General features: G+C 42.1%; 3 protein-coding genes across 5 annotated transcripts; all 3 read right to left on the bottom strand.

Moving 5' to 3' along the window:
* Positions 1-13,601: 13,601 nt before the first annotated feature.
* ZNF622 (zinc finger protein 622) lies at positions 13,602-23,056 on the bottom strand. 3 transcript variants are annotated; one of them, XM_075705089.1, is made up of 7 exons: positions 22,998-23,056; positions 19,899-20,507; positions 17,788-18,042; positions 16,516-16,678; positions 15,591-15,703; positions 14,612-14,755; positions 13,602-14,000 (listed from the first exon to the last, which is right to left on the bottom strand). In XM_075705089.1, the coding sequence occupies exons 2-7, from the start codon at positions 20,503-20,505 to the stop codon at positions 13,873-13,875; spliced, it is 1,410 nt and encodes a 469-aa protein (XP_075561204.1). In that variant the 5' UTR covers positions 20,506-20,507; positions 22,998-23,056; the 3' UTR covers positions 13,602-13,872. The 3 variants fall into 3 exon arrangements, with proteins under 3 accessions (XP_075561204.1, XP_075561203.1, XP_075561205.1); XM_075705088.1 differs by lacking the exon at positions 22,998-23,056 and adding an exon at positions 22,101-22,345; XM_075705090.1 differs by lacking the exon at positions 22,998-23,056 and adding an exon at positions 21,086-21,099.
* Positions 23,057-27,227: 4,171 nt separating this feature from the next.
* Positions 27,228-97,354, bottom strand: RETREG1 (reticulophagy regulator 1). Its single transcript, XM_075706156.1, has 9 exons — positions 97,074-97,354; positions 80,663-80,769; positions 78,935-78,965; positions 36,505-36,631; positions 34,615-34,699; positions 33,912-34,049; positions 32,032-32,096; positions 30,705-30,831; positions 27,228-27,739 (listed from the first exon to the last, which is right to left on the bottom strand). Exons 1-9 carry the CDS (start codon positions 97,352-97,354, stop codon positions 27,228-27,230), a joined length of 1,473 nt encoding a protein of 490 aa, XP_075562271.1.
* Positions 97,355-112,336: 14,982 nt separating this feature from the next.
* Positions 112,337-247,039, bottom strand: MYO10 (myosin X). Its single transcript, XM_075705032.1, has 41 exons — positions 246,866-247,039; positions 244,918-245,016; positions 207,100-207,258; positions 190,155-190,342; positions 183,001-183,135; positions 181,888-182,012; positions 180,975-180,988; positions 180,766-180,850; positions 179,981-180,084; positions 177,636-177,765; positions 176,599-176,717; positions 175,738-175,884; positions 175,450-175,550; positions 175,153-175,219; positions 172,844-172,936; positions 172,030-172,098; positions 171,762-171,844; positions 170,218-170,326; positions 166,982-167,062; positions 143,634-143,758; positions 143,361-143,475; positions 140,027-140,133; positions 138,796-139,005; positions 138,454-138,493; positions 137,131-138,033; positions 135,724-135,847; positions 134,156-134,399; positions 131,756-131,851; positions 128,288-128,381; positions 127,447-127,502; positions 125,257-125,399; positions 124,601-124,795; positions 123,302-123,459; positions 121,944-122,067; positions 119,908-120,205; positions 118,093-118,300; positions 117,349-117,485; positions 116,300-116,420; positions 113,336-113,788; positions 112,731-112,922; positions 112,337-112,447 (listed from the first exon to the last, which is right to left on the bottom strand). The coding sequence occupies exons 1-41, from the start codon at positions 247,037-247,039 to the stop codon at positions 112,337-112,339; spliced, it is 6,336 nt and encodes a 2,111-aa protein (XP_075561147.1).
* Positions 247,040-288,358: the final 41,319 nt, after the last annotated feature.

Raw genomic sequence — 288,358 nt, 5'->3', positions numbered from 1 at the left:
CTCCTTAACTGCTCCTTAAAGCTGAAGATTCATGGCCTGCTTCAGCTCCAGGAAAGTGTCAGTATCTTCATAGAATCAGAATCATAGAATACCAGGTTGGGAGGGACCTCAAGGATCATCTGGTTCAACCTTTCTTGGCAAAAGCACAGTCTAGACGAGATGGCCCAGCACCCTGTCCAGCTGAATCTTAGGAGTGTCCAGTGTTGGGGAATCCACCACTTCCTTGGGGAGATTATTCCAATGCGTGATTGTTCTCACTGTGAAAAATTCTCATCTTTTGTCCCATCGGAATCTCCTCAGGAGTAATTCGTACCCATTATTTCTCATCTTTTCCATGCGACTCCTTGTAAAAAGGGAGTCTCCATCTTCTTTGTAGCCACCCTTTAAATACTGGAACATGGTGATAAGGTCTCCCCTAAGCCTTCTTTTCTCAAGACTGAACAAACCCAGTTTTCTCAGCCTTTCCTCATATGGCAGGCTTCCCAGTCCTTTGATCATCTTTGTGGCCCTTCTCTGGACCCTCTCCAGCCTGTCCACATCTTTTTTGTATAGTGAGGACCAAACCTGAACACGGTGTTCCAGGTGTGGCCTGACAAGCGCTGAGTAGAGTGGGATAATGACTTCTTTATCTGTGCTGGTGATTCCCTTGTTGATGCAACCCAGCATCCTGTTGGCTTTCTTTGCTGCAGCAGCACACTGTTCACTCGTATTGAGCTTGTTGTCCACCAGGACCCCCAGGTCCCTTTCCAGAGAGCTGCTCCCCAGCCAGGTAGTTGCCAGCCTGTGCTGCACTCCTGGATTATGTTTTCCCAGGTGCAAGACCTTACACATGTCCTTGCTGAACTTCATAAGGTTCTTGTGAGCCCACTCTTCCAGCCCATCCAGGTCTTCCTTCAGGGTTGCTCTCCCTTCTGAAGTGTCCACTTCATCACTCAGTTTGCTATTATTGGCAAACTTCATCAGGGTACACTTGATCCCATCATCCAGATCACTTATGAAGATACTAAACAATGTTGGGTCCAATATCGGTCCCTGGGGAACCCCACTTGTGACAGGTTGCCAGTTTGAAAAGGAGCTATTTACCACCACCCTCTGGGTGCAGCCTGTCAGCCAGTTCCCCACCGACCACACAGACCACTTGTCTAGACTGTAATGCATCAGTTCCTCAAGGAGGAGGTTGTGGGAAACAGTGTCAAAAGCCTTGGAGAAATCCAGATAGACAATGTCCACTGCCCACCCCACATCAGCTGAGCAGGTTACTTGGGTAACCTGCAAGTCCAGTGCTGCAGTTTTGTGTTTTAAAGAATATCAAGTTCAACAGGACAGATTAGTTCATTAAGAGAAGAGCATGGAGTTCTTCCCATTAAAAAGGAAAATGATCAAAACCTGAAGTTTGGACTCATCACTCAAGCTGCAGTACCAATGCACTTTAAAGTAGACTGTAGCAAGAAAATGAGTATTTTTGGGGCAGCAGGGAGAGAAGGACAGTTAATAAAAGTTCTTGCTCCCTTCTTTGCAGAGAAGCTTAAAAATACAATATATAGGTATCCTAGAGGTCCCTACTGGAGGAAGGAGATGAGGGTTGGATTTGCCTCCTTTTACTGTAGGGGAGGGTTTGTTATTCCAGACAGCAGGTACTGAGATAAGACTCATGATTCCTATGAAAACCTGCTTCTGTGACACTGGGGCCTCCTCGGTTCTTCATGGCTTCTTTCACTGCCATGTAAAAGGAAAGAAGTTAATCCAACTATGCATGAAAATATTTTAAAGGGTTCTTTCAACCTTTCTGCTGTATTTCCCTTTTGTGCCTTTTTTTTTTTTAAAAAAAAAAAAAAAGGGATTTGGAGAGTGGAGAAGATACAGAGCTTCTGTTGCTGACGCACACCTAGAACCAGCTGCCACCAAGACAGAGAACTGCACGAGGTGCATCATTGGTCTGTGCAATGTCAACTTTTATTAGCTTCTACAGTAATGTGAGAAGGATGAAGGCAATCTTTGGTAGACTCTCTTCTGAAAAGATTGAACCTCTTCCAGTGCTGCAGTTATATATTTTGAAGAACATAAAGTTCAACAGGACAGGTTAGTCCATTAAGAGAAGAGCATGGAGTTCTTCCCAATAAAAAGGAAAACAATCAAAACCTGAAGTTTGGACTCATCATTCAAGCTGCACTACCAATGCACTTTAAAGGAGACTGTAGTAAGAAAATTAATAATCCTCTCCCTTGCCTTGGCACTCCTCCAGTTGCATATTAAGCCTGTGGGCCTGTAAAGAACAGACTTTCCACATAAATATACATCACATAATTCAGTATGTGAGGCTGATTCTTCTGATTAACATATTAATTTTAGCCCCATTGATCAATGATCATGTCTCTTGCCGTTCTGCATTATCTGTCATTCTCCCAGGTATCTTTGCTTGCCAAAAGCAGCCATCAGTAAGCAAAATGCTGCTAAAATACTACAAAATGTCTTGGGCTTTTGTTCTTGACTTCAGCCCAGACCTTGGAAGAGGAGACTTTTCAGTGAGGTTGAGGGGATTTCCTGTAGATCCTAAGGACAACCAGGCCCTGGGCTGGATGGAGCCATTTCTCCAGTACTTCTTGGTTTCCCCTTCCCAAAAGAGTCCCCATACTGTCTTACACCTCTAGAAATGATGCAGAGGAAAAGTTAAGCTACTGAACAAAGCTCTGCTGCTGAGTATGGAGCCTGCTTATCTGCCCACATAAGATAAGATGCTGTCAATGATGGCAAGTACAGTACATATGAAGTGGCACTGGCAAAAGGGAACACCTATGCACTCAGTCCAGAACATTGTGCCTACTGTGATAAGTATTTAGCACAATTCCCATTCACAAATAATTCATGCCAATCAGCTGGTTCGGCGTCACTCTTGATGTTCTGCATGCCGCTCTTCCTCCATTCAGCCATTAACTGCTTTAAGCTTGTTTAACCATGCTAATAATATGCAAATAAGGTTTTGATTTACGAGGCTATCTTCTCAACATGAACATTTTAAAGTTCATTATCATTTACAGAATGTGGCTCTGAGTGAGATAAAAACTTCAGCTCATGAATATTGTTAATAAAGCTCTGTATGCTGATGAGCTGGGCTTCTGCATTTAGAAGCCAAATAAAAAGCAAGCCTAGGTGAATTAGCATATGCTATACTACTGAGCTATCTAGATCTTATACAGTAACACTATTGAGTCCTATTTAATCATACAAGATGATAGTACTGAAAGGAGATTAAAAGGAAAAAAGGGCATTTGTGAACGGGCAACAAACCTAAAAGCTGTCACAGTTCAGCTGGGAGGCTGGGGAAGGCATGCTGGACAGGGAGGCTATCATTTCCTTTAAGATTATGCAGGGTTTATGACTACTGGATTTGGACCATCGGGTCCAGTTTGTTCTTTCTCCGACCTTGCACACAGCTCTGCTTGGAATGCAAAGGCTAACCGTGGTTTTCTCTTGGCTGAAAATCCTAGGTGCTTGACACTCGGCTAGAGCCTAAATGTGTTTGTGGACAGGCTGTAGGAGCAGAAGTGGAGTGGGGCAGATGGAGACACTTTGGGTGAATTAGGAGGAGAGCGCAGCTGCGTGGCTGCGAAGGGTCCCAGGGAGCGGGTGCCAGAGGGAGCACACGAGCCGCCTAAAGCACGTTCCCCCGGCTCCGTGCAGGAAGCCTCAACGCTTCCCACCCATATGGCGCCTGAGCTAACATTAGAAGCATTCGGCTTGCGTGAAGTACCAGCTCAGGGAAACGTAACAAGGCTGCTCCTAACAAATGTGAAACTCTTCATCCACTTGCCCCCGCATACCATCTGCCCAGTTCGTCACCCGCACGAGGGCAAGCTGGAAGCAGTTCCAGGGCAAACAGCCTAGTGAAAGCAGAGAGCGCAGAGGGGAGACTCTGTCCTCAAGAGTCCTGCCAGCATCGTTTGCCAGACTGGCATTGTGACTGGTGTCCGTGTTTCCTGAAACACCTGTCTTGATACTACTTACTGAAGATCGGTTTTCTGTTACGGTGGCAAATAGTTTGGTCTGTCAGTCGAGCACTCCTGTGTCCAGAGTAACATCGACATGTCAGCTAAAACAGGGAGCGTGACTGGCCTGAAGTCCTGGCTGTGTCTCTCTGCTAGGCAGAAATTCAATCACCTTGGATGAATAAAGGTGAGGGGGTCTTTACCACAGTGCACAGACTTGGTTTTTTTCAGCTATGGGTCTTTCCTTGCATGTTTTGCCCCATTTCCTCCTTTTACCTCCTTACCTCAGGGCTCTCAGGGAAAATTTTCCCTTATCAAAATGTTTGCTCACAACTCAGTGTTGTTTTCAAGGACAGGCTCGGGAGAGTCAGATCTTTTACTTTCTGCTTTCAGCACAAAGAACTGACACCCAAGAGATCCAGCACTAGGCAGCAGCCTCCACTGGATCCTCCCACTGCGTGTGCAATGCACATGCCTGGGTTGGAAGCAGAACTGGGATTTCCTATGCAACCCCCTTAGCTCAGCAAGGAGCATTAGGTTTTCCCCAGGGCTGCAGGAGAGTATTTTCCTCTCTCATGCAGACACTCTGCAGCATAACGGGCTGTAATGGAAACTGGATTTCGGTGAAAGCTGTCAAGGTACAGCACAGCAGCTCTTACACTCCTGATAAGCTGGAGTGAGCTGCTTCCAGTCAGCTGGCTGTGGTTCACTTTGTGGTGGTTGACTTCTGGAGACAATTCATCCTTGCGACAGAAACGTTTTTGCTTTTTAATAGCTGTACTACAGACCACAGTATCACAAAAAGAAATAGTCTTCCTTGTCCTTTTGTTGCCATTGTGGGCTATATTTTACTTCAAGGCAATTTGTGTTTGCTATTGGGTGTGGACAGAAGTTGGCATTTTCTGTGAGGCTGGTGTGCCTGCCATCTCCAATGTTTTACAACTCTGGTCAAAACTGTAACAAATTTTTGGATGTAAGAAAGCAAGTTCTGTCTCCTAGTGAGGCACTGAACTCAGCTAGAGAAAAAGCAAGCAATGGTTTCTCCCTTTTGAAGACATTCTGAATGTACTGGGTCCTTGCAAAGATGAGTATCTTCAGTAACTGAATGGATAGGAGACATTGTTGGAAGTCAGCTTAGCGATTGCTGCCCGAGGGACTGATCCGATAACTGAATCAGCAGGGTTTCTCTGTATTTTAGTCTCCAAATACAGGACTTATGCAGACAACAGACAGCAGGAAAAGGAAAGCAATCAGATGATAGCACGTCCCATGTTAACCAAAGATACTGAGCAATTAAAATCCTGTTTGTAAATAATACAAATTGTGTTATGCCAACCTCAAAGATCATCTGGAGTCAGAGCCCTTCCAAAAAGCTAAGCTTTTGGGGAGAACATCCCCAGTGTTGTGTGGCCCTCCAACTTGTAGAAAAGACCTTGATCCCTAGTGCAAGATTTATTTTTTCTTCTGTCTGGATACATTTACCTCTTTCTTGCTGTAACCTTGATCTGTAGCTGTACTCCAGCTAGGGCACGTCAGATAGGAAGATGAACAGACGTGCAAGAATGCTGAGGCTTTTTGCAATATCATCACCTTGGCCAAGGAGGAAGACAGTCTTTTGAAACCTGCTGGATACTCGTTCATAAATTGATGCTGTTTTATTAATGAAGGAATTCCATTTAGTCTTCAATGGCTCCATAAAATAGTTAGTCGTAGCACAGTACAGAGAAAAAAAGCAAAAGCTCCGTGTACACGACAACTAAGAAATAAGAGAAGCAAAGACGTTAAGAAGGAACTAAATCAAGTAAATTACATCTACTTGAGAACCAGTCACCAATTCCATAGCTGGAAAATGCTGAAGAGGCTACAGTTCATATTTTTCTGAAGCATTTGGCTAGTTTATAGGAATAGTTCTCCTGCTTCTTCAATTGACTTTTAGAACATTAAGCAACTACTCTGTAAATATTATCCTCTAAAGATCCATTGGGATTCTTTTCTTGCAGGCTGCAAACCTTTACACATTCAGTAGGCAGGGGTCTTGGACTCCACAAAAATCTCCTCCCCTTATTTTTTCTTTTCCTCCAAACCCTTTTAAGCTGTGCTGCAGATTTCATTTTTTGCTCTGATAACCTTGAGAGGTGCTGTTAGGCAACTAAGGAATTAAAAGAGGGAAGATAAAGGTGTGTGTATTCCTGAGAATATTCTCAAGACATTCCCATTGAGATAGTAGCCAAGAGGAATGAATGCCTTGGTCATGCAGACCTCGGAGGTATCCCAGATGTAACTGGTACACAATAAAACACTGAGAAGCAAAGATTTATTAAAGGTGAAAGGTCTTAGCAAGAATGGAATGCTAATGAGGGAGGAAAGCCCATAAACTGCTCTAGTAATGTTGCTTTTAAACAAAAACACAGCGTGGGATCTGATAAAGTATATCAAGGCAACCGTTACCTTTTAATCTTATGATATTTTTTTGTGTGAAGGTTTGAAAGACCTACCGGGAAACTGAAAGAGCTACTGACCACGTGGGCAGTTGGGGCACAGTTAAGCTGGGTGCTCTTGACACGTGATTTAATGCATTTGTATGACCTTCAGTCCTAGGCATAGTGATTTCTTGCCACTGGACATCAAACAACCTAGCCAGTCAAAACGGGATTATTTCCTCACAATCAATGAGCCAGTAAAATATTATACAGAATAACAGAGGATTTATTTATTCTCTCTGCTTGAATGATTTGCTGGTAATAGCTGCAGCTGTCACAGATAGGCATATAAATGGGCTTGGAAGTTCAAGAGCCTGCATGCTGGAATGCCTCGCTTAAGCGAGCGTGCGAGAATGTGAGCTGTGATCTGCTCCTGCTGACACAAACTGCAGGAAGAAAAACATGTAAGAAGTTATTTTGCTATAGATTTCCTTTGGTTGTTTGCTAGAGTTATCAAGGGGCTTCTTTGACTTTACTTGGAGTGCAATCTCCTAACAGGGCTGGTGTCAAGGAACAAAGCATGGATTTGGGGCTACTTTACTCAGCTCTGGCAGCTACTAGCCAGCTAGAGATGCCCTAGAAACAAGGTGATACGAACAGCAGCAAAAAAAAAGTGCACAGTGGAAGGGTATCTAACCATCAGTAAGAACAGGTGGATTTCCAAACTATTCAATGCTTGGTGACCTCCTAAGTCCAGGTGATCTTGCCGTTGAGACATGATAAATGTTTGAGGTGGGCTGACTGCAGTTTCTGGCACTAGTTTCCTGTATACATGACCCTGAGTAACTTAGGTGTGCACGTACAGCTTTGGATGTAATCCCGCCCGAAGTACCTCAGCTATTCTTAATGGCTGTACTGGGATCGCTTATTGGAGCTATGCCACCGTACAGAAAAAAATGGATGATTCATGGGGCCAAAAGACAGAGTCATTTAAAATAAAACTTCAAAGGCATCTGGCCGATTTCTATGTTTAACTGCCTAGTAACAAAGAATTTGAACAGCCAGTCTATTAATTAAGAAGTAGGAACCCTCCTGCAAGCACTTAAAACACTCAAATCAGTTCTGGTCAGTTATCTGAGAAGCACCTGCTCTCAGGAGAGGACTCTCTACTTCAGGTTACAACTGAAGAGAGGTGCCCAGACCCTGAGGCAAGGTGAGATGTTGCATTAGATCCTTTTGATTAGTTCTTGGTAGCTCCTTGCTAGAGAATTGTGTGGCCGCAGCTGAGCCACCTAATCCTCTCTGTCTGCTCTGTAAATGGCTACAGGACTAAGCCATGATTGTGCTGCTCCTCCCCTCTCCTATAAAGTGCTGTTTTCCTGTCAGGAACTGTTGCAGGAAGAACCACAGTGACTTAGACATCAGAAGTGTCAAGGACAAACTTAAGCGTAACATTCTCTCTCATGAAGCTACGGCAGGCACGGCTGAGCTAAGCAGACGAGGAAACAAACAAAAACAGATCGTACAATGAACGACGGGGCTTCTACTGACACCTGTCAGCCAACCTCTAAAGCATTTGAGGATGACAGACAGAGCTCTTCCCCTTGCAGATCACTTTGCCCTTCTCTGGGGGACAAGCTTTCCTCTGGCAGGAAAGCAGATGCAGCTGGCAAGTGTCCTACACTAAAGATGAAGAAAGACGATGCCATTTACCAGGCACTTGGATGTGGGACCAACTTACCATACACCATTTGAATAAAAATAACAGTCCAGGTTTATCCTTGGTCTATGGCCAGTTTAAGGTAATTTCAGTCGGTATTGCTTAACACTTAGTGGAAAAAAACCTTGAAACAATTCTTCATCTGCTGCGTTTTGAAAGCATGCACTTCATCAGTATAGTTTAGCTAAAATACGGTGACTTGAATGGCAGGATTTATTGAAATACCCTGATTGCAGGGAATTAAGCTAGGTATGACTGTACCTATGAAAGATGTTAGAAAATATCTGCACTTTGGAACACTTCAGCGAATATTTTATCAAGATTTTCAGTGCATATAACGTAAGCAAACACATGGTTGCCCTACCTGTTAAGGTGTTAGTGGTGGTTAGTGTAGCAGAATTGTGCGAGACCAAAGATAGATCTTGCCCAGGAAAGCCAGATTGCTTTCATGCCTGTAAAGAGTGGAAATTTAAGGGCGGAAAGCTACCCAAGCCAGGAAAAAAAAAAGAAGTCCACATTTCTATAGATGACTTTATAAACCTTGCCAAATCATTAACAGGTGTTGGCAGGGATAGGAAATGTGAAATTGTTTTTGCATGGTGGGATTTGGTTGAGGTGGAGCGGCGTAAGGCAAATTTGCTTTCAGGTTTACAAGCATGCCCTCTTTTCTAGCTTAAAAGAACCACAAGTAACAGAGGAAACTGAGGCAAGGACACACGCTCGGGCCTCAGCTGGTATTTGGGGCTGCAACTGCGTGTGTTGCAGAGCCTGACATGAGCGTGCTGCAGAGGCTGAAATCCCCTCCAGAGCACTGCAGACGATGTGCCACAGGCTGTATGCTCAGAAAGACTCCTTTTTCCTTCCCAGCTTGCTGGAAAATGTCCCCAGAGCTGAGTGCTAGCCTATCCTGCAGCACTGTTCTTATGCATCTGAGGTGCTTGGTTTACCCATTTGCTGTAGAAATGTAACTTCTGTTGGTCTGGGTGACTACTGACTGAGCCACTTAGTTTTGTAAACTACCTGGATCTTCCAGGCATGCTTTAATTATTAAAATAAAATTGAGCTGGAAGAATAAAGGAATATGTGTTCCAAGGAGAAATGTATCTTGCTACAAATTTCATTTTGTAAAACATTAGGTTATTCTTTGTGGTCTCTAGAGCTCCTAAGAAATGTAAAGATTTTCTTTTTTTCCTTCTTTAACCAATAGCATTGGCTGCTGCTAATTCTGTTATTCAGGTTATTGATTGTCAGTAATTCCTACCCAGACCTGTTTCCTAAGATTCCTTCAAGAAAGGAATGTTAAGATATGAGGTCATCTTATAATGTGAATACACACTTCTTCTGAGTCCTGGTACACATTCGCTTTTGCCTATTAACACATGACGCAGGAGGAGCAAACCTCTTACTTCCATACCCAAGGTTACGTAATTTACCACTGTAAATTCTTGGCAAAGATAAAAAAGTTGAAAAAATAAATCCAGCAAAGTGGGAAGTAAATATGACTCCAACACAAGTGTAATGAGTGACAGAAAATGCACCGTAATGTTACGCAAACCTTTTTCTTGCATCAGAGAACTGCACAAAGACATTACTGTTTGTTTGGTAATGTCATTATTTAAAATCCTGTTTAATGATCTGTTTTTGCTTTTGGGAAGAGTCACATAACTTTACACTGGGAAGCACTGACTGCTTTTAGAGGAGAGTGATTCTGACTCCCCTCCTGGCTCAGCTAGCATTTATTACTCTGCTTTTAGTCTGGTACCCGAGACACGTGCAGAAATCCTTCACATAAAACTGGCTACAGGTCTCCTGTTACTGCTTCTGTTGCTCCTGAAGTCCCTGGCTGCTGCATCTCACGCAGGACAGTTTGGGACGCAGTGGGAGAAACAACAGAAATTTCCTCTGGGTCAGATTCCTGAAAAGAGATGGTTTGGCTTGCTCTGACACATGAAGTGCCATCAGCTGGTCACCTTAACTATCCAGGCTCTGCCAGCTGCTGAGGAGTCAGGATTTGGTGACAGTCTGCTATTTTCCAGCTGCAGTATGGTAGGTAGTCAGTTGGGCTAAAGCAATTAACCACTAAGATTCAAAGCTTTTAAGATATATTCTTAATTTTCAGTCAGATGTGCCCTAAAGCTTCTCTCTAACCTCTCACCTATTACAGGTCATAATAGTATAAACCCACCCGGGTCTCTGAAGTGCAGTTTTCCCCCAGCAGCTTTATGCAGATAGTGTGGAGGAAAATGACCAAACCCCTGAGCAGACGAAGCGCATTAGCACAGGATGCCTCAGTTTTAATAGATCAAAAATAACTCTTACAAGTTGTAGCAAAGAATCTCAATCCGATGCCCCTCAAGCATCAGATGTTAGCTGGGCAATGGTCCAACTCCTTTACCTTTCAGGCCCTCTACCTTGTGGAAACCCATTAGGGATCAATAACGCACTCTTAAAGGGAGCGCTCACTTTAAATAGATCTTTACTTGTTGGCTTGCAGCTCCAGCGTAATAAGCTGTTAGGAGGTTTTACGTATCAGACTCTCCTGTGTCTCTGCCACTCTACATCCCATACGCTTCTCTCTCTTTCCTAGCCTCTCCCTTCCAGATAATGGGTACATGTTTTTCCCTCTCATACCACTTGGGTTGCCTTTAGGTAACTTAAGTGTACAAAACAAAAGAACTACTTCCAAAAGGAGACGGCAGATGTACTCTATCAGCTTTGCCAGTTCTTTCGTTCTGCTGATTCATTCTGCGATGCCTGACGCAGCATCGGGACCACTTCAACATTCAGCTCTTACTGGATGGACAGGCAGGCAGACCCCCAACCTTGCCCCAAACGGGATACCTTTTCTACGCTTCTCCCCAGCCTTTCCTGCTATGGATGCACCAGCTTGAGAAGGGACCATCTCCTCCTCTGGGAACAGCAAACCCACTGAATTACAATCATACCGGGAAATTCTTGCCCCAGAGAACCCACTATATCCAGAGACAGTCTCAATTCTACTTGGTTGCTGCGAGACTTTACTTTCTTCTCATTCTGATCGTAAGAGCCAGAAAACGCAAGGTCAGAGCAGGGGAGCACAAATGCAAGGCTCGGGCATAGCTGGAAACATAGCTCCTTGATGGGAACCGTCATCATTTGGAATTCCTTTAGGAAACAAAAAACTGCCCTAGCTATCCTTTCTACAATCTTTATGATTTAGGCTAGGGAGGTAAAAGACTAAACCGTAACACTGTGAAGCATGTTTAATGAAAATACTCTCGGATCCTTTGACATAGCTGGAGTTACCTACGAGCTGTGCAGACTGCAGCACTTGCTGAATACTGCAGACAAATCTGCATACTTGTTCTGGCTACCCTTTGCTAGCAATGCTCTCCCTGGACCTACATAAAGATATTAATAGCAAGTCATCTCACAGAAGTCTAGTGCTAATCTTAACTCACAGTAGTGGCGAGCTTTGCCTTCTCACCCTACCGGTATTCCGCATGAATGTACTCTTACTAGACTTTATTTATTTTCATAGTAAACACAACTCTGCGAAAAGCTTTCCTATGCCCTCTACTGGCTTTCCAAGGCACCCATTTTCAGCTTAAGAGTTAAAGTTCTTCTTTTAAAAATACCAGCAGGTTTCCATACCTCTCCTCCATTTTCTTCCAACTAAACTGCAGTAAGACATGTAGGAGAGAATCATAGGTGCATACTATACAAATTACTTCCTTTGGCTTCCCTGTGACTTGCCAAATGACTACCGGTTTTCAGTTTTGCTTACCTGCATTTCTTTCTCAACTAGACTGTTCCGGAAATTCAGGGAATCCCCATCTTTTCATAAGCAGCAGGCTTTCTTGAGCACATCTGTACAGGCAGCAGGAGTTTCCTCTGGTTGCCCTTTCATGTTGAGGAGAGCAGCAAACTGCATGCACCTTCAGCCTGAACCTTATGCACCCAGAGTCATTTGTCACTGGACCAATTATCTCCCTGTATTTCTGCCTTCGCTGCCAACACTCCTTTTAACACCTACCTCTAAGACTTCAGCAACTGCACTAGGTTATGCCCAAGACTCTTCCAGGATGATTGTCCTGTCCTTAATGTAAGTTCTGGATATTCCATGAGTGTCTTCCAAAAGCTCCAGACTGAATACTGCCTTGATGCTCACTGCTGACATACGCTGGTATTCAAAGCCAGTTCAGCAGGCTCCAAGTTAAGGTTCTGGTTAAGAAGTTTAACCCTTCCATGTCTACCTTTTGTGGCATTTCATTTTGCTCTAGGTGTAAAGACAATCTAACTTGTCCATAAACATAAGACCCTTTGATAGTAATCTCTAACTTCAAAGAAAAAGATATGAGCAGTTCCCAAGGGCCAGATGTTGAGGCTTGACAAATACAAGTAGGATATTCCCTCAGTGCTAGAAATCCATACCATAATTGCAAGTTGGGCCAGGTTATGAGTGTAACAAAGGATATAATGTCTTAAGATTCACGTAGCTTGAGTCACATCGCTGAGACTAGATCTCTTACTTCTAACTTTGAGAGTAAAGCCCAATAACTCAGAGCAAACCCTCCAGAATAAATTCAAATGTGAGCTAGATGCAGCTATGGATACACAATGGCAGTAACTCTGCCTTGCCAGGAAAAAAGGTACTCATTTATCAACCCAACTTTAGTTTAAGATTTTGGATGTGAACACAGCCTTCTTTAAAACTCTGCTTCAGTCTCCCCTTCCCTCAAATCTGTACCTTTTAATGTATTAGTCACTTGACTTAGTAAATGCTACGTCAAATCTACAGCCTGCACTACTGATCAAGTTCTGTCTTCTCAGTAAAAGCAGGAATAGCAAAAAACTTCCAAGGCAGCAGGACTTACTCAGAAAAGAAAAAAAACAAAAAAGCAAAACACCACAGACAAAACAAAAAATACATACCATGCACCTCCACTGTGAAATGATCGCTTTCCTAAGAGTCCCATAAATATACCACTCTCTCAGAAGTGCTGATATACCAACAGTACTACTTTTTCCAAACTTACTTCTTAGGGAGACTTTAGTGGATTATTTTAAGAGGTCAAAATACAGTGTTAGTTGACAAAGTCTCCCCCTACCATTCCCAGTGACATTACGCACACACCATTCATAGGAGAGGAAGAATACTTACATTAAACTCATGCCAATGAAAGCCACTACAAGGGAATCCAGAGTAATCCTAAAATGCAGAAACGCAACTTGACTGTAACCAGCTGCAGCTGCCTTCACGATGAATGGACAGGCAAACAAAAAGCAATCTTCCTGTGGCATTCACCTCAATAGAAGTCCAAACAGCCAACTAACTTGTGTCTGGCACCACAGGTGAAAACCTTCAATACACTCCATCTCAGGCTCTTAGATCTAGGATCTTCTCTTGGCCTGAACCATTTTGCAGAATTGGAAATTGAAGATATTCAGACAAATGACAATGTCAACTGCCCCACAAATGGGGCAGTTGCACAAAGATGGGCAACAAGACTATGCACACATTGTTATTCATAGCCATGACTACTTTGCCACAAATTCCACTTAAGATATTTTATTTTTTAAGTTAGGCCAACCATCATTTCACTGGAAGAGACAAGCTCCCTGCTCTTCTTCTCATAAAGAAGGCAGCACACCAGCATACACATCCCCATTTGGTGGGTACCAAGTCCATTGTAATAAGAGAATCCTCGACCCAGAAACCATTAAATCCCCCTTCCCAAAACCAGTTGCATGCAGCTCTCTTGGGAATTCAGAATCTGACTTGCGCCCGGAAATGCATCTGCTTTGTAGCATTGTTACTCATTCCTGTCTTGAGCATCCACTTTGACTTCATCCTCTGCAGGTACTGCATATCACGCTGCTGAGCAAAGACTGCCCCTTCAGGGAGAGAGGAGGAAGAGAAAGAGGGATAAATCTCTGTAAGCTTATTTACTACGTAGATGCAAACCAGCTAATCTGTCCATTTACATCAGCAGTTAGCTATGTTTTCCTTCCCATACCAGCACACTTCTTCTCACTTCTCCCTTGGGAAAGGCCAGTTCCCTCTATGAATACCCATGACCGTGATGAAGGGAAAAGGTTGTTTTGCATTCCAATGTGCGATTCTTTTATTTCAAAAGTGGATATAGATCCCATCGCTGCTCCCCAACTGGAAAAGTATTCTAACTGTCAAAGAATGGTTTATGTTACATTCTTAGATAGCAAGAGTAGGGGTTTTGACAGGCAGAAACCGACAAATCTTAGGAATTCACCAAATACCACAAACACACATGCTAATGAACTGAAGGGCTTGCACAGAAGCTGCAATGGATTTTAGACACAAACAACTTCCTGTAACTTATTCTGCTTGCATGTCAGGAATGAAAGGGAACTGAGTGGAAGACAAACTACTGCATAAAACCCCACAAATGTGAAACAAGCCCATTCAGTTGTAGAGTGATGACATCCTAGAACCTCCTCCTCTGCAAAAACCTCACGTTGTCACTTACCTGTCTGACTTGTCCAGCCCAAAGCTCTGTACTGCTGTAACACCCGACCCACCGCTTTCTTATTTTTCGCAACAGCCACCGTTCTTGACAGACCAAACCGTTGCTTGTAGTATCTCATTAAAGAACGATGACCCACTCTTGCACCTGTTCAGAGGAGGGGACATCTTATTATGCATAATGAAGCAGCTTCTGAAATGCAGTATTCAAGCATATTGTGAAAACTGTGGAAAACCCTATGCTGAGAAATGCTTTTAAAAGGCCCAGAACCTTAAAAACTTTAGGACTACTAGGAACTCAATGTAATTACTGTAAGAGCTGCTATACTGCACTCTTACCTTAAAAAAACCCCAAAACAAACCAGAGAGTGCTGTTGTTCAAGAGTGCCTTAGCTCAGATAACAAATATGCAGTTATCAGAAACAAAAATTTTAAATAGGGAAATGAGTAGAAAAGCAATGCTGTTTCAAGTAACCAGGGAAGAAACTTGCTGACACTCAGGAAATCTTCTGTAACTGCACAGTTGGCAGCACTTTTCAGAATGAAGGGGCTGAGATCCCCTCATACAAAAACCACCATAACAACAAAAAAAGCAAGCAAGAGTGACAAATGCTATACAAGGCAAGAGTAAGGTTGTCTAAATAAATTAATTTTACTGAACTAGTTTACTAAATTAGTTACCAGGTGCCTCTCAGCAAAAAAACCTACACTAGATAACCTAAGTTATAGCCTCTCCAAGTTGCACTAAAACAAGATATGGAAGCTCCTGGAGTACACCATGAGAGTCACACGTTAATAAAGAGGTAAAGTGGGCAAAGGAACCCCCCTGAAAGGTGAGGACAAAACCCCAAAGATACTTCGATGCAAAATTACTTTCTCCCTTGCCAAAGAAAACACTTACAATAATGACCTATACTGCAGGTAATGGCTGCAGCTATGAGAAATGCAGACAAAGTACGCCATAACACAAATCCTATGCCTACCTGAAGGAAGGATCAGCTCCATGGTGTCATCATCATAATCCAACTCTCTCTCTGCTGGGCGCTCTCCAGGCACCTCCACATCTTCCCCATCCTTGTGATCAGGGTAACTGCTCCTGTGGAAGAGTAGCAGTACACGGTTTATACACGGTGAGCAGCCACAGCTATCCAGACCCATTACAGAGAAGAACTGCCATGCACAGCTACAGCAAGCCACAAACGCTGTCACGTTTCACCTGCCTTGGTTTCACAGTTCTTCCCAGTAGCACCCTGCCCTGAACAGAGGTGAAGACAGGGACCACCCTTGCTCCACCGGTTCTGTAACGCAGCACAGTTCTGCTGCTGCACACTTAACAGCAACTTATAGTGAAAAGCCACCACTGTGCTGCCCACCAGCTCTGCGCAGTTACTGAACAAGCACTCCAAGAAGCTCCACTAAATCCACCTGTCACCATAACAGGAGGTATTTCCGACCAAAATGAACACAGCTTAGGATAAGTTACAGGAAGTTCAATGAGAGGCCTCTAAATCACAGCAGTCCTGCTTAACTCCAGCTACTTAAGGGAAAAAAAAAAAGAAATCCACAGTAGGTATTAAGCCCACAATCTGCCTAAAAGGTAATGGAAAAGACAGTTACGCCCTTTTATGGTCTTTGCCAGTGCACTGAAATCTAAACTCAGTAACAGCAAACATACAAAACAGAATTAAAAATGTATTTTCATATAGACTGGTATTTGTGGTCACACAACACACAACCAATTGTGTTGTTACACTTACCTAGAAAACCGGTGAACCAGCTATGCAAAATAAGTATCAGAACCAGAAACAAGACTAGATTTTTAAGAATGAATAATAGTTTCAGATGTAATATTCAACTGTCCTTTTGTCTGTCCCCATCTGTGCTCCACTCAAAGAAAAGCGTCCTCACCTAAAATCATAGAAGTCTGCAAATTCCAGGGCAGCATCTCCATCTGTGAAGAGTTTGCAGTGGCTTTTATCATTCATGTGAGCCTGTACTGCTTCAGTAGAGTAGAAGGATTTCCCTTTTTCATTGCACCAGATGCAGATTTTCCCAATGCCAACTTTCTCTCCTGCAGAAAACATTGACACTTCTATTGGTCTGAATAGGGCCTCCCTAGTCAATAATTAACATTTCTGTGATGTAGCCTTTCCAGCTTGCAGGCAGAGAGACCAAGGAAGAGCTTTGAGCCCTTCAGAAAACAGAAAAAGAAAAGAAAACAGAAAAGCCCTGCTGTCCCCATGCCTTGACAATATGGCTCCATCAGGGACAAGTCTGTGCATTTAAAGATTTCATATAGAATCACAGAATCGTTTAGGTTGGAAAAGACCTTTAAGATCATCCAGTCCAACCATTAACCTACACTACCAAGTCCACCACTAAACCAATTAAGGGCAGAGTAATAATTAATTTCATATTTCCTGGCTTGGTGGCTGGATTATTTTTTAATGAAAGGAAAAACTAGGAATCATTAATGTTGGAAAGGATCTCTAAGATCATCAGTCCAACCATCAACCCAACACCACCATGCCCACTAAACCATGTCCCAGAATGCCACGTCTACCCGTTTTCTGAATGCCTCCAGGGATGGTGGCTCCACCACCTCTCTAGGCAGCCTGTTCCAATGCTTGACCACTATTTCTGTGAAGAAATGTTTCCTAATATCCCAATCTATGAGAAGGTATGGATCATTATGTATTCTCAATAACAATTTCATACTTCCAATATAGTTTTCTATCTGATAGTCCAAAATTATTTTATTCTCATCATTACTTGTAGACTTCAAGGAATATACATTTTTTTTCCTAGCTTTTAGCTCTCTCCCAAGTATTGTAAAACGATGAGGCAAATACTTGTGACTCATTAGGATCACGCAGTTCATATGCACACTTTAGCAAGAGAGTTTTGTCCTGAATTTCATGTTAGCTGAACAACTTTCTCAACATTAGAAAACTACGTGAGACCTCAGGGTACATGACCACATGTTTGCTCAGTGGGGTTTCGCTCACTCTCCCCAGAAAGCCTGTGGTGCTGTTCATGATCAAAATATTGAACTAGACAGCACTCAGATTTTACACAAAAAAAACCCCAAAACATTTAAAGGCATATCCAACTGAAAATAAGCAGTAACAGTATATAATTATCCTGAGGAAAAAAGTCAGAGAACATTTACAAGCATACCCAGGTACTTGATTAGTCCTCTGAGATCCACAAGGTACTCTATGTCTGGAATGAAGAAACTGTGAGCTTTTGTCATATGTGCCACATTTTTTGTGAGAGATCTTGAATGGTGGGGACAGAACAAGCAGTCCGTGACCGGTATGGCCCCAACAGCAGGAATGCTTTCAGCATTTGCCTGCTCCTCCCCTTCTTCTCCCTCACTTCCCATCTCTTCTTCAGAGCCGATGTCTTCATCAGAATCCATATCTTCCCAGTCTTTTAAAGGAAATTCAAAAAAATATTTATTTACATGATTACTTCTCCCAAGCAAAACAAGTCCCAATTAAGTTAGAAAAAGTTATCACAGAAACTATTGCATTTTCTATTCTTACAGCTAAGTGCCCCACAGTCACTTCCAGGTGCGAGAATATATCATTGCCAGTAAAAGACATTTCTTTGTAAGATGCACAGCAACGCTCAAGTCTGCTCATAAAAAAGTTGGCAGATCTGGTATTTTTTCCCCTCCATCTTCTCAACTATTAACACTTCATTGCTGTTTTGAAGCCTTAAACTTAATTCAGCACAGCGCAAGAACACACGCATGGCTCATTAAAAACAATACAACTCTGTCAGAATCATGACAATATTAATTTCCAGCAGTGACGCAGCAGTGAGGGAAAACACACTCCTGTCCACACATACATCTTTCACAACAGAGAAGAACAAAGCCAGCTGTCACATATATGCTATGTTACATTATGTGTTAGTGTACACCGAGATACACTAACAATTTTACACATTTGCAAGATTACTGCAGAGTTCTTTAATTAATAGACGAACCAGCAATCTGATTATACTCCTAGGGGGGTCTAGAAAACTTTTTTAAGGGGTTCAGATCTGGGGCAGTGAGTATTTCTCAGCACTCTGTTCCTACTTGTCCCCTTCCAACTGCCATGTGCACAGGGAACATGGTGCTCCCCAGTGTTGTAGGCTGCTAATTAGAGATCTTTGCTATAGGATACAGTTTAGTAATTTTAAAAGCCTGACACTGAATTAACAGGACTTACAGGAAACGTTCCTGGACAAACACTTAAAAGGAAAATTAACATTCAGAAGCCTACTGAGATTTTAGCATTACAATTTATGACTAACCCATTAATAAAAAACAGGTGCAAGTTGGCTCCTTTTTTAGATGCTAAGATGCATGTTCAGAGGTTTGTTTCTTCTTCTGTAGAACAGATTCCCTGAATTCCAACTGAAATTTCACCAGCATAAAACTGCTGTAACAGATGTAGTAACATGACACAATGGTTTCAGTAATGAAGCTGGCACAGTATGGTCCCACTTCATTCATACCTGTCCCCTTGCTGCAGTTTAATCACCCCACTCAACCGCTCCAATAGATGCGCTGGGAGCTGCACTGTAACTACAGCACCAAAAGCATCCAGGTTAAAAATAACACTTTTCAGTGAATTCTGAAGCTCTGATCTTTTCAGTTGTCCACTTTCCAGGCTGACCTCCAACAAAGAGCCGTATCCACACAAGTGGTGAGAGTGATGCAATAGGAACAGGCAGTTGGGGTGGCAACTCTTAAACCAATTTTAATATAGATGCCAACATGCTGAGAAGCTATGACACACAGTGTCAGGCTAAGGAGCAAACTTTCTCCTCCAGTCTTGATGGGCAGAGAAAAACAAAACCAACCCCACTCCCAACTCCCTTCAACAGATCAGTGAAGTGACTGATGGGACAACAGCAAATGATCATGATTGGATTTTTGTTCATCTGTTTTTCAGAAGTAGTTTTAGGGTAACCTTTTGTTAGCCTTCCTTAAAGGAAACTTCCCCTGGAATTTTATGTGGGAAATAGTGCCCACATTAGTAATTGTTTACATTCAACCTTCACACGCATTAGAATCTTGCGCAGCTGGCAGTTCAGACACTAACACATAGTCCCTGACTGCAAGCATGGGCCAACCTTAACTCCTTCATTAAGCTGAAAATTTACAACAGGAAGACCTTTTGTGATGGAAATGCTGTATGACTACAGAAATAGGAGGCAGCTTTTACACAAAACCAACAACTACATAGCTTACCCCAAGCTATCTCTTGTCAGTATGTTTATTGCCTTACCTTCTTCCATATCCTCTTCTTCCTCTGCTTGCTGTTTGGCCAGCTTCTTTGCTTGCTGTTCAAACCACTGTAGCCGTGGAGGTTTTTCTGATCGTTCTCTACTCTGTGATAAGCTGGCGCTTCCTGTAGAAACTGGAGAGCTGCTTGCATTACTAGGAGGTAAAGGCGTCTTCTTCGGAGACGAAGACGGCTGAGCTCTGATGGCTTGCTGAATAGCTGTGTTCATCTCATCTTTGTTTACACTCTCTGGGGCCAGCCCCTTTTCCAGGTTCTTTTCATTTAATATTTTCACCTTCTTGCTGACAGCTTGAACAGCTTTCTTCTCCAATTCCAGGTGCTTCTTGGACTTCAAGTGATTCTCATAGGCATTGAAGGTGGAGAATCTCTTGCTGCAAACTGTGCAGTAAGTGGCAGTGATTTTGTTCTGCTCTTCTGCTACCGCTCTCTGGGCTAGGACTCTCTCTTGGAAATTCTCAGCAGTGACAGGAGGCATGTCAGCAACCTTACGCTTCAGGTTGTATCTATGCCAGTCAGTTTTGTAATGGGCGCGCTGAATGTCAGCATCCTTGAAAGCCACACGGCAAGTGATACAAGTGTAGGTTGCCATTACTAGAAAGTGAGGGGGGGGGGGGAAAATCATACTAATAAGGATAAGTAACAGCCACAAAAAACCCCAAACACAACATCCTGACAGCACTTGTGTAAGGCGGCATAAGAGATACAGTTCTCGTACAGAATTAAGTTTATTAAACACGGGCATTAGCAAACAGCATGTTATGTGCTAGAAGGAGCAAAAAAAAATACAAGACTGATACAGTTATCAGAGATTACTTGTACTACAGCAGCACCAGAGTGTCCCAGCTCTCAACCCAGCACCCACTGCGCTCGTCAGGGCTCGGACACAGAACGAGAGGGTTCCCAGCCCTACAAGGAGTGCTTCAAAAGCTCTGCACTTCTTTAATGAAGACCAGAAACTAGAGGTTCTTATCAAGCTCATGTTCTGCCAACTGTAGGTTTTTGAGGAGACTAACAATTGCTCCAAAGTAAGGGTAAAAAGGGAAAAATCTACTTTCACACCGATTTACAATCTTCCACAGCCTTATCAAACAGAAAAAAGTCAACGCATTTTAAAATAAAAACCTCTCAGCTATTTCAGAGCAGTGCATGTATGGTTGACAACACCTCACCCCGCAGAACTGTTAATCTGGAGATGCAGTCACTTGTGCCTCGATCTAGCGCTGGAAACCGCTGCTACCTCTGGTCTTCCTCCACTTCCCACCACCCGGCTGAGCTGTGTTACTGGGGATGTCACAGGACAAATGTGTGACCTGTACAGTGACCTGTAACTGATGCTGTCCTTTCCAAAGCCACACATTTTCTTCCTTTTCAGTGCTGAATGAAACTTAACTTCTTTAAGCAAATTTGATGGAATCTCTTGAACACCCCAAAAGCAAAGAGAAAAAAGTATGTTCTAACTGGAGGTCACTAAAGCCACCCCCATCTTTTAACCCGTTTATAAAAACTTTGGTTTAATCTGGGAAAAAAGGAACAATATGTCAACAGGAAGGGGCCTGAAAGCAGGCAGAGCAGCAGCAGCCTCTCCCAGAAGCTACCAACAGAGAGGACCAGCAGTGAAAAACACAAATGCCCAAGGGAGTTGGAAGGTACTTTCTGAAACGCTGGTTCCCTGGAAGAACCGGACTCCTAATTTACTGCTTGCTCTGTCCATACTCCTACAGTGACAGAAAATACGCTAACAGAAAATAAAGGCCATGCTACTTTATTTGAAATACTGTAAACATCCACTCAGTGTAACAGAAGCTTTTTGTTTCAGAGGAAAATGTATTCTCTGCCTGTTGAGAAATCCTGACTGCTCTCTGAAGCGCTTCCCTCCCACCTACAGAGCTCCCTATCCCTATCCTAGCCCAAGCAGGAATTTTACTGCCACAAACCAACAGATGCAGCATCACATTTGCTGTTAATCACAAACTCCTTGCAGAAACCACATGCACAGAATGGTTTGATCTGGTCTGTTACAGGTAGGCAGTAGCTACACATTAGATTACCCCAGGAAATTAAAAAACCCACAAAAAGAGATCAGAACAAGAGGTGTGTAACTGAATCTAGAACCATTAACATTCATATGTGACTAAGTGAAGAAGTAACGTCTACAATGCAAGCTGCATAAAGCAGGAAAAGCACCTGCAGAATCCCGTGTAGTTACACCAGTGCTTCCCATTACCCCCGTGCACCTTCCCCCACCACTTCAACATGGAAAACCAAAGCACCGAATCTTCCCCCGCGCGGGATCAGGAAAACAAAACCTGAGGCACTCCGAAGCCTTCACCCCAAGGCACAGCCAAGTCCTCCAAGACAAATCTCATTCTCCCTGTAGGGTCCCTACAACACCCAATTTTAGCTTCTTTTATTTGAATTTAAATTGAGCCGGTGTCATAAGACTGATGCAGGCAGAAAGGTCTAACTGATGGGCAGATGTTTATTATCATAGAACCGTTTAGGTTGGAAAAGCCCTTTAAGATCATCCAGTCCAACCATTAACCTACACTACCAAGTCCACACTAAACCAATCAAGGGGAGACTAGACTAAACCATGTCCCCAAGTGCCACATCTACCCGTTTTTTGAACACTTCCAGGGATGGTGACTCCACCACCCCTCTGGGCAGCCTGTTCCAATGCTTGACCACCCTTTCCATGAAGAAATTTTTCCTAATTTCCAACCTAAACCTCCCCTGGCGCAGCTTCAGCCCATCGGCCACCAGAAGTGACAGGGCAACTTAAAGCTGGGAAATAATGATATAAAACAAAACAAAACACGGGGGGGGGGGGGGAACGGGAACGACGACGACGGGACGGGACGGGGCCGCAGGCGGCAGCCGCCAGCCTGCAGGCCGCCGCTAGACGTGACGCAGGCAGGGCTCGCGGGGAGCGCAGCCGGCACCAGCAGGCCGCGCGGCCCACCCGCCGCGGCTCGGGGCCGGGCCGGGCCGGGCCTGGCCTCGCCTCGCCCTCCCCACTACCCGCCGACGCCGACGCCGACGGCCCCGGCCCCGGCCCCGGCCCCACCACGGGAAACGCACCTGTCACCCGCACGCCGGGAGTGGGAAGCAGGAAGACGCGACGCCGCGCCAGGCAGGAAGGGCGAGGCCGCCCACTTCCGGCAATGAAGGCCCGCCCCTCCCGGCAGCACCGCCGCTGCTGCCCCCTGCCGGCGCGGAGGTCCCGCGGCGCTCCCCGGCCTGCCCGCCGGCGAGGCGGCCTGAGGGAGGCGGGGGCGGCGGCGGCGGCGGGGCCGGGCCGGGCCGGGCCGGACCGGGCCAGAGCGGGGTTCCCTCGCCCGCCGCCAGCCTCGGTCCGCCTGGGAGCCGCCCCTCCTCCAGAGCGGGCTGGCCCGGTTCTGCTCCGGGGAAGCAGCCGGGCGTTGTCAAGCCTGAGGCCGGCAGCCTGGGTCAGCAGCCTGGGCTGTGGGCGCCAGCGGGAACCAAGCAGGGAGCGGCAGAAACTGCGCTACAGGGCTTTTCTTTGGTGCCGTGGAGTGTTTTTTCCTATTTAGGGAACAAATGTACCATTAGATGTGATGAAAGATTAACACGTATTTATTAAATGGTTTTACAAACAATCAATATAATAATTCCATGTTTACAAAATAGTAATCAGGCTAGGTAAAGTGCTGCAAAATATTTTAATTAAAGACATTTTGTAATTTTCCAGTTTCTGGTTACCCGGATAGGTGGTGGTTACAGACTGTCACGCTGCTCGCGTGCTGAGAACAGACATGGAGACTAGAGGGAATTTGTTCAGAAAGCGTGAAACAGTCTGGAAAAAGTGCAAAATGAACAAAAAACCAAGTAAAACGAGTATTCCTTCAGATCCTATTACTTTGGGTTAAAATTATTTCCCCTCCGCTGGGTAGAATAATTTTTTTTCACAAACAAAATGGAGAATGGTAAATAGAAGCATAGTACATACTCGTGGAAAAGCCGTGTGTGCTGAATATGGGTGCTTTTACGCTGGATTTGACGCAGCTACAACCACTGACTAAACGGCAGCCACTCCACCTGCCACTCGGAGGTACTAACGCGAGGGGAAATCTTCCGAGTACAAAGAGCTGAAGCGCATCCCACAGATCCTGTCCTAACACACGTCGTCTTCCTCCAGACGGGATGCGTGAAGAAGCCACTGCAAGGTGAGGGAGGGTGAGCACTTTAACCATGCTACTGCAAAAATACAGGGCATCCTCAGTTTACTACCAGGTAAGAGCACCCCAAATAAGGCAGGCGGAAAATGGATCCCACGGCAAGATCATACCCTGTGCTACCCTGTGGGCACTTGCTCACACGTCCGTACTCTTATCTAGGCCCTCTAACGCTGACTGTACTGCCCTTTACGCTGGAAATGGCACACAAGCAGGCTTTCCACGGAACAAATGTATGTTTCAAAGCTACGTGCTACTTCATACTCGCTTGCCGTTCCTCCCACCCCTGTATTCAGTTCTGGAAGATGGGAAGGTGACGACCAGAGCTCGGTAGGAAAGACGCTGTGGACCATTGTGATGGGAATTTTGAAGTAACTGCTCTTTTGTGGCTGCTGCTAGAATACAACAAAATGAAGGTTTCTCGAGGGATTTCCAACTGAAGGCAGTGTGGAAGGGATCTCACAAAGGAGAGAAACATTTTCTTTGTGTTCCGCTGTCAGACTGCTGGCAGTGGAATGTATTGTGTCCGAGCAAAGTGTTTTCTTACGTGCAGTTGTTTGGGAGGGGAGAGGTCATTTCCTGTGGAAAACTAAGCATCTTTCCACTACCTGAGGAGGAATATTAAATGTAACAGAATTACCTCCTTCCCATTACACAGTATTTGTGGGCTTGAATGTAATCAACTACCACAAGAACAGAAAAAGAAAATTCTGAAGACACTCAAATAAGCAATTATGCCCCTAAACTTTAACGATTTGCTTGTTCAAGTTTCGCTTTGTTTTTCTTTCTGAAAAAAAAAACAAATAAATTCAGACTTGTACTGGAGAAAAATCGATCTATTTTTCTATCTTGAAACCAGAAAATGGATCATTTACAAAAAGTCCGAGAAACTCCTCCAACTGCTTTTCCTTCTTGACCTAATCTATTATTCTAGAAGAGTGCCCCTGCATTACAAACTTTTAAAACCACAAGTATTCTTCATAAAACAACAATAAAGTGCACGCTGTTATAATGCCACCATTGACAGCCAGCTAGTCCCTCCCATCAATCCGCTCCAGAAAAGCCTGTGAAGGATGGCTCCCTCCCCGCAGCCCGTTTCCTCTCCTGGCACCAGTGCTCCTGTGCGAGGAAGCACACGCTCGTCTGGGTGTCCTACAAAGTTTCACCAGCAACTTGGAAGTTGTACTCTTCTAACTATATAGATTGTCCTAAACTTGCAGCAAGGAAACGAGGCCTTTTAGTCATCTGAGAAATTTACATGGCCTTTAAACTGACTGATTTCCCAGCATAAGCTGCTTTTATTTTTTTCAAATGGGAAGGACAGGCTGGGGGAAGCTAAAAAGGAAACTTAACAACCAACACTGTGGAAGTGATGTGGCCATGTTTTTTTAATCATTTCCAGAAACTTGCTTCCAATGTTAAGATGTTATAATTTCAAAAGCTGCATCTTGCGGGTTCTATATCCAGCATCCACTTACTTCGTAATGGGTTTGACAAGGAAGGCACAGGCTCACTTTTTTACTGGTAAAGGACAGCAAACACAGTCAATTATGCATTACTGACGCAAAAGCACAAGCAACGATAAAGCTAGTGTCAAAAATTCTCAGCATCTTTCCTTTCGTTACACTCTTTTTGGCCATCTGCCTATTTTTTCACCTCAGAAAGAAAAACAAATTAAAATGGAGTTAACTTTAAACACAGGTTTACCTACACATGTATGTTAGTGGAAGATTTTTGTAATCTGTTGCTGTACGTTTTGAGGGTCCCAGATGACAGTATTCACCTCTTCAAATGCCAGCAAATGGAAAATCACTTGAGTAGTAGTAGCAGCTGACATGGTCCCTCAACTTCGCTAACGGTTTACATCACATTAAAAAAAACTAGCTTTACTTCTTCCTATTTCTTTGATTACTATTGCTTGGTATTACAATTCAATTTTGTCACAGGTGAACAAAAGAGCCCTAGAGAAAGTTAAATTACCTGCTTAAGATCCCATGCCACTCACTGAGCATGTGTGGAGTTTAAACTGGCAAATAACTTAAACAAGTTCTTTGTTTGTTTTAAATCACATGCCAAGAAGAAGATTCTGAGTGTCTTCTATAGCAAATGACCTCACTGAATACTTTAAAGTATCTCAGAAGATTCAGCTCGCAACACAACTTTTGTTGCAAGTGATGGCAACTGTCCTGGGGAAAAAAAACCCCAAAACTCACAGAATCTTGAATTAAGGAAGTGGCACCTAAAAAAGCCTTTTAATTTTTTTTTTAACTCTAACCTCTATTCCAAACAATAACTACCCTCACCTGCTCCCAAAAAGGTTGTTCGGTTTACGTGATATTAACTCTTAAATATAAAAATGTGTTGGCTGACTTTACACGGGCAATACTGCCAAGGACCAGACTCTATCAAGGAACACAGCAGGTGGTCAGTCAAATAGCATGCCACTTTACAACTCTACAAGCCTAAAACAGCAAAAAACTTGGAAATGCATCACCATATCCAAAATAATTCAAAGGTTTTAAGTATGAAATCAAGTTCTTTGATAGTGTTGCACACCTATTTAAACTCGAGTTGTGCTGGTTAATGTGTTTCATATATAGTAGATGTACTATACATAATGCTAACTGCAGGGATTCATACTTTTCGGTATGACTGAAGGAGGTGAGATTTAGGTAATCTCATTGCAATCCTCTGATAACTTACCCTCGCTGTGTGAATCATTCATTGTATTACATGGTTGGCACCCAAGAATAAATAAACTGCCGATGTTGAAAACTGGGCTCAGGACCCCAAAATACATGGCTGTCAGAAGGATAAAAAACCCTCTCCCCCAACTCTTTTGAACAACTGACCTCCAACACTCATCTGCAACCAAACAGTGGATAGATAATTCATTTCCATGCTATTACATTGAGGTATAACTACCAGAAACATTAAACTATCAGTATCAGCTGATATTTATCCAGTTAATTCACTCTGCATAAGGGGAATTATTACAACACATCTAAAGGGATAGTTAAAGCTTACAGCTCAGAATTTTCCTTTTTTTTGCATTTGATTTTTTTTGTGTGTTTTATGTTTCATTTCTTCTGTGTTACCAGCTGCAATTTCCAGGTTAATGACTTCCAAGCAGATTGGAAAGGAAGCCTGAAGATTTTTTCTTTTCCTGGGATTCTGCTTCTTGGCCTTGTGAAAGTCCCAATTCTTTCTCAATCTGCTCAAGCTCAGACTGGTCAAGCAGTTCAAAATCATCGGCTTCCTCTGTGTCTGTCTCCTCGCTCAAACTGGGCGCTGCCTGCGAGGGAGCTTGCTGTGTGGACTGCAACTGGTCTTTGATGGCAGCAGACACGGCAGCTGCGATGACATCCCCAGCGATTCCACTCATTAAATTAAAGGTTTGGTCACTGGTCAAAGGCAAGGAGAGCCCTGCAGTGGACGGTCTCTCTTTACTCTGTCTGGAAGCATGATCCACCTTGAAATACGCTTGTTCTTTTTTTCGTTTCTGCTGGATGGGCATACCGATGCTTGAGTCATCGTCATCATTTGTTCCGGCACCATTTTCTAAAGAAGGAAATTCTGAAAGATCTCTAGCGAAAGCTTCTTCATGATCACTAGGTCGGTCAAAATCTATTACAGGATAAACAGAAGGAAACAGTGTTAGCAAACATGAAAGGCTTCCCCAAAAAAGCAGCCAAATGTAAAAAGGCAATTAGTAAGTTTTCCTTTAAATATGTTTACTAATCCATAGTCTAGTCATCTTCCATAGTCTTAATGCAGAGCAGCTTTGTGTGACATCTAAAATAAAATGGTTTTGAGGTCGTAAACCTACTACCACGAATCACCCGGTATCAACCTCAGAAAGTTATGTGAGGATAATATCTTTTTCAAATGGCATCTACCTGTATATGAAACAAGCCATGCAAATCTTCAGCACAGCCAGTTCTAAATACACCAGCCACATCAAGTCCTAAAATTTGTAATGTCACAACAGGTCTTTAAACATTTTTCTTCACTATATATAAATTACAAATATCTAAGTGTGTCGGAATGTATTACAAGCTTTTAAAACACTTGTAGAAAAAAGAATGCTTATGTGTTTAAATAAAGATATAAAACCAATGTAAAGACTTAATTTATAACTTTTTCCTTTCTAGGCCAATGCTCGTATTAAATAGGAAACAGAAAATGGAAACTCTACAGATGACTAGGATAGTTTCACATTTTCAAGAGGATAAAAAGCAGAAGGTAAACAAATAAAAGATTAGATTTTAATGACTGCATTAATGGCATGATATTTGTTACTGTAAATGTGTAAAATATACTGACCACAGCACATGGCCTGTGGAAGAGACCTAAATGAGCATAAGGGAATATTTTGATCCAATATTTGAATGAGAAGGTAAAAAATAATCAGTTTGAACTTACTTTCTATGAAAACAAGCAATGGGAGCATTCATAAAGGCTAAGGAAATGAATCCTAAAAATGTCTGGTACGTCATTTTCTCCATTTTCTTTAGGAAAAACAGGCTGGGAAGGTGAGGAGGAAGGGTTGTGCTGTATGCAGAGTGGTGGCTCAAATGCAGAGCTTTGAGAGGAGATGAGCCAGTCCTCAGATGCATCCCATCTGGTCTTGCACTTGTGTGTATGTTCCATTTGCTAAAATGCTCCGTGGGGGGAGAAGAGTGGATGTTGTTTATTTTTCACTTAGCAAGGCCTTTAATGCAGTTTCCCACATTATCCTTACAGCCAAATTGGTGAGCAAACCAGGTAAGTGAGCTGTAAGGTAGGTGGAAAATTGGCCAGGCTGCCAGGCTCAAAGGGCTGTGGTCAGTGATACAAGGTCCAACTGGAGGCCAGTTATTAGTGGAGTCTCTCAAAGGTACTGAAGGCAACACTGTTCAATGTTTTTATTACTGACTTGGATGACAGGATGGAGTGCACCCTCAGCAAGTTCACGGGCAGAAAGGAACTGCTTGTGGGGCAGGTGTATTTGATATTCTGGAGGGCAGGTCACCCTCAGAGGGACCTCAACAGGCTGGAGAAATGAACAGGCTGAAAAAGAACATCATGAAATTCAACAAAAGCGAATGTGAAGTCCTGCCCCTGGAATGGAATAACCTGTGCAGCAATACAGGTTGGGGGCAACAAGACAGAAAGCAGCTTTCAAGAAAAAGACCAGTGGGCAGCAAGTCAGTGGTATACCCTTGCAGCAAGGAAGGACAACCACATACTCAGCTATACTAGCAAAAACGATGTCAGAAAGTCAATGGAAGGGATTTTCCCCCTCTATTCAGCACCTGAGAGCACACATTTGGAGTTCATTGTCCAGTTTTGACCTTGCCAGTACAAGACAGACAATGGAAGACTGCAAAAAGTCCCCTGGAGAGTCAGCACGATTATTAGTGGGCTGGGGAACATGACGTATGGGGAGAAGCTGAGAGAATGAACTGTGTTCAGCCTTAAGAGAAGGCAGTAAAGGGGGGATCACATAGTTGTCTTTAACTGCATATGGGAAGGTACAGAGAAGATGGGGCCTGACTGTTCTTAAAGGTGCACAGTGGAAGGATGAGAGTAAATAGACACAAGCTGGAACATGGGAAATTTTGACTCACTATAAGACAAAACTTTTTCATCATGAGGGTGATCAAATATTGAAAATGGCTGTCCAGGGAAGTTGCTGAATCTCTACCATTGGAGATGCTCAAAATTCAACTGGTCACAGCCCTGAGCAGCTTGATCAAGTTGAACCTGCCTTGAATAGGAGGTTAGTTGAGATGAACGACAATGGCTCATTCCAACTTACGATTCTGTGATCGTACAATGCTGTCTATTTACAACTTGAAATATTAACAAAAGAATTTAAATTATTAATTTGGTCTGTATAATATCGTTACATAATATGACCCTACTTGTCATTTACAGTGAACTTTTCCTAGAAGAGGAGAAATGCATGGCGAGCAGAGCAACAAATCCACTGATAAGATTACACCAAACTACTGGTGTCCTTAATCTTTATTCAGGCAAAGTGCTAACTAAAAGCTTGGTCTGTAAAAAGTAAGAACTTAAAGACCTAGTCAAGATGAAGACAAGTGCTTGAGAATCTTTTGCTAGTTTTAGTCTTCACATCTCATTTAGGCTTATTGCTGGCTGTCTTCATCAGCATTCTAGTAACCAAAACCTAGTAATACTTTCTTTAATTGGCTGTTTAGCAATTCAAAGTATTCACTTTTTCTTCCTCAGCTTTTATTTGTATAGCTCCAAAATAGTGTTGGTGCTAACTTAAAAAGTTTACTTGCTTAAAAGGTTTGGTGGAAGAGAGTGCTAAATCTGGCACTTATTGAATGTGTCGGTTTTACCCATGACTACTTATTTATTTAGACACTTACTGATGTACTTTATTATTTTTAAGATGAGGACAGCTCTTACACAAGGTGTATCCAAAATTATATAAAACATTGGAATTAATTTTGAATTCATTGTAGGGGGCAAAAAAAACCAACCCAAAAAACGTTTGTCCTCAAATTCTCTAATAATTTTCAGGTAACTTACACGACTGCAATTCATTGATGAAATAGATAAAGCCATTACATACCATCAGATGTGTCTGTCTGTGGAGAATACCCCTCGGACAAGTTAAAGGTCCCATTATCGGTCCAAGATACCTCTGATACGTCTGTGTCAGACACCGACAGCTCTTTGGCAACAATTGCAGGACTAATCTAAACACAAAAAAGTTCCATACCTGGTATTCTTACAAGATTCACACTACAGGAAGACAATGCTTAGATACTGAAAAAGAAGCCTCTTGCATGTCATAGCAATATAAATAATCTCCTATTTAAGCTTTAATTGTAGAAACATTAAAATAATAGTGTATGATACTTAGAATTGAAGCATCCCTCTTTGTAACAACTGAAAGCTGTATTATACAAAAGACACATAGAAAATTCCAGTTATTCATTCTGGAAGTTATATCCTACTGTAATGAAAGCAGAGTGAGCCTGCAAATACAAATTACGCATAAATGTAAAGAAATGCATAAACTTGGATGAAAAAACTCCCATTATCTGGGTTGGGCTAGATGATCTCTCAAGGTCCCTTCCAACCCAAAGCATTCTATGGTTCTATGATGATTCTACGACAGTCAAAAATTAGTAACTAAAAAAAAAAAAAAATCATTCTCCTTTACAAATCTATCCAACAATATTCAATTATGTCAGCTACAAATTTTTATCTCATGGGATTTAAGTTTATTTTTTTTCAGAATACAGAAACACCTTCAAAGTGATGACTATCAAAGTCAGGCTCTATACACCACTGATCAAATACTGCATAAGAATTCCTAGAAAACTGATTTTTTTTTATATCAACCAGTGTTCTGATTATAATGGAAAATCCTTTGCCATACAGTTATTTAGAATATTAAGAAAGGAGATACTAGAGTGCTCTCATACATATCTAGAAAGATATATATAGCTAAGATACTGATTTACACTATCATTAAAAATGATCAGTGATTACACAAGTATCTGACAAATTATACAAGTTTTCTGTGAGCGTTTCCCTTTTAATTTGATGAAAATTAGCTGCAATTTCACTGTTGCAAACAGAAGTAGCTGCCTTTGCTATTAAATTCTAGTTTAATCATTCCACAGCCAATACAAAACAAACACATTCTTAGTTTAGTAGGCTAGAGAAATATTACCTTGAAGGCCAGAAGTCACAAATGTAGTAAGTTAATTAGTATAAGCCTAAAGATGGAGACTATGAATCGCTTTTAAAGCATGCTCCTTGGTTCAGGAACACAGCCTCCTGGGCATGTTAAAGTCTTCCACAGAAAACAGAGAGAGTAGTCTAGATACTCTCCATTATCTATACAGATCTTAAAAGCAAGATAGGGCTGACTGAAAAAAAGTCACCTTAGGACACAGGGCTGATATGTCTAATTCACTGTCATCTTCTGTGGGTTTTGTTTTTGCTGTTTCTGAAAGAAAAAAAATATTTTTTATCCTACTCATGACAACAGACTTTGAGGTTCAGTGTGCGTTCCCTGTCACACAGCTTGCGTAGTACGGTAAACTTTCGCCTGCTGACACAGTGCATCATTTACGTAATACGCTACTAAGGTGAGGGGAAAAAAGGCTAATTGAGAGGCTAGATATTTATCAAAATATATCGTGCAGCAGCCAAAGTGTGAGAGAGATTGTTGCTCTGAAATACATTCCAAGACATTTATTTACTTAGTTTCAGAAGTCTCTGTTGCTCGCCATAATATAATGTTCCCTGGCAACAGATATATCTATCTATCTTTTAAACTACACTGCTGGTACAATGCGCAGTTGTAACATAGTGTTAAAACAGGCGGTGCAGTTATCCCAGCACATTACTTTTACATCAGAACATGCAATTTTCTGGATAATGGTATATAATCTTCATTCACAAAACCCTTCTTCTTCTTTGCACCCAGTTCCCCTGCATTCGCAACATTTATATGCAAATATATGTACAAAGCATCTTCTGAAGTCTGGCAGAATGCTGCTCCTAACAGATGAATGGAGACACAAACTTTGCCTCCTCTCGCTGTCTGAGAATGGTCTCATGAATATTTTAAAGCAATATAAGCTGAAAACCACAGTCATATTATTCTTGGTTGCCTGTTTTTGCAACTTGCTATTTCCTCTCTCATGCCAGTACAGGGGTTTGTGAACCCATGTGGTGAACCCAAGTGGTGACGCAAGGTAGGGAACTTGTCTGGGTTAAACTAAACCGGAGGGTGAGAGGCAGGAAAGAACAAATTTAAACCTCAACCGTTTTCCCAGTGCTGGCTTATGAAATTTATGAGACAATAGTCTGATCTCTCAGCCAGTTTCACTTAAGAGTAGAACAAGGTGGAATAATACATGAAAGAAAATGTTCAATGCGTTATTCCTTATTTCCAACAACTACTGTATTATATGTAAAAGAAGGGGAAAAAGGCAGATGGTTCCTCTCATTGTGTCTAGGAACAGCACATTGTACGATGAATGGTTAAAAGGAATGCATGTTTTAAAGCAGATATGAAATCTACTGATGTAACACTGACTAAAAAGGGTAGGCTACACTGCAAAGGTTTAATTACCAAAATTGTAGCACACACAAAAAGTAAACTAAAGATAAATTCTTTCATATAAATATTTTTCTTGAAATAGCTTTATTACTTAAAATCTAAAAGTTTCCAATGGTATAAGTATTTCAGGTGAGATAGGTGAGATTTTGTTTCAAACTGATTCTCTCCTTTCTAACTAAAAACTTTGATTAATTTGTAGCTACTATCCTACTGCAATTCTTAAATGCTTATTGAGTATTTGGGGAAGCAAACAAATTCCTGTTGCTGTTGGGAGTGACAACAAGGCGGATTTAGATACTGGACCAGAGTTCAGTCTCTTACTGAAAATTCTGTTATGTACTCATTTTGTGTTCTTGAGTGAGACTCCTGGATAAGTCTGCTTTATCTAAACAGAGATAAGCATTGCACACTTTACCGCGTTTTTTTCTGAAAACCTATAAGCAGTCCATCTAAGCAAGTATGAAGAGAACCATCAGTCTTGCCTTGTTTCCTTCCATGAAATAATTTTTTTTTACCGTACCCAGACGTCTGACATACGTTATCATTCCTTATAAAGCTAAGAACGGTAGCCAGGTTCAAAGCAAGAAATACTTTTACAATTGGCTTCACAGGACAAACCAAACTGTCTGCAAAGTGAATAAATTTTCTCTGCATGCAGAAATACATTACCTGGGAGTACACTTAATTACTCACCAGATCTCTCTTTTTTCTTCTGGTTGATATATTCCACTATTCCAAAGTTTATTTTCATCAGAACAGTCTTAATTTTGTTGCACACTTTCTGTCCAAATTCATTGCACTTAAGGAAGGGACATAAAAAGGCACACAATACTGTGATAAAAATGAAGACAGAGAGAAAAATTGTATTGAAATATTGCTTTATAAGACGTTACTCGATAAAGATTAAACAATGCATTTGCATTAAGATAACTACAAATTTTACATAATGCAATTACTTTTACATAAAAAAGCACTGTGAAATGCCCATATCAAACTGTTAATGTCAAATCCAGTTCTAGGACCTGTTCCTACTCATTGCAGAAAATACTATTGTACTAATTCGTATCAACTGACACCTTTTTTACTTCCAGCAAGGCACAATTTATGATCACTGTAACATTTACCATTATTTTAATTTAGTCTGATTTTGATATCTCAACCTGAGAAACACAACTATGCAACACTGTGCCAGAATCAACAAGCTGAAAAAACTTGGAAGCTGACTTCCATGTGACAAAAAACACTTGTCAGAACCTACACATATATGTATACATGTGTATCTATATGCATGTGTGTGCATATATAAAAAAATAAATTAAAAATACTCCCGATACAGAGACCAAATAATGAACAATCAACATACATAAATCATGATTGAAAAAGAGACTATACTTACGCAGGACATAGGAGAGGACAACTCCAGGAATGTAACTTCCCAAGACAGTGAAAAAAGTACATACACTGCAGACTAGTAGGCAAAACTGGCAAAAACATTAAAATCGGCCATTAACACTTGCACTGTTTAAACATTGAGATCATTTTGCAAAAGAAAAATGTTGCACGCTTAATGAAATCTAGAATGCAGAGGAAAATGGAAGGTTTTTTTTTAAATCAGGAAATACTTTAACACTTCTTGTGCAAATAAGCATCAAACAGTTAATTTTGGCTAATTAGGATGTATGCCCTCTTCTATTATAAAAATATGCTATTTTTACTAATTTACTGTAAGGGTTTAACAAGCTCATGGTTATTGCTAAAATGACTAGAAATTGCTTCAGCTTTGTTACACAAAAAAAGCTAAGCAGTTGATATGCAGGAAAAAAACCCAAATCACTAATTGAAGTATTAAAATGCATACTTGCTCCATGCTTAGAAAAGCAAAAAATCCTTCCGATGAGTACAGTTCTCTCCCCTGTTGTGTTGCTTCATGAGACTGTTTTCTCTCATATGCTGGCAAGCACTCTCTTGATGCTTGTTGGCTACTCTAGCATCCCCCTAATGACAAGACTGAGCTGAATTTTCAATATAAAACTTGATCCAGCCTGTGCTGTGACTGGGACATACAGTGCATCTTTCACAGCTGCACAATGCTGAGTACAGAACTGATCTGTTCAAAGTTTACAGAAAGAATCCATTTGCTTTTGGAGTCGAATTGCAATAAAATGGTTAATTCAAAGAAATCTTGCACACAGCATCGGTGCCTGATTTGATTATAATAACAGTAAAATAATGACATGGCTCAGAGAATGAGGTCAGGAAAAAGAAACGAAAACATGCTGTCAAAATTAGCTTTTCTAAGTCAGGATTAGATATATCTTAATATACAGTTATTGTGTCATGTTACTACATGACAAAATTATGGGACTGCGTATACTGATACCGCATTTGCTTATCTCAATATACAACTATTTCTTTAAATATAACTTTATTATCCTCAACACATCATTTCTTTTTGTAGAATTTATACATCCTTGAAATGTACTTCATCCTGTTGCTCACATGTATTTTCAGTCTAAGCTCCTAACATTTGAGTGTGGTACTACATACTTCCAATTTGCTAATTCTGAAGTGCCTGTGTCCATGAAAGATTTCGTGGCAAAGTTAACTGAGATCAAAAGAGGGGAAAACACCTCTTAATCCCCTTTTAAATTTTTATAATTAGCAATACAAGTATAAAAATGAAATCTACGATTGCCATGATGTACTTCCACATTATTTATATGTTTCTTTGGAAAAGAAAGCTGCTTCACTTTTGGCTAGAACTACGTAATAATCTTCTTCCTAGTAGGAAAGAAGAAACTTGACCCTTGCTTGCCTCTTCGTGAACTGGGTTCTCCAGCTTAGTCTTTCCAGTAAAAAAAAAAAAAACCCAAACAACTATATCTGTATAGAAGAAAAATTATCACAATAAAATAGGAAGGATTCTCTTCTATCGTATAATACTTATGCAGCTATTTCTGAAAACTAAAATTCTGTGGAAAAAACGTGTATGTTTAGGAACTGTGTCCTTTTCCTGCTTTTTCAAGTTTTTATTAAATTGCGATGTTTTAAATCTCCTTTCCATTGAATGACTGGTGAGGTTCCAGCGGCTGTAAGGGGAGGAACTGTACTGCTGCAAACTTTACTGTGAGCAGCTTTGGTCACTGATGACCTAGTTCTGTTCTGCACAGGAAGAACTTAGCAGAAACTCAAGGCTGAATGTATCATAATGTGTATTTTATTTTTCAGGTGTTTGGGTTTTTAAATCTATGTCACCGAACTGTTAATCTTACTTGGGAGTGCTTACCTTGCCAGGGTTTTGTTCCTTGAAGTGGGACATTTCTTGAAGAAATACAAATAAATTCATCAGTGTTTCTGAAATGCACTGATTTATTCTGGGTCTGTAGTCTTGCCTGGAATTGATGACTTTCCAGCTGAGTAAAACAAACAAAAATACCCAGCAACTGTGGTTATAGCTCATATGAAAGCTGAAACTGGTTGAAGACATTTGAAGCCTTATCAACTGTTGTAAAGCTATAGCCTCCAGTGATCGAATGGCTGCTGCTATGCTACAGATACCTGTGCTCGTTTCCACATATTTTATATTGGGCTAATTCCATCCTTTTTAATCAAATAAACTCTGTTCAGCAGTAGCAATTCTTAGTCCATATAAGCAGTTATGGAAGAAATTACTGCTTATTCATTCTGGCCATATGAAAAACCTGAGTTCAAGGCACACTGTAATCTAAATTAAGCAACTGAACGCCAAACTTGTTCCTTAAGTTCTTCTGAAAAAATACACCACAGTACTTTTCATTGCCACAGGATGGCCATACATATTAATATATTTAATGTCATGCATATAATCCTTGTGCTTTTTCTTTTCTATTTTTCATTTTTTTCTGCAAACTATGATGACCTTTAAGAGATTGTTATCCAACTTAGAAAAAAAGAAATTGCTCTTGAAGTCTTGATGTTTACATTAATTTTCTTAATGAATTTGTATTGTTCTATCATATTGAAAGGACTGTTTCTAAAGCTTAGCTTATTACTGTTCAGTCCTTTTAATAAAAAAGAAACTGTACTGAAGAATTTGCTGAAAAGCATGAGAAAGCATATGTATCTAATTTGGGGCTGATCAGTTTAGACAGTATCGAGTTTAAATTATCACATCATATACCTTTTTGCAGCATCTACAACAAAGAAGTTTTATGAAACAACAAAAGAAAGGAAAACCACAGACAGGCCAGTCAATATCAAATCAAACTGATACAAAGAATGGATGTACCACCATGCAAATATTCAGAATATGAAGTAAATTCTGCACCAGTGTTACAAAGTTATCTTTCACATAATTCATTGCTCAGTACACACACTTTTGATCAGAGTGAATGCAAGTAAGCTGTAAACAATCCCACAGTCATTTTACTCTTATACATAATCCATTAAATGTCCAATGCATCACTGCGTTAATAGTGAAGTTTTGTCACAGGTGGATCAAATTACAGGATAAATAAAAAAAATACATTATGAAAAAAATGAATGTACAAGCATTGGTGTGCAGCAATAAGGACATATGCATAGACTGACAGATCAAACTGCCAGCTGGTATTTCCACATAATTTCTCTGCTATTTAGCTACTAAAACACCATGAGGCCCTGTTAACAGTTCTTCCATGTTAATACTATCCTCATTCAACAATACACTGCTTAGTCACTTTTATTGGCACATATTGTAAAAGTTAAAAGCCATCATGAGCATTCGGACTTTTCTCAGTTGAAAGCTGGTTAGTAGGTTGCTTTTGTCTACCTTTTCTATACGCATAACCTGCCTTTGCTGGATTGTATTTTATTAGCTATGATTTAATGTTCATTCTTACTCTTAAGGCGCCGTTATGGTTTAGGATATGAACTTGTTAATGTCTCTCATTTCCTGATGTAAGGAAAGCCATGAAGATTTTAACGTTTTTGAACATATTTCTGTGAGCCACTGGCAATATCGATGCACATCTGTCCTGACGTCCATAGGCTGTAGAGACTCCTGCCTCAGGTATTACTTTGCAGTTTGGTTCCCATAAGTGACAGACATCATGGTGCATACTTAAAATTAGAGTACTGCTTTTTAATTTGTTTAACACCTAACATTTTTCAAAACAGATATGGATCCCTATATAGCAAATGTAACCCTATCAAAATAGGCTTTTTCAGTCTATAAAGCAAAAGTGTACAGTAATGTTTTTATATGGGCATGAGTTCACACCCCACTTGCACGGGGAACTGCACTGCAGATGTTTCTAGCAAGAGCAACTGTTTAACTTAAGACAGCCCAGCGAGATAATGGTTGAAGGAAAATGGATTTGAATTCTAGAAACTATTTACTTGAAAGTTACACGTATAATTGCACTCAACTACAACTACTACTCAACTTCTTTCCTAAGAAGATAAGCTTCTCACTTGCTTTTCTTTGTCCTGGGGCTATGTGCTGATACTGCACCGAAAGGGAAGTGATCTCTTACACGGCAGCATGCCAGGTATACTAACAGAGCCCTGAAGGGGTGGTTATTAAAAGGGTCAAGTGGCTTTGGTCTGAGCAGCTTCATTTATGTAAAAAAGTCAGGAATAATTTCAGTCAAAAATGTCTATTTACACACATGGAGAAACTTAATCTTTCTCTATACCTGTATTTAGCTACCGTACAGCAACTTCACCACGAGGTGGTGACACAGCAACATCGCTATTAGAGGAAGGTTTGGGAGCCATTTCATACAGAACATAAATAGCATGCATGGGGGATTCGTATTCAAACTATTGTATGCATAGTGGAGGGCAGAACATGACTTAAAGAAACACTAGTATTTCAGCCACGGTGTAAAACTGATTAAAGTTCAAAACCCAGACTGGCACCCTATTCCTGACTTTATTGTATTCTTTATTATAGTATCGTATTTATAGTATTGCAGTAGTGTGATTTCCTCTTACATTACAAAATATTTGGGGGCAGGGGTTCCCCCCTTTGAGAAAAAAACATAAACAATTTAAAATAGTGTACCTGAAATTCATAGGATGAGAGTCTCGTATCTTGGACTAGGTGACTTTTGCAAGACAGAGAAAATGCAACGTATTTTCCGGCCATGCATGGCACCCCATGCAGGTATTTGCCTCTGACAGGGGATGTAAATGAAACCATTAAATAACTCACGAAGAACACTGCAGGAACCCAGCGGGAGGGATTAGCAATGTTACACAGACCTTTTTCTCCGCCTCCCGTCCACCATAGCAATTTCAATTTCCATCCTCTCTGATAATTAGTGACTTGAAAAAAGTAGTATACAAGGGTTTTTTCTTATGAGAACTGCAATTTTTAGGGATAGGCTACTCTCCTTGAAGAAACATTGCTTCCAGCTTTTGTAAACCATTCTGCAGCATTAATAATAAGTATTTTAAGAGTTGCCTGTTTATTCCAGTGTTGAAAACTACTATTACAACAGTATTCTGAATTACAAAAATCCTTTTATAGGCTTTACTCCTGTCCTTTATTTAAAATTGTTGACAATCAAAGTGGAACTTTGTGGAAGCGCAAAGAGAGAAAAGGGATAGGCCTGTTGCCTACCATCAAAACAGAACTTTGAAACACATAGGACAGTTGTAGATAGTTGGCTTACTAACTTTAAGTTAACTGCAAAAATGGGGGGGGAGATGAAAGCATAAACTACAATAATAATGCAAACTATTTTCATATATGCTAACCGCCAATATAAAGACAATATAAAGAAGAGGAGATACAACGGCACACTGGGACAGCTAATAACAATTCAAAACAAACATGCAAATTATGCAGAAAAATGGCACATTTGCACAGAAAGTTCTCTGAAATTGCTTATTTTGGTTGTTAATAATGCTTTCTTTTGCCAAGTTTAAAAGATGTTGAAAGTAAGAGCTGCAGTGCAGATAAAATGTATTGCTAGATGCTTTGGTCCCGTGGTCTGCATGTGGTGCATTGACAAAGAAGCAGCCAAGCAAGAAGAGTGGATGGCACAGGTGAAGTTTGCTTCAGAACATTACAAACCCACTATTAAGTTTGCTCTGCAAAAGAACCTGGCAGCTTCTTGTAGGCCACAAGAAATCATGAGACACCTTTGTCAGTTCTACTACAACCACGCTTTTCTATTTTACAAGGAACACCAGGGATTATTTTGAAGTCTTATTCTGATCTCAGGCAACTAGAGGTGGGAGAAAGTCTGTTCGTTGCTCTTCAGTGCGACAATCAGATGCACGTGCTGCCTCTTCTTGTTCATGCCTCCCAACAACTGCTGGCCCTGGTAACATCTGCCCCTCCTGTCCCTTTTCCCCAGAGCCCACTTGAGTGGCAGCGCTGCCCAGAGGCCAGAAGGTTGGAACCAGGGGTCAGCTTCCCCTGGTGAAGGGGCAGTGAGAAAGAAAGGAGGTACAACATGTTATTTGTATGTATGCAAAGATAGAGAGGTTATGCCATGCCCTTGTAGGAACAGAGATAAACATTAAACTTGCATTAGATCAAAAGCTGGCAGACACATAACAATGCATGCTCCAGACAAATTAATTTTTCAATGATCACATTTAAAGACAAAAAGGAAGAAAAGAAGATACGTGAAGTGATGCAGACGATGAAAGTGGAGTGCTTGACGTCAGTCAACCAAGAACATAGCAAACTACTTCAGCATAATATTAGTGGAGTTACTTACAGTACCTTCATAAATGACTTAAATATGAACCCTATACTTTCTGCCAAAACAGCTTTTGGGACTCCTGTCAAGGTGCTCCTTTGGTGATACAAGCAGCCAACTCTCTCTGAACACCTTCAAAGGTTTTTGTACATGATTTAGAAAGAATAAAACTTTATGCTCCATCGCTCACACTCAGTTTGATATAATGTACTACACTTCTATTCTGAAACTACTGTCAGTAAGATTGAAGGTGTTCAGAGAGAAAATTACTCATAACCTTCTGACAACCTACTGCATCACTTTTAAAACTGAGCAAATGTATAAACTGTTACTTACTCGCTGCAAAAAAAAAAAAAAAAACCAACACCCTCCCGCCCCACATGCTTCAACCCATCACAGTCACAAACTCTGGCCAGAAGAGTCAGTGGCATTACATTCTCTAAAAATGACTGATGGTGTCATGCTCTCATTTTGTATCTAGACATCTGTTCAAGCAAAGGCCCGTCACATTTCTTTCAGAAAGGTCAGTAGCTCTCATGTTACTGGTTTAAAGATCTCTCCGTGATGTGCTGGATTTTTTTTAATTATGTGTACATGGTTTTATATGTATCTTCACGTAGATATGCTACTCAGAACTGCAGCAGTGACAAAGTACACCGTGATGTGGTGGATCTCAAGGACTGCACCTACATAAACAAAGAGTTTGTAATTATAGAGCTTCTAAACCTTCTTGATGTCCCAACTGAAACCACACACGCTTGAAACCTGTGCAGACTCTGTAATTTTAAGGGTAACTTAGGATGTATTAGTCAAGGTGGAAGAGCTGAAAGTTACATTCCCAAAGATATGTAAATCAAAATATAGGTAATATGGCTATTTTGTAGTCTTTTAAATAAAAGTAATATCTAGAGCTTATAGAATGATGCAGCTGTAAGGGATGTGGATATCTAAGGACAAACCTCACAGACAACCAGGAGTTAAGTATGAAACTTGAGCAAATTAAATCAAGTGTGTAAACTGTTAGCAAAACCCAATAAAGCAGGTTTACCTTTTCAGAGCTTTCACAGGTCTCTCCTGTGAGGAAAGGAATCACCACAGTGCAGAAGGCAGTGATTATAATGATGCAGTTACCCATCTTTGAAACAAACATTTTATACCTGAAGACCTATGCCAAAAACATGTTTTAAAATTTGTCTTCTAAATTATTCAGGTACAGACATAATGGATATAAAATAGTATTTTGATAAAAAAAAGTTTGTGAAAAACATTTTAAATGGGTTTTTTTACATTTAAATTTCAGGTGACCACATACTCAAAATGGAACTATCCCCCTCTCTCTCCAAAATATAAAATACTGTAAAAAGCACATTTTACAGTTAAGTGTATTAAAGCACCAATAGCAAAACCCTCTAAAATGTACTACTGAACTATGCGGTAGAAAACAATGAAATATTGATTAGCCTTATTGTAATACAATGTAACAAATTTATGAATGTTATGTGCACTGCCAGGAAAGATATAATAGCAAGCACCACTGAACTCACTGCATAGCATCTTAATGACCTATGTGGCTAATTTAAAAGGTGATTATGTAGAACTGTGCTTTATCCTGCACCAGTTTTGGATCCTATGCAGTCATTAAGTATACTAAAATAATTACATTTGTCATGTGGCTATGACCAAGTCAACAAGACTTGCAATTTAAATGAATCACTAGGGCACCATGTAAATCCTGCTTACTTCAAAGAGTTCTACAAAAGGATGCTGTATCACTGAGAGAACGAGGAACCCAGGAAGCATCCACAAATACACTCCGTTCTCAACCTTCAGGAAGAATCTTCATCTACAACCTTTCTACTACAAACTCTACAAAGCTTTTCTAATAGAAATCTCTCCAGGTTGTAGATATCCATACGCACTTTACTTCCCACTGCTAATCTACAGGCACCGCACAGGTTTATGCCTTCACCAACATGTCATACCGTGGCAAACATCCTTTAACCGATCACATTTGACATCCCCTCAATGTTAAGGCTCGGGCACACTTGGAATCTCTAAGATCTACAAAGTTAGATTTTGTTTTTAAATTGAAGCTGGAGAATGTAGTTATCAACCTTAAAGAGTAACTAACAACATTTCCCAACCCAAAAATCTGCTTTATCATCTCTCCTGTAGTTCAAATACATAATTTCTAAGAACTAAATGAATTCTGTTAATACCATGCAACATTGCTTCTCAAGCTTTCAAAGTGTTTTCTTTCTGACCTCATCTATCTTCATCTGACACTTCCAATTTTGTGCTTTTTAATAACAGTGAGTCAGTCCAATTTGCTGTTACTGTTTTTTTCAGGGGAAGGTGTGCAATAAAAAGCTGAAAAAAAAGATCTTATTTCATAGCTTTCAGTAACATGCATGCCCCTTTTATTTTTTGACCAAGAATATTTTTCAATAATATTACTGTACAAGAAATATGTTTCAATTATCAGCATTTGATGAGGCTGGATATGTTTTTCTCAATGGACTGCACAGCAGACTGGTCAGGACATGTGACTTTCAACAAAAAATAATATAAGCAACATTCTATACCTGACTCTACACACTTCTTGCACAGTGTGTTAAACTAAAGTCAGGATGGTATTTTCTTCTCTTCAACTGACATGGGAACATCTTACCACTGGTGTGGTGATAAACAATATCAATCCCATAAATGAAGGTATTTTTTTTCCTTATATTACTAGTCAAGAGCAAACTTTTCTGAAAATGAAAGCAATCCTACTGTTATAAAAATACACTCAAGTGTGCTGCAAACAGACAGGGAAACTCACCCTGTCCTACAGGTTGCTTTAAAAAAAAAAAAAAAAAAAAAAGACCCATTACTACCAGGATTTTATTTTGGAGGAGATGCGTTCATCTCTTCTATTCAAGTATAATATCAGTCGTCTTATAAAGTCTTAAATAAGGAGCTGTATTGTCTTTTTTTCAGCTCAGACACAAACTGGTTAACTCCATCTTTTCTGAAGGTGATTCCAGCACACAAGTCCTCAACACAGCAGATTGTACTAAATATTGTCACTTTTCATTGAATGTCCTGCTAAAATAAACAAAATATATTCCAACTAAATTTGGGGCGTTTCATTGTCCAGCTCCTCTAGACAGACTCTTCTAAGCAAATTGATAGGTCAGCTCTCATGGGAAACCCTCCCTATGACCTGTGCTACTCTCGTCCAGCTCTCCTGAGAAGAACACCAGCTACTCCAGTTCGAGGTCATTCAAAATGTGAAATGTGATATGATAGTCAAGTGCTATTAGTTCAAACTCATGACTTAGTCAATAAGCGTAGATTTTTTAAACATCTCTGTGTGAAAACTGACTGTTTCAGTGCCACGTAAATACTATTATAGACTTGCTTTCTGTTCAGCAAAGACTATATTGCTATTACTACATGCTGCTGTCTTTTTACTAAGACAGTACAAAGGCTGGAACCTTCCAGGTCAGCTTCCCATTTGTAATAGAAACTGATGATGCAAAAGAGGCATTTTTATTGCGCTATTTTTGTTCGGAAAAGTAAGGAAGTCTTGTTGCTATCAACAGGAGCATAAAGTTCCATTTGCAGAACTGTAAACAGCTCTGCCTAGCTGTTGGAAGCAATTCTTTCATGTTTACTTTTCTCCTGCAAACGCATCTCTTCTAACCCTTTTTCACAAACTCAATTCATTTTCCTCCTTCAGCCTCCACATTCTTCAGCTGGGATACTCCTAGTTCAAGGCCTCTCAAAGGCAAACAGCTAGGAGAGCTGAGCATTCATAGAATCATAGAATCGTTTAGGTTGGAAAAGACCTTTAGATCATCCAGTCCAACCATTAACCTACACTACCAAGTCCACACTAAACCAATCAAGGGGAGACTAGACTAAACCATGTCCCCAAGTGCCACATCTACCCGTTTTTTGAACACTTCCAGGGATGGGGACTCCACCACCTCTCTGGGCAGCCTGTTCCAATGCTTGACCACCCTTTCCGTAAAGAAATTTTTCCTAATTTCCAACCTAAACCTCCCCTGGCGCAGCTTGAGCCTATTTCCTCTCATCTTATCGCTAACTACATGGGAGAAGAGACCAACACCCACCTTACTACAACCTCCTTGAGTTGCAGAGCAGCTGCACAAAAAAGGAAAATTGGATTTTTTCAAGTGCCAGACAAAGAATACTTGTAACCTGCAAAACCTGAAAACAATTTTTTGTGTAATATTACAAGGCAGCTTCAGCTCTTTCTGTGTGGAGATTCATTCTGCCTCTTTTCAATGGGTTTTAATGTATTTTGTATGAGCAGGTGATCATTTACTTGAATGCATTACTGCATTACTGAGAGTTCCTGGCATGAGCTAACCACTTGTTGCCTACATTTATGCACTGAATTAAATCATAAAAGGAAACCAGTACTTTCCACTTTATTAACTAATACCAGAAGAAAAAAAAATTCTTATATAATTACAAATCAACGTGCTTTGAATAGTTAAATGACATGCAGATTTGACTTTAAACTGGATCTCCATTTTTTTTAAGTCCAAGCGCATACTGAGAAAGGTCATGCGCTATAAGATTGTAGTTCAAAACCAAGTGGTTCAAAATAATGCAGCTTTGTCTCCCATTTTTATGCAAGTCATAAAAGGTTCCTGGCTAGCAGTTTAGTGCACCATCCTTTTCAATAACAAGCAGATGATGGTGATCAGAACAAGACAGTCAGTGTTCTGACAGAGGAATTTACACATCGGTATCTCTTTGAAGCACCTACAGCCAGGTGCTTCCACTGCTTCAGGACCAATTATTCACAGTACCTTTTACACGTTCTTGACCATTCCTCATGAGCTGTCAATTCATTTTTTTAAAAATAAGTTATACTGCCTTACTATCTTACATCAAAACTATAGGGGACCTGATGATAAAGAATTACTGGGGGAAAATACCATCCTTATGCTAAACTGTTTTCAGTCCTTGACCTTTGACCACATTTTTACTCTCTGTTCTTGATCTGCTGCTGCCCAGGATCATATGACAAAACAAAACAGTAGGTATGAGTGGGTACCTAATCTTCACAACTCTTAGCTTTTTTACTAGCCTTACTAAGAAGTATTTATGTTCCTTTGCTTGACTAACAGACTATTGATCAATGCCACATCTTTAACTATGACGTTATAATGATCATGAAATACACTTGTGATGCAATAGTACATATTTTCTGAAGTAGGACATGAACTCGAGAACAGAGAGGATGTAAGAAGTATTTGGTTGCATCTGAGAAGGAGCTACAAGGAATGCAGTGCGCTGAAACCAAACAGCGAACAAAGCTCATTCTACAGCTTCTACAAAAATACCACTGCCCTCCTTTTTTAAATATATAAAGCAGTAGCTTTGATTCAGTGTGCTCTCAAAATTAACCCATTGTCTGTGCATTTACATTACTATCTCTTCCTTTGCAATTCTAAAATTAATTGCTCCAGTACAGTTCTCATATTACTTCCGTATAGTTCCCATAGCTCCTCCTTCTATTCCCTCCTGTTTAACTTGGACCAAAATATTCTGACCTCTACCAAACCTCATTAGCACTTCTGTAGGAATGTTCTCCAGTAATATCCTATTTGTTAGCACCAAGACAAAAAGGCACATTAATTCCAGAAAAAAAAGGAACCTTTTGATTAAACTATTTTCTCAAACTTTTTTGCTCAATTGCAAAGACACCAAAGGACGAGGGACTAGGATAAGGGCCGATTCATTTAATGGTAGTTTCAGAAATGATAAGTGGGGATACCAGGCCCTATTATCATGCTTTTTCAGGTTACTGCTTTAGAAACATTCATTCTTTTTGTTTAAAAAAAACCAAACCAAACCAAAACAAACTTCGATTCATAAAAAAGAAGCCTTAGAGATTGAGGCCTAGTGTTTCTTCTATTTAACTGCCAAAGCTTGTTGCACGCCTTTCTAGAGAAAGAACTGTGAACAAAGGAAGTTAGATATTACAAAGCTTGTATGTTTTGCATACTAGTTGCATCCTTTTACATATTGGTAAACATTGCTGCTTCCCCCCCACAAATACAAATTTTGAAATATTTTTTTTTTTCCCCAAAATTCTGTTTCTTCTCAGCTGGTAAGATTTTCTCCCGTCTTGATTTAAAAAAAACCCACATTTTCAAGGAAAGACATGATGTATATCCTTTATAAAATCGATTCAAAAGAAAACAAAAAAGGTGATTATGATCTGAAACCTCTTTTTTTAATGTGCCATGCATATTGCTGCTTTCCTGTATTGAAAAATACACAATTTAACAAATTGGAGATCCAGCTAAACATTTTTTAATAAATAGCGATTAACACTTTGGTGGCTATCAGTAATGAGTCAACATTTTGTTAAAAACAAAGAAAAAAATGCTACCTACAATTACTTTTAAGCTATGTCATATATAGGGCACAACTTAGATCCCTGCAAACGGAAATGCGTAGGTGACCCCACCCTTGCAGAGACCCAATTATGCCACTGGGGATCCATTCACCCACACTCATCCAATTAGGTGACCATGCCTGAATATACTGACCTACAACAGACAACCAGCAATGTCTTCTGAATTTCATCTATCTTACAACAACTCATTGACATACATACTGGAAAAACATCCACATAAATGTTCAAATTTAAATCTAACTAGAAAAAATCAAATCCAAAGCCATAATGAAATGCTCACTTCTCATTCTTATAATTTCTTAAATTTCCCTCTATATTCTGGCGTTTTGTTAACTAACCTCTAAAAAAAAAAAAGAAGGTCTATTTCCGCATACGTGACAATTTTTTTTTGCAATATCAAATATTTCATTAACGCCATTTTAGAGCTAACATTTTGATTAGCATCAAGACAGTAAAAATCGCAACTATGGAAAGACACGTGGACTTTAAGAAACCTAAATTATAAACTCTGTCATAGCCAAACATCAGTAACATCTACTTTTAAAATATCTATTTCAAATTCTGTCTATTTAGCTAAATGTAATTAGTGCATTTATTTAATAGGAATGTGCTGGATCATATTTGAGAAAATAGTGTATGTTAAATTGTTACTAAGTTTTAGATCCAACTACTTTCCTCTTGTCCTGATCTGTTACATAGTATTATAGTGTTATATACAGCTTACAGTCTTATAAGCTATTTAAGATCGAAGTTAAACTTCAGAAAGACAGGCATACCTCAAAGGGACACAGTGCCCTATCTCATAGTAATGAGTTATGGTTCTGTCAGTAACGTGGCTCCGACTAAACTATTTGTGTCTCTGACATTTTGAGGCTTGTAAGTTGTCCCGTGGCTAGGAAAAGTGACTAGGTAGAAGCCACCCAGTATTTTCTTCCCTTCAGCTTAAGAAATACATAAGAGCTGTACAATTTAACCTCTGTGCAGACATTAAGATCTAATACTCTCCTGAGAAGCCTTAGGTTAGCATTAGAGGCAAAACCCTCAAGAATTAGATGATGTGTTACAATGCAGAGAAAACTGATTTTAGGCTGAGAACTCAGGAGCACACACAGACTATTTACACAAAGCCTCGGTCCGTACTGCGCTGCACGAGAAGGCCATCAGAATCAACGTACAGTACCTTTCATCTTGTCCCAGATCCTCACTGTCTGGCATTTCAGATGTAAAAGGGAATTCTCTCTCTCTCTCTATCAATCTAGATAATCCAGGCAATGATCTTCTAGTCTGTTTTGTGTTTTAGAAGCAACAACCCGGGCACCTGTCCTGTTTGCTGCCGAGAAGAGCACTCCTTGCTCAGAGAGCAAATGTTTACAAGACATCCTAAGTGCCTGCTGGTCTTGAATGAAGTTCAGAGCGTTCAGCTTTGATTGGCCAAGGCTATAAATAAACAAGTCATGACTCACCTCACACACTATGACAGGGTGTTTAGTAGCAAGCACAGCCAAAAGCAAAACATTTTTTTTTTTCTTCTGGTCATGTGAGGGAGAATCACCACCCAGTTAGTACATTTTCTTTTTCTGCTTCCACTGGAAATCTTCATCAGCATCTCCCATTTTTCTCAGGTGTAAGTAAGCAGCAACCAAAATGACACAAACTTTAAAGTAACACGCTTAAAAATATAAGAGCAAAGAGCTTACTGCAACTGTCAAAATATCCCTTTTTTCCTCCCCACAAAGTGACAGTCACAAGCTTTCAGAAGAAGCAAAATTCTTCTCCACTGACTAAATTCAAAGATGAAATAAAAACTTAGCAATTCTTTTAAAATAAGGAATAGGAAAATGAGTTTTCAATAAAGATTAATTGCATTGTTTTTAAGTTCTGCTGGTGGCAGACAGGCTTGGAATCAGTCTCAGCTGTCACAGGGTTACCAGCAAATTGTACTGAAAGAGTCCTCAAAATGAAAGTATGCCGACAGGAGGAGGTTTTCTGCCAAAATACTTACAATGCCTCTGTGAACAATTCACTTTCCTCATACTGCTTTTTGCTGCGTGCATGACAAGGATTCTGTCACTCCAGCTACACCAGCTACGTCTCTATTAATTTTCAGCACCCCAGCAACCTTATCTGTGCTGATGAAGCTTTGTTGTGCAGCCTGCTCCTTCACGTGGCTTCCTTTTTCCATTAAATAGCTTGACCTATTGTTTTTAGTATTTTCAAACAAATTTTACATCCAGAGATCTTCACATAGAAATCTTTTTTTCTAGGAGGGAACCCAGCAAGATTTAGACCTGCCTCTCCTGCCTGAGACAGTAGGAATTGTCCTGGGGATGTCACATCTTAAAAATAAATTTAAAGAAATAAACAAAGCTGGAACTAAAGGTGCGTCAGGTTAAAAAACAACCACCCCATATCTTTGATTTGTTAAACTGTATTTGGTGCATTGTGGGTAACATGTCATTGGAAAGCTGCTTAGCATTCAAAACTATGAAGAATTCTATCCTTTCTTCTTATTTTAATATAAAATCATAGAATCATGGAATTGTTTAGGTTGGAAACCAACCGTTAACCTAGCACTGCCAAGTCCACCACTAAACCATGTCCCTAAGCACCACATCTACGCATCTTTTAAATACCTCCAGGGATGGGGACTCAACCACTTCCCTGGGCAGCCCGATGCTTCAAAATGACTAGTAAGATCTAGGTAAAAATTGCAAAAATTCCCCAAACCATATAATCATAGATCTATTCATTAAATTGCATGATTTATACTGAGTATGTGAATATCTGAATTAATAAAATGACCTCAGGAAATGGTGAGAAAACAAAACAAAACAGGAACACTGCCTATCTGTGAATGACAACTTCCTTAATGCTTCTCCCAACATTCTAGTTAGTTCCTTTTTCCTTTTCTTAATCTCATCCAATCCTCCACATTCATACCCTTCCTCAATCTTTTACATGACATATTCTTCCTGAAGCAGTTTAATCATACCAGACTTTTAAAAGAAAGGAGGGAGAAGAAAACCAGGAAAAAAGTCCTATGTCTAAATTATGCAAGGCAATATATAAATATGTATTCATAAATGTCTCATCCTACTCAACAGAGACGTTCCATTGTCATTTATACCTGCATATTCCAATATCATCCTCTCTTTTTTCTTTTTCTACTTCTGATAGTTATAGCTGAAATAATTAGAGCTGAATTTCTTTCACACTTACCCTGAAACAACAGAGCTGCTAAATTCTAAAATCTTAATTAAGAAAATGGCTTTGTGTGCCAGCTTCATTTTCAGATTAAAATTCTGAAGTCCTCTAATTAGGAAAAGAATCAAAAGAAAGGACTGAAATCTGCAAACACACAAAAGCATCATTCAAAATTTAAACGTAGCATCAAAAATGAAAGCAAGCAAAACTAACCCCCTTGTGCAACTTGAATTGCTTTTGTTTGTTTACATGAATTGTAATATAGTCTTACCTAGCCACATGCACCTACTATGTATAATGGCCTTTTTACAAAATATTTCCTTTTAATGCATTTGACAATCACACTCAGGAGCTGAAAAGCTTTCAGTATCGTGCCTATCCCTGTATTTCAGTCTTGAAACTTGATGTACTCCGAACTCTTCAAGTACAACTTTTGACTGTTCATTTCTTTGTCACATTCTGTACACAGTGCTCGCTGCTACAGCAGAAAAATGGTTCATTGTTCACTTTTACAGTTCCTTAGAACTCTTCCCCACCCCTCAGTGAGGTAAGGGGAAGTTATTTACTTATTGATAAGCAAGTCCTGGAAAGATTAGGTTCAAAAGTGGCTACTAAGTGAGTACCTAACTGAAATGTCAAGGACCTGTTAACTTGGAAGTAGAGCATTTATAAAACACTTCAATGCTAAAAGACTAGTTTCTACTGATATCAGTGCTCATCATTTTTGCAAATCAGACTTCAGAACAGCATGAGCGCATAATTAGCAGAACTGCAATCACACTGAAGTATTTTGCTTAGTATCTCAAAGACAACTATCTAGAAAATTCATCTCAATTTTTTGATCAGTCTGAATTCTCTGCAGCTGAAGGAATGAGAGCTGGTATTGGCCCATCTGGAGGTTTCCAGTGGATCTGGCTGCAGTCATACAAGACGGAATGACCTATCCGAGTACACTTGCGTGGAACAGCAGCAGGTGAGCAAAAGTAGTGTACTGAATCAGGCCAAAGGGCTTCTGGCATCTCCTACTGTGTCTAAAAGCGCAGCCTAGGGAAAACAGCATTGCTGCCTCCTCCAAATAGTCTTCCAGACTCCTACTTGTGGCTCATGGGTTTCCTGAACTAGCAGTGATGTCTGTATTTTTAGCTATGAGTGGATTTCCATGCTGTGATAGCATCTATAACAACTTGTGGCAAGGACTTCTGCAGCTTAACTACATACTGTTTGAAAACAAAAAAAACCAACTGAACCCCACCCAACTTCATTTGCTCTGATCTAGCCACTTCAACTGATTTCTAAAAAGTCTTATACTTAGATGACAGTTACCTCTCTTCAGCTTTTCACAGCTATTTATCATTTTTACAGGCCATTATCATATTCTTTTTGATGGTCCTTCAGAATTGAAAGATGGCGCTGCCTAGAATAGAGCTCGCCTGGTATTAAAATTGCGAAAAATCAGTTTTAAGCTTTTTCAACATGGAAAATTGAAAGCAACCAGAAATGACAGAACTGGGGAAGGAAAAGCTCTTTCTCTACCCATGTTATTTTTCAGGGAGGTTCTTACTTCCTTGCTTAGTTGCAGCTAACACTATAAGCTTCTGAATTGCAGGGGACTTTGGTCAGTCCTCCCTGTCCCTTGTAAGTTCCTTCTTGCCATCTCTGAGGCCTCACCACACATGACTGATCCTGCTCTTCTCAGCAACCTCTCTGCTTGAGCTGCCATTTCCCAGCCTTGCTATGTCTCTCACTTCCCACATCCAGCATTTTCTGAAACTTTCCCTCCCCTTGGCTCCATTGGTTCCTCAACAGAAGGAACAATTCCTTCCCCCTAGCCCTGTTATTTCTGGAAGGAACATGAAAGCACTTCGACTTTGTAATCAAAAGGAAGAAGATACTATTGATAATGTTCTGCTCTGGGTCAGCTCACTCAGCTTTAAAAGTCCTATTTTGTTCACCTGTTTCATGCATATAAGCTGTTGCACACCCTGAAAAATCCTCACTGTTCCTTTCCAAACTCTTCCTATGTTTTACTATAACTGATTTAAGGTGGGAGAGACCAGAAATATACACCATTACTCCCAATGTGGGCATACTATTGATTTACACATTTTGACCCTTTTTGTGAGTTGCTCCTCGTGCTCTGTTGGCCCTCATTGCCACCATTTTACACACAGTTTTCCAGAACATGTGGTCATCTTTCTTTTATTTGGGTAACTTTAAGAATCAATCCTTCTTACTTATGTTCATCTCCATTACCCTGTCCTTCAACTAAAGAGACCTCCTCTAGACCTTTCTCAAAACTGTCTTGATAGCTGTTAAGTAATGGCTCTCTTTACCGTCAGGTATTAAGATATCTCAAAAGTTGCGCTGGCACGCAGATCAGATGCCTGACATATTGCTTGATCAGGGAATCTTACCAGTTTTGCTCTTGCTGAGTACATATTTGGACTGAACATATATATCAGTTAAATGGCCTTCCCCCCCGAACAGTATAGACATCTGTGTGAAATTTTCCTTTTACAGGCTGGCACCAAAGACTTCAGAGGAAGTCATCAGCAAGAGAAGAAAAAGAAAAGCTACATTCTTGCCAGAGACAAGGAAGTAGCCTTACCGAGTAGCTGACAGGATCAGAAATTGTGTTGGATGGACTGTTTCACATACTCCAATACTGAAGATGCTCAAGGGCTTTAGCAGGTGGGTGAAAGGCAGCATGCTGTCCATGTGGAGTGCAAGGGGGATGATCTGGCATTGCGTGGTAGATGGTGTACCCACCCAGTCTGCAAGCTTTCAAAGATTTTAATTAGTCAGCCTGTGGCACGCTTTAGCTGGTTGACCAGCTCCAGAACTAGCCACAATCACTGCTGCCTTCTATGTCTCTCCTCATCTAAAAGGAGAGTAAGACGGTGCTTTCAACATATGAACCTGTTCTAATTATTCAGCTATGAATGAGTCTCACTTCTAATAACGTGGATGAAAAAATAATGAACACCATACTGTACACTTAAAGCCATCCTAAAAACCTTCAACTGACTCATAGCAAAAAATCACACTCCAAAAAGAACACCTAGTTTAGTTCATAATTCCGGAAGGAATGGAAAGTCTAGCATTTTATTTTTTGTAGATGGTTTATGTTGATATTATTTTCAACAGGAGTGCGTGTTTAAAAATTATCATCATCCTCAAAGGCATGTTTAGGATTAAAACTAATTTGAAATGCAGGTTTCTGCTACTGAAAAAATTCGTATTAATAACATACATGAAGTCCCCTAAAATGGAATATTTCCGTCCCCCCCTTTTCAATATAGAAAACTGAATATACTGGTTACGTTGTGTGTGTGTGCAGGTATGCGTACGTTTATGTATTTATAAGCACACGCACATGAAAATATACATTTTAATGTATTTTATCAATCTGAAATGCACACCCAATTGTCCCTTATTTTCAACATCCAAATTTGTTGAATGATATCTGCCCCAATTCTTTCTGACTAGTAAAGCTGACTTCAAATTGCAAACGCTTATTATATTTACTTAACTTTGAGATCTCTTCATACACTGTAAGATATACACAGGAGGCTTGTTTTAGAAGACAGGAAGCCTTTCACACAAGTATAAATGAAAAATCATCAAGATAGACCTGCTGAACACGCTCAGTTCTTTACTGGAGTATTACCAGGTATAACCTCAACCTGGTAAGCAGTGTGCTAAAAAAAATTAAAACACCTATTACGCACAAAACATAGTTTTGTATTTATCTGTACCTAGGACTAGGACTGGAAAAAAAAAATTAGGGGGAAAAAAAAAAAATCTTTCAACAGTTGAAGACCAACAAAAGCAAACAAAATAAGCGCTCAGGAAAATTTTTCTCTCTTCATGGAATCCTGCATACTACGCAGGACTCTTCTTTGTACCTGGATGAAATAACTAATTGTTAAAACATTTTTTAAATAAAAGCTGCATATTCAGGAAAAAAAAAACAAACCCAAACCAGCATTCAGATTTGACATAAAAGGAGTTATGCAACATTCAAAATGCTAAACAAGATATTGCATGCAAGAAACATCTACTCGGCAGAACAAAGCACATGAATATGTATTTTTAAAGACTCATAAAAAAATAGAGTGTGAAAGCAACATGACTATCAACAGACACCAAAACCTGATTTGTATCAGCAACAATGAATTGTTACTGTGAGGTATTAGTGTTTCATCATAAAGCACAAATAATAATGTGCCACAGTGCATGAGAGTATTTCCAAGTTTTCAAACACAAGCAGAAAGAAGAGTTAAAAGGAAGTAAGAGACACTTCAACTGCAGTTCAGAAAGCAAATTACTACATTTTAGTCACATGACGATAGCAAATCTTCCTCTGGTACAAATATGATAGATCATGCTAGATTTGTGTGACAAACAGAGAAGATCTGGAGACAGGGCGGTAGAAGATCTTACCACTAAGGGTGAAAATCTCAACTGCTGTGGGACTTTTTGGCCATGGGATCTTGTTAAACAGCTATAAAAGAAACAGATTTTGGAGGGGGGAAAAAAAAACCAACCACATAACACATGACCTAGCAATGATCTGAGCAATTTCTAAAGATAACTGAATATTTTTCCAAATTTTTCAAGAGACTCTTTACATACTGTTTCATGAAATTATTTTGTTTACTACACCACATTTCCTATTTACCCTAAGACCTACAAAGGTACTTATGTACTAGCTCGTCTGTAATCATGATCTGTAATTCAGTAAAGTCATATTAAAATGCAATTCTTTTTCCTAGGCACACATGCTACTAATTTTGAAACCTGTCCCTCCAACTGTCTCTTTTGTTTTGTAGCAATCTGAATCTGTTTCTTCTCAGCAACTGTTTTCTTCCCCCACTGAAGAGAGATGAACTAAATGAAAGGCAGACCAAATAGCAAGATAGCTATGCAATGAAATGAGCTTGCATTGAACAAATTGGTCAAATGATTAAAAATAGTTAAGAATGCATGAAGAATTGAAAATATTTTTCAAAAATGTTGATAGAAAGAGTTAAAGCACAAACCTGAGAAGTTTGTTGTGTATTCTAATATAAGTATTAAACACAGAACAAAACAACGCAAGAAAAACAGATTGCCAGCAAGCTACCAAGAAAGGGAGACTAGAAGACAATTCTGTATGTAATTCAGTTAAGAACATAGCAAGTCACTCAGCTAAGTGGAATAGCTAAGACTATTGAGACGCTCAGAGCCAGATACCGACAAAGCCTGTGTCTAAAAGATTTTGCTGGTATGCTCACAGTTTGCTAAGACAACCTTCCATCACTTTGATGCTGCTATCATCCTATAAAGAAGAGGATGAGCCAGTTTTCCACCTAGTTATATAATTTATTCTTCTGTGCAATGTAAGAAAATCTCACCAGAGGGTGGCTAGTGCAATAGTAAGCCACAACTAGATCAAAGTCCAGGTCACCAATCCTGAATTAGACTTTACAAGCTTAGGGATGAATAACTGCAGGACTTCAAGTACATTATAATGGAAGCACAGCACATAGTTATATATTATTAATCATCTTCATTGACATCAGCACTATTCTTATGTCCTAGCTCAAAGAGCCAAAGTTCTTGATTAATATTCAGCATTGCTAGCCAAACGTTTTCATACTAAATATAACTTCCTCTTGATTCCTTCAGGGCCACAGCCTTTTCCAATGCCTATATAATGATAGTGAGACAGATTACCAAATTATACTGTTAACTTTTCTCATCAACTTACTATCTATTCGTTGGTTTACTGTGTGACAAGAGATAAAGCCTCTAGTGTTTAATATGCCTGATGGTAAAATTGCAATAATATTCTCTCCCTTTAAAAAGAGCTTTTTTCATGAGAATTATCTTTATTCAGTCTCACTGTGGTAGGCTGTGCAACTGTGACATAAAAAATCTTAGATTGTCACTAATGTGACTGAGTTTCAAGGCCATATTTTTATCTGATGGAGCAATTGGTATTTTGTATGCTATTGTCACTACTTTCCAACTTGAACGCATGTAACAACACATTAGCAAATCTGATATATTATAATGAAAGCATGAAATGTAAATTTATATAAGCAAAGTTTAAAGTATTTACAAACTAGAACAGATGAGGGAAAATAATGTCAGAGTGCATGCCATTTTAGAAGGCACATACTTGTGTATGCAGATCAACCAGCTTGTTTAAAAAAAAAAAAAAAGGCAAAAAATATAGGAACACCTCACCTCACCACAGCTCATGTTACTGTTTAATCTTACATTATAGCTCTACCAGCTGGAAAGACAAACCAGACATATAACTTTGTTAAATGCTAACATCAAAACTTAAAGAAAGTACTCCTGCGTAGTATCACAGATTAAGACTAAGATAAGGCTAAGATTAAGGCTAAAATAGGCAATAATGAGAAAGAGCAGCAAGAAATACATTATACAGAGCAATGGTATGCTTCACACAATGACAATTCATACACATACACAATTGCAGACTGGATAGGATGGTTAATTCTTAGATGCATTGATGAAAACAAAACAAACTTTATCCTGGAGAGACTGGAGTGTCCAGTTTCTTGCCAGAGTTTCTCCAAAGTAAATACTTGTCAAACCACAATCATTCTGCTCTTTTAACATCTGTCCCTCTGTGAAGTAACTGCAAATTTAAAGCTAGGAGGCCAATGAAACACCACACAGCTCCACAGAAGAGGTGAGGGGGCAGCCGAGACTGCAAAAGAGAACTTAACCCCCTCCCGCAATCACAGCTACCCCCAAAACCAACTCCAGAGCTAAATGGCTCTTGGGCTAACAGAAGTCAAGAGAGAGACCAGGAGTGATGATCAACAAAGACCTGCAGCCTAACCTCTTTGTCATCAAGGGCACAGGCATCTCTGTGATTTAGAGGAATCCCCTGAAGTGGTCGGGCGATCGCTGCCAGAACACTCGGCCAGAAGCGCTAAGCTCCCGATAACCTTCGCCCTGCCTTGAGAAGATGATAATACGTGTGACATTCTGCTGAGAGGCTGAAAGCACTCCTGGGAAGCCAAATGAACGTCAGTTAGCTAGACTTTTGTCTGAAAGTATAAAAGACATAAATTTACCTTTCCCTGTTCCTTTACTATTAACTTTTATTTAAAGTCTATCCACTTCATAAGGTGATTTAGACCACGTGTACAGAACACCTTGTTTTGCACAGCACAACAGCAGTTCCTATCACCATTAAAACTTCCTTTTCCCTCACTTTTCATGGATGTCTATAAAGATTTCTAAAGAAATCTTTTTATTAAGAATTAAATACATTTCAATAGTAGACTTTGCTGCCAGAAGACTGAAAAATTAAGCTTTCAATTTAGAAGTTACTTAGTCATACATGTATTTTAGCTATATAAATCTGTACAATGCAAGATATTTTGCCACAGCTTTTGTTGTTTCCTTCAGAATCATGATCTCCAAGATACGTCTCCAAGAGAAAGCATCCTTTGTTTTGAAAAACCTCCTCTGCTGATATACAGATCATAGAATCATAGAATATCTCAAGTGGGAAGGAACCCATAATGATCATTGAGTCCAGCTCCCTGGATATTCCTATAGATGTTCCTATAGAGGAGGGAAGTAGAAGGGTGAAAAAATAACACTCTACTCAGACTTTTACTTTAGTCCAGTGAGATGAGTTTTTCTTATTTTAAAAAAAAAAAAAAAGAAAAAAGAAAACCAGCTTTTTTTGGGAAATATTCCGAGCACTTGAAATATGAAAACCAGCTTTTTTTGGGAAATATTCCGGGCACTTGAAATACATCATCTTTCAACTACTTTTCAGGTATCCTGCATTTCAGTGATGACAAAGAAAGCCCCAGAAGACTAATTTCCATACGCTAAAGTTACTCTTTACAAAAGAAAGCCTCTTTAGTGTTTTTTATTTGATTAGTGATTGATGAAATAGTTTCCAAGGTACATCTGGAAGGGGTTTGAGCAAAGTATTTGAAACTAACAAAAATTCTGTTTATGTGTCCTTTTCAGAAATGTCTTTATATTTCTATTTATCATCAGATTAAGGAGTTTTCAGCTGAATTCCCACATTTTGAGACTTTAATTATAATACAAAATATCTAGTCCGCTAACAAGTTAGGACAGAAATTGCCAAGCTACGGATCCTAGGACAATTGTCTGCTTATGGTGAACTCACAATGGAAACAGTTTTGTTCCTGTACAGCCCTGACGCAAGAACTTCATACAATAATTGTTCAGACACATTTGGAGTCTTTGCTATCAATATGCAAGGCAACAGTCTTACATGCTTTTGTCTCAGTTTGTGTTCTAACAAAACATAGGCATTCAGCTAAAAGTTCTTAAAATTGTTTGGAACGATTTTTTTTTAAGGCTCAGACATGCAAATCTCAGATATTACTGCTCTGACTGATTTTATTACTCTGATCTCACGCCTAAATGCATAAAAGCAAGTTCTTAAGGTACGCATTGACCTTGCAACTTCCATGGAATGTGGAAGCAACAGACACTCAGTCTAAAATTGGGCAACAGCTATCTCACATGCTCTTCTGGGATTTCTCAGACTTCAACATTTATATACAACTTATTAACAACATACACAAACACAGAAATAAATAGATGTGTTTTTTTCAGTCTTACTATGTCACTTAAGTGAATAAAAAGTCAATGCTTGTTTTTAACAAGAACAGCTATACTGGGTCAGCCAAAGATCCATCTAGCCCTGCACCCTGTCTTCAGCAGTTGCCAAAATTGAGTACCTGGGGATACCTAAGCAACAGAATAAGAACACAGGAAAATATGTAGTGATACCTCCATAAAATACAATACAGCCTCGAACTATCTGCAACTCGGGGACTTCGAAAACCAGAGGTGGCGATTTTTTATTTAATAGCCTTCAATTAATTTTCTTCAAAGGACTGTCCTGTAATTTGCATTTTTAATCCACATATAGTTCTAACATTCATAACAATCCTGTGTCAAGGATTTCTCAAGCTTAATTACATCTTTTTATTTTTCCTCAGCCTGCTGCCTGCTATTTTGATGCCTCCTCGTTCCAATAGTGTGAGAGAAAGAAGGCACGTTGCTTATGGTATCTTAGAGATCTCTATTATATTTCCCCTTAATTATTCCTTTTCGCTTTTCAAAAGTCCTATCTCATTTACTTGTTCTTTATATGGAAATAGTTCTGTATATTTGCTCTACTCTGAACCTTTTTTCTTCCTGTATCTTTTTCTGGGAGGTAGCAGATCAGAACCACGCACAGTATTCAGGATGTGGACATGCAACAAATGTATACGAGTGGCACGTGGCTGTGCTTACTTTTGCCCTGTATGTCTTTTTTTACTGATACTTAACAATATATTTAGTCCATTGATCAATGCTGGTTTTGTGAGACCACATCTTATGGTTACAGTCACCTTCGGACACTGTTATTTTATATGCGAATTTAGGACCGGTATTCCTGCATAACTTTACAGTTACCTACACTGAATTTCATATGCTATTTTACTGTGGAAGAATCCTGTAACGATCACCTTCACAGTTGGTCCTTGTCTTCATTTCCTTGAATAATTTGGTACCTCCAGCAGGCCTGGCCATCCCACTATTCACTGCCTTTTCAGGATCACTTATAGGTACACCTATGAGAATGGTTCCAGCACACACTGCTGCAGGACTCATTCTCCAACCTCCCATTAACACAAAGGCTAGCCATTTACTCTCACTGCTGTTCCCTACATTGGATCTGTTTTTTTATTCATGGGAGGATCTTCTCTCATATTCCAGAGTTACTTATTTGCTTTTAGCTAATGCCTTTTGGAAATTCAACTGGACTACATCAATCTCTACTCAGAATTCTGTCACAGTCTTCTTGTCTGAAATTTTAATATAGATTTTTAAAGAAAGTTAATATTTTACTTTTAAAATATTTTTTAAAATATTTCTACTACTTTCATATTGGATATTTTTATAATCCTCATGAAATTCTCTTAAGCATTACCTCACGCTATGAACTGACCTACAGCAACGTCAATGGCCACAGCTACGTCAGTGATCTATTAATTGTACTACCAATCCAAGCACTTGGTAAAAAAAGGCTGAACTTTTGAAAGAGTATCATTCTCCTTGTATCAAATCTAAGCGAGGAAAAGGAAGTGTGTGTCTCATGGTGCTGTGGCCATAATGTTCAGGTGGACTTGAGAAAACTTTTGTGGTTTTGTGCTACAATAAATATTTATCTCTGAAAGTTTTTATTAGATTGTCTCCTGAATATGTCTGATCATCTGTATTCAAGGACTGGAGAAACTTGCAGAGCATGAAAAACATAATGAGCGTATGCTACCCTCTGTTTTCCTCAGTGTAAAAATAAAAGCCATGTAGCTTTATAGAGCTGATTTCCAGTGTTATTTAGACTCTAAAACATCTTGGAATATTAACAACAACAACAAAAAAAAATAAAGCATGAAATATATTTCAATAGGTAAACATGCAACGTATCTTCTGCCAGTAAGAAAAAAGAAGAAAAAAAAAGGAGATTAAGGAAAGGAATATCATGTTTGTTTCAAAACAGCTGAGCTGTTTTACTCAACTGTGTCAAAACACCTAAAAGAATATAATGTTATTCTGCTGATAGGCTCACATGCTTCAACAAAACTGTGTGCCAGGACATTCCTTACTAAATTGGTGACTAATCAGATGTTGTGCTGGGAAACACACCCTCACGTGTTACAACAACGCAGGCATCTGCAACATTAAAAAAAAGGGGGACTACGACTATAGGTTCTCATGCCCCCTGTAAATAATTTCCATCATGCGTTTTGTAATCTAATGCTTGTATTTGGCAAACCAGATGCAATTAAAGGTCAAAACCCAACTATTATATAAACTCAACTCTACTTACTCTGATCTTTCTTCCATCACCATTCCAAAGATTCCAAGCAATGACGTCCTCTTCCTTCCACTGCCGTAACTAGTATATATTTATAAATATCTTGTTTCATTAATCATAAGTGTTTCTTGCTTCTTTTATCAAGTTCTCAAATTAACCAAAATTGCCTGTTTCTTTTTCCTTCTTATTACCCTCAAATTTCCAAAATACTTTATAAATTGTTTAGAATTTGAAAACATGACAGGAATTAACTCAATAGGCTGTTAGGAGACCTGCACATATTTTCTCCTTGTGAAAACCAGCATTTTTACAAAACTGTAGTTTCTATATTCTTGCTGCATACAGGGGGCATACTGCATATGGTAAACTGCGCAGCACTAAAACATTTTCAATCTTTGTTTTTGTTGTTGAGATATAAGACAGTACAAAATATTATTTAAATAATTCAGTTTCTCAGCCTACATATAATAGTACAGAAAAGCAAGCTTCCTAAGCAGAGAAAACAGATACCGATCCAATGACTTGGGTTTCAGGTTCTAGAAACCTTTGCATTGTCTGCAGAATGACCCAAAAGCTGGTCTCATGATGCTGAAATCAATGCTTAGGGACAACTGGCTCCAGAACTGTTTCTGTACATCACGTATGTATATTCTCATAATCAGATTGATGCTGATTTGTGTGGCAAGAAAAGAAATCTGTGACTGGCAACAACTGTGACAAGTGATCACTGAAACTGGGAGACAAATGCCTCTGATAAATGTACCTGTGCTAGGTTCAGGCATTTGATTCAGTAACTTCTTTTGTGCAGACCTAACCCTATTCTCCTCAAAATAATAAAATAACAAAAGCAGCACTTCTGCCTACAGGAAACAGATAATACAGGCCAATATTAAAAGGGGGAAAAAGTGATTTGTACTTGCAGGAGAAAACCATCTTTTTCACATTTTTGTGTTTGGCATAAGCCATACCATTTGCTTTTTGTGCAGCCTTTAGTGATAATACGAAAATACAGAATATGGTTAGGCTTGCTACTTGTCTTTATGGAGTTTTTTATCAAATATGATTTGACTTGTGTTTAAAAAAAGAAATTCCAAAATGAAACAGTCCGTTTTTTTCTTAATCCTAAAAGCAGTCTCTCTATTTAAAGTAACACTGGGGGCTCCCTGAATGCTATAGTTTATAAATACCCTTGAAGATGACAAGTCAAATGACTTCAGGATTGTAAGTTATCTCTCACAGTTGTTCAACTGTTAAAATGGAAAGTGGTAAGAATAGAATAAAAATACCCATGGTGAAAATGTTACATGTGCAATGGAATAAACACAGGGAATAGGACACATGACCATTTTAACATTAATCTTTCCACTTAAATTTACTCTCTACCCTTTAAAAAGGCCAGTTTTGCAAACTTCTCTCCCAATGAGCAATCTGAGATCTGTCATTCTGTTCAAAGCTCCACACTGATCAGAAATGCAGTCGTCTTCTACTCATGATCTGTCTGGTACTTGTTGCAATGATATTCTGCTGGTTTAGGCATTAATAATAATTCAATGCAACCCACCTAATTATATAATAAAGAACATTTTAAAATATATACAAAAGGTGAAAAATACAAACATTACATCTGCAAGCAGAACAAACCTCTGAGGCAGGCAAACATGCCCAACAGCTCTACGGTAATCAGACAGGCTGTTCCTGGACTAGGCAGTAGTTAAATTTATTGTACAGTATAACACTACAAAGAGTTACAAAAAGGGTGTTTTGACTGTATGTCAGTTTTCTGTTCTCTTTAACAGGGCTCAGTACCTTGCAGCTCTAAAAAAGTACTATTGCTTGTTAACCAATTCAAAGATATGACAATATGCAGCTAAGGTCTACCTGCCTAGACATTTTACTAAGTCTGCCTAGCTCTTTGAAATCTTTTAATGAGAAGATAGCCTTGCTAACTCGAGAGTTGCCCTTAAAAAAGGATATTCTTTAGAAGGAACGGACTTTTTCTAGTTTGCGCTATCTGCAATGCCTTGGAATACAGTACCTCCACTTGAAAATAAGGAATTAAAGATTGCACTCCAACCAGTAACCTAGTGTTAGTTCTAGTGTACTGATATGCAGCTACACCTACACAGTCACAGCTACAAACTGCAAGACATTTGACGGGGATTCCCACCATAAATTAGAAAATCCCAGAATACCAAATAGTCATTCAAAATCTTTATGGATTAGGGACAAATATTCAGGGTGAGGGCTGACAGAGGCAGGGAGTGACCAGCTCTTCCTTTCAGAATGATGCAACTGCATCCAAGTCTTCTCATTTCCTTGTCTGAGCCGGGTAGGGAGGCTTTTGCTGCCCTTCGAGAGGCAGTTCATAACTTGAGCCCAAGTTCGACATGTGAGTTGAAGGACACCTGTCTAAGAACGAACATTACTTTTTGGCTGACATTTTATAAGAGTATGTCCAAACCTTTTGGATCCTTCAACTGGAAGGATCTTTATCTAGGATACGAGGGGTCTTTGTCACTTTCCCCCACATACACTTTATTCCAAGTTTCACTTTCTTATTGAGGAAATACCTGTCAATCACATCCTTGGACAGGTTTTCTTATAATGCTATTTAGGCTGGCAGCCAAGAGTATAACCTTCTACACCCTGCCTCTGAAGCATGCAATTTATAATAAACACTTTGTAAATATAAACAAGTCAAAAAAAGAAACAAAGCAAGGGCTTTATACTGAAAGTGCAATAATACTCAGAATTGACAGCAACATTTAAAGTGTGCCTGCCAGTAGCTGACAATTTCGAAGCAGCTTTGAAAAATAAACAGGGAAAGCACAATAGATGCTATGGTTAGCATGAGAAAGCTGATCTGCTAAAAAATGGTCAGAAGAAGAAAATTTTCTTAGATTCAGGAGGTACCCAAAAGGTTGTCCCTTTTCTTTTAATTCATTTGATACTCTCTGTGGTGGTCTTGCACCCCACAACAAGCAAAGATTAATTGCTTGCTTCAAGAAGGGTCCCTCAAGACAGACAGACAAAGTGATCCGAGATGGATGGTACCAGCACAATTCCTCTGCAGTTTTTCAGATACAGTTTTTCTATAGAGATGTTCACAGGCTTAAGAAATCAACCCATGAAGATGGGATAGATGAATACTTAAAGAGAAGCCTGTAGCTTTCACTGTATGTCCAAAGTGTGGCCCACAACTCAACACAGAAGAGAGTGTTTTCTTTTCCCTGTAATTAGACTTTTAAAGCTTTATCTCTGCTGCTGAAAACTAATGGTGCCAATATTGCTATATCAGTAAGAAACACAAAAATATTAAAGAGTGAAGGACACCTCCAAACTCTCTTGCTGAAAGCTGGAAAAACTCGGCAAACGACACGCAACTGCACTGTACAAATCAGCAAATTCAAATGCAGCACCTGCCATACTTGCTCTTGTCTAAGATGGAAGAGCAGCTCTAAGCACTTGTCACTGAGATAGTGCGAAGCTGAGAATGGGACAAGTGGCATGGGAGAGCTCCAGAGCAACACTACCCATTTTGGTGATTTTCTCTTTCTGAGTCTCTGGTTCGTTTCTCCACTCACACCCTTGATGGAATTTTCTGTATTTGCTTTATCGTGTTCCTTTCAACTCCCGTCAGCTTCCAGGAGTTGTTTTGTTTTCTTGGTGCTGGAAACAAGCTGAACTAAAAAAAACAAAGCACCTGCAATTCTACATATTTTGTACTTAATGTTCAGTTAATACTGTGATCAAAAGAAGCATTTTATCATTACAATAAACATAACAATAAAAAAAAAGATGCGAAACAGTCTAGATGATGGTAGGCAGCAGCAGGGAGGCTGCATTTTTTCCCCAGTGATGATAAGACGGGTATTACATGACACGCCAGCGAGCATGACACAGAGCTATCAGAACTGGGTCAGCTCAGAATTAGCCATTCTTACATTGTTTACAATGTACAAATCCACCTGACTGTGCTCACAGACAACTTTTCACAGAACTGCATTTTTGACATGGCAGATCCAGAAGCAAAACTCTCATGAATAATTGAATGGTGACTGCAGCACCACGCTTCAAAAATTTAAACAGTGGAATAGAGCTGGCTTTACTGTATGTTAGAATCATAGAATTGTTTAGTTTGGAAAAGACCTTTAAGATCATCCAGTCCAACCATTAACCTAACATTACCAAGTCCACCACTAAACCAATTAAGGGCAGAGTAAGAATTCCATGTTTCCTGGCTTGGTGGCTGGATTATTTTTTCATGAAAGGAAAACTAGGAATCATTAAGGTTGGAAAGGACCTCTAAGATCATCAGTCCAACCATCAACCCAACACCACCATGCCTACTAAACCATGTCCCAAAGTGCCACATCTACCCATTTTTTGAACACTTCCAGGGATGGTGACTCCACCACCTCTCTGGGCAGCCTGTTCCAATGCTTGACTACCCTTTCCATGAAGAAATTTTTCCTAATATCCAATCTAAACCTCCCCTGGCGCAGCTTGAGGTCATTTCCTCTCGTCCTATTGCTAGTTACTTGCGAGAAGAGACCAACACCCACCTCACTACAACCTCCTTTCAGGGAGTTGTAGAAAGCAATAAGGTCTCCCCTCAGCCTCCTCTTCTCCAGGCTAAACAACCCCAGTTCCCTCAGCCGCTCCTCATAAGACCTGTGCTCCAGACCCTTCACCAGCTTCATTGCCCTTCTCTGAACACACTCCAGCAACTCAGAGTCTTCCTTGTATTGAGGGGCCCAAAACTGGACACAGTATTCCAGGTGTGGCCTCACCAGTGCTAAGTACAGGGGGACAATCACCTCCCTGCTCCTGCTGGCCACACTATTCCTGATACAAGCCAGGATGCTGTTGGCCTTGGCCACCTGGGCACACTGCTGGCTCATGTTCAGCCGGCTGTCAACCAGCACCCCCAGGTCCTTTTTGGCCAGGCAGCTTTGCAGCCACTCTTCCCCAAGCCTGTAGCGTTGCATGGGGTTGTTGTGACCCAAGTGCAGGACCCGGCACTTGGCCTTGTTGAACCTCATACAGCTGGCCTTGGCACATCAATCCAGCCTGTCCAGACAGGGCTGTCCTGTCTGCAGGGCCTTCCTACCCTCGAGCAGATAGACACTCCCACCCAGTTTGGTGTCATCTTCAAACTTACTGAGGGTGCACTCAATCCCCTCATCCAGATCATTGATAAAGATATTAAACAAGACTGGCCCCAAAACAGAGCCCTGGGGAGCACCGCTCGTGACCGGTCACCAGCTGGACTTAACTCCATTCACCACAACTCTCTGGGCTCGGCCACCCCATCAGTTTTTTACCCAGTGAAGAGTATACCTGTCCAAGCCATGAGCTGCCCGCTTCCTTAGGAGAATGCTGTGGGAGATGGTGTCAAAAGCTGTACTAAGTCCAGGTAGATGACATCCACAGCCTTTCCCTCATCCACTAGATGGGTCACCAGGTCACAGAAGGAGATCAGGTTGGACAAGCAAGACCTTCCTTTCATGAACCCGTGCTGGCTGGGCCCAATCCCCTGGTTGACCTGCACTTCCCTGTTGAGTTCACTCAAGATGAACCGCTCCATAATCTTTCCTGGCACCAAGGTCAGGCTGACAGGCCTCTAGTTCCCCAGATCCTCTTTCCGGCCCTTCTTGTAGATGGGCGTCACATCAGCAAGCCTCCAGTCATCAGGGACCTCCCCTGTTAACCAGGACTGCTGATAGATGATGGAGAGTGGCTTGGCAAGCTCCTCCACCAGCTCCCTCAGTACTCTTGGGTGGATCCCATCCAGCCCCATAGACCTGTAAGCATCCAAGTGGCGTAGCAGGGCATTAACTGCTTCCTCCTGGATTATGGGGGCTCCATTCTGCTCCCCGTCCCTGTCTTCCAGCTCAGGGGGCTGAATACCCTGGGGATAACTGGTCTGGCTATTAAAGACAGAGGCAAAGAAGGCATTAAGTACCTCAGCCTTTTCCTCATCCTTGGTGGCAATGTGCCCCCCCTGCCCCCGCATCCAACAAAGGATGGAGATTCTCCTTGGCTCTTTTTGTTGTTAATGTATTTGTAGAAACATTTTTTATTATCTCTTACAACAGTGGCCAGATTGAGTTCTAGCTGGGCTTTTGCTTTTCTAATTTCCTCTCTGCATGACTTAACGAGATCCCTGTACTCTTCTTGAGTTGCCTGCCCCTTCTTCCAAAGGTGGTAAACTCTTCTTTTTTCCCCCTGAGTCGCAGCAAAAGCTCCCTTTTCAGCCAGGCCAGTCGTCTTCCCTGCTGGTTCGTCTTAGGGCACATGGGGACAGCCCACTCCTGTGCCTTTAAGACTTCCTTCTTGAAGAAGGCCCAGCCTTCCTGGACCCCTTTGCTGTTCAGGACTGCCTCCCAAGGGACTTTCCCAACCAGTGTCCTGAACAGGCCAAGGTCTGCCCTCCAGAAGTCGAATGTTGAAAATCGCTGAAGAAAAACTGCCTTATGTTTAAATGAAAAATGACGAACAAAGGCTATTATTTCCATCCTCCCATCATTATGGAGCTAGCATTTTTCAACTGAGTGTAACAGTTCATTTCTACCAATGAGTAACAAAGGAAATTAATTACTGAGTCACTTTTGCACAGGATACAGCATACCCTGCAGTTTGCAAAGACTGCACTATGTCAGGTATTTATTTCACACGTTTAATCATGGATGCAGTGACTTCACTTGAATAAAAGTATTTCAAACCTAGTTTTTTTAAGCATAGTAAAAATGCACATCTCGCTGTGCTGGTGCGCAGATGACCTTTCTACCAACATGGAGGCAAACTGGCAAAATCATAGAATCATATAGGTTGGAAAGGACCTTTAAGATTATTAAGTCTAAATGTAATGCTAGGTATAAGGATTTTTAGAAGCCTCCACATGAAATCTCCTGAAGTTGTTCCATGCAATTACTCCTTCTGACTTATTCAAGGAATAGTATTTGTTTATCCCTGAGAAGATACAAAGAGAACACACAAAAAAAGCAGCTTTTAAACAACATGCTTAGAAACGATTACTGAAATCTCCTGCCTGTGAGAGATTAGCAAGATGAAAAAACAACTGTCAAATCAGACTATGTGAGGTGTTCTTCTGTATCTTGAAATTTTAATTAAATATTTGTATAAAACCACTTTTGTTATCAGAAGAACAGAAGAAAAAAAATTTCCCAGAGGTAAACAATGGCAATCTTCTGAATGACTCCCGACTATCTCAGTGCTGCAAAACCAAAATATACAATATGGAAATCTTTCAGAGCTCTCTAAATAGAACAAAAATTTAAAATAATTCTTGATAATTTTGACTACAACTAGCCAATGGGCTAGAGGAAGGGACAGGATTGTGGGACAAATGAAGAGAGTAATACATTTCTTGAGGAATTATGAAATTAAAACTAGAAAAAAAAAAGGGCTATCCAAGCAATTTCAGATAACTGCTCTCACTTGGATACTTGGAGAGATACTGACCAAGTTAGTAACACAGCTGAGAAGCTCTTAAAGCAGTCAACAAGGATTATTCGGTATCCAAACAAGTAAGAAGGTGGCATATTTCTTTTAGAAAAGTACATAGGCCATCCTACAGAAAAGATGGAAGCATACATCTCAACTGTTGCAATGCTTTTGAAAATTTCCTTTATGACACTTAAAAGCAAACTGCAAAAATACAGCTTATAGGCAATCCCCATAAGATAACTTCACATTTAATTGAAATGCCATACAAAAGGGCTGGTATTAGAAGTGTCTTGTTATATGAGATTGATACGTCCTTAGCATTTTCATTCAGTATCCGCACTAATCCGTCAGATGAGCGAGTGGCAATACCCTGGCAGGAGTGGCAGACACTGTAGAGGACAGAATCAGTGTTCAAAGAGGAGCTCAAACTGGAAAACAGCATGAAATAATCAGCCAGCCAAACTCATCAGGGCCATACCATATTTGACAAGCCAAATGCATGAACAGAAAATGGGAAACAACTTGCCAAACAAGCTGTGTAGCGGAAAAGGAGAATGTTCCCAACAGAATATAAGCTACCTCAGTTATTTGCAATAAATCTGTGCCTGGGATGCATTTACAAGACATTTACAGTATACAGCACAAGCCATCTCTTTTACTTGATACTGATAAGGCCTTGTTTTGGCTATCATGCTAGGAGCAATACAGATACTCAAACATAGAATCATAGAATCGTTTAGGTTGGAAAAGACCTTTAAGATCATCCAGTCCAACCATTAACCTAACACTACCAAGTCCATGAATGATAAAAGTTTCTGAAAACATAACTCACAACTCAGCAAATATTAAATTGGCTTGACAGAATATATCCTTGTTAAAAAAAGTTAAAGCAGCCCCAGTAATATTCTGCTGGTCCTTTGTTTCTGCCCTTATTTCCTCAGAAGTTACTCTTTTCTCACAGCCATGATAATGTTTAACCTTTATTTTTAACTAATAGGGACAGAAGGCAAATAAGGCTTACAGAAAGAGGTATGCAGTATTTGTTTGGTAGTAGTAAAGACGCTAAACAATTCCAACATTTTCTCCTCATCTCTTCCATGCACCCTCCGTAATAAAAGGTGAGTTGAGCTCCTGGAGATGAGGAATAGAGGAAAATGCTTTGTGATGGCTAAGGGAGAATCACGTTATAACCAAATTACTAGAGAACCACAGACTTCAAAAGTTCGCAAACCACTGTATGTGAGAAGAAACTGGTTACATGCAGCACACATTATTTCTGGCACATATAAGAAAAAAAAAACCAAGCCAAACAAACCAACTATTTCTACCAGTGAGATACATAACACCTACAAACGCTGTGCTATCTCCTTTGTTTCCCCTCCCCTTAAATAAAGAAGAACCAACCAAACAAACAAAAAACAAGGATAAGTGCGTAGGAAAGTGTATTAAATGGTCTTCAGACTTTAAGTGTGACACTTTTGCCAAAATTACAGCCTTTCTATTGAAGTATTATTACTTTTTGTTCCTGTAAGAAAACGAACACACAAAATTCTACCAGAATGCTGATTTTATCATTTATCAAATATAAAAATAAACCCTGAAGAACACATTACTTGAGAAGTGAGCTAACAATTTGGAAATAACTAGCCAGAAAGCAGTAATAAAGCCACGCAATATTAAAAAAAAAAAATACAAGTGTCAAGAAGTTTTTGTAATATAGACAATTCTTTCTGCAATCTGCAGGCTTGAGCATTTATATATAATGTGCCTTTGTGAATTGGAAAAAACACCACCATGCATATTGCTAGATATCTGAGTTGTGACAATGCATTATATAAAATCAAGGATAATTACCATTTGATATTTGAACAGTACAGTGGGTACCGAATAAATAAAATAGAGGTTTAAACTGCAAATAAAACTCATTTTCCATTTGCTAAGACTACAGTTCCATTAGTACGCATCCACTTTCTGCAGGACTGCAACCACTTTTTAATATTAAGAACATTTGGGAGAATCCTATTTTTAAGCACAGTTATTTGAGGTATGTTATTCAGTCACATATATACTCCAGCGCAAACTCAATATGTGAGCTGAAATGAACAGAACAGCAAACGTTACAAAATACCAGGAGTGGAAGTCTTTGAGTACACTTGATGCCTTCAGATTATAGTGAAACAACTGAAGAAGGAAATATTTGCACCCTGAAGCCTATTTTTATCTATTTATCTATTAGACTAAATTCAGCCCTCTGCCTGCCTGTAGGTCCACAGGAAGTTTCTTCTTCAGTCTGTTACCAGATTTCATGCAGTTGTGTGAAGAAAGTTGTCATGTCAAGAAAGGATCTCGTCTGGATGACCAAACCAAGACTAAGGGACTGTGAAACAGAAACTGATACCAATAGTCCTGTGTTTCGGTACTGACTGGCCTACATGACTGGCCTTGGCTTACATTAGCTTTGTTCCTATCTACAACATCAAGGAAATGCATTAACTAGCATAAACCAGAAACAATTCTGTTACAATCTTGATTCTGTGTGGTGGGTTGACCCTGGCTGGATGCCAGGTGCTGACCAAAGCTGCACTATCACTCCCCTCCTCAGGTGGACAGTGGAAAGAAAATACAATGAAAAAGCTTGTGGGTTGAGATAAGGACAGGAAGAGATCACTCAGCTATTACCATCATGGAAAAAACACAGTCAACTTGGGGAAATTAGTTTCATTTATTACCAATCAAATTAGGGTAGGATAATGAGAAAGTAAAAACTGAATCTTAAACCACCTTCCCTGACCGCTCCCTTCTTCCTGGGCTCAACTTCACTCCCGATTTCCTCTACCTCCTCCCCCTAAGCAGCACAGAGGGATGGGGAATGGGAGTTGTGGTCAGTTCATCACACATTGTCTCTGCCGCTCCTTCCTCCTCAGGGGAGGACTCCTCACAGTCTTCCCCTGCTCCAGCGTGGGGTCCCTCCCACGGGAGACAGTCCTCCATGAACTTCTCCAACGTCGGTCCTTCCCACGGGCTACACTTCTTCACAAACTGCTCCAGTGTGGGTCCCCCACGGGGTCACAAGTCCTGCCAGCAAACCTGCTCCAGCGTGGGATCCTGTCTCCACAGGTCCATAAGTCCTGCCAGGAGCCTGCTCCAGCAGGGGCTTCCCATGGGGTCACAGCTTCCTCTGGGCACATCCACCTGCTCCCGCGTGGGGTCCTCCCCGGGCTGCAGGTGGATATCTGCTCCACCGTGGACCTCCATGGGCTGCAGGGGCACAGCCTGCCTCACCATGGGCTTCACCACGGGCTGCAGGGGAATCTCTGCTCTAGTGCCTGGAGCACCTCCTGCCCCTCCTTCTTCACTGACCTTGGTGTCTGCAGAGTTGTTCCTCTCACATATTCTCACTCCGGTCTTCAGCTGCTGTTGTGCCTTTTTTTCTCCCCCCCTTCTTAAACATGTTATCCCAGAGGCGCTACCACTGTTGCTGGTGGGCTCAGCCTTGGCCAGCAGCGGGTCCATCTTGAGGTCGGCTGGCATTGGCTCTATCAGACATGGGGGAAGCTTCTAGCAGCTTCTCACAGAAGCCACCCCTGTAGCCCCCCCCCGCTACCAAAACCTTGCCACACAAACCCAATACATTCTGTTTAGATTTCCTAATGGAAGAAGACCTCTTATTTCCTTATCCGCTCATCTGCAAAGAGATCTCTTCACAACACCCTCAAGGACAGAACATTTTTCTTTTTTTTTTTGAGATATGATTAAGCAGCATATCCTCAAATTCTCAAGAGTGAACTGAATTCACAATCATACTGTGCTGGAGATTCATTTCAAAGAAACTGCTTGCATACACAAAGAGACAGAGGTAAACCTAGTCCCCACACTTGTTTGTTGAGCCCTGCAGTTGTTACAGCTGTGGAATGGTATTCTAGCACATTGCTGCAAGAGTCAGCTTCTTACTGTAACCATAAGCACCAGCCGGTGGCATCCTTAAGACAGACAGGCCTTCAGACCAACAGGGAATACTGACACAAGGATTGTAAATGCTCTTACTCATCTCACCACCCTAGGCTTACTGTATATATTCAAGGGAAACAAAAAGTCACCATTAAGGTACAACGTTCCTGACCAGCCTACAGACATTTCATTTAGGACAAGATGAATCATGCTATATATCGCACAAAATATTTCAACTCTTTCTCCATTGATCACAAAATAAGACTAGGCAGACTACATCAGAAATCTTTAGGCAAATGACTTGCAGATTGTCTTAAGCCAACCCAGCAAGCAAAGCATATGCAAATCAGAGGTATGTAAAGCCTTAGGCAAAATAAATGAAGCACAGTAATTAGATGAAAGGGGGAATTGTATCATTTATCTTTAGTGATACCATGAAGAGTTTTTTCCATAGCTGTCAGTGACGTATTAGGAAGAATTTTGCACAAGTGCATTATGGAGCTATGATTAGATTCAAAAGATTTTTTTTCTTCTTCTTGGGAAAAAACAATAACCACACATTGCATGAAGTCTGTCAAGCTTTGAACGCTGCTAGCACAGAATATTGATCTTCAGAGTGCACTGACCATTGCAATACATACAAACATCTATGAGCTCGGCTGATGCAAGTGTGGCATTTGCGTAGGTCAAAAGATGAACTCAGGTCTTGGAAAGTTATGACTTCATATTGAAGCTGATCTGTCATGACAGGGATTTAGCACCTGCCAGCCCAATAACAGATGTAGTTCACTACCAAGCAGTAACACTCTTTCCCTGGGAAGCAAGCAGCAACTCTGCCGGCTCTGCAGGTCCGCAAGTATCACCACAGTAAACTCTGAAAAAAGGAATCTCTGAAGGATGGACTGGAGGAGGCGGGTGGCAAGAAACAGGAATGTCCAGGGCTTGGACAATAACCTGTGTGTGTCTGTTTGCAACCTTCTGTCAGTGAAGGCTATTACCTCAGAAATATTCCAGTTGGCTAATACTGAGCTTCAAGAGAGCTTCAATATTAGCTCATGGTTTTCAACATCAAGTCCTAAACTGCTTCAATAAAGACAGCTGCCAGTTAAAAGCTGCAACCAAGAATGTCTTTTTCTTGTAATGTTCCTGTTTCTTCTTACAGAATTCTAAGCCTTAGTCCTCTTGGAACCAGAAGAGAGCATGCAAGTCTACCTGGGAGGAAAGCCCCACTCTGGGAAGAAAAAGTCTTCCTTTCAAAATACAGGGCCAGGAGAACCCTTTCAGGAGTTATTTTCATGGCTTAAAGAATTGTAACCAAGACATTCAATGTATAAAAATGTATTAAATACTGCACACCTACTGCAGTTTGTGCAGCTGATGCAGCTATTAGTGCAGTAGGGAGCTTAACGCCATCTTCCATGAGGCAAGTCTCTTCCTGGAAGTCAATAGCTTTAATTTGGTTAAGAACATGATAAAAAATAGAGGGGCCTGAGAAGTAACTATGCAGGTCTTCCAGTTTTCACAGCATTAACTCCTTTCTTTCTGGATTATTCTCTTCAGTCACTCTCTGGTGGCCAATTTAAAGGACTGTTGCTTAGTCTCTTCTCAGGCTGCAACTGATATTTTTTAGGCTGGCTATAAAAGGATAATTTTGAATGAATATTAATTTGGCCTCCTTAAGTTTGACCACTCAAGAAACAAAGGTGTGACACAACTCCTGTGTATATTCTAATACATCTGCTAGCACTGACTAGAGAAGCACCAGGTTTCAAAGAAAACTTGCTAGGATGGGAAGAAAGAAAACAGCATTATAAAGAAAAAGGAAGTAATTTAACAGGTGATCTTTTCCAGTGCTTCTTTAACAGTTGTTATCCATTTTTAAAAAAAAGGCGAGATATCAGTAGAGAATTTCCTCAGAAACAGAAGCAGATTCAGAAACAGAATGTACTATAAGAGCCTGCTTCACTGAGAAAGGTGTAGGATGAGTTCTCATCTTGCTTCAGTTTTAAAATTTTTAACTTAATACAGTACTAAATGACTCCATTATAAAGAAAAGCACAGGTCTTCTTACACAGACGTATTTTAAATAGGAGCCAACTAGCATTCACAATTTGGGTTAGGGCAATGAAAAAGAAGAGAGGCTACTCTTGCTTTTATGAGTCAGCAGTGCTCAACAAAGACCAAGGAGGACCAAAAGCAAGTGCAACAGGTTAATGCTATCTTTATTGAAGGACTCCAGTCTCTGATGCTCGGAGTGTATGTGCAGCAGAAAGGATGCACAATGCCTGCCAATGTTGAAAAAATGCAAGTTTCAGAACAGTGATAATCAGTCATTCACCTTCCAGCTACCACAAGCTTTAATTGCAAAAACAATAGTACAAAGCATACCATTTCACTATTAAAATAATCATAAAGCTGTGCCACCATTTATGAAACAACATAGTGTGATAGCGACTGAATGATACTAATTTTCAAAACTGGAATTATGTAATACAAAGGTAAGGCAGGAAACAAGTCTGTTCAGATCATTTGTTACTTTCTGACTACATCTATTTGGATAAACTAAATAGTGTATGACAATGCTGTTGGGCACTAGAACTGGACATTTATGCAGTTAAACATTAAAATAGCTCTTGGCACAGTTTTGGCACATGCCAACTAGCACTTTCCCAAACAACCCAAGGTAGTTTCAAAGTTGGCACAGACCAGGAATCCTTTCCAGCCTGCACAGGGCCATTCTGTGTGGACCGTAAGGCAGTTAAATGCTACGGACACAGTTGTTTTGTGCCTGTGGTCCATGATGCCAGAGAATGGTCAGGAACACATTTAATTTATTAGAACAAGTATTGCCTCTCATTCGAAGTACCACAGTTTTTTTTTTTTTTTTTTCCTCTGTATGTTATTTAAGAGCGTGTGATTCTCTCCTGGGTAGTGTTTTTTGTACACAGACAGTATTGGGATACATTTGAGACAGGCTGCTTATATAAGGTAACACGAAAACAGTTTTTCATATCCAATCGTGAATAAAATGAAAAGCAACCATGCACCCAGCCTCAACATGTTATAACAGTTCTTCCAATTTCAACCCAATCAACAGGCACATTTATATGTTAGCATTCAGAAAAAAAAACCACCACAAATACCCACCCACAGTGCTAACAAATGTAGTCTTTATGTGAACTTAAAAAAGTTCTAAATGAAAGTTAGGGTGCAACAGTTGAAATTTCATTTCTGCTAAATAACCTCTCTTAAAGCCACCTTAACACCAGAGGACTGTGAAGTGTCTAAAGCAACATCTATTTTTAGAGAAGGTATGCAAGAGCCAGAGAACTGCAAACTAGTAAAGACTCATCTCTGCTCTGTGCAAACTGTCAGGAAATCTAATAAAGGACATGCATGCTGTCCTACGGCACAATTTTGTAAGGGACATCACATCACAAGCCCTTCTGTGCTCTTGAAGAGTCAACCAGCTTGTAAATGAATGCTGATATCCATAAAAATTCACCTGGATTTCTGAGAAGGCTTTCAACAAGGTCTCTCATCAAATGCTCTTACAGAGACTAAGTAGTCATGCGATATGAGAGGAATTATTCTAGTAAAGATGGAAACCAACTGCAAGGAACTGTAGAACTTTAACCAAGTATCAAGTGATTTGCTTGTCAAAAGGCAGATGAAATGTGAAAAGATTCACACGGAAAAAAAAAAAAAATCTTAAAAAGTCACGTGGGCTTTAAGCTGATCTTTACTACTCAGGAACATAATCTTGAGATAATTATATATATCCATGAAAACATCAATTCCGAGCTCAGTAGAGGGCATTTTTTATGAAGATGTATAGTCTTATGCCAATGTATAGTCCAGGTCTCCCTGAATGCTGAACACTACTTCTAATTCTGCCCCCGCCCCATGACAAAAAGGATAACAGAAATGGACAAGTGCAGAAAAGCACAATGAAGGTGTCAAAACCACAGAGAACTTCTATTTTAGGAACAATTAAGTAGTCATGGACTGAACAGGACAGGATAGGGGTTTATAAAGTCACAGCTTGATGGAGAATATTAATAAAGAGTGATTGCTTACTATTTCTTCCAACACAAAAAAGGTAGAAAGGGATTAAGAAACTATTACATAGCAGTAAACAAACACAAGGCTGTGTTCACAAAACACATAGTTCAAGCTGTGGATATCTGTGCTACAGGATGTTGCAAATATCAGAAGTTTGTAAAACAAAAGCAGTGAGACAAATTCATGGAAGGTCCACCGAGAACAGTTTAGGGATAAGGAAAAAGAAAAAAAACCCAAAGAGACCACGTCTGGTACCTAGAAGTCCTTTAACTGGAAGCTGCTGGAAGTTGGGAAAGTACACTAGGAGAAGTACGTTGCAAGTTTGTCCTGCTTTAATACATTACCCAAGACCATGTTTCTCCTGGCTGGTCGCCTTCAGAGAGCAGATACTGGGCTACATGGATGCATAAACTGACCTTGTTTTCTTACCATTGCAAATTATTTTACACAGAGACGTAGAACATTTGTATTATATTACCCAATAGAATAGTCTATGGTGAGCTCATCAAATTCTCTTTTCCGCTCTCTGTATTGGGCTTCCCACAGAACAGTGAGTCAAGTCCAAGATTCTGAACACCTTGAAAACCTGAACCCAAAATATTTGAAGTACTATTTGCAGTCTTTTCATGAAGATCAACTGTTCTGGTTTTGGGATGCGATGAACTGGGGAGTGAGAGAAAAAGTCTCAGACTGCAGAATTATTTTTCATGGAAACAAAGGGCACTTCGAAACCTATGTTTCCTTCCATTCCATGAGCAATTTGATTTTCTTTGCCCTCCTCCTCACTGATATAAACAGACAGGTAAATTCAGATGTCAGAACCCAAAAAGACAGTAAGTTTTATGTAAATTTCTCTCACAAGGAACAGGGTGAAAGAACGAAACACAAGTCACACTATCTATTGTGCCACAGCAATGGCTTCTCAGTTAAAATCCTTTAAGCACTGCCGGTCTACACAGAGACACTGAGTAGCACTAGCTATGGTAAAAGAACCATTTTATGCTGCTCAGTTCATGAACTGTCCTCAGTTCCACACAGCTCCCCTTCAGGTTTGTAAGAAAGCCTGAAGTTAGTTCATACCTCTGGAAGTTCAGGATGACTGCACATCTGAACTGCTTTCTGTAACTGCCATGACACTGGTATCTATCTCTAGGCAGAAAACAAAAACCTGCATCCTCCCTTTTCAGCTTTGCATTACTGTTCCTTCAGTGTCAGGGTGTAATACAATAGTGTACTAATGGGTATTTGTAATACAGCAGTTGCTTTCAAATGATGTCAGCTATACAATAATTCCTGGTGGTCTGTTTAGAAGAAGAATGCCTTAAATATACAAACTTTTATTCTGAGAATGGATTGTCTGTAAACCATTTAGAGAAATTGTTTATACTGCAAGCAAATTAAATCAATTATATACGCTACACTAACAACATGATACAAACACTTGCCTGTGGACTGAGTCAGCCCAATGGCAAGTCAACAGACTTCACAATTATTGATTAATTTCTATTCCTACAGATATCAACGAATACTTATTTGACATGATAATGATCAATTACTTGTGTTGGCTACTACAGAGATAAAGGGAAACCCCAGCAAGCTTACCTACTTCTGGACACTACCGGTATAATGATGTTGTAAAAGAAAATTACTTCCTTAACCAACACAGTATTTTTCCCTAATAACCAACTTCAAAGAAAACACCAATTCCCAGAAAACACAAAGCATGATAATCCCACTGTAAGAAAAAGCATTTCTAAAAGTATTTGGATATGTTACTGTATACTTTAATATAACTGAAATCAGAAAAAAATACACTTTCTACAAAGTTATTAAAAATCAAAACTGAAGAACAAGCAGTAACAAACTTAGAAAAGATGCTAAGATCAAAATAATTCAGTTCTATTTTAATCAGAGGGAAAACAGACTCTTTTTTAAATTCCAGACTAACTATAAAAAAGAAGATATTAAATAACCAATATATTAAAAATAATATACCTACTTGCTAGTGATGGTCCTCCAAAGCTGTGCACCTGCAATTGTGGGAATGTAAGATGAAACACAATGCACTAAACCAGAAACATTATTATTATTTTTTTTTCTTTATTCCTAAGGAATGTTCAAATTTGGGACAAAATGACTAAGGAAGTCTCTGTAACAGTCAAAACAGGAAGAGTATATTAACTTAGAGTAACAGTTCTTGGAATTGTCTTCTTTAAACTTAACATACCAATTAAAAATGTAAATGAAAAAAACAGTATCTTACATTGCTACATTTTTACATGAAAGGAGAAGATAACCAACATAACTTCTTCTGCTTTACATCTACAAACTGACAACCACTTTCATTACATTCCTTACGAATCTGTAGTAGTCTTGCCATCTAGTGGTTAGCTGGCAGTGTGAAGTAGCTACACAGAAGTGTTATACTGGGAAGAATTTTTTCTGCTTTTTGTAGTAGCACTTCATTGATTTCAAGTCACTACCACAAGATTTCTATAGTATTACTTCAAGAACCTGGTTGTTCTTGAACTCTGTGTACAATGCCATCAAAGGCAATAGTGAAACAAAGTTAACGACAGTAAAATAATCATTCTGTAAGCTGGGAAACACAGGTCTTCCTAGACTCATCTCTATAATGGTTAAAAATTCACATAGAAACAGAAGTGAAACACAGATGAAGATCGGATGGTATTCTTACTCTCTTAGCTTGGTCAATATTGGTACATCTTGAATGTGGTAAATACAAAAATATTAGTAATTACAGCTAAGAGAGAATTTATGTAAATCATCACCTTCCAACTAGTGAGGTATTCAACATTAGTGGTGATTTATACAACATAGAGCCTAAAAATCAAATTCTGCTAAGCCTTTTAAGTTGTCCTTTGAGCTTGCAATGCTCAGGCAGGAAACAGAACAGTAATGAAGACTCCAGAGAAGGCAATGACAATGAACCATGCTTCAAAAAAGGTTGCGAATAACTGCTGTAACTTAGCAGGGAACAATAGGCTTTGGCAGTCAGAAATTATGTGGTAGTACATCAAAGAGGAATACCATGCTTCTCTGACACCTATCTCCTGTTTTTTTACTATGTTGAGGGGATTTATCAAACACTTTGGATGGGGATTCAACATCAAACAAAAGGCAAAATAAGACACTTTAAAAAAATCTCCCTGATAATGAAAATTACAGACTGATCACCATCATTTTGCCAAAAAATTTTCAAGAACGTAATGAAGCACAGAACAGGAATTTAAAAAAAAACCCCACAAACCCCCAAAAACCCTAAGAACAAACACACACCAGCCCAGCCACCTCAGAATCCCTTTCAAACTTGGTTGTATTCATGTAAGATTTTATACACACTGGAAACTAAAGACTACACAAAGCAGAAAAAAATACTGCTCATTTTTTATTTCAGCTGTGCTAAGATGGGTCATTTCTCAATCTATTTACAAAGTTAACCAATTGATATTTCGTCTCCCAAACTTTCCAACAATGATGTGATTAGAATAATGTCAGAAGAAGTAGGAATGTCTATGAAAACTGTGTTTTCTAGAAAATAATGCATTTTCAGACCTAGAAGAAACAAGAATGACTGTTCACTGATACCAATTATACTCATGCTACTACTTTTCCAATATTCATAATATTGAAGTGAATTAGTAATGAACTGACATCCTCTGAATTGCAGGTGTTTAAGCAAAGAACTCTCAGGATACTGCCTTACCTTTTATCCTCGAGAATACCAAATCCTTTATTATCTGAAGAACTAACACTCCAAGTATTATGAGAGAAGTCAGATGATACACTCTCCAAGGGGTCAGTGCAACAAACCTAGAATGTCAAGAAGAAATAATTGTTGAATACTTTTAAACTTAGTGGAAGTGTACGTAAACTGACAGCTGCTATTAGTACTGAAAATATAGAGAAAAAAATAGATTGATATTACATTAATTGAATTTAATTTCTCCCCACAACCTTTTCACAGGAAGCAAACACTGAGAGCTCCAAGCACGACAGTCTCATTTAAAGATTAAACATACATTGAGTTCGTAGTCAACTTCTGTCCACACTCTTATCTAAGCACAGAGGAAGTACAGAAAACAAAATATTTTAATTACTGTATAGGACAGATTACTGTTCAAATTAATTATAGTTTTATTAACACAAATTGTCTTGGCACAACAACTTCTTTTTTTATTCACATACAAAAAAGTTTAGACATTTTATTGTGTTTCCTATAGGACCTATGTTCACACATGATTTCTATACAAACGATTCTTTCAAATGCAAAGAAGAGGTAAACCCGTATCATTCATGGTATAATACTCAAACTTGGCTTCATAATGAGCTTTTGTTAATTTTGTTTTTCATTACATAAAAATTTTAGAACATTTCTAGTCAAGTCAAACAGACCTAGACGCAGAACGTACGATTTATAATCTCATGCACTGCTGGCTTTGCTGTCCAGGTGTGTTTGGATATGAGCTCTTCTATCTGTTTTACTGACAAATACCTTAACTCACAAAAAAGTATCTGAAGTGTAAAAGAATTAAAATTCAATTAAATAAATCTGAAGTATTTAAACAGCTTGTTTCAAGCACATTAAGTCAGAGATCTGAATACAGATAATGAGCACATTAGTATCTTTTTCAAGGTAAAAGTGGGAAAAAAATAACAAGAAAAAAAAGTTGAGGCTAGCCAAAACCAGTAAGAAGCCACTGTCCAAGGCAGTGGATCAAATACGAATACCAACAAAAACAAAATCAAACAAAACTGGAAGGTTTCCAAGAAACCTCTGGGATTTGAAAAGAGGGCAACTGGCCACCCAACTAGTTGCTACTGCAGTTTTTCTGCAAGAAAGAGGGGGGAGGGAAGTGAAAAGGAGTAGCAAGCATGGCCACTGGAGGAAGCCAAGAGACACCCTTTGAGCACATTTGAATTTTTAAAAAGAAAATCGACTTCTAGGTGTTTCTAACAACTTCAGGACACACTGCAGTTTTGGAAAACTGCTCCAGTATTCCTTGCAATTCTCAAAACACAGGACTGCATCAAAGAAAATGTCCACACCACTAATTTTCACATTTAACGCAAACTCATAATGCCCAATCACCCTCAGCAGACCAGGCTCATTTCCAATATGAACAGATAACCTCGCTCTGAAAGTTTTTTCTGAATATGAAGGGTTTCTACATCTGTGCAGAGTTTGAATTACAAGACTACTCTACCAAAAAAAAAAAAAAGTATGAAATCAGTACCTCTGTATAATCTCAGCCAGCTCAAGAAAAGCAATAGAGGTGTTTAGAGAAAAATGATTACAAGGTTCACTCCTTCAGAACTGCCCAAGCATAGCTCATTAAATCAAAACTCCTAACAGGTTTGCATCATGTTGTCCCACTATTTTTCTTGGTGATAATCTTCACCATTAAGCACCCTTGATTCTGTTTAAGGATCAAGTCTAACTGCACTGAAGACTTTGCTTAACCTACTTATTTAACTTACTGATAATGAAAGAGAGGAGGAGATGCGACACTAGAGAAAAATCTGATGAAGAATTTTTTATACAACTTCTAGGCATCAGAAGTTTGTAACAAATGCAGACCTTTAAGTTACAAAGGCTTAATAACATGCCTATTCTATAGGTTCTTTGTGGTGCTTGTGCGCTGATATTTTATAGAATCAAACAGTACGCTTCAACTTAGCAATTGCCATTGGACTGCCCTCAATGGTTTAAAGAAATACATCAATACCGAAATGTATGTGTGTGTGTGAATGCGTATGCATACATACACACACATTTTACTAGTTGTTAAAGGTAAGATCAGATGTTTACTAAGAAAGTTTAGCCTGTCTTTCAAAGAATATACAGAACATATTTCACCTACTTCATGCTTACAACTGAACCATACTCCTAGTTTCACTGCAATCACAGCTGTCACCTGCTGTTAGAAACAATTGCACTAATGCAGACGAGGATTAGCAAACAAGGATTAGCAAGGTGGCATCCTCTCTGAAAGATGATTCCAAGTCATGTTGTTCTACCTTTGCGATACTGCAGTCCTTCTGCACCATAGCTGTCAGGGAAAAAAAACTGTAATCTAATTGGAGCAGCTAATGTAGTTGCCAAACAAGGGCTCTTTGCTTATTTGGAGAGCTTTGAATTGTTCTGACTGGACTTCCCCATGCCTTAACATTATTACCTGTCACACTGCTTCCTTCCCTGCTTCAGCACTGTTTATTTACCCTGTGCTGTTTGCAAGAAACACAATCTCTTATGAAGTCATTCACAGCCAGTGTGTGTCAGCCTTCAGGTGCTCCAGCAATACGGATTAGCAAAACTGTTTGCGAGCCATGCGAGACAGACCTATGTCCTTGAAGTCCTTACTGGTTAAAAGCTGATAAGGACTCCTTGTGGGGTTTTTTTGCATGTGTCTACCAGAAACTTATCAAAAAACGCTGGAATCTGAAAATCACTTACTATGCAGTATACCAGTGTCAGGATTCAAAATTCTGATAGGAATTATCAACCTGATGCATACCAACCAGACTAACAAAAAGTTTCAGTGGTACTTTTGCTTATTATTAAGAGTTAGGGTTTTTTTTCCCCTTGTTTTTTAAGGAAGAGAGTTTACTTAACTGTTTCTAACACACACACAACACTGACAAAACTGAAAGGTTCCAGAATGACATCATCATATACTATACAAAAATATTTCTGTTTAGCACAAGAATCAATAGCTGTACTTATTCAACAAACTGTTATGCTCTCTTTTTAGCAATAAACAAAATGGACTGAATTTCAAATTGCTTAATTTCTTCTACAAGTGGTGTTGAAGTAACAGCCATTACTAGAGGAGTAAACAAGATGTTCCCCCATAAAATTCTTCAGTATTTTGAGAGATATGGGGTTTTTTTTCAGAAAGCAAAGATTAAAACAATGTATAGAATTATGCATTTTACACAACTTCAGCAGTTAATAGGGCACCTTGCATGACCAGAGGGCAAGAATCTCCACTGTAGACATTGTGGGACTGCACAAAAATGGTCATGGGATGCTACAGGGCTCAGTCCCTAGCACTGGCTGAAATAGGGGTCCCTGGCACATGGGAGGCCTTCAGTCAGCCACAGCTCCAGAGGTAGGATACAGCCACCTGGTTTCCCAGCATGCAAGAAATGCCTCAAGCCTCTCCCCATGGCTGATGGTAACAGTGGCTTCACCTATGAAAGATGGGCTCTGGTTGACATATAGAGCAGTCAAGTGAGCAAGCTACTGGAGGCAGTAAGCAGGTGGCAGACCACTATGGAGTACGATCTCCAAAATCTGACTGGGTAGGCAGCTGAGCAACTTGATCTGACTGCACTCACTTTGAGAAGGAGTTCAGACCAGCTGATCTCCTGTTGCCCTTCCAACCCTATATTCTTCTGTGTAGGAAGACTGTAGGCTTGATGGACCCAAGCCTGCTGCTGAACTCCACTATCAGAGACTGAGAAACCATGATTATAAAGAGAAATAGGAGAGATATCAACTACTGACTGTTAGGATAATTAAGCAGTGGCTGCCCACAGAGGTTGTGGAATTTCCATCCTTGAAGGCTGTCACGACAAAACCCTGAGCAACCTGTTCTGAATGAAGTACTGATCTTCCTTGAACTGGAGGTTGCACCAGAGACCTCCCAAGGCCCCTACTGACCTGAACTATATTTTCATTCTATGACTATCTTAGTCTATTAAAAGTGGCTGGCAAATCCTTTTCTGTAAGATGCTGAACTTAGACCTTTAAGGCTAGCAGTTTCTATTTCTTGGCCTGTTTGTACCACAGCTGGACTGAAATTATTCTAAACAGCAAAATTAAGAGTCAAAACTTGACTACTTCCACAATTAAAAGTCAAAACTCTTCACCTGTATAATGGTAAACTCTTTCTATTGCAATTTCAAAATAATACATATATACTATACTACATACAAGTGTGAGATTTACTGAAAAAGAGAGTACACCATTCTGAAACTCCACTGAGAGCTACCCTACCTGCTCTTCAGCATTTCAGTCATCTTCATTTCTTCCTACCTACATACAATTGAGTACAAAATCATTTTCTTAAATCCCATAGTGCAACCTCCCTTAGCAAGTCATGCTTCTTCTTCATTTTTAGTGTCACACAAATAAGCACGCATTGCCATTAATCTCTATTGCCTATTCAGAAGTTGCTAAATTCAAATTAACATATTCAGGTTTTTGGCAACTTCCGTATTTTGCTAAAATGTTATGTTTAAGTTCAAGAATCATGCTCTGACTAAAAAAAGAGTATCATTTTGACAAACTTCCCAAAGCCATGAAGGTTAGATGGAAAGAAATGATGGGACAACAAATGCAACAAATCCCAATGGCAAAAGCAAGACCGTACGTAGTAGAGCAGCAACACATTAAAACTGAAGATTAGGCCTAATATGATTAGCGAGCTCCTTTACTTACTCCTGGAGGTGTTATTATCTAATATCACATCACCTAAAGATAGAAAAGTACCCTAAGGTACCTTGTACTTCTTTTCTCCAACTCTTTATAGTATGTCTTTATAGTTGTATGTCAATACTGGCAAGATATGTTAACTAACACAACAAATCATCCATTGGTCTGTTATATCAAGAAGTAGCCACCTCCCAGTGCAGAGCTCCAGGGACAATTAACTGTGCAAACCTGATCAGAGTCATTCAAGTGGCGCAAGCCAGCTAAGAAATTTCAGAAGCAAACATCGTCACACAATACTGCAGTCTGTAAACATAATGAACCCTTAGAGGGCATGGCAAAAGCTATTTTTAATTGTACTTGTGAGATACATGGAAGGCACAGACCTACTAAATTGCTTTATAAGTTAAATATATCAATTTGACGATGCAAGCTGAATTGCAGCTGTGAAGGTATATTTTTTACAACACATTCTAGAAGTGTGAATGACTTGCACTTTGCAAACACAAACGATAAAAAAAATATTTCATCAAGAATTAAACAATTTAGATTATCAGCAGCCAGAGCTACTTATTTCTGGAAAGCCTTAGTAGGTACACTTTTAATAACCATCTATCCTTAGATGAATTCCAGAAACAACTACACAAATACATAAAAGCTGTGAATAACAGACATGAGCGTGGAGCTTTGCTTCACCATGAGCTATTACAACACATTTATTGGCTGCATGAGTGATTTGCAGACTTTAGTTCAGCATTCAACAAACACATATTTACATCTTAAAGCCAGAGCCCAAACTCTTCAGAGTATTTTTGTGGCGCTTTAAGTGCCATGGGTCGGTATATTCTTGTTTCCTCATTAAACGCTAAGGTAAAAATTCACTAAACACCTTCCAGCTGTAGTTTTCCACAGAACCAGTCTTGTTGCATAAGACACAGCTACAATGCACCACCAAACAAAAGAGCTGTCCACAGCTCCAAATGAGGGACCTGTATGGAAGTGTGGGCTATGACATAAACCAGCTAGAGAATGGCTCTCACCTGTACAGATCAAATATTTCTAGGGCATTTTGAGAATGCTCAACTGCCTACAAGGGATATTCTGCTTTTTTTAAAAGCAGTCTACTCCTGCTCTTACAGGGAAATGCCCAACACTGTTTCAGACAGACGTCTACAGTGATGGCATGTAGGTAAGGAAAAAATGCGGTCACAGCTGTTTCCTGGTGGTACCTGTTTCCTGCTTGGAGCTGAATGTAGACCATTCTTCCATGCTTACTGCTGGAATGATCAGCACCAGTCTGGTTGCAACAATTCTGATGCCTATCTCAAGCAAGAGGTCTGGGGAAGGGCAGGATGGTTACTTTTCTTCTAAATACAGCATGAAATGCGCTTCTTGAGAAAACTGCTGAAAACACACTGCAAAGGCAGTATCAGAAAGCTTGTGCTCTTACTGAGCACTGGCTCAATCATTTTGTTTGCCCTTTTATGAATCAAGAAGCAATAATATATATTAAATTCAACTATATTTTATTTAAAGGTAATTTAACACTTTGACTCGCCTAATTGAAAAAAAATCCTAAAGCAGGTTTGCAAAACCTGCTTTTTACATCTGTTAAGTGAATTTACAGCTTCTATGTGATTTGCTCTTAGATGTAAATGATTTTCATATTAAGCTTCTGTAAATACCAAAATGCAGTATCTCTAAATATTAAAATCCAAATGCTCAAGTATTCAACACATTTGAAATCCAAAACTCAATAATCCAGTATTTTTCCTGCTGTTCCTTTAGTACATCTTCGTGTGAGCCAAAGTATTTAGATACTTGTTCAATAATTACCGTGCAAAAATCCTTTCCCCACCCTTGCACAGAAAGTGTAAATACTCACTTAAGGCAGAACAAGTTATGCACACTTTTTTGGTAGAATCTATTTATAGATTAGAATTTGATAGAATCTTATTATATTTATATGGTATTTAACTGTCAATCTGCATGTCTGAAAGATACACAAAAACTGTGGTATAACAGATTCGCTGTTGCAGAGAGGGAAACATATTACATGTAACAAAATACATTTGCATAGGTGCTGTCAAAAATTTTGGAATGAACAAAAACTGTATAAATTCTAACAAACCTCCTCACCCTACAAAAAGCATAATATGTTGAATAAAATAATTTCAAAAACCACTTTCCATCTTATGTTAATCCAGATTTAAAATAGGCACACCACCACTTTGGGTGCCTGGCAGCGTGAACTCAAATAGCTGTGTATCTGTTTAGCTGAAAACCTGTGAAATACTGTAATAGAATGCTTCTTAAAATATGTACATTAAAAAATGTTTAAAATTACTTCTAATTTAGTGGAGGTAAGTGTAAGCTTCTGTACAGACATAAATTAGGAAGAAACACCTTTTTCACTAAAATTTTTTTCTAAGTAAGAACGCCATCCAGGAACTTAGATATCTAAGATTTTTAATAAAATATTTCAACCAGAATAGAATGAAGACTGGAAAGCAGTTGATTCATGACTTATGTGCCAACCAGCAATGAGTCTTCCACTGGATAGTCCCTAGAAGACTAAAAATTCTACCATTAAGTATGTAAAAATAAAAAACCAGAAGAGGCATGATTATTATTCTAAAACTTGCAGCATTTTTTTTAATTCTTTCTTTGTTAAGACAAAGACAATTCAGTCATCAATCTTTTATTCAAGAGGCTTATTTGTCAGGTTTTATTCAAAAGATGAGGATTGTATTTGTGCAGCCAGAAAGCACAGTACAAATCAAACCTGGACAGCTGGTTTTCAGAAGACCTTCTAGAACTTATTAGGAATGAAGATTGTGGAATAATAAATAAATCTCTTGTCATAAGAAACAGACTCCCACAAACTTAGACAGCCACCTGTAGAAGTGGTAGTTCTCTCGGAGGTCTGTGCACAGGTTGCAGGGCAAAAGGCAAAGACTGCTAGACAATTCTAACTAAAGTTAGTAACCCATAGGATAGGAATTCAAATTGCATATTCTCTCCACCCCAGCTACAAGAAATGACATATTAAACTTATAAATAAGTCTAAATGAAAATAGTACAATTCTCTAAGCAAAAATACTAGAAAAATCTTTAAAATGCTTTGCATTTAATCACCAAAGAGAAATTTGCTTATAAGCTGGTAAATTTGGAAGTATATTGGTGGTCTGGGAAATAGGATCTAGTCAATAATAAAATGTCGCATTGCAAAGTTATCTCACACTGTTTGCAAGGAAACCTCTTGGGGAATGCAGCAGTTAGAATCATGTTTCAACATCTCTGGCTTGTGGATCAGATTTACTGTAACCTATTGCATTCAGATAGGCATGTAAAATAAAAAATTGAGAAGGAAGAAGTTTAAATGGCCTAAACGACATACCTTCCAAGTCTACCAGACATCAAATGCTAGTTACATCAGTGACAACAGGGGATGGTATATCCATGGAAGTTAAAATTATTTTGAATTAAACACATAACATCAAATAACCTGGCTTCCTTTATTTTTGCAGAAACATGCCCAGATGACCTTAATTAACCTGTACTCTGGCAAAGTACAGAAGAAATCTTAATCCCATTTTCTCATACAGTAGCAGCAGTTTGATGTTAATCAATCCACCTCTACCATGCTGCCCTAAATCTCCTTTTCTTTAATGCTCTCATTAGTCCTGTAACATCTACCACGGACCATAGCATATCCCCCTAAAACTTCCATTGTTCTCAAAATTCTACTTACTATTTGAAAGGTCTCATTATTTGGAGTTAAAACATGAAGAAACTATCGTAATTCTCTTAAGACAACTACTTTGGACACAGAATTTTTGAATTTTAGCAAGACAGAATAAACTCAAGCCATGCTGCAATTTGTCTATTTCTATTCTACTTTGTTTGGGATTTCCATCTTCCGCAAAGTCCTCATCCTGGATTTGGTCCTAAACTGTTCAGTAATGCTTGCTTTCCCTCAGTTTCTCAATAACCCCATTTGATTTCTTTCCTGATTGATCCTGTTTTCATCTTACTGGTTGAAAAAGGCTGTAAACTGTCCAGGTTTTTATGTAACACTGTCTGGCTCTTAAACAATGTCAATTTTCATTCCTGTAAACCAATCTCTCAGCCAAAACTACGCAAACTTTCACTAAAAGGCTGTTGAGATAATGGCTTTAAATTTGTTTGCTAACTAAATCAAATTAATTTAACTTTCTGTTCCACTTTTCTAACTCCAAAGCCTTCAAAAGTTTTAGTAATTCACATTGGAAAGAGAACATAACCTTAAAACCGCCTGTGTGAAAACAAGTAGACCCTAAAATTGTATCTCAACTTGTGTTGCCATTGGAATTTTAGCTTTACTTGAGAAAGCGTATTTTGGAATATCACCTTCTAGGGGGGGGGAAAAAAAAAAACAAACCACAAACATTTTTTTAAGCTTGCAGAACAAACAGCAAATTACTGTGCTGTAGCTGGTTATAATAAAAAAAGAATCACAATACCGTTAAGTTACAAAAGCTTGGTAAAATGCAGCAAATTAAGTAAGTTATCAGACTAGAAGAAACAAACTAGCACCCATGTAAGAAACCCATTCGTGTGGATGCACAGTGAATTTCAAAACTGCCTATGCCAGAATTTTTTTCTTCTCTTTTCTGATAATGAATGTATTATAATTACAAGAGAAATACATCAATACATAACCTATTCTACTGCCTTTATTTAAGGGATAAGAGACATAAACTATTAGGGTTTGAGGCACGATTACAATCTATGTTAAACTACTCACTTGTGTGTTATCCTGATACTTTGGATTTTGGGAAAGTAATCCCAAAACAACTAAAAAGGTAGCTCTAAGACTACCTATATAACAAAGATAGCTGAAGACTGAAATTTCCCAAATTCAAAACCACATTTAGCATCTGGTTGCTAAAAGAAGAAAAACATCTCGCCACAGAAACATATAGATGTATTCTGCTGACTTGGGAGATACTACAAATTTAAGATAGTGATCTGAAGGCCAACATACTACAGACTGGCCTCAAAATGTCAATAGCCCTTCTTACTCCAACTCACTTAATTTTCCTGCATTTTTCTTTATGTTTTGGTTTCACAGATTTATTTTATTCCAAATCTCACTTAATTTAGTTTGGCAATCTCCCACTGCCACATATATTCTAGATGAAAGCAAGTATTTTGAATCAAATGTTTTCCTCCTAAGGATTTAAATTTGGGCAGAATTAATTCTTTCTGTATTAGTTTTGCTTTGTATGCTCTCAGATTTGAGTGTGGTTTTGGGAAGGCTTAAGTCTGAGAGGGGAAAGAAGGGATTCTGAAAGAGCTGAATTACTGTGTAAGCTGAATTAAAGCAACAGGGAATAAAATATTTATATATTGCAATTTCAGTAACTGGACTCATCAAAAATCCAGAGTTAAGTAAAATTTAAAGCTGAATTTACATCACCAATACAATCTATACAGAGTCTCTGTGAATTTCTTACGAATGACATCTGGTGGCATGCTGGTAATGCGGAGTGGTTTGGACGGATAAAAGCCACGTGATCCTTGTGCAAGGACTAAGCCAGTCATCCTTAAAGAAGGGACCCACACAAACTGCTGGGGGAAAACAACCGCCAACCTCACAGCCCCCAGGTAGTACTGCTACACTGACTGAAAAACACCAGCGATCACCACACCAGTCTTCTAGGAATAACATCACTAGCATAAGACCACCTAACACAGACAAGACCAAGGAGAAAGTAACATTTTGTAAGCAGTGGACTGCCTAAGGTTCAGAATGCCAAGTTCACTAAGATGTCCTGTTTGAGCAGTTCCCTGAGGACTCCATTTCCAGTGGTACCCATGGTCAATATTGATAGTAGGCAGAAATTTACAGTCCCCTTTCTCAAACACTCAAAACGGAACATAATGACATAGCCGTACCAAACATACAAACAGCTACACAAATGTGCCTGGTGCATATCTAATAGGTCAGTTTTTTTCTTTCTCGTAACGAAGAATTGTATTGGGTTTGCGTGGCAAGGTTTTGGAAGCGGGGCCTACAGGGGTGGCTTCTGTGAGCAGCTGCTGGAAGCATCCCCTGTGTCTGATAGAGCCAATGCCAGCCGACCTCAAGATGGACCCGCTGCTGGCCAAGGCTGAGCCCACCAGCAACAGTGGTAGCGCCTCTGGGATAACATGTTTAAGAAGGGGGGGAGAAAAAAAGGCACAACAGCAGCTGGAGACTGGAGTGAGAATATGTGAGAGGAACAACTCTGCAGACACCAAGGTCAGTGAAGAAGGAGGGGCAGGAGGTGCTCCAGGCACCGGAGCAGAGATTCCCCTGCAGCCCATGGTGAAGCCCACGGTGAGGCAGCTGTGCCCCTGCAGCCCATGGAGGTCCATGGTGGAGCAGATATCCACCTGCAGCCCGGGGAGGACCCCACGCCAGAGCAGGCGGATGTGCCCAAAGGAGGCTGTGATCCCGTGGGAAGCCCCTACTGGAGCAGGCTCCTGGCAGGACCTGTGGTCCCATGGAGAGAGAGGAGCCCACGCTGGAGCAGGTTTGCTGGCAGGACTTGTGACCCCGTGGGGGACCCACGCTGGAGCAGTCTGCTCCTGAAGGGCTGCACCCTGTGGAAGGGACCCACGCAGGAGCAGTTTGTAAAGAACTGCAGCCCGTGGGAAGGGCCCACGTTGGAGAAATTTGTGGAGGACTGTCTCCCGTGGGAGGGACCCCACGCTGGAGTAGGGGAAGAGTGTGAGCAGTCCTCCCCTGAGGAGGAAGGAGCAGCAGAGACAATGTGTGATGGATGAACTGACCGCAACCCCCATTCCCTGTCCCCCGTGCCACTTGGTGGGAGGAGGTAGAGAAAATTGGGAGTGAAATTGAGCCCGGGAATAAGGGAGGGGTCGGGGAAGGTGTTTTTAATATTTGTTTTACTTTCTCATTATGCTACCCTGATTTGATTGGTAATAAATGAAACTAATTTCCCCAAGTTGAGTCTGTTTTGCCTGTGACAGTAACAGCCGAGTGGTCTCTCCCTGTCCTTATCTTGACCCACGAGCCTTTCGTTATATTTTCTCTCTCCTGTCCAGCTGAGGGGAGTGACAGAGCGGCTTTGGTGGGCACCTGGTATCCAGCCAGGGTCAGCCCACCACACAGAATACAAATCTAGATGCATGCATACACTGCATATGCACACTGCTCTAAATGTGCAGAAACCTTGCTTTATAGGCAAGCTGTCCATCAAGATGTAGTAGTGACACCATTTACAGTTTGTGTGCAAACACCTGAAAGAAATGCTTAGCCCAGCACTATTTTCTTATGTCAAAATAATAAATTAATGAATGAAAAATACTTTGAGATCTCTCCATGGTAAGCATTATCATTGCCAAGCAGAGACTTCAAGTAAAAAACACTTCAATTACAAATCTTAAAGCAAATTGGATACTTTAAACAAAACACACCAAACCTCACAACTCTGAATGTGGTTTTGTTACTAACATTTAAATAGCAATTAGATTTTATATCTGGAATAACCTTCCTACTACGGCCTTTACCTGACGCAACGCACAGGGCCAGTTCAGATAAGAAATATTGTTTCCTCTCTCGATTAACTTATTTTCCCATACCAAAAAAAAAAAAGGTCATTAGGTCTGAGACCAAACAAAACAAAAAAATCTAAGTACGAATGGTGACAAAAGACAGTACTTGTAATGGTAAATTTGGCCAGCATACCTGTCTAAATCAAGAAGGGATACCTGTCTTTTACACAACTTGTCAGTTAATTTGTTCACCCAGTACAATAACATCATATAACGTTGTTAACAACAGACCTGCAGTAACATACAAATTTGTATAGTAGAAAGCATATAAAAATCCTCAAAGTAAAATTTGGATTTGGGCTAGCAATGAGACCAGCAGAGTCATGCAATAAATTTGCTCCACAAGGAGTCAGAAACAGAGAAAAGATCTATTACATCTCAGTCTTTCTACTGCCTCTCTTCCCAAGAAACCCTATGGAAATAAGTCATTTGGGCAGTTGGTGAATAGATGCAACTGGTGCATCTAAGGATGACCTTGCAGACATTCATGTATTACGTTTGAAACATGTATCTGCAAATATAAAACATACATTTGAAACAAATATCTCAAAAAACAAAAGACATATAACAGCACAGAATTACTAAAAATAAACTTGTCCCCCTGACCTCATAGAAATATTTAAGATGACAGATTGGGAGAACAAAACCAAAAAGCTGCCGCTATCCCCCCTACCCCATACACACACACACAAAGTAATAACTAGTTAGAATACTAGCTTAAAGTCTAGGTTTGACTGTTAATATTTGTCTAAGATTAAACCTAAGACTGAAAGTTATCAGTCAGCAGCCTAACACTTAGAATACCCAGACTAAAGTTCTGGCACCAGCAAAGAGTTTCTCTGCTCTTGGGCAAATCACTCACTTTTTCAGTACTATGTGTGTAAAATAGGAAAAAATATCTTATTTTCCTCATGTGGTATTTTGACTTCAGTTTGTAAACTATCTGCAGCGGAAAAGTAGAATCCATATCACATTTCAGATGATTAGGTGCTAAATAATATGTATTTAACCCTTGTTCATTTTAAAGATTTTTCAACTGGGGTCATTTGGGGCAGGAGGCTTAAAGGTATTCATGGCGAATAAATAGTGGAAGTGATAAGTGACATGCTTTTTCAATAACCAGATTTCTTTTTGCCTTAACTGACAGCCTTGTTTCATTCATTTTTGAGAAAATGTTATGAAATGTTAGTTCACTAAATATGCCAGTACATGTCGGGTCAGCTTTTGCAGGGTCTGAACTTCAGTGCAGCCTTTATGTTAGGAATCCAAGGAAACTGAAAAATGGTACAGTACTGCCTAGTCTAAGAAGGTCCCAAAGTCAGGATCAAGAACTAGTTACTTTAAGCCTTGTTAAAGAGTCCATGATGTTTTGTTAGGAATAATCAAAAAATGAAGGAAAACAAAATGAAATTAAATTAGTAAATTTCTTGTACCTACAATTATTTCAGTAGCAAACATCAAAAATGCATTTATATACAGCACCACAGTTAAAAGATTTTTAGTGGTAAAGAGATTACAATCAAATATATTTAAAAAAAAAAAAAGGATTTTGTGACAGGGTATCAGAGAAATAGTTGACCCTCAGCAGTTCCTACTGCCACAGTTTATACATTAAGTGTTTTGAATGGCATACATATGAGAACTGAACTAACTGTGAGGGAAAACACAGTCCCACCAAAATTAAAGCGATGGGAGGAAGGAACTATCACTACTCTTCCAGCATTTGGAAAACTATAAAATTAAACTTCACCTCCCCTTCCTCCCTCTTCCACCAACACTATCGCTGATACAGTAAGAGAACTCTCCCACCCAGCAATACAGACTTCTCAACTTTGAGAAATCGAGAAGTGCTGAGATTAGAGGTCCTACACACTGGGAGTGCAACTACCTCTGCCTGGGGATAGGGATACTTGCAGGCACAGGACGAAGGAAGACAAGGCACGTGAAGCAGTAACTAGGAAATGTTTCTTCAACCTAGGCTTCTGCCAGCACAAAGCCCTGTTAGGAGAGACTTCACAGGCAGCAGGGGCAAACTCTCCTTTCCAGTCCCGAATCAGTAGCAACTGGCCGAGTCATCACGGACCAGGCTGACCAGGTGGATCTCGAACGAGAAAAGGAGCAGCAACAAACACACTGTCCTGCAAACACGATGCCAACACCAAAGCAGGGAAACGCGAAACGAGATCTGAATGACTGTTTCATTTCCAAAGTGTCAGATGTCACAGGTTTGCTAACAAGATCTTTCCTGATGTTCTTCAGTCTCAAACCACAGAAGTTTACTGGCCGTCATACCTGCTCCCACGTACTTCCTCGTTCGTCTCCACCTCTCAAATCTCCCTGGCACTAGGATAGCGACCTTCCTGCTGAGGTACATCAATACCACCAAAATAAAAGCAATCCTTGCCCCGACTTTTGCCATTCTGACTCATCTTGGCAGTAAGAAAGTAGAGTGAACTATAAATTTTGATAAAATAACTTCAAATACTGGTCACGTAACAAGTTGCCAGTAAGACTACCAAAGGAGATTTTCTATAGGCATTACATAATGCATGCACTATATACCTTGCTCATGATCAAAGTTGGACAAAAGAATGGCAAACAGGTTGCCCAGCAGCTACTATTCCTTGAGACACAGAATCGTATTGTCAGGCGCTGTCCTTGAAAATTTTATCAAAGCCATGTCGCAAAGAAGCATAAAGCATTATGATCCTTCCAAATCTCTGAAAGAACAGGTGATCTCTGAAGTATGCAGAAAATGAGAGCAAAACCATGTAACTTTCTCAATCAAAGGATTTACAAAGGATACCCAAGAGCAAGATGGATAATAAAAGTCAAACTAAATTAGACATCACGCACACTGCTCCTGGGATTAAAGAGGCTAAAATGATTTTGAAAGTATTTGCACAGAGAGATTTTCTTGCGCAACGCAAAGCTTCAGAAAGTTCTCTTTCCATGACTTGGATCTCATGTTTAAACAGCACGCTGTTAGGGTTGTAGAGAACTAAGTGGAGTTTGCAATTAATCCACCTCTTTGCTTGTTTGCCCCTCGTTCGCTTAAGAGGAAAGGAGGCAGTTCTAGCCACAGGAGGGGAAACACAATTCAGTCTTGAGTCTCAACAGCATTATTAGACAGAGCCCTAACACATACATTGCTCTACGTGAGCGAGCGGGCATACAGCAGTGTTTTAGGAGCTCAGAAAATGAAAGACGTAGGCATTGTCAAAATCTAAGATTGGGGGGAAGTCCTGAGGAAGTTTCACATAGAAAGACACGTTTTTCCTACAGAAATAAACTGAAGAATTGTTACAAACACAACAATGAACACATCCCTACGTTAATGTCTGGGCTTTATTCAACAAAACCGCATCCGACTAGAAAAAGCTTAGTCAAAAAAGACAACTGGTGCACTGCAGTAACGTTCCTGCTGTCCCCACTCCACAAAGCCTCCACCAGCTAGGCCACCGATTTGGGAAAGCACGCACACCCAGAATGAGCTCCGAGGTAACGGGCCACGGCAGCCGCGCAGCGCCAACGAACGGGCTCCAGGCCTGGCTCCACCGGGGTCCGAAACTCCGCACCCACACGCAGGCCCATCGCTCGTCTCGACCCCAGGGAACGCCGGCTTCCCCGCGGGCCGCGCCGCGGCCGCTCAGGCCGGCTCTGCGCCGAGGCTCCTCGGCGCTGGAGGAGCCGGGGGGACGGGGAGGGAGCGGGCAGACACCGAGGGTGGAAGAACCCGAGGAAGCGGAGGCACACAACGCGCCGGCCATGCCCTGCCCCAGCGCGGCCGCCGGGGACAGGGGAAGAGATGGCGCAGGTGCAGAGGGAAGCGAGACATTGCCCGGGGAGGAGGAGGGGGACGGGGTCAGCTCCCCTCAGGGGGCAGCAGGGGCACGGGGCGGGGGAGGGGGCCGCAAGGCGAGCGCTCCTCACGGGGGGCGAGCCAAGCGCGGGGTGGAGGCGCCCGTCGCCGGGCGGGGCGGCGGCCGGGCGGGCAGGGGCTTTCCTCTCCCGGGACGGCCCGGCCCCGGCCCCGGCCCCGGCCCCGGCCCCGGCCCGGCTCGCTCACCAGAAGAGCAGGTTGGCGCAGACGAAGCCGCCCAGGCTGTGCAGGGGCCGCTCCCAGCTCAGCGCCGCCGCGATGCAGCAGCCCAGCGCCAGCCCCGTCTCCCCCAGCAGCGCCGCCGCCGCCCCGGCCCCGCCCGACACCTCCGCCGGCTCCGCATCCTCGGCCGCCGCCTCCGCCGCCGCCGCGCCCCGCTCCTCCAGGGCCTCCGGCCGCTCCCGCCCGCCGCCACGCTCCTCGCCCGCCTCCGGCTGGCGGGGCTGCGAGGGCGCCGCGCTCGCCATGGCTCGGTGGCGGCCGCCGCGCTGCCGCTGGGGCGGGCGGAGCTGGGCCGGGGCGGGGCGGGGCGGGAGGCGGGGCAGGGGCGCGGCCCCGGACAGGCAGCGCCAGGGGTGGGGCCCGGCGCGCGGCCTTTCCCCCCCGCACCCCGCCCGCCCGCCGCCGGTGACGTCGCCGCAAGCCGCGCGGCGGGCACGGGGCGGGGGGTAACCGCCCTGCCGGCAGGTGTCACGCGGGGCTGCGCCTGCGCCTGGCAGGTGCTGGGGGCGGGGGCAGTTGGCGGTGTGTGCGCGCGCGGGGGGGGGGTGGCGTGCCCGGCCGTTAGGGCCCGCCCCTGCCCTGTCCGCGCCGCGAGCGGCTGCTCCGAGCGGGCCCCGCCTGCCGGGAGCGCCCGAGGGGGCTCAGCCGGGCTGCAGAAGCGAGCGGGTAAGGACCCGCGGGTGCGCGTGCCCTGCTGGGGAACGGTCGAGAACCGGTTGCCTCCTCGGTGAGGCTGAGGTGCGGTGCGGCTGAGGTGCGGTGATTCTGCGATGCCACGAAACCTACCAGAAGACGTTACCACCGAGAATCCTTCTTCATCTCCTCCTCCTCCTGTGTTGGCCCACGGCCCAGCAGCAATCCCCCAAATCCTCCCAAAAGTGGAAGCAAAGGTTTTTTTCGCCACGGTCCTGGGAATTCCTTCAGAGACCACGAAGGAGGCTGCAGGAGTTTGGTGGCTTCCATCTGCATCTTAAGTATCTGAGAAACTTACTCAAAAATCTATACTATGTTGTCCTGTCGTCAGAGCTGCTAAATATCTGGCCAGCCCCAGGCTCAAGGTGGAAGCTTGACATAGTCTTTAAGGTGATGATGTGCATCATAGCTAATGTGATTATCGGGGAGCTGAGCTCTGGAGAGAAATCTCATTTGAGCATGATCTGTTGCTGAACACTGGAATCAAAGAAATGTCTCTCAATGTAAACTGCATAAATTAAATAACGTTTGTTGCAAGAGCAAACAAAAATAGAAGCACAATTTTGGATTGGGAGTTAACATCTGTCTCTCGCCTAATTGAGTACCCCTGTTATTAGCTTGATATCCCCCTCCCGGAAAAGGATTCATACTCACTTCAAGGTCAACATACCTTTTTCCTCTGAGGTAAAAGAAGACAAAATAAGATCACAAAATAATTAAGTTTCATCGTTAACTGTGGCTTGCAAATCTGCTGTGTATTTTGACCAGATGACCTTGGGAAGGAGTTAGGTTACTTCTCTGATCCCACATACTCTATGTAGTATATGAATTGTACCCAAGAGGAAACATACAGAACATTATTCTATGTAAGCAATTAACATTTTTCTAAAGGTCATTTTAGTTTTATGCTAATTTGTTATACTACTACATTCACACTTCTAAGAACCTGGGGCCAGGCACACCTGCCTGAATAATTAGCCTGGCTAAAAAGTGATTGATTAGGTGTTCTCTATGAAGGTCTCAAGAGAGCAAAAGGAAAGAAATGGGCTCCCCTAGTAACCCAAAACACATGGATGGAAAAGAAAGACTCTGGGAAGTAGTTGCAGTAAGGCTGGAGAAACACCTTGTTGTTTTGCTTCAGGTTTATGCTGATGGATAAAGCTTTGCCCTAGGAAGCCTTGGCCAAAACAGGGTATCCTTCCCATGCAGGAAAACAGGTAGCTGTCCCGTGTGTGTGCAAGCAGCTGCTCACAGCTGCCGAGCATTCCTCCTGGTGTTGCTTCAGCATCTGACGCCTCTCTAGGGCGAGCACAGCGGCTGCCTACAGATGCCGATTCCCTGCTTTTGGTCCATGGGAGTAAAAATAGGGTCTTCTCACAAGGAAAAAGAGGTAGGGAGAGGAGCACAAATAGGGGAGTTTCTCCTGTACCTGCCCTTTTTTCAGGCCATTGTAGGATGCTGTGCTATATATGCCAAGCTGCTGTTCTAGCGATGGCTGGCTGTAACTTGCCAAAAGCATCCCCAGCTTAGCCAGCAGCAGCCCGCTTTCCCTTGCTGGCATTCAGTTGTTTCAGCAATGTGGGCTGTGCTATCCAGCATCCAAGTCTAGCTAACTCCAAGCAGTTACTAGATAAGCCTATGTCCTGGTTTCACCTGGCATAGAGTAAATTTTCCTCCTAGTAGCTAGTATAGTGCTGTGTTTTGGACTGAGTATGAGAATAATGTCAGTAACACTCTGATGTTTTAGCTGTTGCTAAGTACTGCTTATGCTAGTCAAGGACTTTTCAGCTTCCCATGCTCTGCCAGGTGCACAAGAAACTGGGAGGAGGCACAGCCAGGACAGCTGACCCAAACTGACCAAAGGGCTATTCCATACCATATGATGTCATGCTCAGTATAGAAACGTGGGGGGGTTGGCCAGGGGGCAGTGATTGCTGCTTGGGGACTGGCTGGGTATCAGTCAGTGGGTGGTGAGCGGTTGCATCACTTGTTTTTCCTGGGTTTTGTTTCCCTCTCTCTCTCTCTCGTTTTCATTACAATTATTATTATTTTATTTTACTTTATTTCAATTATTAAACTGTTCTTATCTCAACGCACAAGGTTTTCTCACTTTTAGTCTTCCGATTCTTTCCTCCATCCCACTGGGGCAGGGGGAGTGAGCAAGCAGCTGTGATGCTCAGTTGCTGGCTGGGATTAAACCACAAGAAGTCAGGTGTTCATTATGCACTTTTAAAGTGACCATGGGATAGCCCCAGAAAGCACACTGGGGTTAAAATGTTTAAATTTGGGTTTAACCAATATTAGGTCTGGATTTGTACTGAGCTTGTGAAATGTGGATAATGGTGATACGATCCTGTAGCCCTAAAGATTAAAACTGTGGCGGGTTTTAGGTGATCCGCCCTTACCAATACTCCACTTCCTTTTTTAAACATTGGAGTATGACTGTACCCCCCCCCCCCCCCCCGACTTATACTCTATACTGTACTCCCTTCAGTCACAGGAGTTCAAGAATCCTCCCTCTTCTCAGAAAAGAGGGGATGGAATCTGGGAGGGGAGGATGAGGTGGGGTTTCGGTGGGCAGGGTAGACTATAGATGTGGGAACTCCTTCCGATTTTGATTAAACTTGCATCCATTCTAGATTACTGGCCTCTGCTTTCCTGACATATACCATGAATAGAAATTAGTGAAAAGTTCTTCCAGAACTTCCAGGATTTGTAATTTAGCTAATGGAAAAAATGCTTCCCATATTGATGGACACCAGCTCTTCTGTTTCACTGTTGATAGTTGCTGGGCTGAGTTTACATGAATGAGCTTGCTGAAAGCACGTTCGTATAGACATCAGTGTGAGAGAAGAGATGGATCATTCGTTCCCAGCCGTTGAAAGCTTAGATGTTTTTTCCAGAAAAAACAGTAGTAAATATGATCTCTGGCTTTGATCTTTCTGTATTTTGATGTTTTGCCTGCCAGGGTTTAAAAGGTTTGTGCGGTTTGTGAATTTGAGCTGGGAAAAACTAGGACTAGTTTCATGTGTGAGCTGTAATGCACAGAATTAGGTTATGGACTGCAGTACTGGTGTCAGGGACTACAATGTGAAAGATGGATGAAAACTGAGGAGAAAGCTTTCTAAATGCTTGTATCAAAGGAGCTTACAAATATCAAAGCATTCTAATGCTTCTGAAATATGTCTGAAAATTCCGATGTCAGCGTCGAGTAGCATTGTTGAATTCAATTGAGGATTCCAGCTAAAAATGGTATGATTTTTCTTCCTTTTTTTTTTTTTAAAAAAAAACCCACCTTGTTTCCCATTTGCTTTATTTCATCACAGGATCACAGAATAAGTTAGTTTGGAAGGAACGTCTGGAAGACATTTGGTCTGACCTTTCTCCCCACATACACACTCACTCAATGCAGCTTGGTAGGTGGCTATGACAGGTTGCGCTGTGTCCTGCCCAGCTTAGTTGTGAACATCTCTGTGGACTGGAGATTCTACAGCACGCTCTGGGCAACTCATTCCAATGTTAGACCACGTTCATTGTGAAAAATATTTTCTTATTATCTATTAAAAATTTCTTGTTCTGCAAGTTTTGCCCATTTCCTCTAATTTGGTCTGCACCTTGTAGGGGAGGACTCTGGCCCTGTCTGCTCTATAACCACACATTAGGTACTTAGCAAGTAGATCCCCATTAACACTTCCATCCTCCAGAGTGAGCGAACCCAGCTCCCTCAGCCTCTCCTCTCCTTCTACCTCACGTGCTGTACACCACTGACCTTCCAGGGGTCTTCTGCACTCCTTCCAGTATGTCAGTGTGTGTCTTGTACTGCGTTGCCCAAAACTGGACAAAGTATTCCATATGTGGTCCCACAAATGGTAGGAGGGGAAGAATCACTTCCCTTGTCCTGCTAATGACCCACAGTTAGTGCATGATTATTGACTCTGTATGCACTCATCCCCACAGCACTTCCTAACTTGTCCCTGCTTTGAGGCTGAAGTCGCGTCTTAGTCATTCTTCATGTGGTAGCAGCTGTGTGACTTCGATCATCCTTGTTCCCCTTCCCTGAACCTTTTCCAGTTCTGAGATAACCTTCTTGTGCAGTTCTAGTCACATCATCGCTGCGTTCGAAGTGGGAGTAGGCCATGGATTTAAATAGTTTCATAACAACGCTCTGTGGTTTGTTTTATGCCTTTTGTAATGTCTGCTTTCCTTTTTTTTCCTCCCCCCCCCCCCCCCCCTAACTGGTGGAAAACATCGAATTGATATTTTCCTGGAACTATTAAAACTTCATGATTTTGTCCCTTAGTGATAATGATCAGTTCAGTGTGTGGTGTTGTACAGTTAAATCTAGTATAGAGTTTCCCACCCTCCACCTCACCTGCCTCACTTTATCTACTTGGAATTTATTCCACCATTTTACCTCACTTTCCTGAATACATGATGTCATCACTAAACTTTGAGCTTGCTGTTTGTAGTTTTTCCAGTTCACTATTGAATAGTTGAAGAGCACAGAGCTCCTGCAGAACTTCAGTGGTGGTTTCCTTCCTTTGCTGAGAATGGACCATTTGCTCTTACTGTCTGTTCCCTATCTTCTAGCCAACTATTTCTTCACATCAGGACTTCCCTTCTTTTATGTGGCTACACCTTAGGTGGTGAATTTTGCCAAAAGCCTTTTGGAAATCCAGGTAAACCAAAGTGCCTGAATTCAGAGGTCACTGAGCCTGGTAAAGAACTTCAGCAAATTTCTAGGGCAGAGCTTTATTTTACAGAACCTGTGCTGCTCCTCCCCAGTAGATCATATTTCTCCAGGTGTTGACTAATTGTAGTCTTTATTATAATATTTACTAATTAACACTTAAAGCCTTTAGTTGCCTAGATCCCTCAAACTCTTTAAAGGCTGGTGTCATACGTGACATACGTACTGTGCACCTTTCATTAATCCTATTTCTGCTTGAAGCTTCATGCATGCTTTTGTGGACTTTCTCACAGGTCTCTTCACCAAACTCTGATACCTTTTATAGTTACTGTTTAAGTCATAGAATCACAGAATGCTTTGGGTTGGAAGGCACCTTTAGAGGCCATCCAGCCCAACCCCCCTGCAGTGAGCAGGGACAGCTTTAACCAGATCAGGTTGCTCACAGCCCCATCCAACCTGACCTTGAATGTTGCCAGGGATGGGGCCTCCACCACCTCTCTGGGCAACCTGTTCCAGTGCCTCACCATCCTCATTGTAAAAAATTTCTTTCTAATGTCTAGTCTAAATCTATTCTTCTTTAGTTTAAATCTGTTATTCCTTGTCCTGTCACAACAGGCCTTGCTAAAAAGATTGTCCCCATCTTTCCTATAGGCCCCCTTTAAGTACTGAAAGGCCTCAATAAGGTCTTCCTGCAGCCTTCTCTTCTCCAGGCTGAACAACCCCAACTCCCTCAGCCTGGCCTCGTAGGAGAGGTGCTCCAGCCCTCGGATCATTTTGGTGTCCCTCCTCTGGACCCGCTCCAACAGCTCCATGTCCTTCTTGTGCTGAGGGTTCCAGAGCTGGACACAGTACTCCAGATGAGGTCTTACGAGAGCAGAGTGTAGAATAACTTTCCAGTTAACTGGCAAACAGTTTTCTCCTTTGATGCACACCCTCTTAGCCTTTCAGCATCCAAAAGTTCTCTACTCTGTTGTGGAGCATTGTTGAAACTACATCCCAAACTGTTTATTCTTTTCTTTAACTGTAATCTATCATAATCTTAAACTATGGAGCAGGAACGTGTTAAGTGTTGTCCGATGTTGTGCAAAATGCAATTAGGACTGTTGACGTACCTTTTAAAGTATTTCACATACAAGTGTGTGTATCAGTTAAAATGGCAGGCACTAACAGTCCTATTGTACTCTCGTTCCCTGCCACATGCTTCAAAAACAAAGCATTCAGTTTAATATTCCAGGTTTTGGGCTTCAGTACAGCCATGTGGGTTGTTGCAACTAAATAACTAATTGTAGTTAAAGGAAATGCAGGGAAATTCAGAGGCATTAATTGCCAGTTAGTCTGAGGGAACATCAATCCAGAAACACTTTATTTATAGAGGCTGCCCTCTGCTGTTTGTCTCAGCCATCAGCCTTGCTTCTTGCTTTTTTTTTCACCTTCTTGAAGTAAACATAGGATAGCAAAATGAACATATTTTTAAGTTTTGTGTGTCAAATCCAGCAAAGTACATCTTGTCCCACATTATATTTGACAAAAAGAACTTTAGTCACTAAGGTCTTGTTTGGTACTGTATGAGGATTGTTTGTTGGTTTTATTCTTCTTTGTCTCTCTTTTGACTTCTCGTGTTCATGAATTTGTGTTTTCCTTTTTTTAAATCTAAAAAGGAAGGACAATTTATGGGAGACCTTAATTAAAAAAAAAAACCAAACACCTGACACCTTATTATCAGCAGGATGATGCTGTTCAGAATGCCTGCACTGCTTCTACTGGCTTTTTGAAGTTACACTAATCCAGAAAATGGAGCACTGGCCGAGTGTGAAGAGACCGGCGTTCTCCTTCAGTGCTCCCACTGTCCTGGTGCGTGACAGGGGGAAGATTGCTTGTATCTTCCTTATACACTTAATGCTCCTTGTATCTTCCTGACCGGCTCTTTGTCTTTTCTTTTTGATTGAAGTCTTTACAGATGGGGTTAACCTCTTATGTGTTTGTGCAGTGCCAAGCCTAAGCAGAGTGCAATCTCAGACAGAATTCCCAGGTACTTTCCCACTATAAATAATGAAAAAAACATGAGAACTTGTAATTTACAAATCAAAACTGTGGTTGACTTATAAAACATATCTTAAGAAAGGTCTGTGCTTGCAAAAGCCTGTAAGTGACCTTAAAAAGAAATATTTAGTTACCTGAGGTTAGGAGACTGCTTAGCATATACATAATTACGCTGGATTGTGGTAGACAGTATTAGTTGGTAGGACAAAATTAAAACTTGGTGCTTTTGACACTGGGTCTGCAAAGATGTTTATTTAGAGAAAAAAATACATAAATGAACACAGCATGCTAAGCAAAATCAAAGTTTCCCAATTTGGGCTTTTCAAAATGCTCATATGTTACACTGAAATGTTTATCTGTTGGGCAGCTAGAATTCCTGGGACCTATTGGCTTTGTAAGCTAAAATTACCAGGTGGTACAAGATGAAAAAATGATGAGTGACAAAATTACATGAATGTTGATGCTGCTTCTTATCCAGAAATGTTAATATTTGGGGTGTTTTTTCCCTCTCTGCTAGGTTATGCTGTTTCTTAATGTCTGTGAACTCAAAGCTTTAAGAGTAGAACCCAACAATGAAGTAATGGATGGAAGAACCATGCTTATTGTTCTGTTTTAGTTTTTTGGTGATACAGATCATGATCAGGATGCTCTGATACCCCTGCATCAGATATTCATTTTTGTATGGTTAATGTGTGTGGGAACAGTAGTAAATGTTCCATTCTCAAATGCAGCATTGTTCTTTTCTGAATCCAGGTTTTATAGAATTGAGCTAGCATAACAATGTAAATTTCTACATTTTGAGTTGTTGGTGTAGCATTAGATGGATTATGAAGACAGATCAGCTTTAAATTAGAAAGGACGATATCTCTGATGTAACTGTTTAGGACCTGAGATAAAGGCATTTGCAGAAAAAAATGTATGTTGACAGGCTCAACAGCTATGGTCAAAGCCGGTTAAGAAAGCACTGAAAACAAGTGGGTTTAGCCCAGAAATTGTATTGTACAGCAATCTCATAAAATATTTATACAACAATTTATAGGTGTTCAACAGCAAACTATGTTGCTGCTCTTGTCTGTTTAAATAATGCCATGTGGAAGATCAAGAAGAAAAATTGATTTTCATGGATCTAATTTTGGACTTAATTATTGTAATCTCTTATATAGCATTATCTGTTTGAGTATTTGTGCTAGAGAGTCAATAATGACTTTATAGGTTTAGCTCCACTCTTTGGTCAACTCCGCCTGACAGCAGGCCAGCAACTTTCTTGATTCTAGCAATTGTTTAGAATTTACAAAACAGGTAAGCTCATATGGGAGTTGTCATTGGCAAGGAAGAATCAAAATCACTGGGAGTCAGGAAGCATGTACATTAGTCTTTTGGCTTTATTTTTAGGGAGAGTGACCTAAGCAGAACCCCTAGTATTGTGGTGAAACTATACAATGCCTTAAATATTGTGGAGAGGAAAGTAATTCGATGCATTTGATTATTACATTGACTTCTGTGTCTTTATGAACTGACTTTTTAGATGCAGGGCTATGTGGGTGATTATCAAGAGTTGAAGTCTGATGCTGTGCTTTGTTTTACAACTAGTTCAAGAGATTCTCAAAGTGGGAAGAAGCGTGGGACACAGAAAATTGGGAGCAATTGAGAATGGAGAGGAGAATATGTTTGCTGTGTAAGTAGCCAGAACTGCACCCCCAGCTGCTGCCAGGGAAAGCGCTACAAATTGTGGTCTGTATAGCTAAGGTTGCGTGAGGGCAGTGGGTGTATCGGTGTGCTCTGGCGAGGGATAGCAGCAAATGGGGAATTTCCCTTCAGGTTAAAAGGTAAGAAATTCCTAGTGGCAATCTGTGGAGAGGACAGTTGGGTGTAATGTTGGGTTTAGTAAACCCATAAGTTCCTAGTAAGGAGAAGGCTAGGGTAGTGCCTAGCTAGAGAAAGCTGGATTGTGGCACTGTACCTAGAAGACTGACTGTGGTAGCATGGGTAGGGAAATTTTCTCTCAGAAAGGGCATTTAAGAAAAAAATTAAGAAAAAATTTTGGAATGCGAAACCGATTCAGTCCCCTTTCTACTGAATTTCCCAAAATGCACACAAGATCCTTCCTTATAATTGAGAAAAGAGATCTTGAAGACAGGATTTTAAAATAAAATTACTTTTGGCATCTACCATTTTTCAGTTCTGACACAGTCAAATGTGAGGATGTTTGTGATCTTATTGTTGGCCAGTTGGTAAATATCAGGACTGTGATTAAGGTCTGCCAAGGAGATATATGTGTGTGTGTGACTGGCAGCAAAGGAAAAATAAAGTCTTATGGGACAAAAAGGAAGCGATCTAAAAATTTGAGAATTGCTGTTTTAAAATACAGAAGGTATGAATTCTTACAAAAATAAGATGGGTGGGAAGGTGGTAAAAGGGGGATTTTTTTTTTTTTTGAGGGACTTTGCTAATCTAAATCACTAAAGTTAATAACTATGTTCCAGGGATGGGTTGGAGATGCTCTTAAATGTTTTCATTAGTGGCATGATTGTCAGAACAGTGTTTTGATGTGGATGGAGCAAAACTAGGTAGGATAATCATAAAGGAAGGACTGGATGCTCTTATGGGTAGGAGTAGGAGAAATGAGATGTAACAACATAGAATGAAAAATCTCATACTTGGGAACTAATTTCAAAAATTAGTTGAAGTCTTCTTAGTTGATTAAATTTGGCCCTTTGTCCCCTCCTTTCATTTTTATCAGCCTAGAATTCCCATGCAGAATTAAAGGGATGTCACTATGGACAAGACTAGTGACATTGTCAGATACAGGTGAAGTACTCTAAGTAGATGAGAGTATCAGTATTGTTGTTATAAAGCAAGAGTCAGGTGCTTGGAACACTGTACCATTCCCATCTCCTTCGTTTTTAAAGAACTTAAACTGTAATGAATGCTGACAGATGCTATGAGGCTGATGAGGGAGAATGGAAAACTCGCTTTTGAGAAAAGTTTATTTTTAAAAAAAGTTTTAGCTTGAGTAGTCTTGCAAAATGAAGGCTAGAAGATGATGCAACTACTTATAGAATGTATCAGGAGGGAAGAGTGAGTAAAAATATATACATGAAGGAAAAATTACTAAAATCAAAAGATTGTGCTGGAACAGCAACAAATAATTTGGTCATGAATTGACTTTAGACAAGAAATTTTAGAAAAATGGAGAAGTTAAGGAACAGTGTTCTGAACAGTGGGCAAGTAAGCAGGATTAAACAAAGCAGCACCCGCACCCCACCGTATCAATAAAAAAGAGTAACTGTTCTGTTAGAAACTTGCAACCTTGGCCTTTGAAGTTTCAGTCTTTGCCTTGTTGGTGTCCCCTTTCTCCAGCCCCTCTGATGCTTAATGTATTTTTCACTTTATGATTGCCCAAAGCTAGAGATGGATGGGGGTGTTGGCATGTCTGAGAAGCAGCCCGAGTAGCTGTTGCTTGCCCTCATCACACATCTGGTGGACAGCGAGAATGACAAGAGGATTCCATCCGCCTTCTCCTACCCCAGCCCGTTGTCTTTTGCTAAAGACCAGGTAAAATCACACTACAGATAGAACTGCTCTCAGTATAGTTCACTTCTTTGGATTGCTGCTGCCCTCTTCTGCTTGCTTCTCAGTAGCATGTGTAGTTTTTGATGCGTTGTACCAAAGGCCTTGCATCTGTTGTGGTGTGTTGTGGGAGATGTTCTCAGTGGATTCCTTCAAGACTAAACATTATTAGAGATTTGCTTGTGATGCGAGTTTAACTTAACTCAGTAGTTCGAAAGAAATAGGGGTAGATGGAAAGTCCCGTGAACCAATTGCAAATGCCCATCCCCACAAGCTCACCCACCTTGCAGCCGTGTGTGTGAGAGAAAAATACAGTTGTGCTGCAGCACAGCTAGTAGCTGTATTGCTGTATCTGATGGAGTGCAATGCCGTGGGTTTCTAGGGCTGGCCATGATGCAGAATTAGTTATATTCCGGACGGTGCTGTCATATTTGGTTGGTACTCTTCTGTATTTACTTCAAAGAGCTGTAAATAATCTGGAGTGCACGTGCTATGAGAAACAGTCTGTCAGCATTGAAGAAGCTGCCATTGTTCTGCCCGAGTTGCTGTAGAATGGACTTAGGCCAGCAGGACTTGCAACGCTGTAGCACGTCTGTGTTAGGTCTTTGTACAGGTGCAAACCTGTGTGTACCTGTTACAGCCGTATGCCTCAGAAATGTGGGGCTTGAAACCTAGGTTTCTGATGCAACACTTTTCGGGTGAAGCAATTTCCTGTGTATAAAACTTGTGTAATTAAGTTTATTAAGAATTCTGGCACCCTGACAAATGGATATATGCATATTATAAGGCACAGGGAAAAGTGCTAGACTGAAGCCAGAGGATATAGGTGGAACTGAGGCACGGCCAGCTTTAAGGCGTGCTAAGAAGATAATACACAATTGCGTTTCCATTGTAGCTGCTACTCTATTTCTAGGCCAGGCTGCGTAGTTTCTGCCCAGCCTGCACTCTCGCAGCATGTCCGGCCGGTGGGGTCCCGGGGCCTTTCTTGCTGTGGCTGTATTCGACCAGGCGCAGTCAGAGGGTGCGGGAAGCCACTGTGCCCGCCCTGAGGGTTAGTGTAGCTGCCTGGGAGGAGTGGAGCGAGCAGCAGCACCACGGTGGGGGCTGGTGCCGAAGGCAGGGATGGGCAGCAGGAGCCAGGCGAGGGGGCAGGAGTGACTGCTTTTCATTTTCTCAGAAAATGTATGATCGTTTCAAGTCCTGAAGACTGCAACACATAAATTTCCCCTTCTCTCTAGAGGGACTGGACAAGGCATGGTGTTTCTCCTAGAACCCCTTAACTTCTAATACTCAGTTCTCTGTGATTTCTGATGCACTCAACCTACAGCATGTAGCAGCTGCAATACAATACAGATCTACTATTTCTTTTGTAAGTAGTGGTAAGCTTCTATGATGTTTGTTCTTTTGAGAACATAAACCTTTATTTCAAAACAAGAATAAAATAAAAATGTGTTCTGATTTGTGACAAAAGTTCCTCTCCTTTCTTCATATATGCTCAAATGCTACTCTAACAGAAGAGATCATAGGCAAGAGAGAATTCCTGGCTCTAGCAAGAAATTTCATGTATTCTTGGAATAAACTTTCACTGAAGCAAAATAATTTGCAAGAATAGATCATCTCCTTAGTCTAGTCTACCCTTGATTGGTTTAGTGTGGACTTAGTAGTGTAGGTTAATGGTTGGACTGGATGATCTTAAAGGGCTTTTCCAACCTAAACGATGCTATGATTCTATGATCCTCAATCAATTTTTAAGTATTTTATAACTAAAGAAACACTGTTCTCACTTCCAAACCCAGGTGTATGTTGTATATCTATTTATGCAGTATTTATGTTGATAAACTGCGCGTTCTTTCTTGTGAGTATCAACAGTTATGAAAGCTTTTATTTGCCTCAACAGTAACTGAAGTAAGATTTGCATGGCAGGTTGGTATAATTGGCATGAATGAAGAGAAGCTCTTAGATATAGTGACAGGCACTTCTGCGTATTGACTAAGAGCAAACATCCCTACTAATGGTTGATAGCATCCAGAAGTCAGGATGAATGAATTGGGACTGGAGAAATGGCGTCAGCTTCTCAAGACTGTGACCCTGAACAAGACCGTTGCCTTGTATATTCCTGGTTTTTTGACCAATTAATGATGATGATGTGGTAGGGACGTCTCTGAGCATGTTTACAAATAGCACCTAGATCTGAACCTTCTTGCTGCGCTGGCTGAAGTGTATAAATTGGGTCATTCCAAGGATGCTTTGCTAAGAGCAGCTAAGGTCTTTCTAAACAACTTGCACATGGAAAAAATCAGAAATGTTGCAGTCTCAGATACTCTGTGCATGTGTAGCTATACATACTGGAGTTATAGTTCTCATTTTTTTTCTTGTCTTCCTTAGATAAGTTCACCTCTACTGGGAGGGTGGAGACATGAAATTCGTAGTGTTATTTAGCAAGTTTTTAGGGGCTGAGGGGCAGTGTCACAGATGGAGTGACTAAAATTATCTGCCACTTGGAGGAAGGTGGAGGATTTCTCATAGCAGGCCTTGTAGTCTATAAAGGCTATATACATTTACGAGGGCAGCGCATGGCACACTACCATGCTGTGGCTGGCTAGTACTATCAGGGCTACACAAACAGCAAAAGCTTTACTTGCACATTCCTCATGGAGTGGCACTGCCTAGCAGTCCTTCCCCTCTGTCCTGATGGTGTAACTGACACACATCACACGATCAAGGAAGTAGCTGTGATCTCAGACGGAAACTTGCCCCCCTACAACACAAAGCAGGCGCACCCTTCCCAAGCAAAAGCATACATATAGCCTACGCTGTGCTCCTGGCTTGGCTCCTGAGAAGACAGACAAAATAAGGGCTTTGCTGCAAGTCCAACTCAGCATGAAGTGAAAACAGAGCACATCACGTATATTTTCTTTATTGCTGGCCTTTTTTTTTTTGTTTGGCTGGTTTTAGTAAGTAGGCATGATTCCTTAAAGGCTGAGGATTTTAATAACAGTAAGGTTTTTCAGGTTTCTTTTTTTTTTTTTTGCTGTGGACAAAAAGATACCTTTGATTGAAGTTTTGCCTTATATTACAGTATTTCTGTACAAAAATAAAAGTCCAAAATCAGCTTATTATTAGCTGATATTCCCCAATTTATTTACAGGGTACTGTCAAGAACCTTCATCAGGCAACCCGGCAAAATAGCGAACTCTATATAAAAGCAGTTGCATTGTATAACGTTGCGTTCTCTAGTCAACTCTGAAGGGCTCTGACCTTTGGCAGTCAGTCTGGGTTGGAGATAAAAGAGCGATGTCTTTAAAAGAAAAAATTAATATTAAAAACGTAAGCTGACATTATGGAGTATTAAACTGATAACTGTATTTCCATATTAGGGTAGTCTATAAATATTCTCAGCTACATCTCTCTTTATAATACAGCAGGTACAGAATGCAGACTTCTGCTACTTATATGGTAATACATATTTGCAATAGTAAAATCAATGTATGAAAATTTTGGAATTTACTTACTTGTTAATAAAACTGCTTATAAAGTAACCATACAATTGTAACAACTATAACTCTGAACTATTAAAATGTACAGAAAGACTGTTTACACCATTGCACATACTTATTCCCTTTGCTTCAAAAGACTTGTGAAATACAGAATAAAATTAGTCAAATTTTACTGACAGCTCAAATACGCATGCACAATGTGCACATCCATGGAAGCAAGGGGAAACAAAATGTCGGCGTCCATCAGGAAGGCTGCCAGCAGCTCTCCAAAAAAAATACACCTTGGTCTTCTTCCCTCCCCCTTCCCACATGTATACAGGCCAGTAGATTAGTGCAGAATTGATGAATATAACTTTGTTTTCAGTGTTCTGGAAGGACAAAAAAATCCTCTTGACTTTTATCAGCAATTTTAGGTCGATACAAATTGGGTTTAATATTGTAAGGCACTTATTACTGCTTGTATTGCAGTGGATCAAGTCTTAAGGCATTTGTTACATCAACTGAAGATAATAATGCTTTGGAAAGTTTTGAACGAGCCAGCAGTTCTAGTATGTGACTATTTCAGCTGATTTTCCCCTCCCCACCCTGTGGTCTTTCTAAAAGAATGCTTGAAGATATTTTCCGTGGAAACTCGGGTTCTTTGTAGCTTGTCAACAGATGGGATCGGTATCATCAGGTCATTTTGAGGCCAAGCAGCGATACGTTCTATTTAGAGCACAGTAGAACTGGTTTTGTTTTCACCTGGAGCTGCCCTGACTTCCATGACTACTCACTGATCGAGAGGTGCTGTAGCGTTTTTTCACAATCATACTGATGTAAGCTTTCATCAGCTTTGCAATGTCAACCACCTGCCAAAACAGTATAAAGAGCAAAGTTCTTAGTAAGGTAACAGCATGCGAATGAATTTCTTTAGATGCTAACAATATAAAGCTGTCAAGCTTTCAACAAATCCCTTTTGCAGTTAAACAAACAAAAACACTCAGCACTTCTACCCATCTCACTACGTCTTCCCTTCAGCTTTACAGGGAACGTGAATAAATCTGTAACATTTGCAGCAATTACTTAAATTACTAAGTAGCCTGGCTATCAGAACAGGAAGACCACAATAACAAAATTCCTTCTTGCTCTTACCTCACTAGTTTCAAAAAGCAGTTCTCTCTCATCCACCACAATCTTGTAGGTGTTGGCAAGCGGTGCACCAAATGACAAGATGTGTTCATACTGAAACACCTCCAGAGGCCTGCCTTCCCCACGCTTGTAGACAGAAACTGCATCAGCGCTGACTCCAAGCCACAACTCTTGTGGGAATCCCCCTTCTTTACACTAGAGGAAAAAATGCAGATTAACAGCAAAGGGAACAGTGGGAGCCACACAACACTTACTGTTGAGGTTCTTGTCTGTAACTGTTTTTTAAAAAGTGCATATTGCTTGTCCCTCTTTGAACGTAGCTTTTTACACCTCTCCTAAACTTGTTTAGGAGCAACCCATCAGGCTAGCATTCTGTCCCTCTGTATTTCATGGTTAACTAGTGGATTTAAATGGCTACAGTGCTTGCTAATGGGAGTATGCTTTTACTATCTAACACTTTACTACATCAGCTGTCTGAGCATTGTGATACTGTATTTATGGTTTCCCTGCTCTGTAATGAAACCATCATCTATAGATGTGGTTCCCTCGATACATCTATAGATAACAATATAAACTGTAGTTCCGAGTGTTCAGGAGGTTGTACTCACCTCTACATCAAATAGTGTTGAGCCATAGCCAGGCCATTCCTTAATCAAAGCCATATACTTGGCCATAGCCTGCTCCTGGTTCATCCTCTGGAGTTTTTTCCATTTGTCAATAATACTAGTCCTGGAAGCTGAGATTTCCTCTTTGACCCACATGTCTAACATCTGATCCTCCTCAACCTTCTGTTTGCTGACAGAGCCACTGCGAAAACTCCTCCGCAATGTTCCTTCAAGAAAGCTGGCTCGTTTCTTCTCAGCCTTCTCTGCTGCAGTAAATGTTTTGGTAGACTGTGTAATCCGAGACTTCAGCTTTTGCAAGGGATAGACTTCCTCCATTTCTGGTACGGTGGTATGCAGAGTGTAATCTCCCTGAAGGTACTGGAGACGCAAAGCTGCAAGGACCTGGAGGGTTTCTTCAGGAGCGGGATAATGTCCTCTAATCACAGCTTCATGAGCCTATCAAGGGGAAAAAGGTAGCTTTTTATGTACAAACCGGTCTTTGAAAGGACTCAGAGAGAAACGGGAAGTCAATTTACTGGCAGGCAAACCCAGGATCTGAAATAAATGATCCATTAAATAAATCAATTGTGGTCAATCTCTTGGCAAATCTGTTAAACTGGGTAAGACAGGGTTTACCAGAAGGACTGCAAGGCAACTGAGGAACTTGCTAAACGGGATTTACTGTTACTAGCACAGCTCTTAGTGAACTCACACATATAAGAACAACTGAATTACTGAAAAGGAAAATAAAATGTAAAATGGGAGGAAATCAGGATCTAAACACCTGATTGGGAGGAAGCCATCTATGTTCGAGGGCATTAGGAAGAAATGGCTATCTAGTTTTGCTTACTGCTACCAACAGCCTGGCTGTGAAAACTGACGTTTCCAGCCAAACAAGCAAAGCCCTAGGACAGCGTTGTAATAAACCTCACTGAGGGAAAACAGTAGGTCTTCAATGGATCCCAGATAAAGTTAGTAAAACGTTTATATGTTACAGTGGTCTGTAGCATCAGGGATGAGATTCTGAACCAAGACGACTCCTTCAAATCCTAGCTCTTTGCACACCCATTCAAACCTTTGGAAGTGTGCAGCAGCTAGGATTTTTTTTTTCATATGACACTAATACAGGAAACAAACATGCCTCATGTCTGGAGATGCAGGAATTTCAAGCAGTTTAGTAAACACACAGAGAGAATTCACATCTAAGAGCTAATTAATTTAGGTGTACACTTAGGATGGAGACAAAATGTGCTTTTAAACATGCAAGATGGTTTCCCTGAGATTGTACACATGCAGAAGAAAGAGCTGTCTTGTGGAAGGACAGTATTTTAATGAGAAAGAAGAACTACAAGATTTTCTTCAGCGCCTTATGAATTAAAGGATTCACACTTTAAAATAATGGAGATTACAGAACTAAAACTGATGACTAAAGGTAACTGCCTTAATTGGCTGAAAAAAGTCGATGACCGACATCAAAAGCAGACAATTAGGAAAAAAAGAACAGAACTGATGTTAGAATGTACTAAGTCACCTCTTTAAGGTATTGCTGTACTAGTCATTGTAGGGACTGAATGTGCCATGCTTTATAACTGAAATACTATTGGTCTTGGCCAGACCTACGATATTTGGCTAAACACCAGTCAGCACAGAATGCTGCATGAAAACAATCTGCTTCAGCGAATGTGCTTGTTTTAGTTGTTCATACGGAAAACTATCTAAATCTGCCTCTTAAACCTATAATGTAATGTAAAATATCTGATGCAGAGCTCTCACGGATTTTCTTCTTACTGTTTAAACTTCATCCCAAAGCAGAGGCATTAACTGGCTGACTCCTCTGTATGTAAAACCAGACAGACAGTCAGAATGGCAACGTCTCTAAGCCCAACCAAGGCAATCTATTGCCCAGGTCCTTCAGCCAGCAATAAGCAGTTCTGGATTGAGCTACAGTAGTAAGCTCTGGAAGAAGACTTTTGGTAGAGTCATGATGTAATATGGTGCCTTAAAACCTAAACTGTGAACAAGGAAGAAATACTCTATTACAGTGAAGATGTTTCTGATCCTGTGGGAGGAGAAAAAGCTTCATACATATGAAAATTGAAATATGTCAGTTCTTGATCACATCAGGCTTGCTTAACAACAGAACATCAGCATCTTGGCATTGCAAATAGCCTTACACAGAAGCCTTTATCCGTCTCTAGTGCCCACTTGAAAGAAGCTGTCCACTGGAAGAATTTTTAGCCATTTGCAATATAGTAGAAAAGGAGGAGGTCAATCAACAAAAATAAATGCCATCAGTGAGAGTTTCTGAGCAACTACAGGACTTCATATAATAGAAATCCAACTGCTGACGCATTTAATTTTCATTATAAATCCATTTCACTTATTTAATGTTTTGCAATATGGCCTCATTCTGAGCTCAGCACATTCATTAAGTGGATTTCTGCTCATCATAGCTGTGTTACGGTTACTGCTGAGACTGGACTGATTTTACTGTGGTGCCTATGAAACACCAATCAGTTTTTAAAAAGAGAAAAGGCTATTGTTCAATTAGTTCTGTACAGTTGCCAACATGGGTCTCTAATGCTTGTCAATTACACATTTTTCACTTGATTTCTTGCACTTCCTTAAGAAAATGGTTTCATAAGACCAAAATTAAAAGCAAGTATTACCCTTTTCTTTGTTATCCAGCTTAGACACAGTTATCCAGTTTTTTACCACTATACATAAAGCAATTCACAAGTAATGCAGAAGTAAGAAAAGTCATAACACAAGGTAAATCATATGTGCTTCACTTAACACCAGGATAAGCCTATTTTGACCACTGAATTACTTTCTTTGCACTGGATGCTTGAGTAGTAGTGCATTTAGTTAAACAGAAGCATAATCAAAACACTCTCTGTGCTGCCTAGATCTCTTGCTTTTTTCCTCCTCTTGAAAGTACCTCAAAATGGAACCCTTGTTCTTTACCTGCTCAAACATAAAGGCAAATTCCACACTATCTTTTGGGACGTTTTCTGTGTCCAAGAAGCAGTAGAGCTTGAAGTAGAACTTCCAGTGCATCTCTCCAGCTTCAGCAGTGGCAGCAAGCCTGCACGGGTATGTGAAGAGGGAGAAAGAGATCAGATCTGTGAAATCAAACTCCTTTCTAAATTGACACCTGAAGAATCTAAGCAAGGCATCAGCTGACTTGTACTTTGTTACACTTGCTGTCGATCTGGTATTGTTGACAGGAGCTAATTGTTTTCAGCAGTAGACCTGACTGATGTCATTTGGGGTGCACGGCAGGAAGAGGTGTGTGTATTTAGAGCCTAGAGCAAAATCAAGGACTTAAAAATGTCGACTCAGTTCTCAGTCAACTGTTTCTAAGCCAAATTCTCTTAATAAACTTATATTTGTGGCTCAGTCAGGTGTTGATAAAAGCAACATTATTAAGTCCTGTTATAAAATGTAATTGCACAACACTTTAGACATTCCTTTTTTTGCCCCGTTATTGTGTGGATAAAGGAGGCTGATTGCCATGTATATAACATAAGGATGACAAATGGGTATTTAGGCTTGTATTACATTTTATTCCTGTGGTGCTATGGGTGGTTTCAATCTTACTGGTAAGAAAATGTTGTGGCTGCACTGTGGTGACTTCCACATGAAGCTAGGCAATGGGTAGTCAGAATGGCAATGACTGCCTGGAGTTCAGTTCTCCCAGTACTGGGGCAGCCACAATGCTGGTAATGGTGGAAAAATTTGTAGTAGTGGAAAAGAAAATGTGGAAATAGTGATGAGAAATATTACTCTACTGGTGTTGAGACAGAGGAAAACCAAACACAAGTGAATAGGTGGCTCATTAATTCCTTTAAGAAAAAAAAAGAGTGAAGATGCTTTTGTTCCAGAACTGGCCATGTGTGTAAGTCAGCTGCATCCTCACAAACAAGCAAGAGAAAGTTCAGCATTATTGACATTGGAAATTTATTTAATTGCTACTTATTAGAGTGGTGAGAGAGAAGGAGAAGTGCACTCACTTTTCAAACTTTGCCAAGACATCAGCCACAATGGTTCTGCTTTCAATTGCTTTATCAGTAGTTCCATTGTATTCAAACAAAGCAAACATATTTCTGCTATCCTCCATGGCCAAGCCACGAATTAACTTTTCCACCACCTAATGAAAAACAGCACATGAAAAAAACATAGCATGGAAAAGCAGCACCACAGACTAAGACAAATAATTAGAAGAAAATTCAGAGCTAATTCAGTCTAACATTAGACTAAAAATGTTGCTAACATGTCATCATCAGCAGTATTAATTGTTGTCAAATCCCACTTTAATTTTTATACTAAATAATGCTGATTCTTTTAGAATATGTGTGTGCTGTCACCTGGGCAGATATAACCCCTGTATTCTACCAACTCAGCAAGAGTCTTCCAGCTTTAGGAAGCAACTTGGTTCTCAAAAACACACGTATCTACTGAAGTCATTCCTATAATGCCTCTACAGAATTGGTTAGTCTTTCCTGTAATTTTTCCTGTAAGAGGGAACTATAGTTGGGTAATCCTCTGAAGAATAAAGACAGTTTCTATAGCAGGGATTTCTTCAGAACACGCTGAGGGGTTGGAGGGAGAGCTCTGTAAGCTTTCCCGCCCCTGAAAGGAGAGACCAGTGGAGAAAACCCCCGTGCTTCCGAAGTTTAACACTGCTACTGGCTGGAACTGGCACGTAAAGGGACACACTGATTTTGTGCCAAAGCCATTCTGTCACCACTGCTCACCTCTCCAGCTGTAGTGTGCGAGTTGATTGTAATCTTACAGGAGCCCCCACCATGGCAATAAACCGTGGATGTCATTTCCTGCCTGCTGATCAGAGCTTCTATTTCATCCCGCGATGGCACAAACTCTCTGCATTTGGTTTTCTTCAGGGATTCATAAGTAAAAAGTGCATATTTCTCCATTTCAGTTCCTGGGAACTGGTCACGAATCCTGTGAGATAAATATTATTACTTTAAGCTGCCAGTCTGTGAAACAGAAAGTTTACTTATTTGAGAATGGATTTTTTTCCTGAGTACTTATGTATCCAGTAAGCTATTTCATTGACATGCTCAAAGGTTTATCTTCACTGTCAAGGAAAGTGTACTAACTTGTGAGTTACTGTGGGACAACTTACATGTGTTCATCATTTTATTCTACAAACCTAATGGAAAGCAAAAACTGAACTACCATTATAACATTAACTACCTTGTAATGACTCAGATTTGACAGGAAGTAACTGTAAAAATGTTCTTGTAATCAACGCCCCTTTTTGTCAATAACTGTTGTTGAATGAATACAAAACTGCACTAAGGTACTTCAGAAAAAAGCAATAAAATGAATTTTTGACTGCCCAGTTTTGTGGTAGTGTCAGTTGGGATACTTGATTTCTATTCCTGATTTTCTTAAAGATTCTCTCCAGACCTTACTGCTCAGCAGTTAGTATTATGAGTATTCACTAACAACTTTAATGAACTCAACTCTTAATTACTGAAAACTCTTGAATTCAGGTAGCTTTCAGCACGGAGTGTTTCTGTAGTATTTCCAGTGATAAAATACCAGCTGCTTAGAGCTACTACAGTTTAATTTATGTGAAGAAGTACAGTGATGTGTGATCTGCAAGGCATAAAAAGATTACTGCAGGATTACAGCAATGCTTTAAGATGACTATGCATCTGTAATACTGAAACCAACCTACAAATGTTCTATCAGCTGCAATTTTTTTAACTGGGAGACCAGTTTATGAACTGAGTTAAACTGAGAAAGTGAATCACTGTTGGATTTTTTCATTTTAACAATTATATAAAGTGGTTGATGTATTTCACTAATCTTACTTTGGCTGAAAGGTGTATCTTCAATAGAAGCATTTTACAAATATTTATAAAATAATTACATTTAGGAAAGTGATTTACAAAGTCCACGCTCCAGGACAAACACAGACATGATTTCTAAATTACTGAGAACAGTTTGTTGTTAGTGGACTAACTTTCCTAATGATTTTGGATTCTTCTGCTGCATGATAACAGCAAGAGGAACTCTACATTCTGGTTAGCACTGAACCGTCAAAAAGGTTCAAAAATTTTTTTAATGGTCACTAATGTCTTAAAATTAGATTTTGCAAACAGACATTTGACATCAAATACATCTTTAAAATTCTAATGTTCTTTTATGTGCACAATGCATACTTCACAAAACTAAGGTAAGCAGGATGAAGAATTTTTAACAGGTTGGACAGTTGAGAATGGGACCTGGGGGTACCGGCTGCAAGTCATTTAAGCAGCTTTACACAATCACAGAAAGCCCCCACACTGGTCAATGTTAACAAATTATGCATTCAGTTTAGTGGGGTTTTGCTTGATTCTTCAAATGAGAATAAACCCATACACGCTTTACTTACAACATTTTTTTTTTTAGATTCATTGTTTCGCATGACCAGTTCACTAAGTGAATGCATCTTCACGTCTCATTTCAGGATGTTTAAACACTGTTACAAGTTGTGGGGGAGAAAACAGTGAGTTAAGAAACTTCTTTTCTTGTTCTACTAGTTCAAAGCTTCTTACCTTTTCAGATGGAACTTAAGATATTTGAGGATGCTGCGACTTGGCAGAAATGTGCAACTCATGCAGGTGAGTATTTGCCAACTGTACAGGTTCCCCACGCTCCCAGGGTTAGGCACTTTATTGGTCTGCTTGATGAGCTGACAGTAGAGCTCATCTCGAAGAGGTCGTAAATCGTGTCCTGTTTGGAGGATACCTTGGATTATAGGGATGGGATCAGACATAGACTCCAGCTGCTGTAAAGAGTTAAATATCTTGATGGCTTCATCCTGCAGAGTTGTGTAGCCTTTGTCTTGCAGCACTACAAAAGAAAAACAGGGAGAAAGGTGCTTAGATGGAGATATGAAAGAGAAAGTACTCAGGGTTAACATAGGAATTGCTTAATGCTATTCTGTGACCCTTATTATGCAGGATATTAGAATGGATTTTTTCCCTTTCAAATGTATGATGCAAACTCATTTTATGAGCTATGTTGCTATTGAGATTTGATAAGAATTTAATGAAATCCCATTTTGACATTCTCTGACAACATAACTTAAAATGTGTATCGTGCTTCATCAGAGGTTTTTTGATGGAGAATCTTCCTTCCAGAGCAATCCACACTGCTGAAGTGTCTATCACTTTTCGCTGTCACAAGAACAAGAAAATCTAATCAGAGCATATGTGAGGTAAAGCACAACTGCATTATGGAAAGTGACAAAGATACATGGCATCACTTTTGTCTACAGCAGTAGTATTTCAATTAAACCCAAACAATACTACTAAACTAAATCATTGCTATGAAACTGCAACTTGCTTTTTGAGTGCTGGAAAAGGTGGCGATTGTTTTTGTACTACAGGTTATTCAGCGTGGGCTAACAACTTTCACAATCTTCTTAAAAGCACCATGCAGTTCTTGGGTTCAAGAGATGGAAGAGATTGCTCTGATGTCTGAATCAGTTTGGCCTACTAACCATCAAAGCCCAACACAGTACAGACATATGTTATGAATATGAAATTTCTAACCTGACATTATACTATTACAGAAAATAACTAAACTCAACTGCAAGTCAAGGCAATAACTGAGCATCAGTCCATCTGTGGAGCTACATTTAGTACGGGAAGACTTTGGCAAGACTTCTGCCTCAGAGGGAGCTAGCCATTCCTGTCCATGGGGAATAGAGAGCAACCATGCTGCACTCCTGCATGGGACAACCAGCTCAAGAGGAGGAGGGGGAAGAGAAGGGAAAGGTTTCTCCTAGGATCCTCCTTTTCCTTGTCATTTGGGCAGAAGGATGTAACTTGAGTTATCAGGAAGTCTTACCTGAAATACCTTAGCTCTTAATCACCTGTGACCTCCCACCCTCCTCCCAAGGATGAAACTTCTGGTCAGAGTCATATCTTGTTTAATGCACAGTTGCAAAATAGGATAAGCAAATCCATTTAAATTCTCAATCATCAACAGCTCTGAACCATTCATTCAAAACAGACTGCTAAGTTAGTGATTGAGCCAAGGGTATTAAAAGACATGATTACACCTGTTTCGGGAGTAAATGACCCATTACTTTTTATAATAATGTCCACTCAAATCTTGTTTCACATAAATAATGCTTCCCATCACAACTGATGAAACTTACACTTATTAATTGGAAGTTGTGGCTGCTGCAGCTCCCCTCATGAGGTAGGAAGCAACAGTAATTTAAGAAGGAGAATAGGATTGAAGCAGACTAAATGAATAGGGTTTAGCTGCTTATTTCAGTGCAAGGTTTTTCAAACTCGGTGGTCTTAACTGCATCGGTGAGGGCAACGAACTTGTATAACAGCAGCAATAGCAACCTTCCCTTCCCTAACATCCGTGCAGGAGCACCACAAGCCCATGGCTCTATGCTAGACAAACTGCTGTGCTCCACCTCCCAAAAGAGAACAGGGAAATGTGTCTATTTGTATTATAAAAATATATTTTGCCTACCATTACTTCACTATAGCCCACTGACTAAAAAATCCCATCCTCTGGTTTAGCCTTTCATAAAGAAAAGTGTTTCTATGACTGAAAAACTTACAGTTTAGATTGATGTCCCCATACGGCAGTGGCAGTAATGGCGAGTGCAACGGATGATGAGTGTAACGGAGAATGGGGTTTCTCTTATAAATCTGTTCAACCACATCAGCATTCAGGCAGTTTTCCTATTGGGGGAAGAAAAAAGGCAGGATTTAGATTCCAGCATTAAAAATAATGCAATGCTTTGTGCCTTTAGGTTGGCTGTGACAATATTAGTCATCAGCGTCACCAACACTATTTGGTGCTAAATCAGTTGTGGGTACTGTGGCTCCCATAGCACTCTGTGGGCTACGAATGCTCAGTATCTGCTAACCTCAGAGCTTGCATAAGCTTACTTTATCTGTGCAGTGAAAAACAAACCACAGCAGAGATGCAGGAGACAAAAATGAAGTTTCATGAAATCTTTTGAAGCGTGTTTTCATTTTACAATCGTTTTTACTCCAGTATTTCATAACTGGAATTAAGACATCTGTATTCAAGTTTTATTTAAAAATGTTTCTTCAGCATAACTAATTGACCTTTTCAGTTAGAATCTAAGGGAGCTACCACAACAAAACAGTCCAGAAAAACTGCTGCTGTAAAGCTGATGCACCTACTCTGACACGTAAACACTGTTCTTTCTTAGGCCAAGTTTGACAGATGCGTGACCACTGTCTTCTATCAATCCTGAACTTCCACATATTTCTACTGCCCTGAAGAACAGCCTTCATGGTCTTGGAATTTAGGACCTTTCTTTTTTTTTTTGTGTCTCTTCTGAGAATCATTGTCCTCTCTCCTGAAAGCAGATTAGCAAAATCTCCAGAAATACATTGTCTGGCTATGCATGCAATGTCTCTAACAGGACCACATAAAGCCGTAAGCATTAATTGAATATGTTTCTTGCCATGCAGAAACATGAAATGTTTAGCCTGTACTATCACAGAACAAGAAATGATACATAATGAAAAAAAATTGCAGGAGCTGGCTAGTACACATCCTGGTGTGCTGCTCACTGTGGACACAGCCAAACAGGTCTGCTAACTCGTGAACCTGCACACTGCGCTCTACTGCCTGGTATAGCAACATCTGTTAAGTTACACAAACCAGTAAAACTTGTTACTGTTTTCCTGGAAAAAGTTATCCCTCTTGCCCTCCAAGCTGCACTTCATACTCTGCTCTTTTACTGTTTAGACAGAAATTCCTTTATCAGGTCAGTGAATACATTCAGGTTCCACGATTTCAGTCCATGTCACTGTGTGATTAAAACTCACATTCTCTGCTGTATTACCCCATATGGCAAAGCCAACATAAAAAAGAGACTGATTTCAAATATTTAAGCAGCCATTCTTTCCCACCCCACGCCCTCCTGTTTGAGCCTACCTTAATATCCTGAATAAGTTGCTGAGTTGGAGTATCAATTGGTGCTTTTGTGTCAATCACATTCTGGATGGCACTTGACCAGCGGGTCGCCTCATTAAGCAATTTTGTATAGAGACGGTAACAATGTTTGCGTCCATATACAGTTACATTCCAATAACCTAGCACAACAGTAAAAATTATTAATCATAGAAGCTGTATCTATAAAAATACCTCAACATCTATCTGAAAACAGCTGCAGTCCCATCAGACCCCGAGTGCTGCCTTCTGGATCATGCTGGCAGTTTTGCAGGAACTAAGAAGTTGTACGAGTAATTAAGTACCATAATACAGATACTATGGTATTAAAAGTGATTCTCTCATTTAAAAAAGCCTAGGAGTAATCTCAGGGTACAACTACCATCACGCAGCCTTGCATTTTATCCAGTATCTTAGTAAAAGTGACCATAAGACAACACTATGGAATACTGTTAGCTATTTGTGGCGTGTGGGCCCTACTTCTCCAGTCCTGTCTGTAACAGGAAAATCTGAGACAGTCTTGCTTTGTATGCGAGAGTCTTTCATTGTCTGTGGTACACGTACAAACAGGTTTAAAGAACTACCTCTTCTGTAAAAAAGTCATTAATTTCACACCAGTGAAGTGGCAACTATGACAGGAAGAGCATTTCAGTTCAATTTCTCTCTCTGCATCATTGTATAGGCTTTTTATGAAGCAGATTCAATTAAAGAAAGTCTACTTCATCTTTCACTAGCGAAAGCCTCTTTGAAGTGTCACTGACCCCAATGAGATTACATAGGGCTGTCAACAGTCGCTTCTCATTTGTAAACGGCCACTTCCAAGTTGAAAACCAGTTTAGAAAATGCACAGGGGAGCTGACTCAGATGTAGTATGTAGGTTAGCACAAACTGGACTCTTACTCTAGATCTCCCTATACTTGCTCCACCAATGTTAGTCCTCATACTTCCTCTGCACATAAAATAATGTATGAGGAGAGTGCTACCCATATGTCTTTCCTCAGGTCTTTGATGTGTAAGCGTAAGTGTTCACACAAACTTAGCAGCAGTGTGAGTCTACAATAACTTGAATGTTGGCGAGAACAAGATTTACTCCTGTATACATTATTACCTCTGTTTTTTGCCCAGTAATTCCCTGTAAAATGCCTCAGTGACTTAGGAACTCGATTTGTTCAAACTGCAACCATAATAATCCATTTAAAATGTTCTTATGCACTGTTGGTTGCATTACTAGGTAGTAGGACAGAAGGCAACTGAAAGCATATTTGAACAAGAGCAAACAATTACCTGTCTCTTTGAAGATTTTTTCATCGGGTGGGACCACCGAGCAGAGGCTGTTCAGGACCAGTGTACCCAATTTCAAAGCATTTTTCTCCGAACTCTTGTAGTAGTCCAAAGAATTGTGCGTCAAAACAAACCAACGCTTCTTTAGTTTCAGTGAAGACATCTTTGGGTTGTTCTTTACTTCCTTGTGTAGCCATCCTGTTAAAGACACAATTTGAATCACTTTTTTTTTTTTTTTTAAACAGAGTTGGACAAAATTAGGTTGTTAAAAGTTAGTTGTACACTTTCAACAGCAACAAAAATATGATGTGAATTGTTTAGCCCACATATTAAACAACTCTGAGTAAAGTCTCAAACAATGAAATGATGAAGATATCATAAAATTAAATATGAAAACTTTTCAACTTTGTTGTTTACCTAGAAAAATTCTTTTGTCAACTTACAAAATAGCTTTTGTCATCATTACAGTGTTTTCTTACATGGCCTAGCAGGAGTATAATTACAGCTGTATTAATTTGTGACTAAACACCACCGTACAAAGATGAGGCTCCAACACTGCCATGCAATGCTAGTATATTACTCAGATTGTATTGTGGGAACAATCTCTTCGAAGCTTCATGGATGTTAATTACTTTGTTACTGCCCCACTCCGTTCTTACCCCTCACAATGAATTCTTGTCCTTCCACTCTAGTGTCCCCCTTCGACCTTTGGAGAAGGGTTATCCAGTGATGCATCTCTTCAGGAGTGTCAGCATTACAGTGAAGAACACGATTAGCAGTGATGATCACAAATGAATTGGGTCTATGAAAATAAATGAAAATTGAAAAAGCCTTTACAATCAACATATATACTGTTTACCTCACTCGCTATAACCACAAACACTCTCCATTGTTTGCATGTTCTATTCAGACAAATACAGTCCACCTCTAAAGCATTTATTTCAACACCAGTAAACCTAAAAAAATTTAAGCATTTGAAAAGGCTCAGTTATGTTGGATTCACACCAGTATGTTAGGGTTCTGAATGGTGGGAAAGTTTACATTAAATTGCAACTTGTCCCATCTCAAAATAAATCTATGGCAGAAAAACCGTCCAATCTTTAATCAGCTTTGGATGTGAATCGGAACTCTATTTCAGGGTCAGATCTATTTAGCGTGTCTGCTTCAGTAGTTACATTAGCTAAAACGAACTACAATTTACAAAGGTCTATAGCGAAGCAGCATGTGAACACAGATTCTTTTATTTTTAATGCAGTGCAACCCAATTTGCAGAGAGTACAATCTATTTTTAATGAGAGTCTGGCTTTTACCCAATCCTACACCAGGATTCACTGAAGCATGAAGAACCAGCCCAAGTGAACTGTGCTGATGGCTGTCTGGATTAGAAAGGCAAGGTTTTCAGCCTACAAACATTTGCTTTAACCCTTTACCAGTAATTTTTTTATCCCAGAACACACACGGTTTTTAAGAACTGTATCAGATGTAGAAAATGGGAACGATGCCGTCTGGGCCACCCCATGCACGAGAAGCTCAAGGGCCTTCCTTTTACAGTTCTTGCAAGAAGGTAACCGGACAGAAAATAGAACCAATCAAAAAATTGTTTATGGGGATGGAGAGGTTCGCCCAAGTACGATACCATTCTCCAAAAACAGTGTGTGCCATGTAAAAGCTAGATGGATGACAGGATAAAGAAAAAAGTAAATAAAATTATTAAGAGGAAAAATTAGAAAACTGTGTGAAGTGAGGTTACAGTAAATCAAGTAACATGAGAAGTGGGTAAATTACCTTAAAAGTTATCTAAGAGTTACCTACAGCTCATGCTCACCAGTGCCATAGAAGGGAGTAAGGGATTGATCAGAATCCAACATTTTGGTCACGCTCACTGTGGTGCTGAAGTGGTGCATTATTCAGGAGGAGTGGTGGATGGGGAAACAAGTGGGCATGTGAACTGAACAGAAGGATTTTGTGGACTGTGTTTTAAAAGGTGTGAAGAGGAGGCAGCTTTAGATTGAGCTACATGAAGCACACTCTAGAAAGCTGGATAATGTGATATACAGGACAGAAGCTATAGAAGAGCTGTAGCAAGAGAACTGAAAAAGGAGAGCGCTAAGGTATAAACTAAGGTAGATAAAGCTATCAAACAGGAGATTATGATCAACAGTAGGCAACCTTCCAGGCTTCCCCCTCTTCCTCCCCAGTTTAGGAAAATAACGGAAACCCCATTCTTGGGATTCTTTCTGAATACAGATTCAAAGGGCGCTCTGCTCACCTTCTCTCTTTTGAGCTTGCAATAGTGGGTTCATATGTGTCAAGATAAAAATAATCTATTCCCTGTATTAGTCAAATTCTTTGCCTAACTGAAAAACCTTCCATCACTGATTTAGACTCCGAGAACTGTGAGGTGGGAGGGGGGAAGGAAAAAAATCTGTGTGAAAAATGCTTACAGGAGAAATGCCTTTCTGACTTAACATTTTGAAAGTGCTGGACATTTTTGTTGTATCATTTAGGAAACCTGGGCTTATAATCACAGTTACTTGTGGTATCAGTGCCTTGGCAGGCCAAGGACAAACCAGTAACTTCAACCCAGCTGTTTCACACATGTGCAATGAGACTGGAATGAACTCTTACAGTACAAATAATACCTCACAGCCAGTAACCCTATCACCAGAGTCATAGCCTGAACCCAGATTACTTTTTATCTCCTAAAATGCTGTTACTTGTTCAAGAACTAAGAATATCCTGACGGTTATTTTTGATGCCGCATTGTCTTTGTTATAAGAGATTTTTATTCTGGGAAATAATTCTCATCCCTGTAGAAAGAAAAGTCACCAGGCATGGTTCTTACTTACCTATCTGGATTGTCAGCTGCACAGACAGAATCAATTAGTCCCACATCGAGCGTACCCTATAAACAAATATCCAACCAGAAGAGGAGGAAGACATTTACTATTACATTACTCACAGTATTTTTCTCAGAGACAGGTGAAAGGAGCAGCAGCTTTGATCAAGCAAAATGAACTGCAGATTTAGGCATCAGTTTCTCTTAGCCATTTAAACTACTGAGGGGAAAACTAAGAGACTCAGATAAATAGAACCAGTAAAAGATTATCTCTAGTTAAGCTGGAGGCTGCTCAAAAATTGCTCTTATTTTTCTACGCTTCCAAACCTGCTTGCATTTTTCACCTAAAAGTGCCACCCCAACGTAAATGGCTTCCTCACAGAACAAACTGCTGAAGCCATTAAGCAGAAGTTTTTATTTCCCTTTGCTTGATACTAGGTTCCAAATTTATTCCATTTATTCCCACTGTATGTTGTACAGAATGATAAATGCAGGACCAGAGAAATCTCGAATTTTCTACTGTTGGGTTTTTAATTTACTCATTATCTGTACCTTTACAAAACCTTAAACTCAAGCATACACTGTGGTGTGATAGGGAACTGGACCAGAAAAAAACACCCCCCCCAACCAACACTCATTTTTCATCAAGGTGAATGATGGGAGAGGAATCAGAAGTCAGGCTCTTCTTTTGTATAGCTACAGGGTCAAGGACATGGAGCCTCTAGCCAGTGTCACAGCTACTACCGCATTTAAGGAAACCTAGGTTGTGACTCTCAGAAGCTATGGTCACCACAGTGCTCCTTGCTTTCTAAAAATATTTGGTGTGAAAAGTTCTTCAGATTTAGACTTACCACAGCATTCTGTGGATTTGCCTGCTCATCATGCATCTCTCGGATCTCTTGCTCTGTGGATGCATGGACTTGACTCAGTACACTAAACCACTGGCTGTGGAGAGAAAGGCAGCAGTGTAAGTAAAATGTTGCTTCTGCACAAGCCTTTTGTCACCTTTGTTCTGCAGAGATCTAGCAGGTTCTGCAGGTTTTTGAAATTGCTTAAGATTCCTTTTGTCGACATGCATAAAAGCAGCAAGGCTTTATATGTCAGTTCAAGTAATACTGGGTACAAACAAGCCCCTCCAGATCTCCTATCCAAGCTCATGTCATACCCTTCATCCTAAAGACAAATACCTTGTACAAAAAGCAGCATCTCTGAAAAACCGGCAGTAAGCACACTGAAACATCTGAGTGCTTAGAGAGTATTTATAATATATTCCACACATTTTATCTGGAAAAAAATACATTACTAGCTACACACAAAGCCTTTAATGGGAAACCCAACCTTCAGATTGTAAATTCTGCTGCACTGATAGCGTGACTGGTAATAGTTTCTTACAATGATGCTTCTGCAAAGACCACCCAAGTCCATCAAGTCCTCTGCAGAAGCACAACTGAGAGGGGAAAAAGAATAAAACCCCCAAGCAAATACCTCTACATTTTTTTGCTCCCTATGGAGCGCTGAAAAATCCAGCTGCTGGAAGGACCAGTGAAGTTGAACCAGAGCCAATTTGTGCCACTTCAGTAGCCTTGTATATATCCACAACAGGAAAACTGGCAGAGGTTTCCAGTACTTCAGCCCCCAGTGCTGAGCAACAATTGCAGGATTTAATTCCAACCACACCTTCTACTTCTGGGAAATCTCTACCCTCCTGGCACTTGTATATGATAAAGCTCAACTGCTCTAAGCAATCTCACTGAAATCTGAGGGCAGAGTTTGGCCTGTTCAGCAGGTTCCCGAATGCCATTCACTGAGATATGAATTTGCCATTCTAATGAAAACCACCTGGGGCCAAGTTTTCAAAGGGCTCAAAAGCCCAGCCTTTAAAACACACTCCTTACTTTTGTGCAGAGGCTTCACCACCACCACCAGGTTGAGGAAACACATGCAAAACTACTCGCTTTAAATATAAAACTATCTTTCCTGCAAGTGCTTATAGTCACAGAATTTATGCCTATGACACTGAAGTGCTGCCTCCTTTACTCCCGCATTCACAAGCCAGCTGTTCCTCATAATGTAGATATCTGGAAACCAAACTGCCAGAATAGCTTGAGAAAACCTGTGCAGTCTGTCAAACAGTACCGTCGCTGCCATATCCTAAATCTTTTCTAGCAGCTCATGCTTTCATTAGAAACAATGCAAGGCATGAAGAAAAAGAAAGATTTAGAGTGCCTGACAGTAAAGATGATGAGAACATATTCAGTTCTGATTCTTTTGTTAAGACTCAGAGATACCCACAGCGAGGTTGTGCTTAACACTTCCTTTGCTGGATGTAAGACACGGTCACTGAAAACCCCTCAAAACGAGGAAAGGGTCATCTAAAGAGAAGGAACCTCCAGCCAAAGAAAACTAAACCTCATCTACCAAAAAGATTCTCACAAATCAAATTCAGCTTCCCTTTTTGGGCTCAGGAATTGTGAATGTATTAGAAGTCAATCTTCTGTTTAAAAACAAAAAAAGACTTCATAGCACTGTATGCACAGTTAGTAATAATATATTACTGGATTTTAAAGAACAATTAAGAGTTTTCAGAATTTCACGTAATCTTTGTGTAAACAATGAAAAAGAAAATAATCATGGCACTTAGCAAAAGACAAAGGCAGATTTCACTCTCCTTTTGCTTTCTTCCCTCTCAGGACCTCCTTTGGTTTTCAGCTGAGTCTTAGAACCCAGGAACAGGGAAAAAGACAGACTAGGCGTTTAAAAGGCACAACCCCCCAGCAATGGCTGCCCACTGAAGCATTACTTCTTTCCTCAAATAAACTGCCATGATCCAAACAGTAATTCCTCCTTTGGGGGGGTGTCAGGTTGCTCTTGCTTTTTCCCATCATTTGTACAAAGAGCAACCTCAGATCATGATCTAGCCCATGTACAAAATATTTTTTTCAATAGCAGCTCCAGAAACAAAACAGTCCAATAACTTTGTACTTCACTTTTAACAATGCCAGGTATTAACGAGGCTTTGACTTAAGGCCGTCTGCAAATCCTTACACATGTCCCTCATTAAAGTTTTCTGGGATGACCAAGAAAAAAAAGAAACACAAAATGCACTGGTAAAAAGTATTTAGTCTGGATGGTGTGTTATGTGTACTATACACAACAATAGTCTATAGTGTCTCCTCCACCTTTAAGAAAAAAAATGAAAGACATGCATGACAACAGACAAGTCTTTATGCTGATAATTTCTTATCAGTCCCTAGGGCATGCACGCAAGTCTAACAGAAGAGACTTTAGCTAAGGTGTCATTTTAAAATACACTCACATCATGCAAGAATCTTAACAATGAGTACTGCAAAGCTCATACTTATTTCAAGGGTAATTTTAAGGACGCCTAAAAAATGAAGAATGATTCTGCATTGTAAGCATTGCTAAATTTATACTCAGAGTCCTGTGATATAGGAAGGTATTATACCTTTAAAAAGAATAGAATACGAAGCAACTTTCATGGCTTCAGAGCAAAACTAGCTCAAGTGATGTTGACATAGGCATCCTGCATTCTGGCCTTGGGGCAGCAAGGCAGTGGGTAATAAGCTTTGATTACTAAGTTCCCTTTATTTAAATACTTGATTTTTATGGGCAAGCATATTATTATCTTGCATGTACTGTAGTGTCGGGATTTTTTTTTTTTTTAAAAGATGCACTACAACTGCTCTGACAAGTCAAGCTTGCTTCTCACCTACCAGCCTCAGTTTGGTATGGATCCTTTAGCAACAAAAGCGAGACCCTTTTAAAATCAGCAGAAAGGGAAACACTGTGTTGCACGCTCTTCTTATTTGCGAACACACTTTCACCCTAAAACCCAGTGATCACATTACAACTTTTATCTGAAAAAACTTTAGGCTCTGCTTAGGCAAACAGATCCCAACCCTAAAGAACAGTACTTTACTTCAGGCAGATTACAGGGTCTTAAATATTGATTTAATCTATGCAGCCAAACACAGCAGGGTAATGCACAAGACAAGCATCAATGGCTGATGACTGCTGCTCTACGGACATACTGTATTTCAGAAAGTTGCTAGTGATAAATGGGTAACAGCCAAGTTCTAGGGAAATTTTCATTGGCAGTCTGACTCTTTCCCAGGAATGTTCTGCCACAGATTTTCTTCTCAGCAGGCCTTTCAAAAAAGTGTTAAATGCAATGTGTTAACACAGCCTGAATATTTTGTGACAGTGAGCAAACAAATTAATGACAAGCACAAGTCAGAATGGCATAGAGGTTACAAAGGGAAAGAGAAGAAAAGAAAAAGGCCTGATGATTTTCATACCTTGCATCCTCAGGAGACTCAGCAATTAAGTGGTAGGTCCTATCACCCATTATTAGATCAATACCATTTTCTTTGCCTGTATTATCAACAATCTCTCTGAAAAGAAGAAAACACCAAGATTGAGCATTAGAGATTGTCAACATTTTGAAAATTCTGCTGAGAGACTCACAAACTACTGATACTTCAAATAACAGCAGTCAGCCTTAATCAGGTTCGTTTGCAAGACTCACAATGTGATTGATCAGACAGTATTAATTCACCAAGCTATAGTTGTTCTGTTTTCTGCCTATACAAATATTCAAACTACTATGAATGTCACTACACCAAGTTGACTATTCTGTTATTGTTTTAACAAGAATGAAAGAGAAAGCATTTTCAAACCTCAAGAGAGGCAAGGGTAACTGATTTGACAAACGGCTATACTTCTGAACTGACTGCATACCCAAGTTAATTTTTGGAGTGGTAAAAAGAGAGCTCTTGAAGATTAAAAACAAAAAGCAAACAAAACCTGGATTACTGATTCTGTGTGATTTGAGTCAGCATAAGGACAATTCCAAACATGACTTCCAGAAAAAGCTGAGCACTCATCTGCTGAAAAGTTACATCTTCCTAATTTGTAGTTTGGACATCTAAGTATCAATATATTAAACAATCATGAACCACAAGCACAAGACTTTTAAGGAGTAATTTAAGTATTATGCCAGGTTTTCCTGAAGCTTAAGAAATCAACTGGATTTCATTTTTGCTGTTTTACTATATTTGCCTGAAGCTTATTATTTCCTTAACTAGCTATACTTCCTTATCAGCTATACTATTCTCATAAATCTCTATATCCTATAAACAATATATGCGAGCTCTGCTTATCAGACTCGTGAGGACAATTTATGTGCTATTAAAGCAAAAAACTGTAATTCTGTACTGTTTTCTTTGATTTGGCTTCCTTCCCTCCCAATAACAGTGTCCACAGAATACCTCCCTGTTTGATGTTTTACGTGAATCAGCCTAAGAGTTATTTAATTTGAACAGGGTCCCTAATATGGAGTGGTGAAATATGTAACTCACATGATATGTTAGGAATGCACTCAGTGAATATTAAAATTACCTAGAAAAGCCGTTACTTATTTCTCATGACGTACAGCTCCTTAAATACAAGTACACTTTCTTTTAGCTGTTTTATACACAAACAGTCATTGACTGAACCTACCGTTCAAGTTAGGTTCAACAACCTTTACCTGACAACTTTAAAGGTATGTTCAACAAAGAACTTCTATAGGGTGCAGTCAATGAAACAATGTGGTGATAGCAGAAGACAACGATTTAAACATATTAGAAACATATGCTAAATAAATGCTATGGTACATGACACAGAGTCACATTCACTTTCAACATAAAAAAAATTGTGGTGGGAACATGAGTCTCTATTCAGAGATTTGCACAACATCCAGCAGCCCATTGGTTTTACAAGAGCAAGTCAGGAAGCTCACTGAAACTATTTACTTTGTCCTGCCTGAAATCAGGCTCAAGCCAGGACTTCCAAAGAAAAGATTAATCTAAGCTTTCAATTTGGTTTAAATACTCTGTTAAATTAACAAAATAAAATGGATAGTTGCAGATTACAAGGAGCAGAGTGGATTCAAGTGTTACAGCCATTTCTATTTTTCTCTACCTTGGAAGAAAGCTTAGGTACGCTTTTATACAGAAATGAGACTACCAACATTAGCACACTAATTTTTAAATTAGATAATCCATAAGTTCATAAAGTATACTGACTGTTCAGAAGGAAAAATACCATCCCTTAGAAAACTTTTTCAATGCATGCTTCAGGAAGCATAGAATTTTAAGGCGTAAGGAACTTCAGTTAGCAAGACATAAGTTATTAAGTTAGGTTTAGTTACTCTATTCTTCTTAAATGAATATACGCATGTTAAAGACTGTTCTACCACTACCACAATTATTTCAAACATGAAAAAAATCATAAATGCATACAGAAGATACAGCTTTGACCCATGCTAACTTTAAATACATTCAGGGCCTATTAATTCCACCCTCTCCATTCTAGGTTTGCCTGCAGCTACGGACTTGGCAACATGCCCCAAACTGCCTTGGGAATCATTACAGACTAAGTAGGGCCTCTAGTCTGGGAGAAAGCATAGATGGGTTCATTACAGCAGCAGTTTTCTGAAGTATTTGTCACTGGCTACTGGCTTAGCTCGGGAGCACTCCGTAGACTTAAGAGAGCGCCAAGTAAGGACAACACTTGCTTTCAACAACTTCATCACACACACTCTCACGCTTTCATTCACACAATTTGAAGGCAGGGCACTCAACATCTTCCCAGATTAAGCCCCGAGAAGTATTTAGGAGAAACTATGGCTAACATATAAACACATATAAACCTACTTGGCTGTTCGGACATCAATGGCACCCTTTAGCTTTTCTTCACTGTCATTTTCAAAGTACATCAACCTGGACTGTCTGAGAACAAACCATCGTTTCTTCCAGTTCCTTCGGGAAAGCGTAGATGATCCACCCCCCTTTTTGTGAAGCCAACCCTGCTTAAGTGCTTCCTGCTTGGAACGAAACCACAGGAAGGTCTCATCTTTCAGGACACACCAGCGTCGCTTCCATGTGTTTATTAAGCCACCTGGCAAGGGAGACAGATGTGGGTTTACATGTAGGTAAGACAAACAATTGTATTATAAAACAGAAGCTGTGACCAAACCAACGCTGGAAGATGCTGACCAGCAATGCTGTACTTAAACTGAGTCTCTGCTGCAAGCCACGAAACCAAAGATCTCATTTTTGCATATCCTTAGGGCCATCAATATTGTTGGCGATCTAAAGACCCTTAAATTATAAATTATAATAAGAGTCTACAGAAAAAAACATATATGTGACATATCTATAATTATATATACTTATATGTAACATATATACATAAATAATAAATTATTAAAAAGTCTTATTGCATATGAGAATCAGATCTTTAACACTGTTTTCAATGTATCTCAATGATAATCTAAAAAAAGGTCAGTGTTAAACTCTTTCCTCTCTCCAGGTTACTAGGAGGTAACAATGATCAACTCAAAACCACAAAACCTGGAGAAGCTATACTTAGAGGAGGAAATATACCAGTGTGAGCTCAGTCATACCAAAGCGTGGCTATACTGTCTAAACTTCTTGCGAGTTTTGTTACGGTAGACAATACACCTTACACCGTAGTTACATCACAGTCATAAAAACCTTAACCAAACCAATATACTGTCATTCCACAAAAATTTATTGCTAACCATGTCAGAAAGTAAAAGCCATGCTAGTGATGACTGTGTTATTTTTCACGCAAACATAGCTGAGTGCACATTCATCACTGTTCCTATTCCAGGAAAATAAGTTACGCTACAGTGACGGGTATCATACAAGGATTAATCTAGATTACAATTTACTATCAAACATCAGAAGATAAACCCAAGAATCTTAACCACAGAACTCCTGTGTATATTCTTTCAGAGTTTCTCATGCCTCTCTGCTACACATACCCTTCTTTGTGTCTTTCGGATCCAAAATGAAAGTCGACTGAGGCCAGTAAAACTGGTCTGCAATGTAGAATGCTGTCTATGTTACAAAGTTTTGGGAGCAGGAATCAGCTTTCCTCAAAATTTGGTACTACTTGAATTCGTGAGTTATTTTGCTATATTTATACTGGCTACTCCATTGTTTATGAGCCAGCAAAGAGGTAAAATGAAACAGAGGCAGCCCAAAATGTTGATGTTCCTTTGCAGAGGGGAAAAACACTGCTAGATGTAAGCCACTGCAAGTAACTTAATTTGAGAGCCGCTCAAATTAAGTTACTCTTCCATCACCCTTTGAAAAATAAGAAAATAGCTTAACTCTACAGGAAGTGGAGTGCAAGGTATAATAAACATTTCTGGTTATTTTGTCTATTTAGCAAATTCTGATCCACCCAGTACCTTTCATGTACAGAAAGCTGTGAAAGTAGGGCAGGCTGACACAGCTATAGACTGAATCCCTCCGGTAGGAAAGCTCATCATCTGTATCAAACCTGGAGTCAAAATCTTCTTCACTGTCTTCAAACTACAGAAGAAAGGAAATAAAGGTGAAATGATCTCTCACTAAAGAGTTTAGATAAAATTGGTTAGAAGTCTGCAGCTAAAACATTTTATGATCTATTGGAAGAACATGATTCCTCACTGCTTTTCGTCCAGCTAACAAAGGAAGGAGTACATCAGAGTAAGCTGCAGCTTGAACTGTTTGATTACACACTAGCCCTAACGTCACGTTACAAATCTACGAAACAGCTTTGTAGCTGCTCAGGAAAGTAATCCCTTTGCAAGAGCATGGCCAGGGTATGCCACTTTGTGCTACCTCCCGCCATCGTTGAAGTGCTCTGGGTAACAGTTTGGGGAAGTCTTGGAAAAGAAACATATTCCACAAGCTGTGGTAATAGCTTTCCTCCACCCTCACCCCAAAGAATCAGAATTTCTGTTCTGTATCTGACACACACCCACAGTCATGCAACAGGAGGGAATCCTCAACAAAGACAGCTAAAAGTGTTCTCCTTTTAGGCAAAACTGTCAACTTATCCCAACAACTGTGATGGCTGTTTGACTGGTTTCCATTACCTCAGCTGTAATAGATATTTTAGTGTTAACATTTTCCTTCCAAATAAGTCAGTGTTGCTAAAATACGTTTTCACCTTTCCCAGCCACACAGTCTCACAGAAGTATTCTGCGAGTGGTTGAGGAAATCATATTCTCCCCAAATTTGTCAGAGTGAAGCCCACAGTACACTCAGTAAACAGCACTGAAAAAGAGCTCTTCAGTACAAGTGTCTGCCTCGCTAATTCTAGTATTTGCCCTCATGTGAAATACTCTCCAAGTCATCTCAAAATACACCTAGCATTTCAGGGACTTCTGCAAGCAGCTTATTCCATACTGTTGCAACTTGCACGCATAACTGGAATCTGTTTTTTCTGAAATCAATTCCCCATGCTATCTGGTGTCCCCGCCTCGAGAAGACAGACACACACAGAGAAGAATTTTGCTTATGAATTGCATCCAAGGCACTGTGCTCCTCACCAAATAACGTGCAGGTCTGCATTAAAACAGATGGAACTATATCCTTGCATAAGCCTAGGACTGCAAGCAGCATCTGAGCTGCCTCTAATTCTAATGCACTCACCCCAGTGGCATCTAGATGGCAACAGACAACTATGTCCATACACAGTCTAAGCAAGTCAAACTACACAACACAGACATTTGTAAAAAGAGCTACCAGTGATTCTACAGCTGCAGAGTGGGGAAAAAAAACCAGAAAGCACATATCAATTATTACATACTAAAACCAATGATACTTACAGAAGACTGAGCTCCTTCAGAGCTAAATCGGTATGCTCCAGAGCTATTGTATGTCCCTACTGAGCATCGGTAGTCCGGCGACCACTGGCTACTGTGCGAATTAGAGAAGGTCACGCTGCTACCAGAAGTAATAGCACCGTCTTCATAATCGTCTTGGTCGTAATCATAGTCTCCATCGGGAGAAATAAGTTCCACAGAATTTGGAGGTCTACACGACACATTTTCTGGCATGCAGTATGTGGATTCACCACTTGAAGAGTTGTGGAGACTGACTGTATCATGGGTAGGAGGTATAAGCATGGTGTTGCTAGCAGCAGGAATTGTTGGCACCACAGTATCATTCATATAGGGATCCTCTTCTGAGGAATCATCGCTTGTTCTGATGCCACTGGTCCTTTGATCAGAATGGCCATGCTCACTTGGGTTGGGTGAATCCTTAAATGCATCATCATCAGCTTCAAAGCCCTCATCTACTTCCTCCTCAGGATATGGCTGGCTGAAGTTAAAATTGGGCTTTTCACTGCAGGCATTTCCAGTCTGTTCAGTCAGCTCAGCAGGATACCCATTGCCCACAGAGAGAGACCGCTCTATGTTTCGGACACATTCATCAATCTCATCAAAGTTCAGAGATTCCAGGAACTCCTGGGCTGCTCGACATGCTTCGTCCTCGAGCCGCCGGAGTTCCTCGTCTCGAAGCTGCTGCAGCCTCTGTAATGAAGCTTCTGTCAAGGACAGCTCCTGCTGCTTCTTCACGCGCTGCAGGTCTTCAATTTCTTTTTCCAGACGCAGGATTTCTTCCACCTGCCTGCTTTCTTTCTGCTTCTCCACCTCCTGCTTCAGCTCTGCCTCCTTCTGGGCTTTCTGAATGGCAGCCAGTTCCTGCTTCTTTCTTTCTTCTTCAGCCTGCATTCAAAATAAAATAAATATAAAATAAAATATGCCCCCCAGTGCAAGATTCCTCTTTAAAATTTATTTATTTCTAAAGCACTATGCTGCCACTGTGCTGTTCATTTAAAAGGACCCTTATCCCTACATCAGAAAGAAAAGGAAAGAAAAAGAAAAATGAAAGCATGATTACATTTGCTCACAGAAACTGGATAGCTCAAGTATGTGCAGAAAGTTCAATCTTTGCCACAAACTAAATGAAGCATGAGGTGAAAGAAATTTCCATGCAAACAACTGTATCAAGTTTCCTTTGGCTTTATCTGCCAGCTCCTGTAATAAGTTTAGTTTAAATGCCACGGATGCCTTTTATTTTTTTAATGGCTGGGTTGAGATACTCAAATAAACAGGACGGCTGAAAGCATTAAGAATATCATTTACCTGCTGGGCAAGACGCTCTGCTTCTTGCCTTTGTCTTTCCCTAAAAGTGAGGGAAGAAAAGAAGTTAGTAAATCAAGCTCAACAAAAGCTCATCACATACCTTCGCTAGGGCAATAGCTCAGCTTACAGAGATCATCTGCCACATGGAAAAGACAGCCAAAAATAAGCTCACCAAGGATGTGTTTGTGAATATGAAACTACCATGATAGCTATATGCGTCTTTTAGCAAAAGCAGCAAAGGTTTCCAAAATCACTTGATCAAGAATAGCCTGAAACAAAGGCTATTCAGAGCAAAATGTAATGTGGCACAGACATGAGAGTGATGTAAACAGCATACTGCACCTTTCTTCCTCCTCTTTTCTTCTTTCCTCCTCCTGTCTCCGCTTCTCCTCTAGTAGCTCCCTGTAAACACGTCGAGCAAGCTGGCCTCGCCGCTGCTTCTGAAGGATTATGGCTGCTTTCTTCAGGCACAGGAACTTTTTTCTACCACAGAATGCTCTGTAGTTCTTCTGTATCACAACCACATAGTACAGAATCTTTCTATACTGCTTTCTGGGAGGAAAAAAAAAAAAAAAAAAGCAAATTTCTAAGGAAACAAGGAACTAATGAGCAGTTGTGAGAGGTCTTGCCATGGTGACCTGCAATAATGAGCCCATGGCAGTAAACCAATTTATTGTTTCTAGCTCTGTGATTGTTTCCCCATTCTCATTCACATTCTCCTCCCTAAGAGAGGAAAGAGATTCTCCCATTTCTGTGACAGTTCTGTCTGTGTCTTCATTAAGGAAATGCACATTACTTGTCTCACATTTTCTTATGCCCCTGACAAGGAGATGCTGAAAGGACAGTTGTGTGTGTGTGCGCATACATGCAGAGAAAGAATATACATAGACAGTCATCCCACATCTCTGAAAAGGAAGATCATGACCAGCAGGACAGCTCTGTCATTAAAAAAGGAATACAGTTTTTAAGTAACATACTAGTCAGAATATAAGGACAGGACTAATATACACATGAAGAGAAATTACCTCATTATGCAAACAAGTTTCCTTAAACTGTCCTCAACTGATTTGTAGAAAAAGCAGAGAAATGAACAGATGGGATGAGCAATACACAATGCATGAAGCCAGGTAAACAAGTGGAACATTAATCAGTTACCTAATGTCATGGTTCTTTAAGAACCAAGCTGATTGGTTTTATTTGCCTTCTCTTTTCTCACTGTGACAAAGCAAAGATAAAGCTGAATCTCAGCTGGTAACTTGGGACGGCCGCACTAGGCGCCATCCAGTTAGAGTTCCTACCATGGATCTAATGCCATGATACAATGATATGGATGCTGGCTGACTTCCAAACTTCCATAATGTCCTATTCATTATATTAAACCAATTCAAACTCCATTTTGTTTTATTCATGGGTCTGGCAAAGATACCAGCTGTTTTTTTCACAAGCCACTTACAGGATCTGGATGCCTGGTCCCTAGGAAAAGTTAAGAATTGTGCCAGAAGGATTTAACTCCATGATACCACAGCCATTTATTCCAAAGCTTAATTATCAATATTCTGATCTAGTCACTTACCGGGCTGCATAACCTAAGATGTGCGCTCGGATAATCATTGCTGCTTTGGTGACTTCCACCTCTCGCTGTTTCTCCAACTTGTGTTCCAAGGACTCCCGGAGAAACACCTAGATAAGAAAACTTCTGGCTTAGTAACTTGCGGAGAACATCATATATAAAGGACAGCCAGGGTGCTGCTGATGTCAGTCCAAGCAGCAAACCTCAGCTTTGAATTCAGAGACAAACATACCATTTCCTGAACAGAAAAGAAAAAAACAAAACGTATTCCTCTTAAAAGAAAATACCTGCAGATGATCCTCTAACTTTGGACTTCAGTGGGAAGAGCCTGATTACAGTAATGGAAAGTTTAATTAGGAGCAGGGTTTTTCCAAAAGCAACTTAATTACTGGATTAATTAAACAGCCTTTCCCACCAAAGAGTAACACAGGCCAAAGAAGTTCTAGGACTTAGCATGAACTTCCTGAATTGAGAGGCAGAAATACCACCCTGATAATTTAGCTGTTTCACAGTAACATCAAGCTCCACAACCCCTTACAAGCCTCACTGCTTCCAATGACCTTTCTGTAAGCCTGCAGAAGTAAGCAGAAATGAGAGTGGTTTCATATTCGGGTTGACTCGACTGTGTTTTCCTGTTGTTACACAGGGAGACAGCTGCCAGGGCCAGACACCCCACCGCAGCCGTCCACCCTCGTGCGACAGACCGCTCCCCAGGCGCTCACCCCAGCGCTAGCTTGGACCATTCGCCCGGACTGCCTAGTGCCTCTTAGAGGCAGCTTTAGCACATGGCATTGACATATACTGAGCTAACCCAGCTTATTTTGCCTTAAATGAATGAAACTGCTTCTCCAGCCAAGTAGAGGCATGGGGGATGCAGCTTCCCTCTTCCACCTGCCTCGACGTCTGCTCTTTACCGCAGACTCACGAAGTGGTGAACTATCTGCTGCCAGCGCTCTTTCCAGGTCATCTCCACTTTCCCTTTTTGGAGGCTAAGTCTGCTGGTATCAGCTATAGGTGGCAACAGCCTGCCATGCTGCTGGCTAGGACATGAGCAGCTGGAAATTCAGTGACACTTTCATTATCTGGGATGAGAGCCAGGCTGCACATCACAACATGGCAACGAGGAAAGTGCATGGATAGCGTAGGCTCTGCTAAGGGAGGAGGGCTGCATCTAAAAGCAGGAACGCTTCCTTGAAGTGTTTCGATTTTTTTCTTGCTGTAAAAAAAAAAAAAAAAAGGACAATATGGACTTTTGGGTGTGTTCAAGTAGAAAAAAAGGTAGTTTCTCACTCTGTGTTTAGGGGAAAAAAAGCCCATCATCAAAGCCAAAGCAGCAGCACTCCTGAGAAGAGGCACAGTTGTCAGTTTTGAATGTAGCTAGAAAGGGACTACATTTTACCACAAATTACCCAACATTACGGAACACAAAAAGTCTCACAGAAAGTCCCAAAGTTCCAGTATTTGAGTTGCACGGGTCAGCTCTTTCTATATAACGCTTTGACTCATGGAAGAAGCCTTTTCTTTCACCCAGTGGGCAATCTTTCTTTGCTCCACACACACTGGCTTTAAAAACACACCACAATTCTGCTTCAGAAAGGCATTCAGCTACTTCCTGAACAAAAATGGATGTTAAGCACATGTTAAGCCCAGGCTAATGCCTTTTCCTGAGCAGGTGCATTGCAGCTTGAGATGTAAAAGACAAGAAAAATTCACACTGAAGCTAACTTATTGCAATGTTGTTACTACCCCTTTTAAATAGCATGGGCAGGATAGTGCCCCATCCCGTCTTCAGTCTGAAACCAATGCCCTCTTGTTCTCTTCTACAATAAGCTGTTTATGAAGACTCTTACAAATGTGCAGGCAGCTCCTGGGGGGGATGAGCCCAGGCCCCAGTAAGGGAAATTACAGCAGAGCTCTGACTCCTGACTAAGTCCTGATGAGCAGTTGGTTAAAACAATTTTGGGTTCTCACAAATGTATGCCCCCTAGATGCCAAAGCACTGTCCGGGGTCTGTGTATAAATACTGCTAATACGCTACATCTGAAAGTATAACAAGAAGCACAGCCTAGCTCTGTGGGTGAACGTTATCATTGTATTATTTGTAAGCCATCGTCTACAAAAACGGGATGTAAGATGACTTCAATTGCCATCAGAATATTTCAGATTCTATCTCTTCCAATAACTGTAAAATTATTAAATCAACTTTCCCATAGCATCTCCGAGATTCCCTAAGGGTGCAGAGGAATGGAGAAACCCTTCAAAACTATGCAGTTGTGGAGACGAGGAGGAAGGGCATTCCACAATTCTAACAATTGACAGGAAAACTGCAAGTGTAACACATAATTCAGCAAACTTTACTTCTGCATCTGTTTTTTGTTCTCCCTCCACTACGGAAGCCCTGGGAGCGCCAACAGCAGTTACCCAGAGAAAAAAAGAAGAGAAAGCCATCTGCAGAGGCCTGGGGGATGATCCTTGGCAGTGATGGGCTGATGTTTGTAATCCACTCTCTAAGTACTTTGCACCAGGCTTTTTTAATATTTAGGAAATCTCAGATCCTACAATGGGGAATCTTCTCCTGAGTACACAATACTTTCACATCATTTGTTAAGTCCAAGAGCACAAATTTGCAAGAAGGAGGGAAGGTCTGCACACAGTAGTTGTCCAAAATCAAACTTGCAGAACGAGCATGCAAAACCACCTGGATTGTTTTGTTTCTCAAATTAAAATTCCATTCTTTTAATTAAAATAATTTGAATTTTTTTTTGGAAGAACAAAAGTTGCAAAAGTTCAGATTGTCTGGTAGGACACATATCGAGGTCTAATGTAGCTCTGAAAAACTCTCAGACTAGACTGGCAAACACACTTAGAGGTCAACTCTGCTACATGAACACTGGCTAAAATTCCTCCTCTGATTTCAGCCACTGAGCAGGTATCACACAGATGGGTTTACTAGTATCAGTGGAGCTCCTTGCAGAAAAAAGTGTTACCTCACGTGCTCGATACTTCTAAAGATGGTAAAACGCAGCTACCATGTTTTAAGTTCTGATCCTCACCAGCACCATCACTTGTGAGCAGTGGCAGGAAATTCCAGTTGACCCTTTCTCCTTGAGTGAAATCACCAGTCAGTGTCTAAGTGCCTTAGACAGAAAATTCCTCAGCACAACCATTAATTGTTGGTATAAGGGTTTCAAGAGCACCAATAGGCATGTGCAGCTTCTTTTAAGGCCCAAAGTAATTATCATTACAACTATCCCTCTGCAGCTGTGCAGTCTAAATCCTGTCCCCTCAGCTTTGTATAAGCAGCAGCCCCACAATATGCACAGTCAGTTTATTTTACCTTATTTTTTCCAAGCTGCCATTCAGTGCTTGTGTTGTCATACAGATGAAGTAGGACGGCACATTTCTCATTTAGATCTTCAGGCAGAGTTAAGTTTCTCATAAGGACTTTATACCTGGCAACCAAAAAGTATTTATTGCTTCATTTAAGAGACAAGTTCTATTTTTGCCATATGCTTTTTTTGTTATCAGATTTTCACTTTATTTGTCAACACAGAAACATTGATTTGGTACCCATGACTCGCATCTGAAGTGCACAAATCAGTGTATTTACCTTTTGTAAAAGTCTTGAAAGGGCCTCCGGACCGGGAAGCCAGCCCTCCGAATCCTGACTGTTTCCAACATCCCAGAATAGCGCAGCTGGTTAAGCACCACCGTCTGATCAAACTGGTCTGGCATCTAAAACGAGCAGGTTCAAAACAAGGATTTTAATAGCAATGGTTAGAGATGTCAGGGGAAATAAAGGGAAAATTATATGAATCTGAAATGCACAAAGGCTAAAAATTAGCTACTCAGTGTTTTAAAGGACATCAGCAGTACAGAACATAAAAATATATCGAAATAAAAGGGTAATGACACAATATAATTTCCATAGACACAACATTTACAGCTCTTTAATCCAATCAGCTATCTTTTTCCATTTCTTGTATATTCACAGGCCACTGCTGTGCAGAAGAAACGACAGAAAGAACAGGTAGCTAATAGGTCAACAGCTACAAGCTTTGACCATTTTGTTTCTTTAGCAACTGAATTTACAGTCCCGGTAGATGATTCCAAATGTTGAAAATACACAAACACAGTAGTGTGATACAATTTTAGAAAAAACAAAACCAAAAGGTCAGAAAAGATTTAAGTTTTAGTGTAGTGACACTTCATCTACTATGGACAGGGATGGAAGTTTGCCAATGCTACCTCAAATCTTAAATAAGCTGTATTTCAATAAATTTCTATTTGCTGCTATTCTGAACAGCAGAAATATTTTAATCTGTAAACAGAAAAAAACCCGTGCTTGTCTGAACTAAGTTTCCCTTAGTTTGCATGCAGTTCTTTCAGCATCATTTTCCATTTAGAAAACAGATAAGCCCAGCTACTCAGTCATGAAAACCTGTGAATGCCCATCAGTATGTTCCTGCCCCCGGGAGCCTCGGCAATCCTGTCGGCAATCCTATCGTCCCATAACACAGAGTCCCCCGAGCCACCTGTGCTCTGACCACGCTTTGAGGTAACCCAGCCACAGCCACACAAAACTACTCACGATAGTTGATAGCAAAGTTGAAGATGCCCCATCCCTGGAAACAGTCAAGATAGTGCTAATCACTACCTTGCAAAACGCCGGCAACCCTGATACTGAAATAACACCACATGTAAATACAGCATTTAATTCATCAGCCCAAAAGTCCACGTAAACACACCAGCTGACCATCCTACAGAGTCATTTGCAGGGCTGGAGTACAGTGCTTAGTATTTTGCAAGAAGAAGTTTGGAAGGCGAGATCTCATAGATAGAGTCAACAGTTTATAAAAGATCTGAAGTTCTTCAGCTGATAGAAATGACAGCAAAATGAAGCCCTGAGCAACTGTAAATCAGAGGACTTTCTTGGTATTTATTAACTGGCTTTAATCATGCCTCTTGTTCAACTTAGCAAATAAATGACTCCCCAAAATTTTAACTTCTCAAAAGTAATTTCAGGAAAGCACAGACTCAAAAGTTAATTAAAAATATCTAGCCTAAATTTTTCCATCAGTGCCTTTATGCATAAAACAAAACACTGTGTGCCAGTGATAACTCAGATTAGCTAATTAGGTAGATTCAAGAGTATTGGCAGATCACCTTCTACCTCCTTCCTTTAAAAGGCAGAATGTCTAAACCAAAACGATGCTATTCTTCCTTTCATTAATTTCTTTTCTGAAGCTGAGGTGGGAGACTTCTGTGTAGGTGCAGCAGCCCTTCTACACCGACCTGTCAGAGCCGCACGGGCAAACGCCTCCCCAGCACTCACCGTTCCTCCGACAGCGAAAGGTCTTCCAACCCCTTCCTTCGGTACCGGGGCTAAAATTCATATGGAAAAACACCACAGCTTGGCCCTACCTCCACAGTCAATAGCACTGAACAAAAATGAAAACAATTCATGTTTTAAAAAGTGGCTGGTCACCATGGTGAGCCCTGCCCTGCCTGGGGTCATTAGCGTTGCGTGCCGGCAGGACCTGATCCAGCCCGAGCAGGCGGACGGGGGCTACGGAGAAATTCAGCCACCACCAGCAGCTGCTTTTGCCTTCCCTGCGAGACGGGTGCTTTGCATCCCAGGGAGACTCAGGAGCTACATCCACTCTGTGCCACTCTGGACGTTGTTACATTAATGGCTCCATTACAAATACATACCTGCATGTATAAAAAAACCTAATGTTCCAGAGGGGGGAAAAATGCCTTTGCAAATGATGCAAACTCCCTCTTTTTTCTCAATGACGTGTTTTATTTGCATTTTGCCACCACTAATAAAATACACCACAAGCAAAATCTTTGTATTTTACTGAACACACAGTACGAATGCTTACAATAAAGGTATCGATACTGTCATGACTGGCATTGCCAACAGTGTTTTCCACACGCGCACAACCTATGGCAGCCAGGTGTGCTCGGGTACTAGCCTTGCAAAGCTGCCCTCCGAACGTCCGTGCACACATCTGCCTGCCTGTTTCTGTGCAGGTGGCGGATGATGCCGACAGGAACGGGAGGGAGTGAACACAGATGCACACACAAATCCCGAAGAAACATATTCACTTTTTGCCTTGTGTAACCCAAGGCTGATGCCTACCACAAGCGGACACAGGTCAATACATCTTTTGTCTTTGACACTACGCAAGCTTTTAGTCCTTTTACTGCACCCATACTCATTGGCTCAAAAGGTGACGTTCTTCGCAAGACTTGCAAACAAAACTATTGCCGGTGCACTGAGGTGGGGAGGCAGATGCATGGATAGGAGTGGGGATACACCAAAGCCAGGCAAAATTGGGACGTTTCTCTCACAAGGCAGCCTCTCAGTTTGCAAGGGAGCACCTCCTCCTTTGAGAGCCAGATGGCTGCTGCACCACCTAAACCTTTTATTGCCAGCCCTAGGCACTTACAAAGTCAAAAGTCAGCCACACGGACTGGCTTGAAAGCTCATGTTACCGCCATCCCTGTTTCAAGTCCAGAGGAAGAAGCAACATTTTCATGACCTTTTGCCAGGAACTACAGAAGTTAGAAACAGCCCTGCTCTGTCACCAGAAGCTGGGATTGCCACACAGTCACCTAACTTCAGAAGCCTGCATTTTAAAGAAAAGCATGAAACACTGCCAGGAGACGTTAACACAGTATCACAGCAGGGCAACATAAAGACCATCACAATTTTAAGTACCTAAGCATACTCCTTCACTTTACATTACCAGTAATTTTTAATGACTCACAGACACATGAGGCTACCAAATTGGAGGGTCAAATCCTGTCTTGGCATATCACCGGAATTACATCTGCAACATGTGTGGCTGCTTTGGGCAAACCAGGGATGGTGGTAAGAGATGTGCTGGACTCCTCTTTTACACTTTGAATACCAAGTACCAGAAGATACTCACCATCACCTGGGGGTTTTTGACTGAGCCATCACAGCAGCTCTCCAGTCCTCACCAGTGAGGAGAGCTGCAGCCACTCAGAGAGGCAGCCGAAATCCTAAACACTAAAATGCATCCATGGTTTCCCATGTCTAATGAAAACAACCAGAAGAAGTAACAAATGCAGTGCTGTGCACAACACCACAGCATCCAGCATACCCACCTTACGACTTGGCGATACATTGCACCTCAGGTAGTTTTACTGTGTGGATGAAGAGGATTTCAGCCTTAATTGTATAAACACTTGCAGACAGGGATAACCTTAAGCATAACTTCCAGTCAGCAGGACTCCTCATACTAAAATTATTGAACCAGAGTGCAAGTACTGTATATACCCCACTACTGAACTGCAGACACTTCTAAGACAGAGAATGATGACCATCTCCACAGAATGATGCTCAGTGCAGCACTAAGGAGTTAAACCTGCAATAGTACAAAACCTCCATGCAGAGGGTTACCTATGCAGCTGATGCTCAGTCTTCTATCTTTACTGGTGCTCCTTCAGACTCCCTGTGGTAAGCAAGCTAACTTTCAGATTTATACCAAAGCAACACAGGTCAGGACTCAGCTCGGGGGTCTGCTAAATTTCTACCAGTGTTGCTGTAAAAACTGGACTTGTTTCACGAATGAACACTTGGGAGGAAATTGTATTCTGTAGGAAAATTTCAGATAGGCAACAGAACCATAACTGATTTTAAACCAACATGTCTTCCAAAGTAAAAATTTGAATTAATTGCTAAAAGAAAGACTCCTGCAAAGTAAGATCAAATTTATAAAAGAGAAGGCAACAGAAAAGGAAGTCAACTGATAGCTTCCAAAATTGTCTGAGAGATGTAATCAACTTCCAATCAACTCAATTTTCAATAGATATTTCACTTTTATTAAGGAATGGCAGCATTAAACCACTCTGACACGCAAAATCACCAGACAACAGCTAGATTCGCATGGGTCACAGCCACGTTAGGGCACTGAGCAGCATCAATGAGAAATTAATAGCTACAGGTCAGGTCTGTCTACTTGATAAAGCTGGTTTTTGTGGTGCACTCTTTCATATCAAAACTTGTAATTTATCATTTCATGAATCCAAAAGTCTTCACTGAATTTGCACCAGACAGCACTGAAGCCAGAAGGCTTTAATGTGACCTGCAGTCTCTGCTGGCGAGACTCTGGCTCCTTAAGCTGCTAAATGCTTGCTATGATCTCTTGTGAACCTCCTAAAGGGCAAAGCTTCTGCCTGAAACCACAATTAGAAGCAGCCATTAGGACAGACATCTAACACCTATGCATAATTTTCATGATAAAATAGCTCCTTAGATTACAGCCTGACTGAGGCTCAAAAACCCACCATCCCTTTTCCCTGGACAGCACCCTTAGTGCAGACCCCAAGCATCCGAGTAACGCACACAGAGAACACATTTTTTTTCCGTGCATCATTGGCTCCATTCAAACAGAGAGGATACCTGACTTCTCCCCACGGAAATCCTTCTTCCTCACTGAACTACTGGCTGCCTCAGAAGAGTACAGGCACAATAATGACAGATTACAGCAGCCTCACCGATTTTATGTAGGCAGGAGGAACTTCACAGAGAGATTGGGGGGGGGGAGAAGAGAGAAAGGGAAAAAAAAAACACAGTCCCTTGTTTCTAGATTTCTCTGTGAGAACTTGAGTAAGACTATGTCAGCTTTGCCACTGTGTCTTAAAAGTGTTGATTTTCCTGGCTTAAGAAAGTATTTTGTGGAAGACAGGTACACAGAAAGGAAAGATGAAAAACAGATAAGAGGATGTGAAAAAGTAATTTATTATTTAAAAACCCATAACTTTTCTCAATGTCTTAGTTTTTTAAATCTGCTCTTTTACTCCTAAAATGAAGTCTTGGCAATTTTACTCTGGAGAAAAGCAGCAGAAATTAAAAAGAGGTCAGTCTTCCCTTGCTTTAGAGTGGGTTTTGAACTTGTTTTCAGATCCTAACATGTGCTGGTATTTCTTCAGAAATAGGGGAACTTACTAAACCAGATCTTTCTGAAATAGTCCCCTTGGTCTTCTGATCTCCGTTACCAGTTCCGTAAGTCAAAACCAATGCCAGGCTTTCCTCCCAGACAAATTTGAAAAGTGTGAATAAATTAACTTCTAATATATAATCTAGCTGAACTGATACAAAAATTTCTACATGCCTATTGTTTGCCTTTTTTAAAATCACATTACTCTCAGCAATTCTTATCCATACATACTGCTCGGCAGCCTTTACTCATGCAGAGGATTCAAGCCAGTAACCTGAAAGAAGCGAAAGGGAAATGCCTGCACTTGCAATAGGAAAATGCACTGCAAAGCCAGGATGGGCAGGGCGGGGGCAACCTCCCTGTCAAATCCAAAGACTTTAACTGCAGTGTGCCATGCTGGTCACCCTCTTACCTCCAACAAACCATTTCACCCCCTGCTCTTCTAGCCATCACTTCTTCAGTCGCTTGCACCATAAACGTCGATGGCATTAGCTTATTCAACAATTTCAACCTCAAAATTGCTGCGCTTCCAACACAAGGAGCATGAAAAACTGTATGGGTCCTGTCCAAGGACCTGGAGCTTCAAGTCTGACTGACCTAAGAACATGCGTATTTCAAGGAAAGAAACCTTCTAAGGTCTTCTCCAGCATGCAGATAGCTGTAACTGGAACAGGTTCAGGTTAGTACACGGGCAAATTTGATGCCTGCATTGCTTCTGAAGACATTCCCTTACTGTCCCAGAGTATTTGTGTCCACACCGACAAACACCAGAAGAGTACAGGAGAATAAAAACAAAGAACATACCACAGCTAAAAAGTTTATTTGCTTTTTCTACTGTATGGCACTGGCAAGTCAAGGAATATCTGGATAAACCTGAAACAACAGTAAGTGTTTTGCATGTCCAAAGTTCTCCTGGCCTTTATCCACACACCCACCCCAAAACCCCATACAAAGCCTTTAAAAATTACTAATACTGCTGGTGGTAACTTGCTAGAAAAAGAGCGTGGGTATATTGCAACAACACTTGTGCCTCAAAAAAATTCTGCTGCCAACTCCAGGCCGGATTTCACTGCAAACTCAGTAATGATATGCTGGCTCTTCTACACAATCTCTACAGGTCTGAACCTGAAAGTACTGCATTCACCGACAGCAAGCGTTTACACAATTAGCTGATCGGCTCTTCAACTCCAACTACTGCATCTGACCTGCGTGACTCATCCTCCAGCCCTGAGTATTTCAGATAAGAGACAGACTTCAGAATTAGCCACTCTCATGCCACAGGTTAGAGTTGCCCGTGCTAAAAATAACAGTGTACAGAAGGAACACTGTAATTTTAGAGTTTTTCCACTGTACCAAAACACTCAAAGGAGGAGACTCAAAAAACAAATACGAAAATGCTTTTGTATTTATATTCAGCCTGTCCTACAGCTTACTTTGCAAGCAAGGACATCTCAAGGGTGTTTTTAAGACGACAACCCTGAAGCAGTACATTACCACACTGACCATTTGCATAACTGTTTAAAGATTTCAACTAGGTCAGGACACTGCTGAGTTAGGTCCATCTACAAAGCTGCTGTAGTCATATTTCAGGTCCTGCTTGTCTATATAACAAAGATAAGAGCTGGAACTAGCTTCATTGTTGGAGAAAAGATGCTCAAATGACTCTGACCGGCTTGCTGCGATTTCACACTTTCGTCAACAAGGATCAATAAACTCACAGTCCTTGAGCTATTTAATCTACTTTTTATTAGTTATTGTCACTGTACTCTTGCATTTCAGAGTAATCTTCTTTTTGTTTGGTTTGTATGGACTAAACGCTACCCCTGAGTAAAGACTTAACAGCCTCTTTGCAAACCTTCCTTTCTAAAGGTATACAGAATTTCTTCTAAAGGAAGACAGAATTTGTCTACCTCTCTCATATAAGCCCAGAGGAATGCTACCTCCTCAAAATGACGGTTTAATTTCTCAGACACTGGTTAAAACATCATGGAATAGGAATAGATTGTTAAAGGCACAGGCTTGAACACTGGAGATATCCAAGTGTTCTAAGCCCATGCTTAGAGCTATCTGTGTGATTGCCTAAATTTTCAGCTGAAGTGAGCCCTTGTTGCTTGAATACATTATTCAGGGAGTCCATTGAAATGCACAGCAAATCTCAGGGGCTGTTTGTCCCAGCACAGCAACTGCAGGACCAGCCATGTGAAACAGACAATTAAGAGCATTTGGGAAAAGAGGGATTTAAGGTTTGAAGCCACTCTGGCAGGGTCTCAGCATACTGACAGAAGGTGCAACTCGCAGCATGGACCCCAGCTGGAACTTTTCATGGACCCTCCTTCTCCACCTGTGAGTAATCTGTTGCCGTTTCATCTGAGGTCACCCTCACTAAAGCCTCCAGTCCCTGCAGACTAAACCCCAATCTGGCCTCATTCTGCCCACATTGTGACGGGTCAGCAGCCTTCTCCTTGAAGAAAATCAATCAGGCTGCCTGATAGCCACAAACATACCATGAAGAAACATGCTGTGAGGTACTAATTGCAAGGACAGCTGTCCTTCCTTACCGACCCCATGTCAAGACAGCCAACACTGACATCACCGCTGTTCATTACAACAGTCAAGAAAACAACTGCACGCACCGCTCCATGTCTGCTGAGGCTGCATACAGACCAACTGCAGATGGTGAAACCCGGACCCTCCATGTCAGCGATGACATCAAATAACTTACACAGACTGAGACCCCACCCTTATTTTTCTTTTCTTTTTTTTAAATTTTTCCACTGTACTTTCACTCCTCCATGCCAGACTTTTCACCCACAGCTTACAAGTTTTTTTGTTATTTGACAGTTTATTGGCAGGCTGGGCATGTAAATCCATTTCTATACTTAAAAGTAGTAAATCATGTTTTATGATGGTTCCTCTAACGATTTCTTCAGATAATGGTGTTTAGTATCAAGCATTTATTCCTGAAAGACATGAAGTTTCATCAGGGGATAGAAAATGAGGATGAAAATACTTGAGAGAACCTCTTTAAGATGAATTTCATCTTGCATAGCCAAAGTCTGACATAGCTGTAAAACCTTTTCTTGTAACAATCCGTGCAAGAACCTAATCCTGTGTACTTCTAATACCTAGTGTAGTGTTACTACAAGTAATCTCACACTTGAATATGTGAAACCCTCCACGTAGCTAGTTCTCACTGAAATGCTAACGCAGTATCACTTCAGCGGTACATCCTGAAATACTATTGCAGATAACTTTGATCCACATTATCACAACTCTCCTTGCTTTCCCTGGTGACAGGAAACCGAGCAACCTTTTTTCAGACTGCGGCTCCATACAGGGGGAGACAGGATACAGGGACATTGCCTCCTCTTCTCTACTGCAGGTAAGTAGAAAGGAGGAGGTGGAAGAACCTCATTTCCAGACACGAGAGCTTGCGATGCGCAGGTGGAAGGAGCTGACATTGCACTCCACAGAGGGACAAGAGACATCAGCTCGTGGAGCACAAGGAGAGCAGAAGAGGACTCTAAATCCAAATCTCACTGTATTCTCTGCTTCAGTCCTGGGCACCTACCTGCTGCTTCTCTAGATCTGGTCACACCCTATTCCTTTAGGACCACATGTCTGAATGCCATTTACATCTTGGAACTCTTCTATTTTGGGGCATTGCTTTAAAGAGAATACTAAAAATTCTCTGATGTTTCAGAAGTCAGTTTAGTGATTTGTGGGCTAACCTGTGCTCCTCAGCTATGTGACTGCTACTGAAATGTTGTGTCCACTTTTTGAGCACAATAAAGGAGACCGCTACACTGGAAACCATTTAGGTAAGAGCCATGAGAATAAAAATCTGAGTAAAAAAAAAGCAGTAAGGGATATTAATAAAAGCTTTCAGGAGCTCATCAATGAGAAAACTGAGAGGCCTTGATAGTAATCTGTGAGTAGCTATACCAAGAGCACACATTCAACAACAATTTCTAATATACAGCAGATAAAGACATAAAAAGCATGAAAATCAAAGCAAGACATATCCAAACCAGAAGGTACACCTTTTTCTCACTGAGTGTATTCATTGGAAGAGCTTACCCATGGTGGTGGGACTGTCTCAAGCCACCAGACACTTGAAAGAAAACACAGGATGTCCTCCTCCTTCCAGCAGGCATTAATGGCTTCCTTCGAGTTTGCCACGCAGTGGGTTAGACTAAAAGATCTAACTAGTCCCCTTTCAGCACTCCAGTTGTGGAAAAAATACTTTTATTTATTTGAAGAAGCTTAGTGCTGACTTCTGTAACCTTTGGTACTGGGACTCCCAAAGAGCGACTCTGCACCAGAGAGAGGAACGAGACACACAGCTGCTGGCCTGCAGCGCACGGTGCAATCCAGAACCACGCTTCCCACATGCAAGCTTTGCCTTGGCAGGAAGCAAGTTCATTACTTATGCAAGAATTTGGCGGTCCAGCAAGGGAAGTTTGGCTGAGGTTTTACTGTGGCTGACTGTCTGCAAAGACACAGGCTGCAGCCCTATGGACTAGCTTAGATTAAGTCATTACAAAGCTGTCACACATTCACCATGAAATAATAAAAGACTCCTCCATATTATCAGCTCCAGTCGTTAAAAAAGGGAAAAGCCCTGCAACAATCATGAATCACACCTCTGTGAACTGTAAGGTTTAAAACAATAAGAAAGTTTGAGTTGTCTTTGACTGATTTAAGTGGGGAGCGTACATGTTTGTTGTACGGCCACGAGGGCCAGCAACTTCCTAGCTAAAAGTCAAAATTGGATTCAAGCAACGTTAACAAGTTAGCACTTGACTGCACCCCTTTTTCAATATTGAGGCCACAAGCAGTTTCTCTTTCTCCAACGCATTTCACCCCTGCACACGGTTCGTTCCCTCAGTGGCCCGTGGAAGACGCCTACAAAGCACAAGTCTGATGTAACGTGCAGACTTGCTGCTGGGTGCTCTCTCAAGCAAGGAAACATTCCAGCGCAATTCCTACGCTGAAAAAAATACATGGTTTTATAAAATTATCTCCTAAGGAGCCCTTTCTCCTCTTCTTCCTGTATCAAGCCTTTTGTTCAAAAGCCGTAATGGGAAATCAGCCAGGCTTAAATCACAGCCAATATCTGATATGTGTAAATGAGGAACGCCACAAAATATTCAGCGGAACAGCTCTGGGTTGCTAGGACACCGGAGGTCGGGCAGCACTGAAAGGGCAGATTATTCCCACCCCGGCGCAGGCACAGGGCTCCATTCACGGCAGGGCTGCTGCCTCCGGGACGCTGCCTGCAAGGGTGCCGCGACCCGGCCCTCCCGGAGCACCCCTGCTGCCTGGCTCCCCCGGGACCTCGCACCGGCCCCCGCCAGAGCGGCCGGCATGCGGGCCCCTCTGCACCAAAAATGCCCCACTGGGCTGTGCACGGTCCTTGCTGGTTCTCATCATTACTGAGGGCTTGCTTCAACCTGGGGGACCCCAGGACCCTGGGGGGGCTGCCCGAGAGTTATGCTGCAGCAGACTTGCAGTGGGTGGTCTGCTTTAAGTTTTAAAAGTATGAGGAAACCCGTAACACCGCAGTTGAGATACTTTTTAAGTCTAGAGAGGGGAAACTCAAGTTTACAGAAGGCGATGGGGATCCCCCCTGTTATCAGCACAGATGCCTACCTGGCTGACAGCAAGAGTTGCATGATGGCCCAGATAAGTGACCCAGCTCAATCCCATGTAATCAGCATGTTAATTACCCCTACATCTTATATCTCAGCACGTCTCAGATAGCGTCAGTCTAACTTCGGCTTTTTTCTTAGAATTTGGTCCTCTGAGCTGCTGCTTTTGTATCCCTACACATTTTTACATTAAAAAGTGAGGAGTTGCCTTGCAGATCTGCAACCGACTAGACAAGGGGGCATCAAGACTAGTGAAAGGTGTATGTGTGCGTGTTTGGGGAAGGGACAGAAAAGGAAGGTAGTTGTTTGTTCTTGTGTACATTCATTTCACAGAAAAAGGCAACAAATATGTTTTCCTTGGACTGCAACACAACAGTCCGGTCCCACCCTGTCCCATCCCCCCCATTAAGAGTTGGAAAGTCTCCCACTTGAGTTCTTTGATGTTTCCAAGAACCACATCAAAATCAAGTTAGATATTTCTGATAATTCTGAAATTTCCGTCCTAAACCAAGCAAAAAGCCCCTTTACTGATTTCTTCATATACTACATAAACACAAGATGGAAGAGCTCTGCAGATCACAGCTATCGGTGCTGCCACAGAGGCCATGCTCAAGGCACAGGTGAGTCAACATCATCTTGGCTAGAACAGCAGGTAGCTCCTGTGCTTCCTGCAAGCATTAGTAATAATTGCATTTGCTAGAGCAAAAAAAACATTGCGATCTCATTGCTATAGATTATATGTTGGCAATCATTAACACTTGCAATGAAAGTCACCATATATTTTTCCCTCACAAAAAAAAATTGCAGAAACTACTTGTTTGTACCAATTCCTATACACCTGTGAAATAAGTTAACTATAGAATAAATTAACTTTGCTTTATTAGCATGGTGCAGTTACCAAAAATGGATGGCAAGAAACCTCCCTTAACACCAGTGTCATTATCAAACTATTAACTGATCTAACTACACACACACATATATAGAGAGAGAGAAAAAATGAATTATAATAGATGTTAAAATTACATCAGGACCTAACTAATTTAAAATTCAACTGCCTTCTGAGTGATTTAATTGTGATGCCACTGTTCATGTCCGCAAAGCCTGCAGAATTTACAGGCAGGGGTGCTGGTCAATGGCCCTTTGTTTCTCTAAGGCAAGTTCCATCTTTTCTTAATTACATGAAGCACACACTTAGTTGGCTCGATCTATTTTTAAGATGATCCTGTGGAGAAAAGTTCTGTCCTTACTCATGGTTTCACAATCTGCTGTGCCCCACTTAAATAAGAATATGGCTCTTCCTGCCCAAGAAGTGGATTTTTTCTGTCCCTCTTCCAGATTTTCTGATCATAGTGAAAAACACACTGTTGAGACTCCACAGTCAGTCAGATGCATTTTCACTGCTGACATACCAGCGCTATGCTCTCCTGGGACTGGCCAGCAGCATGCAACTCCACACCACTGGAGCACTGGATGTAATAAGTCCTCCCTCCTCCTCTGCACAGATGAGTCGCAACTTTAGGCTGGATACACAACTGTAAGGGAGCTGCACATCCCCCTCACTCCAAAGCTATGTGAAAAGAGGGATCACGGCTCCAGGTACTCTGTTATGTGCTGCCCAGCACACCCACAGCAGCCTATAACCAGTAATAACTTAAGCAAAGCATTTAGATGTGTGCTTAGAGCTCACTGGGGCCAATGAGATATACATGCCCTTTAAGAATCTAGCTGATTTGAGATGCGCTAGGGTGTGCACGCCAGTGGTCACAGGGAAATGGCAATTTTGGATGGCTGAACAGCTGTTTCTCCCCTGAGAAATTCCTAGGCTGGCTTAAATATACAACAAAACATAACCCTTAACATTTGAGTCACAAAGAGACAGTGAAGATAGAATCAGCTTTCCTAAACGTGACTTTGTTTGCTATGTGAATTGTTTGCTTATATTAAAAACTTCTGTGAAGCTAATTTAAATGCTAAACCACTTTTAACAAAAATCATCATTTCTTCCTTTGAAAGACTACTTAATTAACGAGGCTGGACACTCTTTCTTTTTGGCTAAATATACACAAATGGTGTGGCTGGCAAGCTGCAGATGGACATACTTGTCCTCTTCATGTTGAATCTGGGGCACCCATTCATTCGAGAATGCCAGTATCGCAGAGGATTTAGCATTTATCTGGCTCTCTGAAAGTGGATGTCTTCTCTCAACTTACCTCTGCTTGACTTAAAAGTTTTGAGACCCGCAAAAGCCCCTACTTACCACATACTTAATGTTTAAGATTTCTAGGTCTATAGAGAGTAAGTTTCAAAAATGCCACGACAGATCTCGTCATGTAAACGGTGGAAACATAACATAGCACTACGAGTTTGGTGACAAAACTTGCCTTTTCTACACGGAGCATTGCACAGTGCTCACAGGCATGTGTGACTACCCAAGGTGGCAGCCAAAACGAGAAACTTCCCAGTGCCCCAAATGATTTACACGCTGCAATGGGCTGCTTGGCTCACCAGCAACTTCACAGACATGAACAGAGTGTACGCTTACCCCGTGCTTGGGACTGAACAACAGAACTAATCCACAGAGCCTGAGGAGTTGTGGTGCTCCCACCTCCCCAGCAAAGCTCCCGTGAGCGGCACCAGCTGCCCAGCTCCCGGTCACCTGCACGGGGAGCGCACATCAGGAACGTGGTGGAGACAAACCAGCAACAGCAACCTCAAACCTCATCATTGCTGTCGTTTAGGCTGACGGCCGTCACACACCTACGACTCAGCTGATGTCCTGAAACGTGGACTTTACGGTTACTACATTCCACTTCATACAACTGAAACCACAACCTCACTTCTGTAATTCTAATGACAGTGTTAGGAATGGACCTGCCTTACTTCTTAGACTTATGAACTGCCTAAAACCACCAGAAGCAGTAAATTCTGAGCGTAAGTCAGGCAACAAAGATAAAATGCTTTGATGCGCTTTCAGCAAGAATTTCATGTTTAAAGTTTCATCTTACAGGGTGACTGCAGATGTTCTGAAGTGCACTTAGTCCCTACAAATCCATCACAGTGATGTTTTCCCCCATGAAGTCTTTGCTCCTTTGCCACATCCTGTGACTAAATTAAGAAAAGCCACACACACATATATATACACACACACAAACAGACAGGTACAGTTAAAGAGAAAAAAGTTTAGCAACTGACCCAAGTCTACTCTTAAATAAGAACCTTCTGTTCTTAACATGGATTTTGTGTTCTGAGGGTAGCTCTGACAAAGATCTGTGAATAGTTGGGACAGCACTACAACTTTCAGATAATTCCTATCAGTAATCTAGCTGTACTGGAAAAAAGTCGTTGTTATGGTTCCATTTATGTTACAGGTTGTAAATACATTTTCTTCAATAAGCCAACAAATGAGAAACAAACAAAAAAAATCTTACCTTTTTTGAAACTAAGCAGTTTTAGCAAAAGAAATACTGAATATATATCATTGATGTTCCACAAAACAAAAATACCAACATTTTGACCTACCACCGCTGTTACCATTTGAGGTTTAAAAGGACACATCTTAACATCAGTGAGGGAAGAACAACTACAATTTATGAGAACCCCCTTTCCCAGTCCCATAGGCACTTTGTCAGATCGTATCTCCTCCGTCTAGATTTGCAAGGCAAACTACGGTTGCTCTTCTTGAGACCAGAATAAAACTCCCATAGACTTCAACGATGCAGGATCAAACCCATTCCCTTCATAACAGGTTCTCTCAAGCAATTTTATCCTAATTTTCTACCCTGTGGCTGAATTCTAATGTTTGCAGAGGCAAGCTCTTTAAGTGGGAAAGCAAGGAGCAAGATGCCGATCCCAGAAGCAAAGGCAATCAGTGGTGAAGAACAGAGCTATTTTACCTGCTGGGTTGGGGGGTTTATTTCATTGGGGGTGGAAGGGGGGAGTTGACACCGCAAACAAAGTCAAAATATACTGCTGTTATAATATCCTTTCCATTACTACTGCAATTAATTTTTTTCAAGCATATTCCATTTCCTTTATTTCTATGGCAAAAGAATTACTATCTCAAATGTTCCCCATCAAGTTTCTCCAGTAAAACTACAAAATTAAGTTAGACTTCTGGTGCTGCAGACATCTCGCTGGACTCCCGCCACCCGCCAACACACTCGTCCCCAGTGTTGCTTTCTTATCATGTAATCAAAGCAAAACTACAGCCATGCCTTCTGCCTTAATAAATTACAGGAATACTATAGTCCTAAATTTTACATAGCTGGTTTTCCTGAATCTATGCCACAGATTGCTAAACAACAGAAAAGATCTTTCTCCAGAAAGCAGCCCATCACTACAACACAGGTTTTCCCCCCTCTGCACACAGAGCTCTACTTCTGCTGACTTTTTCCCTGCTCTGTGAACAGTCACCCCTTTAACTTTCAAACAGAGTGTGATTTATTAAAGCAGACCGCTTGGCAGCAAAGCTCTCCTGGTGTTCGAAAATATGATTAGAGCAGTAAATTTAGTTGTTTTTTCATTAACCTGATTCTGCATGCATTTACCCTCTTTGAAAGAAAATACAAACCCAGAAACATTACCAGTACAGCTTGCTCAGCCAAACTCCAGGCACTTTCTTTTCTCTTTCTACAAGTCTGCTGCAGCATTAAGTATGCAAGATTAGAATTATTAAAAAACCTGCATGAATTAAACCCCTTACCTTTTAAGGCTTTTTCACCCTTCAGTGTTCGCCCATTGTGAAAAACTGAATCTTTAGCAGTTGCAGCTATGCACACACACACAGACACACACAGAACAGGGCTTTCTTCAGCTCACTGGTATTTCAAGTCTTTCATGTGATATCTTTGGCTGTACTTGCTTAATTCATTCCTGCTGCTACTCAAAGGAAGTCAAGCCTAGCGAGGGCTGGCTCTACAGCAATCGCTGTAGATATTCCTGACTAACAGGACACGAGGGCTAATCTCACCTTATAGGCATCAAGAATGTAAATATATTTCACAGCCAACAAATTCCTAAACCTTAAGAGATAAAATGCACAAAATGCCCTAAGACACAGTTTAGCAAGGGAGTTACGAACATTAAAGTTTTTGCTAGAGAACAATACTCTGTACCCCAGCTATGCTTCTGGAGCTCCAAGGATGGCTATTTATCATGGACTGTGCATATTCCCTTGGAATAGTTACCATGAGAACACAGCAAACAGGATTTGAATATAAATTGCCATCTAGAGATGTGGGGGGATTTTTTTTTGTTGTAGTTAAAAAAGAAAACTTCCAAAGCTTGATGAAGTACACACTTTTTCTGTGCATACATTTGCATAACAATGCTTGCAATTCAAATACTTGGTGGAGCACACAAGAAGGAAGAAAAGCCAAGTTCTTTGCTTGGTATTTATAAAAAGCAAATACTTCAGACTTCGGATCAGTAGTTGCAGTTCCACAAATGCCCATCCATGTCACACAATCACATATGAAGGAATTCATAAAACACAAAAAATCCATCAGGTGGCACAAAACACAGAATTATTGCAGTGCCTGAGGTCAGCCGGAGGCGGTAAGACCCTCTGCTGCTGACAGATCAACTGCTGCAGTAGTCAAAATTCTTCTCACTTCTAAATGCTACACCGAACTACACAGCAAGCGTTGTACTTTAAAAATACCCCACCCCTAGGCGTTTTATTTTTTCCCTGAATTGTTCTGGTACTTTGCTGTGCGGGCCACCTCCTCCCAAGTCCCTCCTGAAGCAGCGTTTGCTCCCCATGCGTCCCCCCCACCCTGCTCACAAGAGCACACCGCCACGGTTACTATTTGAGATCCAAAACCAACTCCCACCACTTGTGGACAGACTCCTACCAAATGGTCTTTCCGGCAACTGTGCCCATATGTGCTGCAAAACGTGCAAAAATCTATTTGCCTGCACTGCCTGGAGTTCGATGCAATCTTTACAGCACAGCGTCCGCTCCCTCCCCGGCAGCACCCCATCTCAGCTCTCTATCCCCAGCCTTCAACACCTCGATTTTAAACTCCTTACACCACGGTCACTGAAAGACAAACTCTAATACACTTAGCGAAGGGATGCCTCGTCAGCCCTGCTTAGTAAACAGCAAACCTTGATGAAGAAGAAGGACATGCCTGTCTGGGTGATTGCCTGGAGAGAGGAATGACCTACTTCAGCCCAGCAAGCAGCAACGCTCTGAGATGGGGACAAAGGGACAACCCAGTGGCTCCCGGGCAGCGTAACCAACACGCTGCACTGCAGAAGTGATGGGAGCCATCTTTCGGAGGCGACACAGAAGACAGGCACTGCCGGTGCAGCATGAAACTCCTTGCAGGAATCGTCTTGTTCTTTCCGCCAGGGATTCAGATCCACACGTAACATTACTGCCAGCACTTTGTGAGCAGGAGCGATTGCTTTCTTCACACCCACTCTCTTATCGCTTTTACCTAAGGACTCTTCTAGTGCCTGACCTAATTACTCAAGTGATGTGCCAGAAAATGATGCAGCTGGGACATACTCCACAAGTCTTGATTTGAAGCTATGTAATTCTGCAAAACCCAAGGCGACAAGATCCAGGTAGCTGAATTAAGCGGCGTCGGCTGGGCACGATGCCACACCTTACAACTGTGCCTTCCTGATTACGAACATTAAAGCGTTATGAGCTAGTTAAAGGGCTAAGGATAAATAGTTAGTATTTGGCCCCGTGCACTTGTTGGCCTGCGAGATCAGGCCAACGTGCTATGTTTTTGGGAAATGGTTGCTCTCCTCCCAAAGGATGAGCCTGAACAGCAGCTCCCTGAGCCTGACCCAGGCTGCCCCAGCAAGCCTGATATGTGCTCAGAGCCTGTGGCTCTGCTTCCTCCAGAAGCAATGACAGCAGTAATTGGCAGCCAGAAAGCCTTCTTAAAACAAGTATTTATTGAGAACAACTGAGATTAAAGAGAGATTTTTAAAACAGGCAGTAAGGATCTCTAATACATGAGCTGCTTATACAGCTGTAAATTAATACTACTAGACCTTAACTTTCTACAGAGAGTATCATACACCCCCAGTAGCTGTACCTAAGCCATATAATCTATTCCCTTTACTTTCGAAGTATGACAGAGTAGCTATGAACGTGATGATCAGGCTTTCCCTGATTTTCTTTTTCTTTTCCCTGATTCCCTTTTTCTTATGGATAGCTAACCAAATCTACCCTGTGATCTGCTAGGTCCCAGCACCGGAGAACATTGCAGCTTCACTACAGAAGGGCTACCCCAGGGCTCTGCAACTAAATGAGGAAACCATAAAGACGCCTTCATTTAGGGCCTAACACTTTTTAGCTTTTAATTGCTGGGCTCAGCATCTTTAAAAACCCACAAATGCATCTGCTCCCCCGTAAGGAGACCCAGAGCCTGCCAGTGACTGGGGTTGGTGTATAAAGCAAAGTATAAAGTAAAAGTTGTGGATGCAACTGCAGTAGGATGTGCATAGAAATTTGAAGCTGGATGACTTTATTAAGGATAATTTTTTAAAACAAAGACTTTTAAAAGTAAAGTTTTATCCCGATGCTTAGCAATCCTGTGCTGAAAGGTATAGTAAAATACCCTTGAAGCTCACAGTCTCCCTCCCTGCATCTTTCAAGGTGTTATGTCAGTGCTGTTCTCAGTGCAGCGGCATTAGACTTGCACTGTCCTTATCTGTATTTCTGCAAAAAAACTCTCTGCAAGGCAAACTCAGTAATTCATACAGTCAAGGCTCAATATGACAATACTGCAATTCCAGCTTGACAACCGGTTCACATACTGCATTCACTGAACTTGTACCTGCTCCACACCCTGCACACAATCACCCTCGCAGATGGGGCCAGGCTGTGCTCTCATGTTCCTTTGTACCGCGTTCCTGAGCTGTACTTCTAACTGGTGTTTAGGTCGGTATCATGCTATACTTACCTTTGTAATGATTCAGAGCTATTTTAAGAGCACAAGTTTAATTCAGACGCCAAACGAAATAGGTTTGCATCTTATTTCATATTAGGGGACATACTGCTTGCTATTCCAGGGTGACTCATGGCTATTAATAACCCATGCCTCAAAGTACACTGCTGGTGCCAATAGCCATACCTTGATCCCTTTAAATGGCTCTGTCCCCAGAAGCAATGTTAGCAATCTTATTGCCTTGATAGTAATTTTCCCAGAATGCATATGCAGCATGATAGGACTCCTACGCAGCAGTAAGCCTCTGAATTTATTAATTCAAAATTTATTACAGACCTTTTACTACCAGCTTTCCTTTGAATTGCAAAGTTATTACTAGTTTCACTTTTTCTATCGCTCCCTGTAACCCCTACCCTGCAGTAGGTTTAAAATACAGGTTTAATTTTGTCTCATTTCTTTACCTTACCTAATTAAATTTTAAGATTAAAAAAATTAATGTAAGAAAAACCTGCAGAGAAACAGAATTGCGCCTTCAGAGCTCAGAAGCATCAGAGAAGGTGGCTTGTATCTTGCCAGTGGCAAGACCATCACTGCAACAGAGGAATGAAACAGACAATAAATGAGCAGACAGGGAGCCGAGTAGAGACCCTGCAATCCTGTTCAGGTGGCACACACCAACACAGGTTTCCTTAAAAAAAAGGCAAAATTCTTGTCTACATCAAACATTTCATGCCAGCTCTAATGAAGCCAGGATTTTGCCCATCAGGACCAAACTGGACTTAGATCTGTAGCCAAAGAGATGTGCATGAGGGAAAGGCTGCATCTGGACCTGCTGAAGTCTCAAGAACAGGGAATTACAGAAGCAAGCTGTAATAATCAAGATTTTAAGAGACCAACACAGATGAGGCCATGCAGATGCTGCAGGTGGGGGCCACTCGCAATGACAATGCCAATATTATGACACTCGCTATGATTATGCCAATATATTTTCTGAAAAAAAAACCCTAGATGGAGAAGGGAACTTGAGAAGGCATTTGAGCCAACCTGCCTGAGGCTGGCTGCTTCTGACCCACAGGAAAATTTCTGCCTCTGAAACAGGTTGCATAGGAAGTTCAGATCTTAAATTTACCCTGAACTGTCTCCTGAGTGGCACCAAGGCTTAGCAACTTTATTAATAGCTGCAAGCTGGAAGAAACATTCAGCTGATGGCTGTAGCAATGGCTGTAGCTTGTTTTAAAAAGACAGTCTTCTTTTGTTGTTTTTTTTTTTGTGTGTGTGTGTGTGGGGGGGGGGGGGGGGGGGGTTTGGTTTTTTTTTAATTTAAGGTACACAAAAAAGGATAGATGGAGACCAGAAAAGGCAAGGTTGTAGGAAGAAATCATTATCGAATAGAACAGGAGGCAGGAAAAGAACCAAGAAACAGAGAAAGATGTGTCAAAAGTTCAAAAGGATGAAATGATACGTAGTTCTGCAAGATGCATTGAAGACCAGGGGAGTTGAGGAGAAAGACCCTTCATTAGCAGAAAATACTCATTAAGCATGCCAAGTGGAAAAGTTTCCACGTCATGACTAGTTCAGAACAGACTGGAAACTGTGAAAACAGATACACTGATTGTTCAGGGGTCTCCCAAAGATTAATGGGTCCTCTGTTCTTCTGTCTGAGGCCTGGTCGCTGAAATGTCTTGTGACAAAAGGTCATGTACTCTGTGCGCGCCCTTTAGGAAATTGCTCTAATGAGTGTAGATCCTGCTTTGATATGTAAATGTTCAGTGGTTTACTGCATATGCTGAGTTGTTTTCACTTGCCACTGTACATATTTAAAAAATGAAACTTTTGATCAATTAAAAAAATCAAATAATTACTGTAAATTATCACATCTCTTACCCAACATGAATACACTTTAATGTCTAGAAGAGCAGAGGAAGTACTGTCTGCTGCACGTTCTGCTTTTCAAAGGCTTGAATTTGTTTTCCATCTGCTCAACCTCATTCACCTGCAGATTTCAAACATACTTCCAGAGTAAAACAGCTCTCAAGCACCACCACCTCCTCCCCTCCAGAGCTATAGAGGATGCTCACCAAAGATGTGTCACTTACTCATACCCAACCCAGAGAGCAATCAGTAGCTTCAGAGGCTTTGCTCCTGATAACACAACTTCTGCCCTCTCCTTACCAAGTCTCTCTGGTCCAGCTCTCCTTTAATGCTGCATATTTCAAAAAAGCAATTAAAACATCCCTTGCTTTCACATCATTTGTGATTGGGCAAGCACTGTTGAAGTACTTTTTGAAGAGGGACATTTTATCATTCCATATCACCATCACTGCAGAGTAAAAACTATGGATGGAAAACACAGAGGAAAATGCTCAGTGAAGATTTTTACTTTCTTTCAATTCCAGTTTCTCTGTTTCAGCGGCTCATCTGAATGTTAAAAGCAGTTATATTTCTAACCAACCCTGCACAGTGAGTCATGTATGCGGTAATCCTGGCAGTCCATGCACAGCTAACATGTCTCTGAGCCATACTGGTTCAGAGCTATGCAAACTGACCCACCTTCTTTTCCTTTGTCTAACTGAAAAGAAACAAGTTGTATGACAGGATAAACTATGAAATTTAATGTGATGTGCATCCACAGAATCCAGCTGAGCTACAGAGGAGCCAAATGCTGTTCACGTGCCTGCTTCTGTACCTGAACCATTGCAGAAGGAGCAACACCAACAATGTCACAAGATTGGCACTAAAAATCACTGTGTCTGTGAGACATGGGGGAACAGAGAGCGGTGCACAGCAGACAAAACTTAACAACACTGAATCCCAAAAATGCATTTTGAGAACACTTCCCTGAGTGAAGAATGCCATCAACAAGTATTATATATGGCTTTCCTTCTCATTTTCCATCAAGTCTTCTACTGAATCAGCTACAACAGGTCAACTGTGTGACCCTTTCCTCTACTTTTGTTCTTCAAATAGGATTTCTTCTTTGGTAAAGCCATTGAATCAAGTTAAATTTGCAATCAAATTAAAGCAAACTGAAAACAAAGACAAACATTTTTGTGCAAGATTTCAGTGACACTTTATACGTACTTTGAAAGGGACTGTCTACAGGAATTTCCCAATCTGTTCCTGCATACACTCCTGCAATTAGATGTGGTTTCCTGACACTGAGGCTGTCTCAAGCTCCTGCTTGCACCACTGCTAATTCTGTGAGAACTTTGTTTAATGATAGTAAAATATGTGCGCAGATACAGTAGCATATGCCAAATTTGCAGGGAGGGAGCATTCTAGTGGGAAAAGACTGGTAGAGCAACAAGACACATGGGAGTGGGAACTCAGTGGTGGCTGCACAGCTCAGAGCACCAATCACTTCAGGATGCAGAAAGCAGATTGTTTTTGCTTCCTGGCTGTTCCCGCTTGCCAAGGTTCCTGCAATCCGCGTGTTATTTGACACACCATGAGCAACAGTGCAAAAGCGGAGTTAAAAACAGTTAGCAACTGAAAACGTGTAAAGTCGAGGAGGTACCACCCAGATAATACAAAACCCTGCAATGCAATCTGCCTTGTTTGATGTTTTAGTGTCCTGATTAACCAGACATCCCAGAGAAATATAACATGTAAAACTGGATTTATAGGAAAGTCACCTATTTCTCAGTTGCAATGTGAAAACCATAAACCGGATTTGTTAGCACCCCTGCCTCTTGCATTTTTGACCTAAGCAGATCATACTGCACAACGGTCTATAAAGCGAGAATCAGATGTGCAAAATCCCAGAACATCAGGACCAGGCTAACAATATTAACTTCAGCAATTACTATACCATTACCTCTTTGTTTCTACAGAGCCCTCCAACATACCTAAGTAAGTCTTGACCTTACCTTTCATTATCTGTGACTCAAAAGACAAATTGATACAGTAAACCTTAGTTTCCAAGTCTGTTTTAAAAACATAAGTCTGTAACAGAACAAAACAGCCAGCGTGAAGACACCTAGTACTGTACATCAATTGAAAGACTAAGAGTCTGATGACAGAGCGTTGGTCATTCATGCCAGTTTTACTATATGCACCACCATTCACTTCCTTTAAAACAAACTTTGTAGTTTTGACATTTTCTTCCTAAAAAGGCTCACACAGAGTTGTCAAACGTGCAGCGCAGCCTTCTACCTTCCTTTTATAACCATCCTTAGAGCCAGTCATTTATCAGAGTTGCGAGCAATGACTTTTAAAAAAGGTGCTCAAAGACACAGCCCGCCTACAAAAAAATCAAAAGCCTTTCCCAGTGCCTTCACCTCGTAGAGCATTTTACAAAGTCAGTGAAGAATGCTACCCTCTGCTTCACACAGCGGTAAATAATGAAACAGGCAGCGAAAGATTAGGCCTGAGACATACAGGAAAGATGGGCGCAATTTTAAATCTTACCTTCTGCACATTGGGTTTGATGCACCGAACAAAGAAAGGATTTGAAGAACTCAGCGTCGCCATTAAAGAATGAAGTGATTCCTAAAACACAGGTAGAAAGAAGACAGTGCTTCACAAGCTGACTTTTTGTACAAGCAAAATACCCCGGCAAAAGCTCTTGCAGCTCAGCATTGCAGACAATATCTAACTGCAACACCTAGTGGTTCACACCAGAAATTACCATACTATGTAAGCTCTTGCTATACAGTGAACATACAGAATCAACACAGGCATACGTGTTTCTTCCACCAGCCCTTCTGATCAAAACTATCATAACCATTTTACAGTGAACAAGACATAAACAAGACATAGAGAATGATATGAAGAAAACTGTTTGTAAGGAAACTCCAAACTGGGAAGTTGCTGTTTCAGGGATCTTTTGAATAACTGCTTAAGACTCAGGATCCACATTCCCAAATTGCTACAAGTCACAAGGAAGGATAAGGGGTCTAAGGTAAAACCGAAGTAACCATAAAACTAGATCTCCTCTTTTCATTCCAATCACCCCATACCCACTCATTTTCCCTGACATCAGCAGCATTTTGTGTACAGGGATTTCCTCTCTCCTATGCAGTCTCAACCTTTCTTACTAAAAAGACACTCTGATAATAAATGTACATCAACAAGAGGGTAGCAAAATGATATGAAAAAGGAGTTAGTTTAGAATACAGTAGCCACTGTTTTATCAATACTAGATTTTAAAACACTCCGCTCCCAAAATTAACGAAAATTGAGTAAAGGATACAGTGGTCAAGAAAACACATCTTACTGAAAGACAATGCTAACAGCATTAAGTAGACAGTTTCACAGTTACTGTATTTAACAGTAAAAAGAGAGATTATAAGGTTCAGTTAAAAAAAAAAAAGTAGAATAAAACATGGGGTTTAGAACTCTGAATGACCCATTACACATTAGACTATCAGTTGTCTGAACCTCAGCCTGGAGATAAAAATCACAAAACTCCCTCAGTCCTTTTATGATTATTACTTTAATTACACATCCGCCCCTTTCCCTCCTGAGCCGTCATTCCATATCTTATTCCAACTTGCCCTATTCTGTACCACGAAGTATGATAAACCATTTTAAACTGAAGTCTTGCATTTACTTTGCAGAGGTACAAATGACTGTAGAGGAGCAGAGCCCAGGCTGTGAAGCCCAAAAAGCTAGCAATGATAATGTTTCACCCCTCAAAGGTGGCACTGGGTGCCAGGCAGCGGAGAGAATACAGAGCAGGCTGCCAAGGAGACAGAAGATTCCCTTTTTAAAAGAGCAACACTATGTGTCCTACCATATGTTTCGGAGCAAAACTGCCAATGGCAGTCTGTTACAACAAATTCTTGCTTTAATCTGCAAACCAATGACTTTATCACTTCATGTTTAATTGTCAAGAAAGGCAACAGGCAGAGTTGTGGCTGTGCACAGGGGCTGGTACAGAGCAGAGTGAGCAAATGGTGAAGTGACTGGGAACATAAATGATAGTTCTTGGTTTGTTTGCCTTTGCCAGCCTATGGACCAGGAGTGGGAGGCAGCAAACATTAAACAGCCAGAAGATACAAAGACAAATTTTTTTGCGTGAAAACAAGTATTTACAGCTTGAAGAAGCAAAGGCTTAATCTGCATTAAACCTGTGTAAACATTATAACATCTACGTACAAGCAAGCCAATTCTCAGACTTTTAACAACACAGACTACTACTTACACAGACTGGAAAAGTTGGTCAGTCTAAACAAAAATTATTTAATCTGTTTTCACATCCATCTGTGGTACAGACAGCCAGATTCTGCACGGTGCTGAACGCCTCTAAGTCACTGTCAGGTGATGAGCTAATCTGAAGTTTGCCCTGCTTTAAGCAATAGGCTGAAGCAGATGGCAACCAACCTCAGCTATTCTGCATGCACCCCCAGGCCCACATTAGGCAGGCTGTCAAATGAAAAGAAGAGTTAACCAACCTATCATGAGAATAAAACTGTGAAGGCAAAGTTCTTATCTTCAGTTGAAATGAGATGGACTAATCCCTGGAAAGCTTTAAAACATGGAAAAAAACCACCCCAACCTAATTCTTTGGGAACAGGATGATTTGAAGGTCAACCTCTTGTAAAGCAGCTCAGCTGGTTAATGGTCAGTTACTGCAGCTTTAGGTAAGAGGCAACAGTATTTTGATTTCATGTTTTACCATGCTTTATGTTAGCCAGGGGCCCTGACGGAGAAGAGAAGGAACTCTACGTTGTGCTCTACCTTGCAAAGCGGGTGCAAAAATATGGTCAATTTTTATAAGGTAACATATTAAAGGTCTACTTTGCACAGGTACAAAGACTAAATGGAAATTGTACCTTCTGCTATCCCAGACAGCTAGCAAATAATACCACCTCATCACAAGAAGTGGGTCTTGTCTGAGATGAGCGATGGTAGCACAAAGCAAGCTGTCCAGGGAATATAACATTAGTGTTTGTTAATAAAAGAGACTGTGTGTACCTCAGCATTTATTCCTTGCTGTTCTGTCCAACAGTTAGCAATAGTCTATTAGGATAAAATCTGCCCTCAAGGGTTTTGAGTCTGCTCCCTTTTTTATAAAAAGTGAATTAACAGTGGAAATGTATATTAAGTCAAACAAAATGAAGACAACTAATCCAGACTTGTACTCATGCAATTTAGAGAAGGTTTTGTGCCAATCTTTCTCTTTTAAATAATTTGCAGATAGGCTTTATGCTAGATTTCAATTTGGTGCCATTTTTGATGGCAGGGCTATAAAGCCTCATAAAAAGGTGTTTAATAAAAATGCTTTCCAAACTTTAAGTTAAAAAGCAAGACAACACCTTAATGAGGTATTTATTCAGTACTTATTTTTCTCAGCATACAGCACTGCTGTAAGGCTTTGTCCCATTTTGTGGTTGATTTTAGATTAGAAAGGAAAACCAAGACCAGAGAGACCAACTTCATAGATGAGCCTTAAAATAAGAACAAGTAAGCAAATGGAAAGCAATAGGAGTTTTGTGTGGATGGTGTGATGTGAAGGTTAGCTTCCGCTTGAAGCTAGCTAGTATGGCTGATCAATTGATTAGTTAGTGCAGTTTCATAGAAGAGACAGCAATGTTTGGATGCTGAAGTTTTGCTTGTTTTAATCTGCAACTGTTCCTTAATGAACACAGGGTTTATCTATCACTGATTAGCTACAGAGCAGAGAAGACACATTAACTAACCTTGAACTGGAGACTGACAGTAGGTTTTCGGTGCTTGCTTCCACATTTAAGAGTGTCTTGATTGTTGCGACTTGAAACATGTTCAAATAGATCATAGATGAAATCAAGACTGAAATGGGAAGGAAAAAGAAAATCTCTGAAGTATATCTTAACAGAATACAAGGTTTACCACTATAGAATGCAAAGAAAGCACTGTCCCTTAGAAAGCAGCTCCTCCATCCAAAAAATGCTTACTGATTTCTTCCATAATCTTTAATAAGCAATAGATTTTGCCGTTGCAGAATTTATGCAGGGGAGCAAAAAAAAAAACCAAACCCAAAACAAAACAAAGAGGTTCTTTCTTCTCCACTCCCAACACATCATTAGGGAAAGGAAGTGTGAAGTCCTAGACTCCTTACTGCATTTTACTCCACTCACTCAATCAAAACTCCAACTGACTGTAATGGGAACTGTACCTGAATGAAGACTAAAAAGCAAGACTTCCAGTTTGTTTGAAGCCATAACACAAAATAACCACCCACATGAGCTTCACTTTCAGATACCAGCTGTGTATGCTGTTTTCTACACTATCAGTCTGGTATCCTCCTCTTACCACTTCTACAGAAATGCAAACCTTTCAACTTAAATGGAGTCAGTCCAGACAGATGTTGGTGCAAGAGCAAAACCAGGCCCAGCAGCTTTGATTCATTTATTACTTTTACCTCCATACTTTAATTGACAGATGTTATGTCAGATATGTCATGAAACCAGAACAAACAACATAGAGAGGGAAATGCTTATTAACAGTTTCCCCTGCACAGAAAGGCTTAAGGGATTTACAAACAAGCAACTCCCACAGCAAGGCAGGATGACTGGACGGGACGGGTGAGGGCAGCAGCCAAGACAGTGACACCCAGGCTCAGCTCCCTCCTCCTCTGTCCCCTCTCTGTGTGTCCTGGAGTCTCAACCATACGCCTACAGAAAGGGATGTGGTACTGCTCTGGCTCACCAAGTACCAGTGTAAGGATCTCAAGACTTTACACAGCAGAATGATGGGAGGCATGCAGGCACCAGAGACATCCAAGTTCAGACTTTCAGTAACGTAAATCTTTATAGCAATTCTCCCTTTTAAGCAATTACTATGTGGCAGTTTGCACTGTGGTAGGTCCTTGACACTAAGCTTTCACCCAAATTAGGGAATGCCAGAAATACAAGGAAATCAGGCTCTATATGAAGCAAAAGCCCCACGCATCCACTCTGCCTATGAGGCATGCTGAAACAGTTAAAAAACATCACCAGCTTTCAGCATCCTTACTCACCACTGAGTAGCAAGTGAGCTCTCTAGCAAGACTGAACAGGGATGAGGTACTGTACAATGTGGGAAAACCAGTGAGTGAGAACCGATTACAGTCTGCTTACAGGCACCTCCGATATTTCTTCTATGCTCCTTTCAACTCTGTCAAGGTCTGACGCTATGCAACATCTAACATATTCAAACCCTGGCAGAATTAGGTGATACGACACCCCTTAACATCATGTCCTAAACAAAAATCGCAGAAACGTACCTGCTTTCACGTAGCAAGTTCAGGAGATCATCTCTGAAAGTATCTCTGTTCTTCTCCAAGATGCCCCTGACATCATACTGGACCTAGCAGGAAACAGAGCTGATTCAAACAACAAGCCAAGTAGTCAGGCACCTCTCACAACAGCAGTACTGTAAAAAGCACTGAGGGAACAGAGTGCTTTAGTTAATTCTGAGCAGCCTCAGGGTAAAATTAAGCTAATGAAAACTCTGTTTGGAGTAATTTCAGCAAATAAAGAAAAGAAAATTACCTCCCCAGCGTAGTGCTTCACTCCAAAGTTGTGAACAGCAACTCTTGGTTTTACATAAAAAGGATTGTTCTAATTGGAGTGAAAAGAAAAGAGAAAAATATTTGGAGGGTGGGGGGGTCAGGGAGCGGAATGACACAAAGGATCACATTATCCTCTGAACCCAGATCTAAAAAACCACTGTCTTCCAGTGAACTCCACAGAAGATTAGTGCTCCAAAAGCAAACAACCAACTTATAACGATAATAGGATTTGTTAGTCTGGACTGCTTCAAATGCAGTAATAACAGATTTATAGTATCTAAAAAGGCATTATACTAAACCTGAACCCATCTGGCAGAACCATCTATTAAAGGCACTTTGAAAAAGAAGGCTCTGTCTTAAACTGGCAGCTATGAAGACTGGTGGACATATGTTTGTACCCCAGAAATTCTCAAAAATAGTTCTATGATCAGAAATAAAGGTAACACTAATATGGAGAGAGGAAACAGCAACCTTTTAGTAAGTGACATCAAGGTGAATACTTCAAGGGAAATTAAAGATCTAAGTAATCTGAGTTACTGCAGGTTGTCAGAGCTCTAATTAAGAGTAGAATCTGGCTTATTCACCAATATGGAAACCAGACAGTAACAAGGATATGTTCTTCCAGGTAACCGACTCAGTCTTGACAGCAAATTATATCGATTGCTATGGAAGTAAGATCACATCCGAAACAGCCTCTGGAATTATACACCCATATATATTTCTACGTGAATTGCTACAGAAGCAAAGAGATCCTCCATAATTTGCACAGAATACATGAGCAAAACAGCACATACAGCATGCTGGGTATTCAACTTCTCCAGCAAGGTGGAGTCAGTAGCTTGAGGAAAATGGCTCTCTTCATTGATGAGTGCCAGCAGGCCCAGTTTCTAGAACAGCAAGAACAGGCAGAAGACGAATTAGCACACAGGTGGACACAGACCTTGGCCCCAGTCTGGAAAACCCACAAAGTTCTTGAAGTTCTTGTGTGCAGAGAGGTGCAAAACCACCCGTACATGACTAAAAACCCACTCTCGTAGAGGACTGCAATCCTATTTTCTGGCAACGCTCCTTTTGAAACACAGCATATGATACATGGGCAAAATAAAGAAAAAGAACCTACTGGAAGAAGCAACAGTTCTCCTGATGAAGGGAGTTTTCAGGTGCATACAATGAGATTGCCCCAGATTATATCCCCAGCCTCCAAGATCTCCAATGATCAGGAGTCCCTTAAGTCTGAGGAGTTTGTGTAAACAGCCTTTCAAAAAAATTTCTTCCTTAAAATTATCTGCTTACTTGTTGAACCAATGCAAACTTTTAGCTCCCAGAGTGGCCAGAGGCACAGCACAAGACACACAGTTTAACTACACACTGAGTGAAACACAACCTCCCTTTGCTTTGCATATGCCTCTGTGTAACTTTCTTTGATGTTCCTTACTTCTCATACTGGAAGAGTTTGTAAACAAAGCAAGCTACCTTGCAGTTAATGACTGTGCCCAGCAAGCTTCAGGTTGATACAGCCTCTCAGAAAAACATGGTTCTCCAGGGGCACATTTTAGTAAGCCACTTCCCATCAGCCCAGAGCAGCTTCTGACAAACCATACTGTCCTGACTGCAGTCACGTCCTGGATCCCCTGCCTGCTGCCATGAGTTTCTGTGATCGTCTAAACTCATGCAGCCACATACCCTGCTACAGAGATAAATTCACACAGCCCACTTGTACTGCTGGCAGAAGTGGACACAGACGAAATTATACATAACTTTGGCTTTGTCATCCACCTAGAGTTACCACTTCTAGGTGGTGAAATCAGACCTTGTCTGCCAGTCATAGAATCACAGAATCATTTAGGTTGGAAAAGACCTTTAAGATCATCCAGTCCAACCATTAACCTAACATTACCAAGTCCACCACTAAACCAATTAAGGGCAGAGTAAGAATTCCATGTTTCCTGGCTTGGTGGCTGGATTATTTTTTAATCAAAGTAAAAACTAGGAATCATTAAGGTTGGAAAGGACCTCTTAAGATCATCAGTCCAACCATCAACCCAACACCACCATGCCCACTAAACCATGTCCCAAAGTGCCACATCTACCCATTTTTTGAACACTTCCAGGGATGGGGACTCCACCACCTCTCTGGGCAGCCTGTTCCAATGCTTGACTACCCTTTCCATGAAGAAATTTTTCCTAATATCCAATCTAAACCTCCCCTGACGCAGCTTGAGCCCATTTCCTCTCATCCTATCGCTAACTACATGGGAGAAGAGACCAACACCCACCTCACTACAACCTCCTTTCAGGTAGCTGTAGAGAGCGATAAGGTCTCCCCTCAGCCTCCTCTTCTCCAGGCTAAACAACCCCAGTTCCCTCAGCCGCTCCTCATAAGGCCTGTGCTCCAGACCCTTCACCAGCCTTGTTGCCCTCCTCTGAACACGCTCCAGCACCTCAAAGTCTTTCTTGTACTGAGGGGCCCAAAACTGGACACAGTATTCCAGGTGCGGCCTCACCAGGGCCGAGTACAGGGGAACAATCACCTCCCTGCTCCTGCTGGCCACACTATTCCTGATACAAGCCAGAATGCTGTTGGCCTTCTTGGCCACCTGGGCACACTGCTGGCTCATGTTCAGCCGGCTGTCAACTGCTAGTTAGTCACTGCTAACATTGCTACCAAAAACTCTGCAGAAACTTCATGGTCTTCTGCATCTTTCCTTAGTACAAATCAGAGCACAGACAAAACGATAGATGAAGCAAAAATTGGCAGGCAACAAATGAAGATTACTCGCATCCCAGGAAAAACCATTATAGGAGCAAGACACTGTCATTCTTCCTGCCCCCCCTTTTTATTCTTTTTGATCATCTCCAAATACTGCTTTTGTATGTAATTGTACACTGTTAAATGCTACTACAAGGAAAGATGTGTATATTGAGCTTACAATATAACATAGAATATGTCCATGCATGAAAATGATTTGATTAAAGAATCACTATTTAAATATGCAAGAGCCACCATTCTCTTCACTTGTTCTTTGTGTTGGCAAGTGTTTTAAAAACATACTACCTCAGAACAAAAACTAGAAATAGGTACTGGTATCAAATTCTTTATTACCTTTTCAATAAGATCCAAGCACTCTCCATTGTCTGTCCAGTCAATATCCTCCCAAACTAGTCCTTCCCTAAGGAAAATAAGGAGAGCCTTTTTATTGACAACTACAAATAAAATATTTTAAATATAGAAATAAGAGGAGCTCATGTATTTGTCTTGCAAAATACAGCAAAATCAGCTTGCTTTTAAAAAATGCACAGCCCCAGACTAGGAGATTTTCAAAGGAAGCAAAGGTAACCCAGATTTCAAGTGAACACGGGTATTTTCAAAATTCTTTCAAATTTCATCTGTATCTCTAACCTGCTGTATTCCAGTTGCTCCAAGGAAAAGATGTGCTTGTTGAAGTACTCCTGAAGCTTTTCATTTGCATAATTAATATTGAACTGCTCAAAACGGTTTACCTAAAGAGACAAGAAATCTTGAAAATTTCAAAAACATATACACTCCAAGTATTTTACTTTGCAAACAAGGAACTGGTTGAAGTCGTAACATGTTTAATAATCAAGTTCCAGTGAAGATGACAAAGATATGTAGAATGATGAAGCATAAATATCAGACAATCCATCTGAACAAACTTTTGAAACCTACCTCAAAGTTTTCAAATCCAAATATGTCCAAAATTCCAATGGACTTGAAGTCTTCCTTGCTTCTGATTCTGCTGTTGATTTTCTTAATGACCCAAGCAAAACACTGAGAATAAAGTGCCATAGCCATAGAATCTCTGCTGTCTATTGCCTGCGTTAAAGAAAGAACACACTACACATCAATCACCCCTGTAACTGAGAACTTACCAGACTTTGCTGGTCAGCGTCCCTTGCACAGCATAGAGCAAAGTATAATGCCAGCAGGTCTGTATTCCTATGTACCTTGACAGCAATTGTATTAACAGTTACAGAAAACCCCGGTTTAAGCTTTAACAGTGTAAGTTATAACAGCTGTACACCTACGTGGCTTTAAAATTACATTTCAAAACTAAAGCATTCAAGAATTAGGAAATTACTAGAAACCTAAGGCGCGGAGGAAGAAAAGAGAAGGGTAGGAAATAACACCTTAAGTTACCCCTTTCTAGAGGTAAGCATAATGTTATGTATACCTTTTTCTAATGCCCTTCTTGTAAATAATAGAATTATTTTTGCTGAAAGTTTTGAAAAATGCTCACCTGACACAAATGTCCATAATGAAAAATATCAGCCTACGTGATTAGAATTTGGAAAAAAATGGTAAGCGATCAGGCTTAATAAGAATAACAAGAGCCAAGCTACAAGCCCTGGCCAGAATGATAAGATGGGATATACAGAAATTTCTAAAAACTATGTAGTATTTTCGATAGCAACTCTGATGCATGATCTAAACTTCCCTTCCTGAGCGACCAATGATTTCACTGGACTTGAAGTCTGAGCCATATATTTAACAGACCCTAAAAACATGTCAAAACTGAGATGCCTTTACCTGTTGTATACTAAGAGGTGTTAGGATTTCTTCTCCCCTGAGTATCATTGACCTCTGTGTCAACGCTTCAGTTAGCTGTGTGGAGTCCAACCCCAGTAGTTCAGCAGATCTACCCAGAGCTGTCGAAAGAAAGAGACAAATACAAATATATCCTTAAATGTATAAGGCTATGAAACTAATTATTATTATTACCACCATTTAAGATGCTTCTAAAATAATGGGAATTGGAGATAAAAACACAACTAGAAACACTAGGATCTGTTTTTGCTGCTCATGAAAAGGCACAGTATCATAAATATGCACAACTGAAGGAATTTAGCAGTATAAATTCATCACAAGTCACAAATATTTATTTTCCTCTTAATGTTACATGTCAAGAATTCAAACAACCTACTGCTTACACGAACATATTTTTTCCAGATAAACAGTAATTCACTCTTTGTCCACACAAATGCGTTTCAGCTTCCCTCAGGATGATGAGGATAAAGAAAACCAATGAAGTTTTTTTCTTACATGCATAATTTAATTTTCAGTTTTGCTGTAATGTGGTATATAAAGCAGTATGTAATGCTATGCTTTATCGCCATATTTGAACAAACATTTAAAATGCTCGCCAGCTGAATCTTTAGATATACCAGCACATACTTTCAGATTTGTAACTGAGGTATTGAAAGCTCTAACAAAAGATACCTTCAGTGGAGATCTCAGTTAAGGAACATACTTGAGCATTTACATTTTATCAGCTTGAGACTATTTCAAAGAAGGAATTAGATTAAAATGGAATTTCACTGCTATTAATGGAATAAATATGTGCCCAAAGTCTTCCCTAATTAAGATCTAGCATCCAGCAGCAAACTAATTTGCCTTATCTGTCAAAAAACCCAAAAATAATATTTGAATAAACATCTACAGATGCTAAAAAGCAGTAAGACCCTTTCACTGTTTGTCCTTGCTATGGTCAGATACACTAGCAATGAATATAACTTTCACAACCTCAAGAAACATTTACACACCACAAGGAAGCACAGCCTTCTCACCTGTTTTAAAGGACACCTGTGCCCCACCAGCAGTGATGAACTCAACATTTCCGAGATGCAAAATGCCAGCCAACAGCCTCAAAACTTCTCGCACCTCCTCCTTGCTGAACTGCATCACTTCCATTGCAGTCTGGAATGACACGTGAGCTTCTTCAATAACATGCACACTGACTCAAAAACAGGGACAAGGACAAACCCACCAACTGTGCTGTCAGGCCTAGACAGGCAAGTCAGGACTGACAGAGGGCTGGCAGGAGTTAATTCCTTTGGTTTCATCCCAAATCGAATACACCATAATACATCACGGGGACAACTTGGAACATGCAAGTATCACTCTGGTTTTAAGAAATCTCCTTTTCATGCTGTAAGGATCCTGTAATTTGCTTTCAAATTCTTCTGTATAAACATTGACATGCCCTACTGAGTTGTGCATCAGATGCAATTTCACTAATTTGCATGAGTAGCTGACAACCTCTTCTGTGTTTTTACCAAATTTTGCCAATTAGCCTTGTAGGTAAAACGAGGCACAGGGGAGGAAACACTGCAACATGTAAGATTTGCTCATTTGTTGTCTCAGCCATGGAGAATTCAGAAGACGCCTTCTGCAGTATATTCTGGGCAAACCAGGAAGCCCAAACACACATCTTACCAGTGTGGTCTGACATCTTACAGCAAAACTGAACGAGAAAAAGAGATCTATATAAAACGTGTTGATTTTTTGAATAACCACTATGGCAATGATCAAGGCTCAACTACGTAACAAGGAGAATGGCAAATCTCTATCTAAAGAAACGTTATAACAAGAGGAGGAACACACCTTTCTCTGACGTCGAAGGGGTAATTGTATGCCACTGGAAATCACCAGAATTTCCCAAATCTGTGTCTCATATGAGCCTGTCTGAGACCAGATCACAGTTTTACACCCTTACAGTTAGACTCATCATGTTATGGTCACTGCAGGTGTCTGACAGATGACACATGACACATTTCATCTTTCATAAATCATCAGTTACAAATGGAAAAGCCTCAGACTCATCCCACAATTAGATGTAGAGAAGAGATAAAGACTGAAGGTGCGTTTTGTATAGAAGACCTTTCACAACAGAGCTCTAAGAAAGGCGGCAGCACTGTGAGTCCGTCTCCACGCTCACCATGCAGTTCCTCCCTGTCTCCCACAAAAGTTTCACTTAAGTAACGTTTCCGGGACTTAAACCGCAATAAAAATAGGCTAAGGGGATGACTATAATAGGAAAACACAGGTGAGGGCAAACTGTGGGGTTTTTGCCCATCTCCCACTCTGAGAACACAGCCTGGCAGCCTCAGCCCCTGCTCCAAGCCTGCCCACACCGCGGGCAGCGCACAAGCGTCACCTGCCCAGCTGATTTCATGCTCTGCCTACCCTGGGATGATTAGCACAAATTAAATGTCATGCTAATCAGCTTAAGCCATGTGACTATAATGTAGATAAGTCACTAACTTTTCCAGCACCCCTCCGCCCCCACCATACTAGATGAGGATGTTTTACACTAAAAATAACTGCTGCATCCACTACACATGAATTTGTCAATTTGGCAAAGAGATTAACATAGCTAAGCAAAACCAGTTTGGTGAAGGGCATAAAAACCATTATTTTTACTGATTTTTAAAATCTAACACATATTACCTTGGTGATATAGCAAGCAATTAGCAATTATCCTAATAGTCAGTATACACTAATTGCTGTAGCTAATTGGTGTGGGTATAAGACTTAAAGCCATTCAGAGAAAGACTCCATCAAGACCTCGTTTTTAATTTGTGTTTACATTTTCTTCAACTCTATTGTGTAAGTTACTCCATACAACTGGATTTCCCAGCTGCAACTTAAAGCGTCATAGAAGCCCAGGTGCTTCACTCCCCATGTGCTGCACTGTAGACTTGACCCAGCAGATGCTACATGACCTGGGCAAAGCTTTAGGATGGAAAAAACAGTGGAAGCAGACATACCTGTAATTTAAAACAATGTAGGGAAGGGCAAAGGCATGTAAATGACTTGCTGTCTTCCTAACTGATATTCTTTTTATTTCAAAACTTAATTATTTCACTAAATTATAGCACACTTTGAAATGATAGAATAAAAATCAAGTATTGGTAAGGAAGGCAAAGACATGTTCAAAATGACAGCGAAGTGTTATGAGAAAATGTAAGTCCCTGTAAGCTTAGTTCTTCTGAGAGAGCTGCACATAGAGCCAGAATGACAGAGAGAGCAGGTAAGCACAAGAAGGCTTTGTCCCCTGCTCTGTCAATGGGCTCCAGGCACCTGCACCTCCAGCATTTTTAAAGCATAAAGAACTAGGGAAACAACTCACAATGACTTCCTTGAAAGAATCTTTGTCACTGATTGTCTTATCCGCTACACATCCAGACTGATTCAGGTAGTGGTAATTCTCCGGTACAGATAAGTAAAAAGCATCTAATGAGGAGAGAAAAGAGGATGACTGTAAAAAAAAAAAAAGCCAAAATAAAAGCACTCCACAAATTACCAGGACACTATGTCAGAGTTAAACAGTTCACAATTCATTTGCTCAGAAATTATGATGATGCACAAAGTTTTATATTGAAATCAGATATGGGGTTTTATTTTGCTGGTTTTTTTGCTTTATTTAGCTGCACAATGGAGTTAACTCTACTTTTTAGCATGCAAAGACAGCAGGCCCAAAGGGAGATGCTGAGACAGCTTTAGGCAATTTTGCACATATACAAATGTCATTTCTTTTGTTCAGTGGATTTATTCTTTATGAGAGAGGATTAGAGGAACCAGAATTATTTCTCTTTGTTGCTGTGGAGTTATTTTGTACCAGCAAAAATATTCAGCTTGAACAGAATGAAGCATGTTTGTCCCCAAGTAATTTTCCCAGGGCCACAGCAGAAGCTGGGAGAAAAACTACCAGCAGCTCGGTGACATTCTTCAACTAAGCAGGTTGCTTTATCAAGCGGAGTTCAAATTCACACTCATTGAATCCTGGCTGAATAAATAACCTATTTCTTTGCTTGGGTTAGCGGGTTTCTGTAGTTAAATTCTCCACTGCTGTCACCATGGCTGACTGCTAGCAGAGAGCCACTACAGTTGTGTGACTTGTGCTTTGCCACTCACCTTTCTCTCTCTCTTCTATCCCTGCCAGCAGAGCATAGAATATATGATAATTTCTTTCCCCGGGGTTTTGTCTTACTACACGATTCTGCCAAAGTAAAAAATAGTTTCCATTTAAGCAATCATTTTTAAGGAGAATTTTTTTATCCACTATTTCAAAGAAAATATTAAATCAAACAAAATTAACTAAGCAAAAGCAAGCATCAACTTACTTTTTCCAATAAATCTACAGCCAGGAAGAAAAACTTCAGTCAAGGAATAAAGTAAAAAGCAACTAATGCGCAAGCTATTTATAATCTTCCTTAATTCTTTCATTTGAGACAACCGGAAGAGCACCACGGTCTTTTCTTACAACATGCCTACTGCCATAACCAGATGAATAAAGTGGCAACAATGATAATACTGCAGCAGTTCTAATACCAATGAATTCCCACACCTCCTCCTCCTCCACCCCGTGAAAACTGGACTTGTCATGTTCTGGATTTTAAATGGCATCTGCTTTCCTTTACTTTTCACTAAAGCTTGGGAACAGCTTTAAGGATGAAAACTGTCCCACTGCAAAAGCAGCTTATCTTCAAAACACTAGGTAGGATCACCTCGGTATATTCCTCATCCCCACACCTCTGGTGCTCTGGTGGAGCTGGCTCATAGTCCAATTTTGCCAAACGCAGGACAAATCCAAGCATTTGACCCACCCATGCTCATACTGCAGAAAATCAGCGGCTCTGCTCTTCCCAGTACTTTTCCAGAAACTAAGCAGCTTATCTTTACATGTAATAAATGAGGGAAATAGCTGACAACTGAAGTTACCCCCAACAACTCAGGCTGCTTTAGCTCACTATGTAGGAACACACACATGAGCCACTCTAGCAATAGCAATACAAAATCCTTGTCCTCTGAGAGTATATACATCCCACCCCGCCACAAATGTACGTGTGCACAAACACACACAGAATTTGGTGTTACTGCTTCCCTTTCCCATCTGCGTCAGCTCAATTGAACTGTGTATGTTTCAGGATGGGGCGAAAGGACAGACAAAGGCGAGCCACTTCTCTCTCAGCCCCCCACAGAGGAGGTACGTGGGGGCTGCCTGCAAACAGGGGTAAAATCACCAAACGAGGATACAATCTATAATTCTTCCTCCCTGAATGTTTCCTTTCTGACAGATGTTCAGCTGAATAAACTTCCCAAAGCGACTTGAGTTGTTGTTGTAAACAGTCTTCGCATTGCCAAAAGCTTCCATAATAGGGCTGTGAAAATACGGAAGAACGACAAGAGCGTTAACGTGTGACCAGCATGCCAACAGTTTCACATGGGACTGGTGAAAGGAATAGCACTCTGAAAAGCTCACTTCTGACACCCTCCTCAGCCAAAGCCTATACCCTCAATATTATCCTCAATTTATTAATAACGGACATCTCCATTTTCTATCACAAGATGCAAGTATTCAAGCAACAGGAAGATTAATCGTACTAAACTACTCTGCAACTTAATCTGTAACTGCTCAAAAGATGCGCACAATTCTCATTGCGGTACTCAAATTACAGAAATAAGAAATCTCAGCACATGTAAATTGCTAGACAGATGTAGGGAAAATAGTCCTTGTCCTAAGGCAATTAAAAAAAATAATTACATCAAGATACAGCAGGTAAAACAGAGATGAAGCATGATAAACAAAAGTAATAGCATCTCAACTTGTCTTTGTTTTTAAATAGTTTAGAACCATGTGTTATTTCATTTGAACACTGATTTTTTTTTCCTTGCATAGAGCATGTCCAATTTAACTGATGCATTTATTCATCTGTCTTATCAGTTCTCCTTATCCTCCCTTTCCTCAGCATGCTTTTACCACTTGCACACTTTATCTTCACCATGCTGTATCTTGTTCTACCTTATCCTCAGGCTATACAGACCAAACCAATGGTATCTCCCTCCCATCACCCATTTCCCTCACTCTGATTATCTGAATTTAGCCCCAAACAAAAATGAAAGCCACCACTAAAGCACCATCTATTTCAAAACTCTGCACCTTTTTGCTTCATTAACATGTCCCATTGCGCTCAACAACTCTCTAGAGCAGCCAGGTAATTTTGTTTAATGGAAAATTTCCCCCTTTCCAATATTGATTTTATTGTTCAGTAAACACACCCATATCTTTAATTACACTGCAACCTCTTATTCCAATGACAAGGCTTATGTCTTCTGGAACAAATACCTGTGTATTGAAAGATCGAGTACCTGCTCTCAAGAATAGCTTGCTCCACGCAGGAGGTCTTTTCTCTACAGGACAGCTCCAGCGAATGTTGGCTCATTGCAGACAGGAACTTGAGAATCAGCTTAGTGCTTTCTGTCTTACCAGCACCACTTTCGCCACTGAAAGAAGAAGAGGAGGAAAGTGTTTGCACAGTTCCAGCTGCCAGGCAAAAAGCCCTCTGTCTGGCCAGCCCTCCAAACTCTAAATTACTGGCAGTCAGGAAGACTGGAGTGATTTGAAATGATACTCAAATGGCAGCAGAATACCCGTTTAAGCTTGCTGAATGTGACATTCAACACAAAATGCAAGCAATCTTTAAACTTCATACCACTGTTCCAGACAGCATTTCAAGGCATTGATTGTGTAAGGATGTCCACAACACCCATGAGGCAACTAAGAGCTCTCTGAATACAAACAACTACCCAACAATTCTCACCAACATGAAAAAAAACAAAGTTAGAACAAAGGCATGGTAATGGTTGGGGAGAAAGTCCAGAATATGAATTAAGCTGGGAAAGTTTGGGATTATGTTGCAGCAATCTAGCTAAGGAGGGAGCCCTGCTGTGAGAAGGAGGAGGTTAGAGACGCCAATGCATATAACACATAAAGGCTACTAGTATAATTAATACTTATACTCTTAGTGGGCTACTTATTCTTTAAACAAACTTTTACATGCCCATCCAAATAAACCAGATTCAGATGAGTTCAAAATATACAATTTTCACCACTCATCACCATCAGAGATGTAGAATCTCTCATCTTCACCCACAGCAGAACAAAACTATTTGATAATGCTAAACTGACATTTTAAAAACAAACTGTTAATAAGCAATCTTGCTGATACAAACAGAAGGCAATATACTCAATTTCTCTTCAGAACCAATGCTCTAAAAGGGGAAGGTGTAAATTTGGCTCATTTCCCCAATATAATTTCCCTTCAATTTTGTAGCCTCATAATTAAAAACACACCATGAGCCATTAAGAAACATAACTTGTGGTTAAAGTTTGTCTAGTTTGCTTACTTTTCATCTGAAGTCATAGCATTATATCCTAAGCTGCAGCCTAATTCCTAGTTTTCCTCAATAAGCTGTGCCTAATTCCAGTTTACTCCCAATGAAAGGAGGTACATTTTGGTCTTATCCTACCCTTTTCATTGTAGCGAGTGGGAGTTTTGTCACTGACTTTGATGGAGCACAACTGGGCATGTGGAGCAAGCTTAGCTTATTCAACACTCTTTTGTTGTGCCACTGCTGAGTGGTGACCCTGGTGATTTTAGGTTATGGCCAAATATAATCATACTTTCTAGTAAAAAGCAAAGAAAGGTACAGCCCAAGAAAGCAGTATGGCATTTTCCTGCAAATGAATGCCAACAATTACAAAAATAATCAGGGAAGAGGCATTCAGAAAACATAATGAGACACAGAGTTTTGTAGCTGAGATTTAAGTGTTTCCCAAGAAGAATCAGAGCGTCTTTAAAACATTTCATAAAACTTCATACAAGATATGATACCGGCTGATATGTTCCAGCAAGTTGGATTCAAATATCATGCTTAAACCATCTCAAACAAATTCTGTAAACCATCTCAAACAAATTCTGTAGTATTTTTAATTTGGTTTCACCCTTGATGTCTGGCCTCTGCGGTATTTGTTCCCTTTCTCTTTGCAGGCCCTCACCTACTCATGCTCCTTTGCCATCAAAGTAATAATTTAATATTCCCCATATTTAATACTGGCTCCTTGTACACTAAAGGATTAGCAAAACATTTCTACTACTAGTTTTAAAAGAGCTTCACAAACCCTTGCATTATCCTTGTCTAGTGCAAAAAAAATCATCAAGTGATACATACCTCTTCCTGCCTAAATTCGCACTCTCTGAGCAGTGTATAGCTCAACAGCAGGGATATGGGTGCCAAGGAGGACATCAGCTCTTGCACTGAAACCATCCTTCCTCTGCCCCCACCCTCTTGTCCCATGCTCTGGAGCATCTGTAATTCTATGGAAGCCGAGAACTACCCCACTGTAATCAAGAGCAGTTCTGCAAGTGAGATATTCAAAACTGATGGGGAAAATATTTCCTGTGCCTATCTCTGGTACAGTTGGTATTATGCACAAGTATATGCTCTTGATTTTTCTTAGAACAGGAGAGGCTCAGAACTGGGTCAGGGCAAAGGTCTACCTACCCAGTGTCCTATCTCTGACAGTCACCACGTGGAGATGCCCAGGGAAGACATGTGATACTTCCCTTCTGTGTTCTTCCAGCTTCCAGTTATTTGCCGTTCAGAGGGTTCTTGATCTAAACCTGGTTTCTATATGTCTTGTAACCCTCAACGGATCTATCTTCCATGAGTTTCTAGCCATACTCCCTTAAAAAGCATATGAACATGTCATCTTGTTTCAGATCTGCCTCCCATTAGCTTCATTTGATGCCCCCTAGTTCTTGTATTGGAAGAAGAAACCAACAACTCATCCCAGCACCCCCTCCCTCTGCTGCACATGACTTCATGGATAGCTTCCCCAGTTCGAGTTGCCCACCTCCGTTAGCCATTCCCACATATGGAGTCATGCTATACTTTTGATCACTCCTTTTTGTTCTCCTCTGAACCACCTCCAGTTCCACAAAGTCCTCCTGGGTATCAAGTAAGGGGGAAAAAGGGTTTGTGCAAAATATGCCAGACATGAGCAAAGGATGGATTTACCCAATATTCTCTATTCGTTTACTAGTAACTGCTCTATTTTATTTAGTTTTACAACTACTATTGAGCACTGAGTGGATGGGTTCCTGGGAGCCCTCTAGCATGACAGTAAGATCTCACCCCTGCATGGCGTTGCTTAGCTCGGGACCCATAATTTTATGTGCATCAAGTTGGCTCTGCATTTTTCCTTCACAAAATGCTTTTATAAAAGACAGTTATTATTAATGAGATGAAAATCAAGAACAAGCATGCTAAACTTTAAAGTTGTTTATTCAACCCTACAGTACACATACTAGCGGTAGGTTAAGTGGGATCAATCTTTCAGACTCCTTAGAAAGCCTATGCCTACAAGAAGTTGCTGAGGTCAGTAAAAGGGTGAATTTTTTAGTGCATAGCCAACCTTTCCAACAACCTTTCCACCCCATGAGTTTAAGTGCCCAGCTTGTTCCACATCACTACATTCAGTATTGTGAATATATTAAGTGTGACAGCAACCCACAAGGCCCCCACTTAGGAGATCTTTAGACTTTCTCCATGACTTGTTCTACGCAGGGCATCTCGCTAAGGGCACAGCAGCCTGCACTCCAGACTGCTGCAGTGGAAAAAAGGGTCACTGAGAGAGACTCCTCATTCTGAAGGACATAATGCGAGTGAGGTGGTATCAACACTACTCTAAATCACTTCTCGGTTCTGTCTGCTGGCTTTAAAACCCCAGAGACTGATACACACAGACAAAATAGGCCTCTTCAGCAAATGCAGTTCTACGATGCACAAGTGAATTTTGGTGTGTCAGACTCCTAAGAATATATTCCCATCACTAGTCTGGGTCTCATCCAAAGAGTACTTTGGTTCACATTGATTTTCAAGCTAAACAACAACAACGGCAGGCCATCAGATGATAACAGAGAGGAAAAAATGGTGTCAGACTGTGATTTCCCACTTGCAGCACCGACTTGAATGTAATTCAGGGTGACTGTTACTGCTCCTTCGACTGCTCTACACTTCAAGTGCTTTAAAGCAGATCAACTGCTATTGTATCTGAGAGAAGAGCATGTGTTTGCTTGTGCATGGACCAGACCTCCTTGAACAAAGCAGCAACAAAAAAAAAGGCCTGAAGATATTTTCCTATTCTTACAATAAAGGGATGGAAGTTTGAACTTGGTCCCAACTTGCAAACATCAGCTAATTATGGGGGAAATCAGCCCCTTCCCTACATCAGGACAAGCTGTTCGGCTATTCCTTTGAGTAAGACGGACTGCCTTCATGCTCCTGCCATAGCACCCAGCTGAAAAAATCAGATTATGTTGTTTTGGGGTTTTTTTAACATGCCTGTTGTAGCATTGAATTTAACTGTGGTGGGCGTTTTTTTTTTCCTGTTTTAAATTAAACTAGACTCCACGGTAAGGTTTAGATCAACACGAAACTGAGCATTCATTGATGTAGATGTTTTTGTCTACATGAAAACTCCAGTTCAATAGCCAGATAAGCAATTTTTAGCCTGGGAGAGCAACTATACTATTTCACAACTGTGTAAATATTCTAAATGCACGGGTTGTGCACAGCTTCTTTAATGTGCCATTTTGCTGACATTTCAGGCTGCTAAGTCATTTTTATGCAGTGTTTTCATGAATTAAAATAAGCCTGTGTAACACAGACCAATAAATAAGCATCTTCTGATGACTCTGTTTAAGATCATCTCTTCTGTATTTCCTTCCTTTTCACCTCTGGTCTGGGTGCTTATACTGGAAAAATGGTCTTGCATTTATATTACATTTTGAGTCACTACTGATGACAGCTTTTAACTCAGGTTCTTGAATTCTTTAATTCTTAACCCTCTCATCTTACCCCACCCAGACAAATACATCAAGCATTTCAAAACAGCAGAAACTTTTTCATAGGTTTTTGAACCCAATGCCTTAAGAAAGCTGCTCCAAAACAAAGCTGAGCTAATTCTGGGTGCCAGCAGGGGGCACTTCAAGCCCAGAGGATTGTAAGAAAGCGTTCAGTACCTTATTCCATGGGGCTGTTACAACTTGCTACTGAGTTATCAGATCCCAAACTTAGAAGCAGGTGAAGAGTTTGTATTAGAATGTGAAGCCTACACGAACAATTCACTCATTTTAACTGGATGTTAACTGTTTTTTGTGTTTTCATGATGGAATAAAGTTTTCCTTTTTATCATCTCTTACCTTAAATGAAAGACCAGAATATTTGCCTGAATTCAGACATTACGCTTGACCATTTTTTTTTTCAAATGACAGTAGTAACCAGGAAAGCCTGACAGTGTCTTATTGCAACATCTAATTCTAACCCAGTAAAAAATGCAGGAATGACCGGGATGCTGAAGATAACAAGCACACTGCTATACCTCCACTTCTGAAGTATATGATCACAGGGACTTTTCTAAACCTCATGAGGGCCACTGAAAACCTTCAGTAATTTAAACATACCCTGCTCTGACTCCTTCACAGATACAACAGATAATAGTGTTTTAGGAAAGTACATTTGACTTTTTATTTTTTGTCTTGAATTGCATGTTTCTTCAATTTCTGTAGAAACAACAAACCCTTACAAGGTTGTATTACGGCACTTGTCTGAAGCACTGAACTTATACAAATCATTGTTTTAATCCATGACCACAGTAAACAATTTTAAAAGGGACTGCTAATGCAAAACTTCTCCATATTACAGCTTATCTGTACCAAACCACATGGTTTACAGAGCAGGCACTGCTGGAGACTCTGGAACATCAGAGACTTCTCCTTATGTCCTTTTCAGGATACAACCTGCTTCTCTCTTGGCAGCTTGTGGGGAGCTGGAAGGAAAGGTAAAGTACTTGGGCCAGTACAGAATGGCATTAACAAAAATAACAACGGCCACCTTCTGGGCACCAAAAATTATTCTGGGCACCAAATTTGGGTATGTGGGCAATTCACAAGTTATTACCTGACATTACACCATGAAATCACGACTCTAGGCTAGCTATATTTGCATGACAAAGGTCTCTCTGCATTTAATTTTTTCTCAGAGTGACACCTGGACTCAGCTTTATATGTACAGCACTATGCATTAAATTTAAAAAATTGGAAAAAAAAAAAAAAAGGTAAAAGGAAAAATACAGTTGAAGAAAGCTGAAAAACACACACAGCCCCCTCTGTGCCGCTGCCAGGCAGCAACCTGCCTAGAGGCAAGGGCAGGCAGGGACTGCGACCTGAAAGCTTGCAGAAAGTTGGAGCCAGACCTAGCCGTGTTGCACCTGATCCACATTTCTAACAGCTTCGGTGCTGAACTACATGCACCTAATCCTCCTCTTATCCAGGAAGCCTTGCAAACTGGCCTGTAATCTTAAATGCCAGTATAAATTGCCTGTTGCAAAAGGTGCTGCTCTCAGTCTGCCTCAACCCTTCTCTGCCCCACCAGCTGCCCCATGCCATGGTCCCACAGCTGTCACAAGGGCTCCCGTGGAGGTCAGGAGACTGCCAAAATCGTGTCATCTTGTGTCTGAAGAGCTCTCCACATTTAAATTGTGCTGGTAGGTGCAGGAAGGCGAGAGCAAACAGGCTCAATCACAAAAACACTGCAAAGATGAGAGAGGAGAGGGAAGGGAAACACAAGCTCTCACCCCCCCGAACATCACCCTCGCCCAGAGCCTGATGGCTGGTGCCACGCTGCCATTGCTGCCGAGCTGCTACTCCGGATCCAGCAGGCAAGGCTTCGGTTTTCCCTGCCTGCTGCAAGCCAACGCAGCTGAGCTGGCAGGCGGGGGAAAGGAAAAAGAGCTGGCTGCGTTTTCGGCCCCTCTGGAGCAAGAATGAAGGAGGAGCTGAAAGTGGTGAAAAGCTATTGAAATGCCAACTGCTCTCAACGTACATTCGTACATTCGGCAGCAGCGAGATCCTGAGTACCAGTGACACAGTGGATCAAATGGGAAGCTGTTAAATCATCATTAAATTAAAGCACAATGAGATTAAGTCAAGAAGATTAATCAGGCAGTTAAGTGGCTGAAATGAAGAGATTTTTCTCTTTTGCTATTGTTATTTACCGCATTTCTCGAGACCAGTGGGTTATTTTTTATTTTCCTCTAGATCCTTCAGGGTCTAGTGGTGACAGACTACTGAGCTGCACAGGGATGTTTAAACTGGTGGGGAAAGCACTTAGGGTAGAATCAGATGTGTGAGTAGCAAAAAACGCACAAAAATACAACAGATTTTTTTCACCAAATGAAATTGTAAGGTAGGTAAAAAAAAATTAACATTTTGTTAGAGGTCCACAGAACGATACAGAGCAAGTTCAGAAATCTCTCCCAAAACCCTGATGGTTTAAAAGCCTGCTTTCTTTTGGAGGTCTCCTCTCCACGCGGCCCAAATCCGTGTTCCTACATCACCTCGAAAGGCTCACTGGCAGGGATAATCAAAGCAGCAGCAGCAGCAGCCGCCGCCATTTACCTGATGAGGATACACTGGTTGTCGTGGCGCTTCCAAAGGCAGCGGTAGCACTCGTTCGCCACAGCGAAGATATGAGGTGCGATCTCTCCCATGTGGTGCTTGCTGTATCTCTCCACGGCGGCGCGGTCGTACAGTCCCGGGATGCTCTTGTAGGGGTTCACAGAGGCAACTATCGAACCAATGTAGGTCTGCAAGCACACAGCCCCCCCACAGTTGTTATTACACATGGGGTGGAACAGGGTAACACTCTTCCCAAATGAAAGGCAACAAATACATGTTTGCAAAAGCCTAGCAATCCTTTGGATAAAGGTGGCTAGTATTTTTCCCTGCTTTCTTCCTTTCAACAAAAGCAACAGAAGGGCAAAAGTAGCTCCCACCTCTGTCATGTTTTCATGCTTACCCCACCTACAGCACAGAGCTTCTCAGCTGTACGAATCCCTGCCTTAACACCACTTGCAGCTGCCAAGGAGCGCTGGTCTACAGCTGCTTCTCATACATTCTTAGGGACTCGGTGAACTTACTAAAAACCTGACTGTGTCCCAAGTATTGGTGCAGAAGTCCATATTTCCCTGTAGAGTATCCAAGTCCTTCTCTGCTACTCATTTTTAAAACAGAAGTATCAGATATTATGGTACACACTAGCACCATTATACGGCAGCACGTCCTAAGAAAAGCGTGTGAACTGGCAGATGCTCCCGAAACACTGGGTTTCTGCAACTTAATTTATTACTAGTTTGATGCACAACAGCAGCTGACAAGGCAGTCATTTCTATCCCACTGCAATTAGAAAGCACATCAGTTAAAACCACCCAGGTAGCAGCTTATGCCCATTCCCATTGCCTTAACTCATTAAGCTGTGGTAACATGATCATTTGCAACAGTCTAATCACAATGCTGTTCATTTTTTCAGTCACCCTCTATTCACTTCAATGTATTTTTTTAAATAAAATCAAATTAAGTGAGGTAGGAGCTAACATTAAGCATGTTATCTCCAGAATTTCCAGTACATTTCTGGGGCATGCAAAATTAATTGATATATCATACGGTGTGCATGGTGTTACCGCTGCGATACTAATTTCATTTTGTTAAGCACCCTTTCTGCGGTTACAGGCAGGAAGCTGACACCTGGCTTCAACAGCCCTGCTGCAGACTTGTGAAAAGCCAGGCTGCGAAGCCTCCAGCCCTGTAACACGGTCCCCACCTCCAGACAGATGCTTCACCAGCAGTCAACCCTCCTGTCGCTGACAGGAACCAGCTGTGAAGTTGGCAGCAGGACTGGGGCTCTCTTCACCTCCACAGCACCCTACCCAGAAAGGGCTGGACAGGGCGAGCAGCACCTTGCACGCCACAGAAACGCAGCCCCACGTGCTCCTCCTGCAGCCGCCCTCTTCTCCGGCAAGCCACCACACTGAGACCCAGGGACCATCAGCTCCCCCGCGTTTTCCTTTCCTCCCTGTCAGTCTCTTCCACAGCATTTACATGCCACATCTACCTGCCTCCCTCTTCTTCTCCTTAATTAACGTGTAATTATCGCTGTGTATCAGCTCTCCTTTCTCACTGCTACCCTGCTGTTACATTCCCCGTTATCCAGCTGTTCGTCCTCCATCAGGCCCAACACAAGCAGCAGCTTTGAGCTTTTACTAAGGGGACTACAGCAGCGTCCTTGAAATTACGACAATTTTATTAGCTGCAAGGGGAATATTCCTCCTCACTGTAACTCAAGTGCAGAGCTGTGAACTTTCAATCTGTGTGTTTTATAAAAAAACCCATCCTGTATAATAGCTCAGGTTTCATCTAGAAGAAAAATACCATTTCAACACAAGATTGTATCGCAGGGCAATTACAGCAACAGCTTCATTTCCTGGGATCATCCCCTCTTGGGTTCTTAAATAACTAACAAGGAAGTCTCTATGAACAAACTACCTCAGTTTGATACATATTTCAGCACAGATTGCATGGGCAAAATTTTAAGATACTTTTTTTTTTAAATTACAAGAATACAGTGCAAGCATGACCAGTAAAATAAGACTGCTACAGATCTTCCTCTTTACCTTACTGAAATCTGACTAAAATCTTACTAAAATGTCAGAAGAGTAACTTGAGGCACGCCATCACAACAGATGCCATGGCAAAGAAGCAAATAAAAAAATCTCCACAAAACATGATCCCATCTAACTTTATAACTCTAAGCATACACTCTAGAACTTCTGCATGATCAAGTACCTGACAGAACAACATCGCCACGCTCCCTGATCTTCCTGTGATAAAGCACTGGCAAAACTGCACCACCACTTTTCTTGCTTCTCCTATTTCAAATGGTAAATATCATAAGAGGTCACAGCATCCCACTTCTGCACAGACTCACTTAAACATGAGGCAGTCTTTCACATGGCTTAAGCATAACTTTTTAAAAACTATATAAATACTTGCAGAATATTAGTCATTACTGTGAATAAGAAAAAGATTATTTAATAAAGTCAGCTGGCTTCATTGCCTCATAATTCATGTAAGGTATCCTAGAGAAAAAGGTAGTGTATTATGGCGATAGCAGAACCCTGGTGAATAGCAGAAATGATACTGACAAAACCAATTCCTAAATCACCTCATGGAGTAACGCTTAGGAAATGTCACTATTTTAAAAATTCCTCCTCTCTCTCTTCTTTTCTCAGCAAAAACATGAAGAACCACAACCTCTACCAAAATAGCTCCGATTTTGTGGTTCCAGTCTTCTGGTGCTTTGAGTACGTTATTACCTCTTTGCAGAACAAGTTAAATGCGTGCACAAATTGCCACCAAATTATAATGATACAAGACAGAACAAACCCAGGCCCTCAAAAAACAATTTCCTCATCCCAAGGCTCAAAAAATCACAAAAAAGCTATATTCTTCACAGACACAGTGGATCAGATTTATCATCTACCAAGTGTCATAATCCAACCCAGGAGCAGCCACAACTAGATGTCTGCATGGACCAACTAGGAGTTAGCTGGCCCAAGTGAAAGTTCCACCTTAACCCAAGGTAGTTCAGCAAGGTATCGATGAGCTGAAGCAGCACCGTTATTAGAAACTATTCCCATTATTAAAGAAGTTCCCATTAAAAGACAAATCTTCCCAAAGTCTTTGTAAATTTCCCCTGGGATACTCAACAGCAGCAAGATTTCCTACTTCACTTCCAGACTTACTACTTTTCTGAACCAGTAACTATCACAGGCTCTTACTAATAGCTGTATTTTTTAAACAGTAGATCCTGCTCCTGCTAGCCTCTCCCCTGGCACCTCGAAGAGCCACGAAGACTTGAGGCACGGCACGACCTGCACCCCCATGCAGAAGAGCACCCCTTCACCACCTCCCTGTTCGCAGGGCTCTGCTTTCCCTCCCCTTGGGGGCTCTGAGCAGCTGCCCAATGCAAACCCTTTCTTGGAGGGCAGACCTTCCCGTTTTGCAAGTGCAAGCACCTTAGCAGCAAGTTAAACCGGTGTAAAGATACACAAAAAAATGCAGGGCTGTTCAGTGGATGGGTATTGTCTCCTGAACGCTATTTCTGCACCAGCTCAGTTGGTTAGAGCATGGTGCTAATAACACCAAGTTCACAGGTTCAATCCCTGCTTACTGCAGGGGGGTTGGGCTCGATGATCTCTCAAGGTCCCTTCCAACCCAAAGCATTCTATGATTCTATGATTCTATATGGCAAATTAAAGCAATTAACAGTCAGAAGTAGGATCTCTAAATTACTTTATTATGCTGACATCACAAGGCAGCTGTTTGGATGAAATTTCAGAAAAGGTATTTTCACATAAGAATGTCACTTCCACTTTGCTTAAAAGAGAGTGAATTAAATTTTCTCTTTGTTCTTTGCAGTTTCTAATCTGATTCTCACAGTCAAAAATTACTTATTTTAACGAAAGAACTCCAAAGCAGTTATGAACAGGAAAAATGCTCATACAGGTGCCAGAGCACTAGCAAGCGGACAGGATTTCTGAAAATTTCCAGTTGAAAATGTTTGAGGGATATTTCAGAGAAATACTGTATAGAGCTTCTATCACAAGCCTGACTTCTTAAATCTGTGGCAATGAACAGGACAGTTTCCTTTTCTCTGTTACAAGACCAACTCAACACTTCCGACAGAACCACACACTTGAATTACTTTGTTACAGACCAAACCAGCAACAACTTGTTATCAGATCACCGCTAATTCATTTAAACCCAAGAACAATGAAATTTGAGTTACTCAGCCTGAATCCCAACACAGCACTTTGATTACCACATTAAAAGATTGGGCTCCTTTTCCACTTTCAAATTTTTACTGAAATTTTACATTGATAATGCATCTCCCAAAACACTTCTGGTCACAAACCGCAGACACTCCTGCTCCCCCTTTTAGCACAAAAAGAGGAAATAAGATTGTTTGCTGATCCTCTAAGAGGACTTTCAAAATTAGAAGTTCAAGCCCTGTCTTCTCAGCTAGACATTCAGTAAGGCAATGGCATCACAAGAGTCAAAATAAAAGACGTACTTGAGAAAGGAAAAGATTTTTCATCAGTTCTCCAAATGCTTTTTTTGTTTTGCTTGTTGCCTTCTGATAGCAATCAGCTTTGAACCTGTGTCTTGAAATCACCCCAGACTTCTTCAAACACTCAGAAACAATTAGCTCTTTAACAAGGTCCAAGAGCTCAGGAAGATTTCTGATACCCACAGAAATACTCTAGAAAAACTTGCAATGGTCAGAGTAGTCCTGTCTAACATGAGAGGTTTTTCTGTTTTTTAAGGAAGACACAATCAGTTTAGTTTGATGCCAAACAAATGTAAATGATGTAAAAAGCTTTACTGGTTAAAATACTCTTTTTCAAGTCAGCTTAAAATTACAAGAAACAAGTTTGCAACAGATGAACTAAATACAGTTTGAAATGTCTTTCTTTCCCATGCAGAAAAGGCTTTCAGACTGAAAGAGGGAAACGTAGAGTAAGAAATTTCCCCTTCAAATTTTTTTTCAGGTTCTCTACACAGAAAAAGCAACAAAAAAGGAAACTGCCCTAATGCAAAATCACTTCATTAATCCTATAAACCAAACGTACTAAATATATCAGGACCACCTTGCTCTCCATCTTTTCCCCTTCACAGATGCTTTTCTGGGTATATCCTTTCAGGTTTGCTCCATATCCAGCAACCATCCACCTTCCACTTCTTCCCTTTTATGTCAAGACTTCTGCATCTCCATAATAACTTTTCCATTTCTGAAGATCCTTTATGATCTGTGTGTTTTACCCAAGCTTGCTCTTCCCATGTAAGGTCATCAACTTTATCCCACACTCTTTTTCTCATGACCTCCTTTCACTCTCTACATCAAGGTACCCCTCTGTACTTCCCAGACTTCTAGTATCTGAGACATCCCATTCCTCCTTCTTTCTTAAATAAATAAATAGATACGGGACAAAAAGGGGAGTGGGGGGGGGAGATGACTTCTTTCAGGCTTTACATGTCTCGTGCTACAGGGAGGGTGGGAGAGAAGGCAGGAGCAGGCTGGAGGACTCTGTTAAAGGGCATTATTATGTGCTGCTCCTGGACTAAGTCTTTGATCAACAATCACAACAGAAACTAAAACTGTTTGTACTATTAAAACAGGCACAAGGAGACTGCCTTCCTCAATTTCTATCATTGTGTTACTTTAATGACACCAAAAATCAATATATTCTTCACAACCTGGTACTAGACATGTTGGAACCCATCAAATACCAAATTAAGATGTTTTGTTACAGATATATACGTTAACATTGAAGAACAGCACTTTGTCCAACTTTCTGCTTTGGGACAAGAAAAATCTGTCTCATTACAGAAACAAAAGCATGTTTACAGATGCCTCAAAAATTATGTTTCTGGGTTGTTTTTGAGCAATGCCCAACTTTCCTGGAGTCACTTAAGGAATTGATTCTGTGTCTGAAAAGTAAGGGTATTTTTTTTAAAAAGGGGTATTAGGAGCAACCTGACAATTTATTCAACAACTATTATTTTCTGGGATTATCCTTAATATATGGGAAACTTCAAATAAAACTGCAGTGCAACTGCTGACTAGAGAGCTACTTATATGTCACTCCTAGACAACGTATGGGAAAAGATTTTTATCACTGTTCCACAAACTCGCATGTGTCTCATACTTTCAAATGGCTACATCATGGCTACAGTAATGTTACCAAATTATGATACCAGTGCTTTCACAGAACATGCAGAGGCAGACAACATTTGACAGACCACAAAGTAGCTGTCAAACTTCATTATGTTTTCAATACCAAATTTCAAGGTGTCAGGATGCAAAACCTGGGAACAGAAGAATTGACCCATACTACAGATACAGCCTCTGTCGCTCCCAGTTCTCTCAGGTAAAGGGATGGACGGTAATCATGACTGAATTTATTCTGAGGCAAAGACAATAGGTCAACCACCACACAGACGTCAGCATAAAAAGGAGAAAGATGGCTGGGCCATATTTTGGTGTGCTTTTTAGGGGAGGCAGCAGAAGGGGCAGGGGTATGCCATAAACAGGATGATAATTAATGCCCTCATTCTTGGTAGGACTTTGATTTATCCTCTCTGTGGTAACTACACCCCATCTTTCAGCTAGTCCCATGCTAATTTCAGTGGGATGGAATCCAGTTGTCTCTCTAAATTATAAACTAAAATGTCTGAAGCCAAGCTCCTTTCTTAAAAACCATAATCAAAGTGAAGTACTAAACTACAAGCTTAGATGTTTTCAACCAATAGACCGTTTCTAAGTTGGAAATGTCATACTCTATAATCATGCTTACACGCTCGGGCTTCTGCAGCCCTGGCCGTGTTTGGTGACTCATGGTGGGTTTCCAACTGCCCAAATTTACATCAGCTTTGCTTTTCTTTATCTCCCTGTTCCTTGTCAATGCGCACATTATGAGCCCTAAATTCTCCTTTTTTGTTCTCAAGGTCAGTCGCAGAACTGATTGCAAAATGAGCTATTTGTAAACACACAGGCCACACTACAAACTCAAGAGTTAGCGTCCATAGCAGAGGACCTTTAGAAAGGAACCAGAACACAACAGAGAATGTCACTAAGAAGATCAAGTGCCAACAGGCAGCTACCTGCATCCAAGACCCACGGGCTAAATGTTCTTCTTGACATTGTTTTTGAAAAGCATCTTCTCAGGCACGTTCACACTGCTTAGCTGCACTTTCCCATGTGCTTCAGTCCATGATGTAAGCTGCAGCAGCTTCTACCAATTGCCTCCCTGGTGGCCTTTTCCATTCCTGTGCTGAGCACAGATCAGATCCAAGGCATAACAGACCAAGGCATTTTCAAAGCCAGGCTTTATGCTTGTTTTCACTGGCACAGTTCACAAGAAGATTTTTGGAATAATTTTGGATTTTTTTTTAATATGTGATTTCAGATGATCAGAGGCAACTGCTGGGCAACAGCACACCCTATTAGATGCATTCTTGTCTGTTATGTTGACCCTTCAACCCAACTAATGTGACCTTAAGCTTCCCTTGGTACAACGGTATTAAGCAACACCATCCTGTTCCCAAGCTCCTCCAAGGGCAAAGGCTCTGCTACCTCTTAATGAAAAAAGTGGGACTTCGCAACCTAGCTACCTCTTCCACTTCTTCCACTCTCTACAACTTCAACCTTACACATTCATAGTGTCCTTGTTCTAGGCAGCTAACTGAAGCTGCCTAGATCTGTCTATTTCTTAAGGGTTAAAAATGGGGCTTTGGTCACCGGAGCTGCTCACCGGAGCTGGTGAAGAACCTGCACAAAACTAAGAGCCCTCCACAGGTTAAGAGATACACTCATAGCTTAATCTCATCTTATTTTCCCATTAATTTTCTCCTACTGAACAGACTGTTCCATGTGGATGAAAATACTCAAGGAAACTCTACAAGCGTTATCCAGAATCTGCACCAAAAAATCCTTTTGGGAAATATGAAACCAATATAAAGAAAAGCTGATAAAAGAGCATTGTTACAGCCAAAGGTAAAAACCAAACCAACAGACAATAATATTGATGTCAGACATTCTCCCTTATTTAAGAATTTCACAGGTTTCTGGCAGTTTTTCTCCTGTATAAAAAGGACCAAGTCTCCTTGGTTTTATTGCATTTTTTTTTCTGACTAATACAATGCAAACTCTACCATGTAGCAGACCTATCTACTGGGTGTCAGCATAATGATCTTTTGTGCATAGACTGTTTATATAAACAGTTATGGAAGAGTATCTCCCTTCACCATTGCCAAGTGGAGAGAGGAGGTGACCTCCTGAACAAAAAACCATGATTGATTAGAATGAGACATTGATTTTGTCATTTTCATGGGCTGCAATACAGCATGTGAATGTAGGTTTGCACATCAGACTGTAGCAATCTGTGTGCACAAGTGCACAGCTTAACTCTAACCAGGCGATCTCTAGCTCAAATCAGAGAAGGCCCCACAAAGAGCGGAGACCCCATGGCTTGTCACTTCATTTCAAATGGCCTGTGGCCACACACTAGTTCTTCTTCCTGCTTTGTTATTGCACAATGCTCAAATGACTCTTTCAAAGCTGTCTGAAGGTCTAATTCACCCTCCAGCAAGGAAAAGACAAAAATGGTCTTCTTCCTTCCTATAGATTCATCTTGGGAAGATGAAGGGGCTTTTCAGAGAAAACACATGCAAATGCAAACAAAAATGCTGGTAGATGATATACCAAAAAGCAGTGTCTCTAGAACACTGGAGAAATATTTTTAATATAAAGCTTTGGAAATCTGTTTCGTTCTGCCTGCGAGTATTTTACATACCGATATCCAGATTTTTGTAACTTCCATGGTCCTTTAATGTTTTAAGACCTCTTCTATAGAAAGGGGTTTTTTTTTAGGAGGAGAGCAGGAAGTGCAGGAATTATGCTTTAAAAGAGCATGCAAACATAAGTCAAAAGCCAGAATAACTGAAATCTAAGTCTATGCCAGGTAGTTTTTTGGATGGCACCGAACTGCTGCCAAATAGCCATGGATCTAGAAATCAGCACTAGGATGGCAAACGGTATTAGCGGTCAAAAATCTGCTAAATGGAACTTTTGGACTCCATTTGCTTTTAAAAGGAAAGACTGACAGACATCAAAAGGAAATAGCTGACACTGCTTGCGAGAAATGGACTACATCTTTTCAAATAAAAGTAACAGCCTGGCTATGAATCAATAGTCCATTTATGCAGGTAGACAATAGCTATAAAAGTAATTTAATTCATTCTCAACTTAAATGGCTTGTCTGTGGCCTTTCTAGTATTAAACTGCTGGAATATGTAAATAAGGCAGTTGGACAGTGTAGCACAATCAGTAAATTTTGTGCAGCTCACTTTACAGTCAAAGCCTAACTCACATAAAGAAAACATCTGGTGACAGACAAGTGGATTAACTTTCGGACTCCAAACTCCTGCCCTCCTTTCAATGCCTTTGCAGGACTGGGAGCAACAGATCTTACAGAAAGGAGCCAAAGCTACCTGCAAACAAGGCAAAGGCTCACACAGAAGCGTTCAGCACCATTTGCAAAAGCTCTGACTGAATGGCACTAAGCTGTTGTTGGCACTTATGCAAACGACTGAAAAATTTTCCTTTTGATTCTACACGTTGGTCTGCTTTCTGTCCTCAGCTCATAGAGTTAGCAGTGACAGTCAATAAAGAAAGGTGTGGAGAAAACAACACGAAAACAAGCCTTCAAGTCTGAAAAGACATTAGCAATATATACCATCACCAATGACAAAACCTGCACAAGACGATAGATTTCTACTTTGCAGTTTTCGATAAGAAGTTATCATTAAGTAAGGCTTAGGTATCATTCAAAATTCATGGAAGACAACAGGAATTGACCCTGTTGACCTTGTGTGTATTATTTATTCTCTGACCAACCAATCAAATGAGAAGAAAAATACAGGTACAGAGCAGACAGAAAGAGCAAGTTTTTTATGTTTTAATAAAACCTTGACCTCCTCTGCCTCCCCATCTGTCTCACTGAAACAGGCCCCTGATGTTAAGAGGGTAAGATCCCTACTACAGCATATACACACAACAGGTTACCAACAAGTACCTAATGTGCTGTAAACTGTAATATAAATTTATGTGTTTGTGTAGCCATTGCATACATGTAGCCATTGCATATATTGCAAAGTGTTTGTTGTAGCCATTGCATACACGATAGTGTACTCAATTACACAGACCTTTCTGAGCAGCTCCCTTTTTAATGATACCACGTTGATCACAACACCTCAGGCCAAAATATTTGCTAAGATACAAAAATATGCACCTTTAAAAACCCCAATATTTTCAGTTGTGAGGACAAAGTTCAGGCAAACATTCTTTATTGTTGTTGTTGTTATTAGCAGTCCCACAAGTTCTGCAGTATGGAAGAATTGAGAAGCAAAGTTGGTTAACCAACCAATGGCATTTGTTTACTTCTCTTATCATTACAGCTATGTTCTTCCTCTAACATGTATTAAAAAAAGAAAAACAAATAAAAATAATGATAATTGGCCTTTGGCAGGCAATTGTTGATCTATATAACTGACCATCCTTTAGAAATAGCAATCACCATAAATAAATTCCACTAGATTTCCAATTAAAAGCCTGCTGTGTTTATATAGATCTTTGTCTGCTGCTCTCTAGTAACAGATGTGAAATGGAAGCTGTAATTAATGCTTGGAGACAGGAACTCACTTTGAACTACATTTTGAAAACATTATCTGATGAGTGTAAGCATAACATGCTAATTATAGAGGTAAGTAGCTATGTATAGACACTTGTCATGCATTCTTAGCAACAGCATTCTCTGCTCTCTGCACTTCCACTGAAGGAGCTGGTGGAATCTTCCCAATCTTCCCAGTAGCATAGGAAGGCATGAAAAACACTGTGATCCATCAGCATACTTTCAAAATTTCTTTACTGTAAAAGCAGAGCAATTAAGTAAACAGCAGTTTCCTCAGTGAGCATAGAGCAGATCCTGCGAACCAGTTACTTGGGATGGCTCTAGAACATTGGATGCCTGTGGAAAGGAACTGTGCAACCACAGCTGGGTTGCAGACAAGACCAGGATAAGTGTAGTTCTAGGAGCTAGTGTAATAACTAAGGACTTGGTCTAAATGTACATGTACAATATTTATATATATTTTATGGTACTAATTAATGACACAATTTGTGTGTGCCATTGCCTGGGTTTTTTTCTAAATCAATGACCCACACTTATTTATACCACAGAGCATGACAGGCCAAACACCAAGCCTGTTCAGCTGTCCAGGATGGTGTATGGGTCCTTGACACACATTCTTTTTAGGTTCAGTTTCTGCAGGGAGTGCATCCAACTTTTTCCATTTAAGAAATCAGTCATGACAGTTTTTGTCTTCATAAGTAAACACTTTGGGGCTGTTGTCTTCCACTGATGTTCCTTTGTCTCCCTGCCTCCACCTACAACTCGTGTCCGTGGTAGAGGACGCTGAACAGGAGTGCTTTCAAAGTGTATGAATTATGTCTGTCTGCCTGTATTTAATTAACCATTGCTTTAGTGTGTCCTGATATTTTCTCACTATAACATGCAGCAACATCCACTTCCTTCTGACCATCCTAACATGGCATAGAGCAACTGCACTGGATCTGAAATGAGTTTTACTGTACCCAGAAAAACACAAATATGCAAAAACCTAGACAAACAAGTCATAGAGAGCAACTGACCTAGATACTAAAGTGTCTGTGTCTGCAAACAGAATCTGAAAAAACCGTGATGGTGATTATGGATTAACACTGCACAAACATCAACTAGTTGCCTCAGGGAACTCTCATGACTTCAAGGGAGATAAATGATCTAATTACTTCAAGTTTAACAAACTACAACTGAACATGCTGCTAAAGTAAATAAATACAAATAGATTTAAAAATTGACACATAAATAACTGAATACACCTTCTAAGAACAGATAACTGAGCATTCAGTGTAATGAAATGGCTAGGAGCTCTGCAAGCAACCTTGTCAGGGAAGAGACAACTTTTCTAGTTTAACAACTGTTTTAAAAACAGAAGAAATGTTGCTTTCTCATCCAAGTTATTCCATGTTTGTTGCTTCAGCTGAAGAGAGAAAGGAAGCCAGCCATGAAAACTGAGCTCCTAATTACCATCATCCTCCCTCTGATGTGGATGCGGTTGGTACAGCAGTACATGTCTACGTGGCTGGTACAGAAGTTTTTATACATATGCGCACAAACCTAACAGATGGTTATAATTATTGGCGGGCAGGCTGCAGTCCTAATTTGAAAGTGAGCAAAAATAGGTTATGTTCTCTCTCACCCTTCCTGGCCACCGCACCCAACTGCTGGACCACCTGGAGGCCACACTCCCCATCAGGGGAGGGTGACCAAGGGACCGCCACACCCCACCCCACCCCACGCCTCTCTGGGCACGGGTACACGTTCTCAACCTAAACAAGACAGGCACGCGTCAAATCATCACCACTTCAAAAGGGAACGTGCCTACCTGGCACTTCAGAGCTTAATTCAAAAGGGAAAAGCTAATCAGATGCGCTTTGAAACTTGTTTATTGCTTGAACTCAGGCAAACGAGGGTGGATCTGATGGTGAAAACCTCCATCCTGACCTGAACAATGTATACTGCAGTTATTTCCAACCCGCTTCTCACCTCAGCAAAAGCCTGCATCAGTAAATAACCGCTGGCCACAGAGACAAGACAACCGCAGCTCATCCCGGAGCCAGCTCGTACATCATAATTTGTGCGTCTTGCAGCACAAGCCACACGGTGTGGTTCACGGCGTCCTCTCCAAGGCTAAGCCAGTCTCCTCCGCAATGTGTACTTAACTGAAAGTAAACCAGAATCAACAGCTTTGGGAACAACTCGCCTTTGAGCAGCGACAAGAACAGCCGCCACAGCACTTCCCCTCTCCACATCGTGTGCCCCGTGCTGGCCTTGCTTCAAAGGCGACGAAATCCCTCATTTGCCTTCACAAAAGGCTCCATTTTCAAATGTGGGCACCTTCTGCTTTTAGCACTGGTGTTTATCTCTCCATATTTCGCCACATACCAACCTAGCACACAAGCTAATCTGAGCATTCACAGACAGACATTAAAGCTCATATACCGATGTTCAGAAGCTGGATCTCCCATATCAAGTTGCTCCTGACAGAGTAAAATGGGGAAGGAAATAGCGATGAAAACCCCTGCAACATACGATCACGGCCATCCTAACTCTGCTCCTTTCCTGGGTAACAGAAGCGGTGATAGCCCAGAAGCAAACTTTTAAACCAAAGCAGTATTAATCAAGAAACGTGAAAAAATACCAGACAGGAGCCTGCTGTAAGTAATCAAGAAAGCGCATGTACACCCCATGCCTCTCACAGGCCAAAAAGGGAAAACACACACTCTTTTCTTTTATGGAAATTCAGACAAAAAGTATCACAAGCAGACGTTAACAGACATGACACTGATACAAAAAGATGGTTGCACATAGACACGAACAACTTTTATTATTCAGCTTCTCGCGAAGAGCAGAGATTCAGCTAAGAGCCTCAACTCATTAAGTACAGAGCCAGGCATCATTCATGCTATGAACATAGTCTGTATCCTAAATCGATATTCTTCCCTCCCCAAAAAAACAGTAAGAAATATAGAAAATCCTCTGCTGACCCTTTATAGCTGCAGTTGTTGGCAGCAGCAAAGAAAGTCAATGACATGTTTGACAAAACTTGGTATCCGTAGCAAGTATCTTACAGTATTAATTAGGAAGTAGTAAAGAGTTTAGGAACACAGGTATGATTATGTGGAGACAAAAATGTTATTAAGTAAAGGAAGATTAAACTGAACTCAAATATCTGAAGATATTTACTTAAATGCTCATTGCTGGAGAAAGAGCTCTGCAAATACAGACAAACACACAAATTAACAGTGGAAGATTTACATAAATAATTGTCTTCCTGAGAAAGCAACTGTTTAAATTTCTCTTTGTTTCTTCTGTGTTTTTGAAATTATAGATACTTCACACTACAATTTAGTATACTGCACTTCATATGATTTTTGTGTGTGAGTGAAGAAGCAAGCCCCAAAACTTACATCCTAATTAAGTGCATTCCTCATTAAGGGTACAAAGGTGCTTCCCGGCCTCATTGCCACTGAGAAAACTAACAAAAAGCTGCCAGACTCAAGAACCACACAAATATGCTTGTAATACTACAAGCATATAACTCAAAAAATGCCAGCATACAACTTTGCATATCTTTTCCCCCCACTCAGGTTGTGGACAAGGAGGTACACAGAGCTGAAGTAAAGAGGGACAAAACACCTGTAAGCTAAAAGCTAGGACAGGGCAATTTTATGGTGGTTTATATTCAGGGATGGCAAGAAGTCTTTCAATGGGATGACCAGCCCCTAAACTCTGAGTGGAGAAGGGGCACATGCCTTCCTGATTTATCCCTAATGCACAAAGAACAGATACAGCCAAGGTGCCGAGGTGGATACAAGAGTATGTGCACTACACCGATGAAGCAATTCCTCGCCAAGGGAGAGGACTTTTTGGAGGGAAGGGAGAAGGCAAATGCACAATCTGGAAAGTTTTAACTGCTCCTAGCATGAACTCCAATGGCTTGTGCTGTCCTGTACAAGAACTAGTCTGGTTCCAAAGCAGAATGACCAGGAGCCTAACTTCTTCAGCTGCAAGAATGCCTTCAACAAAGGTGAACTTAATGCAACTTTCAGTCTTTTTTTTTTTTAACATCAAACATTAAAATATCTTTGAACTGTTTAATACAGTTAAGAGATTTTGGCTTGAAAAGACATGGTTCATTTTGCGATCACAGTACCTCCTCCTACAACACATGCTCATATATCTATGAAGTTTCATAAAATTATTCAAGCTATTTAATCAGCTTTTCTTGGGGTTTCTGTTCCTGGAGCCCTGTCCTGCTAAAACACTACCATTGGCACAGCAGGAGTGTGGTACCAGTGAGGAGGGAGAAAACAAGATGCTTCTTACATCAGGTCCTAGAATCATAGAATAGAATCATAGAATCGTTTAGGTTGGAAAAGACCTTTAGATCATCCAGTCCAACCATTAACCTACACTACCAAGTCCACACTAAACCAATCAAGGGGAGACTAGACTAAACCATGTCCCAGAGTGCCACATCTACCCGTTTTTTGAACACTTCCAGGGATGGGGACTCCACCACCTCTCTGGGCAGCCTGTTCCAATGCTTGACCGCCCTTTCCATGAAGAAATTTTTCCTAATATCCAACCTAAACCTCCCCTGGCACAGCTTGAGCCCATTTCCTCTCGTCCTGGTTACATTTCTAGGACAACAGAGAGGTTTTCATATGCATTTCAAAACACACCTTTTTTCCGACCACCTTTTCAATCATTTTTCAGGTGAGATGGACTCAAAAGAGTAAGCAGTAAAATTAGCAAAACTGAAGCGACGATGAGTATTCAGCAGCAACTGAAGATGTGTCATCATTAACAGCACACAAACCTGTTTGTCTAGAAACATACACCGCACTGAGCACCAAGTATTGGCATACCCTAAACTTGCCTTGACAAGCTAAGAAATAAGCTAGGACACGTCTCTTCAGAACAAAGCTATTCTTTGCCTCTTCAAAAAAATCAACCCCTTTTACACACATGCTTTTTAAAAGGGGGAAGTGTCCTCCATCTGAGTACACATAATGGCTCAAAACAATTTTTTTATTATTTTGACTCACACTGAGTATTATATTCTAATCTAATTACACTGGTGGAAAATTAAACTCTTACAAGTAGCTATTTTTCCCCGCATGTGCAGGATTGTTCATATATGCTATTCATTTTTTTGTTTACCAGTTTTTCTGAATGGCAAAATGGTTTTGTTTTGAGGAAAAAAAAAACATACATGAAGACTTTTGTAAAGAGAACTACCTCAACATTTAGGGTTCCCCATAGTAGCCACCTTAATGGTAATGGGCAAAAGAACATAATTTCCTTGTGCCCTTTTTTGCTTTTTATCGTAAAGACATTTCTAAATACAGGGAAAGTTTATTTTTACATTAAGATATGTTCATGTTTAAAAATAAAGAAGCCAAACTCAATAGATGAAGCTTGGAATAAAGTGTGTATATGGCCAAATCAAGGGCCCAGACAGGTAATGCACACAAAAATTATTTATGTTCTGCAGTTATTAATTAACAAAAAAAACCCAAAACCAAAAAACAAAACCAGAGAAACACAAAAACACTAACCACCGAACCACTGATGAAAAGGGAGATTTCACAACCTGTAACAGCCACTAATATTCCTTCTGTCTTTCTCACATTCACTGTAGTTCCAGATTCAGGAAAGATTCGTATCTAGTCAGTTCAAGGTTAATGAATATTTAAAGAGCAGGTAAAGCTAATCACAAAAGCCTCCATTACAGAGAAAAAGAATTTGTGTGGACTAATTCCTAGGTTTTGAAACTGATGAACAGCTGCCTGTTCTCATACACCCCAAACTCTGACTATCTGTATTTAACGGCACAGTTCCCCAGCCTGACGATCATAATATCAATCCCTTTCTACTACAACAGAAAAGGGGAAGCTGATCAGAATTGGATCTTGGCCTGATGGGATCTCAAACAGCAGTCACAGACTAAATCCCACTGCATCCTCTCTGGTGACGTACACAGCACATACTGTTGGGGCAGAGAGTCTAAAGGAGACAAGAAAAACAAGAGCCCTTTTCACAACCCTATGACTGGAAGTGTAGAAGCATATTGGGCATGCCAGTTTTTCAAGGTCTCCAAGGGATTGCCAGGCCAGCCCTGAGCTACCTTCTCCTTCCATCATTGTTCACGAGAAGTCACTAGATGAGGCATGCTTCACCTCTATGTGAACACACAAAGAAAACACATTCAAAAACATTCCCTCTGGGTATTTTTCTTAATTTTGGAAGAAACTTACATAGATTTTATCTTGCTGATATCGCTGGAATAAGTTGTGCATAATGGAGCCTTCATGGAGATCTACGAGCGCTGCCATGTCTTCCACGCTCTCTGTGCTTGTTTGATGCATAGGCGTTACTTTTTGGTGTGTGATCGTGCTCTGTTTGTAAGTGAATACCTGAAAAAGGGGAAACAAAGAAAACATAATAATCAGAGCACACATTCAAAAACTCCTATCTGAGAATGGAGCTTTCATACCCATTCATATTCCCTACCCAGTTTATCAGTGTGCAGGCTTGTAAAATACCATAGTCTGCCAGTCATACGTTCCTCAACAGTTTCTCTGACAATAACTGAAGCCCCAAATACGTACATGGTCATATGAAACCAGCACATACTGACAATGCACTGAGGACTGTAAGGTCTTTTCCTTTTTAAGGGCAAATGTAGTCTTATTTCACAGTGGACTACTGTTAGCCTTCATCAGGAGAAAAGTAAACCAAGCAATAATCATTCCCAAAAAATCTAAAACCAACCAAACAAAAAACCACCCCCTACAGTAAACTGCACTTATACTCAAATTACTCTGAGAGCAAATGTGTTACAGTGCAAAACAGCAAATTAAAATTATTGCTCTAACACACTGCAAGTGTTTATATGTTTGATCTGAAATCCACTTAAACGTTTCCATTCAATTCTCCGGTCAGGACCGCTATCGGGTCAGGTCATTATTCCTAATCTAAGCAGCACTCTCAGTTCAGTGTGCTGCAGGTATTTGCAAATGAATAGGCAAAATGATTTCTAAATAATGGACTTATGAGACAAATTTCTGACGCCTGTTCCAAACAGACAGTAAAAGCTCTAAAAAAGCCACAATTTAAAGCCTCAGTCAGAAAACACTTCTACACATCTTCTGTAAAACTATCACAAATATGCTCAGAAGATGTACGCATCCCCAATCTAGTTAAACTTTTATGAATATAATGACATCACTGAAGACTAAAAAACAATAGCGCTGGAATTCAGCTTGCCATTTCCTTTTAATTTACATCTTGGCAGCTCATCCTTATAGACATATGCCTGTATCTCATAGCCAATGTTACTCAGGCAATACTAGTCCCCGCTAACTGCACCGTTTCAGTGTAAGAAAGTCAAGTGTGGGGTTAATGCAAATACTTTAATGATGTGGAATATTTAAAAAAAAAACCTTCCAAAATCCTTAGAAATAATATTTATAAAACCGATGAAAGAAGGGCAATAACCAGCAGGCCGAGCACTGGCGAGCACCGCGGGATTGCCGCTGCGGGCTGGGGATCACGCAGCCCTGCCCGACGGACAGGGCAGCGCAAGGGGCCACATCTGCACGGGAAGACAAAACCCCTCAAAGGATTTCAGCATAAAAACATATGTATGCTCCTGGTAACGAAAGACTGAACAAGGACGGTTGTGTCATCATAGGAGGCCGTTCAGGAAAATACTGATGATTTTGTCTGTCTTGCTGAGACAAGCGAGAAAAGGAAGCTGAAGAAGCAAGAGGCTGAACACAGACCACACTTAACATTGAAGCCCTGTACTCTGACATCCCACCAGCTGACAGAGGAGAACTGCCTGATGAAATTTGTTCATTAAAATCATAGCGCAGGTGTACTAAATGCTGGCACAGGCCATCGTGCCATTACAGCTGTCACTCGCACCAGCACAAAGCGTACTGGAGGAAGGCTGGGGGAGAAAGGAGATCCAAGAAACTAATTTCTAACAGGTGCTGGAAGGCAGCATGGACATCAACAGGACACACGAGCAAACCATCAGAAAGTTCCTACAGGTTCAGAGCATCCAAAGCACAGTCCCTAACTGCGGGGAAGACAGCCACTGGGAGATCTGAGCCATATTTTGTGGTAAACAACCATCAAGATGACAGGACAAGCATTTGTACAGGACAGAGAGACACTGGCTGGGATGGAGAAAGCAGCCACTTGTACATGATCCAGGGGCAAGCAGTCCAAATATCTAACAGACAGAACGAATGTGAACAGCATCAATTGATAGCAAAACTTTGGGGCTGAAAGTGTTAGCAGTCCCAAGACTAATAACCACACAGATTGCAAGCTGGCATTAGAGGTAATCGTATCTCAAGAGTAATAAACTGCAGTTCCTAGTCAGAAGAACCATGACAAAAAACCCCGAAGGTCATACTGCAGAACAAAGAATATTGTAAGCTGAAAGACTTGGAAATAAAAGGGATTTAAGGGGAGCAAATCCTAGAAAAGTAAGTAACTTAACAGAAGCCATGTATCAGCATGGAACTAAAACAGAAAAACAGTCTTAAAAGAACTAGAAAGCCAAAAGGGGATGGCACATATCCTGTGAGTGCGGCTCATGTGAACATGGAAAGGAAACAAAACATCATTTCTAGGAAGAGAATTTTTGTATTTGTGATTTCTGTTCTTTGATATGTGAAGCACGGGTTAGTAGGGTAGGCAGAGCACTCCATACATCACTAAGCACATTTATTAACAAAGGAATTAATAAAAATGCACCGAGAAAAACAACGTGACAATTGGCTTGTGAGTGGCAGGTCTATCAAAGATGGTCTTTGCAGATTCATCCTTCCCACTCAAAGCCGCTATTTTATCTTCTTCAGGCTGGTTGTCCACACACTTCCAGCTCTTCCATGCATTGCCTCCTTGTTTGGGTGAGGAAACGGCTCTGTGAGCGGACTCAGAGATATGCCCACCCGTCGCCCAGCTAGAAAACACACCGACCGGTCATAATGGCTGCCAGCCAGACCAGGAAGAAGGAGGGTCTCTTCCCCAATGCTGGGGAGTTACTTTTCCTTTACTCTTCATTTTCACCAGAGGCACGCATCCTTCAGATTTCCTAAACCTACTGTAAAACTAGGTCTAAATCATCTAACAAGACCAAAGTCATCAGACAGGGCAGCAGGATCACCATGTGCAGACCTCATTTCCTTAAAACGGGCTTTTAGCAGTCCTGCTGCTCAAGCCCTGAAGGGCCTGCTTTGTTTTATTTCATCTTGACACACGCCTTTATTAGGATAAGGATGTGAAAAAGCTACCTTGAACTTTATCGTTACTAAATAGAAGGTCATGTTATGAAATATTACAGCAGATGAAATCCTCAGGAAATAGGAACCAAGAGCCGTTCTGCGGGGTCAGCATGCAGCAGAGGAAGATGAACAAGTTGGCTCCTGAACTTCAAGAGGAGCCCATTGGCAGACTGCAGGAGCATCCATCTTCAAGGATCTTGACAGCATTACTAGAAGGTCAAGTAAAACATGCAGGAAACTTGGAGTAAGATTAAGACAAGCCTAAATGAGAATTCAGCAAAAACTTCTTTCCTCTCAAGATATAAACACTCCAAGATAACAAACATACTGAATACATGGAAAACTATAAATTAAACTCTAAAGAGACAGCACGCAAAGTAAGAACTCTTAAAGTTATTATGGAAGTGAAAATTAGAGGTTGAGATAGGAAGGAGCAATGCAAAGAACAACAATAAAAGAACAAGCTCAAGAACTACAAGACAAAACAGCAAACCTAGCTAGACAACAGTAAAGAGCATTTCACTGGGAAAGGAGAACACCACGTCAAAACCACTCGACTGTCCCTACGACAGCATACTAGTGCTGCAATGAATACGCCAAAAATGGACTCAAAGGAGGAAGCAACCCGAAAAGCCAGGGGACCGATGCTACCAAGTTCCCGGGATAACATGAAAAAAGCTGTAAGAGGCACTCTGAAGTTCAAAAATAACATAGGAGGGAACTATTGGACGCCCAAATATTAACAGCTTGCTGAAAGGAGAACACACACCCGAGGGTAGAGGAGTGCTGTTTACTGTATCTTGAAGAAGAAAGCAAATAAATGACTGGAAAAAAGTAATCACATGCTGCTGAGTCAGATTTCTTTCTCTAGGAAAAAAGGAAAGATTGAACAGATAGGTGAGTGAGGACAGGAGTATCGGAATGAACACTAAAAACAGAGTGACGTGCAGAAAGTGTGAAAACAAACCATATTGGTCTGGTTGTGACAGACTGTTTCAAAGCTCTGATGACAACGCCCCATGTCCTGATTCATGTCTGTTCAGAAATCAACAGGATTATTAGCCCAATTCTATTCTCTCCAGAATTGGGTAAAATTCATCAGCTTTGCAGTGACAGGGACATACCCAGAGCAGTGTCAAGGTCTGCCTGCTCAACCATCATTGATACCCGCAGCACTTGCCAGATCTGCTTTAGGATGCAACATCGAGCCCTAGACACTGAGAGTGAGAACTACACTCATACTTCCCAAAAGCACTACCCAGATGAGAAAGAAGGAAAGGCAGAGAAAAAGAATTTATTGTCTCACAACGAGAACATTAGCCTTGGACATGGGACCAAGGAAAAATAAATTAGAGGGAAGTTCTCAGCAGCACACCAACAACTCCAGCATACGGGCAGGACTGCATTGCATAGACGGGACAGACTCCCACATCACTCTTTGAAACACCATCCAGATCCCCAAATTCTGCTGCAGGAAGCACCTTCTCTTTGCAGAAGATGCCAGTCGGACGCTCTCTAATGCGCTGTAGGAAACTAGAGAACTTATGACAGCACGCATCAAGATTAAAGGTGAGACTGTAGATGAGCACTAGGTAAATGGTTTTTGGTCGTTGATGTTCCGTGAAGGGGTTTGTTAAGAAATGGTGGAGCAACATAAATAAGTAAATAAGTACATAAATAAATAAATAAATTCATACAGGACTCTGTCTGGAAATCCAACAACTCCTAAACCACAACCTAAGGCAAAGACATATGATGAAAATGATGGCTTTAGCAAATAAATATATAATTTTCCCTATTCATAAATACCATACCTATTCATAAATACCTCTGCATGAGCAGTGAAATGCTGTACTCCACAATGTGCAAGCATTTGTTAGATGAGTCTGTATCTTTATATTTGGTTCAGAAAAGCATTTCTTGTAGTCTATGCAATTTGGAATAACTAGTATTTTACATGAATGTATTCTTTTAAATCTGCTGGTGAGCAAGTAAAGAAAACAGCCCACCAACAAATCAGGAGTTTGAGGCATATGACTGCAATTAAATTAATTTCATTGATGCTTTTAAAGGAGCGTGAAAACCACCAGCATGAAGACCTTAATATTCCCCACTTCTTTATGTTGAAAATGACATTTTTATCCTGGGCAATTAATCTGGCATGAGAAAAAATAAGAAATCTTTCAAGCATTCCATTTAAGGGGAATATCACAAAACAATGTCTAATTAATTTTCTGCACTGGCAAATTACCCCTAAGCTCAAGATCTAATGGAAATTATATTTTAACAAAACATTTAATTTGTAATACGATTCATTAACACCAGGAAAGAATGTCAGAGTGGGCCCTCAACGACAGGAGCGCACATGCTTTCTCTCTCGCTGTATCATTTTGTGACATGATGCCAAGTGACAAAAATCCCTGCTTGAATAAGGTCATTAAATGGTATCAAGGGATTTCACCACAGCTGAGTCAAGTGAGTTTAGGAAAATGCTGAATTAAGTGCTTAGGTAAAGCACATCAAAAAGCTCCACGCAATCCCCTTTTCTTGCAAAAGCTACAAGTCACAATTAGGCTTTCCAGTCTGCGCCAAGCCAGCACACAACCAAATCTCTCAGGGTGTTTTTCACAAGCAGCTGGGTTTTTGGTCTGATGCTGATGATCAGTACTGGATGGGAGAAAGAGAGGAAGACAGAAGGTCTTCTAAAAGTTTCCTAATCAACAATTCAGTGTTTGACTGATGACTGAATCTTCATCATTTTAGCAAGATTTCTGTGCAATTTTTATTTAATGGCAGAAATAGGTTTGTCTGCATCTTGGAAGCCCTGACCAAGCTAGATTGTTACTGAATCTGCTCTCTGAAAATGTACAATTCGCATATTGCGAGCATTTTAAAAGAGCCCCTTCTATACAGCGAGACCTGAACCCTTGCTCCTCCCAAGCACAACTCCCAGTCAGTGCAGGCTCAGGTGTCTCTAATTCAAAGACTGAGATTTGGATTAGAGCAAAGGGTGGTGATGGGCACTGGCTCCCCACCGCCGCTGCCTCTAGACGGGGACGAGACGCCTGCCCGCGGCCTGGAGCTGGACCATCCCTCACAGCCATCGCCCACCACGCGGGCAGCAACCATCTCAGCCGGTCACGTGCCACCAGCTTCACCGTCGGCAACACGCGCCAGATGTGCTGACATCTGGCTGATGCCAAGTACTGCATGCTGTGGTGCTCAGGAACGGTTATGCAGCTTAGCACATCCTTGTTGCTGGTGGTGTTGCAATAAGTCAACAGGTTTGGTTTTTTTTTGGTGGGGGTAACAGAAAAGGAGCAACCAAACTCCCTCTGCTGCCCTTTTCTACCTAAGAAAACTTTTTATAAGTCCTAGGTGTACTCTACAAACTGCAGGGTATTACAGAAGATAACACGGATATTCACACATGGAAAACAGCAATATCAAAGTCTTGTCACACACTCCATTTAAATTAAGTTGCTCAAATCCATATTAGCAGAGGGGCAATATAAAATCTGGTCATTTAAACATAAAATTCAGTAAGGTAGGGAAGGAAAAAGCAAAGAGGTATTGTATAGATGTCATGTGGGAGATGGGTTTAAAAACAGAAGAACAGACAACCAAACAACCAAACTTTTTTCAAGAACACCTGTGATACTAGCAAACCAACTGCTACAGCAGCTGGCCAGCCCACAGACACCAGAAAGCAAAGCTAATCATGACCCAAAACCTGAAGCAATCAGCCTTCCTCTCGTTGCTCCAAGAGCTGCTCTGTATGAGTTTTTCCATAGGGTTAATCCCAACTGCTACAGTGATGCCCACGAAAATCCACAAGATGCGACAGCAACTCCAGAGGACTTGGCTCATACATTCAAGACATCAGCGCCCTCAGTTTTCTAAGGCATCTTTTTGCTTACGGTCACTGACCCCGCAGCAGAGACATGAGCATAGCCCAGCAAAATACACAGGACTGTACAAAGAAACATCCATTTAAAAATATCCTTTTTTTTTTTTCATTCTCTGCTGTTGGTCTGAACTGAGGATCATCATTTGTGTTTCCCTCATGTTTAGAAGTTAAAAGAATGCAATAAATCTTAAAAAATGTCTTTATACATGAGTCCAAGCAGAAAAAAAGAGGCCTTGGGCTCACATTACAAGCTGTGGAATGCAGCGTTCTAGGGAGAAAAATAAATCACGACAAGCCCAAGGACCCAGCGATTAAAAACAAAAATAAAAATCTAGTAGTTTACTCTTTTTTCCTGGAAAGATCTACTGTCTAAGTAGGTACTTAGAGTACAGGACAAGGAGGCTCTCTTATAAATCAAAAGCAATTTAAGACCAAATGTAAAGCAGATTAACTACCGACATTTTAAATTCTACAGTTAATCATGACAAGAGTGCAACTCAAGTAATGTTTTTGTCCAATAATTTACTATTTCTCTCTAACAGCTGAGCTTAGACATCCATTCCATTGTCCCAAAACAATCTTTCAGGCAACAAGATGTACCAGGACCCAAGGCTTGCTTTGATGTGATATAATTTAGTCTTTTTCAAAGCAACAAAGCCCTCCGACAATGAAGTTTTTTATCTATTAAACTATGGAGGAAAATGAAATAATTTTACAAAAGGCATTTATTGATGTCAAGAAAAAAAATATTACCAACTAAACCGTCATCGTTACTACTGTGACTAACACTGGCCTTTTCTTCAAGCAAATATCCCATACACGTATCAACTGAGCATCAGTGTATTTAATCAGCGTAAATTGTGTATAATCCTCTATTTTGTCCCCTGCTCACTTCGGTTCCAGCCATTTTCAGTCTTGCATGTCAGGTTCAAGTGCTAGGAGCCTGTCCTGGTGCCTTCCCCACCCCCCTCCCCAACCTCCAGCAGCGACAGCACCAGCGACGGCTTGCAGCACCTCCCCTGAACAGCTTCCCTACTACAACATTCAGGTTGTCACACCCATGCAGAATATCCCTCTTGGCTCCCAAGCTCCACAGTGTGGGCAAGTGTGCTGCCAGGATGGCAATCCTGGTCGTCGCTGCAGCAGAGCTCAGCAAACCCACTAAATCGCACCTCTTTGTTGTTTCCCTATGTGTTGACCACTGTCAATAAGCTTGTCTGATCGAGACTTCCCACCTAACACCTATTCCACAAGAGGTATTTCAAGGCAGTTTATTCCACACACCGAGCTGTTTCCGTTCGCAGACAAGCTCTATCATCAAGTACGAACAAGCTTTCAATTACAGGCTCAGTGCTTATGACCCTTCAATTGGGCTTGCCTACACAGACAATAAAGAAATTTAATTCAAATTAAACACATCAATTTTACCTACATTATACTATAGTAAGCCTCTAGGCAGTCCGTGCTTATTCTTACAAGAAAAAAAAAAGCGCATCTTTAATTTAACTTTCTTTGCAAGCGACCTTGTATAACCTACAGTTACACAGCACCTGAAGACATCGCAAAACCCGATTTTTAAGAAGTCCACCCACCTACAAACACCGTGACCGTGGCACTGCAAAAAATGTGAAACGTTTCTGGCACGTCACTAGCGCTAGCTTCAGCATGGAAAAATGCCCCTTTCTCTCCGTGAACCGAGAAGCGGAGAGACTGCAGCTGCCCGGGCTTTCCCAGAACAGCGGACCAAGCGAAGCAGCCCGAGGGCAGGACACAGGAGAGGTACCACAAGACGGGCCTTTGGCCGCCGGCCAGGCAGCTGGTCAACAGCAGGGTCGCAGCTGGAAGCCGGCTCTGGCCGCGCAGCAAGCCAGGAAAGAGGCCTCCGACCTACAGGGCCTGGCGACATGAGGCAGAGGGCAAATCCCGGCACGCAGCAGCAGGACGGAGGAAGGTCTGTGCCCACGGTCCCCATGGGTTCAATGCTCCGTCTGGCTTGGGACACCCCACCAAAGGCACCCCCAAGGCAGTGTTACCGTAAGCAGCACCCACTAAACAGATGCAATGGCAATACTCCTTTTGCTTTCAACGCGTATCGCCTTAACTAGCTCCAAAGACAAGAGGGTGAAAATTGATGGCTTCCTCTTCTCAGAAGGAAGACCAAAACACTAAAAAACAACGCACACAAAAATACCCTTACCCTTTATCCATCATTTTCCACACAATGGAAGGCGCATCTATGGACGATGCCAGGCACTGAAAGCATTAGCTTGACTGTCAACATCAGTTAGAGCTCAAGTGAAACTCTCAATTTCAAACTCATATTTATTCAATGATTCATATGAAATAAACAATGACTATTTACAACTGAATGAACAAGACTGAATTTGAATAAAATGCCCCGCTATCAAGAACTGGAACAACTCTGTTCAATAAGCAGCCTACAAGTTATACCAGCATTTCTGAGGCACAAAGCAATTAATCTCAATAGGTTTGTTTCTAAAAAAAGAAAAAAAAAAAAAAAAAAAAAAGAGAAGAAAGCTCCCCCCGCCCCCCTGTAGGCAGCTGACTGGACTGCCTCCGAGACTAGAACAGGAGCAGCCTGTATGCAGTGCCGCAGTAACAAAACCAGAGGCAATGCTGATGTGGGAGCTGGAGCTCCGAGGGCCCATCCCTGCAAAGCAAGCCTTGTCCCGAACGAAGGCTGACTGGAGAAGGCAATACTCCGAGGAGGCCCTCCAGGATGCCAAAAAAAGCCCTGAGCAATGCCAACGTGAGCCTTTTGGCCTCGTCCCTCTACCTTCCTCTCAGCCCAACACTTCGTATGGACTGCCCCTGCCCAGGCTGCCCGCGCAGCCACCGCAGCCTGCGGCTGCAGATGGTGCCCAAACCCCGCAGGGACCCGTCCTGCCTGCCGCCGGCCCGGGGGCACGCACAGCGGGGCCGGGGGCTGCCCCGGGAACTGCCGCCAGGCACAGCCGCTTGGCAGGAAGCTGCTGTCATAAAATCATAGAATCACAGAATGCTTTGGGTTGGAAGGGACCTTTAGAGGTCATCTAGCCCAACCCTGCTGCAGTGAGCAGGGACAGCTTTAACTACATCAGGTTGCTCAGAGCCCCGTCCAACCTGACCTTGAATGTTGCCAGGGATGGGGCCTCTACCACCTCTCTGGGCAGCCTGTTCCACTGCTTCACCACCCTCATTGTAAAAAATTTCTTTCTAATGTCTAGTCAGGAAAGTCTGTGGCGTTTATCACCGCTGCATTGTTACCAAAACCAAAAAGACTCCGCCGCAGCACCAGCTATGAAGGCCGAAAGGTCCGTGCAGCGCCCCGGCTCCAGCTGGTGCCCCCGCCGAGGGGGACCGCAGCTGCTGGGCTGAGGCGCTCCCTCAGCAAGGCTGCTGCAGGGGGCTGGGAGGAAAGAAAAAGAAAACGGAGCCAGAAGAAAGGTTTTTTACACAGAAACGAACGGTCTCGCTGGCAAATGTCAATGTGCTGAGCCAAGGCAGGGCTGGGGGTTTCCCTCACTCCTCCCACCGCGTAGCAGCCAGCCCCGCAGTTCCCGTCAGCCGCAGCCGGGCCCCGCAGTTTTAGCTCCAGCTTCACGGCTCCCTCGTCCGGTGCCGGCCGGGGGCTGCCGGCTGACAGACCCGCAGGAGCACCCCAGCAGTCTCCAGTTTGGGTGCTGCCCCACCACAAGCCATGAGGCAACCGACGCGGCCAGGATCCGGCACGCTCCTCAGGCAACGCACTGGTCAGGGAGGCCTGCGAGGTCTCGCGGCCCAGGACTACCTCCGTCCCGAAAGCCATTGCCCACCGAGGCTCGAGCAGCGACCGCACAGCCCCAGCTCCCTCCCACCTTCTCCTCCTGTGGGTCTCACACCCCCGGCAACGGAGCAAACGGTGCTTCTCCTGAAGGGCTTCCCGCCAACAGCCAGCCCTGCGCTCCTCCTGCAAAACCCCTCTCTCCGAACTCATTTCTCCCCCCCCACTACGAGCTCAGTTTCCCTCCCTCGCCTCCCGGTGCCCTCTCCTGCCACTACCTCCCCACGGGGAGCTGTCCCTTCCCTTCGGAGCCACCCTGCCCCTTGGGAGCCACCCTGTCACCTCGGAGCCACCCTGCCCCTTCGCGGCCACCCTGTCCCTTGGGAGCCACCCTGCCCCTTCGCAGCCACCCTGTCTCTTTGCAGCCACCCTGTCCCCTCGGAGCCACCCTGCCCCTTCGCGGCCACCCTGTCCCTTGGGAGCCACCCTGCCCCTTCGCGGCCACCCTTGGGAGCCACCCTGCCCCTTCGCGGCCACCCTGCCCCAGCCAGCCCTCCTGCGCCGGCCAGCCTGGCGAGGCAAGAACTTGCTTTCCAATCCACGCCTGGATTTAATTTTGAATTTAAACTGCCCAGTCCCTGAAACGCAGGCAGAGGTTGGTGTAAATTAACTGGTTCCCCGCCTGTCCCGCCCACATTCAAGGGAGGACCCAACGTGACAGGTAACGCAGCAGTGCTGGCAGACAACAAAGTAGAGCTCTTACTGAAAATAGGGAAGTAAACATTACGTGAGGTGCCCTAAAACATCAGGGCAATAAAATAGTATAAAGGAAGAAAAGAATACTGGCAGGCGTTATTCACAAATCCAGCGCTGAAGGCAAACACACCCACTGCCCTGAACATTCCTAAAGCCATCCGTGCGTTACAGACACGACCACTCGCACCTGCACGGAGGAAGCGCGTATACACGTAATCTCAGCTTTCCGATCTCCTGACACCATTTAACTGTAAAACTCTCGTAAATTAAGTATGTTTCCATTTTATTTTAATTTCTCCAAGCCTTGGCTTGGTTTCTCTTACTAGAAATACTGCACACCTCACAGCAACAATATTCAATTGTACTCAAATCGCTTTTTAATCAAATGACTTTTTGTTCACAACGGCAATGTACCTGCTTCAGTAGGAGTTTCCCACCTGAACTTAAAAACCGCCTTTTAGACGTTTCCACAGTGACAGGTTTCCAGAGAAGCAGAATAGGGAAAAGGTTAACATGACAGTGAATTGGCAGAGCTCTGAAAAGATCTTTGAGGAACTAATTTCCAAGATCATTTGATGCAGCTCTGGTGAGATTTAGATAGGAGTCTAGTATCATCCATGCATGCTTAAAAAAAACTAGTTTTAGTTTTCTTTGCTTTTGTGTTACAAAGAATAAACAAATCTGAATGTGTGAGATTGGTACAAAGTTCTGTGTGAGTTTGCAGAGATCCTGAAAGTGTAAATCTGAATTGAAGCATAAGCTACTCGTTTCAATGGACACCAAAAGGCAGAGTCCCTTTCTCCTTTTTTTTTTTTTAAAGTCACTTTTAATGTTTTTCTATAATATCACAAAATAACATTTCTACAGTATCACCAATTGCCTTGTAAAGACAAGTAAAAAACCCCACTTGACTGGTACCTGCACTCCGCGCTCCTACCCATACCCTTGCCACTACTTACTGTTGCTTTAACCCAGAAAATGGGAACCAGGTAACAAGTGATCCCAGTCCCCTCGCTCATGCTCTTTTTGTGTTTTAAATGATCAGAGGGCCATTTTTTTTTTTTTCATTAAGCCACTGTTTACTACTTGTTTTTTTCTTGCAGGTTGCCTGTGGTATGAGGTTTTGACACAGCCATAGTGCTACCAAGAGAGCCAAGGACATATTTTATTCACAGCTCAAAGTTTCTTCATTGAAGCAGTCCTTTAATGAGGTAGCTTTCAACTCCCCTTCCCCAAAAATTGTAGGTGTATAATGGTAACTTACACAGGGGGCGGGAGGTAGAAAGGGCAGGAACTCAAGCCCTGAATACAGTAAGGTCCTAAGGACGTCTATCTACGAAAACAAATACGTCCATGATGACACATGACACACAGTGGAGAACGTTCAAAGCAGGATTACGGGTAGGTGAACTTCAGACATGCATTTTCCTCAAACCTAAGCATACAGTACAGTTTCTATGGTAGCCTTGTTTACAAGGCTATGCTATTTCAAAGTTAACTTTTGTCATGCTTGCTGATCTCAAAAAAATTCATCAGCCTTTTGGGAAAGGGCTAACCAAGGAGAACACTGCAAGGCCACTCCCTCTGCTGCTATAGCCATTAATTCAGTTAAACAGCAAATGGGACTTTTTCCAGCTCTGACTGAAGACAACTGGAAGATGCCCTTAGATGACAGTGGGAAGGGGTGACCCCTCCTTACCTACATGCCCGGTTCTGACACGGAGAAGTAATTATAGTGTAGACAGCGACACACCAGCTCTCAGCAGGTCTCCAAAGCTGCCTTTCAACCTATCCAAGTTAGTGCTGGGTCCCACAAGAGCATAGTTTCCACTGCCCAAGAATGCACCCCAAATATCAACAAAATTTTTTTGCTAACACAGAGGTACTGTCAAATCAAAAAATAGGTACAGGTAGTTTATCCACACTCACAACTAGCCAGTGCCATTTGTATGTGTCCTGGTTTCAGCTGGGATAGAGTTGATTTTCTTCCTAGTAGCTGGCATAGTGCTGTGTTTTGGATTTAGGATTAAACTAATGCTGATAGCAACAACTGAAACATCAGTGTGTTAAGTACTGTTATGCTAGTCAAGGACTTTTCAGCTTCCCATGCTCTGCCAGGTGCACAAGAAACTGGGAGGGGGCACAGCCAGAATAGTTGATCCAAACTGACCAAAGGGCTATTCCATACCATATGACGTCATGCTCAGTATAGAAACTGGGGGGAGCTGGCCACGAGGGCAGCTGGCTGGGTGTCAGTCAGGTGGGTGGTGAGCAATTGCATTGTGCATCACTTACTTTGTATATCATTATTGTTATTATTATTTTCCCTTCCTTTTCTGTCCTATTAAACTGCCATTATCTCAACCCATGAACTTTACTTTTTTTTTTCCGATTCTCTCCTCCATCCCACTGGGAAGGGAGGGCAGTGAGTGAACAGCTGTGTGGTGTTTAGCTGCCTGCCAGGTTAAACCACAACAGCATGGCCCATGAAACCTGTATAAGAATTGGCAAGAAGAGCAGAGTCTAGGGACAGAACATGCTTTAGCCATATTTCATAGTCTAGGCTGGAGCTAAATCTCAGCCAGGTCCATACAGTGCGAGTTTTCTCCGAACAAAGTGTGTGAACCAGGACCTTGGTACGTACGGTCCAGACACGTAGGAGAGTCCCTGTGTGGAAGCCGCCTGGGTCTAAGAGGTGATATATCATTCACTCGGCTTCGCTACCAATCTCCCCAGACCCAGCAGTAAAACTCGCTACAGCCCGTGCCAGCACCAAGAGAGGACAAGGAGGACGTGACGGAAGAAGGCTTCATGCAGCACACTGGAAAGATTTACTGGCTTTGCCACGGAGCAGCAGAGACGAAGAGAAGCAGCACAGCTTCAGCCCTGCACCGCAGTGAGCCAGTCTTCCTGGAAACTGGGGACACTGAACCACAACACCCCGCTGCGCAGCGCTCTGTGGTTCGGCAGGGCTACGCTGCTCTTCCCAGAATGTCCTGAGTGAACCTGGGGTGTCTCATGCCCCTGTTTCTCCCAGAAGATGAGGAGCTGGCCGTAAACCAGATTTTCAGCCTCAGTCTAGAAATAAAAGATTAGACATCCCAGCTTCCATATGCTGGAGAGCAACCTGCCAGTCTACGATTTACTGCAGGGATGGCTGCCCAAGCCTGCAAATCCTCTGAAATAATAATTCTGCAATAATCCCTCCCGAGGAGCACTGCTCTTGCATGCCCTGCAAGCAGGACCATGACAAAGGACTGTGTGTCTGCAGAGGGAAGTAGCAAGGGACCCTGCCTCTCTGCCAGCAAGCAACCACAGACCGCTGCACCAACCATGACCATGTGGGCAGCACCCACCGGTCCCAGGAGGGATGGGGGTCCCTCTGCTGCTACCGCCTCTCAGACGACTTGGCAGAAATAGTAGATGACAGGTGAAAGGTGGGGAAGGGAGCAAGAAGCTGGAATAATTCTGCATTTCTATACCGTAAGCAAAAAGCGGTGGGGTTTTTTATAATATATTCTGAGGAGGTTTGGTCATCAAAAATAACCTCATAACATAACAATAACCAAAAACAACCGCATAAACCTCATTACTTTCAAAAAGCACAAAGCTGCCTTATTTTAAGGTCTTACAGAGTGTATTTTGCCCTGAGAATCCTGCTTTTCTCCAGGACTAGCATGGTTAGACAACAGCAGCAGGCTCCAGCAGACGACCATCGGCAGCTCCTGGAGAAGCGCTGCTGGTCAGTTCGTGTCGCTACACACGTCAGCCTGTTGCAGCAGGGCCTTGTTTTGCTCTCTTCGACCCTGAGGTCCTCCTAAAAAGCCACCGAAGCACTTTGCTAGCTGTGGCACAAAGCAAAGGCTGAAGCTTCAAGACACTCAGGGCTCTCACATTTGCATGATATTCTCACAACAAGGCACCCACCACATCTTGTTACGTTGAACTATCATGGAGAGCCACAACCGTTGTCAGTGAGGAAATCTGAAACTTATTAAATCACCGTAACTGGGACTGGCTCTCCACCATCACCACCCCCAGCACTGTTAGCTGCAGCAGGAGGAGAGCTTGCTGCAAGGAAGAATGAAAACAGGTTTGGACAAGCATGAAACAAAGCTGCACCTATCTTAAGATAGCAGCTGAGTCGGTTAAGCATTTTTCATTACAACCATGAAACCCAGCCCAACTGGCTCCCGTCAACCAAGATCCCATGGCACTAAAGACAGAGGGTTCCGGCAGCCCCATGCCAGCCTTTGCCACATCAGAGGAGCCAAAGTGCCACCGACAGTTCATCTATGATATCTTCAGATTTTCCTGTTGTAGCTACTTTTTTTTGAGCTGTTTGTTTAGTGTTCTGGGGGACACACCGTACAATTGAAGTTTTCCAGACCTCCCCTGCCCACGAATTACTCTGGTTTAAGACCATGAAACCACGGTGAAGAGAAAGGCAAGTAGTGGAGTAAGAAGAAAAAAAGAAAGACGACAGCCACATCTAATAAATAAACAAGCAACCCTCTATCTTGTTTTGAAAAGGTGCAGAAATGAGAGGGAGGGTAGACTTGAAATGTGTCAACTCACAGAAATGTAAGATTTTTGTGTACTTGTCTGGACTGCAAGCCCACATGCAACTTTCATTTGTAAGAAAATACTGCAGTGGGCATGAATGCATACTTATCCCAAAGTCCAAACTCTTTAAGTTTAGACTGGGAAAAAGAGAAACTGCTTAGTTACAAGCAGCACACCACAGCCGTCTTCTAATTTGCACTGAACAAGAGCATTAGTCAGACTGATTATATAGCCAGGCATTAATTACTTAGGTTCTCTCAAATGCACGCTAGTAAATTTGATTATTACTCAAAGTATACATTGTAGGTATGCCAAAGTGAGCTCCTTCTTTAACTCAAAAGCTTTTTAGGAAAAAAGCTACCTCTTTGCTATAACATTTTACAGTGTCTGGCACAAAGACGGAAAGACCTCTTAGAGATACTGCAGTACAAATATGAAAACACTACTGCATTTTAATATGTCTGGTTTGGGGGGAAAACTATATAATATTCTTTTGCTTAGTTCTGTTACGAGGAGCAAGAATGTAGCAGGCCCAGGAGCCATAAGAGATTCACAGAATGGCTTAAAAAAAGCTTTTCTTCCGTCTTTCTTAGACCCACTGCGAGTTCCCCTTTATCCCCTCAGAGATAATACTGCATGTATTACTGTTAATTTTCTGTTACTGTGCAGGTAAGAATCTCTTTTCTTTGCACTTGTGAAGAGCCTGTGGATGTTAAATATGAAACTTTCAAGCTTTTTTGGGGGGGAGTAAAAAAAAAAAAGGAACAGGTAGCGGGTTTGAATATGCCCAGTCTGGGCCATACTCCTGTAGTAGACTTCTTTTAAGAAAAAGGTAAGTGGCGCTGCTAAAACTTGCCCAGAAGACTGGAGCACCCATCACATTGTAGGGCATGAATCAACAGGTATGGGCAGATGGAGTGGTCAAGAGATGCAATACCTTTCAAAGCCACCTCGTAAGTCTTATTGTACAGCATGGATACTGCTTTGACATGTGTGAGAACATGCATTATATACCTGTAACGAAAAGAAGTTGCTCTTGGCTGCAGAAGTTTGACAGACTGTTCTGTAAGTCAATCCCATAAAATCAGCATATAAACTGTCTGGTTTTGCATTTGAACTATGAACCTCCTGCCTTGCAAGAAGCAAAAGAGCAAATTTAACACATAAGAAGGTGGCCTGCTTATTAAAATGTGTGTGTGCAATTTCATTTTCCACAGCTAGTCTGTGCTTACATTTGAAAGCTACATTTGTATTACGTACCAGATAGCATGTACATGTATGCTGGGAAGCCCAATTACAATTGGTTCCCATGATACAAGCAAAGAGCAACTCACAGCATCTTCTCCCCCCCCCCCAATAAGGACAGTACTTCTTCAGTAGTTGTGTCAGAATTATGAAGGAGGCAGACAAGAAAGATGTCTTACATTCAGAGAATTACTTGGTAGCTTTACACATAACCGTAATGTTCACAGTCCTGAAATTCAGGGTCCTGACTTTACTCGTCGCCTGACCCATATTCCTCAGGACTGTGAACTCCACCAGTGCATGATCACCCAACACCTCATCTAGTTCAAGACAGGCAGGTACAAGAAAATCATACTTGCTTCTGGTACGGTTTGAAAATTAATCTATATTAAGTTACACTCAGGAGACCCTTGTATTGTGAAGACTATAAAAGCTACCGTTACATTGGAACTGTTTGATTCTGGAATTCACTCATCTGAAAAGCTCAGTTAACCCAACAAATTTGCTGACACCACCATCACAAAACCTTGCATGCCTACCAGATGCAAAAGAAATACACGTTCCTGTGCTTTTATGCACAAATACTACTACACTACGGGGAGGAAAAAACATCCCACAGGACCGTACCTTTAGAATATCCACTTGCAATAACTGCACAGGCATAAACATGAGTTTCCAATATGCCAAATTAAAAGACAGTCCCCATGATTTTGCATTAGCTAGATTCCTTTGTAGCTGAAATTTTTAGAGAAGGAAATGGATCAAAGAAAGACAAGGAAGGCTCAAACGGAGGTGCTGGACATCAAGCACAAAATCTTAATATGAAATACTGAGTAATTGTAAACAGCAAGGAAGGAACTTAGCATCCCTAAAAGCAAGCTACGCAGGTTCCCATCATTACCTAAATTAGAGCACCTGATTTCACTTACCATTAGTTATAGGTTTTGATCTAACTGATCTGCCCAAAACCAAAATAGGTACCCTTATCAGAGGTTGCATAAAAGTTGAGAATTCCCACTCCACCGCAAGACCAGGTCCATCAAACACTGCTTCGCATTTCCAGGCAGGGAAACACGCCGCACGCAGCCCAGGTACCAGCAGAGGAAGCCTGTAGCCTGTTGGCAAGGGGGAGGTTTACTGCTAGACTATCAGGATACACTTCTTGAGAGGACAACTCAACAAAAGCACCTGCCCAGCATACAACCTTTCAATTAGATTAAGTCAGATAAAGTTGAAAAAGCACTCATTTTGATCCCCTCCATCTGCTGCAGCTCAGAGCAAGGTAACTCAAGCACTCAGATATACTGGGTTGCTGACACAGCGTAAGCAAGCGCTGGTCTCCAAAGAAATCCAAGTCTCTACATCAGAGGCTTTTCCCGTTAAGACAGGTCTGCACTAGATCCTGCTGATGCAGCCCTGTGAATCACAAATACGAGAGGTTTTCCTAGCAGAGGCCCTTGACCTCAGCACAATTACAGCGACGGTGCTTTTTTGGTGAATTTTCTTTTGCTCACAGGGCTACTGGGGTTACTTGTTTCGGTGTTAGTGGGCTGTCCCCTCAGCCGGGAAATGCTAGCACATCTGCCAAAATTTTTTTCCTTGGGGCACAGTTCAACCCAATTAAAACATGCACAAAAAGTAGTAACTCGAAAACCATTCCCTTGGTGCTGTGGGCTCCAGCAGTCCAAAGGTCTTTCATTCTACTACAGGGGCAGCAACTGAAGTCAAACCCCTTGCAACAAAGCTGTTTCAGCTATTACTGACAGCTATTACTGATATCACTTGACCCTCTTCATGTGCATCCGAGACTCAGACTGCGCTGGTAGGCTGGGGTCCTTGGACCTGACAGGATTTTTATACCCAGTTGCAAAGGAACTGAGAACGGCTTTGCCTCCACAAAATTCAGTGCTTAACTGCAAGCATGTCCTTCTACTGATACAACCGCACCACCGCAGTTAAACCACTCTGCTACATCAGCTGAAGTTACAGTGGCATCAGTGCCCACATGGATATTTTTGTTTTGACTTTGCACAAACCACTTCCCAGAAAGTAAAAGGTAGAAGTGCTGGGAAGAAAAGGGGCAGGGCAGGGCGGGGGGAGTGTTAAATCAAAATAAACCACTAATGTCAGAATTTGTATCACTGTAGCTAAAACATTCATAGTCAGAATTTGTACCACTGTAGCTAAAACATTCAGAGTCACAATTTGGCTTACAGCTTTCTTCAGACTATGCCTCTGGTGTTCAGCAGTTGTTCTGTAAAACATCCCTGCAAAGGAGGTACTTGCATTTGGCAGCAGCTACCATTTCAGCAGAGAATCAAAGAAAGAGGTGTCATTTCCCCCAGACACGAAGATCCTCCACAAAGGACCAAGAACACGGACGTGCGTTCACCTGTCCGATTTGGTGAGAAAAACAAGCTCACTTCCAAACAGTGGTGCCAAAATGTGAGTTAGGATGCAAAGTCTCATCAACTTGGCGATCGGGAAGATGTTTTGAACCATCAGAGAGACATCCCCCTGGAGCGCAGCGTGACACTCGGATGCTTCGAACAGGATACTGACCACAGGGAATGGAGATTTCGTAGTTCAAGCTATCGAGGCACGCATGCAGCAACCTGCCACGGAGGAAAGGCGCAGGACAGGCTCCAAAATTTTAAATGTTAGCAAGCCATTGCCATCTCTGGTTCAAGATCGTGAAAGATAATGCTGCTGAGACACGTTCAAACAGGCACCCCCACAACTGCTGCTGGATCGTAGGGGGAAGAAGCGCGTTCAGATGAGCAACCAGCATGTGTTTATCTCCAGTGGGAAGAGCCCCAGATTCTAGCTACTCCGGCAGCCACACTCGACAAGCTGTGCTCACAGCAGGGACGCAACTTTCACCCCAGCTGGATGCCCAACCTCACCAGCCCCAGGGCAGATCCGACCCGCACGGAAGGCAGCGGGAGTCTCTGGCTAAACCCAACACATACGCATGGAAACACAGCACAGGTTCTGCCCGCTGCACACACGGCTGCTAAACTTACCAGGAGTCAAAAAGTTCCTTTCGACATGTAATAGGGTATATTTGTTACTATTTTCTATCGCAAAAAAATGCTTACAGTACCATGATTATAGTCTTGTTTCTGACTGTTTGCAATAAGAAAAACTGCAATACTTCTCAAGTGGAACGTAAAAGCAAAGAGCACAGTTTGGGGATGGTTTGGCTATTTTTTTCTTTTTGACCCACAGACCTATTTTCAAGCACAAAGCAAGAAGTGAATGACAGGCCTTCTAATACCAAATTTCTAGTCCCAGAAACTAAGTTTTCCATGAGCTCAGAGACCAAAACTCTGACACTTAACGCTACTGTGTAGTTCAAAACACTTGTAACAGATTCAAGATCCTCTAAAAGAAAGTTCAAGCTCCATCTGTACTCCAACAGTAAGAGCTGGCTTTTCTTCCAAGCCTCTTCACAAACCTGTTGTTCAATAATGAGCTTACAAAACTAGGTCTAATAGTAAAATTCATTGCTCCCTTTATACTCATCTTATTATCCTGGCCTCTTGCTGTGCTTGCTCCTTTTAGCGGATGGAGCAAGTATTAGCTTGATTTCCTACCACACATCAAGTTTTCAGCTGAGCTTAGCAATATACATCTCTAACAATTGATAAGATCTCTATTAATTTACTATTAAATGCATAAAGCTAGATATTTTATTTTTGCCTTGCATCTGACAGATACTAAAAGCACACCTTCCTTTCCTGACATGCCGTAGCTTCTGCACACAGATGCAACTGATAAGAGGAATTCAAATCACGGCCAAAAATCAGTTATCATAAAAGAAGTGAAATTAATATAGCCATTTGCATCCATATGTAGAGGACAAAAAAAAAAAAAAAAAAATCAGAAAGAAGTACCCCAGGAATAGTACATTTCATGCATAACAAAAGAAATTTTTAACACCTGAAGTTAGCAACAGCACATTTTGATGAGAAAATTAAGTTGAAGGACATGGTTGTTCAAAATACAGCTTGCTGAGAAAGTTAAAAAAAAAACCCAAACTAAAAAAGATCAGTAAAAAAAAAAAAAACCCTTTATTACTAAGCCTCCCAGATTATATTCCTGAGACCCTGCACATTCAGACAGGGCTAGCCAGGTGTGAATTCAGGTGAAGCAGCATAAAAGAAAATGTGGAAGGAAGCTGGAAGCATTGCTGACAGATCATGGAAGTCACACCACTCCAGGTGACTCCAAACTCAGCAGATGTGTCAGGACAACGTTACTAGATGCTTTGCTGTTGGCAAGCCTGTGCTAACATAGACACTAAATGATTTTCAATTGGTAGACCGCTAATTTTTTTCTCTAACAGAAATGCAGATCACTTACTAAGTTTCACAACTAGCAGTTAGCAAATACTATTTCCTGAACCCATTTCTGCCTCAGCCACCATGTATCCTGTGGTGTCCTTGGCTGAAGGCAACAGTCAGAACCTGCCATCCACTTAAACGCTGGAAAAAATTAAAATCTTGATTGAGCGTGAAAAGCCTGGTATTCTCTCTAAAGCTAAGGAACCTGTCTTCTGCAAGTCCACAGGAGCAAGACCAGCCCCTCTGACAATATGTACGCCGTACAGCATACAGCATGTTCCCTTAAAGGAAAATACCAAGGAGGAACCTGCCCCTTATGAGCACAGCTGATGCCAGGGCTGGTTGCAGGAGCCCCAGCCGTCCTCGCTGCTACAGCTCACCCCACCCGACTGCAACATGGGGAGACGCCAGCCCAAACCTGCCGTGAGTTTTCCAATTCATCTGGCACTACGAGTTCCTCACTTCTGCTGTTTGCCTTTATCCACTGCTGGGTACAATGGTGCAACACATGGATGAGGATCTGCATGTTACTGCTCTGCAGTAAACATAAAGCAGCAGTAGCTGATGCACACATTTACTTGTATTAAATATGTATTTTTAAGCACCCAAATCTTTTCGAAGAGTGAAAAAGAATCACCACAATCATTTTCAGAACTCCTCCCTACTGCAAGGACAAGTCTGAGCCTATCAGTACCAATCAACCCCATTATATATAAGCATAACAGCCCCCACAAAATTTGCTTATTGGAATTAACTCTGGGGCTGGGGATAAGTTTGGTTTATTCGCTGCAGTAATTTGCAAAGACAAAGCCATATGCTCAAACTATTAAACAAAGCGCTGGAGTCAGCAGGACCCGAGGTTCTACTCAACCACCGATTCACCGCCTGACCTTGAAGAAGTCCATCACCTCGTCATAAATCTGTCAGCCCAGCTGCAAAACTGGATGAAAGCAGGACTTCCCTGCAAAATGCATGCTGCGTCTAGTTTGGCCTTTTGTTAAATAAATATAACGCCCCCTCAAAACAAAACCAAAGAGCTAAACAATGTGGGTTTTTTCGATATACAAAGCATTTTGTACTGTACAAAAATGGAATACTTTACCAAGTGGGAGGGAAATAAATGTAAATATTTACACATGTATTGCAAAGAGCTGTTACTCTAGGGACATGTATGCTGGTAGCTGTATAATTCAACAACTAGATCAGCATACTGGGGGTGCCTTTGGTAGGCAGAAATAATGCGCTCCTCTCCAGAAAGCATGCACTGCACTAAGAAGGGTAAAGAAAACCTGACATTAAGGGGACATTTCCTGCCAGACTGGAAACTAAATTAGCTTCAAACAAAACAGAGATTCAGCAAAGCTACAAGTGCTCAGGGCTTAATTATAGCAGTAGATGAAACTACTAGGTTAGCATCCAGATTTTTTTCCACTTTTCCATCATCTCACAAACCCTTCCAAAAGGCAAGTGTATTTTGGACTGGTAAGCAAGCCTAGAAGCACAGAGGGCAGCTATTTCTCCTTATGCAACTTACGCTTGATTGCCCCTTACACCTCTCAAGAAGCCAAGCTCATGCAAAGATCAGGATGAGAAGGGCCACCTCAGCCAGCGAGTCGGCTGCTTCAGTTGTGTCCTGGTGCAAATGCAGGACCTGCTACTTTACGTCCCTCCGTATCTGAGCTCCTATGGAGGATACAGGACACTGTTTTCAGACTGACACTTCTACTACGGTATTTAGATCAATGACACATAAGTCCAAATACAAATTAAAAATGGATTTGGATTTAAAAATCTGTGCTATGTAAGGGAATGAGGCTGAGGCTGACTGGATTCCCTTTCACATGGCAAAGCCTGGCTCCATTAACTCATCGGTACTAACAGCTCAAGATTGCAACTCAAAAGCCATGAAAAAGTCTGGAACCAGGTTCCAAAGAGCTTCCTTATAAGTTAATTTCATTGTCCATTGTAAAAATAAATCTGTCCATTCAGAAACTTCTTAAGAAAAGAGAAGTGGCTGCTGTTTTCCACTGCTATCACTTCAAAGGTGAGCTTGTTTTACAAGTGTCAGTGTGGTAATGTTTGCCCCTACTTTGCTATCAGTTGCCCATTTCTAATCAGCCATTTCTTTCCATTTTCATACATAAATAGAGGAAGCATTGCTTCTAACTGCAACCCTGAACCGCATCTGATAAACTGCTTAGTATATGCATAACGTCCACACTGAAACTGATAAGTACATCACGCTGCACACAGGTTAAAAGTCATGCAAAAAATGCATGACTCGAGAGCAGCTTCAGCAGCTCTGAATCTTTGTGGTGTCTGAATCTTTGTCTACCTCAAGCTGCCTAATCTGCTCTAAGGACATCGGGTACAGTAAACAGTTTGTTCAGCTTGTGAAAAGTCAGATTTAAGGATTTCATATTCAAACAGCACTGACTCAGGTAGCGATGTTCAAGGACTTTTCAAAGTGCGACTGCAGAGCTTATCAACACCACAAGGTGAACAGTGCTCTATCTAACCATGTTTTCTTTAGCCAAGGCCTGGGGTTTTGTTTTAATCTAGCATCAGTGTGACATAGTAACTGAAAAATCAAGCCTTCACTTAGAAGATTTCTGTAGGCTAGTGCTGTTCAGGATTTCTTCCACAGAAATGGACATGCATGAGATGCACAGTAGACACATTTTAAGTCCAGTGTTTTGGGGAAACAGTACCTGTATGCACATCTGTGTGAGCATCTACACACACATTTCCCCACCTCATCATCTACACAGTATATGTACACATGATTTAATACTTTCCAGAAGAGCCGTATCAACCTATTAGAAGCATTAAGATACTGTATTGCATTGCAATAGCTCTGCTCATTTCTGAAAGCATTTGAACAAATGCATTTGATAGGTACACCATGGGCACGCTCGGGATTAACAGATATCAGCAACTGGTTCAGTGTAATTGAATATGCACAGCAGTGTCTGGTCTGATCTGTTAACACCATCATACATCTGGAATACAAGACAAACATTTTAAATAATGCTCAGAGAAACAACCCAGAAGAAAACCGAGGGTGATGCTTAAGAAAACGTGGACCCCTAGCAGCCTTCCGCTTCTTGGCCTCCCCTTCGCCTTCTGCACGGGCTTTGCTGGATGCAGCCCCTGCGCACATCGAGGGTTTTCTTCACATACAAACTCGCTACAGCAGGCACATTCTCCTTAGTACACACTCGTGTGCTGGACTTAGCAAGCCTTTGTCACGCTTCTGTTGCTCTCCTGATCATGCAGAAATACTGCTCCCTCTTCCCCCCCACTGAGGACATGTGAAAAACATTAACATATTGCAAATGCCTAGCAGACCTTGAAGTATCCTTGAGAGAACCTTACATTTCTTGGGCGAATCTTGTGGTGACAGAAACCCTGCGGAATTGTATTTAAGCCAATGATGGTGCACAGATAATGCCAACAAAGTCTGGCCATCAGATTTCAATGTATATTAAGTGCCTGCCTGAAAGCAGTATTAATAATGGAACAGATTTTATTATTTACTTTTAATTAGAACTCCTTGCTGATGCTAGTGAAAAAATGCACTTTCAAAAGAGAAATAATCAGCAGTAAACGATGTATCATTATTTTCATTACAGGCTTGTGGCACTTCTAGCTATTAAGATTGCTCCCTTCCCAAATCTGTTTTCAATAGCTTGCAATTCTGCTACATGTGGAAAGCTTCAGACAAACCATTCAGTGGCAGGTAAACATCTTACTAACAATGCATATATTTTCAAATTAGCTTATTTTATCACCATAGGCAAAACAGTATTTTTGTCTCATTCAGGCCTACAATAATTCTGGTGATTCGATCCATGAACTCTACCAGACTGTTCTTCGGAGAAGGCAAGTTTAATTTAAAAAGGGAATGAATTGTTTCCAAGAGGCAAGATTTTATCTTCCTGTAAAAGTCATCAGTTCGACAAAGTTGTAAATCACCGGAGAAAAATCCCACCGCGAGTGTTGAGTAGAGCCTCAGACATTTAGCAGCTAAACACCTTGGGAAAGGCTGTCTGCCCTTGGTGCGCTCTAGCTGCTGCTGCTGAACAAGACCTCCCCGCGCTTCCCCCCGCAGCTCCGAGATGCCACTGTCTGTGCTAACCCAGACCGAAGCATGAGGAAGCAGGACAAGAAGACCTTGTGCTCCTCAAGAGCTGAAGGTGGTTTGATAAGATTTTGTGCTCTGCTGAGGTTTGCCGGGTTTGCAGGGATGTGCCCGATGCCCAGGGCTGCATTGCATGGAAGACAGGACAAAGGGCAGGTAGGAAGCATCAAAAAAAAGAAGGAAAAAAAACCCCAAGACAAAAGGAAGGACTATTAGGGTGCTTTGAACAAGCACCCTTTACTTCCACCCTCATGTATACTCATCCCCATAACCCTACAACATCCAGCAGTTGTTCAGAGCCAACTGATGCTGCTTCCCCCGGTACAGGTCCCTCTCCTGTCCCACGTGTGCCACAACCACCTAACTGCAGCGGGACGCTACGCTGCTTTTCCTACAGTGCAGAAAGAGGCCCTACAGCATTTCCTAACTCTCCAGGGTTTGACTTCACAACACAGCGGGTTTTTGCCACGTACATTTTATGACTGTCCTTAGTTAAGTCAGCTTGGATAGATAAATCTCCTCAAATCATTTCTCAGCTCCATCACATGTATGCTAAACAGGACCTGGCTTGTTTTACAAAATAAAGTGTGCTGGATGAGGAAAAGGCACATGACCTATGCCAACATTTTCTTCCGCTGGTTTAGCAACCATAAAAGCACCACTATGAAAGAGCACTTAAAGTTGCTTTTGCAACTAATATTGAAAGAGTTTATTATCACATTGCAGAAATGCTTTAGGGGAAATCTCGCTCCAATAACCTTCTCATGAGAAAGCTTGATGCTTTCAAACAAGTTGCTTTGAAATGCTCAAGAACGCAAATGTCATGCGGCTCCCGAAGGTGCAACAACACATTTTATCCCACTGGGAAGCTCCTGTGTTCCCTGCTAAAAAAACCCCTTAAGTTCTCCAAGAAGTACTGCATCTTTCAGAGTATTTCAGACATCAAGCCTCGAAAGTAATCTGGCATCAAAACTCCAATCTGACTGCACAGATTTAGTTTGTAAACAAAGTTAACTTGTGCAGTGAATGGTATCTGGAGATGCAGAGGATCCCCCTTCGTTTCTGTATTTCTCAGGTACACAGAGGTAATATAAACCTCAAGATCTATTTGGGTGACCACAGGGGAAAGATCAAATGAGCTTTTCACCTACAGAACCGGCACCATGCAAAGCCACCGCAGCCCTCCCCAGAGGACCTGCAAGCGGACACCGCCTACTTGCCTACACATTAATTACTCCCACCTCACGATACCTGCTAACGAGATGTGGGCTGGGACCACCAGCCTAAGGTGGTACCTAAGGCAGTACCCTACACACCTGTCAGATGGCTACATTTTTTAAATTACTCACTTGATTTGAGGATTTTTCAGAGCTCACACCCCCGAGCCCAGCCTTCTGTCCCCAGTGGAGCAGCAGGGCAGGAGCGGGACATGGCTCTGCTGAACAGCGGCTCCCGGGCGGCAGGACATCATGGAGAGAGAGGATGGCCTCTTCTCATGACTCTCAATACATTTTAAAATGGTTGCTTGCACACACGCTAGTGTTTTCCCACAAGCAAAATCCCGTCCAGAATTACCCAGTCATTTCTTTGACTTTTTAATTTAAAAAATAAAGAACAATAAATAATCTGTAATAAAAAAATTAGGGCATTCTATACCACTTGGGTTTTGCCCAACTCTTAATGAGGATAAGTTCACGCACAAGTTGATGGTCATCTTCTCAAAGTACAAATCTCAGTGTCCATCCACCATTTATCTGCACTGTAAGGTACAGAGCAAAACCGAGCAGTGCCCTGTTGCAGAGCAAAGTATCCCGGCGCGTAATCGCGCTTAACCCAAACCACGTGTTCCTAAAAACACCGGCAACACTGAACAATGAGACCAACCCCGCGTCCAAGGGAATTTAGGAACAACGGAAACCGAAGTGACAAGCTTACTCGTCACGATGCTACAGATTCATCGTCATCGTCACCGTTTTTTGGCACGATGCAATCTGAACTCCTTCCCGTCTTGTGTGAACTGCTGAACTGTGTTCCCTCACGAAAGAAATTAACGTGGCAGCCTGTGTACATCTGCTTTAATCTTAAAACAAAAGCAGTTTTGCTATCTTTAGTACAAGCATAATAAAAGCACCAAAAAAGCACAGATGGTTTGGATTTTCCTTGCAGAAAGCAAGAGAGAAGACTGACATCTCAACTGTTTACGTAGCCACACCCCATTACGTGGCCAGAGCAAACCAAGGGGGGACACAGCAAGTACCTCTTTGTCAGCATCTCAGAGATGGACTGCTTTCAGTCAGGTCTTATAAAAAGCATAAAGCAACTCTGCTCAGAGATAAATGCTTTTGTTCATACAGATTTCATTTACATTGTTAGTAAAACACTTAACAACGGCTGCGCTAATGCCAAACGGATTAACTTCAGTAAAGCTACCATTATGTTTAGGAAACACAGAACAAAACCCTTGAAAACCCAACATTAAAGGAGTTATTTATGGCGATTGCTCAGCTCTCCTGCCCCCATCATTTGTGCATTAGAAATCTCTGGGCTGCTCACTTGCAAGCTCCCCCCATCTTCTGACAAAAAGTGGCTATGCACTGATAGCCAGAAAGTTCATTTTGCAGGAATAATATAGTCAACCTGGACTTGGCAGTCAGGATTTGGCTTGGGGAGGGTTTTTTTGTTGGCTTTTTGATTTGGGGTTTGGTTTTTTTTCTTTTTTTTTCTTTTAAAACAATTCAACCTTTCTTTTAAAATATCTCACTCCAGGATTAAAACTTTCCCCTTCCTGGAATTAATCAAACTGATAGTGGTTTTGGCAGAAAGGCAAGTAACAGGAAAAAGGACGGACAGCACATGTGCAGCGTATCCAAGAAGTACTTCATAACCTGCTCTGTATTTTTTATATAATAAATACACAGTAGTTCAGGCAAAAACACACACAAAAAGAGACTTTTGCCTATTATGCTTTAACAAATATTCAGAGAATAGCAGTCATGTAAAAATAGCCCTCTTGACATAAAGCAGATAAAAAGGCAAGCTGAATTAGCTCCTGAATCAGGAAAAAAAAAAAAGTCTTCTGCTAGGGACACTGCTTTCTTTAGCATTATGAAACATTTTAGTATTTCTATGCTATACTAATTAACATTTTGGAGAATTTAAGAGACCAAAATTAATGATTTTTCCAGTTAGCAAGTACTTAAAAAGTAAAAGACGGCACATCAAAAAAAAAAGTTGTTCAATTTATGAGTGCTTCCACTTGAACCAGTGATCAAACATCGTACTTTTAAGTAACATTTAGGGTTTTGAAGCAGCACTTCCACCGAGGAAAATGTTTGCTGTGAGGCCCTACGGTTGCATTAAATCCTTGCTAGGCGCGGGGAGGCTTTTGTGCATTGCAGTTACGCTCCATTAAAGGCTTCACAGGAGGGATGGGACGACGCAGCTCGGTGGGCTTGCGGGACATGTGTGGGCTTGCAGGACACGTGGGGGCTCTGCAGCCTCGCTTGGTTCACAAAAAAAATCTCCTGAAGAGCAAAGGATGGAGAAATCACGGACAAGCGGGTCACAGCTCTCCCTCCTCTCCTTGCAGCCCCTTCCAGGTGATGCCCCACAGGATGGGGTACCACACGCTGCCTCCCCAAAGTGGGCAGTGCCCGGGACAGCCGTGCGGGGCGGGGAGGACTGTCTCCCCACGGATGCTCCCGGCGGACGGCTCGCATCTGTCACGAGCTCTGTTTGCAGGCACACCAACAGATGCTTGCAGCGAGAGACACTGAACTTTGACATCCCGCATAAAGATGTAAACGCTACTCCGCAGAAGATAAATCCTGAGTTCTAAAAGGCGCTCCAGCTGACTTCTGGCCCTCCCCAGCCCCACCCCACACCCCAAACCCAAAATTCACATACACATCCCTTAAAAACAATAGCGATTAAAAAAAAGAAAAAAAAAATCAAAACACAAAAAAAGCCAAGAAGCTAACATTCAAATAGCCACAGTACCAAGCTTTTTAAGAACACTGGAAATAATCAGGAGAATTATTACACGTAAGCCAAATATAACTAATTGCAGAATAAAATTAACTTTACAGTGTTTGGACAGATGGAATCCAATTTCCTGGTGTAAAGCCACTGAATTTGGCATTTGCTCTCAGCCCTGTAGGCAGGGGATCTGCTGCCCGAAACACACACGAGCTACCCAATGGCCAGAGTCGGTACCACTACTCTTCATAAGCACCGTTAAATTACAAAGGATGAAAGTCTTCATAAATAAAGTTTGCAGAAAGAGATGGATTCATTTAACACTAAGAGCAGCCAAGACCAAAGCCCACTGCATATAGTTGTGTATTTTCTTAAGAGGCTGTATATACAAGGGAGCGCACAAAGGGCTTCTTTAAAATGCTCCCTTGTAAGGGTGTATTTCAAGCGTAAGAGATACTGAATTCAGGGACATGCCCGGAAAAACCACTGTTTGGAAATATTGTCCAGTCTTCACATGGAAGAGCTAGAAGTGAGCATGATGCTTTTCAACAGTAACTATGAAAATCCTTGTCCAGAAGGATTTACTTCTCCGATGCCTGATCCTATGAACTACTGCAGCCAAAGACAGCATTTACTGATAAACAGTCCTACTGACTTCAGTAACTTAAGCCAAGTAACTTCAGTGGTGTTATTCATGCCCTGTGAATATGAACGGAAGACTCTTCTTTAAAAGGGCTCCTCACAGTAGTGAAGGCTAGCACAAGAGAGCCCCAAATGAGGGTGAGAAAGGACACAAGGCGAAGAAAAGAGTCCTTATGAAAAGTGCTTAACCATTTGCCTGCAGGTTCGGGATTTTTTTTTTTTTTTTTTAAGCTAAAAATGAGGAAAACATGAACTCTCCTGGTATAACCACATGGTAACTCCAACAGAATCCTACTGCTAACTCAAAAAACAAACAAAAGGAACCCCCAAACCAAGCAAAAAAAGAGAAAACAAACCCCAAACTTCAAACAAAGCCCAGATCTAACTTTTCTGAATGAGGTCACAGTAAGAAACTCTCGCAGCCTTCAAACTAGAAGGAAAAAGGGGAAAAAAAAAAGAAAAAAAAGAAAGGTAAAAACCTCCATGGAAAACATACTTGAGCTGTGTTTAACAAGGAACATCTGCAGCCTTCCCATTCTTGAGATGCAGAAATACCCCAGAAGAGCCACATTAAGTTAAACACACAGGAAAAAATACTTTTGTTGCTGACCAAACCATTTACAGGTGCCTCTGATTTGAAGCTAAGGATACTGAGCAGCACTCTGCTGACACACCACCATGCCATGAAGAACTTCTTTGTGAAGAAAGTTCACAGAAAGCTGGTTTAACTGACAGAGTCTTTGCTGGTGAAATGTGACATCTGTTTTTAAGGAGCCTACATTTTTGGGATATTATCGCTCAGCTGCTTCTGTTTATAACATATTTGATTTAAAAGTTCCTCTCAGTCAGCTGAGCAGGTATGCAATTAAATATCCTGAAGTTTCAGTGTCAAACTCAGGACAGCTTGCAGCAATCAGTTCAACTTTTACTTCTCCGCGGATGAGTTTCTTCAGAGCAGACTTTCCCCAACACACACACATTATTTCTCACATTTATAGAAATTTTCTCTTGAAATGGAATAGGCATTACTAAAATTGTGTGCTCTTAGGTGCTGTTCCGAAAGTCACCAACGCTCACAGGCTTAAGCACAGTGCTACTTACACAAATCACCATGAATACATAAAAAAAAAAAGGGGGGGGGGGGGGAATGCTGCCTATAGATTTCTTGGCATTATCTTTATATGTATTTGGATGTACAAATGGAAGAAAAAGTAGAGTGTCCTCGTTAGGAGACAAGAAAGATGTTCTTGAAATTAATGCCATGCAACTCAAGACAGCTCTTCTGAAAGATTTCACTCCCCGACAAGCTTTTTCTATTTGCTATCAATACTTTCACTGGGGACAGTTTCAAGTGTGTCTGTACAAGTTAAGAGCACAATGCAGTTCTCTTTCATGCAAGGGAAAAAGTTGGTATTTTATCTGAAATAAGGTAAAGTTCACATTATTCAGAAAAGAAAAAGGAGAGAGACTGGAAAGAGGTTTTTTCCTCAACAGAACCACTGATGCTCTACTGAACATACGCAAGTAAATCATTTCAAACAAAGCATACAGTGACAGCAGGGCTTTTAGCATTTTATTTAAACATTCACTTGAGTACTTTATAAGCTTACACAACTTCATTAAAAATTTATAGAATATGATGATGAGGAAACGTCTGCTTTACTGTAAGTAAAACCCTTAAGGAAGAAATCATTTTAATCCTAAAAACAGAGGTAGCAAAAATACCCTCAAACATGAAAAAAAAAAAAAAGATGCAGTAACTGTAACGCCATCTTTTTTTAATATATATATAAAAAATATTACATTTTATATATATAAAAAAATGTCTGTGCACACAAGGTAAGATTAGGACTTATTTTTTTTAAGACTGCACTGACAGACTTTATATGCATATTCACAGACACAGTGTTTCCAAAACATTAGGCACAGAGTCCTTCACCACTTCTGTGCACGCTAATGGAACAAAAACCAAACCAACCAACCAACCCACCCACCAACCAGCAAATGAGTACAGCATCTTCTCTTCTGGGAAACATTTGGGAGGTGCTTATATTGTAAATGTTTTTCTCTTTATGAACTGTCTGCACTTCGCAGCTTCTTGAGTCATTGCAGACCCTTTGTTTTGAAGGCCAGCCTGCAGAAGGCTTTTGAGAGGCACTCCAGAGCCAGCTGCAGCTCAATGCCATGAACGTGCGCCGAGAGGGATGTTAACAGCTTTCATCTCCCACTCCTTTATCGTGGGCCGGGGTGGTGAAACAGGGCCCTGATGTACTCTTCCCCTCCCTGTATTTGATGAGGCTTTCATCTACCCCTGTACAGTGCCACATTTTTCTTTTTTTCCGATAAAGAGTTAAGACTGTTTTCTAGTTATTCGTTCAGAGAAACCCAAACCTACAACCTGAAATTCCCTTTTTTTTTAGTGTCCCACGTGATATGTATCAGATATTCCACTGAGCCTATCAAATCAGCTACTTTTACCACCATCCCACACAGAGGGTGATGACAGCAGAAAGCAGTACCACAACCATCTTCAACGATAATTAACAAATGGACTGCTTAGTTGAAACATTCAGGCAACACAAGAATACTCGAGGAGCAATTACATCACCATGTGGTTATCAAGAAGGGACTCAATACCTGATATGCAACTTGTTAAAACATTGAAAGGTTATGGTAGTTTCTTGCAAGAGTATTGGCATTGGGTAGAATTCCCTACAACCAACACCCCTTCAGCATACACCCATATTCCACCATGGCTTTTTCTGGCAAATTTCCACCACTCAGAACAGAAAGGAGAAATTAAGGAGTGAAGTACTGTGCTATGGTTTTTTCCATTATTCTGCAAACCGATGTTGGCAAAGACTTGAAGTCCAAACTCATAAAAGTAAAACCTGAGTACAACTCCAGCAAACACACCTTCCTAGTCCCACCACCCCGTCAGTCGCGTCTTGAGAAGTCATGCAAAATGCTCAGTGGAAAGGCAAGAAGTGCAAAGTCTAGTAGAAGCTACTGAATCAGAGAAGATGAATAACAATGCTGTGCTTTGAGAAGTGTCCCAACACTTTCATCAGTTTGTCACTAGACTTGAACATGAGCTGCAGCTGTCAAAAGGGTCTGGGAATCAACATGCTGGCTACACTTCAAAAATCACCATCGTCCCACGTTTCTGTAACCTCACCCTTTGCTTCCCCTGCCTCATTCTTCAAAGTGATATACAGCATTGCAGGGATTGCCAAGCTGTCAGAGGTAATCGTTGGGTGTTATCTCAGTTCCATTCCACCCGCTTGCAACCTTCTGCAGCCTGTAGGTAACCAAACAACAAGGGTGGGAGGGTCTAAAAGCGCATCAGGAAAAGCAACAGGAGGAAAAATACTCATTTGACAATGTCAGCTGGCATAGTCCCTTTACATGCAAAGTACACTCCTGAACACATAAGCCTTGAAAAGGATTAAAGTTATCAAACGCAGTCAATGGCTAATATGCCTTTGGCTGGGCAGCAGCCAGCTCAGACCTGCCGAGGAGACGAATGCCACGTCACGGGTCTGAAGGCTGCTCTGTACGTCCTTCCCATTTTGCACCACCTGCTTTTAACACAAGCAGGCCAAACCAAAGAAGGGTTTTTTTTCCAAGTGATGTTTATAGGACCAAGGTTTTCTAAGGAAATGTAATGAGTCAGATGGTATCACGGTAATGACTTGAGGCTCTTTCCGTATTACCTGAAGTTTCAGATTGCATTACGTACACCATGGAAAGGCAGCAACACCATACGAAACACATGCACGCAACACCATTAGCAAGCAGCTTTTCTGCTTGTGGATGCAAACATTAGCTCTGCCATCCTTTCCTAAGGCACACAAGCAAGCTGTCCATTTTACAACAGCATCTCTGGTTCCCATAAGTACAAGGGTTTTGTAGTTCAAAACACTTCTAAAAGTCAAGTTCTTCACAGCTACGTGTCCAATTACAAAGTCCTGTGAAAATTACAGGTAGCCCTTCCTATAAGCATGTGGGTCACTCCTACCAGGAGCTGGAGAGGGCTTATGCTTAAATGAAAGGCCCAATGCTGGACATTGCTTGGAGCACATGTTAGTGTAACAACACACAGGGCAGCCTTCCTACTCTGCAACCCAAATGTAACAGTGATGCTTTCATGTGATGGATCCTTTTTTTTTCAGCTTCAAAGAGCCAACAGAGTAGACAGTCTCAGCCTCTCCAGTTCACTGGACCTCAAATTTGGGTTGGACAGGTCAAAATACGCAACCTCCCAAAACTGAGCAACACTAAATGCACAATTTAACATACAACCCACAGAAAACACACCAGCACATAAGTGGCCTTCTTGTTTCTCTGTGAGGAGGCTTTGCACCGAGTGACAGTTGCTCTCAGGCTAGTTTTGTGGGTGTCTACCCCCACAGCGTGTGTGTCTGGGTCACCAATCCAATATATCTGGTAACTTGGCACAGGTGCAAAGGATCATAGAATCACAGAATGGTTTGGGTTGGAAGGGACCTTTGGAGGTCATCTAGGTCAAGTCCCCTGCAATCAGCAGGGACAGCTTTTAACTACATCAGGTTGCTCAGAGCCCCATCCAGCCTGACCTTGAAAGTTTCCAGTGATGGGGCATCTACCACCTCTCTGGCCAACTTGTTCCAGTGTTTCACCATCCTCATCATAAAAAATTGCTTCCTTGTATCTAGTCTAAATCTACCCTCTTTTAGTTTAAAACCATTACTCCTCGTGCTATCACAAAAGTCCCTACTAAAAACTCTGTCCCCATCTTTCCTGTAGGCACCCTTTAAATACCGAAAGGCCTCAATAAGGTCTCCTCGCAGCCTTCTCTTCTCCAGGCTGAACAACCCCAACTCTCTCAGCCTGGCCTCATAGGAGAGGTGCTCCAGCCCTCGCATCATTTTTGTGGCCCTCTGGACCCGCTCCAGCAGGTCCATGTCCTTCTTGTGCTTAAGACCCCAGAGCTGGACGCAGTGCTCCAGGTGGGGTCTCACCAGAGCAGAGCAGAGGGGCAGAATCACCTCCCTCGACCTGCTGGCCACGCTTCTTTTGATGCAGCCCAGGATACGGTTGGCTTTCTGGGCTGCAAGCACACATTGTTGGCTCATGTCCAGCTTTTCATCCACCAGTACCCCCAAGTCCTTCTCCGCAGGGCTGCTCTCAATCCCTCCATCCCCCAGCCAGTATTGATAACCAGGGGTTGTCCCAATCTATGTGCAGGACCTTGCGCTTGGCCTTGTTCAACTCATAAAGTTCACGTGGGCCCACTTCTTGAGCTTGTCCAGGTCCCTCTGGATGGCATCCCATCCCTCAGGTGTGTCAACCACACCACTCAGCTTGGTGTCGTCTGCAAACTTGCCGAGGGTGCACTCGATCCCACTGCCTCTGTCATTGATGAAGACATTAAACAGTACTGGTCCCAATACAGACCTCTGAGGGTCACTACTGATCACGGATCTCCATCTGGACATTGAGCAGTTGACCACTACCCTCTGGATGCGACCATCCAACCAATTCTTCATCCACCAAAACAGTCTACCCATCAAATCCATATCTCTCCAATTTAGAGAGAAGGATGTTGTGGGGACTGTGTCAAAGGCCTTACAGAAGTCCAGATAGACAACTTCCGTAGCTCTTCCCTTTTCCACTGATGCAGTCACTCCATCACAGAAAGCCACTAGGTTGGTCAGGCAAGACTTGCCCTTGGTGAAGCCATACTGGCTGCCTCAAACCACCTCCCTCTCCTCCATGTACCCTAGCATAACTTCCAGGAGAATGCAGGCGCTGGCCCGAGAACGAACCGGTGATGTTAGGAGGGCAGCACACAGGAGTGGGAACGCAACAGCTATCAGGGAGGTGGACTCCCTGACTACCTCTTCAGGTGCCAAGGACAGCAGTGACTTTGACCCATCTCTCTGCCTCCCCAGGGGTGTAGAGCACAACTCAGTTTTGCCACCAAAGACATGACCAGACACAGGTGCTTGGATGTGACCTCCCCTCTGTCACCCCGTTTCCTTTGCCACATGCCCAGGGACTCTGAAGAGAAGTCAGACACCATTTTCTCTGCATCAGACCCTGGTTGTTTCACCCCCATTTTCATCCCTCACTGCCAGGACAGCAGCAATTTAACCTCGAGTAGGTTATATCTTGCCCATCAAAAACCACTCTGTCTAGCTCCTTTCCTGCCTGGAGAAAGGCATGCAAGGAAATTACAGGTTCCTTGGCTCTGAAAGATATGCTTTTCCACCATACCTACCCAGAAAGACGTTAAGTGGAGGCAGCAAGAACAGGCAGCATGTTTTCCAGTCTACCATGCTTTTCTCAGCCTCATTCACTATCTGAAGTTACCTTCATCTGGTGCAAATAACTAAGAAAAGGAAGCAAAACTGAGGGAACAAACATCCTCCAAAAGTCAAAAGGAGTGTCCTCCAGAGGTTGATGACTATCTCAGTGTAACTGTTTATACCTGCCTGAACCTAAAACTGAAGTTTCTTCAGGGAAGCTGCAGGAAACTAGGTCTGCGTGAACCATGGCCTAATGGAGAGTAGAATAAATAGATAAATAAAAAGTAAGTGCATGAGAAAGCAGAGCACTTCGAAGCTGTCAGCAACTGGCAGGGCTAGTTCTACCTTCCTCTGGGGGTTAAAATGGAAAATTAAAAAAAGAAAGAAAGAAAGAAAGAGAAGAAAAAAAAAAAAAGAAAAAGAGAGTGGGGAACAAGCTCCACACCAGCTTCCTTCACCAGCTGGCAGCCAGACACGCAGGCACACACTGTCTGAGACCGCCGAGGTAACCTGAGGAGACACTGGGACCCATCTCCATCTCTGCAGGCAGGCAGGAGCCGGGAGCACTTGACAGCCAGGAAGCAGTTAAAAAAAAAACCAACCCAAACCCAGACAAAAAACCCAAAAAACCACACAACAACAAACAAGCAACAAGAGGGGAGCAGCAGTCCCCTTCCTTCACAATGCTCTTGCGGCAGGAGCTGGTGGAGCTGCCCCAGTTTCGCTCTGGGAAGCGTGCCTTGCTGCCTCCCACTGAATCAGCGACACTCCACTACCGTGATGCCGCAGTGCCACGTGCCATCTGCCCCTTTCTGTTATTGTAAGGGAATACAGCCACGGAGAGGCCACCTACTTCCAAGTAAACTACATAACCACCGACCTATGCGGGACAAGGCTGTCACACCTGGCAGCACTGCTTCAGCTTTGTCAGGCACGATCTTAACAACTAACTGGACAGGCAATGGAAAGAGCTATTAAAACCGAAGTTGTGCATTTTGTCATACAAAATGAGTATTTTATTCACAAACCTTAGGCTTTTAGTTACCCCTATGCCCTCCCCACAAGGAGAACAGCTTCTTTTCCACAGTGACAAAAAGGAGAAAACAGAGGAGCGATGCCCATACCTGACCATAGTCTGTCCTGAATACGACGACTCCTTCTGCGCAGGAATGAACAGTACTGGGATAATGCTGATTATTTTCTCGCAGCCAGACCCGAGACCCCTACAATAAACAAAACAGAGTTATAGATGGCATAACTGAAAACTGAAAAAAGAATTTCACTCAATATTTTTCTCTGGAAATACTTTTCAAGTAAAAGGCGAGAAAGCGAGAGCAAAATCCAAATAAGCAAGTGAAAGAAATAAAATAAAATAATCTCTCAGCAAGTATTTGTTGGTTTCGTCCAGAACAGTAAACACAGGAGAACTACACTGAAGTGCTTTTTTCATTTTTTTTTTAGTAGAAGTTCCTAAGTGCTGGCAAGAGCAGCTGGAGCCAATTCTCTGAGTCACATGCCTCATGTTAGCACACGCAAAATTACAAAGCAGTGTTTGAATTTACACACAGTTTAAAAGATCCTCCTCAAAGCTGGCTGGCTCCCTACCTATTTATTTTCAACCTTTGTTAGGCACTCACAGCACTTCCCCCCTATCATCTTTCACCTTTTTTCTAAACCACTTTGCCCTTTATACGGTCCTCCTCTTTTGGCTGCACAACAACGCAAAGGATTTAAAAAAAAAAACAAACCTACTAGCAAGCAAGGTTACAAAGAAATGGCATTTGCTTTTAAGATGTGAGGAAGCAATGGAGACAATATCAGTGAGACACCTAAGTCAGTCTAATAAGACAGTGTAGGCACAGACTTTTTTAATTTTCACCTGACTGGTAGATCCAGCGTCAAGAAAACAGAAATATCCAGCACTGAGAACAAGGGAGGAGGATGTGGGAGGAGGAACCACAGCTGATGCTGCAGCTGCAGCAAAACCCATCCCAGTAATGACACCGGCTCAAGTTGCTCCAGCGTAGGAGAAGGCTTCAGCTGGCATGAAAACACTGAGCAGCAGCACCCCATGGTCTGACCCCCAATCCAAACCACCCTCCCGCTCTGGGCAGTGGGTTCCATATCAAAAAGACAGTATTTTAGTGGTATATAGAGAACAGATTTTTTTTTTTTTTTTTTTTTCACCAGAACAGTCAAATCCTCTCCTAAAGAAAAAGTAAAGGGGTGGTAGAAAAGGGCTGGGATATACCCTGATAATCATAAGGTTGTGACTTTGGGTGTACGATCACTTAAAAAACAATTCAAATCATTAATTTTGCATGCTACCATCCAAAGGTTGTCCTTGCCTGAATTATAGCCTTGTTAAAGTTGGTGGGGTGCAGGGTCCTGATTAACAATCACGACAAACACAGATTTTTATTTGTTACATATTATAGGTGAGCGGCCCATGAGTCCACCATGTTAGGAGATGCATACGCTTTAGATAGTTGAATAAACATTATTCTTGTTTCTATGATGGGAGAACAGCAGCACTAAGACACAAAATAATGCTCATGGAGAATGTAAAAACACTTGCTGCTTGGTTTCTCTGAATGCTAAGAGCTCAGCTGCACACAGAGGACCATGTAAGAGCATCCCTCATCATTTTTTCCCCTGCATCTTTTGACAAACTGCTTTCCATTTTAAATGCTGCAAATGCCTGTGGAGCTATTTGCCCTTTTACCTCCGAAAGCTAGAGCCAGATGGTTTCCAGGTTTACAGCAAGTCCAAGGCAGTTCAAACATAGGGTATGTCAACTCTAAAAGCGCAGGGTGAGGGCAGAGGGGAGCGGAAAGGAGGGTGCTAGCACCTGAGGTGGGTAGGGGGAAGCAGGGGACTGGGAAACAGCGGGCAGAGGACTCCCCAGAAGCGGTAAAAGCAATAGAGAGGACTTGAACATTTAATTCAAAACCCGGCGATAGCATTGGGAAGACTTCCGCCCGCCCCCTTGGGTCTGCATCAGACTTCGGCTATCAGAAAACCCAGGGCACTGCTCTGTTTTTAAACTTCTCGAGCAGCACAAAAACCTACATGCTGACGGGTCCGAGGGCATGAACACCCTGCGCCTTCCAGAGGGAGGAAGGCCGATGCGAGGGCATTGCTCTTGGACATCCTCTGGTACCTCCCCATCAGAGCCAGCAAACCGAAATATCCTACATCCCTGAAGTACAGGCGCAGCAGCGACGGCAACTTTGAAGGCGACATCCTCAGCATTGGGGAATATCTACCACAACCGCCGGGGCAGGAGACAAAGGGCTCTTTCAGGTTAATGCAGTTGCTACCATCAGCCCACCGTCCCCAAGAGCGCCCGAGAGTGCAAATTTGAGGCGTGCAGCTGCCCTTCAGCCCCGGCGGAGCGGTGCAGTGAGTGCTCGGCCGCAGCTGCCGCCTGCCCCACTTGGTCCACTGCGGCATGGGTCTAGAGCCCACAAGGCACAAGCGCGCAGCACTGCGTAAGAGAGCTCACGTACCCGTGATACACGCAATACACTCAGAGCAAGGTGAGCTGAGTCTTTTGCCCGAGATTCCTGCACGTCCTCAGCCACCTCACTTCACCTGTGCGTCACAGAAGGCTGAGGTTGGAAGGGGCCTCTGGAGGGCATCTGGTCCAACCCTCCTGCTCAAGCAGGGTCACCTAGAGCCAGCTGCCCAGGATCACGTCCAGATGGCTGCTGAGTATCCCCAAGAATGAGAGACACCACAACCTCTCTGGGCAGCCCGTGCCAGTACTCAGCCACCCTCACAGTAAAAAAAGTGTTTCCCGATGTTTCGGTGGGAACCTCCTGTGTTTCAATTTGTGCCCATGTTCTCCAGTCCTGTCACTGGGCACCACTGAGAAGAGCCTGGCTTCCTCCTCTTTGCACCTTCCCTCCAGGTATTTATGTACATTGATGAGATCTCCCCCGAGCCTTCTCCAAGCTGAACACTCCCAGCCCTCTCAGCCTTTCCTCATAGGAGAGATGCTCCAGTCCCTTCACCATCTTCATGGTCCTTCGTTGGACCCTATCCAGTATGTCCATGTCCCTCCTGTGCTGGGGAGCCCAGAACTGGACAGAGCACTCCAGGTGTGGCCTCACCAGTGCCAAGCAGAGGAGAAGGCTCACCTCCATCAACCTGCCTGCAACACTCCTCCTAATGCATCCAACAGAAATACCAACAGAAACCTCATGAGATGCAACACACCTGAGTTAACATAGGACACCAGAAGAAAGAGTCATCAGCACACGAAACAACCTCATTCAGTCTGACAATCGCTGTTTCATGTTTGAATATTTTTTTGTTATTAGTGGAATCATTCTGGCATAAAACAGAAGGACTACAAGGTTGTCCAGCTCATAGGAAATTTTTACTTCACTGGGCTTTTCTGCCTCAACCTAATAACCCCACAGGAGCAAGGCATAGCAAAGGTTCCTTCCACCCAGTAAACTGCCACAGTTTTGCTCACAAATTGTACTGGTTTCACGAAGGTGACACCACCAAGCTCTGGAGATCTGACGGCTCAAGAGGTGAAGGTACATGCTACAGTCACCAAGCAGCAAAGGGAGTTTGGCCCCAAACTTCCCACCACCCAGGGAAATGCTTTTGCCAGCCTGCTGCTGGGCATTAAGTGTCTGTACCAGCCACTCTCCACCTCCTCCTCCTAGTCGAATTTGATTCATCTAAATGTACACATAAACAGCAAAAAACCTATTTGTCAAAATGCAGTCAAGTTCTTCAAGTGCTTCAGGACAACCAAACCCCTGCTGTTCTGCTAGTTTATTATTTGCCAAAACCTCCGAGCTTGAGTAACATGAAGTTTATGCTTTCAAGGGCAATGAAAAGCTTATAAACATTAAGCCGCAACAAAATTTGCCAAAACCTCAGGATTCAAAATAGCCTCTCACAAGGAGGAGAATGTTTTCCATCTTGAAATTAAATAATTAATCCTGAATTTTTTTTTTTTCTGGCTACGAAAGGGAAAAAAAAGGGCCTGCACAGAAGCGTTCACTTGGTTGGGCTAGTCCTAAAATAAGCTTTTTAAAGCAAGTAGGAAAGGGTTTGATTTAAACAAATGTACATTGTTAGGGGTCAATAGCTGCTATTCAGGGGAGGCTGGAACAATGCAGTTCACAACGCCCGAGGCATCTGAAATGCAAATACAACGCGTTCCCTGGCAAGGTATTTCAACAATATGGTATCTGTCCATGGGCTGGGTGCACTGCAAGGCCTTCCCGTCCGGGGGAGGGAAAAAACAAAAAGCGTCTTGGCAAAAGATATCTCACAAGCTATGCAAGTTACAGCCACCTCCTGTGCCCGGCTAGCTCTGCAACTGGGCTGCAGTCCCTCTGCAAGGCATTAGCTATGTGCAAGTGACAGTTCCGAGAATGAAATCTTCACTGGTAGTTAATTTATGGACAAGACTTGCCATGCAGGACCCGCCTGAGGAAGGACTCCACTCAACACACATGGCAGAATGTTACTTTGATCTGAACCTGTTTTCGGGGGAGAAGCCTGGTAACTTGGGTTACTCCAGAGCCCCCTGACACGCCACCCTTCTGTGGTAAGGGGGCAAACAAAGGCACAGAGCACTTACTAAAACCCAATGTTTTTTATTTCTGTGAAGCAAGGCTGTAAAAATCCTTGGAATAGCGTTTGCAGAGACGGGCCATATACCATCATTTCCATAGCCAAGAAATTTCTCCCAACTGCAAAAGGGAAAGAAAATAGGTTTGCGAATCTCACAGCTGGAAGACCACCTGGAGAAGTCCCTAGTCCTTCTACCTCAGAGATTTTGCTGCTGAAAATGCAAATGCTTACTTTCCTCTGTCTTCTGTTCTTGGAGATGATAAAAGCCCATTCTTTTTTACTTTCTATTGGACATACATGCTGGAAATCACGAAATTAACTAAGATCTTCATCTCAACTAAGTAAAATGGTGGAGCACTCGCTGCAAAACTGTAATTAACGAGCTAGATTTTGTATGCATACATGTTGTATGCTGAATAAAGTAACTGCACATTGATTACATTTTTATATACAGTATATATCTCTATGTATGAAAAAGCAGATATTGTATAATAACTGTGTTCTCATCTGAGTGAAAATGCTGCTCCTTCACATGTTATAACATAACATCCAGTCAACTCATCAATGAAGTTGATTCAAGCAGTTAAAACTGCTTCAAATTAAGGGCAATAAACATAGCTTATGCTACATCTGCATTCAAAAAGCATTTTGCTATTAGGGCTTGGCAAAGCAAAAGGAACAACAGTCAGTAAGTACTTAGAGAATCTTTTGTTTATGCACCTCAGTAGCTTGACTCCAAATACAAAGTTTGAGAGACAGGAAGAGATGTTATTAACTAGGTCAAGCTGGACATAGCTTTTTAATGCAAAAGACAGCCAAAACCACATTTATCTTCATTCCTCCTCTTTACAGCAAGAAAGAAGCTATCCAGAAAAAAAATACAATTTTGCTAATTTTATATTAAGGAACAGTTTTGCTTCTGAAAACTCAGCCTTCATTGTTAGCTTAGGACTACTGAAAACGCCTCAGTTTAGGTACCCAAAAACCTTAACATGCCAAGTGCATCCCTGGCCAGACTACTCAGTGGCAAACTCATGAAGTTCACTGGAAGCTGGATATCCCTCACCAACTTCAACCCAAAAATGAAGTGTTCAGCCTCTTAAGCAGAAGAGCAGACCTGTTCTTCCATACCTCAGTCCAGGGAAACAAACAAGTACTAATGGCCATTTGCCTGACTTATTAGTCTGTAATTCAGTCTTGATCTAGATCCCCTCCTTTGCAGTCCCTGGCTTCCCTGGTGCAGCTTTCCTGCGCTCATCGGCAAAAGGCTTCCGCAACAGCCTGATGTCAGCAGTGGCTGAATATGAAAACTACTACAAAAGTCTGTGTACACTATAGCCACATAACATACAAAAGGGAAATAAACGAATACTCCAGAAATCACTCCAAGATAGTGCCACTAACATGCTGTATCTTGCCAGCCAGCCTGCCTCCCCCTCTGCCGATAGTCGGAAACCGGCAGTTTTCGTCCAGGGATGGAGGAGCGGGAAGGGATGGACAGAGTTACGGAGAAGAACTAGTTGAACCCTAAATCTCTGTAGATAGTGAGAGAAAGCACAGCTTTGGAAGGTACTTGAGCATGTAATCTAAATTTCCATACCTTAAACTCAACTTCATGAACTGACTACGCACTTAAGTCTGGGCACATACTTAATCCAGCTGAATGGGGTAAAATTCATTTTCAAAGCACTTAGAGCACTAATCACAATTTCCTCAGAAAACACAGAATTAAAGTATTAACACCTTTCTCGCAACAAATGTAGTTCTGCCTCCTGAACAGTACTGCTTTGCTTTACTGTTTTAAAGCAGAACAAAGCCATGAATATGTTTCCGTGGGATATAAGGTCAGTTTAGGGGGGTTAGTTTCCTGCAGAACAAAATCTCCTTGAAAATGAGATGTTTCTATTGCCTGTCCATCCCCCACACCAGATCAAAGCACCAGCTCTCCTCCTCCCGCGGTCTGTGCAACAGCTGCTGATTAACCTTGAACAGGCTCCATCTCCTTCTGTTTCAGTAATTGGAGATAACACAGCACCAATGATGCCATACCACTTCAAAAATAAGAAACTGGATTAAAACATATATTATTACTGACTTGAGACGGAACCAGAATAAATTTGTACCTTCCCCAGCACTTTGAAAGCACCAGTACTTCTTACAAGACCACCACCTTCATACAATATGGCCTTTGTTTTTTAATTCGAGGGGGAAAAAAAATCCAAAACATTTTATCTTCTAGTTATTCCCAACACGAACAGCACACAGAGATTACGCTCTATATATGCAGGTGGACAAGCACGCTCCTCCCCACCTTCTGCAGCTCAGCGTGAAAACACATATTGCTAACAGACCTTGCTCAAAAGTCAAAAAGCAATTGCACTCCTCTGCTAGAGCTCTGAAGACCCTGAATGTTTCCAGGGATGGCGCCTCCACTGCCTCTCTGGGCAACCCGTTCCAGTGCTTCACCACCGTCATTGTAAAAAATTTCTTTCTTATGTCTAGTCTAAATCTATTCTTTTTTAGTTTAAATCCATTACTCCTTGTCCTGTCACAACAGGCCTTGCTAAAAAGATTGTCCCCATCCTTCCTGTAGGCCCCCTTTAAGTACTGGAAGGCCGCAATAAGGTCTCCTCGCAGCCTTCTCTTCTCCAGGCTGAACAACCCCAACTCTCTCAGCCTGGCCTCATAGGAGAGGTGCTCCAGCCCTCGCATCATTTTGGTGGCCCTCCTCCATGTCCTTCTTGTGCTGAGGGCCCCAGAGCTGGGCGCAGCACTCCAGGTGAGGTCTCACCAGAGCAGAGTAGAGGGGCAGAATCACCTCCCTCGACCTGCTGGCCACGCTGCTTTTGATGCAGCCCAGGATTCGGTTGGCTTTCTGGGCTGCAAGCACACATTGCCGGCTCATGTCCAGCTTTTCATCCACCAGTACCCCCAAGTCCTTCTCCGCAGGGCTGCTCTCAATCCCTCCATCCCCCAGCCAGTATTGATAACCAGGGGTTGTCCCAATCTATGTGCAGGACCTTGCACTTGGCCTTGTTGAACCTCATGAGGTTCACACAGGCCCACCTCTCCAGCTTGTCCAGGTCCCTCTGGATGACATCTCATCCTTCTGGTGTGTCAACCGCACCACTCAGCTTGGTGTCATCTGCATACTTGCTGAGGGTGCACTCGATCCCACTGTCTATGTCATTGATGAAGATATTCAACAGCACTGGTCCCAGTATGGACCCCTGAGGGACACCACGTGGTTGCCAGCTCCTGAGGACGATGAGGTTTCCACACCGCTAGGAAACAACAGCTTTATCATACCCTCAAAATCAAATCTAGCAATGAGATGCCATCAAGTCTTTTCGGGAGAATTACCGATACTGCTACAGTCTGAATTATGACTTTCATGAGAAAGATTCAAGCATTACCTTTACGTTTTGACAAGTTTTGTCAAATAGCTTTTTTGATTTCGAGACTGCCCAACCTATGCAATGGCATCATGGCTGGAAAAACATGACCACACCAGAATTTGGAAAGCCTAATTGCAGTCAAGTTCAACAGGCTGCTATGGGACAATAGCTCTTTCTTGTGCCTGCAAATTTAAGTAAAGAAACAACAGTTTCTGGGCAGTCAAATCAATGGCATTCCTCATCTATTCCAAAATTAAAAATCAGCACTCAAAGTACTACTCAGCAGCTGACCGTGATTAAAACCGCAAAAATGAGAAATCAGGGAAGCAGGAAAAGTGTACGTCAACTTTCCTCTATTTACCGGATACGCAGTTTCAGGTCCTGCTGTACATCATCATCATCATCGGGTATCACAGACTCGCCTGGCACGCCACACCGCCTCCACCACTCTCCCCCCAAGACCTTAGCTTGTGTGTGGAGGGGAATTTTAATCTGTTGAAACCCAGTAAGGAAGACAAGTAATTCAAAAAGACAACACGTGGGTGAGGAGAAGGAGGAGAGGGCAGTTACTGATGGCAGCAGGGATATGTAAGAAACACAGGGGAGAAGAGCTTGGAGCCACTGTACACCTTTCCATCACCATCTATATTGGGACAGGGGGTAGCAGTGACCAGTCAAATGACAGACCTCCTGGTATGTTCATGGGTCATCTTAAAAGCAGCATGTAATTCTCCCCCCTTATTTGAATTGCTAAAACTTACCCTAAGAACCAAACAAGCCCTAACTCTGCCTTCAAAGATTTCAATAGGAGTTGCAGTTCTGTCTTTGATAACAGCACAGTTTTGCCAAGCACTCATATTTTTCCAAAACCACATTTTTTTATTAATTACAGTCATGACTACAAATGTAAGAAAAAAAAAAAAAACAACCAAACAAAAAAACCAAACAGAAAACCATAAAAAACCCAAAACTTCGTTTCCTTAAAACCAACTGAATTTAACCAATCTGTATACATGCACACACCCCAATTCTTCATCCATGGGAGTTGAGATTTTCTAACCTCAACATGTATTTTAAGAAAGACAGAACTGAGGAAGGACAGTGCACATAAAAGCAGCAGGGGAAGAGAGACTATCCTCGACAAACCATTCACCAAAGACTACAGCAATATAGCAAGAGTAGTTATCCCAGCACGACTGCCCAAACAAGCCAATTTAAATCACCAGTAGCTTCTGCTAACATAATCTTTTCCACATCATCTAGTAAATTCTCACACTGCCATGCAGCTCTATCACTGACTCGGGGACAAGAGGACAGCCTGCCAAAATGCCTGCAGCCCATCCACCATGCTCAGTTGTGCTTGGCAGTCCCCAATCCAAAAGCTACCAGCTTAGCAACTTCTTGCTCACACTACATGACAAGCTTATAAACTCACATCAAGGTGGAGAAGGATTTCTGAATCCACATGTGTGAATTCATGCTAGCACCTTCTTCTCATTCCCTCCTTCAGCTACCCTCTTGGGACTGGTGTCTCAAAGACCAATGAGGCAAAGCGATGGTAGAAATATCTTCTTCTTCACTACCCTCTTCATTGGGGCTCAGCCACACAACTTGACTCTTCTTAAAAAAAAAAAAAATTTTGTCCTTAAAACCTCCTAGGTACCGAATTTGTCATCTGCCACAGGTTGCTAAGGATCTCAAAACCATTTTTCACAGGTGTTGTAAAATACCCCACCGTTTTCTTCCACCTTCCTCTTGCCTCTCCTGCCTGAGCAAAATGCAAAGCAAAGGCCAGGGGAGCTGACTCACGAGCACCAGCCACGTGGTATGGGAGAGACCGACCACTCCAATACAAGGTTTAGTTTGAGACTGAACTTGAAAGATATTTCTTATTCACCGCCTGCAAAGCCCACGGAGAGCCTTGTTTGCAAAATGGGAACTCCTGCTTGCAAAGATATATGTTCACCCTCATTTCAAGATGTTTTGTTTAGGAGGACCATCTTTGAGTACTTTAAAGCTGATTAAGTCGGAAAAAAAAACCCCAAAACCAAAAGCATTCCTTTGACACATGGGTCCTGAAGAGAGGCATTTACCACTTATTGTCAGGAGACATGGATCTATTGGCATCAGTCAAGGAACTGTTCAGTCTTCACACTGTTTGACATGTACCTGGACATCGACTTTGTAGAAGAAAATCTAGTATGGAACAACTATATAGTACTAGTTTTTCCACAGATAGTAGTTGTGCTACACAAGCATGGATATGCATTGTCTAGAGGGACATTATACTGGCTCAGTCTGATTTGAATTTGCAAAGCAGATGAAATTTCTGATCAAGATACATCTTCTACCATTGACCGCTCTTTGCCAGCCATCTGATTTTGTTCTGGTAGTATTTATCAAAGCCTTCTTGCATCAAGAATCATCATCAACAAAATGCCAGTGTTGTACCGGAAAGCACACAGGAAGAATTGAATTTAGCAAGGCAAGGACTATTCCTGGCTTCTAGGAAGCTCAGTGTTGTCTTTTTTTTTTTCTTTCCCCTCTCATGCCAAACAAGCAGGCAATTCCAGGAAAACTTACCTTTAGTCAAGTGGGATTCTTGTGTGAAAAAGATAACCGATATTAAGCAGCAGACTGTGCAAGGTAACAGGCATAATTAAAAATTACTCCCAAGAATAATGCCACAGCTTTCACTTTACAAGTTACTGGCATCAAAGTACAAAAGGTTCCACTTTAGCTCTTATTTCCATATTGTCAATTTTCATGATCCTTTTACAGGTCTGACAATATTAGAGGAATTTTTTGTTTTGTTTATGTCTCCCTGCAACTCAAAAATATCAGTTTACACATGAATCATCTTCCTCGGTTAGAGAAGGGATGGGCAAGAAGGGAAAATATTTCCAGCCTTAACTGTTGCAGAAAACAGCTATAAGATCAGAGCCTTAAGACAAAAACAAACTGACCCACCCAGCCCACATTCTTTATAAGTGGGGTTTTTTTTCCTATTTTCCCCCCTCTTCTTCCAAGCTCCATATTTTCTTGAAATTAAAACTCAGGATTTTGGAGAGACACAGTTCACACTTTGGTGCCATAAGAATTAGCAAGACGGTATTCCAAGTGCGAAAAGGAGGAAGAACAGAGAACAATGGACCAGTCAGCCCACAGTTCTTTCATTCACTTATTTCACTAATAGAAACATTATTATTGAAAATAGGAGAATTTTAAATATCAGGTCATAACTTCCTTTCCTAAGTTGTATTGATCCCCTCACACTGAATTTACAATAGATGATTCAGCAGGCTTCATTTCTCCTCGCAGCTTCGCTTTCACAATATGATCACTACGTATCTCTATTTCACCACAGGAACAACAGTATTTAAAGTATGTAGTGGCACTGAATTATTTCTTTATATTGCTAGTTCATGCTTCAAGTATTTTTTTTTTTGGTTTTGTTGTCTGTTGTTTTTTTAATCAGTCTCATTTAGCAAGCTACATGGGGCTTGCCCTACAAGCACCAGAACCCTTTCCTAACTTTGCCCAACTACCATGTCCTACAGATGTCAACAGGACCCTGCATATGGGTAAACATCTGTAGAGTAAGGACTTACCATGGTTACCACCTAATAGAATACAGAAACCAGGAGGAATAGATGAAAACCCCTGGACAGCTGGTAAATTAGGATGTGCTGTTGGACCTGTTCAGTAGTATTTCCAAGAACCGTTTCAGCCTCGCCACGCTCTGCCCACAGGTGTGACTTCGACAGGTTCGGGCTGCACCAAGCTCGGCAGACGGAGCTCAGGTCCTCCATTCCCAGGAGCCACAGCCATTCACCCAGCAGCTTTCACCGACAGCCCTGTTCATATGCCCTGTTCTACATCGGGGGCAACGTCCTGAATCCAGGACAAGCACCTCCGCGCCACACCAGCTCCAAGGGCTGAGACCCCCACAGCCCGCCCCTCGCACACGCGGTCCCTCGAGGCGGGCGCAAGGCAGCGCACCGCAGCTCGAAGGCAGGAAGAACAGGAGCCCGGAGAAGCTCGATGAAGAATAAACACGTGCCACGTCTACATCTAGCCAGGAAAATGCGGTTTTCTGGCCTGCAGCAAGTGACTGCAGCAACTGTTTAGCGGCAGCGCTGAGGCTGATTTGGGAAGCTCGGGCAGATGTTATCAGACTGGCAGCATCACCCAGAACGAGTCCAACATGGGTTACGAAACAACTCCAGGTGGTGGGGAACCAGAACTACCATACCCAGGACCTAACCATCCTTAAAAATTAAATAAAAATTAATTCACCCTGAAACTCCAGGATGGAAGCAACTTGACCTAGGGAAGCGCACCCCTCCGTGTCCGAAGCCCACCTGTGGTGCCTGGCTTTTACAAGCAGGTTTGGAAGATGGGATGATCCTTTGCCAGAGCAACACACACACAGATATCCCGAGAAATGGCGGGCAGCACGGCACCCGCCTGCGCTCTCCCCCTCCTTGCCTTTCGTGCTTCGGGTGAGCACAGAAAAAGCTGATCCTGCCACTGAAGTCCTAAGTCGCAAGGCTAGCGTTAGCAGCTTCCCACACTAATTTGTATGCTGCAAACCACAATAATCAACGAGCAACACCAAATTCTCTCTACAACTCCCTGAAAGGAGGTTGTAGTGAGGTGGGTGTTGGTCTCTTCTCCCAAGTAGTTAGCAATAGCACGAGAGGAAATGGGCTCAAGCTGTGCCAGGGGAGGTTTAGGTTGGAAATTAGGAAAAAATTCTTTACGGAAAGGGTGGTCAAGAATTGGAACAGGCTGCCCAGAGAGGTGGTGGAGTCCCCATCCCTGGAAGTGTTCAAAAAACGGGTAGATGTGGCACTTCGGGACATGGTTTAGTCTAGTCTCCCCTTGATTGGTTTAGAGTAGACTTGGAAGTGTAGGTTAATGGTTGGACTAGATGATCTAAAGGTCTTTTCCAACCTAAACAATTCTATGATTCTATGAAATTGCCTGTCTTGGAGATCACCTGATGACAACACAGCCAATTAAGCAAAACGTAATGGCGCGCTTGATCACTGAAGGGCAGAGGACTGCCTTACTCCCATGCACCTGCGGCAGAAGCGCGGGCGGCTCGGGCCCACGCACGCAGGGGCCGTGCCCCTCACGCAGCGCGCACACGGCCAGCCTCGCTGCAGGCACCCCGCTCCGAGCAGGGAAACCATGCCCCCCGAGCAATACCAAACCTCTCCCTTCTTTGGGGTAACTCAGCAGGACGTTTGCACTTTTTACGGCACGTGATAGCCAACGCCTTTTGCCCTCCGACCTCCTGCGACTCACTGCCTTGCACACGGCAACGAAACGCACGTCTTAAAAGTGAGCAGGCAACAGTGTTTTAATTAAATCTTAGCAGCATGTTAAAGCACTCGCAACCCACTAATTAACACGTATTATAGCTCTACACAGAAAGGGGCAAGCATGTTTGCCGGAGAGTTATGGGAGCTTCAGCCAACGGGATGGAAGTAAGCAACTAAAGGAGCAGTCAGGGTACAGACTTTTTAAATAGATATTCTCTATTTTCAGAAAGGGGAAAAAACAAAAGAAGAAAAAGAAAAATCATCTTAGCATGACCCTCAGTTAGGCTCCCCAGCGGACCTGTGAAGAGGCCCACAGGTCTACAGAGATAGAAAAAAAAAAGGTTTATTTCCCTTTCCATTTATTTCAGAATTAATTTGCTTTCACAGCAGTTGAAAAGTTATACTAACAGGACCCTCTGAAATTACTGCACCTGTTTCCAGCTCGGAAGAGGTGTCCTTTCTTCTGCTTTCCTAAGTCTTGTTTTCTTTTGTCCTGCCTACCCCCATCCACAGTCCAGGAGGAACCACCCCTGAGACTTTGGTGGGCACTTCTCTTGGGTCTGGAGCAGGCAGGAGGACTGCCTGTCAGCAGCAGCTCTTCCCATCTCCTCCTCCTCCAATCATTACCTTTTCCTCATTCCCAGGTCAGAAACTCAGGAAAGACTCCCAACAAATTTTAACACTCAGCTGTGAACTGAGATCTAAAGCACGTAACGTTTGATCACTGTTGTGTTTCAACGCAAAAGGACGCGCCATCCCCTTGAAATATGAAGGGAATATATCAAACTGTGGAGGATAAAAACGTATAACCTTAAGTAATTTACTATTCAATTCAAAATTCATTCAGTTTCTAAATAACTCATAAATAGGATCTAATCTATGAGCCCTGAAACAAACACCAAAGTGTCAGTAAATATGAAACAGCCACTCACGGGTTACTTCTCAAACTGTGCTCAACTGTTTTTAAACAAAAATCAACTACAACAGGCATTTGAAAACACCTAATTCATTTCCCCAGCACAGGGGATGAGGAAAATTAGGCGGCAGTAGTGGAAGAGGAATCTAATCCCAGCCCAGTCTCTCTCTCAGCTGTTGGACGGTGCAAGCAGAAGACTGTGGACCAGGGCTAATCCCCGCTTTCCCAGGGGCTATGTGACACCAAAGCAGGCTGCACCGGTGGCATTTTAAACTGGAATACATACAGAAGGTGCAACTTAGTAGAAAAGAGAGTTTGGGATCTATACCAAAGGCAAATTTAGCAATGAAGCTTATATTTTAGGTGAAGTTAGAAAGCCATGAAGTTTAGATAAAACGCAGCGTTTCCTGCAAGCGCTTTGAACAGTTTTGCACTTCATCAGCTTTAAACTTCTCTCAGAGACAAGGTAATGCTTTGCAAGGCTTCCCACTGCAGAGCCCCATCACTGCTGATGCATACCAATGGTATGCAGCAGTCGCAAGGTAAAAAGGCGGCCTGAAACACTGCATTCATTATATCCAGCCCCTCAAGGTCACAACCCTCTGTAAAGCAATCTCCTGCTTTTGCTTAGCCCACTTCTCCCTGACCAGATACATTTCCTTCCAGTAATGCTACTCTTATTAGCATACCTGTTTTGATTTTTCTGCACTTGTGCAACTGTAAAATGAAGCATCTACAGGGCGAGTCACCTGAGTCATTATGGCAAGTTGTTTTTTCTTTCTTGGGATTTTTTCGTATAGAATACATATAATAAAAATTGACTCCTTTTAAGTTCATTCACTACTAAGCTACCAGAAGGGAACACCTTTAGTAGAAAACCCAGAAACGGAGCAGGCATTTATATCAGCAAACCTTCTCTTCTGTCATAGATACTTTCATGCCATACGCTGGACTGAACCCTGTAATTTCATACTGCTTCCCGTCTCGCATCTATAGCCAAATCCCCAAGGCAGGTCATACAAGGCAGCTCACAGGTTCCTTGGATGTACAACGCACCCTTCCTCATGGCTTGTAGCATCTTTTCAAAGAAGCTTAAAACCTGCACTCCACCTTTCAACAGAAAGGTGTGGCACGTTTCCTCACTTGCAGGCACACCTAGATTTGACACATTCCCATTCTGCGTTCTTGTTTTCATGACAAGGATGAACATTTCCTGCATCACTCTGGCGCCGATTTTCTTTTTTTTCCCATTCAATGCATGTTTACAAGAGCTGGTAATTGTTAAAAGGAAAAATGACTACCTCAACCGAGTACTTGTGCCAGGAGCAGAAAAAGCAGAATCACAGAGCAGTTGCTTCTGTAATTTTTTTTTTTTTTTTGCATGCATGCATGCATGTTTTACTGTACTGCAGGTTGATAGAAGATTTAATCCAAAACTAAATCACAAAGCAATTAGAAGAGTTTAACCAAAGAGAAGTGATTTAAAGCATTAAAACCTGACAAAAAGTGCATTTATCCCAGAGAGAAACGAGCAGTACAAGGAAATGCATCTGTCCTGGTTTCGGCTGGGACAGAGCTAATTGTCTTCCTAGTAGCAGGCATAGTGCTGTGTTTTGGATTTAGTAGGAGAAGAAGTTTACTATGGCCAGTGTGCAAAAGCATAATAAAGCCAGGGTTGAACAGCTGCATGCCTTTCAGCAGGCAAAGGACCTTCTCAGCTAAATGATTTTGGCTATACATTGTAGTTTCCCAGAGGTGCGTCATTCATGTATCAAACCCCTTGCACCCAAGCTCCTCCCATTAGCCAAGGGGATTAGCTCAAGCAAGAAGCGGAGCATCACTGCAGCAAAGAGGGGGATTTCCCCCTCCCCAACTTCCCCAGGATCAGGTCTGAAATCAAACCGTACTCTTTACTACCAATGTGACGTAGTCAGGCTGAGATGCTAAACTCAACTTTTTTGGTCTAAATCCAGGTAGGAGATCCCGTTTCCTTCACACAAAGACCTGCCAGCTGTGACTAGCAGCCACATCTCCCCCAGCCTAGAAGCACCCGCAAGCGCCCGCTGTGGAGAGCTGTGCTTCCCCAGATTAGAAAAACTGATGCCAGATGAGAGAAAGACCAGGCAAAAACACAGCTGCTCTGAGACAGAGACACTCAGAAGTGAAACCCAGCAGACTTTAAGGCTGGTGAAAGTAATGAAATGACTCTGGAGACCTAGCGGGTATGAAATATATTTGCACGTGAAGCGAAAGTATCTTTGCGGAGAGCTGGGGATGTACCAGCTGGCAGGGGATCGTGCTGCTAGCAAGAGCATACCCAGGAGCAGACACCGCTTTCCACTCTGGCCTTCGTGTCCTCAGGAAGAAGTCATATTTCAAAGCACACTATTCAATACCTTAGGCTACCCATAGACTAACATATACCTCTAACAGGCAACAGACAGACAACATATAGGCAACAAACAGACAACATACATAGACCATGCAGCAACTTTAAATCTGACAAAAGCATGTTTTTCTCCTGTAAGGAAACTGCTCCAGTAGGTTTACACATCCCTGCTCTGCATTTCCCAGCCCCTCCCTCACCCTGCCACCCAAAATGTATGCTGGAAGCTACCACTCAACACACTGGACAGTAAGCTTTCACGAGCAACCCTTGTTGACCCTAAAGCCCAGGGAACTGTGATTTTTCTCTTAGCTACATCTACAAGTATATCTACTCAGGAGCACGAACCTTTACACAGCAATTTATTTTACTTGGCAATGAACTAAGTCAACCAACTCTTTTGTAAACGTCAGCCCAGACAATTCCATAAACAACAGCTTCCCACAGCATGGTGCAGTTCCCCAGTCTGTGAAACCTGGGAGGACTTTGCAGGCTTTCCATCACAAGGATGTTACTTTAAATTATTTAAAAAAGAAGGTGACTGCACAGTAAGTTCAAGTCAAATTAACAGGGTGCCTAAATTAAACTGCAAGTGTAGCACTCCAAATGCAGTATTACTGATTCTTCCCTGCCCAGAGAGGTGCTTTTTCTTAAATAATAAAAAAAGAACCCTAAAAACAGAAAGGAAAGAAAACCCTAAAGTATATGGACTTCACGCTATTCAAATGCCTGCACAAGCTCAGACTGGGAATTTTCCATGACTGCTTGACACAGTGCTATTAGAACATATTTAATCTTACTTACTCATAATCAGAGTTTTATGGCATTAAAGAACACACGTCTAAAACAAATATAAATGTCTTCATCTGCCTAAACACAGCCAGTATCTTCTACTGCTTTTCATACTAGTAAGAAAGCCACTCCTCATATTACTATACGGTGAGTCAACAAAACAGCTATTTGTTGGGTTTGGGTGGTGGTTTTTTTAATAACTCTTAGGTAAAATGAAACGAGCTAAACACTGTTGAAAAAACAACTTTTCCACAAATGCTGAAGCATGAAATTGTGCAAAGAGAAGCATTATTGGCAAATAACTGTAGAACAGAAGAGGATTCAGGAAAGCCTCCTTAGTCAGAAAGAACACGTGCTTGATTTCAGTGGATGCGAACGTGACACACACCCAAGAATGAATGAGTGCTTCTTCAGCCCAGACCTCCTTTGGGAAAAATGCTCAAACTTTGTCAGCTGGAGGGGTACCTATCCCTACTGAATTACTCTCAGAAGTGTCATTTCAAAAAAAGTGAATGTTTTTAAGCATGTTACTAATTATTCAGACTGCTTTAGCCAAAATGGTATTTTTACTCTTCAAAAATAAAAAACCAGCCTGTTATCATTAATCCCAGAGCAGAAGAACATCTGAGAAGCATCTTGCTCATTATTACCAGAAAAACCAACCCCACACGACAGTTCTGCTGAAGCTGGTGCCCCTGCAGCGCTCCTTAACTCTAGGACAGTAGGAATCATGAAAAGCCACTTAGACTTTACTGCAAAGAAACGTTGCAGTAGCAATGTGTTCCTCCACTGCCAGCTCTGTATTAGCTTCCTCCAAGCTTTGACTTGGCTGGTCAAAATAGCTTGGCCTTAAATAGAACAAATTGTCTTTTAAAAGAAGTCATAAATAATCTCAAAATGGAACAATAACTTTCTGCTTACTGCACATACTCCTTTAAGCCCCTACGCAGCATATAAAGTACTTCATTCTGCAGGGAGGAACAGAGAGTTCCTCACCTGTAAGGAAATGAATTTTGAATCCTTAGAGCTCCACATCACTTTCATGTGTGCAGCGGAAAATACTGCAAACCTCAAGGACTACGTGCCTGCTCCTTCACCAAGGAAGTCACCCAGAACTTGGCCCCTTGCTTAGCACGGGTGGTAGATCTGGTTTTATTTGCATTGGAGCAAGGACCTGGGGAGGGCAAGAGCCTTATGCACTATACACCTCTACCAGGGAAAAGATGTTGGAAATGGAAAATCCTGTAGTATTTTGCAACTAGAGAACCAAGGCAAAAGCATACTGAATTACTTGTTGAGAGCTGCAAGTCTTTGGCAGATGCGGCGATGCACTTCAAATCATCAAAATCCCACGACGGCATTCACATGACATCACCTTCCCTCTTGCTCATGGGCCACTCTTCCTACCATTTCCCCGTTGTTTCAAGTACCAACTTGTCTTTGTTTTGAAGAAGTGACTATAATTTCATCATAATTCTAGCTGCTCACGTATATGATGAGCACAGCTAAACTCTGGCAGCATGTTTATCGCCAAACTGAGATCTTTTGAAGAGAGCACCTATACAACATTGGTTTGGTCACATTTTCAGTTCTCCTTCATCTTCAGATAGCCACGAGCGTGTTTGTGTCAGAACTTCTGCGTATATTTTCAGATAATACACATGGTTTCACGATGTTTTCACCTCCTAGGAGTTAAATCCCCACCTCATATTCACATAAGCAAGATCCCATTTGTACAGGACAACTACAAAAACTAGGCCCGTAGCTAAAAGTATGCAGAGACACATGCTTCATTTTCATTCCTCCAGACCACGTTGAGACCCATCTCAAACATACACAACTTCCAGAGGTAATACACAACTTCAGCCAACTTGCAAGAAGTTTGGTTTTTTGGTTTTTGGGTTTTTTTTTTACTCCAACACGTGGTACAAGTCTCTCCCTCGGACAAAACTGTATCTATTTATTTTTTGTCTAAAAATAATTTATGGGCACATTTACAGAAATAAAAGATGTGAGTACATTCAGTGGTCCTTCTGTTGCGAAAAGAAGCTTCCAGCAGAAGTTTCTCCCAGCAAGTCGATTCCCGAACACTCATGAGCGAGCACGAGCTGGTCATGAATCACCCCGAGCGCACACCCGCACCCATACCCGCCGCTGCCGAGGCAGCTGTGTGAGTAACACCGACACTGCTGCGCCACAGGTGTTGAACACTACCTGCCCTGTAAAACGCAGTTACTACTTTACACAATAATGTGTAATGTCATATGCAGCTTCCTCCTGCTTGTTTCAAGGAGAGAGCAATGTCCAGTTCTTCTTCAAGTCTATTTTCTACACAATGCCTCCAACTTCAGACTTTTTTTTTTTTCCTCCTAACAGCAGCTCTCATGCTACCATCTGGTGCCTGAGGGACTCAGGCTGGCGTGTAATTACACCTACCCTGTCCTAATGCAATTCAGTTTCTTCAGCAGAGTTAGGAACTACAGACACCCTCTCCTCTACTCCGGACTTCACACACCGCTCCACTTCCTTTCTGCTAAATTAAAGGAAGCATCACTGAAACAGCCTTCTGTGGGCTAATATGTTAGCAACATTTGCACCCTTCCAAAGCCAATCATCTCTTAATGACAGCTTCCTAAAAAGCAAAAAAATCTCCTATGCAACTTCAGAGTCAATTCGGAACATCTCCACTACAAAAGTCACCGGCGGTAGATGTTCTTCCCTCAACACATGTCATGCACTGCATCGATAAGGAGATGGCTTGAGGGCTTCATTATTAAGGAAAGAAAAAAAATTTAAAAATAGGAATAAAAAACTCATTTCTAGCTTTCCAGGAACATGTCTGCAATGAAAGCAGCTCCACAGTCAACGTACAAATCAATGTAACAATGATCCCGAGGCGGATTAAAACACGGTAGTCAGTTAGAGAAGCCATTTGTTAACAAAGCCGCATCTGTGCGCGGAGCACAGAGACCCGATTGTGGCAGAGATCCCTGCCCTCGTCCCCGACGGTGCGGGCATGGCTGCAGAGGCCGCACCGGCGCTCCTGGCTAGAAGGGGAGAAGGCAGCACGCCCCGCGCCGGGCTGTCGCACTCACCGTCACCCACCCGGGAGTCAGAGCAGCGATGCAGAAGGGGCCCTCAGCGTGCACTTTAGCACGCATCAGAGGAGCTTTGCAGAAGCTATGCTCGAACCATGGTCACTACTACTTAATTTGTACCAAGACCAGCAGTAATTACCTACTGGATTTTAGTCATTTTGACTGGTTACTGTTAAGTGAAGTTTGGGGGTTTTCCCGAGTCCCAACAGGGATAGGGTTCACAGAGTCCAACTGGTTTGGGTTGGAAGGGACCTTTACAGATCATCCAGTTCAACCCCCCCTGCCACGGTCAGGGACATGTTTCCCTAGACTTCCATTCACTGTGCTGTGGCAAGCTTGGACTTTGATGTCTAGGAAGCCAAGGGACTTGAACCCAGCTAGAAGCCAAGACCACAAGGTATTTCAGAACATGCTTAATTTTAAATACAACTCTTCCCTAATCCAGGTGGAACCGTGTCCCATATTCACCCTGGGATTGCCAACCTTGCTGAATCAAGATCTCTACTTAACATAAGTAGAGCAACACCAGGAGCTAAATCTCCATTGAAAAAATTACACACCCCGGTATTACGCAAGTCAAGGCACCAAACTGTAGAAACGCAAGCCTCAATGCTTTCTCTTACGGCTTGTTTTGGGTGCGTTACCTTTAGCCACGATTGCATGGCGTAGCTATAGGCCACGGAAAACCCAAAACTCTCCTGTGCCTTTAAAGCGACTCACCCGCACGCCTTTCCTTCACCAACAACTTCCCCCTCCCGCCCAGCCAGAAGCCACTATCGCCGTTGCTTGTTTGGAAACCGCCAGCGCCTGCTGATAAGAGAAGCAAAGCGCAGGACGGGGAGCGGTCCGCTCGCCTCTCCCGCCCGCGGCTCTGAGGAGACCTTTGCACAGCCCCCTCCCTGCTGCCGGAGAGCTGCTCCGCAAAACGCGCCGCGCAGAGCCGCGACGAGTAGGACGCTTGGAACCAAACTTCCGACTCGGGATAAGCCCAAGAGCACCGCGTCTTTATTATTACTTTCCAAAGGAGCCCGAGAGATGCAACATGTCCACAAACAAAAGGGGAAAGAGGACACGACACAGGTTGGACTGGATGATCTTAGAAGGTCTTTTCCAACCTGAACGATTCGATGATGCCACGTCAGCGCTCGGCCAGTCGGCGCCGAGGCAGAAGAAATCTAGGTCTGAAGATGCACGTCCCAGTTCTACACCAGTGAAGTCAAAGAGAGGTTAATTATTATTTAGTTATTCGTGTGAGCCCCCAAGTTCCTCACGTAATTAGGCTGAAACACACAGCTAAGCGCAAAAGGTAGCTGCTGCTTTAAACAAAGACTTTAAACCAAAAAGGTGATTTGTGGGATCAGCACCGTACGCAGCACAAGAAACGCAACGACACAGAACCGCACAAGGTTCCCCCGCTGGAAAAGGCTCATCCCAACACCTGGAGACCAGAAAAACCTGCCTCCCCTCCGAAGCCGCTCCCAAACTCCACAGAGGGCCCAGGGTCTTCGGGGCTCTTCCAGGGTCCCCAGGGGAGACTCGGCACATCGCTACTTGAGGCTGGCCTGTGGCATCCCCCTCGCCGCCACAGCAGGCGGCCCCAGGGAACAAAACCAGCCTGCTCCTTCACCAGGTGGCAGGCTAGGCTTTATTTGCCAAAAGACAAGACCCACTGACACCCTAGGTACACCTTAGCTACTCCCCTACGCTGTTTCCATATTGCTTACACGGTTACAGATACCGGTTTCGAACAAAATCCAGTGTTTTATCAAAACTGTAAATGTAATGGCAGAATAGAGATGCTGCCCTGCAGGGAATACAACTTACTAAAAGTGAAACAATTCATAAATTCATGGATTTATTTCAGACTGGGGCCAAACAGCTTTTTCCATTTATGCAAGTATACTTGAAGACCTTTCTTTGAGCAGAAAACAGCACAAGCGCAGCTATTTTTAAAGCTATCTAAAAAATGGCAGGGCATGACATACCTTACTTTTCACCACACGGTAAAGATGAAAAACTGGAACAATCTCTCTCTTTTATCCGTCTGAGAGCCTAAATGAGTAACTCTCTATTTATAGCCGCTAATGGTTACCCCTTCTGAACTTACTTTTTCTCCTCAACAAACCACCTTTCCAGCAGGGAATTTAAGCTTTCAGCTATTCAGACGTTTTTGTTAGTTTTGCTCAGTATGGCTTTTGAGCTGTCAACGAACTTCCCAGGTCATTGAAAAATAAACAAATGGCAAATTTTTTTTTTACTGTTTTAGTTAATTCCAACTACAAAAGTCAGAAAGAGAGAGCAGATATATATACAAGCCAATTTTTTTTTGCTTTTAAATAATCCTGAAGCAACTCAGCGTCTTATGTTTCCTCCTATGCAGGCAGCCCCCCAGCTGTGCCAAATCATTTACTTAAATTTAAGAAATGGAAAAAAGCACATGCAATATACAAGAATGTTAGGTAAAATAAACAGTAGCAAGGAGCAACGGGTTACTGTAAAAAGAAGGCACAAATATCATATTTAGATCTACACCGGCAAAGAGTACAAGGTACTATTTTCCCCCACCCCTCTCCTCTTTGGTGGTAATAGGGAAAGGAAGCAACAGCGCACAGCATTGCAGCTGGAGTACAATAAAATATCAGCAAGCTAAATAAACATACACACCCACAAGAGACGCAGCAGCTTATACAGCCATAGCTTTGAGCTTATTGACACAGCCTTTTCTTTTTTAAAGCACCTACAAGGAGCATCCTAGCTTCCAGGTGGTCTCAGACCCTTCCATGGGTGAAGATGTAAAGAGCAGACTTCCCAATGGTCCCAAGCGCAGGCTGCCTCCGGCAGTCTCACATAAAGCTCTCGCCATGTGCCAGAGGTCTCTTGAAATTTCTCCCTCTTCTAACAATTACAAAGATCTGATAAAAATCCAGCTGTTTCCTGAAGAGCAAGCGGTAGCACCACAACTGCTCTGCCGGAGAGAGCGAGCCACGCGCCGATTACTAGTTACTCTGGTACAGCGTCTGGAACAAAATCAGGGGAAAAGATGAGCACATGACAACAGAAAGTAGGAATTTCAGTGTCAATAAACCTAAAAAGGGCAATTTTTACTACAATAATATTGCCACCAACGGAGCAGTACTAACAAATGCCTAAGTCCTGGGTTTTAGGACATATATTACTGCAGCTTTCTCAAGAATAACCGCAGATTTCTCCAATAAGCCTATGTGAAACTATTCAGAAGCATGTCACTACTCAATACTGCCAAAAAAAAAAAAGGGGTTTAAAAGACAAGCCTGAAAAGCAAGACTTTCCAAAATGTCGGCATTTATAATACCAGAGACCCAACCAGAAAAAAAACATACTCAAAACCTACAGCTGGCCTCAGGACAGCAACAGAAGATTATTCTCCAACTTTGATAGGAACTGCAAAGCCAAAAAAAGCTTAAATTATGCATTTTAAAGCAGTAGCTATCAGACATCACTGTCCCATCCAACAAGGAGACCCCTTTGAGAAGCCATCCTGCTAAAGCATCTGCTCCTGCGCAGAGCCTGACGCCAGCTCCTCTCCTCTGCTTATCCCAGGAGCACCTCGGGCGCTCCCCGCGGCGATGTGACCCATGAGCTGCTGCTGCCTTGAGCCCTTCTTGCCCCTTCAATTTAGCCACCGATTAACACACACCCACTCTTCTTTCCTAATGAGAGATGGCTCACGTCTACATGCGGAGCGGCAGGCACATCCCCACGCTCTGGGACAGCCGCAGCTCATGCTGCCTACCAAAAACTCTGATGCCTTCCAGCAGAAAAAACAAAAATCCCAGGAAAAACAGCAAAGCTTTTGTGGCCTCTCTGACTGCATAAAGCGACTGTGAGCTTTTCAAATCAAGTATTTGCAAGCAGTATAAAGGAGTGGTTCTGTAAGCAGCACACAGGTTCAAGAAATCAAAATTCAGGATTACAGTCTGTATTTGCCCGACTCCAAAAGCACCTGGAACACAGTAAATGCTGAATCACTATCCGAAGGAAAAGGATCCCAACGCTCAATGTGTTCCCTTTGCGCTCAGTAAGGACTGCTAAGAACAGGCCACTGACAAAGGACTGCTGGATGCTCATAGGAAAACGCACAGATTTGGGTACCGCCTTCGGTCCTCCACCGGCTGCTGATGGCACCTCCAGCTTCACTGCATGGTACGAAGGCGTCCTACTGACAAAGGCAAAACTACACAGTAAAAGTTTAACGCAAGTATTTCATTACGTTGCAGTTACATTTATTCATGGGCTTCTGTACAAAAAAGCCAGGGAGTGACTACTGCACCAGGGCTGCAGTCATTTAAGTAAGGTACTGAATCACCAAAGCAAAATGATGGCAGAAATGGTGCAACACAAACACAGAAACTGGGAGTAGAGACTCTCGAAACTAACACAAAACAGAGAATCGCCTTTTTGCTGCAAGCGCTGTGCAACTTTATGCCAAAATCCCATCTGCCATCTGTTAGACCTTCTCTGATTTAGCGTGCAAAATATTAGAAATGTAATTGCGGGGGGGGGGGGGAGGGGCTGCGCAAATTATATATTCCAGCTCAGATTTGCTGCGTTTGTTTATTCCTTGAAATAGCTTATCAAGTACCACATGGCAGAATCTGACTCTTGGAGTTTCAACAACAAAGAGCTCACTTCATCGGGCACTCCTCCTGGTACACGCTCTGAAAAGCAGCAGGAAATGCCACCCTTCAAAGTCCTGCTGTAAATGCCGCTCTCATTTTCTTCTAGGGAATGCACTGATTGCACACACCAAACAAACCTATCCATCGTACCCATCAACAGAAAGCTGTAATGAGGAGATAAACCCTAATCACAAAACCACAGTCTATATTTAATAAGGGGAAGAGATCCAAGGAGACAACCAACAAAGCAAGAAGTCTGACCTACAGAATCAGCATCTACTCCTTGTCCTGACGTGAACTCCAGCATCCTGCCAACTTGGCTCCTTTCTGAAGCAAATAAAAATATACCCTAACCAAGGTACACAGTTGGTTTCTGACCCACTAAAATGGTCAAATAGAAATGATCTCCACTGCTTCTGTAAACCAGATGGGTACATTAAACAAAGGGATTTGACTTTTCCTTAGGATAAACAATTTCATAAGAAAAACAATCCCATACTCTTAAATATATTTAACTTCATCTGAGTAAACATTTTAATGGCACGCTAAACAACAGCAACTAGAATAGGACCAAATAATCTATTTCCGTTAATGCTGTAAACATCAATACTTTTTCAAAACAAGGAATAAACTTCTCTTATCTCCTGTCCCCAAAACCAGGGCTAGTTTGGCTGAACGCAAAGGGGAGGCGTGAGAACCTTTCCAGAGAAATCCTGCATTTCTGTTAGCAAGGTCAGGAAGAAGGGCAATGTACGCATGCAGTGCACAATATCACAACCGTGCAAGACTTTGCCAGTCACACCACCTTCACAATCCAGCATCGTTTCAAGAACTACAGAAATGTTTTCTCCAGATGCTGGGAAGTTCATCGAAATTAGTCTTCCCAAGACTTTTGAAGGCTTGTAAGAGAAAGAGGTAGAAAGAGGGCCAAGGGGTTGGGGTGTTAACTTTGATGACAACTTTCAGCATACCCAACTTTGCAATTCCAGATGGAGTTAATGGCAGCTAGTGCTCATCAACCATTTTAGCCTCAGGTCTCTACCCGAGGTTATGCTATGGGCACCAAAATCAATCCTGACTTTGAGACCATGACAGCAGGCTTGGGCAGCAGGGTGCCATTCCGCCAGCATAAGCATGTCAAGTAGCTGAGAATATAAAAAACAACCCAAAAAACGGTCAGTACTTTTAACAGCTACTCCAGTACAGAGGCAGACGTGCCATGAGAAAAAGCCCTTGGATAAACTCACTCAGGGTGGGAATGTAGCCATGCCCCCAGGGAAAAAAGCAACAACCAACCATTTTCCTCTGCTAAGGTGTCCTTATAGCATCTCCCGCAAGGGCATTCTCCGAAACAAAACAGTCTCGTGTTAACACACACTCATATCACTGGCCTATAATAAAGGATTATGAACAGTTTCCCAAGAATATATAGGAAGAGGGAACACTAACACATCAAAGTGCACTTAGCCTTTTATTTCCTGAGTCCTCCAACACAGCCGTTCACCCTGTGCGTGCCATCAGCCAGCATCACGTGTGAAGGCACAGCTTGGCTCCTGAAGTCTGCTGCGGAGCTCCCCTCTTCCTTCCTCTTTCCCTCATTTGAAACAAAACAAGACCAAACCCCAAATAATTTCACAGAAAGATTTAACCGATCTAAGAGATGGGTTAAACAAAGAATACTCATTTCTTCAATATTCACCTTTGCTTAATATTCACCTAAAAATCTCTAGCGAGGCTCGCCACAAGATGAAGATTACATACTTTCAAAGAAGAGGAAGTCTGATACCATAAACCAGGCAAAATGCCCCACTGAAGCAATTTAAGTATTTGTTAAAATGTGTTTGCTAAAATGTATAGACGTACAAATACGGGAACCCTATTCAACTCTGAAGTCTGACACGTCGCAGGATAGCACATGAGATTGATAAAGTCTATCTCTATCTTCCAGGACATTATCCTTCAACATGCCATTAATCCCAGAAGGAGTAAAAGTTAGTATACTGACTCCCACATTTAGGCTCTGCTCCAGCGTGCTTATATTTACCCACCGGAGGCAGAGCCACCAAGACACTTAAGAAATCCAGCTTAAGATGTATTGGATCTAATTTTCACTGCAAGTTCAGAAAACCATACAAGTGGCTAGTACCTTTCACTTTTGAAGACTTCCTTTGATACAAAAGCATAAACTGTAAAGTTTTCCTCAAAGCCTTAAAAGGGCTGGAGTGCTCTTCAGGTTTTTTTTTTTCCAGTTACTGACTGTGGCTGCTCCTTCTTAGTGAAAAATAACTAAGCACAATTGCTCACTAGCAGAAATTACAAGATCTTGTTAGAAACTGTGTGTTAAACCCCTCTACAGAAAAATTTTACACAAAATAAAAATGTTAACTTTCGTCAGTAAAACCAAACACATACCAAGTCCTGCCATGTTTCAAATCTGAACCAAATTCACATCTGTTCCTAGTGAGGTATTCAACAAGGAAAAACATGTATTATCAAGTTCCTCCAACATCACTCATGCTTGAGATTTCATTGAAAAAAACCCCAACCCTCTAAATTTTCTGCCAAATAAAAAGGCTTTTACAGGCTAGACTGAAAAACAGTCACTTGGCCACAAAGGAAAATAGCACCTAAATAGAGAGCAAGTATTTACATTTATCAGTAAAAGCAGCACAGGACTGACGCATTTACAGCTGAAACAACTCAGCAGCCTTCCCCAGTCAGTCACTGGTTTGCAGTGGGAAAACATCCAGCCAGTCATCTCTACACTGGCTGTCCAGCTGAGGACATCAAGAACAAGCATAAATAATATTTGGGCCTCCCCGAGATGACAGTCTTGATCACGGACTTTGCAGAAATGAGTCTAAGAGTGGACACTACATTCTCCCCCAACATCCTCCTAGTTCTTACAGGTATGTTTAGAAATATTGGTATTCTTTACTCATTCCTTCTGTCCTAATGAACTTTTCCCAGTATACTTCTCCAATATAATGCTCATATTTTCCACATAACAAAGCAGTGATTTCTTCTTCTTCAGCATGGATATAGTTTACTTCATGAGACAGATCTGGAGGACAGTTAGTATCGGTTCCCATTCTGCATCCAAACTTTGAAAAGTCCCGTCTTTAAAAAAATGGAGTATTTGAGCTACTTAATGGATTTCTAACCAAAAGGATAATCCATTTAACCTTTCTTAATCGGGGGGTTGTCCAAAACAAAGTTGCATTACAGTAAATATGACAAATGGACAATGCTCAAATTTCAGACATACATAGGTCATCTTAGAAAACCCTAAATAATTAAAAAACCCCACACCATGCAAAATTTGTATCCATAATACCTGAACAACAGTAATTTGCCTATAACTGTTGTTCCAACAGCAAGCCATCCTCCTTCATGTCTCACCAGTGGTTTAAAACGTCACATGATGATAAATAACAGGAAGATCAGGAGAAATGAGAACACCTAAGCCATGACCCTCTCATATGAGCCTGAGTCATAATCAATCTAGCAAGTTTTGAGGTCACATCCCAGAACTTGTAAAGTAGCCACAATTAGTGACTTACGGCCGGGAAGTCTTTTTTTCCCCCTCAGCAAAAGTCTTAATGCACAGTGACTTTTTACCTCCTGCCCTTCTACTGGGGCTCCACCCAAAACTACGTTCCTGGCTTCAGACCACAGCTGGGGACTGTGATTCACTAAGGAAAAATACCGGCCCTGCAGCCGAAAAGGTTGGCGAGATCAAACTACCCAGAGGACACGCTTCCCTCCCGAACTGCAGGGAACCGCGTGCATGGCGCTGCACGGGCACACACCCCGCACGCCGGGCGTGCAAGGCACGGAGCTGCTGCTCCCGCCCCTCACGGGAGGCTGCAGCACCTTCCGCTGGGGTGAAGCCCAGGATTCGGCCCAAAATCACTACGGAGGAAGGGCGACATGGTACAACCAAGCCAACCGGCAGCATAGTTATTGATGGGGGGCCCCAAACATTTCCGTCCATCTTTTGCGGCACACTGGGGCAACAAGAGCGCTGAAAGATTGCAGGGTCGCTCAGTTACTCACAGGACCAGCGCGCTAAACTCTCCAGATGACACCGAAAGCCCAAGCTCCCCTTCCCTTCTACCTCCCTCTCTCCTGCAAAGCGGCCTCTCCCGCCTCCACGGAATCATGGAAAAAATTGCAGAGCGTTTCTGATAAAAGCCCGTGCCGCTCGGCTTCAAAAATAAATTGGGACTGGCCGTGCTTTCAAACATAATTCCCTTTTACCGGGCAGTAGGCTGTGCGACAGCTCCAGAAGCCAAAAAGAGCCCGAGAGGCGCACAACCTTCAGCATCACCTATACCCAGGGCTCACCAAATGAAAATACATACAAAGAAGAAAATCTGGTTAGAACAAAATAGCTTATGCACTAAGTGCTGACAGACATACAGTTAGGGAAAAGACCGAAAAAAATGTAACCGTTTCAGTGGTGTGTCACCAGAAAGTAAAAAAAAAAAAAAAAAAAAAAGCCAAGACTCAGAAGTAGCCAAGACTTTTGTTAACAGTGGGGGTTTCACAGCTCTCCTGTAGCTGGAGTCTGACTGAACATACCTAAAAAACCACGAGCAGACCCTGCACAATGTAGGGCCTCTATTGCTAATTTCATTAGTTATGTGTTTTGCAGCTTTAAAAGAATTCTTGTGTCATTTTACAACATTGGTGGTGCCAGCAGGGCCACTAGGCTCCAGCCCAGCGACAATGGCTATGCTTCAGTTGCACAAATCTATGTTATGAACGGCACATGTGAAGTACGTGCAGTAGGCAGCTGCAATGACGTGCTACCTATAAGCTGGACGCAACTTCCCAACTTACAGAAGCAAAACCACAAAAACTTTTCTTTGTGACTCGGTAAGGTACTCCTGAGTTCCCCCTGAAAGGTTTTCCACTCAAAACGTAATGCTGTCTAATTAACCTAAAAATAACTGTTAACCAAACAACCATCGCCTTTTAAAAAAACCTAAATACGAGAAGTAGTCACCGCTCAGAAACTTCGGAAAATGCAGCCAATGTCAACAGCCAAAAGAGGCACCATTCCTTCTTGGCATGACTTGGGTGCTCGGAAGTCTTCCAGAAATAAAACACTTATGCCATCGCTTACGGGATGATGGTTTTGCCCCACCGGTCTGAAATGCAGCTCTGCTGGTGCAAGCTACATCAGTATCACAAGCTGGAACATAAAAACCCCATACTTGTGCTATCAGTAAAATGCTTTTCACATAAAACCAGGAGACCTCCGAGACGGTCCTAAATGCGTAAGCCATGCTGCGCAGCACAGCCAGAACCCATCGCATGTCGATGCCGAAGTGTATTAGCATCACCAGATTTTCACTTTAAGAGCAGAAACCTGGCAGTGCCAAGGTCATCCTGTTGCAGGGCATGCCGAACCTCTCGAAGGTCTCCATGAATGACTCTGCACTGGGAGGCAGGGATCTTCGAAACGCCGCAGCATGGGAACACCGAGGAAAAGTTTGCAGCAAGCTGCGTACCCGAAATAAGAGCTTCCAGGCTCGGCAGGTACCACCTCTGACAGCCCCCTGAAGCTAAGCTCAATGCCGCAGAATTAATTTTTGCCCCATAGCCTTCCCACAGAGCGAGGTTCAACGCTTGCTCCTTCAGGACACATGCTGGGAGCCCTGCCTTAAAACAGGGTACACAAGCAAGTATGTTCAACTGTGGAAAGCAGAAATGAAGGAAACCATCCTGAACTCCAGGCACCAGCAGTACTGCTATAAATAAAAGCACGCCGGACACAGAGTTCCTGCTGTGCCTCACAGGAGGCTACCCCATAGCTCCCAAAAAACCTCTGTGCGATGCCGGAGAAACATCAGTAGGACCTCTGGGATGATGATCGCGCTTTTAATACCCTCTCCTTCAACATCATCTACCCAGACATGCTAGACAGCAGGCAGGAGACAGAGTTGTTCCTTCTCTTCCAGTTGTGGAAATTAAGGGGCGGGGGCAGAAGTCCTTTATCTTTTAAGCTTAGCAGCAACCAAATGCAGTCAATTCCTGCAGCCACCGCTATGCACACTGTGCTGCAAGCTCCCCAGGAGCTGAGCACCAGTTCGGAGGGCAGGTTTGGACAAGATGACCCCTGGAAGTCGTCGTCCCCCCAGCCTCAGCCACTCTCTGACCTCAGCTGGGCCAGCAGCTGCCACACTTCTCCTGTGACAAGGACAGCGACCATGGTTCAGCGCAACACACCTTATAGATTGGGCAAAGTGACTCCCCGTGTAAGGGGGAAAATGACCTTGACTTCTGCATCCACTTCCCCTGCTGCCCTGGTGAGCACTGCTTGGGAGCTTCAGATGCTGAAGAGGCAGTTTGAGCTTCCCTCTCCCACCTTTTTTGTGCAAAACTTCCTTGTGTTCCTTCTCATCTTGAGGTGACTCTTCTCCTTCCCTCATGGCATACATCCCCTTTTAGCAGGGACGCATTCTCACTGGAAAAAGAAGCCTGACCTCAGCTCCCACAAGGAGACTACTCCCTTGCGAGCACCCTAGCTGTTGGTAAAACATATGGGAACAATTTTTTCAGGCTGTTTTGAGGAACACAGCCAAATGGCCCTATTGCACACATCCATACTTTTAATTCTGAGTATGGCTCTCCAGGATTTCTACAGGTTTTAACGCTATATATACGAAAACATGACCATGTAAATATACTGAAAAAGTTACAATTCCACCACCAACCTTCCTTCAAACACCAAAAGGTAGCACAGACCAATCAACAGCCTGAAATAGTTGTAAAAAGTCCCAGAAAACGCTTCTCCTCTGTATTTTGAATGCAACTTCGCAATTACTTTAATATCTTCCAGCAATAAAAGCATTCTGGGGAGCAAGTTCCAGGGCCAACTCTTCTAGCCTAATTCTTTACTCAGAGCAATTTTTATTTTTTTTTTTAATTGGCTGAGTTAGAAAACTGGGACAGGGATGGAAACTGAGGCTCCTCTGGAGACAGGTCCAACCACTTGTCATCCTAGAAGAATAAAAGCTAAGACTACTAAGAAATAGTAAAGGAAGGAAACTGGGCAGCAAGACGGAGAAGTCAAAAAGCTGTTAAGTCTCGGACGACGGCAGCGTCAGCCGATCGGCGGGAGCCCGGCGTTACCCCGCATCACATTTAGCACGGCAAGTCCCAACAGGACTCAGCGACGCGTGCGTTCCTGCACTCCGGCAGTATCTTACCCGGTTGCCTCATTTTGTTCCAGTGAGCATCATCCTATACTGAGAGCAGGTTACAATCAGCATCTAGCTATGGAAAAATACGGGAGAAACAGTAACGCAGGGTTTTTTTTCCCTACACCACCTTTTAGTTGTACAATATTTTTCTGCAACAGCCAGACTGAAGACACTCCTGCCTCCACTGCAGTGAACAGGGGCTTCTTGGTAACGCTGAGGAACAACCCCTATGAAGTGCCAGCACATACCCTTCTCACTTCCCAGCTTTTCTCCCAAAACATAATTATATCAGCAGACTTCCACTGCTGACAAACGAGAGCAGAGCAGACCAGGGGTTGTACCTGTGCCTTTCATCCAGCTTCCTCTTTCTTCCACACACTGCAACTTTATTTTAACGAGAACAATAATTCTCTCAGATAAGTCAGCAAATATTTTCATAAAGAACAGCTGCAGGATGTCTGCCTCACACAAATTAAATTACCCAGCTAGTGGCTCAATCCAGTGCCTTCAACAGACATTTTTCTGCGGTAGCTGGGTCAGGCCCAGTGCATTTCTGCTATTGTGCCTTACGCTCCCTATATGCAATTTACTTACGCTCCGGTGTGAGGAAAGGAAAATGTTTGTACTTATGGGTGGGACTTTGGATGCAGATTAAAGTCAAGGTGCTGTATTTACTGATCTTTTAAAGTAATATCAACATGTTGAAAGTGAGTAAGAGTTCTTAAGAAAGATCAAAGTCTGCACGCAGCAGCCACGAATTAACATAAATACATTCTGAAATACTAACACAGACTGGCAAAATTTACTTGCTTTTTCCCCAGGGCAAGTAATTTTGGCTAACAGGGGAGTCAAAACCATTAACTCACTTCTTCACCTTTATGTAGGGCACGCTGTAGTGCTTTGTGACAGAGAGAATGACTCTTCAGATTAATTTTGCAAGGCCAGGCTAATACTACCGGATTGCTCATGGCTTGCATGTCTTGAAAGGCAAGGGCTACATCCTCTACAGGGCAAAAGAAAAACAAACCCAAAACAATATTACTACTTAACTCAGACTTTTTGAAAGTTAATCCTGCGCTTCTTATTGCACTTGACAGAACTTTTGTTGTCTGACAAATGAAAAGGTAACAAGCAGTAAGGGGTATGACCTTCTTTTATTTGACTAATTATTATTCGGGTAAACAGATCACCTATTTTTCTTGCGGGATCATCCACGGCAGCACCGAGAACGCAAGGGAAGTTATTTCATGAGGGCAAAGGACGGTTTTGCAGCTGAACGACAGTCCTGTAAAGCAGATGCCTGGCCTGTATTTACAGCCCCGGCAGCGCAACTGCTTCAGCGAGGGGCGCGATTAGAGCAGTGGCTCACCAGAAGTCACAACCCAGACGCAAGCTCTGCCGGCGATCCGCAAGCACGACGCACGCACCGAAGTCGCCGCACTAATAATACCGGGCACCTTACGCGTTCGTAAGGCTGCGTCGACACGAGGCGGGCTTGGACCCATTTGGGAAAATATTGCTGTGTAAAATTCAGCGACCTTAGAACAGGAGAGGACCAAGTTTAGCGTATACCGTAAGCGGCAAAAGCGTCTGTCGTTTGTCTTCCTCACCCGACGCGACGAAGTTGTCACGATCCACAAGACAGTGGCAAAGCCCAAACCACTTTCCCGAGTTAAGCCTCGTTACTTTGCATTTTGTGCCGGAAGGTTTTGCCTGTACTCAACCAGCACGCGCTTCAGGAACAGACCTTAAAAAAAGACCGCCCACCACCAGCCCCGCTGCTGAAACCTCCATCATTTGAAGCCTCAGACGCCCGTGCGAGGCGGGAAAAGTCGTCGTGTCCCGTCCCCTTCCCCCCCCCCCCCCCCCCCGCCGGGTTCCGCGCAGGGCACCCCGAGCAGAGCCCCCCGCCCCCCGCCGCGGTTCCAGCGGCTGCCGCGCCGCCGGCAGCAGGGGCCGGGGCCGGGACCCGCAGCTGCCCCGCCGGAGCCCTCGGCAGCCCGCCCCCCGCGGGGGACCCGCGGCCGGGCCCCCCAGGAGGTGCCGCCGGCGGCGGGGCGGCGGCAGCGGGGGCCCGGCGGGCAAAGCCGCCCCCGGCCCCTGCCCGCTCCGGCTGAGCCCCGCTCGGCGCCCGGCGCCTCCCCGGCGGAGAGCCGGCGGCAGCCCTGCGCCTCAGCGCGGCGGCCTCGCGTTCCGCCCCGCAGCCAAATTTGGGGGGGGGGGGGGGGCGCCGCTGCTGCAAAGCCCCAACCCCCGAGGGGCTGCTCCTGCAACCCCCCCAGCAAGCCCAGGTGCTCCGGGACACACAGACACTTTTGAGGAGCTCCTCGCCGCTCTGCTGCCCGCTCCTGCCCCACAGAGCGACCCCACGCTGCAGGCGGAGGAGGAGGAGGAGGAAGGGGGGGAGGAAGACCCCGCCGGCGCGCGCTCACCTCCGCCCAGAAGTTGTCCATGGTGGCCCCTGGGCCCGCCCGCGGGTGCGCAGCGCCGGGCCCCAGCCGCGCACCATGTGCCGCTGCTGCCACCCGGCCCGGCCCGGCCCGGCCCGCCTCGGCCCCACCGAGCCGCTCAGCCGCCGCGCCGCTCCATCGCCGGCACCAGCCCGCAGCCTTTGTCCGCCCGCCCGCCCCCTCAGAGCCGCTGGCCCGGGCGGTCCCGGCAGCGCATAGCCGCCGCTGGCAGCCGGGGGAGGCGGCCAGGAGGAGGAGGAGGAGGAGGAGGAGGAGGAGGAGGAGGAAGAAGAAGGCTCCCGCCGCCGCACGCTCCTGCCCGGGGCCGCCCCGTCCCGTCCCGGCGGGGCAGGGCAGGGGCAGAGGCGGAGCCGGGGCCGCGCCGCTCCCAGCGCCGCGCTCAGCCGCGCCCCCGCCCCGCCCCGCCCGCAGCGCGGCCAGCGACCCCCGGCCCCCCCCCGCCCCGCCCCGGCCCGGTGCCCCCGGGGCCCCCCGGCCGCCTCTCGGTTCTGCCTCCGCGCTGCGGCGGGGCGCGCGGGGTCCCGCGCAGGAGGCAGAGGAGCGCGGGCGCGGGCGCGGGCGCGGGCGGGGAGCCGCGCGCCGCCGGGGCGGGGGTGCGCCCCGCTCCCCTGTTCTGCAACACAAAGGCACGCAAAGCACCGCCGTCCAGCAGAAGCTACTGGCGACGTGAAATGACTTTTAAAGAATGCGTACCTGCGGGCTCCCGCGGCACGCAACAAGCTCTTATTTAAGTTTGTGGCGAATTTATGTACGGGCTCTTGTCGGGCGTACCTATGTTCCTCTACTAAATACACACTGCAACAGCCATTACCTGGCGCTGAGAGAGGAGCGCGATGAAAACATCCTTCGGGCCACCTCCGAGGGATGCACCGGGCTTCGCTCGGCAGCTCGCTTTACAGCTTTTTCAGTCCTTTACATTTCCACAAAGCAGATATTAAAGCGTTCATTTTTTTTGGAAACAGTTCTTGTTCATCATTTTGCACTCTCGCCCTATGGGAAGTAATGGCACAAGAAACACGGTAACGAGAGTCAAGTCTTGCCGATATATTTTATTAAAGCGGGCCTATTTCATTCCCATTACAGGAAGAGCTGTACTAAAAAGTAAGTTGCAGCCATAAAGAAAGTGAATGCGGTATTCAGTCTTTTGTTCCCAGGCAGAATCCTATAACTGCTTTGGGAGCTTTAGCACATGAGTAGTGATATGGGAGACGGGCCCTTGGTATCAGAAACAATCACGAGTGTGCAACTCTAATTTTTTTAAGGTGTCACAGGAGCTAAGGTGTAGAGTACAACAAGCACGGCTAAAAAAGCAACTTTAAGAATACATACACTCCACATGGAAAAACATTCTTCTTTCATCTTCGTGTCAAAAAAAAAAAAAAAAAAAAAAAATCTGAATAAAGAGGAGAGCAGGTAAAATAGGTTTGGCTTTGAGATACATGATGTCCAAAATAAGGTTCTGCTGGCCTTGGAGGTTCACACGGTAACATCCGGGCAAACTGCTGTGCCATCGAGGTTAGAGCTGGGACAAACCAGCACAGGAGGGACTTTCTGTCAAATGGGTACCTGCTAGAGCCTGCGTGGGGGCTGTGGCCGCCCACCCCGTCAGACGGAAACAAGGTGGGGGGAAGCCTTCGGGAAGGTGGCAACCGCCTCGGACATGGCCATCTTCTATGGGTCGGCAGCTCTCCCCAGCTCGCCTTGCCACCGCCAGCCACAACAGCTCCTGGCAGCAGCAGCAGAAACGCTTCCCACCTCGTCTGTAGCTCAGCATCGCGTCCCCCGGGCAGCACCCCTGCTGCAGCTTGCCAAGCCCGACCAGGACACATCCCGTAGGATACCCTGCAGCCTCCTGGGAGCTGCTGGGGGGGAGGGGGTCACTTCTCTTGCCAGCCCCCCAAGTCTCTACACCCAGGTATTCCACTCATACCTTCCTACGGTTGCTTTGAAACTCAAGGTTTGCCCAGGATTTCAGCTGAATTCGCCTGTCTACATAGTACCAACTCGCAGTGAAGTTAGCCTAAAGAATTATTCCACAGTAGATTATATGGTATAAATCCTGATGTGGAAGCTCTGTAACTCTATTCCAAACTACCACGCTTCCAAAGTTACTCCAGGGAAATGGCTTTTTTCCACAATCACTGTGCCAGAAAGCTTCCCCACTCAGACAAGCCCTAATCTGGGGAGGGCTGAGTCAGATCAGGGGTATTTATTAAGTTATTTTGACTTCTGATTGAGTACTTTGTTTGACACCATGCTATTGGAATGTAGCGTGCATGTTTGGCTACTGCATTGCACGTACTCAGGTCTATGAAGCACAACAATGTAGGAATTCGTGAAAACTTTGAATCTGTCATCCAATAAAAGCAGCCTGTGTTTTTTTAAATGAGCATTTCAGTAAATTACAAGAAAACATTACCAGTAGAATAGGACCAGATTTATGCAGCCTAAAAATATATCACAGAAAGAATGAGTATTCTCTTGTGGCGTGGATGTATTGCAAAAGACTGAAAAACTCTTAAGACTTTTCTTAGGATTTGGAACAACTGCAAAGAAGCACGAGCAGGAGGGGTCTAGGAAGAGGGAATTGGGGAGCAGAGGGGAAGGGAAGAGCAGCTTGTACAGTCACTCCAGCAAACTCCTTCCTTTTCTCCTCCTTTGTCGTCTTGTGTCAGTCCTGCTCACAGTTTGCAAGGGCCAGCATCTGTGTTTCATAGGAAAGGGGTTTTGAAACATGGCGTTTCCTTTTCCCTCTCTGAAAATGACCCTGAACCGGTTTCTTACTCATTTTATCCCATTGTTTTGGAATTTGGAAAACCCCACAGATATGCTGAACAAAGCTTCATACATCTATGAACATCTGTGGAGTTGGCCAGTTCTGCACGGCTCTGATTTTCTTTTAATCGGTAGAAATTCCTTCACTGATTGTGTGCCTAAGGTAAATTACTTCCTTTTGAAGCTGCTCACATGCGTGCCGGCTCAGTTTTCAGCCCAGGTAAGGACCAGGAACGGGCCGAAGGCTCACCTCCACCTCCCTGATGACACCTCCTCGCTGGCCATAAAGGTCTTCCCACCTTGTGCAGGTGGTCGGTGGAAGGTGGCTGGCCAGCGGGACCCTTTCCCCCAGCCTCTCTCTTGCTCCGTGCAGTACGGCTTCGGCATTTGCTAGACTGGCTTTACTCTCAGCCGGTCTGCTAGACCGTTTTAATATTCCTCACTTAAATTTGCTGCATTACATGCGACAGGTCACATCTTCACCCAGCTTTTCTGACCTTTCTTCCCCCTGCCAGTAGTTGCTGAAGTCCGTATTTGACCAAAATGTCTGACAAAAGACAGACATCTCTTCCTTCCTCAGCTCCAAAGTAATCTTAGCAACTTTCACAAGACCCTGGGCTTTTAAAACAGATTTCAACCACTCCTGTCTCTACCAATGACTGGAAATCTCCCATAGCATGCAGCGCTCTCCATTTCTGCTCTGGAGGCAAAACCAACTTACTGACTGAAGCCCAGTTATCTATAAATCATAACTTTCGCCTGAGCTATGTTTCTTCACAGGGAATTTCCACAGACAAAATTTGTAGGACCTTTTTTTAAAGATTTATTGCACCTGCATTTATTACAAACTTCGTAGACATGATTGCATCTCAACGAACCATTAACTCATTCAGTACCTCGAGCACGCTTGGTCAAATTCTAGATGTCCATTTTTCAGCGTAACTTTCCCCTCCGTTCTGACCTACCCAAGCTGTCAGGGCACTGCAGGGGCTGGCGGCTCCCCAGGGCTGGGAGCGCCGGGGGTCCCCAGGGTGGGCGATGGCGGGGCCTGGCAGCCCGTCCCGTCCCACCGCCCCAGCCAGGAGCCGGGCAGCCGCGGGGGCACCGGGCCATGGGCAGAGTGGGGGCAGTCCTGGGGGGGTGAGCAGGGACGGTCAGGGCTTGCGGTGCCCTCGGGGCCAGGGCAGTAACTGTGTTTGAAACCAAAAAGGTTGCTCTGTTGCAAGTCCCATGTCTTTACTGTGTCTTACTGTCCATGATGGCGGTTTCTGTGCGTTTCACAAATCCTGCTCTCTGTTCAATAAGCAAACACTTGTCCGATTGCCCCAACCTTAATACAGAATCTGTGGGGGGCATCTTTATGCTAAAAAGCTTTATATTCTATGACTTTTTGAAAAGGCTGATGAGTTTTCATTACATGCATGTGATGCTTTGTTCTTGCCTGGCTTACCTTATTTTTATAGTCGCCAGTTTTCCACAGTGGTATCATTGAACTGAGATGATTTTAGCTTTTGCATGCCTGACAGGTTTATTGCACAAAAGCTTTCCCTCTGCATCACCCTCTGGATGAGCTTTCCTTTTCCTACAGACTGCACTGACGCAGGTTGTCTGCCTTGCCCCATGGCACTGCTACCCCTTCTGTCGGACATGTGGATTGTTTTCAGTTGAAGAATTAAACGATAGATTCAGTTAATTCAACCTTACTAATTAAAAGGAGCCTAAATTAAAGTTTTCTTCTCACCAAAATGAGTCAGTGTGTTTCTTTACTCCCAGCTCAAGGCCTCATTTCGTCCACTGCTATCTCCAAAAAGTGCTTTCAGATTTTTCCCCTTGGGGTCTTTGTCCGCAGCATACTTCATATTCAGAGTGGCTTTGCATACGGTCTGCATTTCTGGTAAGAATTCCTGTTTTTTTAAACTGACTCCAAAAGAGGAATTTAACCACTACTTGTGTTTATTCTCCGGGGCTGCTATTGCACTCATGAGCTCCAGTCAGGTTTCAGCTAACTAACTTTTGGTACACAAGAGGTTTGGCATTGCCATTGTCCAACAAAATCTCAGAGTTCAAGCGCAAGGCATTATTGGAGAAGCAAGTATTTCCGTAGTGGCTGACAGTGTACAGGCAGACTGCTAGCACACAGAGCAGTTTTCTATCACACAGCTTTTGAAGGTACAATGACAGAAAAGATTCCTCCAGACAAAATTGTCACGATCTGTGCAGAGCAAAAACCCCGGATTCCTCACGTTCTTGTCCATTGTAACTCTTTCCCAAGCATGTGCTCGGGTTTCAAAGCCAGTTCCAGGTCCTGATCCTAGCTTTCAAAATAATTAATGGATCTTCTTCAAGTGAATACCCAGCAATTGGGATGAACTGGCTTTCTTCTTTTTCTGAATCCTGCTTGTAGTAAGCCAGCTCTCCCCGTGCACTGGACCGGGAGCTAACAGTTGTGAGCTCTGTGAGATGCGAGGTTCTTTAGCATTAGGTCCTGTTATGCTGAACTACGTCTTGCCAGGATGAGCCTAGCCCTTAAGAATGACAAGCAATGGATCAAATTAATTATTCATACTCACATATGAACTTTAGTTATTAACCTCTAGGAGTAATAAATAAATAAAAAGTGAAGAGCTGGCAGATTTTTGTAACAGCTACATTTATAGCTACTGTAACATAAAATAATTTCAACATTTTCTCTTTCTGTAAACAAACTCCCAACAAGAATGAGGAAAAAAAGCTGGGAGACATTTTCTTGGCTTCTTCAGCCTCCCTCTCTTTTCTGGATCCCAACAGCTTCTTCCATCACTTTGACCTCTTTACACCCTAATTCCCCTGACTGTAGTTTCAGTCCAAGTACTTTTATGGCGTCCTGGATGAGAAAAAAATAACAGCTGTAGAAGTCCCACACATCAGTCACAGGCACCATGGATGTGATACCTTCTGTGATGCTGGGCTGACCCCATATCCAAAACAGCAGGGCCATTCCTTGTTTGGGATGTACAAATCCAAAACTGTTATCATGGAGCTGGATTTCTGTACTGTGGTGCAACATCACCCCATCAGCCTAGGGTCTGGTGAAGGGCATTAAGTATATGTTGCAATATTCAGTTTCTGACCAGGACATCTACCTGGGAGATTCTGAGTTTTGTTTTCCACATAACAAAGTGGAAATCTATTACAAGATTTCAAACTACTATTTCACAGACTCCAACCTTTTTTTCCCAATGACATAGAGCCACCTCTTAACAGCTGGCAGCATGCATATGAAGATGGACAGCTTTCCAACTCCCCATATTTTTACCTATTTCTTGAATTCTACTCAGCCCCCCGTCATTGCCTTTGCAGAGCCTTGCTCTCCCTTGCTTGTCATCCTTAGGCTGCTTCTTCACGCAGTCCCTCATATCATGAAGCGACCTGCTTCCTTCTCGGCCCTTCAGGCAGCACCACTGCCGCCTGTTCCCTACATGCAGCTTCTGTCACCCTTGGCTGTCTGAGCCTCGCTGACCCTTCATCTCACTTAAGATCACTGCTGCATTTCTTCCTCACCAGCATCTCTTAATCCAGCTCTTCTTTTACAATCTTACTGTCAACCTATTCGTTTTAATTCTGTTTATCAGCTTGGAATACATTTTTTAGAAAAGATACCGACAGAGAAAGCTGTATTCTACAAGTGCGTTGGTTTATTGCATAAAGCTATCCGCTGAAAGAAAAACAGAGGAGTGACAGACAAAAGCTATCAAAAAGCTTAGAATCAGTTAAGGGATAAAGACAGTGGGGAATCATAAGAAAAAGCATAACAAGAAATGAAAGCTTTTCTCACTTCTTCTGAATCAGGTTGTGAATATGTTTTCCTTGTCTTCACCCAGGAAGCCTGTTTAAAAACACGTGTTTAAAGGCAACTTATAGTTGCAAACCCTGCAGTCACAGTTTATGCACATGTTCATTTATCAGGTAGTCAGACCTGTGCAAAACATTGCTACCCCTCGCTGCAAGTCACCACCCCCAGAGCAGAGCCCGGCGGGGGAACCTGCGAGGGCACCTTTTGCTGCATCAGTGCCACGTGAGCCAGGTTAGTTCAAAACACTTCCCCTAGCGATTTAAACTAGGTCATCCTCATTTCTACTGAGGCAAACAAGGAACACCCACACTTCCCTTGCCACTGGTGGTGCTATGGAAGGAAAAATTTTCAGTACAAGGGCAGCAAACGCCAGTGAGGGTCAGTGATATCTTAAGCCACTGCAGCTGTTCAATGAGCAAATATAAATCAAAGGCTGCCTTCTCACTTGTGGTGTCAGGCCAGTTTAACAATGTCCACGCTCTATCCCCACCATTTATCGCTCCCTCAGCTGTAATACGTGCACAGGGTAAGCCTGCCTTAGCACTGTAGCTCGGCGCCTTGGAAGTGAGTTTCCAGGTCTCTCCCACTTCTCATGCTTCCGTTCGCATTGGGGAGCGGTCCCAGAGCATGAAAACTGCGTGCCCTCTGTAGGAAATTAAGCTAAAAGATATGCTCCAGAAATGCTCTTACCAGCTAAAGGGTGTTCGGGACATAGGGTCAGATTAGAGCTAGTCTGAAATACAGCCTCCCAAAATGCACTTAGGATGGCCAATGGGTCCCCATGTCTCCATGGGTCAGTGCAGCAAATGGGACGGGGGAACTGATCCAACCTCCTTCTTTTGGTTTGAGTTCTGGTTTTGTTTTGGTTTCTTAAAAGAGCCTTGACTGAAGAAAGTTTTGATTCTGATGAATTCTCCGGACAAGGGTGCTCTGCATCGCTGCTAGTATTTATTCCTTGTACCAGGTCACAGCTTCAACGAGCCAGGAGGAACAGCCTTCACGGTACCTTGTGCTTCAGGGAAAGTTTATGCCTTTCAGCTATTTAGACTTTATTGGCCTGCGGTATAATTAATACTGTCCATCAGTGCTCTTCTGTTAGAAGTTTCTTTCCATGCATCTGCCATGGTAAAGAAATATACTTCCCCCTTGCCCCTAGATTCCTTCCTGTGTCTGAAATCAAGAAATCCCATCATAGCACAGGAGAGCAAAATACTCATTTCAAAGCAGACAGAATTTCCCACAAACTCTGGGAGGGCTTAAATGACAACCACACAGTCTTAGCGAGACACTCAGAATGCTGCACACATTACACATTACAGAGGGGGATATTCTTAAGAAGTGCGTTAAAAACTTAATTTAATAATACAATAATGAATTTTGGTCATCGCATCCTTTCATAATTACATTTACAACTTAACAAATGTGCCTGAAATCATCTCAAAACCTCCCCTGGTATTGCACTGATGTGATACATTCAATTTTGGTAGCTTAATTTTTTGCCCAAATACACTTGTTTTGTTTTAATATCTTATTCATGCATAATTTTAGGAAGTGTTTAGGTCTTGGTTGAACTATACAGGTTTGCTTATTTACTGAATGCATTCAGGTGAATAAACATGCAATTTCTTTGGTACAAACAAAAGCAAAGTTCCTGATTTACATCAGCTTGTGGTCCCAGAATAGAATCAAAGGCTGCTGAGGTAGTTTATGTCCCAATTTAGAAATAGGAAAACCTTTGTTTTGTGTACACAGATATGAAGCGCTTGAGCTTGAGATGGTAGAGGAAGCTGGGGAAGTTAGCAAGCCCAGTGCTAGCTACATTCTTGACATACAGTCTGCCTGTAGCAGTATTTGGTGTTTGTGTTTACTTACAACATATGACACTTAGTAGACTGGAAAGACATGGTAGTGATGTTTAGTTCCAGGCTCATTAAAGGATATACGAGACTGTATCTTCTCTTTCCCTTGATTCTTATCCCAAGCGTTCTACCATATACCGTTCCCCTAACACCCATAAAACGGTAGTAATGCTCATTCTTTTCTTATTCAATGAATTACAGGATTTGCACAGGATGCAGCAGC

This window comes from Pelecanus crispus, chromosome 2 (genome assembly GCF_030463565.1).
Source record: "Pelecanus crispus isolate bPelCri1 chromosome 2, bPelCri1.pri, whole genome shotgun sequence".
Taxonomy (NCBI): Eukaryota; Metazoa; Chordata; class Aves; order Pelecaniformes; family Pelecanidae; genus Pelecanus; species Pelecanus crispus.
This window is presented reverse-complemented; position numbering and strand designations above follow the sequence as displayed.

Excerpts from the sequence above, each read along its gene's own strand:
- ZNF622 (XM_075705088.1), bottom strand. The coding sequence starts at position 22,137 with ATGGGAAGCACTGGTGTAACTACACGGGATTCTGCAG. Across the intron at positions 20,508-22,100 it reads AACTACACGGGATTCTGCAG|TAATGGCAACCTACACTTGT; the intron begins GTGCTTTTCCTG and ends CTCACTTTCTAG. Across the intron at positions 15,704-16,515 it reads GCAGACTTCTATGATTTTAG|GAGCAGTTACCCTGATCACA; the intron begins GTGAGGACGCTT and ends ACTCTTCCACAG.
- RETREG1 (XM_075706156.1), bottom strand. The coding sequence starts at position 97,354 with ATGGCGAGCGCGGCGCCCTCGCAGCCCCGCCAGCCGGAGGCGGGCGAG. Across the intron at positions 30,832-32,031 it reads TATCAGCCCTGTGTCCTAAG|ATTAGTCCTGCAATTGTTGC; the intron begins GTGACTTTTTTT and ends TTTTGTGTTTAG. Across the intron at positions 27,740-30,704 it reads ACAGACAGACACATCTGATG|ATTTTGACCGACCTAGTGAT; the intron begins GTATGTAATGGC and ends ATCCTGTAATAG.
- MYO10 (XM_075705032.1), bottom strand. The coding sequence starts at position 247,039 with ATGTCGCCTTCAAAGTTGCCGTCGCTGCTGCGCCTGTACTTCAGGGAT. Across the intron at positions 207,259-244,917 it reads TCAGGACAGACTATGGTCAG|GTATTCACTTACAAACAGAG; the intron begins GTATGGGCATCG and ends CCCCTTTTTCAG. Across the intron at positions 138,494-138,795 it reads AGAAAAGAGGAGGAAGAAAG|GGAAAGACAAAGGCAAGAAG; the intron begins GTGCAGTATGCT and ends CCTCACTTTTAG.